The sequence below is a fragment of the Danio rerio genome, chromosome 17 (assembly GCF_052040795.2).
Source record: "Danio rerio strain M-AB ecotype USA chromosome 17, GRCz13ab, whole genome shotgun sequence".
NCBI classification, from domain to species: Eukaryota; Metazoa; Chordata; class Actinopteri; order Cypriniformes; family Danionidae; genus Danio; species Danio rerio.
Window position 1 is genome coordinate 20,489,440 of NC_141037.1, and position 288,358 is coordinate 20,777,797.

General features: G+C 35.0%; 6 protein-coding genes and 3 long non-coding RNA genes across 73 annotated transcripts in view; 6 read left to right on the top strand and 3 right to left on the bottom strand.

The window, feature by feature from the left end:
• The first annotated feature begins 35,816 nt into the window (after window positions 1-35,816).
• On the top strand, window positions 35,817-38,029 carry LOC141378550 (uncharacterized). Of its 6 annotated transcripts, none has more exons than XM_087290325.1 (4): window positions 35,817-36,146; window positions 36,251-37,172; window positions 37,312-37,379; window positions 37,695-38,029. In XM_087290325.1, the coding sequence occupies exons 2-4, from the start codon at window positions 36,899-36,901 to the stop codon at window positions 37,995-37,997; spliced, it is 645 nt and encodes a 214-aa protein (XP_087146451.1). In that variant the 5' UTR covers window positions 35,817-36,146; window positions 36,251-36,898; the 3' UTR covers window positions 37,998-38,029. The 6 variants fall into 6 exon arrangements, with proteins under 6 accessions (XP_087146451.1, XP_087146448.1, XP_087146447.1 ...); XM_087290322.1 differs by having other exon boundaries at window positions 37,038-37,172; window positions 37,312-37,436; window positions 37,674-38,029; XM_087290321.1 differs by having other exon boundaries at window positions 37,038-37,172; window positions 37,312-37,412; window positions 37,518-38,029.
• Window positions 38,030-40,845: 2,816 nt separating this feature from the next.
• LOC137488636 (uncharacterized) lies at window positions 40,846-43,999 on the top strand. Of its 2 annotated transcripts, XR_015513295.1 has the most exons (4): window positions 40,846-40,877; window positions 41,774-41,813; window positions 41,912-42,055; window positions 43,392-43,999. It is a non-coding gene; the product is annotated as an uncharacterized LOC137488636 (long non-coding RNA). The 2 variants fall into 2 exon arrangements; XR_015513294.1 differs by lacking the exon at window positions 40,846-40,877 and having other exon boundaries at window positions 41,772-41,813.
• A 2,434-nt stretch (window positions 44,000-46,433) lies between these two features.
• gsc (goosecoid) lies at window positions 46,434-133,622 on the bottom strand. Of its 41 annotated transcripts, none has more exons than XR_015512434.1 (11): window positions 133,311-133,445; window positions 132,082-132,263; window positions 97,202-97,411; window positions 97,013-97,113; window positions 49,785-49,844; window positions 48,896-49,047; window positions 48,428-48,479; window positions 47,431-47,615; window positions 47,105-47,345; window positions 46,839-47,013; window positions 46,434-46,742 (listed from the first exon to the last, which is right to left on the bottom strand). XR_015512434.1 is itself a non-coding variant. In XM_087288567.1 (10 exons), the coding sequence occupies exons 9-10, from the start codon at window positions 81,846-81,848 to the stop codon at window positions 80,653-80,655; spliced, it is 363 nt and encodes a 120-aa protein (XP_087144693.1). In that variant the 5' UTR covers window positions 81,849-81,895; window positions 82,315-82,467; window positions 86,487-86,512; window positions 86,677-86,772; window positions 86,883-86,979; window positions 97,013-97,110; window positions 97,202-97,411; window positions 132,082-132,263; window positions 133,311-133,420; the 3' UTR covers window positions 78,696-80,652.
• Window positions 62,786-172,457, top strand: LOC141378552 (uncharacterized). The gene is made up of 5 exons (XR_015513309.1): window positions 62,786-63,117; window positions 64,502-64,544; window positions 65,706-65,800; window positions 65,934-66,025; window positions 170,380-172,457. It is a non-coding gene; the product is annotated as an uncharacterized LOC141378552 (long non-coding RNA).
• On the bottom strand, window positions 154,034-211,290 carry dicer1 (dicer 1, ribonuclease type III). Of its 8 annotated transcripts, none has more exons than XM_087288616.1 (29): window positions 211,190-211,290; window positions 201,451-201,501; window positions 198,439-198,543; window positions 198,079-198,267; window positions 193,748-193,901; window positions 193,515-193,642; window positions 193,262-193,396; window positions 190,486-190,646; window positions 190,168-190,336; window positions 189,600-190,072; window positions 187,889-188,021; window positions 185,946-186,188; window positions 185,706-185,860; window positions 185,499-185,631; window positions 183,235-183,310; window positions 183,015-183,154; window positions 182,637-182,816; window positions 179,894-180,107; window positions 178,152-178,305; window positions 177,849-178,031; window positions 177,643-177,748; window positions 177,291-177,466; window positions 173,911-174,679; window positions 170,597-170,749; window positions 165,049-165,823; window positions 163,408-163,676; window positions 160,596-160,758; window positions 160,340-160,415; window positions 154,034-158,017 (listed from the first exon to the last, which is right to left on the bottom strand). In XM_087288616.1, exons 4-29 carry the CDS (start codon window positions 198,190-198,192, stop codon window positions 157,852-157,854), a joined length of 5,598 nt encoding a protein of 1,865 aa, XP_087144742.1. In that variant the 5' UTR covers window positions 198,193-198,267; window positions 198,439-198,543; window positions 201,451-201,501; window positions 211,190-211,290; the 3' UTR covers window positions 154,034-157,851.
• A 3,232-nt stretch (window positions 211,291-214,522) lies between these two features.
• On the top strand, window positions 214,523-231,393 carry kif11 (kinesin family member 11). Its single transcript, NM_173261.3, has 23 exons — window positions 214,523-214,574; window positions 214,797-214,922; window positions 216,190-216,322; window positions 216,415-216,512; window positions 216,617-216,695; window positions 216,969-217,154; window positions 218,303-218,427; window positions 218,527-218,617; window positions 218,706-218,948; window positions 219,990-220,085; window positions 220,220-220,308; window positions 221,531-221,618; window positions 221,719-221,907; window positions 222,017-222,224; window positions 222,326-222,498; window positions 223,927-224,052; window positions 224,139-224,297; window positions 226,536-226,675; window positions 227,212-227,491; window positions 229,806-230,028; window positions 230,471-230,637; window positions 230,741-230,851; window positions 230,986-231,393. Exons 2-23 carry the CDS (start codon window positions 214,849-214,851, stop codon window positions 231,094-231,096), a joined length of 3,189 nt encoding a protein of 1,062 aa, NP_775368.3. The 5' UTR covers window positions 214,523-214,574; window positions 214,797-214,848; the 3' UTR covers window positions 231,097-231,393.
• A 2,161-nt stretch (window positions 231,394-233,554) lies between these two features.
• slc22a15 (solute carrier family 22 member 15) lies at window positions 233,555-245,501 on the top strand. The gene is given in 12 exon segments (NM_001109699.1): window positions 233,555-233,764; window positions 236,272-236,415; window positions 236,588-236,720; window positions 237,752-237,916; window positions 238,002-238,131; window positions 240,329-240,544; window positions 240,658-240,798; window positions 240,884-240,966; window positions 241,132-241,240; window positions 242,935-243,007; window positions 243,525-243,683; window positions 244,649-245,501. Coding segments are annotated over 12 exon segments (1,494 nt in total). The 5' UTR covers window positions 233,555-233,680; the 3' UTR covers window positions 244,706-245,501.
• Window positions 245,502-247,929: 2,428 nt separating this feature from the next.
• Window positions 247,930-288,358, top strand: part of LOC141378551 (uncharacterized) — a 102,747-nt gene continuing 62,318 nt past the window's right edge. For 3 of the 12 annotated variants that reach the window (XR_015513296.1, XR_015513298.1, XR_015513297.1), the window contains exons 1-5: window positions 247,930-248,056; window positions 261,402-261,467; window positions 261,608-261,826; window positions 266,095-266,287; window positions 266,603-266,749. This is a non-coding gene — a long non-coding RNA (uncharacterized LOC141378551). Of the gene's footprint in view, window positions 248,057-261,401; window positions 261,468-261,607; window positions 261,827-262,905; window positions 265,009-266,094; window positions 266,288-266,602; window positions 266,750-288,358 lie in introns of those variants that run through there. The other 9 variants (XR_015513301.1, XR_015513302.1, XR_015513299.1 and 6 more) reach the window with 4 other exon arrangements.
• On the bottom strand, window positions 257,190-269,691 carry cyp26c1 (cytochrome P450, family 26, subfamily C, polypeptide 1). Its single transcript, NM_001029951.3, is given in 7 exon segments — window positions 257,190-259,749; window positions 261,381-261,806; window positions 264,259-264,414; window positions 266,149-266,424; window positions 266,582-266,806; window positions 268,609-268,956; window positions 269,627-269,691. Coding segments are annotated over 6 exon segments (1,665 nt in total). The 5' UTR covers window positions 268,813-268,956; window positions 269,627-269,691; the 3' UTR covers window positions 257,190-259,371.

Below are 288,358 nucleotides of genomic sequence, written 5' to 3' on the forward strand. Positions count from 1 at the left end.
TGATCGCAGTGTATAAGTGCCTGTGTGAATATAAGAGTGTTTGGGTGTTTCCCAGTACTGGATTGCGACTGGAAGGGCATCCGCTGCGTAAAACATATGGTGAAATGGTTGGCGGTTCATTCTGCTGTGGCGACCCCTAATAAATAAGGCACTAAGCCAAAGGAATATGAATGAATGAATGATTTCACAACTGACTGAAGAGCAGGAAAGTTGCATTATATTAATGCATTATGTTTTAAAGTTCCAAAACGGTTCATGCACTCTTTATAATTGATGACCTAACAATTTTCAAAGAGGTTTTGCATTGTGTGTGAGTTCAGAGGGAGCTGTAGCCCACTAATTAAAATGCTTTAATTATGTCTCGGAGCAATTCTCCACACGCACACAGTACAGAAAATGAAAAGCCAACATTTTGCTGTCATTTACTGTAGTTTATACTCTCAGAAACCACTAGGAACAATCAGCATCCTTCAACCCAGCTGAGGAAGTACATATCAAGTGATCATTGTTTCTTGAGAAAGCGACCTTTTTGTGAACTAAATCAGAAATGGACATGAAAATCATAACTGACAACAGGAGGGATCCCAGAAAAGGCTGCATCTTTTGTCAGTTTCCTCTGCTCTTCTGTAGATTTTCTTTTCTTTTTCCCCCTTTGTCTTATCAGAGTCCGGCTCCCCACTGCCCTTCCTCTCATCAGAGCTGTCTAAGCCCTGTCGGCTGCCTCCTGTGGAGAGACTTTCTCTGATCTGGGTTAAGCAGGAGGCTGTGGGCTTGTGGACATTGACATAGCCTTGACCGCCCCAAGGAGAAGACCCATGATTGGCCACGCTCTGCTTTTCTGATTCTCACTCATTACTGAGGTCCACATATGGGCAGAAATGTCACAGTTTCAGAAAATGAGGGCAGGCGGTGAATGTGTTTCAGCCTAGAATGTTGTAGTTTAGACTTTTATTAAAGAGGAAGAGCTGAGACACTTTTAAAAATGAAAGTTCCATTAAAATCTTAGGAGACTTGGGCTGTGTTTGCACCTGGTATTTAGGCCCTGTTTACACTTATGTGTTTTAGTTTTAAATCGGCGTTTTAGAATGAAAACGATTCACAATTCTAGCGTTTTACCCAGTGTTTCTGAACAACTTTCCGTCCACATTACACTGCTGGAAACGCACATCACGTGACCACACACACACTCTGGCATGCACTGCCTCGTGCTTTGAGCACATTACACATATGAGAGCTGTGCTTGTCGGACTGTTCATTAAGGATCTACTGCTGGATCTCACTATATTTGTTAAACGTGATATTTAGTTCATCTTGTTGTCTATATCTAACTACATATTCCCCGACTTGTGTTTTTAGGATCTATTACATGTTCTCAGGTCATGTATTTTGGCTCAGTGCAAAGATAAGTTAATTTATTAATTAATGTAACACGCACACTGATTCTGCACTTTTGACTAATTGCTTGCCTTTATTTCCTATAATGTATAAACTTATTGTATGTTATACTTTTAAAATAGCCATTATTGATTATTACTGATTATTTATATATATTAGCAAAAGACAGGATATGTTTCGTATTTTCAATGAAAATGAATGGAGGCAGTTATGTTATAGGCTCCATTTTGTTATAAATATAGATACAATGAAGATGACGGTCATATAAGTATGCAGCTACACAATCCCTCAACATTTTTAGTGTCTGTTAAGGTATTATCAAAATGAAAATAGGCAGTTCCTTATATCATGTCTTCATTTTTTGTTAATAAAGTGAAACAATGTAGCCAGGGTGATGCGAATTATGCTATAAAGTACACTGTTCCCTTTAAAGATTTACACGACATGATTGTTTTTCATATCAAACTTGCGATCTCCGATTGAAGAAGCAAGACTGAACTGTGTGTAGGCTACATAATATTGAGGAAAAAAGCCCCAATCAGATAGACGAATGTCTGCAGCCACGCCTTTGTTTTCAGATTGTTTTCCCCCATCCACACTGAGACCAAGCAGCAGAGTTTTGGAATGAAAATGGCCTCTTCAGTGTTTTCAAAAAGCTCCCTTTTTGGCACTTGAAAACTCAGGCGTAGTGTGGACTGATGGTGTAACTGTAGTAAAACTTATGCAATTTCAAACTAAAATGTAGTAGTGTAAACAGAGCCTTAGGTGCATTGTTGTTGTTCTAATCACAACTGGATGAAGATAAAGGATCTGAAATATTGTTAGTTTTTCCACTTTGAAAAAATGCATTTGACTGAAATGCTTCCTTAGTGTAGATCAGGCATCACCAAACCTGTTCCTGGAGGTCCGGTGTCCTGCAGGTTTTAGCTCCAACCCTAATCAAACACATCTGAACAAGCTAATCAAGGTCTTACAAGGTATACTTGATTGGTGACCCCTGGTGTAGATGCTCACATGGTTTAATACATTTGAACAGGTTCAAATGATTAGCTACTCTCTGACCTAAGTAGGGCATTGTAGAGTAGGTCCACCATAGCCTTCACAGAGTCACATAATCTTCATCAAACTTTGTCATTCGGACCTTGACACTGAAATAGACTTCTAAAACAAAGTACATGTCAAGTCTACTTAAAAGTCTGTGATTGGTCAGCTTAGAGGCTGTGATGAGTGTGGGCTTGGCTGAGAGCCATGTGAGCGGTACAGTGACAGTGGGGCTGAGTGTTAAACAAGTCTTGAATCCTATGGAAGGGCACCGGATGAATACTTTTGTTTAGTGTAGATAGTTAGACAGTTCCTGCTTTAACTCCACGACATGCAGAGGATACTGCAAAGGGCAATATTAATTACTCAACGACAACTTGAAAAACCTTGCATCTTGAACATTACAGGATGAGACTTTACCTTTTTAAGTTCTATTTTTGGTGGAAGGTTGAAAAAAAGATAATTTCGTATTTAACACACACAGTAAAAAATTAATGTAATTTTGGTCGCCGATAATACTGTGGTCTGTAAATAACCAATTAAAATAGTACTGTAAAACTACAGCACATTTGAAATTGTTAATAATTTAATAATTCAACTGTGCTGTAAAACAACAATTGTTCGTTTAAAGTGTACTTGTACCCAACTTGTAAACCAAAATTGCCAGTAATACTGTAAATTTTACATCAATTTTTACAGCGCATGTTTGGTGTAGATTTCTGTCTAGTTAAACAGAAATGAAAGCCTCTTCATACTCTGCTCTCAAATTATTTCAGAAAGACATCGAAAGTTGACAAAACACCTAATATTGGTTACACCTAATATTTTAATTAAGTCATTAAAAATATTTAATTATCATATAATTACTACTTATATCGAGAATCATGGAAAATTCTATCAATAGTATTATTTATATTTAATTAAAGTTACATTTCAGCATTTTTTCATGTTTTCATTTTTTTATTTATTTCTTTTTTTAAGATTTAATGAATCTGAATGGTTATTTTGGATAACAATTTGCTGAAAAAATAGGTTTTTGGGGTATCTAATATGTAACATTATCTAATTATATATAATCCTCGCTAGCAATATCAAATCCAATAACCACTGTGCTCTTAGATATAGCAGAAAAGAAAAACTATAACTTTTTAGTTTTCAAAATCAACATCAACATCAAGCACTATTAGCAATGGCTAAACAAGCCCAAACACTCAACTCTCACTCAATGAATCTACAATCAGATGATTACAATTATAATTAAGTGACTGAATAAGTAGAGTGGCTTGAAATAAGTATTTATTTTTAAACGGAAAAGTGGCAATTTAGTTCCTTTTCATTTAAAGCCATTAGCCTTTGCTATTTTTGTGGATGTATTTTAATGGGACACACATTTACCTGTCCATCAAACTCATTACAAAATATGTTTTCTTTTAGTCTTTTAAGAACAACAAAGAAACGTCAACACAATCATCACATTTGCAAATAAACAATGGCAATGTCATTACCGGGACTTGACAAAGCGATCATTAATAGAGAGAAGACTGGAAAGGGTTGAGTGGCATTGCATTTACAATTTATCTGCCATCAAATTAGCCTCTCACCACGTCCTCCATTACTAATCCCATAAAATCAGAAAAGACTGTGGTGTGTTTGTGGTTTCTCTCAGCCGTTCATGAGTGTTGATTTATTATCTCACTGAGCTAAAAAGAGCAGGAGCTGGATTGTGACTCATCGAGGTGATACTTGTGTAATGAGTAATTCTGGAACATCTTATGCATTCGATTGTGGATGATGATGAGGATGATGTCTCCCAATTTATTATTAATTCGTTGCAATTATGTAACATAAAGATTTATATGAAGGAGAATTTTAGCATATGAATTAAGCTTATTTTATGTACAAAACCTGACAATAGTTTTGTCATTAATCCCAGATTAAAAATAATAATTTTCTAGTTAACCATTTAAAAAAGTGGTAGATTTTTTTTTTTTTTTTTTTTTTTTTGATGAATCATCTGTTAAACTGCATCCCAATCATCAGAAATATTGCAGAAGACCTATTGGAACCCGAATGGACCCAAGATTCTCACAGAAATCAGTCTAGTTTAGTGAATAAGAAAATCATAGTTTGGGGTTACATTCGGTATGGGGGTGATCGGAAGATCTGCAGAGTGCATGACAACATCAGCAGCCTGAGTTATCAAGACGTTTGTGCTGCTTATTACATTACAAACCACAGGAGAGGGAAATTCTTCTGCAGGAAAGCGCTCCTTCTCATACTTCAGCCTCCAAATCAAAGTTCCTGAAAGCAACGAAGGTCAAGGTGCTCCAGGATTGGCCAGCCCAATCACCAGACTTGAACATTATTGAGCAAGGGGGTAAGGTGAAGGAGGAGGCATTGAAGATGAATCCAAAGAATCTTGATGAACTCTGAGAGTCCTGCAAGAATACTTACTTTTCTATTCCAAATTAATTTATTAATAAGTTATTTGAGTCATTTCAATGTATGGGTGCAGTCCTCTAAGCTCATGGGAGTCAAACACAATATTAATTCTTTTTCCACAGCACCATGACTTTATGTTCTATACTGTACATTATTAATAATTAAAAATCAAGGCATGATCATGTATTATTTTGGTAAAATAAGCGTAAAATAGAGGCATTTGCCTGCCTTTCATATAAGCCACGTCTGATACCAAATAATCAACTAGAAGTCAAGTTATTATGTGTTGTTCTTAAAACTTGAATAGAAAATGTCTGTCAGGTAGTGTATTTGTAATTAAAATTACTAGTTAAATAAATCATAAAACTGTTACAAAGGCAACTTAAAATAAAGTGAACAGATTTTCTTGCTGAAATATTTTTTTAATTGCTTGTAAAATTGCTGATTTCTGTTTGGTTTTATTTTAAAATGTATTATTATTAACTGACACCAGGGACAATAAAGCATTATGATAGATCACATGATCAACATATATTCATAATAATTAGTTATCGATCTTGTCTGCACATCCATTCAACTATTCTGACATATGTATTTGTATACAAAACCAAAGTCTAAAACTATCTGTTAATTCCTTCATGAGATGCAAATCTAGTTTCTACCATGCAACTGTGTTCCTTTCCAACAGCAAGGCACATATAGCTCTGATTAAAAGACATTTGAATCTACTCAAATCAGTAAGAGAGACAAAAAAGATTTGTATCCCCTTTATGGCTAAATGACTGCTTTAAAGGCATTTGCATGTTCCCGTTTTGAAGAGCTCTTACCAAAGCAACCTTTTTTTTCAGTCAGTATATTCAGCGCTGGAATAATGGATTACTGTACATGATTATTCCACACGCTTGTCAGAGGAGCTGATAATGAATCGGAGAGGCTGGCAGGCTGGCATGACAGCACACTGAGATGAAATGAGGCCAAAACTTAAAGGGGTGCACAGGATCTGTGTGTTTCAGCCCCTGCCTTACCTCTCACATTCTCAGTACAGAGACGTCCTCCATAATGCATGCTGCCTCAGTGGACATCTCCACTCGCCTTCTAAGTCATTGTGATTCAGCTCTTCTGTTGTCTGATGAATGCGAGCGGTGTCTTTATATGTGTGTGAGTACATGTGTGTGCTGAAGACTGAAAGAGAATGGGGAGGGAAACACATTTGAGAGAATGGGAATGGGACACAATGGCGGTGAAGTGACAGATAGAACACAACAACAGGGTCTGACTTGCTTCCTATACTGTATATATCCCAACCTCAATTCAATCTCTTTAGTCATTTTAAAAAGGGGTTGCTTGTCATGCAGCCTGTTAGTAGGATTATTTTTCAATTTGAAATGTATACAGTAATTAAAAATGAAATAAATAAAAGGCTAAACTTTGCATGCACAAAGGCTATGAGGGATAATTGCGTATTATGTGATTTTGGGATAGATGAGATTATTGGTTGCCCAGCAACTACTGGTTAATTTGAAATATTCAATCGTCAGCCCCACTACACAGTTTAAGCTAAAGACCTACATGAGAGCACCTATCCTCAAGCAGAATTTTTAGTTTTGAACCAAGTTCCACTTTTATTTATTTATATATGTATTTTTTTTTGTCTTGTTATTATGGTTTTCTTTCATTACAAAAAAGTTTTTTTTCTGTGATGCTATAAAAGTAATATTTTGCAACTCCACAAAAAAAAAATTAATAAAAATACTTGAATGAAGGAACATACGAACAAAATAATAAATAAATAAACAAACAAACAACATTTCTTTTTTCAGTGGCTCAGTAATTAGCACTGTTGCCTCACAGTAAGCAGGTTGCTGCTTCGATTCATGGCTAAGCCAGTTGGTATTTCTGTATGGAGTTTGCATGTTCTCCCCATGCTTGTATGAGTGTCCTCCAGGTGCTCTGGTTTCCCCCACAGTCGAAAGACTTGCACTATAGGTGAATTGGATGAACTAAATTGGTCTGTGTGTGTGTGTGTGTGTGTGTGTGTGTGTGTGTGTGTGTGTGTGTGTGTGTGTGTGTGTGTGTGTGTGTGTGTGTGTGTAAAAGAGTGTATGTGTGTGTAAAAGAGTGTATAAAAGAGTGTATGAGTGTTTTCCTGTACTGGGATGTGGCTGGAAGAGCATCCTCAATGTAAAAACATATGCTGGAATAGTTGGTCATTCATTCCGCTGTGGCAACCCCTGATAAATAAGGGACTAAGCCATGACATGCTGAATTCACCTGATTTTTTTGACAAATGGGTTGCAGATCCATACAACAATGTTGAATAACAACAAACTAATAAAAAAATGTTTAGCATTTATCACCATTTATGACACTTTATTTTCAGTGGGTTAAAGAGGACAGGTATGCCCCTTTTTACACAATGTAAATGTCCCTAGAGGTTTTATGTAAAGTTTTAGATCAAAATACCCCAGAAATATTTTTTTTATAACTATTTAAAACTCGTTAGGTTCAAATTGTGCCATTTTGGTAACTGTCACTTTATATGTAAATAAAGCTACAAACCTATGATTTATTATAGCAGTTATTATTAATATGATTAATATTATAGATTCAAAAAAGAACTAACGGTATATCTGTGAAACACTAAAAATGTCAAAAAAAGTGGCTGAGAAGAAGGCAGTCTATGGAGATTACAGTGTACATTTGTGCATCACAATACTCCACATTTATAATGCCTCTTAGTCTCTGACATTATCTTTGAAAGGCACTGTGCAAAAACTGTAATTGCAGTGTTTTTGGTGTTTTTATGAGTGATTATTTTAATTTTAATTTAATTAATTTTTATCATTTTTTATCAGTTCACATGTCCACATGTGCATTTGTTTTTACAGTGAGCTCAATATGAGTTGTTCTTTTAATTGATATCAGTCTTTATGCATGTATGTACAGTATAAGAAGCATCAGCGTTACATCAAAATTACAGATCAAAAGTCAACAAGCTAAAGAAGTCGAAATGATTCTGTATTTAACATGTCAGAAAGCACTTTTCAGCAGCTTTCTATATACACTTGATCCTTGTAATTGCAGCTTGTGGCTATATTTCTTCAAGCTGAAAGCTCTTTCAGTGAACAACATCCTCACAACATGTAAAAAGTCTCATAGGTCACATCCAGAAAACGACATCTAAAACACGAGCCGAACAAGTCCACCATAGCCTCTTCAACTTCTGTTTGTCTTAAAGTTACTCTCTCACTGCCCTCTGCTGATGAATAAACATAATGTGCTCAGTTCTAACTCAAGTGCATGAAATATTATCTTACACATATCGGGAACTGTGTAAACCAAGTACCTAGAAGCGGTGTAAACACAGTGATGTTGATGAAACCTAATTTATTAGTGTTCCTCTCCATGCATTTAATGAGTAAGTGTGTCAGTAATTGTGTTCATGCTCTTCATATCTGAACCGTTCTTTTCTGTGGGTTCATTAAAATGAGCTTCATTAGACAGAGATGCATTGACAGCTAGCGAGATGCGGCTGGCAACAATTAATTGGACATCACCACTGCGCCTCCAAACCTGAGAGAATTATTTGGCGGAGTGTTGAGTTGCTTTGGAGGACTGTTTAATTATACGTGCATTAACAGCTCGCTTGTTTTCTTGGCCATGTGTGCATTCGGTTCGCTCGTGTCCCCTGCTCATAACTCTTTGTCTAATGTGGACGGGCGTTCTGAAATAACAATGCAATGGCGTGCGGCGTTCTGCATGAATAAACAGTGCAGTAACATGTGCTTAACTGTGTTCTGCATTTCCTGGGGGTTTGAGAAAGGTCACTGCTGGATGGAGTCTACCAGTTGAGTGTGCATGGGTTAATGATGACTTTTCTCTCAGTGTAATCATTTAAATGTAATTTTAATATATTTTTAGTTGGGCTCAGTGGTTAGAACTGTAGCCTCACACCAAGAAAGTCGATGGTTTATGTCTCGGCTGAGCCAGTTAGCATTTCTGTGTGGAGTTTGCATGCTCTCCCCGTGTTGGTGTGAGTTTCCTTCGGGTGCTCCAGTTTCCCCCTCAGTCCAAAGACATGGGCTATAGGTGAATTAAGTAAACTAAAATATGTGTGTGTGTGTGTGTGTGTGTGTGTGTGTGTGTGTGTGTGTGTGTGTGTGTGTGTGTGTGTGTGTGTGTGTGTGTGTGTGTGTGTGTGTGTGTGTGTGTGTGTGTGTGTGAATGTGTGAATGTGAGAGTGTATGGGTGTTTGCCATTACTGGGTTGCGGCTGGAAGGGTAATCCTTTTATACCAGAATAATTGGCGGTTCATTCCACTGTGGTGACTCTGTCATGACTATGCATGAACACCAGATGCCACTGTAGTTCGCCTGCAACTCCCTGCGAACTACAGTGGCAAAAAAACTACATATCCACACATTCCTTCGTGCATACACCCGGTCTTTCATATACACTGATTGCAATCACAGCTGTCTCTGTTTCCCCGTTGATTACCTGGACTATATATTCAGTCATTCATCTTCTATTTGTTAGTTTGTCGTTCGTCTTTGTGGTATGTTATTCCTAATTTCTGTCTAGTTTCCTGTCAGAGTTGTTGAGTCCTAGTTCTAGTTTAATCTGTTGGAGTTCCTTGTTTGTTTGTTTACTTTGTTACTTTGATTTTTGGATTTTTGGTCTTTTTCACTGCACTAATACATTATTAAATCTGCACTTGGATTCTACTCCCGTTTTGTTCCTGTTTTCTATCCTTAAACATGACAGACTCATTATAAATAAGGGACAAGGCGGAAAAAAAATGAAAGAATGATTGTTATTAAGACATTAACTGTTATTTACACTTATAAAGTATGATCTTATTTTACATTCCTAATCCCCAAAGCCTTAACCCAATACCAAACTATTTATAAGCACCTGATTAGTAGTTTATTGAGCTAAAATTCTAGGTTAATGGTTGGTTAATAGAGTGAATAGTACATTAAAATAAAACATGAGCAATGTTTCTACACTCAAAAATTTTTTTTTTTTACTTGTCCAAATTACTTAATTAAAATGAGCTGAAACAACACAATTCTTGAGATTTCATTGGGACAACTTAATTTTTTTTGTGTTCAATCTAAAAAGTGTTAAGTTAACTAAATCGATTTGTGCAATTTTTACAGTGTATCTCTCTCTATCTGCCTAGACTTTTAATATTGTAACTTTAGCTACAACTGAGTGCCAGTTTCTCTCTGCAGATGATGAACGTGTAGGATATGACAATATCTGAAATGTAGACCCATATGTACATTCTGAAGGCCAAAAATTGCAACTTGCAATCCTTTGTGGTGTTAAAAGAAAGATCACCATTAGGGATTTTGTAAATTACACAGTTTTTAACTCTAATATTAACTCCAGGACAGATATGCAGCATGTTACTGTATTTTAAAGTTGTGTTGTGAAAATTAATGTATATTTTACAGTAAAAATATACAATACTGTAAATACTTATACAGCTAGATAAACTGTGCTTTAAGTTTAATTGATTTACAGTAGATTACTGCCAAACAGCTGTCAACAAAATTCTACAGAAAATGGTTCACAGTGATTGATATAAAGTTATTGTATAGATTAAGGAGTTGTTTTGATTGTGTATGTTTATGCACAAACCTAAGTAATATAAAATAATAATAATAAAAACAGCAATATAAATCATAAGGATATAGGTATACTTAACTAAACAGAGCTGTTCACATTTATAGAGTGTCTTCTGTTAAACTAGAAATAAATATTGGTATGGATACCAGTTACAATTTAGACATTTTAAGAAAGAAAAAAATTATCTGTTGATGCAGTGTTGCCAACTTAGTGACTTTGACGCTATATTTAGTGACTTTTCAGACACTCCAGCGACAATTTTATTAAAAAGTGACTAGCGACAAATCTAGTGACACATTTTGGTGTTACTGAAGAGATTTTTATAGTCCGTCCTGTACCGTTCCTACTCTTCTCAATTGAGCCGCGCGTGATCCTGTCGGCCCCTCCCCCACCTCAGAGCATTCACAGGCTGCCCAATTCAAACACAGCAGTCACTCCCACCTGCAGCCTGAGAGCAGATCAGCCCTCTGCGTACGGCGGTGTATGTTTTAGCACCCCCAATGTAAGGTATCTCCTTGGTACAGTCAAACCAATCTGCTTCACCTAAATTTCCCATTATAAATTTAACTTAATCTTTTTTTTTTTAACAATCACAGAGATTTTAGTGACATCAGTTTCTGCACTTGTCTGAGTTCATTATGTTTGAGATTTCTGCAAATATTTTTTTTTACAAATATTTAGTGCATTTGACTACAGCACTCTTGGGGCCTGAAAATGTACATTTTTTTAAACTAACATTTGGGGGGTGGGTGGGTTTACACGAGAACAGCAGGCGCAAATGGCACTTGTGAGAGAAATTTCTCAGAAAGTGTACACAGCAGCTTCTCGTGGATTTGTGAGAAAAAAAAAAAAAAAAACCTCATGGAACGTATTTCGCAGTCTCCAGAAATGTATATAGAGGTACGATTTCAGACTGAGCCTGTTTACATGTGCTGAGAAAGCCTTCGGTGTTCAGATTCATATAATGGGCAAAAAGTAGACCAATCACAAGAGACCAATCAAAGCACACTAATGACTGAACTGAACTTCATCCATGTCAAGCTGCTTTGACAGCACTATAGAAATAAAGATGAATTGGACCAGTTTAAAGACACAGAGAGGAAGAAGGAATTTAAAGACAACACCCTCGAATTAACGATTTTAAACACTGTGAAAAAAGAGATGACGGTGCAGTGTATATTGACATTGGATGGATGTAAACATACAAGGACATCTAAAACAGAACAAAAATCCTAAGAAATAAAAAAAGAAGCATAACAGGGGCACTTTAAACATTAAAACTTGCCCTAACAGAATATTTATGGAACAAAACATATAAAACATGTTCTGAGAGCATATAAAAGTCATTGTTGACCCAGCAGACTGAACTGCTGTAATGCTCCTCGTATAATTCCTTGGGACTGCAGCCCACATGCTCTCCAACTCCCAAAATATTTAGTGACAAACCACCACATTAGAGTCAATTCAGATGTATTCCTGTACTCCTAATTCAAAAAGACAGACATAGTGCTTTTTTGGCATCCCTACAGCTTCATGCATCAGTGCTTTCCCAGGATATTTCTACAGTGGGGAATCTGGAGTGCATGCAGAAGTAGGCATCAACTACTACCAAACATTAGCACTACCCAACTATTGAATCTGTAGTAACATGGCAGTGACTGGTTGTTTTAAGAACACAATGTGATGTTTCAATCACACTTTTGAGAATAAAACGTTACAAAAAATAATAATTTACACATATAATGTAACCACTCAGTTTAAATCAGCTGAAGTGAATTAATTAGCATGTTGGCAGAATTATTATTTAATATGCACCATTTACAAGACAACTGTTGTATTTAGAAAGATATTCGGTAACACAGCCCATTTTTGTAATGAATTATTATTCATTCATTCATTTTCATTTGAACTCTTCTGCACGCACTATGATATTTAAAAAAATATATATTTGACTTTTTCTTTTCTTAGAATGGCTTAACTTCAAGTGCTGTAAAAACAAATTGAGTGAAAATATTTGAAGGTACTAAACTGATATGTTGGCATATGGCAACAATGTCCAATAGTGGATCTAACTTAGAATGTCTAATTTAGAACTTTCCTTATAATTAATAATTTTGTTGTTTGTAATGTTTTGTATAAAAGACAGAAATGACACCTTATACATTCTTTACAACTACTGATATTCCAACAGCTTTTAGTTATCTTTTTTGCAGAATATTATTGAAAACAAACATAATATTGTATTATCATGTATACAACATACAGTAGGTATAAATATTTACTCCAACATAATAACAAATAAATAAGAAGTCTAATATATCCAGATGCATGTAGCTACTAGCTAACAATGTTTATATACACTGAAAAACCCAACAGTTAACTTTATCAAATGAAATGAGCGTAGTTAACTCAAAATGTACTGAAAGGTAATTCTACTCATTTGAAAAGAGTTTTGAACTCAGTGTTGAAGGTAGTGATTTAAGTAAATACCTCATTACTTCAACTTAAATGGAGTAAGTTTACAGTGTTTATATAGATTCGTTTTTTAACTAAGATTAACTAATTAACTAACAAAGATTTCTTTTCATTTATCAGGTTTTACTGTGCTCAAATTGCTTTGTTTACTCAAATGGATTAAGTTATCAGTACTCATAATGTTTAGTTTTTGAACTTGGTTCTTGAAAATGGTTTGTTGCAATCAGTTTCCTCAAATGGTTTGAGTTACCTTAACAGTGTTTACAGTTTATTATACTATATACTATACTACGCCTGTCTTATCTGCGGCTGAGCTAACTTACCTGAACTGTCTGCATCACTGCTCTTATCAAATGTCCAATCTGCAACATTCTCATGATCCCAAAAAACAATCTCATCCTCACTTTCATTTGCAGGAAGAGCCAGTTCTGTCCTTTTCACTTACCATAGAACATGGTGGTCCTCACTACACTGTTTCCTGTATTTATATTTAATCATAAGTATTGCCATCAAATTATATTTTGTCCATAATGCAAATTCTATTATATAACTAATTAAAAGCATATCACTAGCATTCATGTAGTTATTGTTACAAATTGAAAGATCACAGCTGACCTTGCTGGCTAGCTAAACTACAGTTGCATTATTGGCAACACATATATTTGATCAATTTACAAAAAAATGATTTGATATAAACTCTTTTGAGTTGTAAATGTGTCATCATAACTTATTGAAGTTGATGTCTCAGATTTTTTGTTGTTGTTGTTGATCAGACATGAGTTAATCCTTTCCCAGGTAGCAAGATTTCTGGCCCAGATTTGGCATAAAGCTGTGACAGCAGGCATTCGTCCGGTACTGGCAGACAGCATATGGGCCAAAACTGGTCCAGGCTTAGCAGAGGTGGCACCGACTTTAAGGCGGCACACAAGACTTGGGCAAGATATCAAATGTATTATTTGGGCCAGATGTTAGAAATATATATATGTGAGCAACGTAAGTTTGGATTATCTTGACCCACTTTTAAAAAACAATTAAATTATTTATAAAGTAAAGAAAACTCTACCAATAGCAAAATGCTTAATGGGCTTATCAAATTCATTGCAGTTACCATGACACACCAACATATCAGGCCCAGTTATGGGTTATTAACTTAGCTGTGACTTGGCTTAGATATGGTCAAAGTTTGGCCCTATGGAGGTCCAATCATGTACCGTAATTCACTGCGCCATGTGGGCCTAGCTAAAGCTGATTGCGTGGGCCAGATCTGGGCCAGAAAAATTTTGCTATGTGGGCTGTTTTTATTGACGTTTTCATTTGCATTTAGCAACTACTCACAATAAGCGCCAGTCTGTCAAAATCGTGCCACAGAAAAACACTGCATGTCATGTGACTTAACCAAAGTACATCATTGGCTAACCCTTTTCAACAAAAAAACAGAACATTGGTCCTACAGAAACAGTGGCAGGGAAAATTAACATAAATATCATGTTGCCATATGGCAACACCATGTGGTAGAGGGATAAATGTAGTTATAACTGTCATTGTAATAGTGAATAGATCATGTTGTGCCTTTATAGATGCTTTATAGAATTGTGATGCTTAGTAATAAATACTTATAAACAGAGTTATAATTCATTATGAGCATGGGCTTCATAGAGAGGCTTACCAGATATTCTTTTTTTTTAGACTTTTAATGCAAATTACAAATTAGCCAACTGGTATAGAAATTCGTATGAGATAAATTGTCAAATTGCTCTCCATAGACAGGTGTGATTATTTGATACTTGCACGATTCGGCCAAAACGGGGCAGTTTTGGTGCATTTGGCATCCCATTCGACATCATACTAAAACGATGGTCTCTGCTTCCACAGTACAAGACAGACAACATCCACCGTCTCCTGGAAAACCACTGCTGCCTAATGAGGTGGAAAATGAACTCACTCATTAAGCATCTCGAACATCTGCCAAATATTCCATCCAGCTCCAGTCCTTTGAAGTGCAGTATTAAGCATTTTGCTACTGTGAGCAAGAATTTACTTGGCAACATAAAATATCACAATATGAGGCTCAAGAGTGTTCATAACTGTGTGTGGGTGGGTGTGGGGTTCCTTGTATTTTAATCATATGTGTGATTGTATTTGTCAAGCAGACCCTAAGTAACTATGCAATTAAAATTCAATTAGACCGCTATAATTTAACTAACTTTTAAAACTGCGGTGCCGGTCAGTGGAGTAAAACAGTTGGGGAATGTCATCCAATGAACAGAGCAACTGGGACGATTGATTTTCCATTTTGCAATTTTGAATAAAATTTCAATTTAACATGCGTTGTTTGAAATAGATAGATATAAATATAAATATAGAGAGAGATGGATGGATGGACGGACAGACGGATGGATGGACTGCAGCGGCAACCCATCACTGGGAAACATCAGTACACACTTATTCACACACATACACTATACAGACAAATACGGACAAGAAAAAAAGAAAATGCAACACAGAAATGCCAATTGACAAAACCAAGGCTTGAAACAGCGACCTTCTTGCTGTAAGGCAATAGAGCTACCCACTATGCCACAGCGCCATCAATATAATTGATATTTTATATAATCATTGACTGAATAAATGTAAGACATAACTTTACAATTAGTTTTGAACAACAAAGGTGGTTTACTTTAGGTACTTTAGGAACATTTTCATTAAGTACTAACAGTGTATCAACAATACTATCATCAATACCCAATGCCAGTATCATCAATACTCACACTAATTTGTCTAATTTAATTATTATTTTGAAACTTTTAACATAGTTTTTTAAATACATATATTTTTTAATTCAAGTAAACTTTATAGACTGTACAAAAATATGAACATAATATTAGTGACATCACCTGTACATTTCAGAAGAAATTATTTGAAGCTCAAAATGGGTGGAACTGGCTGTAGCCATTTTGGCAGAACATCACCGAGCATCACTATTATCGCAGATAATAGAAAATATGCTGGTGGGAGGTGGGCAGTGCTAGAGATGCCTGTTGGCACTTTCTTCATATTCCTTCATATATTGGGTTTTCTTTGGGTGAAGCTTTATATTTTTAATAAACTCCTGACACTCGTATTTTGGGCACATGTGCTTGGTTGCATGCTTTATTAATTATGGGTTTTCGGTTTCTGACAGATTAATAGCTCACAGCTAATCACTCTGTCAGATTCTGAAGGTTTCAGTAGGTTTAAATAAAATGACATAAATAAAATGAAATAAAATGACAAATAATATATAAAAATATTTTAAATAAATCAAATACATTCGTAAATAAAATGAATATCACTGGAAGAAAACATTAAGTGTACACTCAGATAGTAATAGAATACTAGAAGAATTATCTGCACAAAATGCCATATTATCTGATGTATAATCTCAAAAAAGCATCAGAATGTATATAAAACAAAAGCACAAATACAGCAGAGGTGCCAAGTTTTCACTCAAGTGACCATGCCCTTAATTATGCAGAAAAGTATTCATTCATTCATTTTCCTTTGGCTTAGTCCCTTTATTCATCAGGGATCGCCACAGTGGAATGAACAGCCAACTTATCCAGCATATGTTTTACATAGTGGATGCCCTTCCAGCTGCAACCCAGTACTGGGAAACATCCATACACACTCATTCACACACATACACTATGGCCAATTTAGTTAATTTAGTGTACCTATAGTGCATGACTTTAGTCTGGGGGGGAACCGGAGCACCAAGAGAAAACCAGAGATGTGCCGATCAGGCTTTTTTGTCCTCTACTTTTGTTCTACTTTGCCGGTATTTAACCAATAGCGTCTCTGCCACAAAGTGATGTCATGTTTCTGTGGAAAGTCAAGAAAGAAGTCTAACTCTGTACCACCACATAACTATAGATGTGTTAAAAAATAATGAGAATATATGAAGAGTTCAGATGCAAAAACCTCTAAATGCCATCTGAAATGTTCTTCTAAAATGAGAATTTTTATCAGGCTCCTGTGTGTAGGTTCAGTAACTTCACTTTTATGGCACAAAATAAATTCTTTTCATGGTCTTTCAAGTAAGTCAACATAAACAAAGAAGAGTGAGAAGTGTTTTTCTTTTCGACTAAAATTTCAGAGCACTTAGAGTTTTTTGTATCTGAACTCTTCATATATTCTGTTTAATGGAGAGAAGATTTTTCAACACATTTTTAAACATGATAGGTTTAATAACTTGTTTCTAATAACTGATTTATTTTATCTTTGCCATGATGACAATAAATATTATTTTACTAGATATTTTAAGACACTTCTATACAGCTTAAAGTGACATTTAAAGGCTTAACTAGGTTAATTAGGCAAGCTATTGTATATCAATGGTTTTTCTGTAGACAATCGAAAAAAGAAAAAAAAAAGAAAAAAAAAAAAAAAAATATATATATATATATATATATATATATATATATATATATATATATATATATATATATAGATAGATATATATAGGGTCTAATAATTTTGACCTTAAAATGGATTTTAAAAAATTTTAAACTGATTTTATTCTAGTCAAAAAAAACAAATAAGACTTTCTTCAGAAGAAAAAATATTGTCAGACATACTGTGAAAATTTCCTTGCTCCGTTAAACATCATTTGGGAAATATTTAAAAAAGAAAAAAAATCAAAGAGGGCTAACAAATCTGACTTCAACTGTATACATACATACATACATACATACATTCATACATACATACATACATACATACATACATACATACATACATACAGACAGTGTATGTATGTATGACAGGACAGAGTCCTGATCGGGAGATATTGTCCGATCGAGTCTGAAACAGCGTGATTGGGTCCGATTTCAGATCACATGATTTAGAGGCAAAAGTGGTAATCACTGTGCCACAGTGTCGCCCCTACAGAAAATTATATTTAAAATAATTATTTGTAAAAATTCTCCCCTCACAATTGTCATGAAGAGCATTATTATTGTTAAAACAAAAACCTCTTTATACTAGGCTCTAAACACATTATATTCAGGTAAATAATAAGCAATTATGTAATTCACTCTTGAATGTCATTATTGCCAAATGGCCATTTTAAAAATATTAAGCTGTTGTCAGTTTAAGCTAACTCTCCACATTCATTCAAACAAATTTACCAAATCAACTATAAATATTTAAATACATTAAACAAAACAAAAATGATAATCTCAGAAAAAAACCCACAAAGGAAACAATACTACATGACTGGCCTTACATGAGTCATATATAATATATGACTCACACCTTTATCTGCAAGTGAAGATGACACATGTTTGAAAAAAGACCCTCATCATTCCAGAAATAGTTTCAATATGCTCTAACATGGCACTTTTCACTCATCCAATATGCAGAAGATATAAAATGATGTGATTTATTTGTCGAGTCGCAGCTCTGCCAAAGTTTTAATAGCTAGTGGGTTAATTGTTAAGGTGTTCTGCGCAGCGCCTCTTTAAAGATCAATCATTTATAGATGTAATAATGACTCTGTAATGGTTCACTGGGTGTGCCACCTTGCCCTGCAGAGAGAGCCTTAATTCACCCATCATGAGCGGCCACAGAATGTTTTCCTGTCCTTTCTGCAAGATGAAGGACACATTAAATTTCCGACAGGAAATCTGTATGATTAATAAGTATTTAAAATGGCAATTTAACACTGGCTGTGTTGTTACAAATGTGCAATCGCTGAACTCAAATGCTCTTAAACATTACGTTTTCGACAGCATTATTTTCACATTACTCTGATTTATGTTTCAGAGAGATGGCTCGTAGTGATTATTTTTCCTTGGTGGAAAATGCATGGTGTGATATGAGTGGGATGGGGTGCCGTAAAATGAGCGACTAGTGAGGAATTAACCTAGCGTAGTCTCGCTCAGATGAAAAGATATCGGCCAGTCACAGAGAACTGATTATACCAATGCAATGCACTTTTAATGATTTTTTTCCACTGCGCTCTTGGAGGGTCCTGCTTTTTTGCATTCGTAAAACTGAAAATTATCCCCTGCATAAGCTGTTGTGTTGTGATGTGCTGTTCCTCCGAGAAGCACGCTGCCTCATTAAGCTTATGTTTACTTTAACTCTCATTTAACCCTCAGTCTTTTGTACTAAAAATACTTTCATTCGCACATTCATAACGGTGCAATATTATGGGGAAGATATGTGTTAGAAAAAAAGGTTAGATTCAAAACAGAATAAAGTATATGTTTGTAAAACATACATAAAATGTAACTAAAAGCATAAATAAAAATTTATAGAATAAAATATGAACCTTGCATGTGTGCAGTTTTGTATGTCCTTTTATTACGCATGTACACAGAAAAAAAAGCCTAAATTGTACCAAAAATGGCGGATTACATTTAGTGTGATGCTAATTTCATCATCAAAATAGTGTGCTGCATGTTTTTGTGTCTATTGGAACTTTTGTAATTACAAGAACTCATTTACATGGCCTGGTTCCCTAATGTCCACTCCGGACCAACTCTGAAGTGACATACAGTAAGAGCTGTGTTAAAAAAAAAAACAACTACTAGAGGACGACGGATGCCTATATTGAAGCAGGTTGTGTTCTGTATTTTGTTTAAAAAAAAAAAAAAACAGTGCAGATGTTTTGTATGGCATGAATCTACCCAATCAGTGTACAGTTTATTGGTAGTTTCTTTTGCGCTAAATTAGTTATCCAAAAGGTGTTTCTATAACTAAAACCCATCCTGTGGAGTGAACATGCCAGAAAGCTGTATTTTTCTAATAGCACTATGCAGGGCCAGAGTGGGACTCCTTTTTAGCTCTGGAGTTTCAAGCCTTAGACCGGCCCACCTCAGTCGACAACTGACTATATTAAAATAACCTCATTTCCAATTCAGTTTCAAATGACACTAACACGTCTTTTTCAGAGACACAGCTGTTTTAGAACTTCAAATGTTTTTCATAAATATGAGAACATTATTTCTTTATAGATATCCAGTCATTTGTAACGGTCGTCACACAAAAATAAATATGTACCCCTACATAAGTAACCCAAACAGTATTTTATGTCTTAACACTGAAAATGAAAAAAATATATTATACTCTGGTGAGGTCCGAACTTGGATTGGACGGCGTCGTAACGTAATGTGCTAACCACTAGACCACGATGGCGCTATTAAGCACTGCACTGTTGTCTGCTGCTATTGATGTCTACCCATTTTTTTACCCTACACTTTTTCTCCCCTTTTTAGATTTCTGATCAAGTTATGTTTTATTAATGTAGTGAATCATCTGATTTTCATTGAGCAGGTGTAATATTCATTAATATTAATTAATATTCACTAAGGTGTTGCTGTTTGGGGTGGAATGGGGTGCAGCCCGCAGGTTAATGATGATCATCATTAACCTGCGGGCTGCATTTTGCTCACGGGGCTGCGAGAAAATAAATAAAAAGAGCGGAGCTGCAAAATAATGGATAACAAGAGTGAAGTTGGTTATGGTTAAATAAACGAATAAATGAAAAAAGTGCAACTGCTGAGAGTGCAAGCAGCTAGGGACACCGGCCCCCGCAGCCAAAAAACAGACCAGCCCACCGGGAATTCTCCCGGTTCTCGGCCTGGCACTAGGAAAAACAATCGAATTATGAAGAACTATGAAGAACTAAAAAATGGTTTGTCCATACCCAGCAAGCATTTTTTGTTTTTAAAACACATCTAATCGAAGTCTAATAGATGTCTGAACATGGTTGTCTTGGCTAAAACCAGGCTAAATTTGGGCAGTCAGTGAAAATCGAATAGACGTCTAACAATAGACCAAAACTAGACTAGTCATCAAATAAACAGAAATAAATGTCTGCACATATGAAGTCTGTCTAATCTGTCTATTTGTTTTGGGCTATTCTTTGATGTCTATCAAATTTTCACTGACAGCCCATGTGTCTTTAGACTGCGGGGGAAATCGAAGCACCCGGAGAAAACCCACGCGAACACGAGGAGAACATGCAAACTCCACACAGAAATGCCAACTGGCCCAGCCAGGGCTCAAACCAGCAACCTTCTTGCTGTGAGGCGACAAAATGGCCTTTGAGTATTTTTTTTTAGTTCATGCCTTGCAGCTTTGACTTATAATATTTTAATAGTATTGTTATAGAAATGCATCAGCTGCAATGCATGGTATCCTAAAAGTTGTCCGACATTTATTTGACCTATAAATCAATTTTATCCCAAAGTCCTCACCAAAAAATTCCTTCTCAAGCTCCACAGACACTTCGTTGTTATTCCTCACAAGAAACCTCATCATTTTGATCCGGAGATTGATATAGGCTTGACAGCAGCCTCGTCCGAGTTGTCAGACCTCAGATCCACTGAAAGACCAGACTTAGATCTGTTCCCTCCGTCCAGCCAAATGGATTCAAGAGCTTGTGTTCTGACCAGCCCACAGTGTAGAAACTTATTATAAGCCTCTCTGCATGGCTGCATGTGTCCAAAAGAGTGGTCGGGGGAAACAGATGCAGTGCACCATCAGAGAAAGAGAGAGAGTTTTACATTACAGTCGGTCCTCCTCGCTTCATAACAGCACTTTTGGGGACTTTGGAGCAAAAGCCGCTTCATGATTGCCATCCCTATAATATCACTTATAGGTTTGGAGCCAAGGGAGGCATGTTTTTAAATGGCTCTTTTCTCTCCCAAATGAGCGCACGACTGTTTGAAAGCCTGGCTAAAATGCATTGGAGAGTTCTCAACCTTTGCTGCGAGCAGTTTAAACCTACGCTATGAGTGCATTAAGAGTGAATGTTTTTAATGTATCTCCATGTATCCTCCCTCTCATGTGCCCTTTTTTTGCATTCATGATTAATTGCAACGCTGTTATTCCTTTGATAACAACTCATCCTGCGTTTTGATACCAGCACTGATTCAGCTCTAAGGGTTCTGTCCCAGATGTGACAGTCGCATTGCCCCTGACACGGCCTTGAGGCTGGTTCTCCAGGGTTATTACTCATTTTACACTCGCACACACACTCACACAAATACAAAGAAACATCCAGATTCGTACGCAGTGACACCATCATGACAACCCCGGATCCATGCTAATTATACGTAAAGGAACCGGAGTCCTGCATACTTAAGTCAACTGGGGAGAAGTCTAGCAAAGTTTGTTTGACACCTCATCATAAATCAGGGGAACTAGGCCAGATTATGTCCCTCGGCCTGCTCCGGAAACCAAGTGAGGTTGCATTTTAGCAAAGAGAGACGTATTGTCTGGTAACACGGGAGGTTTGAATATTAATCTCCCTTGGTTTGATCTGTATTCAAACGTTATTCGTTGTGAGGCCGTGCTGTGATTTCTTGTCTGGCTTTGAAGGAACTTCTTAAAAAAGTTTCATCGGGGACGTTTAATGCTCATCGGATTTATTTTTGTTAGGCTTATACTGTTTTTAATCAGAAAATGCCGCTGTGTGACTCGAGCACAAGCGGTAATTGAGACGATGTCATGTAGACGACGTTTCTTAATGATGTATCTAGTTTCTGACTCAGTGTGAATCGTTCTATTCCCAGATCAGAATAATATAGCATTCTGCCATATATAGAGAGAGCACAAGCTCATTTGGAGCAATAGGTGCTGGGTGTTTGGTGAGTAATTATGTCCTATGGGGAGCTGTGTTTCAATGAAAGAGAATTAGAAATGAAGAAGACAGAAAGATCGGCGCTACTGTAGTAGGTCTTGTTATCAGACATCAAATATCGGAATAAATAGATGAAAGTGTAAGATAATGCATTAAGATTATGTACTTATTTGCTTATTAAAAGCATTTAATGATAGCTTGCGATTTCCTGTTATATTACAGTAGGTGTACTGTACCGGACAGAAGTGTAGGCGTATTTTGTGGACCATCTCATGTTTCATTAATTCCGAACTGCAGTGAGACAGATCACTCACATGGGAGTGTTATTAATAATAGATATTCTCAATGTTTCCAAAACAATGAGAGATAGGCATTCAAACAGTGTATCAATAATTCAAGGTACTTTCTATAAGGAAATTCTTCTCCATGCTGCGAGACAGAAGCTGTGTGTACATGTGTGTGTTACGTTTTTCCTTGGCAATTAAGGTGAAAACCATTAGCCTGAGGTCACCCTTTGAGCAACGTATTGCTGTAACACCTCAGGCATTGTGTGTAAATATTTTATATCCTTGGTACATTAAATAGAGAAATAGAGAATTTCTCCTGCAATAGTCAGGATAAGATGGATATTGCTCTTTATATTTGACTTTTCTCTATATTCCTTTATTGTTTGGTCACTGTTAATCTGCATAATATCAGTCTAATACATTATTTAATCATTTATCAAAGAAGAGATCCTGATTTCCTTTCTTTTCAGTAACAATTTAATATACAGTTGGAGTCAGAATTATTAGCCCCCCTGAATTATTAGCGCCCTATTTATTTTTTCCCCTAATTTCTGTTTAAAGGAGAGAAGACTTTTTCAACACATTTCTAAACATAACAGTTTTAATAACTCATTTCTAATAACGGATTTATTTTTATCTTTGCCATGATGACAGTAAATAATATTTAGATAATATTATAATACTATATAATACTATACTATATAATACTAGACAATTTTCAAGACACTTCTATGCAGCTAAAGTGACATTTAAAGGCTTAACTAGGTTAACAAGGCAGGTTAGGGTAATTAGACAAGTTATTGTATAACCATGGTTTGTTCTGTAGACAGTAGGAAAAAAATAGCTGTAAGGGGCTAATAATTTTGACCTTAAAATGGTTAATAAAAAATTTAAAACTGCCTTTATTCTAGCCGAAATAAAACAAATAAGACTTTATCCTGAAGAAAAAATATTATCAGACATACTGTGAAAATGTCCTTGCTCTGTTAAACATAATTTGGGAAATATTAAAAAAAGAATAATAAATTCAAAGGGGGCTAATAATTCTGACTTTAACTGTAATGCTCAATTATTTAATGTATTTACTTACATGAACAAACCACAAATATTATGTAATGTGTATTTAAAAAGCGCATTTATTGTGTATGGTCATACACCCAAAGCGCTTCACAATTATGAGGGGGTCTCTCCACACCACCACCAGTGTGCAGCATCCACATGGATGATGCGACAGCAGCCACAGGACAACGGCGCCAGTGTGCTCACCACACACCAGATATAGCTGGAGTGATAAGACAGTGATAGAGCCAATTCGGTGGATGGGGATGATTGGGAGGCCATGATTGTAAGGGCCGATTGAGGGACTTTGGCTAGGGCACAACTCATTTATTACAGTATTTATATAGCCTCTAGCAGTCTCTTGCAGCAGCCATTTTAAACCCCCCTGAGATAATGTTACACTGAGAAAAAAAAAACATTTTCTTATAAGATTTTTACAATTACAAATAGGATTTTGTTGGACTCAAATCAGGTGATTGGCTGAATCATTTCTAGCAGCTTTATTTTCTTTTCTGTAACCAATTTAGAGTAGTGATGTGCGGATAGATTCTAAAATTCTGATATCTCCCTGCTTTGTGTGTTCTAGAATCGATTATCTTATCAAAATATTGATATTTCAATAATTTTGAACAAACATAGTTTATTGGAAATAGAAATACAGTGAAAAGTAACCACAATTACCCTAGTTTATCTGAATGATGTTAACTTAGGCGGAACTACTTGTTCTTCCGCCTGCCAAGTCATGTGTGTAATATGGCCCTGTATACATGCAGAGCACGCTAGCTAGCCACTCAATCAGTCCGCTGGCACATGTTGTTTATTCAAGCTGTCATTGGATATGGGTGACCACAAGCAAAGTTTTGTGTGGAGCTACTTCACTTCCATAAACTCAAACGATGCTGTTTGTGGTCACCGCGTGTAACAAAACAGTGAGATACTGTGGTAAAACCACAAACCTAATCAAACACCTACATATAAATCACAAGACAGAATATGACTATGGCGGTCAGAAGAGGAGGAAAGGAGAGGCACAGGTGCTGCTGGGGTAATACAGACAGGCAGGCACTATCCAGGTACAGAGGGAGAGAATGTGGCAATGTGGCTGTATTTTGGAGGCTTGGGTTTTTGTGACAATGATAAAACAAAAAAAAAGGGTAAAAATCTTGAAGTGGACCGGATTAACATGTCACTAATTATCCATAAAGCATAAAATCCATAAGGCACCATTTATCCATAAAGTTTATTTGTATAGTGCTTTTCACAATAATTATTGCTTATTAATTATTTCACAATAATTATTCCAGTGTTTGCATTGTGTGAATGCAAGAGAGTATGGGTGTTTGCCAGTCCTGGGTTGCGGCTAGAAGGGCACCTGCTGCATAATCCTGGAATAGTAAAACATGTGTTGAAATAGCGGTTCATTCCGCTGTGGCGACCCCTTATAAATAAGGAAAATGAATGAATGACTGAATTAATTAACAGTTAAAGTTATTATATATAAACATAGTTAATCTGCAGTATATAGGTGATGTCTAAGTGTACATCTTCAACGAAGTGTATTTGTGTATTAAGTGCATGTCCACCCTGGTTTCATCTTCAGGTAATGAAGCTGTCAGGACTGAACCAGAAAACATTACTTTACACTGTTGAAGAGCAGAGTAAAGTCTCTGGGTAAATAAGTTGCCTTCGCTAAAAAAAAGTTTCAGTGCAAATTTGGGTTAAGTCTTGACTTTTTTTTTTCAACAATATTGTTCAATATGACTGAATCAACAGAAGTACATACTGGGTTGCACTTACAACAGCACTGTAATGGTCAAATCAGGCACAAACACCACATTTTTCAATTTTTTTACTCTCCCATCACCCCTCAAAATCCTCTACAACATCTGACAAGAGTGTAGCTGGTATGTTTGACTGTTGGTGTGAATGACAAAGGAAATAATCCAGCGCTGCTCATTATTCCCCCTGTGCTTTCTTTCTCCCCTCGTCCTGTTCTCTCCTACTGCCGCTATTCAACCCTCGTCTTCCTGATTACCTGCTACCTGCTTGAATGGCCCGTCGTCGACAGTGAGACATCACTGCTCCAGCAATAGGCACTGACACCATGCCAGAGAGAGACTGGAGCCTTCTTGACAGTTTGCTGTCCACTCGCCAAACCTCACGTCCATATAGCTGACAGCGCACGTCTGTGAGTTTTAATGGTCATTTTCTCTTGATGTCAGGTAACATGTCCCTGAGCTTTGCATATATGCATGTGTTTTCGTGTGTTTGTGTGTATATCGCCATGCGCCAGCCATGTCTTGTGGGTTTACGCTTGTCTGGTGTTTGCGCTAGAGGCTAAAATTGCAAGCCTATTGAACGCCGCTAACACCCACCTGCCTCAGTGTGCATATACAGTAACGCACAGACACAATCAGCCATTTGTCTGACTGGTTATCATCCAGCACCAGCAGTCTGGCCTACGGCGTTATATTAGTCCCCCTGCGTGCAGTCCGGGGATCCAGTGTGTGACAAGCACTCCATTTCAATGCACTGATTAAAAGCTGCTGCTCCCAAACCAGGAGCCGGTGCCACACTGGACTGAACCACTGACAAGCTAAAGGCAAAATAACGTCACGTTCACAGGTCAGGGCTGTTGTTCTGACATTTATCCAGAGACTCCCAGAATAGCTGTAAGCTGTGCATTGCTTGTTAAGCTTCTTATGTTGTTATGAAATATATATGTGTGTGACTCCAGGATGACTAAGGTGCATAGTAAAATGAGAAGTATTTTTTATATGACATGTTAAAAAAAATGATGTATAATAATTATTTATTTTGCTTTATATCAAATATTTAGGTCATTAATTTGATTGTATTTAAAGGGATAGCATGTACATATTTGTAATTCCAAGGGTTGAAAATGTATGTTGCATATATGACATATTTCATATATTTAAAATCCAGATATGAACATATTTGTGATATAATTTGCATATATTTCCATGTATCGGATTTCTATGCGTGCTATAATTCTAGTTTTAGGTTCACATAGTTCACCAAAACTGGATATTTGTTGTTCATCACCCTTAGGCCATCTAGATATGGAATATTTGTAGTAGAATATTAACTAATATTTTTTAGCTGAAACATTGGTTTTCTTTAATTCATAAAGGAAAGTCAATAGCTTGACCTGCTGTCATAATATTATTATTATTATTAATAATAATAATAGTTATTATTATTATTTATTTATAAAATTTTTATTTTACTTAATATCAAATATTTAGGTCATTAATTTGATTGTATTCAAAGAGATAGCATATACATATTTGTAATTCAAAAGGTTGAAAATGTATGTTGCATATATGACATATTTTTTTTTATATTTACAATCCAGATATAAACTTGTTTGTGATATAATTTGCATATATTTCTATGTATCAGATTTTTATACAGGTTATAATTCTAGTTTTAGGTTTGCATTGTTCACCAAAACTGGAAATTTGCTGTTGATTTACCCTTAGGCCATCTAAGATATGAGATATTTTTTGTATAATATTAAATAACAATTCTTAGCTGAAACATCTCTCATTCATAAAGTTAAGTTAATAGCTTGCCCTACTGTCAAAATAGTATTATTATTATTAATAATAATAATAATTATTATTAATATTATTATTATTATTAGTAGTAGTAGTAGTAGTAGTAGTAGTAGTAGTATTGTTATTATTATTATTATTAAATATTTATTTTACTTTATTTAAAATATTTAGGTCATTAATTTAAATGTATTTAAAGAGATAGCATGTGCATATTTGTGATTCCAAAGGTTGAAAAGAGAATATGAAAGCAGCCATATTTGCAATATTTAAACATCTACATTGCATATTTTTTGTATTTAAAATCCAGAACTTGTAATTTTCATATATTTCTTTGTATCAGACTTCTAGTTTCAGGTTTGCATAGTTCACCAAAACTGCTTTTTTTTTTATAACATTATTTAATTCAATCCACAATCTTAGAAAACAGCCCTGAGTATTCACATATTATGTATTCAGTTATTTTTCAATGACAGATTTTTATCATTTTGTAACATATATTTATATTTTAAATAAATCTCAGGTTTCTACATTGAAAAAGTTCTACATCTGAAAAAAACCTAATAGGGATAATATTGCATTTTTTCTCGAGTACCAAATCAGCATGTTGATTCAGCATTCTGACACTAGACTAAAATATAGTTTTGTCATCACATTTTTTATTAAATTTATTTCAAATTGTAACATTTTGACAATAATTTTGGTTGAAATAGACAAAATAAATAGATAAAAGATCAGAAAAATTATGTTACCAACACCAAATGTTTGTACAGAAGTGTATAAATAAGCAGTCATTTACTAGAAAATAACCTGCAATGACCTGCAGGATAAATCCAAAAAACAAGCAAATAATACAAACCCATAGTAAATATCATTCAGACTGAATCAATGTCTGTTATGGATGTTTGCAGTATGAGATGAAAAGACTTAAAAGATAAAAATACTTGATAAATAGACTAAACAGATGTTCTGTTGCACAAAGTTGGTTTGGGGTTTTACCCAAGTTCACATGTAGTTTGAGCAAAAAAGCTTTTGAGTTTTCAGGCTCAAAAAGGCAGGTTGGTTTTCCTTGCCACAGTAACTTATACTACATGGCTAACCTGCTCCGGAGCAAGTTTTGTTTTGTTCTGGGTTAGACATTGAAAACCTAAACTGGACCAATTAGTTGTGAGTAAAGTAACATATATGTTATGCAACAAAGGCACTCACAGTCTGCTATTGTCTTTTTGTTAAGTCTTTTCAATTAAAGCCTTTCACAATGAAAGCGTTTTTGATTTGAAATTGCTCTTTGTTGCTAATAATTTATTTATTTTATATTAACTACAATTAGTAATTCTGCTCTCACAGCCCCTAATACAGCAGGAAATAAGCTGAAGGAGATACCTGTATAATAATATTTGCACCTGTATAATAATATTTGCTAAAAATTGTCTTTTCAAAATTTTCCAATGTTTAAATTCATTACATTATTGATAATAATATCTCTTAATCTTCAACAGAGAAGTAAATTACTGACTCTATAATAAGAAATCAATTAAACTGACTTTCTTGTGTATCGTGCATGCATGCAGTCCAGAGATAATCACAAACTCTGGGTTAAACACAATAAACAGAGAATGTTTATATCAAGTGCTGTGTAAAGTAGACTCTGATAAATGTCAAGTTAAAGTCCAAGATCATGTAAATAAAGGTAGAGCCAATGACACAAAAAAACAGTAAATCCTTTCATTCAAACACTATGTTAGATTTAGCAGTGGAAATAATGATAATCTTGTATTCATTTAATATTTAATTTCATTTTTAATGATTATGAATTATTGTTTTATACTTTTTGGGTGAAAATTAAGCCTACCCATGTGCCTTAAAGAATAAAATAGTTTTGGCATTGTACAGCATAGCAGTATTACCAGATGTTTACATGATTTTACAGTGGAATATGTGAATTTTGAGCTTAGTCATTCATTTTTGAGATTGGGTTTTTTCCCAGGCCATTATGCTTTTAGCAGCACCTAACGAAGTGCAATGTTGCACCATTATGCAGAGGCGTGATTTGATCAGAGGCCTGAATAAGGGATATTTTAGAGGGGGCGTCTGTACTGTAGATCCTCTGGAAAGTGGTATGAAAACAATAAATAACTTATTGATCCTTTTTTTTCATGGTAAAGCAAGAGGATCTTAACCAGCAAGAGACCATGAACATAATTGGACCCACAAGAAACATTCATCTTGATTACATTCAATTTGAACCAATAAGGATTGGGTAAGTACTGGTCATTCATCAAAGTCAGATTGGAGGGACTTAGTAAATGGGAACTAATCTTTTTCTACCTCTATCATCAGAGAGGTGGGCAGCTGAAATATGTGGACTAGCAAGTACACAGCTCGGCAAAACAGTGAGAAAGAAAGAAAGAAAGAAAGAAAGAAAGAAAGAAAGAAAGAAAGAAAGAAAGAAAGAAAGAAAGAAAGAAAGAAAGAAAGAAAGAAAGAAAGAAAGAAAGAAAGAAAGAAAGAAAGAAAGAAAGAAAGAGATGATCATCTGAAATATTTTGACCAACTGTAGGTCAGTATCAGAGCCCAGGTCTGTTGTCCTCACATGCTGAGCGTCCCAAAATATCAAGAGTGCTAAGCTTCTTATAAAATAATTCGTATTCTGTGCTGTTTGGCAAATATGTATTTAAATCCATTAATGGTAATTCTACCACAATTTTTACATTTGTTCCAATGCAATACTGTCACTTCAGGGATCCCGGCTGGATTTCTGACCTATTAATATCACAGTTTTGAATATATTTTAAGTGTGTTTAAAAATTTAAACTAAAGTCAACAATCTATTATATGTCTTTTTGTTAGTTTGTTTGTTTGTTTTTTGAGCCTAGCTTTTGCTCACAGCTAGTTTCCACTGACTGGTAGAGTACGGGTCGGTACGGGTCACTTTTATCAGGCTTCATTTCCACTGCATAAAGGGTATTAAGGGTACCCTTTTGGTGGGCGTGGTGTACGACAGAAAATTTCAGTCGACGTCATTCTCGCTCGAGGAAATTTCTACAGTAAAGCTGTACGGGTCATTCACATATCATATGAGACGCACTTCTCACAAAACAGATGCTTTATACACATAAGTACTTGTGTAAATGTTTATTACTAACTTTTCTATTGACATAATTTGATTATAACTGCAGAACAATGACAGTGTGAAACTGCCTACTGTAACATCTGCAATAATATAAAATAAATAAATGCAACATACATGAACACATACAGCTCTGTACGGTCTCCGATATGTTACCAATTACAAAAAAAACTGCACAGCAAACATTTTGTCCTTATTTGGGTTCAAAAACAACACACAACATACAGTCAGTGCAAACCTCTCATCTGTGTAAACTACAGGGCACAGGGTAGAATCTGCTCATCTTCTTGGCTTTGTGGTTATTCATCAAGACGACGACAAGGTTTGTTTGAGCTCAGGTCGACCATGGCTCGTTATTATATGTATATATTATTACGGTGCAATGTCTCGGCTGTGTGTTTAAAACATGATGATTCCTTTGTTTTTATTTTCCTGCTTCTGCGTGTGACGTATCTCTGTAAACCAATAGCGCTCAGCTGCGTGTCTTGTTTCGCCTTATGGTACCCTTCAGCCTTTGCAAAGGGTGAACAAAAAGTGGTACGGTACGGTTTGGTACACCTTTTGACAGTGGAAACGGTCATAAAAGCGTACTGAACTGAACCGTACCATACCACTTAGTACCCAAGGGCAAAATCCTTGTGCATAACCAGCATGAACGCAAAAGGACACCTATCACCCCACAACAGTGCTACACGGGATTTGGTTGAGAATAAGTCCCAAAAAGCTTTCTTTTTTTGATGTGAGGAAAAGCTGATTTTATTTAGCCATAGTTTAACCTTTTCACATGTAAGTTTTAAATACTTCAGCTGACGCCCCTCTGTGTGTTATATTGAACGCATCACTATTATATTTCAATGGCGACACGTGGCTGCAATGGAAATGAGAGTTGCTGGATTTCCAATTCATCATCTTTTTCTAAACTACATGAAAGTAATTGGCTGTTTAACTGAGAGAAGAATAGAGTAAATGTTCTAGCTACCTAAACAGTGTGTATCTTTTGTGAATAATACGCACTATAAATGATTATTATTGCCATTCTGATTATTATGTTCCTTTGATATTTCACTATAAATTTTACAAAGCACTTTTTATTGTTTTGAAGGTAAATTTGTGTATTAAAATGTCTCCAACCTAATGAAATGTTATTTAACTGAAAACAATAATACGTTTTGATCTTTTGATCGTTTTAATTTGATCTGAGTGCAGCACTATTTTTTCTCTGTCTCGGCAGAAGCAATTGCATGAGGGCATATTTGAATTTGGCAGCTGAGCAATGATGTGCTGAATGTTCAAATCACACTGGTGTGATTATTCGCTCCAGGGACCAGCTTAAACTCACATGATTGTAAGCATCAAAGGGTTAAAATAACAAACTTCTTCCTTCTTCCTGTTTTATTTACAGCGATATTAAAAGATGAAATCAGTCGAAGTCAGAATTATTAGCCCTCCTGAATTATTAGCCCCCCTATATATTTTCCCCATTTTCTATTTAATGGAAAGAAGTTTTTTTTTAACACATTTCTAAACATAAATGTTAATACCTGCTGCAAATAAATAAATTTCCTTTAACTTTGCCATGATGACAGTACAGTAGAATTCTTTTCAAGATGCTATTCAGCTTTAGATGCAATTTTAAGGCTAAAGTAGGTTAATTAGATCACTAGGTGAGTTAGGGTAATTAGGCAAGTTATTGTATAATGATGGTTTGTACTGTAGACACTCAAAAAATAAAATAGCTTAAGGTGCTAATAATATGGATCTTAAAATGGTTTTTAAACTGCTTTTATTTTAGCCAAAATTAAACAAATAAGATTTTCTACAGAAGAAAAAATATTTTAGGAAATGCTGTGAAAAATTCCTTGCTCTGTTAAACATCATTTGGGAAATATTTGAAAAAGAAAAAAATCATAGGAGGGCAAATGATGTAGGCCCCATTTACACTAATATGTTTTAGTTTTAAAACAGCGTTTTAGAATGAAAACGATCCCCGTCCACACTGGCGTTTCATCAAGCATTTCGGAACAGCTCTCCGTCAACACTACAGTGCTGAAAACAAACATGAACACACAAACAGTTTGGTAGGAGCTCCAGGCAGTCAGCGGTGCTTTAAGCACAGAACCCCAGGTGAGAGCAGTGTACGTTGGACAATTCATCAAGAATCTACCTCTGGATCTAATCTCACTATATATTTGTTAAACATGATATTTAATTCATCTTGTTGTCTATATCTAATGACATATTCCCTGACTTTGGTCTTTTGAATCTATTACTTGTTCTCAGGTTAGGTGTTTTGGCTGAGTGCAAACATTGCTTGCCTTTATTTCCTATATTGTATAAACTTATTGTACGTTATACTTTTATAATGGCCATTATTAATTACGAAAACTGATATTCAGCAAAAGAGAGGGTATGGTTTGTATTTTCAAAGAAAATGAAAGGAGGCAGTTATGTTAAATGATCTGTTTTGTTATTCAAACAATGAAGGTTATATAAATATGTAGCTACGCAACGTCTCGACATTTTTGGTGTCTGTTAAGTTGCTAATATCAAAATGAAAATAGGCAGTTCCTTAATGGCCCGTTTCCACTGAGTGGTACGTAACGGTATGGTTCGGTATGCTTTTATGGCCGTTTCCACTGTCAAAAGGCGTGCTGAACCAAACCATACCGTACTGTACCACCTTTTCGGCACCCTTTCGAAAGGGTTCCGAACACGAGAACCAAAAGGCGGAGCTAGACACGCAGCTGAACGCTATTGGTTTACAGAGATCATTGACGTCATTCGCTCACGCAACAAGCCAGAATGAAAACAAAGGAACCGCCACGGTTTAAATACACAGTTTGTTTTCCATATAAAACTTGCGAAGTCTGAACTTACAAGGAGAAGATGCAAGACTAAACTTTGTATAAGCTACTTAATATTGAGTAAAAAGCCCCAATGTCTGCAACCCCGCCTCCGTTTTCAGATGTCTCCGTTTTCCCCCATCTACACTGAGACGGAGAAGCAGCATTTTAAAATGAAAACCGCCATTTCAGAGTTTTCAAAAAGCTCAGTTTTCGGCGTAACTTTAGTAAAACGTATGCGTTTTAAAACTATTGGTGTAAACGGGGCCTTAGACTTCAACTGTATTTGGTTGCTGCTGTAAGTGTAAACTGCCACACTTGCGCACTGTTGACACAATAGCTGCCCATGACATGCATCCAGACACTTGTTTTTCTTCTCCTGAGAGAATCAGAAAGCTGTAACCTTCTCTAAAAAGTATTAAAAACTATAGTTTTTCGAGAAAAGATGATGCAGTGCTACTCTATGGGCATGGTACTCAAGATTAATATGAGATTGGTCAAAGTGAGCACAATACATTCCCTTTAAAGTTGGTTATGGATACAAATACATGCTGCCATGTTCAGAAAATTGGATTTGTGTCTGAGTCTTGTTTACTTTAGGCTAGACAGGCGTGCTTCAGGAAGACTCTGGGAGGGATTTAAGCCTTACCGAACAGTGGCATGAATCCCGAATAAACAATTAATAACAACAGATCAGAAGCAGAGCCATGACATTGAGTGAATTCTGCCAACTTGACTCTGAGTTAAGGCAGGAAGCAGAAAAAAATTACATTGTTTGAAGAGAGATTAATGAGCCTTCATTTAGCAAATGCTCATTAGAGAGAAGCCAGTTCTGCCCCAGAAACTCACACAGCCACGTTTGCAAGGCTCTATCAGAAGATATGAGACATTTGGCATGCTCTGCTTTAGCATTCACGTAATGTTCTGCGCTCCAATCCGCTTAAAGTCTGAACTATGACCGGTGTCAAGCATACTCTATTGTTTCTCACCAGCCAAGTGTATTCGGTCTATCCAAATCCCAGACTGGCTGCTGAGAAGAGACAGGCGATGTGCCCTTTTCTATGATGAATTCTTTGCTTCAGTAGCTTTACCCTGAGCATATGTTGTGTCAGACTTCTTTTGAATTGATAAACAGCATTGTGTGCATGGACAACAATCTTTTAACCTGCGATGACTTTACCCCTACGGATATGGAATAAAAGATCTACATAAACAATAGTTTGACTGTCACTAAGCCTATGAGCATCTCACAGAACAGTCTGTCTCCATTATTGGCCCTTAATTACATTCAAACAGTATGAAAGCAAGTGAATTATTGCACTGATGAGAACTCTATTTGTCTCTTTTTCCTGATGGCCCAAAACGGTTACTATTTTTGTCATTACCCACCCTTTAAAGAATGGCTGGCACATGAAACATGATCATATGACATCCTAAAATGTTATCTAAGGAAAAAGTAAGCACTCACTCCCTATTCTTTGGCTTAGTCTCTGATTTCTAAGGGGTCGTCACAGCGGAATGAACCACCAATTACTTTGGCATTTGTTTTATGCTGCGGATGCCCTTACAGCCAAAGAAAATAATGAACATGACTAACAAAAATAGTTGGTCAACAAAATAAAAAAAATAAAATCTGTATTGTTAATTTTTTTAAGATCTAAAAATAAACAAATTTTGGATTTTGACCATGAACATATTGTTTGTAATGCACTGCATTAATGCAGCTAATGCAGCTGTACAGGGGTGCATTTCCCAAACAATAACATAACTCACAGCTGAACTATCATAGTACTATGCATCATTTGGGAAAAGAACGATGTAGTACAGAGCGTTTCCTAAAACTATAGTTTTGGTAAAAACATGCACTCGTTTACGATATTACTTGAAATATATATGTATATATATGGCCAAAACCAAAAAGTGTTACTTTGTGCCCCGCTCTTCTTGCTGGATGGATCACATTGAAGCTGAATACTTCAAATTAATTTATATTATTTCAGTCAATATATGTCAGTTTTGTGGTTTGAGTTTCGCAGAACCCTCTCACGCTTCATTTGTTGTGCTTCTTTGTCTACAGTTACATCAATTTCTGATTATGTATTTAAGACGGCTTTTGATCAATTTATTTAGCAGAGTTTTTCTTATATGGGATTTGCACATGTCCTCAGTCATTTGTTTTTAAAAGAAAACATTGGTTAGTGTAGGGTCTGGTTACCATAGTGAAGCGTGTTCTGAGAATAGAACGCATTCCAAAAGTGTACTCTAAAGCCTTGCAGCACAGGAGAAACTCTTGTTGGTTTGTTGTAGTGGCGTTGAGCGGGTGTGTCTTTCAATACTACTGAATATCTAACTCCTCTAGTGTTTCTCAGCGATTGAACATCTGCCCGTTTGAGTGATTCACGGTGCAAGACCGAAATCCTCATCCTATTTCATCTACCAAACCCCGAGTTTTTGACAGAAATCCTGAAAACCAAATTTCCATCATGGTTGAGCATCTTCCACTGGGCGTTGACCCCGTGACATCAGCTGCAGAAATGGAGAGATCTTTCCCAAAAGCCAGCAAGATTTCCAAGAGCCAGAAGGAAATGCAGCAGCTCAAACTACCTATAAACGGCACTAATAGTGAGTCATATTTGCATTTTGATATGAATATCCAGTGTTTTCCTGACATAATAATACACTTACTATTTAAACCTAATGTTTGATAGACAGCTGTTTTCTTAAAGAGCACTGTTAACACATTCCTGTAACATCCACAGTAACTAGCAGCAGTTCACCAGTAACAGAACAAAAGTCCTGTATTTACTCCATTTATCTTATGGTTTTTACAGAATTATATGTATATTTTCACTGTCATTTTCACAAAGCAACTTTAAAATACAGAAACAACACATAAATACAGTAAAATACAGTTCAATAGTGTGTCATTTACAAAAACAGTGAGGCTATAGCAGGATGTACATATGATTATAATAACTACTGGCATTTTTACTTCATATTAATGATATTATCTCATCAGTTATCTAATCACAGTGCCGCAGTTAATGAATAGCAGAAACAAAATATGCTGAAATAATAAATGCTAAATATTATGGTCTATTATTAGGCCATTCAAGTGCATCTTAATGAAACAATTTGATGTTGAATCTCATTTTCAGCTTTTCTGACACAACTTTAGTCTAAAATCCCACAGTTAAATGAAGTATTCACTTTTCTGTTTTAAAATAAAGTGCACTGAACATGTATTTTTATATTGACTGGTGTATTGACCATTTATTTGTGTAACCAGTTTCATAAAACAAGAGAATAATCACATATTATTATAGTTGATTACAATAAATAATAATAAAATACAAAATAAAAGTGAAATTTTTATGGTTAAATGTTTAAATAATGGTAAATGTGTGGTTATATATATATTTGTGTGCTTGTTTTTGGTGAATGTTCATTTAATTTCCTCTTTAATTACTGTGGAGGATTGTGTCAAGCTGTGCAATTTTTTTCCTTTAACAGACGACAAGAAGGAGAAAGTGAAAGATACGAAGAAGAAGAAAAAGAAGAGCAAAGTTGCTTTGTTCATCAGAGCGGCCTTGAGTTGGTTCTTCTTCTCTCCCAGCTATGAGCCTTTCAGATTTCCATCCTCTGATGGTAAATGATGCTTTTGGCATCTAGATATGTTTTAGACTATAATGTTGTGAATAAACCGTATTTTTACTGCCCTTATCTGGAGTTTAACATGAAACTGGCTGTGTGTATGTGCAAACTGCAATCATTTGTCTTCTAACAGATTATGAGGTTAATGAGAGGAGGATGGTGGAAAAGGAGGAGGTGAAGGAGAGGATGCAGGAGGAGGAGGTGGAGGAGGAGGTGGTGATGACGGAGGAGGAGGTGGTGGAAAAGGAAGAGGAGGTGGTGGGGAAGGAGGAAGTGAAGGAGATGATGCAAGAGAAGGAGGTGGTGGAGAAGGAGAAGGAGGTGGCGATGACGGAGGAGGAGGTGGTGGAAAAGGAAGAGGAGGTGGTGGGGAAGGAGGAAGTGAAGGAGATGATGCAAGAGAAGGAGGTGGTGGAGAAGGAGGAGGAGGTGGCGATGACGGAGGAGGAGGTGGTGGAAAAGGAAGAGGAGGTGGTGGAGAAGGAGGAAGTGAAGGAAATGATGCAAGAGGAGGAGGTGGTGGAGAAGGAGATGGTGATGACGGAGGAGGAGGTGGTGGAAAAGGAGGAGGTGGAAAAGAACATGAAGGAGAAAGAGACAATAACTGACATTGTAAGAAAGGAGGAGGTGGAGGAGAGGGTGGTGAACAGGAGGAGGATGACGACAAGGACAATTTACAGTTTGAAAGAGGAGATGAACAGAAAGTTCCCAATACAGAAGCAGCATATGTGGCCCAACAACAGACCTGCCTCCAAGGCCCAGGCTGCACGGCGGGGGGAAAACCGCCATATTCTGTTATGGGGACAGAGAAAAGTGTAAAACTCAATAAAGTTGTGTTGAACAAAACAGAAGAGAGTGTGTTGTGTTTATCTGCGGAATTTCTGCTTCAGAAGTGTTGAATGTGTTCTTACAGGTTTTAAACATTCTTACAAATATCTTCTTTTTTGTTCAACCCGAAGAAAGAAAGTCAAACTCTTTTTTTAAATCATTCCAAGTTCAGATGTTGGAAGGTTTTAAAGAAATAGGGCATAGGGGGGATAACTGGAAATAGAACACAGACAGGAACTATGCTTCTAACTACAAGTGTATTTGCAAGCGCAGAAGTTAGCAACGCAGTTTGCGAATGTTCATTGGAATGATGGTTTGGGAAACGGCAAATTAAGGAACTATGTTTGTAAGGACGCAAGTTGCGACCTAAGTTAACTAGCGATGGTTTTCGGAGACGCATCCCAGACTAGTTAAAAACAAACATGACGAAATGATTAAGACATTCAAGGAAAAAATGTATTGCTAAAGTTAAAAATTAGCGTACTTCTTATAATAACAGGACACATTTTGCAAGGCAGTGTTGCAACATTTCCCATTTGAACAAAGCAAAAATAAAAAAAATAAAAGGGATAGTTCACCCAAAAATGAAAATTGTTATAAATTCTTCACCCTCATCTCTTTCAAAACCCCTGGGATTTTTGTTCATAGTCTGAATACAAATTTCAATATTTAAATGAAATCTAAGAGCTGCCTCATCTTCCATAGACAGCAAAAGCAAATGTTCAGCCTCTAATGATAAAAATTAATTAAATTAAAATTAAAATAATCACTCATAAAAACACCAAAAACACTGCAATTACAGTTTTTGCACAGTGCCTTTCAAAGATAATGTCAGAGACTAAGAGGCATTATAAATGTGGAGTATTGTGATGCACAAATGTATACTGTAATCTTCATAGACTGCCTTCTTCTCAGCCACTTCTTTTGACATTTTTAGTGTTTCACAGATATACTGTTAGTTCTGTTTTGAATCTATAATATTAATCATATTAATAATAACTGCTATAATAAATCATAGGTTTGTAGCTTTATTTACATATAAAGTGACAGTTACCAAAATGGCACAATTTGAACCTAACGAGTTTTAAAGATTTTTTAAAGTATTTTGATCTAAAACTTTACATAAAACCTCTAGGGACATTTACATTGTGTAAAAAGGGGCATACCTGTCCTCTTTAACCCACTGAAAATAAACAGTGTCATAAATTGTGATAAATGCTAAACATTTTTTTTTATTAGTTTGTTGTTATTCTAATGCTCAACATTGTTGAGGACCAAATATCATATACATTATAGTTCAGTAAAATAGTTTTATGGTTGTGAATGCATTTGTCTCCAAATAACGACAATGTTTTTGGTTTTATTTCTGGATTTGAATGTCTCAGGATCATTGCTGTCTATGGGGGATGAGAGAGCTTGCAAATTTATTCTAAAATATCTTAATTTGTGTTCCAAAAATGAAAGGAGATCTCAAGGGATTGGAATGACATGAAGGTCAGTAACTACTAACAGAAGTTTCGTTTTTGGATGAACCCTCTGAAAAATCTGTCTAACCTTAGAAATGGACTACATATTAAAATAATAACATTTTAAATAAACAATAAAAACTGAAAATGTATTTTTACAGCCAGAAATGTACTTACTTACTGGATTAATAATTGTTCAATGATATCTTCAAAAGATTTGGGAATTTTTGGTAGTTTTTCTGCATCTGGTGTCGATGTGGCAGCAAGTAAAAGCACAGTTTATCTCCTTTATTGCCCCTTAATTACATTCAAACCGCAGTAAGAGCGAGCGAATGATTGCACTGATGAGAACCCTATTTGTCTCTTTTCAAGCCTGATGGCCCAGAACGCATAATGCATTTATGTGCCTTTTTGTTTGCAAGTCACTGGAGTGTTCGCATCCAAAGAGAGATAATCCAAAATCCCTTTTCATATGTTCGTACACTCCCTGCTCTGGCTTCTAGAGATATCTCAACCTCTTAAACATACATTGTAGTACATACACAGGCGCGTTCTTCAAAACAGCCACATCTGAAAACAGTGTAACCCCTGAAGGAGGAAAAGCCTGCGTGCGGGTCTGCTTTTTTTAAGCTTCTGAATCTATATCCACCCTCATCAACACATTCTCACTCCCAACTCGTCACATACTGACGCTTGGTCAGGAACCCTCGGCGTCAGTTATTGACGCACAGGGTACCCCTTTAGCGTCATATTTAGACGTGCAGGGATTCCCTATAGAATCTGTGCCTGAGCCTGAGGCGTCATAGGGAGACGCTGGAGGCTCGTATAATTACCAATAGATGTCAACGCAATTTTTAAAACCTGATTTACGCCTATTATCTTAGTTTTCTTATTTTAAAAATATGTAATTTTTATTTTGTTCATGAAAAGCGTCTGTAAACGGGGTCGAAACTACTGTATGAATAAACTTCGGCCCACGTGACATCCCTTCACGGTGAGTTTAACGCCGCTCTGCTATTGGTCAAACTGCATCAGCGGTGAGTTCTCAGATGAGTTCAACTGTCAACATTAAATATTACGTTAATGCTGCATAATATATTTTTATTGGAGATTAGTTGGTGTTTATAAATATATTATCATTTACTTTATATTTAATGAGTGAAAATATATTCGGTTGTCCAGTTTAGGGTAACTATGCCTAATAAAACTTTGATTCATTCATATTATTTATTATTTTTTTACTTTAAAAAAATATTAAATTTCAAGTACTAAGTTTAAAAATGTTTTCGGCTGATATTTTTCATTTTAAATTATTTATTAAAGTTGGGGTCATTGAATGTGGCGATCTATTTTTTACAGTCTATGCTCGCTATGCGATCCCAAGGTTCACTGCGGTTTCCACAAGGTAAGTAAAAAGTAAACAAATAAACACGATTTGTTGATAAAGCATGTACTGTGAACTAGCGACGTTATCTAATTACATCAAGTTCATTTATTAAAAACATATTTTTCTCACATATAACGTTGGTCATGCATTAGAACAATATATACATTTTAAGATAAGGAACAGTGTAACCAGATTGTTGTTTTCCACAATAGAATTCGTGCAAAATCTATATATAATATGCAATATGCAACTCTAATAATACAAATGTATTTGTAATTGTTTCAATATTAAAGAACATCAAGTGTTTCCAAAGGTTTATTGTAAAAACAATTATTTTCCATGCCTTAAAACACACACACACAAACACACACACACACACACACACACACACACACACACACACACACACACACACACACATATATATATATATATATATATATATATATATATATATATATATATATATATATATATATGTAGCATAACAAAAGCTCAAGTATAACTTAAGCTGATGTATGGATGTATGTCACACAATTAATATCATACACTATTACCAGTACAATTTGGCCTTTACCAATTTATTTAATAAAAGAAAGAATCTATCATCTCTAAATTGTGGTAAAGAGGCACAACAAGCTGTCTTCTTTTCAAATATTATGTCAGTCAGGATGGTAATGGTAAAATTCAAGGATTACCTTGCACCTTCTCAGAAATATACCATTGATCATATGTATTACAAGTGGCTGGATTGTTTTTAACACAAGCAACGTTTTTTTAAATCATTATCTTAAACAGATTAAGGCTCATTTTGGACTACACTTACATTACTTTACAACTGCTTAATGCAGTACTGATGTATCTAGTAGTTTAGTGGGTTTAACTAATGTCACATCTGTTTTTATTCATTTCAGATGCAGAAACTTTTGACATATGAATTCATCTTGACTAAGGGTAATGTTTTTGTTCAGAATTAATCATTATTTAAAATCATTGTATTTTCTTTGTTATTATGTACAGATTTTAAAAGAATGTACTTTCTTTTAATAAAGAACTCTTCACAGCACTGCAGCTAAACAGTCACAACCTCACAGAGCTGCACAACTGCCCCACTCAGATCAGTGTTGAAGCTGGAACCTCATCTTGTGTACAGCAAAGGCAGAGCTGAAAATTCACTGTTTGTCTTGTATTGTGTGGTAAGTCATAGTTTTATTAATTTTTTTATTTTATTGCAACACTAAGTAGTCCATTCTGTGGCCAATATGATATAAAGGGCCTAAAATGGGACTGATGTGATCATTGTTTTGATTTCTAGATAAGTACTCATGGGGCTACACATGCAGCTGAAGTTAGCTTCATTGAGTAGGACATTTCTTTCAGTATACTCTTAAAGAGATTCACCCAAAAATGAAAATTCTGTCATTATTGACTCATCCTTCACTTGTTCCAAATATGTCTGACTTGCTTACTTCAGTTAAACACAAAAAAATTATATTTTAAAGAAAGATGAAAACCTGCAAACATTAACTTCCATAGTATTTGTTTTTTCCTACTATGTATGTCAATGTTTTCGGCTTTCCAGCTTTCTTCAAAAAACTTCCTTCATGTTCAACACAAAGTAACTTGGAAGTTTTTAAAAAAGGTTTACAACCACTTAAAGGAGAGTAAATAGTGAACTGTTCCTTTAACCCAATCTAGTTGACTTTACTAGAAAATTGTATAGAAACCCAGTGGCTTAAACCCCTTACATTTTATACAAGGTACAACTTAACAGCCATACTTGAATTAAAATATTACTGTAAGTTCAAGAAGATTGTAAAGGTTTTAGGTTAATTTAAAGTGGGCTGTTTAGTTTCACCTTGTGTAAAAACATAAAGGATTTAAGGCAACATGTTTCTATGCAGTTTTCTAATAAAGTCAACTAGTTTGGGTTAAGAGTGTAATGGGTTACAGTAATAGCAGTGAATCATGCAGGCATAAAATAAATGTTTAGCCATGTAAAACAATAAGCTTGTTATAATTTAGAAATATTTTAGGGTGAAGCACAGTATGCTGTTGTAGTTTTCATATAATTGATGAGTCAAACATGAGATGTGTTTTAAATTGCAAGACGTGAATTAACAATATGTTCATCAAGATTCAAATCTTGCATTTTATATTTTTTAAGGTTTTGGCCCAATAATACCCATATTCTGCTATTTAAAAAATCATGCTGGAATTTGTGTCAGCATTCCCTTCAATGAAAACTACAACAGTGGACATCAGTGGTGATAAAAATGTATGTGAAGGATAAGGGTGTTCATAATGAGAAGTGCAGTTACTATCCTGATCTCTGAGTTTGTAGAACTGACAGATCTGCTTGGAATAAATGGAAACATGCTGGAAATGTTTAACCTATTATACAGTTAATTCAAGAGTGCCAGGTTTAATGACACTTTACATATATAAATAAATATCACTGAACTTTCTAAATGAAACCTAACACTCATTCTTTGTTCAGTAATGATGTTGTGCACTTCTAATACTTTACAGTGGCAAAACCTGGAATAACACATGGGAGCCCTCCAGGAATTGCTGACACTTTACGCCCAAGTCTCCTCATGCTAACCGGATTGCAATATGACAGTCTAGTCAGCATAAACACCTGGACTCACCAAGCACACTTTGGTTCTCAGTGTTTTGTAAAAATAGTTTTTGCTATTCTTCAGTAAATACTTGAATATGTTTTGAACTTATTCTACTTTTGATGTTTAAGTTCAGAAAGTTGTTATTATAAACATAATTTGCATTTGTCATGAACTTGACTTCTTGTTGTTGTGAAAGCTGTTTATTATGATGGCATTTCCAAAGGCATCATTTGAAAAGATTTTTTGCAGTGCAGTTTTACTTGAGCTTGACATACCAGATGTATGACATGAATAAATATCACAAAATAAATATAATAATAATAATACAAAATATACATTTCCTTCAATTATAATTGTTTTTAATCATTTATATATGTATGGTAATATATTATTGCATTAAAAACTTATAAAATATATATTTTTGGTTAAAATATATATTTTTGCATTTTTGTGTGATTTTTATTATTTATTTTTATTTGTGGCATTATAAATAAATTATAAATGTTTCATTAAAAATGTATTGTGTTTATTTGCATACTCATTTACAATGAACTACTATTTATACTATTTAATGGGCACTATATTTGTCATTTAAGTTTGACATATATTTATATTTGTATACCTACATGATGCAGGGTTTAGTTACAGCAAATGCTTGAAATGTTTTCAAACATTAAGCTTTTTTATTATTTTATTATTCGTTTCAAATTAAGTATACTGCCTATGATCTGGTTTTACTATGATCATTTTGCACATCAGGTTACCCCCACAAAGTAATCTCACGGTAAATATACATTTGTATTTTTAATAAGACAATAAATAACATGTAATATTAATACACATTTTGATATTTAAGTTATATTATAAGGTTATAATCAACCTTCAGCCGGAAGATTACCAAATAGAGACAAAGTGTGACGTAGATTGCGACGTTGTGATTGGACTATAACTTCAAAGCCAAATTAAAAGATCCTTCGTGTTGCTAACTATGTTTTGCTAACTTTGCCACTTTACTAACAGTGTCCTTTATCAATGAGTTATCGCTGTGTTTTAAATAGTTAACGATTAACCAAGATCGTAACCCTAAACTTAACCCTAACTACACCTTTCAAGGAACTACAATTTGTAGCGCCATGTCTTTCCCCTCCCATCTATACAGCGACAAAGGATTGTGGGTAATGTAGTTTAAAGCCTTTTTGTAATAAAATGGAACAGATACAAATTTTAATGAACTAAAGACTATCTGAATAAGGTCATTGTGCATATATTTATGACATATATGAAAGCCAGGCATAAATTTGTTATTTTACAATGAGTATTTTTTAAACAGCTTTTATTGACTTGATCAGTATATATCAGACTATTATATCCAACATTATTTATTGAACAGCATAGGTAATAGTCTTGCTGATATTCTCTCACTCATTTCTCGTTTGAAATGTGAATACTTTTTCCTTTTCTACGGGGCTCTACTCATCCCCTTTGAGTAAAAGGGCAGTTAACCTATGTAGATGTATTATCTTCAACATGGACAAGAAATTGTATTGTCACATGTACAGTTGTGGTAAAAAAAAAAAAAAGCTGTAAAAATAAGCTAAACATTAGTATCCTCTTTAATTACAAGTTATTATCAATAGTGATTATGTTCATCACAAATATTATGAGTTCAGAATAATATGTGTGGATGTAATTCTGTAAGTGTGTTTCATTAATGGTCATCATGTGATGTTTAATTGTTTTCACTTTATTTGAAATATGGATAAAAGCTCTTTTAAAATATGTAAATGTTTATAAATAAAACCTTTTTAAAGACATGTATTTGTTTAAAAACCACTCTTTATCTGATTATTTTTACTTTCTAAATCTTCAACTGTTTGTGTAACAGTATGATTTGATGACAATGGATGAACTTGTGTTTAATGATTCCACATAATGTCTTTGTCCTGCATGTGGGTTAATTTGTTAATTATTTTCTTTATGATCAAATGATTGTAAGATTTGCTGCATTGTAAGAATCATGAAAATATTGAGAAATGAGGTAACAATGATGAAAAGATATCCTTTCAAATGCTGCGAATAGTTCAAACCTCCAAATGATTAAAATACATAGCCATTAACCAACAAAATAAAAATGCAAACATTTAAATTATCTAAACTAGAAGTAAAATAGTTCTGTGCTGTATTTATAAGTTACTGTGTAGTTCTATGTCTACCAAAAATACATATTTCAATACATATTTTATTTTCATTCATTCATTTTCTTTTTGGCTTAGTACCTTTATTAACCAGGGGTCGCCACAGTGCTATGAACCGCCAACTTTTCCAGCATGTTATTATGCAGCAGATGCTCTTCCAGCCGCAATCCATCTCTTGGAAAATATTTTATTTTTTATCTTGCATTCAATAAAACATTATACAAAGTTAATTTTTATTTTCAGAATAACAACAGTCGCACTGTTATCTCACAACAAGTGCAGCAGTTTTTTGTTAGACATTCTAACAAATGAATACAAATGTTTCAAAGTAAGGACAAAAATAAAAGGAGATTAATTTTTTTTTTTTTTTTAGAAAAATCCATGAGGACCAAATGGATCCATCAGATCTTTGATGTAAATCATAGGTTAATTTTTCCAGAGGTAGAAGTGTGGTTGCCTGACTCAGCCACATATTGACTGGAGGTATCTGAGCAGTTGACCATAATAATGTACATTTTTTGCCCAAGTATATGCAAAAATTTAATTTATCATAAAAATGTATCATAAAATTAATATTTTAAAAGCTCTTAATGTCACTTAATGTAATAATTTCATTTTAATATAGAGTTCCTTAAATCGTTATATGTTGTAAGCAGTTAGGCATACAATAATGCTCTTAATTTACAACACTGATTGATTTTAGAGGAATGCTTACATACTGTACATATCTATGTATTTAAAAAAAAAGACAATTTGGTTATAGATGATGACAATTTTATTTAATTTTTTACAGATTTTATTACATGCTTTAGATTCAGGGTTAAGGTCATCCTCTTCTGGATTACAGTAAAAGAAAATCCACAGTCAATGTCATACTCATCAGCTGGAGCTTTATTTAAAAAAAATCTATGTTCTCTGCTCCAGCCAAAACTTGCAGGTACCTTGCAGGTCTCTAGATTGCACCATCGTATTGTTGTTTATTTCTCAGTTATTTTGTTGCTTTTTGAGAATGATGATCCATAGACCTTTTAACCCCTCTTCGTTAAGGCCACATGTCGAATCTTAAAAGAAGAACACAACAACATAAAAATATATTAATATTCTTTGGACTGGGTAACCTTATGCTTATGTCTGTGCCAAAAAATACAAATACATACCAGTACATTTCAGTAGCAAACAAGCAAGAAAGTTCTTTGAAAGAACCAGGATGAGTTGAAAGGTATTTATAGTGGTTGACCATCTCTGCCACAAGAATCCACTGCTTCTCCTGAAGAATCCTGACTAGCAGGATGATGTTGAACACCCTCCTCTTTGTTGCTGGGTCAGCAGAGTCTGAAACATATTTATGAAAAGAAAGTTGTATAACAAGGATTATACGTCAACTTTTAAAGAATCAACACTGACAGAAGTCTAGTGTACATACCATGCAATATGACGAAGACATCCACATCACTTCTTCTTTTTGTTGTCTTTGCTTCTGCTACTGAAAAAAAAATGACAGTAATAGTAACACAATTTTTCATGACTACATGTAATATTAATAAGAATTTCCTCACCCTCTGCCCACTCCTCTACATCACAGACCAAAGTCTTCCAATTGGTTTCCAGTCACTGCCAGTTTCATGGATTCTGTTTTGCAACTTGCTTTGCAGAGCTGTTGCGGTCTACAATGATAAGCAATCAAAAAATCACAATACTATTTAAATAGGTTACTGAACAACTAAAACAAATTCAACTGGATATTGTTACCTTCTGATATCAACAGGTCAGCGAGATGGCCAAATTGTTGAACATCTGCTAATTCCAGCACATGACCATGAGAGTTACAGTAGCATGTCTGGTCACTGCAATCCTATAGAAGAAATATTGCACTGTTCAACCTCCTTCCCAAAAGTAAAACCAGGCATATCCTGGTATGCCTCACTCCATTTCACCTGGTTAACATATACAAACAAACAAACAAACAAACAAATAAATAAATAAGTAAACCAATAGGTTTTGGCATTTACTTGTAGATCAGTTTAAGACAGTCACATAGTTCATCTATCTCAGATATAAACTCATGTGATTAGGCATGAAACACACTAAAATCATGGGCTTAAAGATGGTGCTGAAACTTTGGACAGCTTTTTGCAACTTTTTGGAGGTAGTGTCATTAGTTGATGTAGTCCACAAATCTTCCTGTCAATTCTTAATCCTTAGCTGTAAATAAACCTTCAAAAATGCCAGTGTTTGAAAAAGGAATGAAACAGTACAGAACAAGTGCATAACAGTTTCTATCTTCTAATCTAATTTTCTTAGGTGAACATCACAGAGCTGTTTTCTTGTTAATTTAGTTTCAACACATACAGTTTAAAGTACCTCGTGCATTCATGAAATGGTTATGCTTATGGTTCATATCTACTTAAATTGGCAGTATATCTAGTGTGGAAGCAGAACAGATGAAGGGCTCTTCCTTGCAAATACTATCCACCTTGTATTGCACAGACTCCCACTCAAGAATATCTCAGAAAAATGTCTGCTGAGATCTTAGCAGTCCATTAAAAATAATTATACCAACATCTTTTCCACCAATGGAAAGAATATAAAAATACTTTAGGATATATTAATACTTGCATGACCAAATGTGAGATAAAAAGGCCATCAGTATGCCTTAGTTTAAATAAAACCAAAATTTTACTCTAGCCCACTGTCACCTAGGTCTACAGATACAGGGACTAATGGAAACAATGAAGTACACACTGACAGTCACTGGAGCAAGGCCCTCTCACAGTTGGGAAGATTGGAGTTCCTATGAGCTGTACCAGATAAAAACAACAAAAAAATGTACATTTATAACATTTCTAACTTATCCTAAGACTAGTAGACAAGCAGCATAAGCAGTTCTAATTTCCTAAACGCCAATGTGGGCAGTTGATGGCCTATAAGTTGTCATAAAATCAGACAAAACAAAATACTTTCTGAAAAAGAAAAAAATGGTTGGCCACTATCAACACCCAGAACAATTAGTTTTAAACAGTTAGGCCACAATATTTTGTGAGCTTATGCTGTAGTTTTTTAATGTTTGTCATAAACAATAGTAATAGTAAAACTAATGCGTTTCTTTCTGTTATTACAATAGTAGTGAAAGAATAAATGCATTTTATCTCATACAATCACATATGCCTAAACAATGTAGATATTTAATATACATGGAATGAAAAACTTCACTAACCCTTGACTGATTCCAGAGTGGTCTTGGCCTTCCTTACATGGTGGTGCTTTATGCAGATCACCAAGTTGTCATCAAAACTTGAGCTTATAATTGAGATCTTGGTGATAAATCTGAGTATTGAGGAATCACTCATGGTGATAGGCAGAAACAGGCTGAAAGACACAAGAATTAATCAAACAAATATAAATGTGTTAACAGAGATAGAGAGAGAGACAAGTGCAATTTAACATATAAACATGGGTAAAGTGATTTTACTTTTTGCTTATTAGAAAACAAAATTGGATTTTTAAAGAAATCTAAAGAACCTGAAAAGAGCAAAGAAAAAATATTCATATCTGAACAGTGAACACCTTATAATGTACACCTGTATATATATATATATATATATATATATATATATATATATATATATATATATATATATATATATATATATATATGTGTGTGTGTGTGTGTGTGTGTGTGTGTGTGTGGTAGATTAAGCTATTTTTTTGTTTAGTTTTGTGTTGTACAATGAATAAAATGTGCTCAGACGGGCAAAATTTCTGCCTTTTTCCTTTAAAGGCATGGAAAATAATTGTTTTTACAATAAACCTTTGGAAACACTTGATGTTCTTTAATATTGAAACAATTACGAATACATTTGTATTATTAGAGTTGCATATTGCATATTATATATAGATTTTGCACGAATTCTATTGTGGAAAACAACAATCTGGTTACACTGTTCCTTATCTTAAAATGTATATATTGTTCTAATGCATGACCAACGTTATATGTGAGAAAAATATGTTTTTAATAAATGAACTTGATGTAATTAGATAACGTCGCTAGTTTACAGTACATGCTTTATCAACAAATCGTGTTTATTTGTTTACTTTTTACTTACCTTGTGGAAAACCGCAGTGAACCTTGGGATCGCAATGAACCTTGGGATAGCGAGCATAGACTGTAAAAAATAGATCGCCACATTTAATGACCCCAACTTTAATAAATAATTTAAAATGAAAAATATCAGCCGAAAACATTTTTGAACTTAGTACTTGAAATTTAATATTTTTTTTTAAGTAAAAAAATAATAAATAATATGAATGAATCAAAGTTTTATTAGGCATAGTTACCCTAAACTGGACAACCGAATATATTTTCACTCATTAAATATAAAGTAAATGATAAAATATTTATAAACACCAACTAATCTCCAATAAAAATATATTATGCAGCATTAACGTAATATTTAATGTTGACAGTTGAACTCATCTGAGAACTCACCGCTGATGCAGTTTGACCAATAGCAGAGCGGCGTTAAACTCACCGTGAAGGGATGTCACGTGGGCCGAAGTTTATTCACACAGTAGTTTCGACCCCGTTTACATACGCTTTTCATAAACAAAATAAAAATTACATATTTTTAAAATAAGAAAACTGTGATAATAGGCGTAAATCAGGTTTTAAAAAGTTTGTTGACATCTATTGGTAATTATACGAGCCTCCAGCGTCTCCCTATGACGCCTCAGGCTCAGGCACAGATTCTATAGGGAATCCCTGCACGTCTAAATATGACGCTAAAGGGGTACCCTGTGCGTCAATAACTGACGCCGAGGGTTCCTGACCAAGCGTCAGTATGTGACGAGTTGGGAGTGAGAACGTGTTGCCCTCATACCCATATGAATCAACACAGGGAAAAAAGCACATGGAAAAAAGAGCATCATTTAAACTTGTGGTGTGTGGTTTTCTTTCATTTGGGCCAAGCTAAAGCTCTCACAACACCCACAATGTTCTTATATTCTGCCTAATTCATTTTTGATGTGTTTTTTAAATGCTCTCCACGCTTCTGGCAAAATGTAATAAGCAACAATTTTATCTGATGAGCTTGAACGAATAATACTGTTAGCTGAACTGGTGCTGGTTTGAAGTTGGCATCTCAGATACATACAGATTTGTACATATTTATTTATAAAATATGCTCACTCACTCACTAGCCTTCGGCTTAGTCCCTGGTTTATCAGGGGTCGCCACAGTGGAATGAACTGCCAATTACTCTGACATATGTTTTACGCAACAGATGCCCTTTCAGCCATAACCCATCACTGGGAAAACACTTCAAAATATATCATGTACATATAAATTCTAAATAACATATTGAACATGTCACTATTTTTAATAAAGGTATTTTTAAAGGAAATTTTCACCACATGTCGGTAACAACTAAGGCAATCCATTCAAAGAAAACTAAATTAATTAGTTTACAAATGAAGTTTTGTGTAATGAAATAAAAAGACACGGGGGAAAAGTTTTGAACACATGAATGATGGAAGGTGTAAAAATGCATGGAAAGCCCAGACATGCAGCAGCTGAAATCTCTCAATAGTTAAATTTAATATTAGCTGCTTTAATCCCAATACCATTACTATGCTAAAACCAGGGTGGACATTTCAGCAATGAACCCAAACACAGCCATGGAAAGTCTCAAATGGATTCAGAAAAGAAAATAAAGATGTTAGAATGGTCCAGCCAGTCACCTAACCTGACTCCAATAGAAAATAAGAACTAAATATCAGAGTCGATAGATGAGACTGACAGAACCATCAAGATTTTTAGTCTGTGTTGAATTCTGGGAATAGATCATACTTAAGCAATGCATATAGCTCCAGTCTTCATACAAGAGGCATATTGAAGCTGTCATTATTACACAAAAAAAGCCTTTCATACAAAGTATTAAATGCATTTCAGTGATTCAGTACCTTGTGTCATTTCACTGTTACACATAACTAATATTTATGATTTATTTATTTGGGTTTTTACAAAAATCTGGATCAATTTAATGTCAACAGTTCTCTTAGAAACATATTTTCCATTTATTTATAAAAATAAAACAATAGAGCATTTCTTTCCATATATTAACAAAAAGGTGCCATGTTTTTAGACATGTTTGTTTAAAATTTTAGACAAAATAATACCAATGTTTTAACTTTAGCTGAGCTCAATATTAAATATGAATTTGGTGGAAAATCCTGATTTCCAATCACAACAAATGAAAACATTTGTAATTCTGACAAATTTTCTAATAAAAGGAAATCCTCTAAATTACACTGTTTTAATTTGAAATGTGTAGATTAAAACCTTTTTAGAAAAAAAGCAAATGATACTTTTTACTCAATTCCATAACTAATGAATTCAGTAAATTCAGAAAACTCTAATTTCCAAGTGACGTTTAATGGAGGAAAGACATTTTCATAGTATTTCCTATGATATTTTTTTGTTTCTGGAGGAAATCATATTTCTATTCTGCAGGAATAAATGTTTTATATATGGTCACTTTATTTTGATGGTTCGTTTGTTGAATTGAAGTTACATGCATCTACATGCCAACTAATTCTCATTATAAATTAAAAGTTAAGTTAGGGTTAGGGTTAGGGTAAGCTGACATGTACTTTCAAAGTTTCTTATAGTCTGTTAAATGTCTGTTGAAGGAGCAATAATACCCAAATGGACCATCAAAATAAGTTGAAGTGAGAATTATGGACCCCCCTTTGATTTTGTTTTTCTTTTTTAAATATTTTCCCAAATTATGTTTAACAGAGCAAGGAAATTTTCACAGTATGTCTGATAATATTTTTGTTCTTCTGGAGAAGGTCTTATTTGTTTTATTTTGGATATAATAAAAGCAGTTTTTTAATTTTTTAAAATCTATTTTTAAGGTTAAAAATTATAAGCCCCCAAATTATTTTTTTAAATTGTCACCAATCATCTAATGGCTTGCCTAACCCGACTTTCTATACCTAACAACCTTAAGCCATTAAATTTTAAGCTGAATACTGGTATCTAGAGCAAAATAACTAAAACGTATTATATACTGTCATCGTGACAAACACAAAATCAATTATTTACAAGAAATTAGTTATTGAAAATATGTTTAAAAATGTTTTGAACCAATATTTTCTCTATTGAACAACACTTGTTTTAGATATGAACACTTATCCTTTTAAAAGGATTCAAATTTCACAGGAGGGCTAATCATTTTGACTTTAGCTTCAACTGGTGTCTACATATAATATATAATTTTAACTATAATACTTTATAGCATATGATATAAAATCTGATGTGCTGCTTATTAATACATTCTGTGTTTTGCAGGTAAATGATAAGATCATGTTGTGATCTCAGCGTGGTGTCAGATACTTTGTGATGTGTGGTTTTCTTTAAATTGGGCCATGCTAAATCTCTCATAACACCCACAATGTTCCTATATTCTCTTTAATTCATGTTTGACTCATTTTTTTAAATGTCCTCCATGCTTCTGGCACAAATGTAATTAAGCAAACATTTTATCTGATCAGCCTGTATGAATAATGTTAGCTAAGCTGCTGCTGGTCGGAATTTGGCATCTTGGATTGTGTCTTTTTTTAATCCTCTTTTGTCTTTCATGAACAAATTTTGGCAAGCCGATGATGTTTCATCTGAGCATCCGGTATGATCACAGCTCTTTTGAAGTTACGAACGAACGTCTCCTTGTTTACTCATACCATTGCGTCATTCCTTGTTTACTGTGCACATTTCAGATGCCTGTAATTATAGCAGAAACATCCGAATTGCTTCCACCATGTTTTACAGCTTTTTGAGTGAGCTCAAAGTAACCTTGCTTTTAAATGATATGCTATACTTTTATCAATGACGGCGTTCTGAAAAAGATCACTGTGAAACAAAAGCATTAATGAGGACATGTCTAAAAACATCTGTGTGCCTGTAAGCACCAGAGGAGAGATGGATGGAGGCTGCGAGTTTAATGAAATAATGAAATATCTCTAGGCAAGACACTTTTTACAGAGTACTCACTCCGTTTATTTTTCTGATTTCTTGACGATTGGCCGACACTTTAAGCCACGCTTCTGGTTAGACTGTCGTATTTTGGTTAGTTATAGCTGCAGTTATTATTTCATATTGAAGGATTTTGCAGCATTAACTCCTCAAGACAAAAGAAAAGAAGTGTTCAGTTAAAACCTTTTTCTCCACGCTGCATTAGTGTATTTGATTAATATAGCTTTTATTCTGTATAATATCAATATATCCAGTGTATAGTTTTTGTATAGCCAAGTGCATTTCATTTTGTAAATTTTGTGACTCAACAGGATGACAACTTTAATATGTTGTTTGTAATATCTACATAGAGTAGTCAACATTTGAAGTGGAACAAATATATAAGGTATAACCCCTGGGGTATGGATAAATAATGAATATATCTAATATTTCAATATTTTACATTAGCAATATATCAATATTTATTCATTCATTTTTTCATTTTTCTTCAGCTTGGTCTCTTTATTCATTAGGGGTTGCTTGCCAAAGCAGAATGAACCACCAATTTATCCAGCATATGTTTTACACATTGGATGCCCTTACAGCTGCAACCCAGTACTGAGAAACCACCATACACACTCATTCACACATACACTACGGCCAATTTAGTTTCCTCAATTCATCTATAGTGCATGTCTTTGAACTGTGGGGGAAAACCGAAGTACCTGCAGGAAACCCACACAAACACTGGGAGAGCATGCAAACTCCACACAGAAATGCAAACTAGCCAAGCCGGGAACCAGCGACCTTCATGCTGTGAGGCGACAGTGCTAACCACTGAGCCACAGTGCTGCCTTGATGAATATTTCTAATATTTGAATATTTTACATTTTATTTGTCACCACACACTTTTTATATTGAATATTATATTCAAATATACATTAAATTATACATGAATTACCACATAAACAAATATAGGATGAATATTTCTATTATAAAATAATATTTCTGTCATTAAATCAAATCACAAACATCTCTTAAAGACATATGCTGCGTGTAATTTATACACATGGGCTCAGATTTTATGTTTTTATTGTGTTTTTATTTTTACATTCTAATAATGGCATTTAAGATGTTGACTATATATGCAGTTGAAGTCAAAAGTTATAGACTTCCAGTGAAAGGTTTATTATTATTAAATTAATTTAAAACTAGTTTAACAAAGACAATATTGTTTCAACACATTTTAAGCATAACAGTTTTAATAACTAATTTCTAATGACTAAAGTATTTCTTCTTTGCCCTGTTAAAAATAAATGTAATTAATGTTTTAATTATTTTGCAAGATAATAGTATTCAGCTTAATGCACAGTATTTTTTAGCCAATGATAAACTTCCGGTAAAAGCTTAATGCAGGTGTGGGCAAACTTGATCCTTGAGTGCCTGTGTCCTGCATAGTTTAGCTCCAACCCTATTCAAACAGACCTCCCTATAGAGTTCAAGTGATCTTGAAGACACTGATTAGTTTGTTCAGGTGTGTTTGATTAGTGTTGGAACAAAACTCTGCAGGGACACCGCCCTCGAGGATTAAGTTTGCCCATCCCTGGCTTAATGCAACTTTTGATTTCATAAGATTCCTTTTACAACATAGATGTTGTAATGTAATTCAAAACATTCAGTTAAAGCAGCCTTAAGCATTCATTTAGTTGTTCAGGCCTTAAACGAGATGAATGGCCGTGTAACTGCTAGCCCCATCAGGATCAGCAGGCGAGTCCAGAAACTCTATTGAAAACACTAGGGTAAAGTAAACTTATATTTTGGCAGAAATGGAATTTAATGCAGGGCTTCTTGTCCGGTCTGAGACCCACTTTATATCGTATTTCTAACAGGTAGTGAAGATTACAGATTTTTTAAGGAAATCAGGTGTTAAATGTGCCAATATTATAATGGAAAGACTGGAAGCGCCGAGGCTGGCTGGCTGATAGTAAAAGTCTGTTTGCATATACCCCATTTAAAGGCTTAACTAAAGTTAACTAGTCAAGTCACTGGACAACAGTGGTTTGTCCTATAGCCAATTAAAAAAATATACAATTGCAATCAGAATTATTAGCCCACCTGAAGTATTAGCCCCCATTTATTTTTTTCCCCAATTTCTGTTTAACGGAGAGAAGATTTTTAACACATTTCTAAACATCATATTTTTAATAACTCACTTCTAATTACTGATTTATTTTATATTTGCCATGATGATATAAATAATATTTCACTAGATATTTTCAAGACACTTCCACACCCCTTAAAGTGATATTTAAAGGCATAACTACGTTAATTAGGTCAACTAAGCAGGTTAGGGTAATTAAGCAAGTTATCGTATAATGATGGTTTGTTCTGTAGACTATCAAATATAGCTTAAAGGGCTAATAATTTTGATCATAAAATGGTTTTTAAAAAATAAAAAACAGTTTTTATTCTTGCTGAAATAAAACAATTTAGACTTTTTCCAGAAGAAAAAATACTATCAGAGATACTGTGAAAATTTCCTTGCTCTGTTCAATATCATTTGGAAAATATTAAAAAAATAATACAATTCAAAGGGGGTTTAATAATTCTGATTGCAGCTATATATTTTTATGTGGGCTAATAAAATGATCTTAACTATTATTGTTAAAAAAAACTGTATTTATTCATGCCAAACTAGAAGAATTATTACTTTCTTCATGAGCAAAAAAGATATTATATAAAATATTAATTGAAAAAGAATAAAAATTTCACAGGAAGGCAAATAATTTTGCATTACATCATCACATGATCATCACATGATTGCGTTAAATCAGGGGTGTCCAAACTCAATCCTGGAGGGCCGGTGTCCTGGAGAGTTTAGCCCCAACCTTAATCAAACACACCTAAACCAGCTAATCAAGCTCTTCCTGGCAAGTGTGTTTAAGCAAGTTGGAGCTAAACTCAGCAGGACACTGGCCCTCCAGGACTGAGCTTGGACACCCCTGCCTTATATCATCACATACACATTTTATTAGCTATTATTAAACGTGATCTCACATTTTTAAAACATGCATCCTAAACTCAAGCCATTTCACTATTTACCTTTGTCATGTTTTGTTCTTCACCACTGTCGCCACTGGATTGATTGGTTTGGGACTTGTGGAGCTGCACATCAATGGATTTACTCTTCAGTGTTTGGACTTTCAGAAGTGAAAATTAAACCACGCTGAACTGAACTAAACTGAACTTAAACTCTTAAAACTGAACTGACACAGTTTCAATGAACTAGAACTTCTGTGTTAAGCTGCTTTGACACAATCAACACTGTAAAAGAGAAATATAAAAAAATATTTATAGAAATAACTAAATAAAGATAAATTGAATATCCTCCTAAACGCATAAACCCCATATCAGCACAACTACATCTTAACAAAGAACAGATTTGTTTTGTTTTTTGTCCAGCATCCTCCGCTGTCAATGTCCCACTGTGTTTGTGGGCCTCGTGTCTCATGGGCCTCTCCTTCACATGTCACTGCATTTCCACACTCACTCATTAGCTATAGCAAGCTATACTTGTTAGGGCTCTTGCCTGCTCTCCATGCAATGAAAGGCAGGCCGCTAATTGAAAGTGTGTTGTGGGGGAAATGAGCAGCGTAACTCTGTGACAGGCCTAAACAAGAGTGTCTCCTCCATCCCGCCAGGAGACAGCACCAATTAAAAGCGAATGAAAGAGGAATGTGAAGAAAGCCTCTATCAGAGACACGGAGCGCTGCTGTGTCATGCTAACACTACAGAATGTGGGGGTGGAAAGTACATGCTAGCTGTTTGTTAGCTTGCTTGGTTGTCTGTATCTTTCTGCTCTTGAGAAGACTTCAGTACTGCATCCAGCATAAGGTTAGAGCAAATGTACTATAGAGAGTATGAATGGACTGCTATACCTCTGTGATGACCTTAGTAGTCACTGAGATAGGTGGAGATGAAGACACAGGACAACTCCACAGTGCCACCTAGTGAGAGGAGAAAACTAAGCATGCACAGAACTTTTTTGCCTGATTATTATTGCTTGTTTTACACCCCACTATTTAGGTTGAATATTATAATCAAACAAGATGATTATAATGATGTGTATATATAGAACATTTAACTGTACATTTTATTTGTTTAATTCATTTGTTTTTGTATGATTTAATTTGTCTTCCTTTTTTCTTTATGATTTTAATTATCTTTATGTGTTAAATGAACAAACAATAATTAATACTATAACATAAAATGTGATTTTACTTCATATTCAATACATCACATAGGCATAAAAAATTTGTAAAATACTATCTAATAGAGTAATAAAACTTTAAATTACTTGTATACAGGTTTTTATTTTGACTATTTGTTTATCTTTTTATTTTAAGTCAGCATATACTTTTATATTTATGTATTTCCCATATATTCATATATCTAAACATTTTCAATATGTTATATTGTAGAATTATATTATATTATATTATATGTAAAAAATAACCATGTTGTAAACTATAATATAAAATCATAATAAATATTTAGAAAAAAGAATTCACAGTATGTCTGATAATATTTTGTCATCTGAAGAAAGTCTTATTTCTTTTATTTCAACTAGAATAAAAGCAGTTTTTAATTTTTGAAACACCATTTCAAGGACAATATTATTAGCCTCTTTAAGCTATATATTTTTTGATAGTCTACAGAACCATCGTTATATAACAATTTGCCTAATTACCCTAACCTGCCTAGTTAACCTAATTAACCTAGTTAAGCCTTTAAATGTCACTTTAAGCTTTACAGAAGTGTCATGAAAAATATCTAGTCAATATTATTTACTATCATCATGGCAAGGACAAAATAAATCAGTTATTAGAAATGAGTTATTAAAACTATTATGTTTATAAATGTGTTGAAAATATTATATATATATATATATATATATATATATATATATATATATATATATATATATATATATATATATATAGCCTGATAGCCGTGTAATATTCCCGTAATATCACCACTCGTACAGCCTCCTCACCCTTCTGTATTACTCATTACTCCGCCTACGTAGAGTGACAGCAGATCAATAAACTCACTACAGTTTGACAAATATTGCTGCTGTTGAACAACATAATGTACTTTTGAGGCTTTTTCAAATAATGTAGTTGTTTAGATTGCAACTATGTACTTTATTTATAAGGATAATGGCTATTTTGAATATTTATAATTTCGGAGATACAGCACATTGGCATCCATCAGCGTGTCATCCCAAAGTCCCTTCAAGGCCTATAGTCTTTGGTTATACTGAGCAGAGCAAAGACAATTGACGTTATCTATCCACAAGATGGCTACAGAGAGTGCATAATAAGCCCTTAGAGAAAAAAAAAATCTCTCTCTTTTGTTCGTTGCAGTGCTGTATTTATACCATAGTAATTGAAGTGTGATGAGTGTGAGATGGGACTCACATATCAGGAATGCATGTATTTGGAGTGGGCCACTCTTTGTATAACCCTGAGTTACGTTTTGGTGGGCCATCTGTTTCTATTGAGTCTCATGTTTTAGTTACTGTAGTTCAGTAAAAAGAAAAAAAGAAGAAAACCTGCATGTGTCTAGCGTTCTTCGTTATTGCAACCACAGCAGTTATATGGTAGTGTTTGCATTGCTTTGGCCTTTTCATGGTAAACTATTGTGATCTCTCAATGGCAACAGAGAAATACTGTGAAATCTCTGTAGAATGATGGCTTTTCATGCCTCATAATCTTAAAATGTGAGTAAAATCACCTGTTTTGTCATCACTTTAGACATCACGCTAGAGAATCATTCAAATACTAGCTCTAAAGTGCGTTAGTGAATGAGCAACAGTTTCTGCTGTTCTGACGTCAGCTGCAGATGTTAATGAATGGCAGGAGAAAGTAGTTCCTCATACAAAAGTATTTTTGAGACTCTCCATGTTTGATTCTCTTTTTTATATACACAACATTATGATCGAACGGTTGTATAAACGCAGTATCACATTCATAGCAGTGCAATATGGCTGTATATATTAATGTGTTATTATTTTCTGGTCTGACTCCACTACTGACTGACCATTGATTTACATTTATTCATTTAGCAGATGCTTTTAATAAAACAAAAATGTCTGCTAAATAAATAAGTGTAAGCGTAAGTGTAAAGTTTGCATGCTTTTTCCCCTAAGCATTTAAACTGACAGTTTGAACTATACATTCCGGCTCTATGTTTGAAAGCTGTGCTAAGCAAGAGCCAGATTACACATCATCGTCATCATCAGCCAACAGTTCTTAATTAGTGAGAAACCCATTATCCTCCAATGACATGATCTTTAATTAGATCCACTCTGTTTCGTAGAAGCAACTGGCACCTGTATGAGGCGCACAACACAACAGCCTGGAGTCGCTGGGCTTTTCTGCAGCTACTCTGAAGCCAATCAGCTCCTCACAAAACCCCACCAGATGTTTCAACTTCCCAAGGCATAAATATTCTGGAGGTTTACTTCATTGTGCACTTGGCCTGCATGTTACCTAGCAACTCCATAATCTTCCATTCACTGTCCACAACCCGATCTGTTGCCATCTTATGGAGAACAGAGTCACATATGCAACACATCAGCGAAGCCGAATGAGAACAACCAGTCCAACTGTGTAAACATGACATTTATTCAATAGTGTCTGACTGCAGACTTACACTTACATTCTCAGACTTGCACTCCCTTCCTCTGCAAGTGAGGTGACTGTGAGGGGTAGGTTTGGGGTTAGGGTATAGGTGTAGATATTAATAATGCATGTGCCTGAGAGTGCAAGTGCTAGTCGGTCTGCAGCCAGAAAATTCAGCATTAATTGCCAACTCTGATTACACCACATGTATGAAGAGAGAGCCAAAATCATTGCATAACTCTATACCAGGCCAGCAGATATACAGGACACTTTATGATATGTCCAATGATGAGGAAATGGATAGTTCACCCCAAAATTAAAGTTTACTCACTATTTACTCATCCTTAAATGGCTCCAATATAAACCTGTATGAGTTTCCTTCTTATTTTGAACAATAAAGGAGATATTTTTGGGGAAAAAAACTGTCAAACGTAGACTAAAATATGCAAAACAAATACTTTGGAAGTCAAAGGTTTCAAGCTCTCTTTAAAATATCTTATTTTGTGTTCAATAAAAGAAAGTCAAACAGGTTTGGATCAAGTAAAGGGAGAGTAACTATCTCTTTAACCCGAAACTAAACATTCTACAGTATAATCTAACTTTCTCATTACTTTCTATCATAACCCTTCTATCGTTTATTTCTTCTGATGAATATGTAAAAGAATATACTTTGAGGAATGTTGGCAGCCCAACTTTTATTGGTCCCCACTGGCTTTCAAATACATTAGGAAAAATAAGTACTTTTAAAGGTGCTGTTGACTTGAAATTTTCACTGGATGTTGATAGCAATCAAAGAAATCCATATTTGCAAAGAAAAGAAAATAATTAGTTTACAAATTAAGTTATGTGTAATACAATGAAATGACACAGGAAAAAATATATTGAACACATGAAGATAGAGAGGTGTAGAAATGCATCGAAAGACCCACGACCCACAGACAAAGGTCCAGAATTTGTCCCATACATGAGATCATTGTCATATTTTGACTGCTAAGCCATAATAAATTGTAAAAATAACCCATGAAAGGCTTTAAGATCAAGTGGAATCTGACGCTAGTGAAGTCATCCTTCACTACTGACCTACTGTATTGTTGGTAAATAGTGAAAACATTTTAAAAGGAGGTTTTATTCTAAATCTTGAACCTTATTCTTAAAAAAGAAAAAAATGACCAATAAAGAAGTGTGAAGCAACAAAAGCGGACCATTCATTCGTTCATTCATTTTCTTTTCGGCTTAGTCCCTTTATTAATCTGGGGTCATCACAGTGGAATGAACCGCCAACTAATCCAGCATATGTTTTTTTATGCAGCATATGCCCTTCCAGCTGCAACCCATCTCTCGGAAACATTCACACTCATACAATTCGGACAATTTAGCCAACCCAATTCACCTGTACCACATGTCTTTGGACTGTGGAGGAAACCCATAGGAAACTTACGCGAACGCAGGGAGAACATGCAGACTGCAAACAGAAACGGCAACTGACCCAGCCAAGGCTTGAACCAGCGACCCTCTTGCTGTGAGGCGACAGCACTACATACTGTGCCACCGCGTCGCCCAAAAGCAGACCATATTAAAGTTAATTTTAATACTTAGGTTATTGTTGTTATCATCTACAAGTCGAAAAAAATCATCAAGCCTTACATTATTATTTTTTTTTATTGTTTAATATTTAAATGGACAAATTCTGACTGAGGAAAGTTGAATGTGCTGCAGTTTGTTTGTGTAATAAATGACAAGAGGCTACCATTTTAATGTAAAACTTTTGTCATGTTTTTCCTGATGTAATAAAAATGTATTTTAAAAATAAGCTTTTTTTCTTCATATTTCTTTATTCTAAATCTTTAGGAAATATTTTTAGTACATCAAGACTGTGGTTTTAATGATCATCTGACAGTTGGTTTTAATCTAGCTAAAAGATAGTGATTAAAATGTCACTTAATGCAGTATTAAAACCTAATAATTAAATAGAAAATGAAGTACTGCAAAATGGTCCACTTTTTGAGAAAAAAATAATCACCCCTTACACCAGACTGGCTACTGGCCTGGCTCCTTTAGAAATATTATTGCCAGGAAAAAAAACATGATGTGCTCAATACTTATTTTCCCCACTGTACACCTTCTTTTGTGTTCAGAAAAAAAAATAAAAAATGGTGTAGCTGAACACTCAATATGGGCTTCTTGTAAGGCTTAGTATAATTGTTGTAATTAGTTACAAGCAGTTCAATATGATAAAATATGTGATTCCAGCTTAATACATAGTGATATTGTTTCAATACTAAAGCAGTAATTAGTGGCAATCTTACAGCACACAAGAACCTCATTAATGCAGCAGATCTGATAAACTGCAGCTCGCGTCTCAGATGCATTTTCACTCACTTTTCACTGCCGCCATCTTGTGGTCAAGATATGTAATTGCCATTAGTTTATTTATGTTTTTTTATTTTTATGGTTCGGGAGGAGCACGCGCATCATTGACAAGAACAGATTCATAACAGCCAATCACATTATTATCGAATGAGAACATAAGTAGCCTCTATAAATGATCAATGTCCTACCTCAATTTCCTCTCGTCTTTCAGCATCCCTCTGGGTTCCGCAATTTACACCTTCAAACAGAGCTCAGAGCTTTTTTTCCTGGACAGCACGACTAATACTGCATAAGCTTAATTATGTAAATGATCTATAAGTGCGAACTCGAGAAACGTTTTTGAAAAGATTATGAGATCAACTGCAGGTAAATTGGAAACAACCTTTATGTTACAGAACATTATGCACTTTTTTCTAGCTAATTTACCTTATCCGTTTGTATGAGGTAAATGTAGGCTAAGTCAGATGACACGTTATTTACAGCCTATTTTATTTCTCTCAGATATAAATAAAGTCTATGAGTCTCTCTGCGGTTACAATATTAAGCAGTATTTTTTAATTTGTTTATTTGTTTTTTTTTTAACAACGACAATAGCCAGCACTTGACAATGTTATACAAAGATGCCGCACATAGCATGAAGCTAATTTGCAGCCCCCGCCTGGTTAGGCTTTACGTATAAATAAATTAATTAATGAATGGATCATTGAATAAATGAAATGAATGAATAAATGAACGAAACATGATAATATAACAAACATGATTATTAGTATACATGACATGAGTCACAAATCTGCATACTAACAAAACTTTATCAACCTGAATGATACATACTTAACGTTCACATTACAGCATATGATCAGTGGTGGAACGTGTACTGAGAAAAAATCATCCTCAAGTAAAAGTACCATTACTTGCCTAAAAATGTAGTTCAAGTAGTAAAAGTTGTAGATTACTCGAATCATGAGTGAAAGTTAGCCATTTTAAAAGTACTCAAGAGTGGTAATACGCTGCAAACAAAGCTGATGCATTTAAATGTAATTTGTGGATGTGTGTAAACATAACAATCTGTAGTGCATTTAGTGATTGGCCAGCAGGCACACAACTTCATAAGATGTTAATACTAGGTTAGATTTAGGTTGTGATGTCAGATGACCAAAATTCAATGTCTAGCCAGCATCTAAGGACACTGTTATTTTGATGCCCAATAACAACACCAAATGACGTTGATATTTGGTTGCTTTTAGGTTGTTAGAAAGTGACAAAAATCCATTGTCAAGCTAACATCTTAAACCAACGTCATATTGACGTCAAATACTGATATTTATTCATCAGGTCTATGGCAACCAAAATCCAACATTTAATAAACATCAATTCCACTCAAAGTCAAGCTGTTACATCATTGGATATTAATATTTGGTTACTTTTAGGTTAAACACTAACGTCGTCTGCCTGACGTTGGGTTTTGATGTCAACACGAGTTTCATTTACAAACAAAATGCAACATCCCCATGACGTTGGTGTGCAACATCAAGCTGATGTCATGTTGTAAAAGTACCAAATACTGCACTAAAAATTGTACTCAAGGGAAAGTAAAAGTACACATTTTTAAAACAACTTAGTTAATAACAATTCCTGAGAAAAACTACTCAATTACAGTCATTTGAGTATTTATAATTTGTTACTTTACACCACTGCATACGATAAACAATTTGTCAGTATAATTTGTTTTAACAATTTTTTTCCCCTACAGTAAGCTGATATCAGATCTGTTCAGACGCCCTCTGTGCAGTCAGGTAGGCCTGCAAAACCTATTCCAATTAAAATTGCAAATTGCCATAATTAAAAAACTGAAAGCTCATACAAGTATTATGTCAAAAGTATTTGAGCAAGCTACCCCTTAAAATAAGGAACTATGGTTTTATGGTCACATTTCCTATGCCACATTTATAGTTTTAGGTCACAAATTCATTCATTTTCCTTTGGCTTAGTCCCTTATATATCAGGGGTTGCCACAATGAAATGAAGCTTCCAGCCTCAACCCAGAACTGGGAAACACCTATACACTCTCACATTGGTACACACTTATAAACTACGTCCAATTTAGTTCATCCAATTCACTTATAGCGCTTGTCTTTAGACCGTAGGGGAAAGTGGAGCACTCGGAAAAAACCCACACCAACATGGGGAGAACATGCAAACCCCACAGAAAAAAATGCCAACTGGCCCAGCTTGGATTCGAACCAGTCACCTTCTTGCTGTGAGGCAACAGTGCTAGCCACTGTGCCACCATTTAGGTCACATATAGATTTGATAAACACACGTGTGCGCGCGCACACACACACACACACACACACACACACTCCATAGGTGTAATGGTTTTTGTGGGGACTTTACATACTGTAGGTGTAATGGTTTTAAACTGTATAAACTGTATTTTCTATCTCCCTACACAACCCTTACAGGAAATTTGTGAATTATTACTTTCTCGAAGAAGAAAATAAATAATTATGATAATAATAAAATTAATAAATTCTAAAACATTTATAAACCTTCTAAAAAATGGAGACATGGGAAATGTCCTCATATAAGCAACATAGGCTCATTCTGAAAACGTAGCCCTATCCGCTTGTTAAGTGGTGACGTGTTTGTGACGTATGTATACTGTTTCCGGGTCCAAGCCGCCATTCATTTGAGTGGAAAAATCATTTGTTTATGATCGCGTTTTATTACTATCATACATTAAAGTAAATTTTACATAAAGTCATAGTGTACACAACAATCTCTGGGCTTGCTGCATAACAAATACCAAAATTTTAGAAATTTATAAAACAATGAATCACTTTCTGGCCATCGGATATTAGGCATGGACATATATATTGCGATCGTGACTTTCAAAAGTATTAAATCGATTTGTAAATGTTTATTATTACCATTTCATGAGTCTCCCCATTCAGTTGAATAGAGCGCTTGGACCCGGAAGCCGCTCCGCGTGACGTCACACTTAACAAGCGGATATACGTTTCTGGAGACCAAGATAATATAGCCAGAGGTATGTATGGCTGCATTTCACTTTTAAAATAAACGCTATGGGGCGGTATGATGCCGATCCTTTTTGTGCTTTCCAGCTGAACGCTTACCTCCGTAAGGACAGCTTTCCTATTGTAACCAGTTTGTTTCGTTAGCTCGCCATGTACATCGGCGGACTTGAGACACAGAAAGGAATTGACCACAGCGACGGGGTTCGATTCCAGATAAAATCGGTTCCAGAAAGCGGGTAAGACATTGCTTTTGAAAATTGTTGGTTGGGTTTAGGGGAGTGGGTGTACAGGTCAATCAATAAAATTGGTTGGGTTTAGGGAAGAAGGAGGGTGGGTCAGTCGATCAGTCAGTCAGTCATTTAGTCAGTCAGTCAAACAGTCAGACAACAACGGCCTCTGGTTTATTTATGCGAGCACAGCAGGCGCAAATGGCACTTGCGAGAGAAATTTGAGATCTCAAAAAGCTTACACAGTGTCTTCTTGTTGATTCGCAAAAACAAAAACTGCAAAAAAAATAGCTCCTGGAACGGTTTCCAGAAATGTATATAGAGGTACATTTTCAAAATGAGCCTGGGTTGCATATAAGTCACCATCTCCTTGTAATACCTGTCATACCCATGTCATTATGCAAATGTATGTCCTTATATGTCACCAAAACAAACCCACACACACATAACCCCAATTTGTTCTGGCTATTTTCATGAAATATTAATTAAACGTATATCATATTTATTTAAAATATTAGTTTAAGCCCATGTATATATGGCTGTGAATGGCTATGACAAGTGATTGAATAATATCTTTAGACTGTTTGTATTACCCGCAGCTGCGTCTATTATTCCAAGAGGGGGAAAATATGAGTTAATATCTGTCATTTGAGTGTAAAGACCATGGATTACTTTTAGTTTGCTGAGTGCCTGCTGACAGAGTTAGCTTCAGGGTGTACCTGAACTCTGAGAAACAGACAGATTTGATTATGACTTAATTTGCATGTTCTCTGGTCCGGCCCCTTCTTACGTTTCAGTGGAGAAAATATGGGGACCACAAGGGAAATCCAGCATTTCTCTGAGTCAGTGGACTATGAAAACCACAAGGCTACTTGTTTCCAAAATGGAGATCCCATCTAACATTAGGCCGTGTGACTGGGCCGCGTCCCATCTGTTACTAAGCATATAGCGATTGATGAATAAAGAAACAGGTCATGTTTGTTTTGTATATCAAGTATAGCTGCTAAAATAAATAAAACAGAATATAGGCCCCTTTTTACATCTGTTTTACATACAATTGAACCTAAAGACTACAAAGTGAGTAATTTGGTGGAGATTCTTGGCCAAATGGCTTTGCTGCTTGCCGCAGAGCTCATGAAGTATCTGATTTCTAATAAGCTTTTTTTTTCTCCAGGTCAATTGTATATGTGAGTTTTCATTTAGAATATATATATATATATATATATATATATCAGCAGCTCCAAAGCTCCTTGGCCACACCTTCCCTCTCTCTGTTTATTTAAATACGCTTTTATGAGAGCTCAGTCCTTCTGTGTCTCCCAAAGACCGTGACCCTTTGACCTGCATTTGTGCATTGCAGTGCCATTTTTAATATCCTGACTGCTGATCACAGCTGAAGGCCGGCCTGCCCCGTGTGACGTGCGCTGGTTCATGTCATAATTTATTACACGCTATTTTTCTTACACAGCCAAGTTTACAGCAGCTGCCAGAGTGGTAACTGGCAAAGCTTAAGAGTACTATCTAGAGGATTGTTTTGCATATATTACAGGGTTAAGTGCAAACCAATCTGGTTTATACAAACACAGCAATCCAAACAACGAATACATTGAAGCTGATGAGTACCACACCACTCGGGCCGTCTCTCTCGCTCACAGATTGTTTGAGGCTGATTAGTTGTATAAAACACAGAGCTAACTTTGATTACATTACATATCGTTGTGTGTGGACGATTCGTGCGCTGCAGATAGACAGAGAGAGTCCTGGGGAAATGCTGCGAGACACAGGGTCAGTTCAGCAATATGTGTTTGATTGCATTTAGCTAGAGGGGAAACAATAGCTTAGCAATCTATGTGCCTTTTCTTTTCATTAGGTTCATGTCATGAATATCCCCTATATGTGCAACTAAATAGTTAGCGTATATCCTAACATGCGAGTTCTTCCATGTCACATGTTTGGAATTTGTTATGGGTAAAATAGTTCAGAGGGGTTCAGAATACAATCTCAAAAGTCGGAATGAAATTGTCTTGGCGTTTTAAATGGAACACCTCCGTATGTCACTGAAAATAATCTTCCATATGCTCCTATATCCTCCAGTGGACAATGAAAGGGGAAGTATTTGTGGTTAAAGGCGCGCTCGAAGTGAGAGCACCAGATAGCCTTTGGATGCAGAGCTCTACGGTCTGCGCTGATTTCCCACAAACCCGTCAGCTAAAGTTACAGATGCAAAAGACAGAATCCAACTTGTATCATGTGTGTTTTCACTCAGATCCGCCATTTGGTCAGAGTATCTGTTAATCCCACAAGCTGTACCCTCTCTTGTTACTGCTGCAGTGAAATATGTGCGCTCTCGTTCGACAGTGTACAACAGGGCTAAAAGCTCCCTCGGGGAAAAAAACGCTTTAGCTTTTATTTTCACACACAACACCAAATAAAAACAAATGTTTCGTGCTGTTATTTTGTATTGAAAGTAAAATCTTAATGGGACACCACTTTCACCTTTTTGTAAGCATGCACTGTAAAATTATGATGCGTGGGATTACAGAAAAAATGGATATAATTAAATAATGAATTTATATTTATTATAATTACTAGAAATTATTCAATTACTAAAAAAACTGATTGTTATATTTGACAATGCCTGAAAACATCCAACTCGATCTAACAGTTTTTTTTATTGTAGGTATGATGACAATGTAATAATTATTAAATATAATTTAAATATATCTATATTTTTTCTTCTTTTTTTAAATATATCCCAAATGATGTTTAACAGAGCAAAGAAAATTTTACAGCATATTTGATAACATTTTTTCATCTGGAAAAAGTCTTAATTGTTTTATTTCGGCTAGAATAAAAGTAGTTATTAATTTTTTAAACACCATTTTAAGGACAAAATAATTAGCCCCTTTAAGCTAATTTTTTCCTACTGTCCACAGAACAAAACTATCGTTATACAAAAACTTTCCTAATTACCCTAACCTGCCTAGTTAACCTAATTAACCTAGTTAATAGTTAATAGTTAATCTAGTCTAATATTATTTACTGTCATAACAAAGATAAAATAAATCAATTATTAGAAATTAGTTATTAAAACTATTATGTTTACAAATGTGTTGGGAAAAATCTTCTCTCTGTTAAACAGGAATTGGGGAAAAAATAAAAAGACGGTCTAATATTTCAGGGGGCTAATAATTCTGACTTTAACTGTATACAATTAGTTAAATCTGACAGTGCTTAAACCTATTTGACCCAATCACAATAAATAAATAAATTCGCTTCAACGAAAATGTGCTGCATTTAGATTAGTTTGATTTGTTCATATATCTATATGATTTTTGATAAAATGTTTTTTGAAAAGTTATTTTTAGACATAAAGGTTTGTATGAATGTATAACTGCCCATTGCCTATAAGAAGAAAAAAAATAGATTGTGTGATGTTTTGGATTCATTGGCCATCAATTTTCAATGAGTTATTGATTAAGTTTTGAGACACTCAAAGTGCTTTTGACTTTTGTAATCCTATTTCACAAACTTAACAGTTTTGACTAAAATAGGCCAGGTGCTATACCAATTTTAGCACATATTAAATATGACGTTGTTTCTTATATTATTCACAGTTGTGCGGAAAATTTGCTCATATTGACAGTTTCAAACACATCAGAAATTAATTTGTGAAATATACCTGTACTGGCCATTTAGCTCAAAGATGTTACATTTTTATTGACCAAAATCAGAAAAATACCTGTGCTCTTAGAAAATATTTAGCACAAGGAGTAGCAAAATATGTACTTCATTTAAAGATGTACTTAAATAAGTGACCCTGGACCACAAAACCAGCTTTATGCGTGGGAATTAAAAATATAGATTTTATTTTATAATAATCATTTAAATATTACATGAATATAGATTTCATTCCATAAATATATCAAAATATATTTTTTTGATTACTATTGCATTGCAATTAATTTAGACAAATTTAAAGGTGATTTTCTCAATATTTAGATTTTGTTTTGAACCCTCGGATTCCGGATAATCAAATAGTTTGAGCCAAATATTGTCCTGTCCTTACACACCATACATCAAAGCAAAGCTAATTGATGCACTCAAATTATATTAATAATCAATAATAATTTAATTGATACTTTACCTGTAAACCTGAAGCTCCAGATGTTTACCTTAATTCACGAAAATATGAATAATACAGGCGACACAGTGGCGCAGTAGGTAGTGCTGTCGCCTCACAGCAAGAAGGTTGCTGATTCGAGCCTCAGCTGGGTCAGTTGGTGTTTCTTTGTGAAGTTTGCATGTTCTCCCTGTGTTCGTGTGGGTTTCCTCCTGGTGCTCCGGTTTCCCACACAGTCCAAAGACATGCAGTACAGGTGAATTGGGTAGGCTAAATTGTCTGTAGTCTATGAGTGTGAATGAGTGTGCATGGATGTTTCGCAGAGATGGGTTGCAGCTGGAAGGGCATCCGCTGCATAAAACAAAAGCTGGATAAGATAGTAAGATAATAAGATAACATAAGCTGGATAAGATAAAACATAAGCTGGTAGTCCATTCTGCTGTGGTGAACCCAGATTAATAAAGGGATAAAGCCAAAAAGGAAATGAATGAATGAATGATACAAGTGCTCTTATAAAATATTTTAAAACATGGTTATAAGGTTATTACTACATTCAACTGAACAGTGAGTATTTTAAATATGTATCTAAATATGTGATAAGTGTGATTTCACCAAGTACATATCCCATGCAAAGCCTACAATGACATATTGGAGACCTATAAATGCTTCTGGTCTTTACTGTACCTTTAACTGATTTGTTAAATAAAACATATTCATCAGGTTTGTCATTCGATAGTATTTTAAATCAGAATAAAAATCTCTTCCATGCGTGGGTGGGTGTCACAAGACAAACCCACTATTCCGTTTGCTTAGTTCAGGTGGGAATTAAAATATGCTATTAATTTTGGTCCCGAGAATAATACAGCACACTGAGATTGGTTGTGTGCCAGGGGTCCACACTCTCTCTCTGCGCGGGAACAGACGGCTCTCTCACGGCCGACATCTGCGCGGCTGGCCGCTTTGTCATGTTGTTGGCGCAGCGCTGTCACTCTGAGAGAAACAGCGTGACCATGTTGATTAGGGTAACCTTTTGGGCAGAGAGTGGAAATATGCTGTCAGCTCATTACAAAAATACATAAGCTCTCACATTCAATTACTCACTTAGCAACGGAAGATTAGTTCGCGGGAGCTTGTTGGCAGCTCCCGCGAACTAATCTTCCGTTGCTAAGTGAGTAATTGAATGTGAGTTGCCTTCGCGGGGTCAGGAGAGTGAGGCTGTAATCAGAGCAGTTTGAGTACCGCTGCTGTATCGCTTTCTCTTTCGCTCCCTCTGTCGGATTCTCCTGCAAGCCTATAGCTGCTCTCCTGACCCTACCTCTCCAGTCAAACCAAAACGCCGCTAAATATTTACTCTGCTGCACGTCTTTTTTCCCTTTTGGGTCTTAAGTGAATTTCATAGTTCATAAAACATCACACGGGTTCTTTAATGAGAGCTTCCCGCTCATGCTATAACACGGGGCCCTCGCGAGCCTCATGTGTGTTATATTTAGGGTAAGTGCAAACCCACCGCTCGGAATCCCACCCAGAAAAACACAGTTAAACGCGACTGCAGATTCGATGATTGATTATAGTGTTTGACCAAACTTTACGTGTGAAAAATTAGGAAAGCACGAATTCAAGGATGAAAAGTTTACCCGTGCTAAAGCTGGTCATGTGACGCTGTGCCGACAAACAAGCTACATAGATTTTAAGTTAACTTAAGTGTGTCCTTACAAACATTAGCCTAGTTTATTCAAATGTAGGCTGTTAGTTGACTTGTTTTAAACTAAAACAAGAACATTTAATTTGATCCTATCATTGGCTACTTTAAAGACTACAACTCAGCATGCTTGATTTAAATAGGCCTATTGACAGAAAATCAAAGTATATTTGGTCTATACTCAATGTTTTATGTAAGATTACTTCACGTCTTCCGAGAATGCTTTTCTTAAGGTTTTTGTACTGTTAAGTAAGTGATATAAAGACTTCAAAAAAAAAAAAAAAAACTCTTAAGTGCTGTCTAAAATTTACATTGAAAATGAACCTTTTTTTCTTATCCTCCTTTGTTTATGTAGAGGTTTTTCACTTTAAAGACCTGGAAAAGGACTAATTCTTTGCCCTAAAAGTGAAATTACTGAACATACACACAGGAGACTGATAAAAATGCTAACTTTAGAGAACAATTTCAGACAACATTTAGAGGTTTTTGCATCTAAACTCTTCATGTATATATAGTTGCAATCAGAATTATGAAAAAAAGAACAACCTGAATTATTAGCCTCCCTGTGTTTTTTCCCCCAATTTCTGTTTAACAAAGAGTAGATTTTTTAACTGATTTATTCTATCTTTGCAATGATGATAGTAAATAATACTTTACTAGATATTTTTAAAGACATTTCTATACAGCTTAAAATGTTACTTAAAGGCTTAACTAGGTTAACTAGGCAGGATGGGGTAATTAGGCAAGTTATTGTATAATGATGGTTTGTTCTGTAGTATATATATATATATATATATATATATATATATATATATATATATATATATATATATATATATATATATATATATAGCCTAAAGGGGCTAATAATTTTGACCTTGAAATATTTTTGTTTTTTTTTTATGTAAAATTGCTTTTATTCTAGCCAAAATAATACAAATAAGACTTTCTCCAGAAGAAAAAATAATAATATCTGACATACTGTGAAAATGTTCTTGCTCTGTTAAACATAATTTGGGAAATATTTTTAAAAAGTAAAAAAATTCAAAGGGGGTTTAATAATTGTGAATTCAACTAACTGTTCGAAAGTAGTTTATAATTTAATTAAATAATTTATTCCAGTGATTTTAAAGATGAATTTTTAGCCTCTTTACTTCAGTCTTCAGTGTCACATGATCCTTCAGAAATCATAATTATTATTATTATTGATATTATTAATGGTAAAAGTAATAAAAGCAGTAATGATTGGAGTAATCATTTCATTTAAAACTACATACAATAAGAAAGCAGTTATAAACAAAATTTATAAATATTATTACATTAATATTATTATTTATTTTTAAACTTAATAAATGCCGCCTCAATGAGCAGAATAATTTTCTGGTAAAAAAACTGGTATACTGGTCAAAAGTTTGGGGTCAGTGTTTTATATATTTATTTATTTTTTAAACAAATTTATTCTGTTCATCAATGCGGCAAAACTTTTGACCGGTATATATTATGTTTATAGCAACAAATTCATTTAGAGCAAATAAAACACCCATGGAACAGAACGGGGAAAATTGCTTAAATGTAATTAAAGTACTGTGAAAGGTTTTTACAAATAGAAAAACAAATAGAAAAATAGAATCGTATAGGGTTACTGGTGCAAAGATAAGTATGAGTTAACTTAAAATAAATTACAAGATTACAAAACCAAGAGTTTATTTTAAAGTGTACTTTCATAAACTAAAAAGTTTATATACATTTATTAAATCATCAGTGAATGTAAACTTGTTAGTACAAATAAAACACTTCAAGAAATCAAGGTTTACTAATCACCCAAACAGTAAATTAATAATTAATGACTGTATAATTTAACATAACTAGTTTGTTTATGCTTAATTTCTGATCTGAAAACATTTAATGTTTAAAATTTAAGAATTTACTTTTATTGAAGTTTTTTAATAACATGTCATATTGTCTGGACTGGTCTTGTAAACAATGGCAGGAAATTAGGTAATGAGCTGCCAGTATTTTTTTTTTTTTCTGATATTGTGCATTTTTATTTCCAGTAGAATGGGGTATAGGCACACAGGCTTTTACTTTTAGTCAGCCAGCCACAGGGCTTCAGTTTAATTGTCGTCCCATACAAAATCACTAAGCTTAAGATCTGATTTCCTTAAGCACTGCATTAAAATCTATTGTTCTGCGACATGTCTTTAAAATATGGAAGTTAATTTTACCCAAGTATTTTCAATGGAATTTCTGCACTATAGGCTGCGGCTAATGACGGCACCTGCACTGTCTATTTTTACTCTTTAACAAACAAATGGATGCTTAAGTCTATTTAACTGATTATATTTGAACTACATTACAACATTGATGCTGTAAAAGGAACCTTGTGAAATTAAAAATAGTCAGAAAAGCTTTCACCGGACGTTCATCACTGGCTGAAAAACACTAGATGTGCGTATAGCCTATTTAATATTTCAAACTAGCAAAATATCAATAAAAGTCACTTGTTAAACTGTGGAGTCACATTTTCATTATCAAGTTGTAAAAGCAGAGATCAAGGTCCCATAATGCAATTCGAAAGCATAAATAAACAGAGAAAACCTGTGAATCACAAGCTACTTGCAATTCTTAAGCAGATATTTTGCATTGTACTTATTCTGGAGTGTACTTATGTTTTTGTAAGAGTGAGCAGTGCTTTGTAATCTTCACTAGGCAATGGACATTTTTGGATGCAAAATTTAACAGATTTGTCTTGTGACCACATCTTCACACTCCTGCAGGTCTGTCAGACATGATTCATTTGTGCATATGCATGTAAATATGAATATATAAGATATTTGTTGATAATGAGGAGAAGAAAAAAAAGATTAAATAAAGTGAGCACTAAAAAATCAGTGGATGTGAGATTGGAAACCCTTTCTGGGCCATGAATCAAGCCGAGGGCCTGGCGTGAGATGCTCGCCACCCACCACTACTCTTGCTGCTCCCAGACCTCCTTTTTCGAATACGGATCAAATCTGTTAATGCCTGACATTGGCTGTAAACCAGCTGTCCATCAGCGGCCACGGGGCAGATTTGTTATGACTGAAGGGATTCTGGGTAAGGCTGCCAAAAGAGGTCTATCCCTGTCTCGTGGCGCTGGTGCTTTGATTGCATGTTTAACCTAAGATATGTTTTGTGGAAAGTACGGTGCATGGTGGATATCGTCTGTCAGGGAATTAATTGGGGAAAATAGCAGGAGTTGGTGGGGGGAGGTAGAGCAGACACTATCTCTGCCTTCTGCATGGTGTTTTGTTTCATTGCACTGTAAATTCACTATTTGCAATCGGCATCAGATTATAATAGTTGTGTAAATTGCTTCCTTGTCCTCATTTGTAAGTCACTTTGGATAAAAGCATCTGCTAAATGACTTCGTGTAAATGTAAATGTAAATAATCATCACCGGGCTTCTTTAATCATTGGCTAATTGCGGTGCACATAATATCTGGGAAGTTTGTATAACAAATTTTTTTTATTGGATAAAGCTGCTGTTGTGCAGGTAACATACAGTTGCAATCAGAATTATTAAACCCCCTGACTTATTAGCCCTCTGAATTATTAATTTTGATTGCAACTTTATGGCAGTTTGAATTTGTAATAAAAAGGAGAATAAAAGGTCTAAGAAAAATTGGAGGGATTTTTTTATTAATTTATTTTAATGCAATACTTTTTATGCCTTTAAAAACTGTGTCATTTAAATTCCCGGATTAAAATTTCTATCCAAAAGCACAATATTTATTTGATCAGATTAATTATTGTTTTTGTCGACCTGGTTTTGTCTTTATTTTACCAATTTACCAGTATTTGCATCTTTTGCATCCACTAGAGGGCGGGTTGGAACCCGCAAGCTTGTTGAATTTGAAAAGTCCAGTTTAAATGTGGTCATAATTATAGCTCTTTCACATGTGTTGATTGAATGTTTTGAATTCTACCCCACTGAACTTTAAATCAATGCTTTCTTTCATTAAAACAGTGATACATGATCTGCAATATTCGCTATATATTTTCACTGCACGTTTTATTTGTTTTGCAGATTTGGTGGAACTAATCTCCTGGTTTTTAATACCATGTGCATGCAAGATAACAAATTGCTTTTGATAGATAACATATTGCTTTTCTTAGTTTTATTATAGGACCGTCTCTGGGAAAAAGCGCACGGGGCTCAGGAAAGTTAGCAAACGCTTACAGAGCAGTTCATTTGTCACCGTAATGTAAATCTGTCATTGTGATTTATTGATAATTCATTTGTTGTGAAAATGCTTTGCTTTAAATCTTTGTTTGCGCTTCATCTATCAGAGTGTCGTACATCATTGTGCCTTTGGGTTTTCAGCTAAATTCATGTTTCCTCGTGTTATTTCAAACAGTTCTTGATATACTTGTTTGAATTCCTTGCGGCTTGAAAACTAAAGTTAGAAAATTATATATCCCTTGTATCTGAGGCACATATTGCAATGTTTTATTATATACAGGAATTGTCCTCTGAAACTCCCATTCTTTTCGGATGTAAAGTGATACGCGCCATGTAATTTTCTGGCCGGAAAGAACGACTCTAGGCAATCATTTCTTCAATCATTTGTCCTCGACGTGTTCAATATGTTTATACAGTATCGGGACAGACCTCTTTAATAATATAATATCCCAAACAGCATGTTTGGTTTTGCCTTATTTTATTTTGCACGTCACCCAAAATGACATTTTAAGCCGGAGCCTAGCTTTTCATTTTCAAATACGATCAATCATCCCGAATCTGAGCCGCCCGTGTTGTTGATACAGCAAATAATTCTGATTTATCTCCTGTAAACGCCTGCGAATTTTCCCTGTCATGGACGAGCAGAGCGCTTGAATCATTCCGCCATTAATCCCCCACATTGTTTTATTTACTTTCAGCTCTCACCAAGTGGAAGGCAAAGGGCGCATTATGAGGTCACAAAACAACGACTTCCCTGTTGGGTCTCAGCAACAGCCTGTCATTTGTGGCGTGCTTTTGAGGGAGTGAAGTGCCCTGAAGGTTGCAGAATAACACACATGCTAATCCGAGCATCCCTGCGAGTGCATTAAAGGTCTTAAACTATCTGGAAAGTGTCGTAGGCTATGTGTGTTCCCGGTGTGAACCTGCACTGGGCCTGTTCAGTGTGGACTTGCACTCCTGCAATTTCCCCAGGGGCCGCTCTGTTTCATAGCGGGTCAAAAGTGTGCACTCGTCCTCCCACTCACCCACAGGCGGGTGCCCTGCTGGAGGACTGAGGTTAACACACACCGCTAATCAGCACTGAAACCAGGGCAGTGGCAGCGTATGATGGGCCCTTCCTGGTTTCCGAGCAAACGAGTGCAGTTCCCCAGAGCAAACACACATGCATGCATTCTCCACAGATACAGCTCATTCATATTGCTTGTGTTTGTTTGCTTTGGCAGGACACGTCCAAAGGGAAAACGTTAAAAGAGCTGGGCCTTGAGGGCCCCGAGAACATAAAGACGTGATCCGAGCCCTGTAAAACTGAAGAAAATTTAGCTTTAGTATATGATTACCTGATTTACCTCGGAGAGATAAGTGGCCAACCTGACCCGGGGTCCCCCGTGCTTTTCAGCGGCAGTGTGGTTTCAGTGGGGAGTGACGCTAACCGAATGCAGTTGGTGGCTAGCGTGCTGGAATGAATGTGGTGACAGGCCTAGTAATTACCAGCAGAAATTGCTAAAGACTATTCAGGTGCTAAGCTCACTATATAAAAAGCCGACTTGTTTCTTTAACTTGTAATTTTAAAAACATATCTGGATGATCTTGTGTTGTAGGGCCACCAAACCACATGTCATCCCACTGAAATATGGTAATGATACAGGAAAATGTTTATGACGGTAAAAATATGCATTATTTGTCCTTCTTTCGTTCAGAGTCCTTCCTGCGCCATTTTATATGTTTCTCAAACGCACCACAGAGGATGGCCAACACCCGTTTCTATCTTTAGATGGGGGAATCCACCCAAGAGCTGTCAATCATGAGCCTGCATCTCTAATTCAAGAGCACACAATTTAATACAATTAATACTTCAATTCATTCAGGAGCAGAAACTGCGCCATTTTTCTGAATAAAAGCATTTAGTAAAATGATTTTTGTTAAGTAAGAGTAATGTAGTGGAAATATATGACTTTACACACAACCAGAATATAGAGCAAAATGCTGCATTTCTTATATAAAAAACCACATGACTAAAGATTTATCTACTTCTGGACTTGACTCACAGCTTAATTTTTCTTGGACTCCATCTCTGTTTTTCCAAGCACCGGGAACTATGCTTAAAAAGGTCAAAGAAATAATGGCTTGAAAAAAACAAAAACAAAGTGTGTATTAAATTTTTGTAATACTAAATTACAGCCTAAAAAAGGGGGAAAGCTCAGATTAATAGACTCAGTCCTGTGCTTTGTATATCTCACTGGCACTCAGTAAAGAAACACTTTATAAATCACACTAGACATGTGAAGGATTATTAGTGCAGCATGCTTTGTTTCTTGGTTTGCAATATTGCCAAATCTCTAAGTACCTACACTACCCTTATTTAATCTGCTTTTTAAAAGCCACCAAAGACATTTAATAGTATTATTTTTGTCAGTGGGGTTTTAGAATAGAGTGTTTAAAAGAGAGAGAAAACTGCAGACTAAAGGTATACAGAGAAGCAGACTGTGATTTAAAATCCTTCCACTAACTATTTACTGAAGGAATGACAAATTGTTAAGAAACTTCCAAAGTCTTCGAAGGCTAGAGTGTTTAGTAAAAAACATCTCACTTAATCAGCTTCATGTCTGGAAAAACATGCTGCCCTGAGTCAATATACTTTCAGACTGAGTATGGATGTTTATTTTTTTATGATAAATAGCCCAAATGCATAAGCACATAAACAAATAAATATTCAGCTCTCACTGTTGCCCTTCAAGGCTTAAGATCTGTATTTCATCAAGAGACAGTTGTCAGTATAATCCAAAAAGTGTTTACAGGAAAGTCACTGGCATGTTGCCAACCTCACAAATTTTATTTAAGTAGCTTATACCTTTAAACAGCCTAAGCTGTAATTATTCATTTATATGATTGCAGTATCAATGTCCATTCTTTACACAAGCAAGCGCACACATCTGTATTTGTAGTTTTCATATAACTCCTCCAGCACACCCTCTTGTGGACAGATGTTATGGCCCATTAGCAGGAGATAACACAGAAACTGAAATGCTGCTAGGGTTAATGAATTTTGACTTCTCTGTTTCATGGAAGTCGTTAGCTTGTTTTAGGAGAAGACAACTACATTTTGATAGTGCCAAACATCATTATAGAATAATAATTTGTTTATTAGTATTATTGTAAAAAAAATAATAATAATAAATAAATAAATAAATAAATAGAAATGCACTGACAGCATTGTAGGTCTAAAATGGTGATGTATTTATCTGGCCTTTAAATGCTATTGGTGAGTGTCATTGAATAGGAATGTACCCAGATTTTCCAGTACAGTAATCGAGCCTAAATCGAGCCAACTGTTACACAAAAAACTGGATATAATAAACTGAAAATTTTCTATTTAAATGATGCTTGCATGTCGTAAATTATCTAAAATTGTCGCAAAACAGCATAATTTCGGGCCAACATTTGGGAAATTCAATGGACAATTTATAAGCCTATATGAGCCTATAGACGCAGACCAGCTTGGTGACAGCGCAAGACTGACTTGAGCGTCAAAAAAATTTGGAGGAGAAAAAAAGCTATGATAGGCTATTTTTAAAGAACTGAATTTTAACGAAACAAACTGTAAACAGCAATTTCATTTACCACCATGTAATATGCACAAAGGAACACAAAGGAAAATTACAGCAAATTACACGTGATCAAAGTGGCGTTTGATATTTTACTTTGAACATTAGACCTTTTTTGGCCTACTTTGAAACAGGGGATATGTGTAGACATTAAATAATTTAGGTAGGCTACATATAAATACCAAGAAAGAATTAAAATAATAAAAATAATCATCACCATCATTAAATTATGTGGTTTGCTTGGTTGCATGTTTAAATCCATGGATTATTAAAAAAAAAAAAAAAACGTTAAACCATGATATGCAGATAGTATCATTTTCAGATTTTAGGTCAGCGTGGCCTGGTTTGAAGTAACCTATAAAGGGTGGGATTTTTTTAACTTATCTAAAGAATCAATTTCACAATCATTTATTTTTAGGCGATATTTTAAAATAAAAAAGAAATTGGTCTTAATTATTACATACTATATGTTAATTAAATGTAGCCCTATGGTAATGGAGAAGAAAATTATTCCTTTAGCAAATGCGGTAAATCAGCATAGGACTTCATTGAGAAGTTTAATTTGCAATATTTCAAACAAACACGAAAAGTCAAAATTTTTTTAGATATTACTTTAATATTTGTTCCTGTTTTCAGGCGACATTAAACTTTAAATTAATTAATGTCCGAATGTATCGTCCTGCCATCGTACATGTCTTCAGCTACAGCCCATTCCAGAACATCAGATTTAGGTACATCTTATCACGACAAGACTTTAAAAACGTTTGCAGTATACACCAGGTAATATTACTATGGCTAGAATCCACGTTATTTTGTCTGTAAATTTAAATTAATATAAATAACAATATCATTGTTAAAGGTAACATTTACTATACATCTGTGCAACAGCAAGACAACACTATTTACTCCTAATCACATACTTTACAATATGTACAATAAAGTCCGAATTATATTTGTGCAAGATTTCCCGTTCTCGTGTTCTTTATATCAGCTGTCAGAATCCACGTCGCTTTTGCCCTCCTCAATTTTCTCTGAGGTTGTTTTCGTGGATTTGTTCCATTTCTGTGAGTTTTCTGATTCCTCTGACGACGACCTTTTCTGTCTTCTCCATTTTGCTCGTCTGTTTTTGAACCAAACCTACGCGTAGAATAGGAGGGTAACATGCTTAATTTCAAGGTTATGACGTGATAAAAAAATAAAATTATACAAATGTTAAATAAAAGCTTGAGTTGGTTTTAGTGTAAATACTGTGAAATATTCTTTGACTTGCATTTTCTGTCAGCATTTTTCTGTTTTAACTCAACATGCTTCTGGCACCGTGGCCTAGTCTTCTGCTATCTTAAATATGTTATATACAAAACATTAACGATTTTATGAAATGTATGCCTTAACATAAACATAAAGTGATACATAATGTGTTGACGGTGGTTTTATCTGAAAGCGAACGGTGGCTCCCTCAAGCGAACACGATTTCGATTTGTTTTTCTGTTTCTGGCTAAATAAAGGTAACTATACAGTAATAAATGGCTGTTTTTAATAGCCTAAGTATTTATATAACCTGTCAGAATTTCTTTAATTGATACTTTATATAATTGAAACTTTTTCTTTATCGAAAATTCATTAAACATTTCTTTATTGATCTTAATGATTGATTAATTTATTGATTGATTTATTGATTTGTTTATTGATGGTATATGTGCTCGTAAGATTCAGTTTTTTAATCTGCATGTGGCCTTCCACATTATTAATAGAAAAAACCTATGTCCACGCTATGTAAATGTGTTTAACCACTATGAATAATTAATAATAAAAAAGTATTGGCGGCGCCACAAAATAATTCTAAAATATGTAGGCCAACATGCACTGCATTACATGTGTATTAAGAACTTTGGTCAGAAATGCACTGCTAAATGTGGTAAAGTAAACTCTGTCAAAATGTTAATGTTATATAAAAAAACAGTTTCTCTCACCTCTACCTTCTCTTCACGTAGGTGCACCTTTCGTGCCAGTTGTTCTCTTGTGCCGACGTCAGGGTATTTCGTTTCTTGAAAAAGGTTTTCCAGTGCCTCCAGCTGCTCGTCGGTGAAAATGGTTCGGTGTCGTCTCTTGCGCCGACAGTGTAGCTGGTTGAGCAGCTGTAGCTCGGTTCTGGACAAGGTGCCCACGTTCATGTACGACATCATTTGATGTGGGACTGGAGAAATAAGCACAGAGCCGGCGCTGTCATAACCTGAAAATAAGATAAACTTTTTTGAGTACACTGTATCAATTTGACATTTCTAAGATATTGTAAATGTCTACATTTTATGGACTTAAAACGTTTTATGGCATAAAACGTGATGCGTTCTGCAATCCGCCGTTTTCTTATAAAAAATATTTTCTGGTGTATGCGTTCTTGCGTTAATAATTAGGCTACTTTTAAGCATAGTCAAAACAGAAAATTACTTTTCTCGAAGAACCTATAAAAAATACTCAAGTCTGCTAAAAAAAAACTTTTTAGTTGTAATTGAAGCATGTATTTTTAAGATGTGCTCCAAAATTCCATCATGCTGTATAATAAACATCTGGAACATTAACTACAACAAACAACAGCTAAGGACATGTACAAATACCAACTATACAAAACAGGATATTAAAGTAAAAAAATACCTGTAGGAATACACGGACACTGTTGCGAACCAAGGGTTGGTATTGCGCCACAGCAAGCTGGTCCAGTCGGCCCCTGGACGTGAAGTTGTCCATAGTAGTAGTTGTTGTAGCCTATCCTTCCATTCACCGATTGTAAGTTCGGCGCTGGAGGTCCTGTGTGTGAATACAGTCCATTAAAATCGCCAGCTGCCGTGTACAAGGATTCCGTCAAGTTGGAGAACACAACCGGGGCATTCCGGTGGAGCAGAACCGAGTCTTTGCAGCTGGGTCTCCCGGCCAAGATGCTGTCGATACTAAACATCCCAGCGGGCATCACAAGCGAAAAGATGTGTGAGATTTGTTGCCAACGGTAATAACGTGTTATTTTAGTCCTTTTAAAAAGCACGAGTGTCCTTCATAGTGACAAAAACCGCGAATTCTGTTTGTTTCCTGTTGTAAGAGTGACCGCGCGCAACAGATTCAGAGACTCGTTTGTGTTGAGCTGAACCTCCTGCTCTGCTTTATACCCCGCTGACGTCATTGAAGGATTTGTGAATGACTTCTCCAATAAGAGATTGGCTGGACTTAGGGTTAGCACACAATGGCGTGAAAACCACCGATCTGTGTATTGAGAATTAATTTGATTAAGTCATTTGCTGACTTTTGAAACAAATAATTTAGTTCCAGTTTGCATTTTTAAAGAGCTGTCCGCATGAGTCAATCAGATTAATTGTCAACAAAGTCACATTATTTGGTTCACAATAGCTGTTTATTTTTATTCCCTCTTTTAAATATATATAAATATATAGCATAAATTTTAGTTCATTTATTGCCAGTAATATAGCTTTAACATACTTTGTGTGAAATGCGTTTTTTGTCCTGTGGATAAAAGAAGAAGATAGACTTCATCGTTTCTCCAAACTCACATTCTGAGTTCGAGCAGGTGAGCTTCGATCTTCGTTTTTATTTTGATTTTAAAGGTATAAAAACAATGCGCTCTCTAACCTAGAGACGACCCTATCAGACCATTTATTTTTCAACAAGTGTTGTAACACGGAATCGATTAAACCAATTTGTAACACCTAAGAACAATTAAATGTCTACCATTGTCTTGAGGTGAAAAAAAAGTTATAAGTGTCCATAATAATAATATTTTTTACCTACGAGAGATCATTTCGTACTTTCTTTAAAATAAATGTTATTAAATTTTAAATCACAGGCATGTTTTCAGCTGATTGAAATCAGCAATGTTCTTTAAAAATATAGCATATGGCTAATAATAAAAATATATATTGTCTAATATTCAAAGCAATTAATCCATGTAACAATGTAAAAGAATAATGAGAGTAGACTTCGAGCTTAAAGCATTTTGCAATGGACATCTATTTAAAACACAGACACAAAAAATGCGAAAGATAGCATAGTCAATATAGGCTATTTTTTAAGGATGACAAATACTAACACATTGTCGGGTTTATGTATTTCTGTAGCTAGTTGTTTACAGTTTAATTTGCCATGTTTCTACATGTTTATCGTTTTTAATCAATATGTTTAAAATGATGGCGTAAATATTGTAAAGAGTACATTTATTTGCACACAATTAATTGCACAGCATTTAAGTCATTTTTGTCGCAGCAAGTTTTTAAAAGTGATTCCCCGGCCACTCTTTATATGACAATAATTTACAGTTTGTTTTTTTTAACTACACTTATTTGTAGCACATAATATAGCTCTACCAATAGGGTATTATAGCAAAGTTTGACTTCCCTTGATGCAAAATCACTGGGTTTCAATCGTGAAACAAAATATTACAGCACTCCTAGGTGATAGTCTATATTATTTATTTATTTATTGTTCAAATGAGGGACTAAATTACATGATGCAAAACGCCTGAACTGATGTCCACAGATTCCGCTGCATTACCAGAGACTATATCTTAAATTGCTTAATAGCGCATGTTATTTGCAGAACGGTCGGTCTGACACGACTGTCGCGCTCTGTCCACGGGAGATAATGCTGAGCAGATTAGCGTGTTTACTCCATCACGAGCGGATTCACGGTAGGGAGGAAATCGCGCGTGTTAACTTACAACACCTCCAATAAGCACACGCTCAACGAACATATGACCCTCGCTGTGATAAGATAACGACCATTAGCGGCCCTATTCTCCAGCTCTAAAACATACTTATTGCAATTACATTGCTTGATCAAATGGAATTTGCATGAAGGAAGACGCTGCTCGGTGACATTGGCGATTCAATTTATCACCAATATCGCACATTTGTAATGTCTGAATGTTTATTGGAAAACCAGAGGATATCCGTGGCATGGCACGGTTGATTATATCTAAACTATGAATAAAATAACAGTCATATTGTGTTTACACACTGCACTCATCATCTGTTAAAAATCGATTTAAATTTATAGAATTTATATCAGTTAATAATTATAAACAATCACTGACCAGAAGAAAAAAATGCATTATGACAAATCCAACTCATGAACCTGCCAAACATTTCTCAGACAGTGGTTCTCAATCAAGGACCTCATTGTTATAAAACTATATTAATATGTCTGTTAGCTATATTAGTTAAATATGCTACATTTAAAAAATTCAAATAAAATACGGAAACCTCTTATGCGTGACACATTTGCTATTTAAATGGCCTTTAAGCTGTCGTGGGAAATGAAGTACCGTGTTTTAAATTGGTATCATGGAGTTAATCTATCATCCAAAGTTTATGTATATTAAGTTTTAAGGCAATCAGCTTTATTGTTGCAGCAGTATAGGACGAGGCAAAATTACACATAACGAAGGTGACTCTGAATATGGTAAGTTTGTGTAGACAGGCTATGCACTAGACGCTAATGAAACAGTGAAGGCTAATGCAAATCTCGATTGCGTTGGCCTATCAAGAATCAAAAGTTATCACAGGAATAAATGTCTAAAGACAGGGCGATTTACGGGTGGAAGTTTGCCTTATTACGAGCGGCAATTACGTTTCAATAGGTGCCTTTTGTTTAAGTAATTGCATGTTTGTCGCATGATTAAAACGGAAACAAGGTGCTTAATATGCGGAAACAATTTTAGCTTTGCATTGTTAGAAAGTATATATATATATATATATATATATATATATATATATATATATATATATATATATATATATATATATAAATATATATATATATATATATATATATATATATATATATATATATATATATATATATATATATATATATATATATATACACACGCATACATACACACGCATACATATACACACACACAGTCAAGTCTGAAAATATTTATACCCTTGGCAAATTCCGACTTAAAGTTTATTAAAAGTTGAGAAGTATGCTTTCCACAATGATGCCTTTCTGGGGTATGAATAACTTGATTTTATAGAGTAAATCATGTGTGTGTGTTTGTGTGTGTATTCACAGTTGAAGTCAGAATTTTTAGCCCCCCTGTTTATTTTTTTGTCCCAATTTCTGTTTAACGGAGAGATTTTGTCAACACATTTCTAAACATATAATAGTTTTAATAACTAATTTCTAATAACTAATTTATTTTATGTTTGTTATAATGACAGTAAATAATATTTGACTAGATATTTTTCAAGACACTTTTATACAGCTTAAAGTGACATTAAAGGCTTAACTAGATTGCAGGTTACGGTAATTAGGCAAGTTATAGTATAATGATGGTTTGTTCTGTAGACTATGGAGAAAAAAATAGCTTAAAGGGGTAAATAATTTTGTCCTTAAAATGATGTTTACAAAATTAATAACATGCTTTTATTGTAGCCGAGATAAAAAAAAAATAAGCCTTTCTCCAGAAGAAAAAACAATATCAGACATACTGTGAAAATTTCCTTGCTCTGTTAAACATCATTTGAGAAAATATTTTAAAAAGCAAAAAAAAAAAAAAAAAAAAAAGGAGGGGGGGCTAATAATTCTCCCTTCAACTCTATATATATACTGAACTGTATCTCACACATATACATACACACGTATGCATATATACGTGTGTGTGAGCGAGAGAGAGATCAGGTTATTTTATTTTTAAAATAAAAAAATGCATTAAACCATTTAACTTCTCACATTATTTTGACACTTTGATTGGCCCTTACCCTTCAGATATGTAAACACTTTAGCCTATTATGACTGAATGAAAAGATACTTGCATTTTCGGCTCTGCTCTCTAGGCACTCTGTAATTCAAAAAAAGGCACCTAGCATTATTATTTCCTCTTTTTGTACATGTATCTCAACTTTCAAGAGCCACTGAAAGGAGATAGCAAAAAGGATTGGGGGAAAAAATGAGATGGCCATTTGAAATTAAAAGCCGTGGAAGAGGTGTGAAGCCACCACTTACATGCTGAATAGCTGACATCAATCACCCAGAGTAAATGGTGGCCCAGCAGACAGGCATAGACAGGCCTCTTCAATAGGGGGAGATGCACACGGGCATCTTCACGGCACAACATGTATTTCAGGGCCTTGATCTGTAAAATCTATCGTAATGCAGCAAATCAAAAGGGACTTTGTAATATAACCACATTTTAACTAGCATAAACAAACCTCAGAGCGAGACAGGCTGTCAGAAGCTCCAGATCGCCTCGAGCACAATTCTCCATTTCGCTTTTGTACATGTCATCATGTCTCAGAGAGAAAATATCTGTGCGGATGAATGAATGTCAAGCCAGACAGATAGAAAGATATATTCCACCTATGAGGACACACAAACACCTAAGTGTGTATGTGTGTTGCATTTGAAGTGCTAGACTGAAGCAGATCCATGAACAGTGCCAGACAGCAGTGTGTGTGTGTGTGTGTTTATTTCCTGGGTATTTCAGCAGCTAGGGACAGAGAGGGAAAAGGGAACCTGGCATTGGATTAAAAGGGGTTCTTTGCATTTAATCTTTCATTCCATACTGGTGCCGGCGAGAAATCCGTATTTATTGTTCATGTCATAGCTGTCATATGGTGGGTGGCTGTTTTACAGTATGTCTTTTGTTGGACCCCCTGAGCTGAATTCTGCAGTGCTGAAACGCAGGCATCCACTGAATCCAGCAGTTCAACAGCCGCCCTTAGCCTCTGACAGTCCACCAAAGCACAATTACAGCGACTTACAAACACAAGGCCTGTCAAAACCATTATAAAACACTTCTTATCAATCACGCAAACACATTCGGGACGTTTTACTGCTTATGATATTTTATGATGTGAATATTTTGTCAGTGAAATAAGTGTTATGTGTCATATTTCCATTATGTTCAGCTAATACTGAAAAAATTTAACAGCACTTTTTTATAAACACCTTATGTTTGCAAAAAAATGTTTCATTTTAAACATTAAATCAAATACAGCAATGAAAACCTAATAACCTTTGGCTTAGTCCCTGATTAATTAAATTCATTTTAGTTATTAAAATTTTACTAAATAAAGCATTTTTTAAAATACATACACACTGTAAAACTCAACAGTCAATTTTATCAAATGAAATGAGTGTGGTTAACTCAAAATTGACTGAAAGTTATTCTTAAAAAGAGTTTTCAGCTCAGTGTTGAACACTCAAAAATATAGTTTTTTTGCTTGTCCAAACTACTAAATTAAAATGAGCTGAAACAACACAATTCTTGAGATTTCATTGGGACAACTTAATTTTTATGTTCAATCCACATGAATTTGTTAAAAGTGTTAAGTTAACTAAATCGATTTGTGTTGGGACAACATGAATGAATTGTGGAACCCTGCATTTTCATTCTTAAATGAAATAAGTTCACGGTGCTTATATAGTTTTAACTCAAATGGTTTGTAGCAATAGGTTTCCTCAAAGGGTTTGAGTTGCCTTAACTTATTGGGTTTTACAGTACTCAGTTTGTTTGAGTTCTCTTCATTTATTGGGGTTTACTTTGCTCAAATTGCTTCATTTACTCAAATAGATTAAGTTCACTGTACTCATTAGGATTAGTTTTTGAACTTAAATGGTTTGTTGCAATCGGTTTCCTCAAATGGTTTGAGTTACCTTAACTTATTGGGTTTACAGTGTATATCTCTTTAGGCCTGAATAGAATTTTTATTTTAATTTATTGTAATTTCTGGCTGTTCCTTTTTTAGTATTACCATTGAAAGATCTTCTTTTATTCATGTTATTTGTTATTTTTGTAGTGCGTTTTAAAAAAATTTTTAATGTAAATTTGTTATTTTTGTTATTATTATTTTTATTATTAGTAACAGCAATGGTGGTGTTTCAACCCAAATTTAAGTAAAATATGAACAAAGTTGGGTTAAAAAGTTAATTTAAGTCAGTGCCAATAGCCTAGTGATAAAGTGCACCGACATATAGCACTGAGGTTCACACGACGACCTAAGTTCAATTCCCAGTTTGAGGTAATTTGCCAATCCTTCCCCTCTCTCACTGCTCCCCATTTATTCTTGTCTTAACTCCACTGTCTACTCCATTATTTGATGGATTATTTTCAGGATTTGCTCTTTAATGTTTGGACTTTCAGTAGTGAAAATTAATACCACACTGAACTGAACTAAACTGAACTTCAACTCTGAAAACTGGACTGACACAGTTTTAATTGACACTAGTCTTCTATGTTAAGCTGCTTCAACATAATCTACATTGTAAAAGCTCTATAAAGATGATTTGAATTATATATATAATACAGGCAAAAAAACTTTAATAATAATAATAATAAAAAGTTAATTTGAAAATAACCCAGCATTTCAAATACCTCTGCCTTCAATAAATCAATAAATAAGTTATAATTTTTAATTGCATGTAAAGCTTTTTATCATCAAAGTAAAATATCTGAATAAACTCAAAATATATATATTTTTTTTACTGCCCATTTGACTCCTCTCTTCATTTCTTCTTTCACACACTTTCAGAAAGAATTTACGCTGAGAACCTGTCATTTTGCATAAAAGAAGCTCTCTCTATACGAGGCCTTATTAATCATTATTTCCAGTGTGAAACTATCAGCCAGTCGGAGTAATTACGGATGAAAAGCAGCTGCTCTGGTGGCTGTATACCGCTCTGAGACAGGAGCGAATGCAGCGGCCTGTTATCTAACTGAGCGTTAACATGAGAATTGGGGACACATTTACACATCTTAAAAACCAAACATCCCTCTCTGCGCTCGCTCTCCTGTCAGAGAGCCATTGTAAAGGGCTACTTTACCCATGCAGGAATCACAGGAATTTCAAATGGGTGACAGAATCATAATGGAACCTAGAATCAGTCCATCAAAACATCAGGACAGCGAATGACACAAATGAATTGAATGCTGCATATTAGTGCGTTAACTCAGGCTTCTTAATGTCCCATGACACTTTAATTTCTTTTAATTTTTCCTTCTTTTCCTGACTCAAAGACACGTTAAAGCCTCTAAGTGGTATTTACTCCTGCGCTATAGGTTGGCAGTTTCAGTTTGAGTTCAGAGTTGCTTCTGCAGGGTTTGCAGTTGTGTCTTTTATATATATTTTAAATATTTATATAGGATTGTTGACATTAATATGACTCTAGAAGGCTGGACAATACCATGGACAGCAACAATGAGGCGTCTATGTAATGCTTACCATTAGAGGGCACAGGTGTGCAAAAAAACACTGTAACCACAGATGCTCATCTTTTAGTTGTCTGAATGCATACAACAAAAGATTATGCACACATGCTATACAGCAATCAGAGGAAAACACATGATTGGTAACTGATTTAAAAAAAAAATTTAATATATGCAATGACTTAACAACATTGCTAAACTACTTTTGTAAAATGTATTGTCCCAGTCGTTGATTGTGATTGGGTGTGCCATATTGTAAATTATTCTAAAAACATGCATCTGTGATATCATTTTATTAGTATTAATGCCACAGCATGTATTTTAGCAACATTTATTTTATGAAGTATAAGTCAGCCCTGCCTGGTACTATGCCTATTTCATTCACCTTTACAATTTTGAAACCACATCTCTCCCCATCAAAGAAACTCTTATAATGTGGGATATAAATTGTTGTGGATTCATTTCTGTATATAGTTTTCCTGTTTTAGGTACAGTGCTTTATGTTCATTCATGTATCCTGTTCAATGGGCCTGCTAATAGCCAACTTTTCACTGTGCAACAATCCCCATGTAGCAGATAATTCTGGCCCAGATTTGGCATAAAGCTGGCACAGCAGGCATTCATCCGGCACTGGCATACAGCATGCGGGCCAAACATGGCCCGGATATGGCAGAGGTGGCACCATCTTTAAGGCGGCACACAAATCTTGGGCAAGATATCAAATGTAGTATTTAGCCCAGATGTTAATAATTGATATGTGGGCCATGTAAGTTTGGCCTATCTTGACTCACATTTAAAATACTTTTTTATTATTTTCAAAAAATAAATAAATAAATACATTCTATCAATTAGGTCTCTTTGAAAAAAAAGCATGCCCATAGCGCATCTGAAGTGCAATGCTTCATGGGTTTATCACTATCATTGCAGTCGTGACGCACCAACATATCTAGCCCAGTTCAGGCCCAGTTATGGGTTATTAACTTGGCTGAGACTTGGCCAGATATGATCCATGTTTGGCCTTTGTCTTAAAGCCAGACTTGCTCCAGTCATGTAACGTAATTCACTACGGTATGTGTGCCATGCAAAATCTGGTTGTGTGGCCCAGAGATATTTTGCTATGTGGGTTTGGTCTGGTTAAATCTAGGACTGTAGATTTAACTTGTTAATTGAATGAATTAGATGGAGAAATTATGGAAATTATTTGGAATATGATGCAGACCAACAATTCAATGCCTGATGTAGCCTATAATTCACTTCATATTTCTAAAGACCATTTCAATGTGGTCATGTCATTGGCCCATGAACATTTCCTTCTTGTTATCAAACTATTTCATAACTGTAACAAGAGGCAATTTAATTAAACTTAATGTTAAAACAACTATCATAACATTATTTATCAATATGTGGCTCTTTTTGGATTCTCAGAAGCTATAGAAGTTAAAAATGTAAAACAGGAAATATGTTTGGACCACTGTTATTGTTTGCATCCCTCAAAATAGTAATATATTATGATATACAGCATTCAACATCACACAGGAGTGCAATATAAAATTAGCATTTTTTGTAGCGAACAGCACTAGTGCAAATGTGACACTGATTTCAAGCTACAGTTCAACAAATAAAACGGTAATATCGTTGTAATATTTTACACACAATATTGTCTGTATTTGCCAAATTTGCCAATAAAAATATTTTTGTGCACCACCACTCAAAACAAAGTGGCAATTTGTTTGAAAATTATACATTTACTGCCACCTACAGGTGGTTTTATTTTCGTTTTATTTTAAATTAATTATTAATAAACTCATACTGCCATTTAAATAAAAAAAAAACATTACACATTATTATTAAATTGTGAACTATTCATTTAAAAGCCTTACTTTAAGTGATGTGTCGTCTTATTATTATCTTCATTTGAGCTCCAACAAATCTAAAGCATTGCATCTATGAATATATTCTATTCTCTTCAAAGTAACATCTTATTTTACAGTAAAATATAAATGTCTTTTTTTCATGCATTTTAGGAGCCGTTTTAAAAACCACATCATGCCTAACCACACCCCTAAAATGTATTAGGCTACATCCCCAACCAAAATAACCATATTAATAAATACAAATAACCGATTGTATTGCTATTACTTCCGAAAGACGAGCGTAAAGAGGGGCAGCAGTAAAACAGAAACATATTGTCTGGCTTTGAGAGGTATTACAGGAGAGCACCTGGACCGTCGACGGCAACTTAGAGTAGAAACTCAATCTCAGAGCTTTACCTCAGCCTGCTACTGGTGGTCTCCTTTAATCCATTACAGGTGCCAAAGACCCTGCCCTGGCTGATACTAGAAAAGGAGATTTGTTTATCATCCCTCCCTTTTGTCCACCTTAACTTCTTTTCGGTTAATTCTTTGCGTAAGTTTGCATATCCAAATGACTTCTTAATCCTCTTGTCATTAGACTTTGATTTGTGTATTGCCACAAAAGCGCCGTCTATGTGCGGATAAAACGTCTTTTCTTTCTGAAATATAAATGTATTTCTCAACAGCCTTGTAAAATGTTAAGATAACGATAGGCATTTATGCGGCTACTCTAATACGATACTTTTGCACAAGAGTGTCTCTGTTTCAGTTGGCTTTGGAAGAGCAGGACGAATTACACAGTGCTGCCATTGTGATTTACAAATAAGTGAACGTGCCAGCTAATAATCTTTAATATCCACCGATGACAGAATGGAATTAACCGCATATTTTCTCCCAAACATTCAATTTTCTTCCTCCTCGTTGTGTAAGCTAGGCCCTAATCCCGTCTTTATGCGGTGGGGTATTAACCCTATTGAGGCATCAGCGTTTTGGCCTCTGGACCCGCGGGCGCAAGGCGCGCGCTCATAGGGGCTCAACGCGCCTTTTGTTCGCGCGCGAGACTCATCGTGCCAGCGCACGGGTTATTCAGGAGCCTGAGAATCAAATACTGCATTACAGTTAAGCTATGTAATAATTACCCTCATTAGTCGTAACTGGAGCGCGCAGCGAACGGATTTACTAATAAAGCTTCACTAATGCTGTGTAGGCTCAGGAAATATATCATAAACATAATTCAATAATCAGTGGAAATACATATTAATGCGGCCCTCCGACCCTCAAACTGTCAGTGTTTGCCCTGGAGGAGAGTTGCTGACTTTATTTCCCTCTTCCTCGCTGCGGTCATTTCCCACATTTCCATTCTGTGAACTAAATGTTTATCCTCTGCATCGCTGGAGGGTGAGTTTCAGTGCCCCAGTAGCAACAAATAAAATGTTTTTGTTGCCCTGTCCGTTTGTTCAAAAGGTCGTCGGACTGGTCCACTCGCTGACATGGATGTTTAAACTGGTCATTATTCAATTGCACCGTGCAAGTTAAAAATGCAGGCGAATGTCGGGAACCTTTAGACAACCCCGGTGCAACATATTGCATTAGGGTTGCTCCAGAATGTTGTTATTGGCTCTGTGGTGATTTTGATTTTATCGTGAGCTGATTCAATCAGAACAATGTGTATTTGAGTTTTGTTGTGGTGGAGCAATGCTTAAAGCACTGTTTTGAGCCGATGTGGTCAGGGCATCGCATATAGCTTTCCTTTCCAATCCAGGGAGCAACAAACAAGAGAAAATTAGTTTGAAAGTTGAATCTGACATATTTCAAGTAATTGTGTTGTTTAGTGGTCATCTAAAACTTTTAAATTACAGAAATATGGAATGCAAAAACATGTATCTGTCATAAGCTATTATTACAGTACACACATTTCTTTGTCATGACGAATTTAGAAAGAACAGTCCTTCTGTCATGTTCACCTGAAATGACTCTAAAGCCCACCTTAAATCATTACTAGCCAAGCCTACACTCACAACTGTTCCTCTCCACCATCCTTTTCTTAGACAAGATTTTACTGGTTGCTTATATAATTATCAACCATATTTTTAGAACATTATTAAGAAGTCGAGACATATAGTCTAAATTTGCTCCAAGATCAATTAATGATACAAACTAAATGTAATATCATTTCTATGAAAAAACAATGATGCTTTACAGAAAGTGCCACCAATCAGTGTAAGTTGCATATTGAGTCAGTATCCCATTCTCACAAAATACTTAAAGTCGTTGTGGAATTTGCTGAGACGTATACTGGTGTACTTTCAATAGGCTTTAGGCACATCGAGTCTTTTTCTTGCACTGAAAAACTTCTGGTAAAATGCTAATGTGGCTATTTTCAATTTCATAATGGTCTTTTTACAGTGTCAATAATGTAAATCAATTAAAATACAATCTGGTATATATAATTAAGATTTCATTAAATTTTTCAAGCATAAAACAAGATGAATGACCGTTTAAACGCAAGTGCCATTAGTAGCAGGCGAGTGCTGAAACTCGAATAGTAAATGAAATTTCCACATTTTATAGACATGAATCTGAACAATTGAATTTAATGCAGTGCATCTTGTCCGGTCTGAGATCCACTTTACATCGTATCTCAATCAGGTAGTGAAGTTAATGAATTTTAAAGAACCCAGATCTAAACCTGCGATTTTATGACAGTTCACCAAAAGCGCTTACTGAAAATTAAAAGTCCCTGTGCATATACCCCACTGACACAAAACGTTGAGTGGTGGACAAGGCTTTCTTCTTGCCCATCATTCCCTCATAGCAGAAGGTAATAGGGGCGTGGTTAAAAATAACGTAGCTGAGGCCATTAAGCTGACGTCAACAGAGAAGGACCACAACCCCAAATACAAATGGTCAGACTTCAACTAATGAGTATGTTTACATGAACACCAATTATCCAAGACAAAGACAATATTCTGATTAAAAATCAGCGATTTTTGATTAAATTAATCAGATTAAGGTCATAATCAAACTAAATAGAAAACGGATTAAGATTTGTGAAGTATGCTGATTTTAGTCACATTATTGAAGTGCAGTACAGACATGTAAACACCTTTATCTGTTACCATCGTGTAGGATTTTCACAGCATTTTTCGACAGAATAGTCAATACACACATGTCTGTTTGACACTATTCTCTGCACCTACGGAGTCAGTGAAGAACCACAGACACCTGCATCGCGAAATGCAGAGTTTTTTTTTTCATACAACTTGTGCTATCAAATTCCATTAAAACAACACTCTTCCAGCAGTTCATACTCTCATCTAAAATCTCGTTTGACAGGGGGGCATGCATGAAATGTTCCTGAATGAAAGTGAAAGTGAAAAAACTGCAGTTAAAGTCAATAATTTGATGCAATGACGTTAATGGACTTATGTGCTATAACATGTAAAGCAGGATCCTAAAAGGAACATTCAAAAAGCAACTTATGTAAACACCTTAATCATATTATTGTCTTTTTCAGATTAAGGCAAATGATTCCATTACTGATGTCCATGTAAAAGTAGCCACTGTTCACTAGCAAAATAAAAATGCTAAGTTTTGATTTCACATGGACTTATATATTGCTTTCATAAACACAACCAACAATTTTAAATGAATACCATTTTTCCAAGGTTTTAAAAAAAAGTTATTAATTAAAGCTGTTAAGCACAGTCTTATTTTCTGTCAGATTTTTATACACTTTGTATCAAATCAAATATCGCAATGTTGTGATGGACCTTTTATTAATGGCTTGGTTTCTGGCTTCTAATGCTTTAAAAAAAAACAACTAATAAACGTGAAACATAAAGAACCATTCCTGCTTTAAAGGTGGGCAGACACTACTGCACTCTATTGGCAATTTTTTGTAACTCTTTGTATCATTACTGCTAACATGCCGACACAGTTTTGCACCTGCACAGTATGATAAGTTGAGAAACCTCACCCAGCGTAGTGAAACGGGGATCAGGAAGGAATTCGGGTAGCGAATTGAGACATACCTTGCCAAAGGGAGAATGGACATTGGCAGCCATGAACACAATGGTGGAGTCAAGATTTGAACTCCATTTGGTTTAATTTCCTCCCGAGTGAAAGGCAAGGAAGATTAATGAAATATCCCCAAATCCATCCTGTTTTATTTCTATTAAATCAACAGTGAAATGCAACCACTAGGCCTGTTTGTGGATGGAGAATTTGGATAGAGTTTCTCCATCTCGCTAAAGAGACCTCGTGTATTTTCATGGCAATGAATGATGCTAGTTTGAAAAAAAAAACAGTTGTTCCTAAAGTCGGCATCTCAGATTGCACTCCATCCTTCAGAGACGAAATGACCTGCAGTTATTGAGTTTAGTTTGAGTTACTGTCACGATACCAAATAATCAGTTATTCGACTTTTCCACAGATAACCTCAGGCCTTACCTGCTATTTCATTTCCCCATTATATCAGATTTTTCGTTTTGTTTGCATAGCCTTATTAAAAGTGGACAGCACTAACACAAATAAAAGTAAAAACTTTCCAGAAACACAATTGCAGATCTCTTGCAGTGGGTGGGCTGCAGGTCGTCACATTCAAAAGCAATACTTTCGTGGTGATCTCCAAACTCACTGTCTCTTCAGAAATCTTGGTTTACACAATAGACTGCGGTTCTGAATGAAATCTATCTAGTCTGCAGCTTTTCTACGCGTCCTAAATAAAGAGTGATCTGGAATGCAAACATGTTTAGCTGTTAAGTTAATTTGCCGTCTTTATTTTTCTTTTCCTCGCCATCGCTGCAGGGCTACAAAGGCTCAGCTGTAGGCAAGCAGACATGCTCACTCTGCTATACTGTCTGTCAGCAACCCTCACCTGCAGTCAGACTTGCATACACAGACCCTGCGTAGCCTGTTCCACAAAAGTGTTTTCAAACCATAAGCCGAGACCATTGCTTTTTAAAGCGTGTCTTTTAAGACACCATAAATCTTTCCTTCTCGCCGGCCGTTCCAAAAGCCTTTCTCTGGAGTGACAGTCAGCATACTCGAGTTTGACGATGATTGTTTTCAGTGCCCCCCCTCCTCCTCCCTCCAGCTCTGCACTCTATCATTTGGAACAATAATAAACAACCACCGACGCGGGCAAAAAAGCCTCCTGAAATCTATTACTGAGAATAGTGTGGTTATGCGGAGAGCGGAGGGGAATGCTCCCCCCTCCCCATCCCAGTGCAAACATCACTGTAATTTCCAATGCCAAACTGATTCGGGCCAGGCTTACCATGCTCTTATCTGATCCTTACGGGTGGTCCCTCCTTTTATTCCAGTTGCACAGATCTGGAAATCTTCTTCACACCACACTCGGCTTGTGGATCTCCCCTGCTAAAGAGCAACTGGAATCATTTCAATGGAAAACCCCCACCAGAAAAGGCAATACAAGTGGTTAGATTGGGGGATTAAGATCACTTACAATATGGACGGGCTTATAACGTGCCCTCTGTAGTAATGTTCTCCCTTTCATTTGGCTGCCGAGATGCTTGCTGAGGCAAATTTCTTGGTTTTAGAGCAGCGATCAGGCGTTCTTCGGCTCCTGGACCAACAAAAGGCCCACCGTGTAGATTCTGTCCTCAATTACAAAAAAGGCGAACGTGGTTTTGGAGTTCTAGACAATGGCGCTTCCCTTACAAAACAAACACACAGATACAAGACTTAAAAATCAGACTTAAAAATTCTAAATGGCACAGTATATTTACTATTTATATCATTCATTCATTCACTTTTCGTAGGCTTAGTCTCTATTTCAGCGGTTTCCACAGTGAAATGAACCAACAACTATTCCGGCATTTGCTTTACACTGCAGATACCCTTCCATCCGCAACCCAGTACTGGGAAAATTATTTATATCATTTTATAATAAAAATGGGAAAAAGGAAATCACTTAAAGAATCTCTGTTTCATTGTATATCTCACACACACACAAATCAAAATGTGTTACACTCTAAAGTTCAAAATTGGGGTGGGGGGTGGGGGGAGGGGGGAGGTTGTATTCACATTTGAAATATTCATCACAAAAACAAACCTTGCACACCAAGTTTGATGCATATTAATTATCACGAAAAAATCAAATCCTGAACAGAGATTGAGAGTACCTACAGACATTATAATGGATGGCGGCTGCATTGACATGTCAAAGCAATAGAGCGAAAGTGGACCATGCTTTCTATTACAATGTCTATGAGCAGTACATCAACTCAACTGTCTTTTTTTCATGCCCTGTGTTTGTCATAAGGTCATCTATAGCTTAAACTACAGCATTTTTCGTTTTTTAGCTTTTCACTTGTGCAGTGGCTCTGCAACAACAAAACACCTCTAGAAACACTTTTTTTTAAATGCGAAAAGTGAAAAAAAAAACTAATAATTTTCAGAGGCAGTGTGTCAATACGATTGACACAACATGAGGTCGAACTTATTTTTTAACATGCGAGAATTACGGATGAGAATTTCAGATTCAGAATGCAATAACAATCAGGGTATCTTCTGTCCATTTCATATTTGTTTTCAAACAAAAAAAAGTTTTTCGTTTTTTCTTTTGCTCACAAAAAAAGAAAAAAAAAGATTTTGGCTCGATTTTCGTTTTTTGGTTTAGGGCAGCAAAACAAACTTTAAAATTCACTATACAAACGTAGGCTATGCTGAAACACACTTTTCCTTCTGTTTGGTCAACCAAATCTGAGCTGAGTGACTTTCCCCTTAATAATACAATAATAATAATACCAGCACCAAGACTTTTATTATTATTATTTACTTATATAAACTAAGTCTACATATTCTATCATTTGATCAGTTAGCAGGCTTAAATTCATTGCGTACGCATAAATTAAATAAAAACTTAAATTAGCAGTATTGTTACACATTTTTCATTAAAATAAGGTCATAGTCTTGCTGCTGTGCACCTGATTTTGAGCAAAGATTTCTGAGCAGCACCTGGTTTGCATGATTGCTTCAGAGCTACTGTTGGCATAAATAATAATAATAGAAAAGAATAAGAATAAGAACACACTGGGACCTGGGGTTATAACAAAGGGTACCATTTGTTTTTATTTTATTTCCTCCTATTTGTATTTCATATACCTATTATATATATATATATATATATATATATTACCTGATTAACAACACTATATTAGAGAGTTTTTTCTAAATGATGACATTTTACATAATAAAACATATCATGGCAACATATGTTTCTAATAAGTTACTTTATCTTATCAAATTTAAATTAAATTTGAGTTTCTTTATAAATTCAATTTAATATAATGTTACTTCTACAGCTTAAAAAAATTAAAGCAGCCACTTTTTTAAATGTATGTGATGTTATTGAATACATATTTTTAGGGTTCAGATGCAAAAACCTCTCTAAATGTTCTCCTAAAATGAGCGTTTTTCTCAGCCTCTTATATGTTTATGTTCTGTTATTTCACATGAAAGGCAAAAAAACAACTTATTTGTCACTATAAAAGTAAAATTACTGAGCCCACATATAAGAGTTGGAGAAAATACTAATTTTAGAAGAAAATATCAAATGGCTTTTAGAGGTTTTTGCATCTAAACACTTCATTTATACTCATTAACATTCATTGATCATATGAAATGGAGTTTAGCATTTTTAGCATTTAGCGAATTAAAATGTATTTTGAAATATAAACAGACAGCTTACAGAAAGTTTGTAATATAAATCATGCAATCTGTCCCAGCCTGAAATGATTCTACTCAAAATCCCCCTCTTATAAATGCTTGTCAATTAAAAAAAAAAACCGTATTAATAAGAAAACCAAATCATCAGTCAAGACCGGCAGCTGATGTATTTGATGCTGAGACGGATTTGAGCGTCTGCATCAATGCCACATATGTAATAGCACCATAAATACATTTTTTTTTACTCAGACACTACAATGTCTGACAGGGAAATAGTCCTACAATATCACAACATTTTAACACGTCCATATGTCAGGTCTGGCAATAGAAAAGTTTTAAACACTACCCGATGTTTGCCGAACAATTTTTTCCCTCCATGAAAATAAAAGCTAGGCTGAACGTCAGAAACACATCATTTTTTAGAGTGCTCAGTGTAATGTTTTCTGCAGTATAGACTCACAAATGCATTTGAGCTCAGAGTTTCTGGCTGCATCACAGTACAAACACACACACACACACACATACACACAACCTCCTTTTTCCACTTTCTTTTGGCTGAGTCACATTACAAACACAAGAATTTAATCGCTACTTTTCACTGATGAAGAAACCTTCTCGTAATGTTTCCTCTTTTATTCGCTCTACCTCTTGAACACAGTTGTCTGTCCAAATATGCAATTTCTTGTCTCTGTGAATATTGTTCTTGGCCGGACGCACCCCAGATTAGATTATATTGATAGGGAAAGATGTATTTAGAGATAGAAATTAAATTGAGTTCCTTGTGCCATAACCCTTCATTTGTTTTTGGTTTTCATTACATATGTTTCTGATTACTTTATTTGCCGATTTGCTATGTCTGTTATTCCTCATTACTACAGAATCGAGTACATTTGAAACTAAACCTGCCCGTATTTTCATTTGCAATTCATTTATCCACTTCCTCCTCGCTACAGCAATGGATCATTATAAGAACAAATAATAAAAACAATACAACACAAAGTAGATCTATTGTTGCATTAAGTGTAAAGCAAAAAAGAAAGAATATATACTGTTGAAGTCAAAATTATTCGCCCTCCTGTGAATTTCTTTTTCAAATATTTCCCAATTTTTGTATAACAGAGCAAGGGATTTTGCACATTATTTCCTATAATATTTTTTCTTCTGGAGAAAATCATAGTTGTTTTATTTCAGCTAGAATAAAAGCAGTTTTTAATAAAAAAAAAAAACATTTTAAGGTTAATATTATTATCCCGCTTGAGCAATTATTTGTTTTGGATTGTCTATAGAACAAACCACTGTCATACAATGACTTGCTTAATTACTTTAACTTACCTACCTAACCTAGTAGTTAAGCCTTTAAATGTTACTTTAAGCGCAATACTAGTATCTTGAAAAATATTTAGAAATCCGTTTAGAAATTTGTTGAAAAAAATCATCCTTCGGTTAGACAGAAATTGGGGAAATATGGGTTAATAATTAAACTGTATACAATTACAAGATGCACGATATTGGACAAACACTGATATTGAGATATTTAGTTTGTTTGTGATTTCTGAATATAATTTCACAAAATCTTGTATAACTGTTTGGAATGAATTCACATTTTTACATTGATTTGGATTATTTTGTAGGGGACTATCTGCATAAAGTACAGTGCAATAAATACATTAATTTCATGGTTTTCTGTGACATCTAACAGTGTTAAGGTACAGAAATCGAATAATAATTGATAAAATAACACTGTATAGTGCAGACTCATTGTGTAAATAATTACATACAATTAATTTTGGTTTATATTTAGGCTGCATCACAGTACAAACCAGCCTGATCTCACGAGGAAACCCAAGTATTTTACGTTTTGTCAGTTTAGTGGCTAATTTGTTTGAGTACTGTCTTACGAAAATGTACGATTTAAAATAGGAGGCATGGCACCTAACCCCACCCCTAACCCCAACCGTCATTGGGTGATGAGCAAATCGTACTAAGTTTTACAAATTATATCGTACAAATTCTTACAAATTAGCCACTAAATAAAAAAGTTACGAATTGCTGCGAGATTGCGTTGGTACAAACACACACACATCACATAACCTTCTTTTTCCACTTTCTTTTGGCTGAGTCACATTATAAACATAAGAATTTAATCGCTACTATTGACTAATGAAGAAACCTTTTCATAATGTTTCCTTTTTTATTCGCTCTACCCTTTGAACACAGTTGTCTGTCCAAATATGCAATTTCTTGTCTATAATAATAGATAAAATAACACTGTATAGTGTAGATGCTTCATCGTATAAATAATTACATTCATAAATTTTGGTACATGAACCAAAGTTACATACGATTAATTTTGGTTTATATACAATTAAAGTCAGAATCATTAGCCCGCTTGTTTATTTTTTCTCGACACATTTCTAATCATAATAGTTTTAATAACTCATTTCTAAAAACTGATTTATTTTATCTTTGCCATGATGACAGTAAATAATATTTGACTAGATATTTTTTCAAGACACTTTTATACAGCTTAATATGACATTTAAAGGCTTAACTAGGTTAATTAGGTTAACTAGGCAGGTTATGGTAATTAGGCAAGTTATTGTATAACGATGATTTGTTCTGTAGGCTATCAAAAAATATATAGCTTAAAGAGGCTAATAATTTTGACCTTAAACTGGGTTTTTAAAAAATTAAAATCTGCTTTTATTCTAGCCAAAATTAAAAAAATAAGGCTTTCTCCAGAAGAAAAAATATTATCAGACATACTGTGAAAATTTCTTTGCTCGATTAAACATAATTTGGGAAATATTTAAAAAAGAAGAAAAAAAATCAAAGGGGGCTAAAAATTCTGACTTCAACTGTAACTTAAATCTTTTTGTTTTAACCTGAAATCGTACACAGTAACAGTTCTTATAACTCTTTTACTCTATTTTAGGGTTAAACCTTGTGATCACTCCACAAATCACATGTTCTGAACTGTGATGCTGATCAATTATACCAACTTGACATTGCATATGCTGCGATGTGAATATTGCAGATTGAAACATTGCAGCCCTAATTACAAGACACAAAATAAAGAAACACAAAAACAAATAATGGTCAGAATAACAAGGCTAATAATGCTTTCAGAATAATAATAATAATACTTTCAGTTGATGTCATTGTAAAATCACCAAATGCTGATTTCTAAAGTATTTTGAAGTAAATAAAGTAAAAACATTTAAAAGCATGTCTGAAAGCATGGCAATTTTTGCCATTTTATGGAAAAAGGTTTTAATTAAATCATTTTTATTTAGAAAAAAGGTTGTCATTAGTTGACAGAATAAAAACAAAAATGACATTACAAATTTCTCACACACTAAATCATGAAAAAATACAAAGAAACTGAATTTCTTTCTTAATTTTCCCAAACTTTATGTATGTTTGTGTATACATAACATTACATATAAGTTTTAAAATGTCTTATGGTCTTTAAAATTGACCAAAAATTTGATATTGTATTTTTTTTTCTTTCCAAACAACCCCAAAGACTTTCTCTTGGAATGTTTTGTTTTGTAAACATTCTGAATTAAATACCTTGGGAAATTTGACTACCCATAAGAAATGTTCATGCATAATACATGCACTATCAAACATAACTTAGTTTGGACATGTAGTTTTCAAATAAAGCACAAACACACACACACAGACACACACACACACACACACACACACACACACACGCACACACACGCACACACACGCGCCATGCACGTACACACACACACACGAAGATTGGTTACAATAAAATTGCAGCAGCTCCATCATTTCCTAGAAAGCACATAAACATTTGTTTCATCAGTTGGTAACAAGACGCCCCTCTTGACAGAATTCGATAAAGCCATACAGTCATATAATGATTTGATATGCGTTACTGTCTTCACGCTCTCTGGAAAACCATGTCAGACATTACAGTAAACCAAGCCTGAAATTTGGAGCTGATTGCAAGGCCCTGCAATTCACCACAGCACAAGTTGATGGTAGAATGAGAAAAGCTCGAGACGCTAAAGACGATTCGCCCTGCATTCACGTTCAAGAGCAAGATGAATAAGAAGCACCAGATGTATGTTAGTTCTCAATCCTCCACCTCTGGCCCTTGGAAATGTCTTGAATTTCCTGTGATGTTTCTGTCCAAGAGGTCTCTTTCGGGGCAGACAGCTTTAGAATAAAGTTTCCATCCCACCTACCAAGTCTCTGCGCAAGTCCCTCTACTTCTGCATTTATCCTATTACCCAAATCTACCAGGATCCAATTCATCTCGGCGAACAGTTGGAAAATATGCGATTTGATGAGACCCGCTTGTGGTGGCCGTCATGTCCCTGAATCTAATTCTCCGTGATTTGAGCTGCCAAACATCCCAGCCGGGCTTAATACCTTATATCAAATCCCTCTAAAAGCGTATAATTTCCAGTGATTGCTCACACTTGCGGCCTACTTGCAAACACATCAGTGGAAAGCCTCCAGAGCACACATTCTCGCTCTCGTTTGTGTTTGCCGACCACTGCCAGCCTATTTATTTTTCACTTTCTAAGTGGTGGCTGTGAGAAAAGAGTCGAGAAACAAAGAGTCATTCTGTAAGCTTGTGTAATGTTAGTATGGTTTCGTTTTCCACAAGTAAAGAAAAGCCGCCGTTTCTCCCTTTTCAACATGCTCCTATTCCATTCTAAGTTTTGAAAATGCACTGTTGTCCAAAACGGGAGATGAGGCTTCTGCAGATATTTTGAACGTGCTTCTACAGTGACCTAAATACTAAAACTATTAAAAACTAAGAAAAGAAGAGATGTTGCACAATGTGTTAAATCAACAGAAGTGATTTGATATGTAAATATATTAAATGCAATTGCCTGCATTAATGTTTCAAATAACAGGTGAAAATAATGCTTCATCCGCATTCAGTGTAACAAATCTTAAAAAAACATAGTTGGCATACTCTACAATTATTAAAATATGTGAATTAATAAGCAACAATGCAAAATTATTATAATATTTTAAATGATTAAAAAAACACAAATAAATAAAACCTACAGTGCTTAGCATATATGACTACACCCCTCACAAATCTTTCATTTAAATTAATATTTTATAATGGAAGCTTTACAGTATTATATTTGTGCATATACATTGGATTCAATACTGAAGCCAGGTCTGGACATAATCTAACAAAGTAACTTACAATAATGGTCCAAAAACTAGTACACCCAAATTTATATGTTATAGAAAAATATTAAATACAAACTTTTAAAATGGCAAAATTCAAGAGAAACCAAAAACGTTTAAAATGTTGTTGAAATTTTGTAGTTTGCGATTTTTTTTCAATATTTTATATACATTAAAACATATTATATTTCTATGTCTAAATATGTTTGGTGACTAAAATATCATTTTAATAAATATATCTGTTCAATAAATGCTGTAAATGAAAACAGCACAGCAAAAGAGCTGATTAAGCACTAATAATGCGCTCAAGTACACACACTGTAAAAAAGTCTGTAATTTATGTTATTTCCCAGCAGCTGGGGTATAAAATAACGGCCAATACATTACAGAAATTTAGCGTAAAATAACAGACATTAAATTACAGAAATTTATCAGAAATTTAAATTTAAAGAAATTTCTGTAATTTAAGGTCCGTTATTCTTTATAAATGTCTAGAATTTAACCTCTATTATTTTACACCCCAGTTGCCAAAAAAAAAAAAAAACTAAAATTACAGATTTTTTTTTACAGTTAAAAAACTAATAAGTGAAAAATAATTCTTGGGGAAGTTACTCAATTTTAGTTATTTGAGTATTTGTAACCATAACTGGTAAATGGTAAGCAGTATAGTAGGTATGGGATGAAAGCTGATTTCAAGGTTTATCGTGGTTTGAAAAAGTCAAGGTTTTAAATCTGCAAAAAGTATTTGTTATACCATTCTTGCGGTAAATTAAAAAATAATGTTTTTAAAAGACTATTGTATTTATTTATTTAGGATAACAGTATCTCCATCAGCAAAGGACAATCCACAAAAGCTACTGGTCCGCACACAATTAAGCAAATGTTTGAAAAACCTATTGCTTTTACTTTAATCGGTTTATATGCAATAAAAAGTTGTTGTTTTTACCGAGACATTAAAAAAAGAACTTACTTTAGAGTAGTAATCACAATACCATGATACCGTGATATTTTTATCCAAGGATATTATAGCATCAGAATCTGATACTGACCTATGCCTACTCTATTGTTTTGAAAATGGAAGTTTGTCTTTTATCTGTCTTATACATTTCATCATTGAACTTATGATGGCAACTGCTATGTTATGTATAATAGCTATGTGGTAAAACCGGCAACAATTTAACCGGACAGAGAGCTATTACAGAAAAAACAGGCTTTTCTTATCCAAAGAAACATGTAATATCTTAAATATAATGTTCATAATTGTGGGATCTTCAATATAGAGTGTGCATTACGTACAGAGACCAAATGGTTGCAAAAATCAACTCGGGCCAAATCATTCACTGGAAATAGATAATTGGGACTGAGCTAAAACCATAACCATAGCTTTCACCAAGGTATTACAGGCATAAGAAACCAAATAGTCAACCAAAGTTGTTTCATGTCTGAATTTCCAGGACAATATCCAATGACCTTCTTTAGAGGAATGTCAAAGCTGAGAGCGATGGCCAAGCACAATCCAGCCCATCAATCTGTCACCCTAATACACTTTAGACTATCATTAAATTATTGTTAGTGTGCGGTACTGTAATATTCCTATGTTTTATTGTGCATCTCGTGTTGTTACATAATAAATTGGACCAACTGCATTCATCCAAAGTAGCAAAAAATTACAGATCATGGCTATAAATGTTATTTCACAGTCCACATTTTGGTTAGTCTGAGATGTTTAATAGTTTACCCAAGTGCTACTAAAGAAAAGGAATGTGTTTTTTTCCCCTAGAGTGAACCACAAAAAAAGCCAATGCAAGGTCACCTCAAGATTTTATATTTAGATATCATGTGGAATATTTTTAAAACACATCAAAGCAACGATTTTTCAAACGATTAAAAAAAAGATTTTCTGTGAGAGTTACTGCTTTTACCAACTGGAAAATACCTTGTCAAACCAAGCAAAGTGGGTTCTCCATTTGGATGTCACATAATAAGTGAAAACCCAAGGAAAAGCGGGTTCTCAGAATTCCGTAAGCACACACAAGTCTCGCCTCTCAGGGGAGCCACATGGAAAGGAAAGCACCGCAAAGAGTCAAACCTGCTTTGGCCCTCAGGAATAATGATAGCTATGTGATATGTTTTGGAGGAAAAAAAAATCTACTTTTATCTCAGAATATACTCTGAGGCGTCTATCAATAAATCAATGTTCTGAAATCAATTAAAAAAAATTCACTCTTAAAAATAAAGCGATAAAACAACTATTTTTTTGTTCTCCAAGGAAGAAAACCTCTTTAAAGAGTGAAACTTTTTATTAACATATTTTCTAAATTTAAATGGCAAAACTGAATTTATAGTCGCCGCGATCCTTCATTGTTATTCATAATCATTCTCATATAACGATTTGATGTTTAAGAAAAACATTTCAAAGCATTATCACAGTAGAAAAACACTTGTGCTGCTTATGATTTCATTTTATTAACACTACATTAATAGCATTATTAGCACATTTAATATTATTTTTGCAACATTTCATAATTCTTTCCCTTCACTATGTCTGATATCTTTAGCATAAGTGAGCTATTCATATTATGTGACAAATTATTAACAGTATGTTACGTGTGCAGGTGTGGTCAGGACCAGGCATGTGATGATAACCGGTTTCAAGGTTTACATCAGTTTGGAAAAGTCAAGCTTTTAAAACAACTAAAATGTTCTGTTATACCATTCCTAAGGTACATGTAAGGAGTTTGTATGCGTTTATGTTTTCTAAAGAAATCTGTGTTTTTGAAACTAACAAAGAGAGCAGAAGTCTATAGGATTTATTAGAATTCTTTAGCCTGTTATGTTTACTGTTCTGAAATATAATAAATAATTCCTAAAACAAAATATATTTTGTTCAGTGTGGGTTGGGTTACCCAGACATTTAAAAAGAGCTTATTTTAGAGCAGTTATCACAATGCAGTGACACCGTGATTCTTTTTATCCAAGGTTATCATACCTGCAGATTATTATACCAGACCATAGTCAGGACTTTTTGCTTGTTTGTTTTTTATATAATTCCAAAGTGGTAAAATAAAACTTAATTGCTTTTAATGAATAGTAATGACTACTTATTAGAAAACAATAAAACATATTAATTACTAAATAATCGTATTTAAAAAGTGGCATGCTTTGATGAAAGGTATTTTGTTCCGTTGTACATAATATTCTGTAGCGAAGGATGTGTAGTGGTATTTTATTATATTTTCTACCCTTTTAAAGAAAACTGCTCTATTGGGGTTGATAATTCCATGAAAGAACCTTTAGCATTTATAGCACTATTTCATTGCTCAAAAAATTCTTCACAGTGGAAAAAAAAAATTCTTTAAATTATTGAAATGATCTCACTTATATGGATAGGAACTCTTCAACAAAATAATGAAAACACCTAGAATGGTTCTTCTATAGCCTGAAATCCACGTTTAAAACCTTTATTTATTCTAAAAATACTAATCACCAACTCATTCACTATAACGTTTGTCAAAGAACCTACTGGACCCCACTCAAAAGACATAGTATCAACGCCTCCTTTAGTCCTCTCTATGATAAACTTGGATCTTTTTTTATTTGATGTGGGAATGTGGAAAAGTACAAAAATTTTGGAATGAGGTGTGTGTTATCTTATATAAAATTATTGAATATCCTGTACCAGTGAATCCTTCCATTCTTTTACTGAGCAAAAAGCTCTTTGGCTAGCTGGCTTAACTTCTGCAAAAAAAAAAAAAAAAAAAAACTACCAGCCCAACATTGGCTGCCTCCACATAATTTGGACACTTCAGGACATTATAATGTTGAATTGATTTACTTCATTGTATTGTTTTTTCAGCCTGTATGTTTTGTTAACAATTAAAAAAACAAACTTGATTTGTTAGTGTGTTTGAAAAAGCCCTTTTGTAAATGTAATCAGATGCAATCATGTAAAGTCTTGTCTTTGACTCATATTTATTTTATATATTTATATGTATATTTTCTTTTTAGAACGTTTAGCATCTGAAGCAGGGCCTTGATGTGAAGTTGTTGTGGTGAGAGCCTCTGCTTGGCTCTGTAATTACATCATTGCTTTGCATTACTGGTTGAGGTCAATGATGTCATTAAACCTGAGCAGCTTCCAAAATTTCTGCAAAGGGTTTATTGTAAGAGTAAATCTACTGTTTGTTTCACTAATTCCTAATATCATTAGCCGGCTGTTTTACATGCCCCTGAAATTCAATCAAGCCAACGCTCTCTCTCTCTCTCTTTCTCTCTCTCTCAGCCACAGTTTAACATGCAGCACTTTATTATTTGCCTGTTGAGTGCTTTTTAGAGCTGCAATTAGAGTGCTGTTTTATTCTTTGTTTGCTCTGCGGGCCTTAATTAACAATGCAGAGCCATTTATTACATTACTGCTTGTAAAAAATGTAAGTGCCTCCTCTTACTGGATACAGAATTTCGCTAGAAAAGCCTAGGGGAGAATTTGACACTTCACCCAAGCCAACACAAAGCTCCTGGAGAAACTCTTTTTATTTGCTTGACCCTAGAGACGCATCGCAAAGTCAGAAATAAAGAGCTTTTGCTTTAAATGATTAGTAGTGTTTTTTAAGGAGAATTCAGATGCTGCCTATAGGGATCTGTCCTGTGAAGAGACGAATCGCCGCTCTGGATGCGAACTGATAAGATGCAGCAACTGTTTGCGTTTATGGGATACACGGCAATAATGCAGGGGCCGGAAAAGCCCCTGATCCCTTTTCGTAATAGCATTTTCCAAACTGCCCCTTTATCATAAGCAATTTCTTAAACTCTTTAGGCAATCCTTCTTGGGTTTTTTTCAGCCGTGGAATCACCATCTCGCAATAAATTCCACCTTTTAAAAAAGTGTGGAGCATGTGTTTTATGAAGTCCAAGTTCAGTCAGAGTGCATGCTGAACCAGGGCCCCGTCGTCTCTGGGTTTCATCTGATTTGCGGTGGCAATAAAGGTGCAGGAGGAGGGGGAGAAAAATCCCTCCACATGCTGCCCGTTTCAGATGTGTTTTGGATTGAAAATAGGATTAATGTGCTAAAGTGTGATTAGAATGGTTAAACACGATTAATTGGAACGGACTCGTATCGCCAGGGGAGCGCAGGGGGGTGTTCCTGGACGGCCTCCAGCTCACCAAGTGAACAAAGCACACCAACTGTCCAGGATTTTTCCATGTCTCCACTGGTGCGCCTTTTCCTTTGCATTTTCTCATAGCCAGCTTGTCTGAAGGCAGATTAAATGCAGCTGAGAATGTTGGTGTAGGCCTGCAGCGCGGGACCCTTTGGGAATAGGCAGGAACCACGAGCTTGGACTTGGCCTGAGCTGCGCTGCTTGAAAACAGCCATGCACCCGGGGCAGAGGTCCAGGTGGATCGGCGAGGGAGAGGGGAGTAATTTGGGGTTATTTAAAATGATCTATTAAACCCCTGAACTTTAATCAGGGCTGCTACTATACTGACAGGCGTGATTTACTTGCAAATCAAGATGATGGGGATGGGATAAGGTCAGGATTTGCGCACTTGATTTCTTCGGGGCGGCGTCCTGGACTCATTAGCACCTCGGAGACGGATCGGAGCGGACGGGTGAGATCACGCGAGGAGCAGACACACTTGTTTGAGTTCTGTCTAAACACAGCAGGACTCTGACAGACACCTCAAGTCAAACTGTTTTAGCCCAGACTCACTAACTCACGGCTTTTCAGATGTGATTAGCCCTCATCACTGCAGGGGCTGAAGGAGTGAACGCTCAGTGTAAACACACGGAGCGGAGACGCTGGGAGAGACGCAGACGCAGAGGACATGAGGAGTGACACGGGAAGATCAAGGGGTCTTGGACTATAACAAAAACAGTTTAAGTGTAAGGTTAGCAAACATGCAATCCAACACTGTCACAGTTTCAAGAAAAAAAAGAAGCAAAATAAGAAAAAAGCTAAATCATTTCCAATTTCACTTCAAGACACTGTACTAAAATGATTATAAAAATATAAAAAATTATATATAAATCTAATAAAAATGTACTTAAAATGAATACAAAAAAACATTTAATATTAATAATATTTAATTAATAATGTGATAATTAATAATACACCTGTAATAATAATAATTACTATTTATTCTTTCTTTCAATTAATCATATTTTAATGTAAAAATTTATTAATATAGTTGTTAATAGCAGTAATAATCTTTATTTTATTTGCTTATATTGATATTATTAATATTAGTAATTTTGTTTCTATTTAAAATATATATATTTTTAAATAATCATCAATTTCATGTATTATTTGTTTATATTTGTGTTTATAATTGTAATTAAATATTGATAATAATAATAACAGTGATAATCATTGTCCTATTTATTAATGGTATAATTTTTTGATTTTATTTAAATTAATATTTTATATATAATAATATCAGTTTATCAGTACTATTTGCAGAGATGATTACAAATTTTAGATCAAATATTATTATTTTCAATATATTCACTTTAATAAATAATATTTTATGTAAAAAGTTGTTAATGTGGTTATTTATAACAATAATCATCATCTTTATTCTATTTGCTCATGTTTAAATGAACAGTTTAATTATATAAATAGAATATTGATGTATAATAATTAGCAATTTCGTATATATTTAAAAAATTATATATTTAAATAATCATCATTTTAATGTATTATTTGTTTATAATATTATAATTGTAATTAAATATTGATAATAACAATATTTAATAATATTATACAAATAATCAATCATTCCTTCATTCACTTTCTTTTCAGCTTAGTCCCGTTATTAATCCAGGTTTGCCACAGCGAAATGAACCACCAACTTATCCAGCACATGCTTTACGTAGCAGATACCCTTCCAACCGCAACCCATCACTGGGAAACACCCATACACACTCATTGAAACACATACACTACGAACAATTTATAACTAAAATATTTTAATTAAACAGTGTATTAATAAGATGTGCAGAGATTATTTTAATTTTAGTTAAAATATGATTTTAAATTGAATCATTTTCATAATTATTAATACTTTAATTTCTGATTATATTTAAAATAACAATATATGAATAATTAAGTATTATAATATTTGCTTAGATGATTGTTTATATCAAAAGAGAATTAATAATAATTCAATAATCAGACATTTGAAACCAATCAACAGCAACTACAAAAATGTCATGCACAACGTGTGGCAGCAATAACTACTTTGTAATGACTATACATTGTCGCTGAACCATAATGATTGACAGAGTGCTGACAGGTAGGCTCTGCCCCCTCTGTGTTTCAACACTCACTGCTCTTCTGCTGACTGCGGTCCGCTATGCATTGGAAGATTCTGGCAACTCATAAAACTATACGGGTTCTGGCAGCTGCTGCCCATAAACAGCTGCTGAACCCTATAAAACCATTATAAGGTCCTGCTCGGGTTCAGCAGGAAACAGACATATCAATGTGTAAAACGAGAGGACAGATAAAGCAAATAGGACCTAACTGACGTGCAACAGAATTCAGTGTCTTCACCCTGCATGCGAGCCCTAAAACATAGTACAGATAAAATTCAGATGGCTCTTATTTTAAATAGTAAAATATGTAATTATGAAAGAAAAAAGGGGGCAAAAAATAGAAAATGGCACGCAGCTGATCTGCTATGCATGAACATGCTGTATTCATTTGTTTTGCAAACAGACACGCCAATGAAAACTTGCAGCCGTAGCTGGTTTGAGTTCCAATTTCGTCACCTTTCTGGAGGAATATACACAGGTCTTGGTATGTGACAACTCGCACGACATTACAGCACACGATGTTTCTCCAAATATGATCAAATGTCAAGATTTAGCTAGTTAGAGGCTTTTGTGTAAAGCCTCTGGTTGCGTCGTGCTGGCAGAAGGTAAATATGCATTGTCAGAGGATTTGAGGCAGAGCCGAGGTTTTCTGATGCCTGTGTGTGTAATTGCTGAGGTCAAGGCCGCTGCTTTGGCGCAGGCAACTATAGCAGGCATTATATATTATTATATGATGAGGAACTTCAGACCCTCGTAAAGTAAAGTATCAAGGGCATTTCCTTTCACTTTTAGCTCCGGGGCCTGGATTTTGTAAAAATCAGGCCCTGGGTTCGCAGTTATGTGTTTTGTTTGGCAGATTAGTTTCCAACAATCTTATTTTAAATTAAACGAAAACATCATAAAATAGAAAGCAGGCACGGAAAACAATGAAACTCCAGGTCAGATCTACAATGTAGAGATGTATTTTGTATTCAAATGCTATTGGAGATATAAGGTCATTTTTATATCTTTAATTTTTTATTTATATTTAGTTATTGTTAGAAAATGTATAACAGTTAATGCTATAAATTCCCAATTCTGACATGAGTCGATATTAAAAAATAATCGAAACAATAAAATATAATTATATATAATTAGTTTCTTTCTCTTCTGAAACCCAAGTTGCAAAGAAGAAAAAAAAGAGTTATATATATAAGAGTAAATATCCCTGCATGCATAATTTAACATTTTTCTCAGAAAAAAGGACTCTATATACAGTGCTTGGCATATATAAGTACACCCCTCATCTTTTAAATTCATATTGTTAATAGGAAGCTATACAATATTATATTAGTAGTGCATATACATTAGATTAGTCAGTACTGAAGCCAAATCTGGACCTTATCTAACAAAATAACTTACAATAATGGTGCAAAAACTAGTACACCCAAATATATATATATTAGAGAAAAATACTAAATACAAATTTAAAAAAGGGAAAATTAAGAATAAACATTTAGTTAAAAATTTTGTAGGTTGTATTTTTTTTATTTTTATTTTTTTTGTTGCAATATTTAGTTTGATTTTAATTGTATTATCTTTATATGTTTCTATGTTATCTGTATTATCTGTTTTGTTTAAATGCACCAAAATACATTGCCTGTATTCACTGAGATGGATAAAAATATTCATTTTCAAAATGGGCCGTACTCAGTTATGCTGTGCACATCCACAATTTCGAATTATAACTATATTTCTCAAAATTTTAAAAAGATTCAAAATGTTGAGCTACTGATTTTTAAATTCCAACTGATTTCCATTACTCGATTATCATGTTGTTTTACATGTATATGCACACTTTATACTATATAAATAAAGTTTGAGAAATTATTAGCCCATTTGTGAAATTTGTATTCTGTTTAAATTTCCCAAGTGATTTTTAATGGAGCAAGAAAATTTTCACAGTATTTCCTATATTTTTTCTTCTGTGGAAAGTCTAATTTATTTTAATTTGATTGAAATAAAAAGTTAAAAACATTTTAAAAGCTCCATTGAGAATTTTTTTTCTGATAGTCAACAGAACAAACCACTGTCATCCTATCTGCTTGTTAAGTGGCAAAATAAGGAATACTGTTTCCGGGTCTAAGCCGCTACACATTTGAATTCAGAATATATTTGTTTATGACCACTTTTCAGTCCTATCACACATTAAAGTTCATTTTATATAAAATCATAGTGTACATATCAGTCTCTGGACTTGCTGCATCACAGACATCAATACTTGAACAATTTATAAAAAATTTATTACTTTCTGGCCATCTGAAATTAGGCATGGATACAAATGAGCAATTTCATGCAAGTGTCAATCTTGCCATGAAAAACATAACCAAAATATGGAAACCATTTCTAAGTTTTTTTTGTGTAAGCAAGTATTTTACAGTACTTAAGAAACTCTCAAAAATGTTTGTCAATGTTTTAAAACTATTATTTTTGATTTACCAAAGCCACGCATTTTCACATTAGTCACATCCATAACGGAGTGAAGTCACATCCATAACGACACTTTTACCTTATAAATGCTAAAATGTCAAATAAAATATAGTCAATCATTTTTATTCTATAGAGTCATATTTTATCATTTTAATAATAATAACAATAATTTTTATTTATATAGCACCTTTCCAGAGCTCAAGGACACTTTACAACACTTTAATTAGCATCGTTTCTTTTGGGTTGTGCAGTTTAATTCACAGAATTTCTACAAAGTATGTTGCATACTGTAAACTTGCATACTTTTATGATCACATCCATAACAGTGTTTATTTTCCTCATTTCAAAACATGTTTACAGATTGATATTTTTCTTATCCCTTAACTCTGTGATCAGTTGTCCTGGAAAATATAAACAGATGTTTCAATATAATATTAATGTATACTTTCTATGTGAGTTTATGTCTTGAGTTTTTGCTCTAAATGTCACATCCATAACACTGCAATTGCTCATATTTATATGGCGACCTAAGTATTACAGCACTTTGTTAACCTTTATTACTACCATTTGATGAGCTTCCCCACACAGTTTGAGCACTTGGACCTGAAAGCCACTTTGCGTGGTGTCACACTTAACAAGCAGATTGCTTTCCTAATCAACCTAACCTGCTTTGTTAATATCAGTTAAGTTGTTAAAATGCATTTTCAGATGCATACTAGTGTTCTGCTATATAAATAGAAGAATATTATCCACTTCCACCATGACAAAGACAAAAAAAAAAGTTAATTAGTTGTTTAAATACGTGTCAGGAAAAAAACTTCTCTCTGTTAGACAACAGTTACATACAACTTCCCAGGTTGTAATAATATGTAATAAAAAAACTGTATTATTTCAGTATCACTTGTATTTATTTTATCATAAAATTTTCTGTGTGAACAGAAAAATCACTATGCTGTATGGTATGTACAATGAATGTAGATTTTTTATTCAAATAATAAATATAGTTTCTAAAATATCTGGTAAAAATATATAATATCATGCTGGTTGATATATAAATAGTGGCTGAAATTGTACTGAATTAAACTGTACTAATGAACTGAATTGCAATACAAATGCAAAATAACCGTGACTAACGTCACGAGTCGCTGATCACTAAAACAATAATTTGGCATACTGTTCTACTTACAATTTGTAAAAGATATGATCAGCGTACAGTAAATGCCGCAGAGTTTAAAGTTAGCATTTAGTTCTGAACACATCCATATATTAACACAAACACAGCATGAAAACAGTATTAAAACGGTATCTCTCTTCATTGCTGATCACTTGTGAAGTTCGAGCTAGATTTAGTGATGAAACTTCCTGCTATTTAAAACTAGTTTAGACCTGGCAGAGAATCATCAAGGCAGTGCTTCTTTCTGATGGTGAGCTCATGCTGAGATGAATAGTAATGCACACGGGGGAAGTATTTCATTCGCATATGCCAAACATCAGCAGGAGCCGCAGGACGCACAGTGGACATGTCCTTTCTAAGTGTCACTTTTATTACAGGCCCGACTGGCAAAGAAAAAAAAAATGCCCGCACTCAGCCATTTCTCTTCCATTTTCCACTACACACTGACATCTGATGGCCCGATGCTGGAGAGGTCTGAAAAAACAATTTAACGGCATTTTTTTTTTTTTTTTAGAAACTATTATACTTTTCACATTGGAGCTTAAGCTAAAAATATAATTAAAAAAAACCTAAAGAAAAAATTTAAATATTATTTTTGTAGTTAGTTTTTTTTTTTTTTGCTGTTGTTGTTTATATATTTATTATTTATTATTTATTTTACATTTATTGTGTCATTTTATAACTATATATTTTTTTCTGATGGTCATTGGTTCTTAGTTGTGAAAAAGCAGAACAGTGTATTACTTATTTCTGCATGTATATGATATTGTATCTGCAAAAAATGTTAATAAATATAGTTGGCAAAAAAAATAATAAATTGGAGCTTATGCTTTACATGAAAACGCGAAAAAGGAGCTATGTTTCATATCCTAAAATATACCGGTGAACGTTAACATCCATAGGTCATGACACGTACCATAAATGTCATGTTCTATAATGAAGACGCCTCTAAAAATCATTGATAGCAGATGGGTATCAGTCCCGGGGCGAATAAATATCCTTCTCTCCTTTTTTTCTTGTGGTCAAAAGAAACATATCCAGAGAGATGTGCTTGCCAGTATGCTGAAATGATGTATTAGAGAGCGAAGAGACAACATGGTTAATCTTGAAATAACTTTCTCATGTTGTCTTGCGCAATTTCGCTGTTCCTATATATCAGATAACACGTGTTGTCAGGCCTCGGAGTGCACTACATCATCTGCGATTCAGATGTCCGCCAATACTTTCTGCGCACCGACTGTTTCGCGTAAACGCATATTTGTCTGCTGCACTTTGATGCACTACGCCTTTCGCTCAAAGTCACCGGAGGTCATTTTTGAGGGAATTTGTGATGTTTGTTCAAAATAGATCTTGGAAAACAAATCGAGGGAGTGTTTACCCGAAAAGTAATGCACTTTGTCTGTGTTCATTTTTCACTGAATTAGCTATACACACACCGAAAATGTTTTGACTGTTCCTACCAGACCATAAGTGCACTAAATTCATAATCATTGCTGACAGACGCAATGCGTTTGTGCTGCAAAAGTGCAACCAGGGAATAAAAGTGACAATTTATCAGACAACAGAAGTGTGTTCTTAACTTCCTGAGGGTATCAAATGCATTATTATGCTTCTCTAACAATACTGTTCCCTTGACAAATATAGAATGCACTGTCTGCATTGTAAGGGTTTAATGATAGCAATGATTCATTTCGTTTGTAGCTCTAAGCAATAAATATTTAGGGGGAAAATGCTATTCTGTTGCCAAATAAAAACAAAAAATGTTGTTAGAGTGCATAAAATAAAGTACAAATTATGATTAAAATGAAATCGATATTTTAAAGAAATATCCTGAACAAGAAACATTTCTCTCTTTTTTGTTTTAAACAAAACAATACTGACAAATTGCTTGTTTTAAATCTTTAGCTTTAACACCAGATTGTTTTATAAACTACTCCACAATTACAACAATTAAAGACTCAGATTTTTCAGCCATTCATCCAGGAATCTGCCTTGAGTGGTGGTACTGTTGATGTGGATTAACTAAAAAGAACCAACTCAAAAGAGTCAAAAGTTCTGAAATCAAAATACTATGTGCTATATGTTGCTGTTATGATTTTGATACACTAAGATAAGAATCACCTTGAAAGAGTTGTTAAGGAATCAGCAACTACAGTACAGTGGTTGCACTGTGTGTGTATGTGTATATATATATGTGTGTGTGTGTGTGTGTGTGTGTGTGTGTGTGTGTGTGTGTGTGTGTGTGTGTGTGTGTGTGTGTGTGTGTGTGTGTGTGTGTGTGTGTACACACACACAGTTGAAGTCAAAATTATTAGCCCCCTTTTAATTTTTTTTTTTTTTATATATATTTCCCAAATGACCTTTAACAGAGCGAAGAATTTGTCACAGTATGTCTTATAATATTTTTTCTTCTGGAGAAAGTCTTATTTGTTTTATTTCAGCTAGAATAAAAGCAGTCTTTAAATTTTTAAACTTCATTTTAAGGACAAAATTATTAGCCCCTTTAAGCTATATTTGTTTCGATAGTCTGCAGAACAAACCATCGTTAAACAATAGCTTGCCTAATTACCCTGTCCTGCCTAGTTAACCTAATTAACCTAGTTAAGCCTTTAAATGTCACTTTAAGCTGTACAGAAGTGTCTTGAAAAATATCTAGTAAAATATTATTTATGGTCATCATGGCAAAAATAAAATAAATCAGGTATTATAAATGAGTTATTAAAAATATTATGTTTAGAAATGAGTTGAAAAAATCTTCAAATATATACACACACACACACACACACACACACACGGTCAAAAGTTTGGGGTCAGTAGGAATTTTAGATGTTATAAAAAAAGCTAATATTGCTCACCAAGGCTGCATTAATTTAATCAAAAATACAATTGAAAATGTGAAACATTATTGCACTATAAACTATACATTTTAAATAACTTTATTCATTTAAAAAATACATTTAATCATTTATTCCAGTGATTTTAAAGATTAATTCTAAGCTTCATTACACCAGTCTGCAGTCACATGATCCTTCCGAAATGACTCTAATATGAATTATTATTATTAATATTAATATTAATGTTAATAGTAATAAAAACAATAATGACTGGAGTAATCATTTTATTTGAAACTACATACAAAAAGACAGCAGTTTTTAAATAAATTCTTTTAAATATTTAACAATATACATTTTTTACATTTAATAAATGCAGCCTTGATCAACAGAGTGATTTTTTAAAATAAAAAAACAAAAAAATCCCCCCAAAATTTTATACAAACACTATATTTGTATCGTATCTACACAATCATATTAACTACTCATTAATTCGTTTTTGTAGCTAATTTAATTACTTATTATGACCCATTCTACGCTAATTTGATGATCTGCGCTAATGTTGATTAACTGTTTTAGTTTAAAAAAAAATCAGCACATAAGAGTCACTCTTTTTTGGTTTTTGATACACTAAAAAAGAAGCAGTTTATTAAAGAAACTAATTCTTGAAAAAAGGTCAACAGTGTAGTTTAGTGCTGATTCCAGCCTGCCTCTGAAAAACAATTAACAAAAATGTTGGTTGCTACATTTTTCTTTTTTTGCCAAAAAAATAACATTCTGAATAACAAGAACCCCAATAAATCTCTTCAACTCTACTAAGATATACCTGCGTTTTCTCAAACGCTGTTGCTCTTTGAGACAGTTGACCCTACAGTCCTGCAGCTCTTCAAATAGAATGCCCTTAACTTGACTCTCAATCCAATAATTAGGCCGAGAGCTCACTGGAAGAGACGGCTCCAGGCCCCGCACCCCTCCCTGCGGTCCTGCCAGAAGACTTTCCACAACCCAAGATTGAGAGATTAATTTAGATTATCAGCGGCATGAGCCAAACCCAATCTGATTACTCCACCTTTAGGCTTAATAGGTAAAACAAACAGCGATATCTCTGGATCTAATCTACGGACAATTGCAGGCGATGAGGACGGCTGATAAGGAAGGTACCACTCGGAGGAAACGCTACACCCGGGGACCCAGCAGGAGGCTCCTGGGTAAAGCCTGAATAACAAATGAGTTTTGCTGCGGATTTGGCTAATCATCCCAGGCCTCGAAGCCCCCCGGACAATTCTCAACTTATCGCAAGAGTCAGAGCACTTGAACTGGAGACCCCTACCCCTAATTAACAACCCTCCACAAATGAAAACCAGCTGCTAATAATTACATAATTAAAGTGCCTATGGGGGAAAAAAAAGCATAATTTCTGCAGCCATCGCCATAAATCTTGTGCTGTCCGAGCCTATACTTTCAACGTGAACTTTTTCCTGAGCAGGTTAATGCGTTACTCATACAAAAAACAGTATCCCTTTGTATTTTTATTGGACCTGCTTTATAACAAAGAGAAGTCTGAGTGGTCTGACGATGGACTGCCGAGGGCACGGGCTTTGACGCTTGGACATGCCACCATCTGCGAAGGCTTTTGCTTTCAAAGTCCGATTCTCCTCGTTAAACACACAGACGGGGTCATTAAAGACATAAACAAGCTGCCACTTTACACCTACTTCTGTTACTAAACACACCCGTACAAACAAAAAGAAAGAAATTATGATATCCGAGCTCAAAATTAGCGCAGATTGGGGCGTTTAAAAAAAGAAAAGTAATTGAATTTGCTAACAAACTCCAGAGAGCGCATTTGGTATTACTTTTGATAATTCAAAGCCTCGTGACTATAGCAGTGATGTGGCAATTAGGCAATTAAAACCATTTCACAGAATAAGCCATAAACACCTCTAAGTGTATTATAGACGGGGTCAGATGACCATAATGCGTGATCTTTCACCAACTTCTTTCCAGGATGATTTATAGTTTAATTTCTGCGAATTATTCGGACACACACTCCCACACAACATATTTGATAGAACGACAGCTATTACCAAATCTAGTAATTGACATGTTGTCAGGATGAAAGGTGTAATTTGTTTTCGGAGCACTTAACAAGGTTAGAAAAGCCACCGGTCTTAGCATCATCAATCATGCGTCATTGAGCGGCGGGGCAATAGCGTGCGCATGGGTGAAATGTGCTCAGCTGAATGAATACTGTCAGACAGCTCACTTCCTCTCTTTGAATGTGTGCACACTGTTTTTACTGTAAAGATAATTACAACAAGTCTTCTGGTACATTATTTGTTCTGTTGAAGTGAGATTCCTCTGGACGTGTGCTTTATTTTTTTCTCTCCCTCTTATTGAGGTAATTGAGTCACAAACATTTTCCAAAAGAAAATTTTATATTATTAAGCTGCGTGTAAAACACTTATTTAGTCTTCTAAAAAAACGTCAATAAAAATAATAGATCATAATATAAGTATGCTGCTTGTTTGAGCATCATAACCAGTGCAACACAGCTCTTTGGCATATATTTGACACAGACTTTAAATTACTTCAAAAGGTTTTTTTTTTTGCCTGGTAATTGATATCACAAAGCATTTGATAATGAGTAGTGACACAAATTTTGTAGCAAAAATATTTTGATTTATGATGTTTACAATAAAATCACAGTAATTGCTTTTGTTTTATTGTATTTATCTTTTAAGCTCAACATTTAATTTGAGCATTCCGACCAGCAGTTGTTTTTTTTAGCATGAATTTGAAGCTTTTATTTAATTCACAAATTTAAAAGAAGAATGTTTATTCAGTTATACAAATCCCTTATGGCAGTTTATGTTGAATTTTATCAAAATTACTATTCATAATTAGGATTTTTTTTTTTTAGTAAATTTTTCATTTATGAATAAAAACCTCTTGTTTGAGCATTACATCATGACAAAGCTGCCTAATCTCACTCAAATGTTGGGTTTGGCAATGAAGGAATTTAATCTTGTGTTCATTTAATTTGGCCACCACTTTTTTAGAGGTTACATGCTTATTAAAAGCCACACAAGACTAGTTAATTATGTCATTTTAACGATAGACTAAAATAAAACAAATATTTTTGAGTTTAACTGCTACTAAAACAAAAAGTCATGCCATTAAGTGTAAAGTAAAAATTGAGATGTCAAATGTCCAAGTTTAATATAAGTCGCAATTACAATTAATTAAGTTGGGCATTCAGAAGCCAATACAAGATAGGCAGAGAGTTTATGAAAGAGTTCTAAAGCAGATTTATTGCTTGACTTCGACTGTAATTTATACTCTTCATCCTAATATTCTAGTTTGTTTTTTCTAAGACAATTGGTACTTTCATCAAGATGGCATATTAATATTTGATATATTACAATATTATGTCACAACTGTGTGTTCGTCATTTAAAAGCAATGTAATAATGTAATCTTCATTTTCTTCAAGCTATGTTGACTCCTGCTGATATTCTTATGACTTCATTTGCACAGTAAAGTTTTGAGATAACGGAGTCACAAATATTTTCCAAGGGCAATTGGTTAGTGAGCTGAGCCATGTTTAAATGACTGGAGTCATTTTACTTCATGTTAAATGCTAATCTAAAGTGAATTTTCATTTTCAGATTTAAACAATAGATTTGACTGTATTTATTGCTCATATATACAGTGTGTGTGTGTATATATATATAGACACTCCACAGACACTCCACAAGACAAGACACGAGCTTAAGTTAATGAGATTTTTACACTATTTTTAAGAAATCTTCAATAATGAAAAAGTCTTATTCAATTGAAGAGAAAAAAAACCAAAAATATAATATATCGCAAAAATATTTAGGTGCTTTTTTATATCAACTTGTAATAAATGTTATATAACTTCTATTTTAACAAATTCTATACAGTAAAGGACATGCAAACACTGCAAAATATTTTGCTAATAGCCTACGTGAATGGACTTTTAATTTAGAATTTAAATATTAGCAAAATATTTAATAGACTTTATATTTTTTAAAAATCACAAACTGCAAAACGATTTAGTTTATATTTTAATTGTAGTGAAGTTTTTAATGTCTATTTCATTTAAATTAAAAAAAAATTAAGATTTTTTATTAATTTTAATTAATTCTTTGCTGTAAAGGACATGTAAACACTGCTAAATATTTAGCTATAAACTCTACTGACTGGCTTCTCCCTGTACAATTTCATATAAGGAATCGAACTCCTTTCCACAAATTGAACTCAAAATTCATGTAATTTTTGGTATTTAACTTAAAAAGTTTTAGCAGTTTTACTGTCATTCAGCAACATTTCATTCATGCCCCTGTCACAAATTCTAAGCTGCTGAATGCAAATATGAAGTAAGGACTAATAGGAGAGAGTTGATTTAATGTACTTTGATACTGCACACCAACACTATGAATGTGTGTTCGATGATGATGAAGGCGTGTGTCTCAAGTCTCCAGAAGTTCACTGTGTGCATGTGTGTGAGGCGCACATGCATAGAGATGTGTCTGTGGTCTCTTACTGATTCTGTAGGTGCAGAGAATAGTGTCAAACAGCCGTGTTATGTGTTATCCTGTCGCAAAATGTGACTAAAAGACCTACACAACAGTAATAGTTTGATTACGATCTTTACTCTGCATGTGTTCATTCCATTTGTTTATGACGATTATGACTTTAAGGATATCTGAGGTGCAATTCTATTGCCTTGATAAAAAGCATGGTTAATGTGTGTGGCTGCAGTTGTAGCAGGAAATATGGGCTAATTTCATTATTTAAGAATGATCTGATAAGCTCCGTCCCGCGCTCTGTCTGAGGGCTGTCACCAGCGCATCAGTACACCATCATCCCAAAAATAACCAACTGGCGCATCTGAAATTTTCGTTTTGTCTGCAGCAGCACTGATGCATTTATTTAACATTACATCAGACTGCTGCCAAACGATTAATTGTTTCCTACCTACTTTTAAGGGAGCACCACCTTCCTTAATGCCTACAGTATATATACTGTATAATTTTATATCAGGGGTGGAGCCATAGCTTAGAAAAACAGCCAAACATCCAAAGAAAGGTGAGCATGGAGTCTGGGAAACCTGTTTGAACACAATTATAATTTTGGCGTAATTCCTTAAAAAAACACAGACAAATCGAATCAAAATGCCATGCTAACATTTTACATATTAAAATATAATTCTATATAAGCTGTTATGGATGTTCATCATTTAAATGCAATATAATAATCTTCACTTTCTTCTTCGTCTTTCTCCCTTTGGCAAAGCGAAGCTCGCTCCTGCTGATTTTCTTATGAGTTTACTTCAAAAGAGTGCGGCAGCAAGTACAGAGCGTATGGCATGAGGCGATGAGACGTTAAAGCCAATCACACTGGGAACGGGGAAAATCTGAAGCAGATTTCTTTTATTTACATTATTCCGTTTTTGTGACTTTAAACAGCGTCAGCCAATTACGAGCTCAATTCGCACAAACCCGGCCATGACTATCTGAGGCCTTTGTTTTCCTCCGTGTGTACTGTAAGGGAGTTTTCTGTGCTCGAGGGAAGCTGTTTTTCTAAGCAAGCATGTTGACACATCATTGTACCGCTACACAAGGCCATGATTGGGGCCGTGGGTTTTCCAGCACATTTCAACTTCTGACAGACTGAAGGTTAAGATGTTCTGAATTAGATTTGAATTACAACCACTAAATGCCCCTGTCAGAGTTAATTATGCCTGACACTGGCCATATACATCCAGCTGACTGGCTCTTATAGGAAGGCTCATAGCTTAAACAAAGACAGGCTCTAAAGGCATATCTCCTAAAATTGTCAAAAGATAATGAGCTAACAGAGGCGCATTTCTCTTAAAAGAATGCTAATCCATCTTTTAGCCACGACTATTGCTCCACAAATATGTCGGTGGGATATTCTTGCACAGCTGTGACGAAGGGGAGAGGGGGGGGTATTGGACGAATCACAAGCCAAGGGCTGACGTTAAGGTTATGATTACGAGGATCACACAAAATGCATGAACACACAGCAATTTTCTAATGCATTTCAAATCCAAGCGTACCCTTAAACTGCCTGTTTTGAGTTCGTGAACATTTGCAGTCCACTTTCGGGCATGTTTGAGGGATTGGGATTTAAAAAGTGTCTTGTTTGATATTATCGTAGCGTCTAGCAGTGATGAAAATACATCAGGATTTTATTTCAGGGATTATAACAATTTTCAGGGCTTCAGGGAGGCGGATTCACACAGGCTACAGTGAGAAGTGATGCATAAACTCCAAATGTAAAGCTCTCATTCACGCCGCCGTGGTTGTTTAAGTCTTTTGACACTGTAATTGCTCAGAGCTGAGCACAGGGGAACGAGGTATCCCTAAACAACAGTCAAAGTCTTTCATTTGTTCAAAGAACGAAGAAATAAATTAAAATTCCTGTGTGAGATGCTGAAAATAAACAGTGTGCTGGGGCTGGCATCAACAATTTGCAGGACAGCCTCTGCTCTTTCTCAGGCCGAGAGCCTCCCAACTTGACTGCAGCTCACATCACACTTTCAGCCCGGCCAGGTGTGAAGGACTCGCCTCACGCAAAAATTCTGAATCGCAAGTGATTTTAAGAGTCCAAAGACACAAATATATAGGCAGTGAGCTCAGCATAGAAATTAATAAGGAATTTAATCTTGTGTTAATTTGCGCACTACCTTTTTTTAGAGGTCACATGCTCATTCAAATTCATCCAAGGCCGGTCAAATATTGTTAAACTAAAAAAAAAAACAAATGATATAACTTCATTCATTCATTTTCTTGTCGGCTTAGTCCCTTTATTAATCCAGGGTCACCACAGCGGAATGAACCGCCAACTTATCCAGCAAGTTTTTTACGCAGCGGATGCCCTTCAAGCCTCAACCCATATCTGGGAAACATCCACACACACATTCACACACACACTCATACACTACGGACAATTTAGCCTACCCAATTCACCTGTACCGCATGTCTTTGGACTGTGGGGGAAACCGGAGTACCCGGAGGAAACCCACACAAACACAGGGAGAACATGCAAACTCCACAAAGAAACGCCAACTGAGCCGAGGTTCGAACCAGCGACCCAGTGACCTTCTTTCTGTGAGGCGACAGCACTACCAACTGCACCACTGCCTCGCCTGATTTAACTTCATACTAAAATAAAAAGTTATGCTATTAAGTATTTTGAGATGTAAAGTCCAATATAAGTTGCAAGAATTGTAACAATATATATATAGATATTTACAATTATAGTTACAATTGTAAAATATATTTATAGCAAAAATTGTGACTAAATCACATTTCACAATTACAACTTAATTATTTGTTATTTTTCGCACACTTTACTTAGGCATTCTATACAATTCCTAGGCATTATATAGAATGACAAGTATCATTAAGGTAAAGAAGTCAGAAGGTGTCAGAAGAGCATAAAAAAGCCTTTATTGATCATCACGTATTTTAAAGTGGAAGGAATATGAAATAAAAACAATGAACGGAATGATGGAAAAACAATGACAGCAGAACTGAGATTTTATTTGTTACAATATTGTCTGTGATGTATAAGTGGAACCTCGTACTGTCAATACACTGTCTAACAATAACGTTGAACGCTTTAGTCGTCATCATCAAACAAATTACCCAAGCTCCACCACCACCAATATCAGTGGCGGGGAAAATGGCGGGAGTAGGCCAGTTACATAATTTGCCTCACGGCAACTCAGCATTCTATAGAATGCCTAGGCAATGTGTAAGGTAGCAATTGTTTTATACCAATACTAATAATTTAGAATGCTGGATTTCACACATGAAATTTCACACATTATTACTTGTATAGTCTTTATATAGTCTTATTTCTTGAAGAGACATATATGCAATTTCGAGATATAAAGTCAGATATAACGTCAGTTGCACTGATTAAAGATCCAGTCACAAATGCAACTGTTCTTGCAGATGTGAATTACATTATGAATTACATAATTTCACAACTGAAATACAATTTCTGGTTTAAAGTCAGGATTCTAAAAAACAGCTCACATTTTAAGATGTAACCCACTAAGTGGCTAATTTAGTGTTTAAAAACATTCAATAGGTGCCTATTCATTGACGTCTTTGCTAAAACAAGGTTACATTTGGGCTGACTGTGAAAATCTTACAGTAGTCAAAAATAGACAAATCATCAAATAGATAGAATAGCAGACTAGAATAAACGTTTAGTCATTTATTGATGTTTATTAGATCAGCGGTTCCAAAAAGAAAGCTCTGTGTGTGTGTGTGTGTGTGTGTGTGTGTGTGTGTGTGTGTGTGTGTGTGTGTGTGTGTAGTTGTGTGTGTGTGGTGGGGGGGGGGGGGGGGGGGGGTCTAAGGTCTAAGACAAAAAGACAAAAGGTCTAAGGTCTAAGACAAAAAAAAGGTTGGGAACCACCGTATTAGATGACTAGTCTATTTTTAAACTATTGTTAAATGTCTATTAGATTTTTACTGGGCAAATGTCACCTTGTTTTACTAAAGACCTCTATGTTTAGATGTTTATTAGACATATTTTAGACTTTTAAACACAAGAAATGCTTGCAATTAAGCTACAAAGTAAAAAAATATAAAAAATAAAATAGCAATATTGAGATTTACAAAACAAAATGATAGAAAACAGCAAATTTGATAAATCCAAAACAATAAATTAGCAGTTATAAAGGCCAAATTGTAAGAAACAAAATTGTTAACGCAAAATTCTAATCAGCCAATCACATGGCAGCAACTCGTAACAAGTAGACATGGTCAAGACAATCTACAGCAGTTCAAACTGAGCATCAGAATGAGGATGAAAGGTGATTTAAGTGACTTTGAACGTGGGATTGTTGTTGATAGCAGACGGCTCCATTTTAGAAACTACTGATCTACTGGGATTTTAACACACAACCATCTCTAGAGTTTACTGAGAATAGTTTAAAATAGATAAAATATCCAGTGAGCAGCAGTTCTGTGGGCACAAATGCCTTGTTAATGCCAGGGGTCACAGGAGAATGGCCAGACTAGTTTGAGCTGCTAGAAAGGCAACAGCAACTCAAACAGCCACTCGTTACAACCGAGGTATGCAGAAGAGCATCTGTAAATGCACAACACGTCCAACCTTAAGGCGGATTGGCTACAGCAGCAGAAGACCACACTGGGTGCCACTCAAGTCAGCTAAGAACAGGAAATTGAGGCTACAATTCGCACAGGCTCACCAAAATTGGACAATAGAAGATTGGAAAAATGTTCCCTGGTTTGATGAGTCTCAATTTCTGTTGAGACATTTGGATGGTAGGGTCAGAATTTGGCGTCAACAACTTTAAAGTTGTTGGATTCATCCTGCCTTGTAACAACGGTTCAGGCTGCTGGTGGTGGTGTAATGGTGTGGGGGATATTTTCTTGACACACTTTGGGCCATTAGTACCAATTCAGCATTGTGTCAACGAAACAGCCTACCTGAGAATTGTTGCTGACCATGTCCATCCCTTTATGACCACAGTGTACTCATTTTCTGATGGCTACTTCCAGCAGGATGATGCACCATGTCATAAAGCATGAATCATCTCAGACTGGTTTCTAGAACATGACAATGAGTTCACTGTACTCAAATGGCCTCCACAATCACCCGATCTCAATCCAATAGAGCACTTTTGGGATGTGGTGGAACAGGACATTCGCATGATGGATGTGTAGCCAACAAATCTGCAACAACTGAGTGATGCTATCATGTCATTATGGACCAAAATCTCTAAGGAATATTTTCAGTACCTTGTTGAATCTATTCCAGAAAGGATTAAGGCAGTTCTGAAGGCAAAGGGGGTGCAAACTAGTACTAATAATTCTATCAGTAGCAGATAAAATAATTCATTCATAACAAAAACAAAAAATCTACTTACCTTTAAATCTAATACAATGCCTGTATTCATTTTTTATACTAATAATACACTTTTGCGGTGCATACCTCACATCTCAGTTGTGTAATTTAAACTGAGAGACTGGTCCAGAAACACCTCATTAAAAACTCGCAAGTACCCTCTCAGGTGTGCCTAAATGGATGCCCACTTCATGACGCTAAAAACCGAGCTCTAAACATCACTGGGGAACCTCAGAGTTGACCCAGAGAATCAGCTCCCCTGCTATTTATAGGTATACATTACACACCAAGTGAAAATTAGGTTACCCAGTAGTATACACAAACCAGTGGCCCACGGGTCCAGGCCGATCCTATGAAGCATGTTTAACAAAACAGTCACTGAGCTTAATATACTCCGCTTATTATCAAGGGTAGGATTAGGGTAGGATTTGGCAAGCCATAAATATATCATAGCTTCATTAAATCTGGACACTGCGGTAACGTACACCAGAAAATAGATGATTCAACCTCACAACACTCAGCAAATCCTGAACGCTCTTGTGCAGCGCTATGGGAAAAAAAGAAAGAGGCCTGGTCTGAAAGGGCCTTACATATGAAACCACTTAATTAGGGCTTCCAAAACTATGCCCCGCTGTTCCAAGCAGGCATTAGGCAGTTGACATGGTGAGTTTGTAGTGGTGAGGCCTAACAAGGTTGTGTTTGTGTATCATCATCAGCTGTTGCGGTCTTAACTCAAATGCTAAAGGAGAGGCAAAAGCAGTTTAAATCAGCTTTGATGGCTTTTAGGATAATTGTATAAACAACCAATTGCTAGTTTAAAGAGATTACTTTGTCTGAATCAGCGTTTGAGTTCAGTCTGAAAAACAGCAGTTAGTGAAATGCTCCTAGTGGCCAATTAGGTCTTATTTAATATTTCAGGTTCAAAAAAGGACAGTTCACCAAAAATTTGAAATTTGCTGCTAATATGCTCAGGCCATTCGAGAAGTAGGAGTGTAAGAAATGGGTGATTTTTTTGTTTTTCTCCTATTGCGCTCAACGAATGACCAAATGACCAGAGAAGGGTCTCATGACCTTAATGTTAACTTTCTCCAAATTTCATGAGGTAGAATAATGACTCTATGATAATCATGTGTAACGGAGGCCAGCTGGAGAGTGCTCTGCAGGTAAAACCTCACTCCTCTGACCTCTAAAGGTGCTCTAGTGACACACGCTAGAGGCCATGGTCTTTGGCCTCCGTGTTGGAGCAACCGACTCCCATGCGGAAGGTTTTTCTATCTGCTCTTACCAATCAAGGCCTCCCAAACATCCCCATCCACTAAACTGGCTCTATCACTGTCTCATCACTCCACCTAGAGCAGGTGTGTGATGAGCACACTTGCCCGTTGTCCTGTGGCTGTCATCGTATCATCCAAGTGGATGCTGCACACTAGTGGTGGTGAGAGACCCCCCTCATCATTGTGAAACACTTTGGGTGTATGAGCATATAAAAATAATACATATAAGCCATATAGTGTATGGCTATATCAAATACACATTACATTACTATCCCTTTCATCAGAATTATGTCAAATATTTGCAACTTCTATAGTCACAATTTTAAGATAGACAGAGCTTTACATTAACACCCGCCAAATGCGGGTAGATTTCAGCTTTGGCGGGTAAGACAGCCGCTCCCACTAGCCACTTTGGAAGGTTGGAAATAATTATTACATTGTAGTTTTCTTAAAGCAGGGTTCGACTCGACAATAAGGATGGCCCAACATGCGTGCAAATGTGATCTTAGAATCGAGAAACAGCACGACTGAAAACAACTGTTCGCGCAAGACAAAGCAGGTGAATACTGTATGATAGGAAGATTACTCGTGCGCACAGGTGATGTGATGCGCGCGATTTTAAAGCGAGCGCGCCCCCGTTTACTTGCGCTTTTTTCCGTTCACTTGCCTTCGGTTCTCTTTGCAAAAGACTAAACAAAAAATACTGCTCGTGTACCCACAGTCCTGCTGCTTTTAAGAGCTCAAGATTGAAAATATATATTTGTAAGCAACAGCAGCAGTCACTGCTTTCGTTTTAATTATTCTCAGGCATGTGATCATCCTTTCACTACCACTCTTGGGATTTTACCTGCTTTCTTTTGCTTACAGTTATTTTTGTTGATATAGTTTAATTATCATCCTTTACAATAACATTTCTTTAATATGAGATTAACCAACCATTTGTGTGTAGTAACTGCTGATCTGGGACAACACAACATCTAAATCAAGTCATTTTAGCATATCAAAGTCACATTTATTTTATAAAATATATTTTCCAAACAACAAAATTGTGGCTAGTGAAAATGGCAAGTGGCTAGTAATGTTGGAAATCTACTAGCCGCAGTGGCTGGTGATCAAAAAAAGTTAATGTAAAGCCCTGAAGATAGATGCAAAGTCTGCACATCTCATAACTGAAACTTTACATCTAAAAACTTCAACTATGTTCTAATTTGTGGCATTATGTTTAATACTGCATAAAAAAATCTGTGAAAAATGCAGAAGCCATTTTTACCATGTTTCTTTGTTAAAATTTGGTTGCAAGACTATTTTAGCATTTACATCTTGTGGCAATTCTTTTGAAATAATGAGTAATACATTGTGCCCATTCACTTCTATTGTAAATGCCTCACTATAACTTATTTTCATTAAAGAAAAGGAAAATAACATTTTATTTTCATAAAAGAAAATGACAAATGGAAATTCATTTTTGCATTATGCTTTAAGTGCTGTCAATTAAGCGTAACTTCTACTGAACCTAGGATTTTACTCTAAAACCATTTTGACATTTATTAATAGTGGCAGACATTACATTTAGCAAAACACATTTAAGCAAAAAGAATGGTTTTAACTCAACATGGAAAAGCCAAAAATATGTGTTTTTTGTCTAATCTATATTCCTGACATACATGTCACAGTTCTTCTGATTCCATCATTCGCAAAACACATCGATTATACTCGCCCCATGACAGATCTGCCTAATTGTCAGCCTGTTGGTTTATTTAAGCTACATACCAGCTTTACATTCTAAGGCATTGCGAGCATACAAAATCAATTCAAGCCCTGTCCTCAGACATGCCCGCATGGAGCACTTTACGTACAGTAAGAGAATATGCGCTCTAATAATACTGTAATTTTATATATTGGCTTATTTTTCTTTTCCTAAATAATACATGCGTTGCGTTAAGTTCACCCGGCAGGAATTTCACTGCGTATGTGCGCCTAGACAGAAAATAGACACTCCAAATCTATCCCAGGTTGCCTCTTGGTGAAAATCTGGCCTTCTTAAAAGGAAAAATATATAGATGAAGGGCTTGGATATCAGATTATCATCAAGTAGCACCAGTTCCCCCTGTATTTTGTAGCAGATTTTAGTATCAAGTCTCTACTTCAAAGTAGCTCATTACACTAAGTCCTGATTTCATGGTCACAGCTGCATTGTATTAGCAATCACAGCATCTATACATAGTGAGCTGTGGTTACTTTTTAGGGAATGGGCGGAATATTGTGGCTTATCTTAAAAATATCGATGTCACTTCAGGCGTGCATGATTGAGATACCACTTTTGAGGCTTATTGGCATGTGCAAAATCAAGTTCTGCAATGAAAACATACCTAAATAGGGTTGTCTCCATTAACAATGTGATTGCCACACACACAAAACATGCTGGTACTAAAAGAAAACAGAGTTTTACCTTCTCCATTGGAGTGTAGATATTATGGCCAGTCATGAGTTTCCAATTGAAGTAATTTTCCCAGTATTTCCCAGCTGGCACGTCAGTCATCAGTCTCCTCACGCTCTTGTCAGTCTTGCGGCGAGTCACAATTTGTGGCGTAAACATGATACGCCAAACAAAATACTTGACGTTATCAATTCCTAATTCAAATGGACACATAAATTGCAGCGGTTTAATTCCTGAAGCATACAACAATTATTTGAATTCATCCCATTTAATAATGCATGCCTGATGGCTGCGTGTTCTCTCGGCATAATCAAGCTCACGGATTTGTATCAAGTTACTCATGACTAAGAGTAAAAAGAGGACTAAATAACCAGGGTTTGAAGACTGGTCTGTCTAATCACACTATGTGGGCTCCCATGAAAGCCTGGGAGGGATAAGACCATACATAAGTTTTTAATATATTTTTAACAATTTCTTTTTGGATTTATTCAGAGCATACGAGACACCACATGTCAATACCTTTAAAAAACAGGACCTGATAGCATCTACGACAGCATCTGAGTATCAATATTTATTTTGAAATGTAATAGGCAAGAATTCCATGGGATATACAAAATGGTAATGTATTTATTTATCTAAATTTCACATTAAAATGCATATGCTGCTATAAGTATCATGAAGCTAATTAATTAACATACTGTGCATATGCACACAAAATACTTAAGCTAATACTAATACATCAGTACAACCTAGTATATCCATACAGTGTAAAAGTATTGGTATGGCCACAGTAAATTATATCTTTAGTAGTTTACATCTTTATTTCTGAGAGGGACCATTCAGAAATGTTGTCTATTATATATTTTACAGCTATAATTATGTGTAACGTTAGCCTACAAATTATCATATTTTTCCACGCATAAACAGTGACAGCCAACATGTGAAGGCTGTCAAGCTCTGAAAGGAAGCTGGATGAGTTTAATCTTACAGCATAATATTTAAACGAACCTTTGTCTAATATATTAACGTTACAAACGTTTTGATATTAAATATATTGTATAACGTAATGTTTCCGATCATTAACCGTAAGTAACGTTAAATAAGCGGTTATAAACAAACAACGGCATTTCATTTAAACATGAATAGCCTCCGCCTACCGTTAATGTAACATTCGGTTACGTATAAACATCTTCAGTTATGACTTCCATCAATAACTTAAGGGAAATCAAAACGATACTTACGTGCGTTTAGAATATTATCAAAGTTTCTCTGTAATGTTAATTAATGGCTGCTGTTTCAAGCGGGTTTGATGACGCAGTCAGTCAGATACTAAAAGCTGATTGGCTTAAACGGTTCCCTCTGTCAATACAGTATATAAGCGGAAGAAGGGAAAACGATTTATCAAAAGCTTACTTTGTTGGAGTGGAACCTTATGGAAATTGTAAATCAAGAATAGACTTTTGGTTGTTAACCCAAGAAATTTTAAAATATGTTTCGCAAGCTGAAATCTCTGCAGCTCCTACAACTGATCATTGTGTATTTACTGTCACACTGATGCCAGGCTCTAAAATAACATGAAGGCAAAAATATTGGAAATTTAATGCAAACTTAAAAAATAATAATGTTTTTGAGACATGGTTAAAAAAAAAATCTTATATCCAATTATGACAAAAGATGAGATTAGTTCGTATTGAAAGAAGTGGGAATTCCTTTACAATGTGAGAATGTAGCCCACTCAATGAATTATTACAAAATACTAATAAGCAAAAAGTATTAGAGAAACAGCTGATAAAAAACATTAATGATTGTTGTAAAAAGGATCTATCGTAACCTAATAAAGAGGAATTTATATTACAAACTAAATTAGAAGATTTCTAATTAAAAACGGCACAAGGGGCATATTTATGGTCTAGAGCAAAGTGGGTGGAAGTTGGTGAGGAAAACAACTCTTATTTTGGTAGATTAAGTAGAAATGCAATTACCACTTTTAATATAAATGAAAAAAAAACGTTGTTTATATATTTGCATATACGAAAAAATAAACATTTGACTTTATCATTAGATTAAGCACTTTGAAAGGTTCAGGCCGTTTATTAGAGCATTAAAGTGAGACTTAACCAAATATAATGCTGAAACAGCATTTTTATCCCAGAAGTGTTGTAAAATTATTGTAAACAAGGTTTCACTTTATATAACCTCAGTGTTGGAGCCATCATTTTATTTTACTTACCTTTTATTTTACTTATTTTATTTACCTGCAGCAGTTTACTGCCAACCAATGGCCACAGTTAAGCATCTTTTCAGCATCTGTTCAAATAACATTTCCCAATGAAAAGTAACAGCCACCGATTCACAAACAGCAATTATTCATATACGAAAAATGGTGAAAAAAAATGTTTGATGGATTGTGAATTAAATTTGGTTAAATGTTTTTTAAAATAGTAATACTATTTAAATCTAATCACAAAAATGGCTAATTACCTGTACATTGGGGTGCCCCAACTCATTCCTGGAGGGCCGGTGTCCAGCATATTTTAGTTCCAACCCCAATTAAACACACCTGAACCAGCTAATCAAGGTCTTTCTAGGTATACTAGAAACTTGCAGGCAGGTGTGTTGATGGAAGTTGGAGCTTAACTATACAAGACACCGGCCCTCCAGGACTGAGTTTGGACACCCCTGTAGGCTTTCAGAAACATCTGTGCAGGTATGTAGAGAAAAGTTTAAGCAAAAATGCTTGACATTGGCCTACGACCGAGTTTGGAAACCCCTGCTTTGTGAACTTGTTTTTTTTATTTGTGAATTTATTGCTTTTAATTTTACACAAGGAAGATAAAGATTCCTTTAAATATATACTTTTTAACATTCAGTTTATTTTTCAAAAATGCTAGGGCTCCATACCTGGAATTGCTTAGGACCCCCAAATTACAAAGTCCACCTCTGACTCCTTTTTCCCCCACAATCCAAAGACATACAGAATAGGTGAATTGAATAAACTTAATTGGCTGTAGTGTATGAGTGTGTGTGTGAATGAGTGGGTATGGGTGTTTTCCAGTACTGGGTTGCAGCTGGAAGGCCATCCGCTGTGTAAAACGTGCCAGATAAATTGGCGGTTAATTAATCTGATGGAAAAAGGGACTAAGCCAAAGGAAAATGAATGAATGACATTGAATATAATCTTTCATGACTCCAAGTGGATTTCAATATCATCCAACATCACGGATTCTCCTCTGAATTATACATTGTGACATTGAGCATACACTTTTTGAGATCCACATCTGACATACAACAGAATACATTCTCCTAAGATTCATAAAAACGATATGAGGGTGAGTAAATAATGGCAGCATTTTCCTTTTTAAATGAACTGCTCCTTTAATGCTGAACAGCAATACATCAACAGTGTAAAAACAAACCATGATGTATATTTCTGTAAAGAAAAACCTCAATTTTAAGAGGCAGTCTATCCGTGACATCGGCTGCTCTCTCGGACAGGAAGGATCAAACAGTCTTCTGTTCAACGAAAACAAATCTTCCACTCTCGTCTTCTCACCTCTCACCATCTGGAATAAATAACCATCTCTCTCTCTCTCTCTCCTCACAACGATAACTACATGCAGTTATTACTTATTATTGTTGATTTTTAAAGCAATCTAAAATGTGTTAAGGGCCAATACTCTCCAATATCTTATCCACAAGTACTAAAATGGCTATGTTATTTAATTGGAAACAAGGGAACTCACTCACATTGTAGTGAAACAATCTGTAAGCGTTTATCCAGCAATGATGTGGGTGGGAGAAAAGCGAAAGGTGCCGATGGACTGGGTGGACTTGTCCATCTTTGCAGGCCTTCTTGTTAAGACACACGACTGCTTTCCATCACGTCTCTGCAAACACTGGCTTTCTGCTCAGGAGGCTCAGCGTATGAGGGTAATTACCTTCAGATGAAAGAGAACATGACTGACCACAAACCTGATGTTAGGCATTAGAGGCTGAACCACTTCACTGAACGCAAGTGTGCGGGCCGTGAAATATAAAATAGCGTAATCCGTGTCCATAACAACAGATAGCAAAGGGGTGAAATGCAGATGGTTGAGTCGAGAACAGCAAGTGTCAGTCATGGAGACCAGACCAAGATTTATTTTTCTCAATAATATGTATTTTAAGTCTTTTCATTTGTTTAGACTCACCACATAGCTTAACATTCATTATTAATTCACAGATAAATTAATCCAGGATTTTTGCAATTAAAGTTTTAAAGACAAAATAAAAACTATTATGTATATATATGTATGTATATATGTATGTATAAATATATATTAGCCCATGCAGATAGCTGGAGAACTACAAATCTGCCAGCAAAAGAACTACATATCCAGTCATGCACCTCTCACACACCTGGCCTAGATCCCCATGATTGCAATAGAACACAGCTGAAGCTGTTCAGGACTAATTACACAGACTATACAGTTGAAACCAGAAGTTTACATAAACTCTAAATAAATAAATAACCTTTTTTTTATGTCTGATGGTAAATCATAATAAACGTTTACTATTTTAGGTCCGTTAGGATTAACTTAATGATTTACATTTGCTAAATGCCAGAATAATGAGACAATTTTTTTTATTATTATTAATTTCTGAACAGTCAAAAGTTTTCATACATTTTCTTGTTTTTTTTTTATTAATTTTTTTAGCTTTGCTTTTTAACTATATAACTTTGGTCAAGTGTTTTGGGTATCCTTCCATAAGCTTCTCACAATAGTTTGAAGAAATTTTGGCCCATTCCTCTGGAATCATAGCACAGGACATGTCTCCAAAAATTTCTCTTTTTTTTCCAGTGTAATTTAGCAAATTGTAATTTGACTTTTTTGTTGATTCTGGTTTGTTTATTTTCCCATGTTGTCACACAAGGAATCAGTGTGTTTAAGGTTTTCCTTAAATACTATTCTACAGTTGTGCCTTCAATTAACTCAAATGTAGTCAATTAGCCAATCAGAAACTTCCAAAACCTTGACATCACCATCCGAGCTTTTTCAGAGGCATAATAATCTTATTCTATGTAAACTTGTCTTTCAAGAAAAGTTATAACAATTTCTCAAAAATATATATTTGACAATCCTACATCTGACTTTTTATACACCTCAGACACTCACACACACACACACACACACACACACACACACACACAAACACACACGCGCACACACACACACACATTGCTGAGTCTTGTAATACTGTCACTGTGAACATTACCTTGCTTTGCTGTTTGTTTACGTTGTATGCTGCCTGCCTTTTGACCATTTTCCTGTGTAGTGACCATGACTCTGGATTGCACGTATACATCTGTTTGCTCCTGTGTGTTTGTTGCTTGCCTGACCATTCTGTTTAATAAACCTGCATTTGGATCCGCACTCCTTTATCCAGCGTCACTTCACATTACAACTGGTAAAATGCAGATGGTTGTGTCCACAGCAGGAGGTGTCAGTCATGGAGAACAGACAAAGATTTTTGTATAGTATACATATTTTGAATGCATAATGAGGAATACAACAATCTTTATCATTATGCACATAAATAGCTAATAATATTTGACACAGGCTATCACCACACAGGCTAAAGATCCAAAAAGTTAGCACTTTCACATCTTCCTCCAACGGCTGCTTTCTGGACTGGCACATGCCATTCTGACGCCCCCCTGATTGCATTTCAGCCGGATGACATTTCTCATTCGAGCTAAACGAGGGGAACATGACCGTTAGACTAAACTCTCATTACTCTCCTCTGCAAACAGTGGGGGCAATTTACAGACACCACTCAAGACTAAAACACTGTTATTGCAAATGGAAATAGGCCCTGGGACCCAAATGATTCTGTTAATTATTTCTGCATCTCACCAGCCCGAGGTGTCATGCTGTTCGCAAGCCCCCCGCTCAGACTTCATTTCAATATTCCCCAGATTGCTTTTGTGGTTCATGAGAGGAGAAAATGGGTGCAAGGCCAGGAGCGAAGAGGAGAAGGAGGCAAGATTGTCTGAACTGACGACAGGTGATGATGACAAATCAAACATACGCAGTGGCTCATCAGAGGAGCTGCGTACAGTAATTACCATCTGATCATGGCTTTCATCCCGCTCTCATTACTGCTAACTGGGGACATTATAACCTGGGCTCTTTGGGGATTTGCTTTCAGAAATATTCATATTCCATTTCTGGTCGGCATTTAAGAACGGCAAAACGGGAGATTACACGTATGCCCACCTGCATTGTTGTTCTAATGTGTTGGCAAAAAACATGTCTTTGCTGCAGATTAATAGGATGGTGAAATTACGTTCAAGCTGATGATGAAAAATAGCTGTCTCGCTGCATTTACCCCCCTCTTGTGCATTTTGGTTATGCGTTTATTCGATGATTTCCACCAAATGGAAAACACAAATAGCGATTTATCAGAACATTAACCTATATATTGGTCATCATCTATAAATCGTAATGGCCCGATGTACACATACGCAGTGGGATCTTAAAGTCTGTGACCATGCTGAAAATCTGACACTTAAAACTGAGCGGAAGCAGAGAGACACCCACATACACAACATACATACATACATACACACACACACACGCATATGGTATACGTGTCAAAGTCAAAATTATTTGCCATCCTCTGAAATTTAATTTCTTTTAAAAAATTTTCCAAGTGATTTTTTTTGTTTGGAAGCTCAATATTATTATTAGCCCTCTTTAGAAATATATATATATATATATATATATATATATATATATATATATATATATATATATATATATATATATATATATATAAATAAGATTTCCTGCAGAACAAAACACTGTGATCCGATAACTTAGCTAATTATTCTAACTAGCCTAGTTACCCTAATTAACCTAGTTAAGCCTATAAATGTCACTTTAAGCTGGATATTAGTATCTTGCAAAATAACTAGTAAGATAATATACTGTCATCATGGCAATAACAAACAAAATTTGTATAAAAAAAATGTGTTAAAAAATAATTTCCTTTAAACAGTATATATATATATATATATATATATATATATATATATATATATATATATATATATATATATATATATATATATATATATAAAGAGAGAGAGAAACATGCACACTCATATATCTAATTATTATAAATAAATGATTGTAAATATACTGGTTATTATGTTGCCTTGATGATTATTATGTTATTACACATTATACTGATTTATTCTAAAATGTTGATTGTTAATTGCTTTATTTTTTGTTTTTATTCATTTTTATAATTATTTTATTTTTAATACTACTATTATGTACTGTGTTTTTTTATTTAATATAGATGCACTGAAAAAAATTATTCAGAGATGACTCGTTGGATTTACTCAATTTTTTTACTTAAGGTGGTTATATTTGTGTTGAATTTATAAATAATTTATTTGTGTTGAATTTAAACAAACAAATTAAGTTGAACATTATTAAACTTAATTTGTTTGTTTATACTCAACACAAATAAATTGTTTGCAACAGTTCTGCATGCAACACTTTTTTCAGTGTATGTTCTTTTAATGTAAACCTAAATGATTTGGCAATACATTTGTAGCATTTGTCATGCCAATAAAGCAATTATTGAATTGAATTGGAGGAAGGAAGAGCGAGAGAAAGAGAGAGAGTTCTTAATTTATTCAGCAAAGCCCCGCTGAAGTGGGAAGGTCATGTGATAACAACAGCTTGTGTTATTCATTCATGTTACTCATATTCATACTATACGGGGCATACTTTTCTAACAGTCATGAAGTACATTCAAAGGTTGTACCTACTCAAGTGAGCAATTTCAGAAAGAAGTTAAAGTTTGTGTATAATACTTAAAGCAGTAAATTACTTTTTTTTTTATTTATTCAAAAGTCTGAAAAAATATTGTCATTTAGCAATGACAGCTGGTCCTTGGTACTGTGTTAAATATATGAAGAGTTTAGATGCAAAACCTCTAAATGCAGTCTAATATTCTCAGACTCCTGTGTGTAGGCTCTGTAATTTGACATATATAGTGACGAATAAGTTATTTTTAATGTCTTCAAAGATGAAATAACAGTATTTGTTCATAAATAAAATGTTTATAGATAGAAAATATATACAAGTAAACTGATTTTATACAAAAATCTTTATTCCAAGGCGCTCAAAAAGCAGGTGAAAAAGTCTTAAGGAACATGACTATATAATATAACATGCAATATTCAATATTCACCCGATTTTAGGATTTTCTTAAAAAAATATATATTAAAAAAATATATAAATATATATATATATATATATATATATATATATATATATATATATATATATATATATATATATATATATATATATATATATACACATTATAATATTACATTTATAAGTAATAATTGAATAGTAATACACTTAAAATTCATTTGAGTCCTAAACGAGCAAATACAGGCTCAACACCAGTTTACTGTAGTGCAGACCACTTTCTATGTTCAATACAAATATATATATATATAAATGGCATATATATATATATATATATATATATATATATATATATATATATATATATATATATATATATATATATATATAACGTTATATTATATATATATATAAATAACTTACGGGGTAATTCATATATAATATCACACATCTAAATCGTAATAATAAATAAGAAATATATTTTAATACTCATTTTAACTGTCAGAGTAACTGACAGAGATAGAAACATCTTGTGTTGTCTGTTTCTATCTCTGTCAGTGACTCTGACAGTTAAAATGAGTACATTCACTAAGTGGTTCTGTCACTGTTTAATCCTTTCTGTGCAACACTGTATGGCATAGTTCATGCCACATGCACTGTAATGTGTTTTATATTGGTGGATCATTTTGAAATAATAAAAAAAACTAAATGTTAGGTTGAAGTGTACCTCAGAATTTATTTTTAAAAATGCTCTAAGATGGGTGTGGAGCTCTGCAAGGAGAGGGAGAAGTGGCCAGCAGGGCAGGGGAAAACCGGGGAGCGAACAACTATTGTTAGACAAACTGTAAGGATGATTTCATAGTTTACAAAGTTAAAATGCACAAAAAATAAATGAATAAACAATAATTTAATGTTCTGCTACATTTGTTATTCATAATTTCATATAAAGAAATTGTGGTTATGTAATATCATTATAAAAATAATCATGTTTACATAAACACTATGAATGAGGACTTCTCTCCTCCTCAATCCCCAGGTCTGAATGCAGACACAATGGATAGCAGTGCAGCAGGTCTCTTGCTCTGTCTATTCCAACCATTAACCCTGCCGATAAACTGGAGGACTTTAAACATAAACAAACACAGCAGCACATATATAGGCGATGTGTCTGAATAGTAATGAACTTAACTGATAAAAGACAAAGTCCGCCATTCTCCAATTCTCATACAGCTCTCCCCGGAAAAAGCTTTGCTGTATCAGCCCTGACAGAATCACAAGGAAAAACATGCGACAATGGATCATAGAAACAAACACGTGCCGTATGCAGACGCATTCTCACCCAGTCACTGGGTCTCACAGCCTGGCAGGTCTGAAACAGGGTCTTCTCATGGGATAAAAAAACTCAACTATGAATAATAATGAGAAACCGATGCGCCATCACTCCACTAGCAGATTAGCACTACGTCACCAATTTTGATCCCACCCCAAACACGATTTTAAACCCGGAAGATGAAATTAGCTAACAAAAGCTTAACATGATCCAGTTTTCCCCACAAAGAAAGCTGACAGGTGCTAACGTCGTCTTAACTGATGCTCCACACACAAATCTGTTCAAATTTGGAAAAAGTACTCCAGGGTGTGTTGAAACCTTAAGAGTTACATTTTTGCTGGAGGAAACAGCTGTGATTTTAAGGTAAACACAGAGAAAGTCTGATTGTTCTGCCATGACATTGAGGTACAAATAATACAAGTGTATCTATAGCAAAGAACTGCAAGTAAGCAGATGTTACAACAACTTATTGATAAACACACCTTGTTCTCTCGCTCTGCACAGCTGTGGTTTTCTGATCAAATAAAAAAAAACAGCAAAACATGGAGGAGCCCAATTTTCCCACCGTTATCATATATTAATATTAAAGGGGATTGAGGCAATTATTTAGTCTAAGCCAAATGAGCCAATTGCAAGTTTTAGGGGGGCTGAGAAATATTGGGGTGATACAGCCCCCCTAAAATAGGCCTAACAACTACCATGATTCAGTGTCAAAAAATCAAACTGATTTTATATTTAAAAAAAAAACAGGTTCGTTGAACATAATGCAAGGCTAGAAAGTCTAATCTTTTTGCTTCATCTAAAATCCTATACATATGGAGATCCTGCAGCTTTCCTTCTGCTGTTACTAAAGCAAAAACAGGACAAACTAAACATTCAATCTATTAATAGCAGTGCAAATGCATTTCCACTTGTATTACACATCCACGATGTTCCTAAACAAAACCGTCAGTGTTAACAGAGCATGGAGACGCTCCCGTTGGAAACCTCATGCAAAGCTCTCCATGCATAATGAGATGAAGCAATTAGCATGAGCCAAATCATCCTAAATAGGGAGACAATGGTTGTGGTGGCGTATTAGCCGGCTAACAACTGACTTCCTAATTGTACAAGTCAAAAGATAGTGGGGATTAAGAGTGTGTTTATTCTGACACTTCATTAACACCTGAGCCCCAGAGAGATAATCCTCCCGTGAGACAGAGCTTTCAGATGCAGCGCACAGACATGCATATGCTTTAATGGGGCCCCGGACCCTCGCTGTTTACCCCACTAATGAGCTGCATTAAGAGGAACGAGACGGCATTAGAGCAGGGATTCCCTAGACCTCGAAACAATTTGCAACGTCAGCTGAAATACAAAAGATTTTGCAAGCTTTTTCATGATTATAAAAAAATTATAATTATTGAATGGTTTATTTTAACACAGCTAAATAATATTGTGTATACATGTTTTAGGTAACAGAGAATAATAGCATGCAATATGAAACAGTTCATGTAATAAGCACAAGTAAATAAATGTCAAGTTCACAGAAATTAAAAATTTTTTAGCCACATTCTAATCCGGCCATTAGGAATATTTCACAAAATTTTCTATGGTTATTTTATGGAAGGAACCTAATAAGTGCATTTAATACACTGTAAAACATGCCGGGTTTTTACAAATGTAAGTGGATTGAACATAAAACAATTAAGTTGTCCCAAAAATACCCTTTATGCATCTTACTTCAAATTCAAATTTCAACAATTTATTAAATGAAACAGGAAAAAATTAAATAAACTGACATTGACTTCACCTATCTACATATTCCTCCTATTTCCAAAGATTTATTTAAACAAGCTGTTGTCATATTGATGATCTGGTGCATGCCTTCTATAGATAATTTGTATTTTCAACAATTTTTTCCTCAATGCTTTTTCTCAAATAATCTGTTACTAATTTAAACAACCTGTGCCATCCTCTCTTTTTTAAATCTTTTTTTTGCTTTTCCCCCCCATTATTTTAGTTTTTTCCTCATTCCTCAAAAATCTGTTTGCAAAATATGCAGTGATGCTTCTTTTGTGTAGTTTCAAAACTACTTATTTAAAATGAATGTCTGTTATAAGTAGACAGTATAGTCTGCATATTACATTTAAATATGCGAATACATTGTCAAAATGGTTGATCAGTATGTGAACAAAACCAATGCAATCTCACGCCAACTTGTAAAACTTTTTTGATTTAGTGGCTAATTCTTATGCAATCATATGATCTCATGCGTACAATTGAGTATGATTAGGGGTGTGATTAGGGGTGGGGTTGGTGCCATGCCTCCTTTTTAAAATGGTACATTTTTGTACGACTAAACTAGCCGCTAAACTGACAGTACGTAAAATACTTATGTTTCCTTGTGAGATTAGACTCTATATCCCCAAAATCTGAAAGAAGTGTTTTTTTTTCTTCTATTTTTTGGGAATTGGGTGAGCTAAATTGTCCGTAGTGTATGTGCGTGAATGAGAGTGTATGGGTGTTTCTCAGTGATGGGTTGCAGCTGGAAGGGCGACCACTGTGTAAGTCACAGGTGTCAAACTCGGTTACAAAAGGGCCGCAGCTCTGCACAGTTTAGTTCCAACCCTAATTAAACACACCTGATCAAACTAATTGAGTCCTTCAGGCTTGTTTGAAACCTACAGGTAAGTGTGTTGGAGCAAGGTTGGAACTAAACTGTGCAGGGCTTCAGCCCTCCAGGAATTGAGTTTGACATCCCTCGTGTAAGTCATATGCTAGATAAGTTGTCGGTTCATTCCACTGTGGCGACCCCTGATTACTAAAAGGATTAAGCCGAAAAGAAAATGAATGAATAACCGACTGTTTTCTAGATAGTAATCATCTTTAAATGATGTATGAAAAAAGGGCTTAACATCAAGCAGTGCTTCTCCACAATGTCATATATAGTTTTCAATCGTGTGAGTGAGCACTCTATCTTTCAGTGAATTCTGACTTGCTGTCAGTGTTTTATCATTTATTAGCTGAGAACAAAATCATTCTGAAAGTGATCCCAATGATATTGTTTTTCTACACCTTTATCGGCATAATTGTGGTCTCAACTCTGCTGTTGTTTTATATTCCAAATTATTTTTAGAACTATAGTTGTCACTATCTTTCTAGTCACGATTAGTTCGAATGGACCTTACAGTCTGTGTGAACCAGAAGTTAATGTACTTCCAAATAAAACAAAACATTGAGTAGAGGGCAGGGCTTTCATTTTTGCATATCATTCCCTCATAGCAAACTAATGGTACGAGGGGCGTGGTTAAGAATATGGTCATAATGTTTATAGGACTAAAACTGATCAACAGAGAACGCCCACCATTCTAAGCATTAAAGCAACATTCAATGTTGATCAGCTTTTGAATGAAGACTACCAAAACATTTTTTTAGCAAATTAACTAGCACAAATTAATTGTTTGCTTAAAGGTTAACAATGTGCGATATGATAGGTCGGATTTCAGTCTTGAAATCTCAGAAAGGTTCACTGTTTATCCTTTTTCTCATTCCTTTCTTAATATGAATATTTAAATCAGTATTTAATCTTGTGATGATTTTGACTAATGATTAAAGTGCACACATTGCTTAATATAAGAATGTTCAGTGCATTTGCCTGTCTCTTTGCAACTCTATTTTCAGGAGCAAGCAAACCAGGTCAGAGGTAATGGAGACCTCTTGAGTGGAACTGAAGGGCTTGATGATTGAAAACAACTTTTTTCCTAAGTGTATTGCTGTCTTAATACTGTCTAAAGTGATATTGATATTATTAGTATGTGTTAATTCTGTTTAAAGTAATTTTCCTTTTTATTTAAGAAAGATTTTGTGTAGTGAGAATAAAACAGCCTGAATGTATATTACACCGGTGTTTAACCAGATTTGATAATGACGACTGAAAGAAAACTCAACTTAGGGTAAAAAACATATTGTATATCGTAACATATTGTGTAGATCGTTTCTGTGGATCAGCTTTAAACAGCCTAGTAGATGTCAGATGTTTGTATGCTCGAGATATGGACATATCGTATCGTATCGAGTTGCACGCACGCAACCACGTAGAAAATGTTTAAGTCTCCAACTAAATCTGTAAGTAAGTTTGTAGATTTGCTGTTTCCAAATCCATCGTTCCAACAAAAATTTGCAAACTGCGTCGCAAACTTGTATGCTTGCAACTACACATCTGGAGCTGTAGTTAGAAACATAGTTCCTGGTTGTGTTCTATTCCCAGTTATCCCTTCTTTGCCCTATTCATTTAGAATATTCTAACATTTCTTCAATCTCTTAGGTGTGATTTGCTTTCAAAGTATTTTTACAGTTCAGTTTTAGAGATCTTCATGTTTACAATTGTGCTTGCTTCGCAGTGCACTTTAAAAACATTGATGTCATTTTGAACACAGCCGTAGCTCATGACAAAAGCTATAGGTGACCTATTAGTTAAAAGTAGAATTTGTTACGTCTCCAAAGCTTGTGAAAACAAAAAACAGCATTCGTTAATGCTTATAATTAATATAGTAGGTTATTAATTAAGTATCTGTACTGTATATAACATGGGCCTGTTGGTTAGAACATTTCTGTAGTGGTTAGCATGTGTCAAGTTGTAAAAGTAGACTTTTACAATAAGTAAAAAATAAACAATATCCTACTTAATAATATTAATCATCATTAATATTATTATTAAAGTAGGATTTTTTTTGTTTCCTATAATTAATAAATATTAAATTTAATTTCTTAATAAACAGCCTCATTATTTATTTATTTATTTATTTATTTATTTATATGTGATCTTAAAATACGAGAGTTTTTCCAGGAGTTTTCCGGGAGACAGAACAATACCGGAGATGGGCGGGAGATGGGTCTGTAATACAGGAGACTCCCAGCAATAACGGTAGTGTTGGCAGGTGACGTTACAGTGACGTTATCTAATTGTTGTTGTTTTAGCCTAGGAACTCGTTGCGAGTGTTGAAGCTGGCTTCTGCTGATGAAACTATCTTCAGTAAACTTTATTTATTTGAATGTGATCGACTGGTCATTCTTTGGGTCCAAACTGTAAATGATCCCTACAACTAGCAAAAAACATTGTACATTTTAGTTTACATGTGAACTTTAACTCAAATATGCAGAAGGCACAACATTTTAGTCATTTCCGTGGTACCATGGATCATTTTGACAACGATGATATCTTTACGTGAAATACAAAGCACGCTAACTTTTCCAAAAACAATTCAGTATATTGTTTAAACATAATTCTACTGTCTTATTCTTATACCGTCTCTCCCTTGGATGAATCACAATTTTGTTGTAGTATCCCTCATTTACAAGTCCCTCCAGATCTCAGCATCTGCTAAACACATAGACGCTCAAACTGATAATGCAAAACAACTCTGCAGACCACAGCGCCCACCTAGCAATTTTTAGAAAGAGCACTCCATCACCCCCCCCCCCAAAAAAAACCCACAGCCCGATGAGGAAAAGGAGATTTGACTGATAGAGTGATGCTAAATGTGATTGCTGATTTGGGGCCGTATATGTGGAAGCGCGTGCGATCTTTATCTCTCCCGATGCCGGGGTTATTCCACGGCCTGCCCTTAAGTCAGGGTGCAGAGAGCTGGATCTAATTACACATGAGGAAGCGCAGGCCCGCTCCTGAAGCTGAAGGGCCATCAGTAAACCACTGCATTAATAACCCGTAGGAGTTCTGCGCATTGTAAAGGCCTGACTGCAGCGCACTGTAATCCTCATGCACAAAAGAGGAAAACAAATGACCGCGCTGACCGGAATGCCTTGCTATATGCTCGATTTCGATTGTCGCCTGCTTCTGGAGCTTGAAAGAGAGAAAAGCAAGATGCTGAGGTCGAAAGGGCGACTCGCGCGCTGAGTGACAGACGGTTTAGCGCTGGTTGGGGACCTGCGTTCGAAAGGTCAGTAAGAAGTTTTGGCAACCAAGCAAGTGGAAAACAATGAGCCCCCCTCTGCATATTTATTCGTCATCTCTTTGTTTTTATAGCGCGGAGAATAAATGGCTCAAATGACACGGCACAAGCCTGCACATTGTCAACACAGGTAATAAGTCACCATTAGCCGCTCATTCCCACACTCAGCATATCAGCCCCGCCTGATCCCGCTTCAGAGCACTGGACGCCATTTGCATTCCACCTACATATATATATATGACCCAGAAAAGCATACGTACGTCTTTTCAACAGCTAGAGATATTTCTTTTCCCTCCTTTATCTACATTCTGACGAATAAAGGCTTGTTAAACTTTTCCCTCTTAGAGTTTCCCAGGTGATCTGCTCAAGCACTTCATCAGGAGTGCTGTAGTTGAAGATAAAATCACTTTGAGAACATTCTTTAGATTTTAAAATGATATAAAGCCGTTTAATCAAGTCTCCCTGTCACAAGATTAAGTTGAGAACAGAGCCTTAAAGGCTAGGATGGACATTTCAGGGACACAAAATGTAATTGCTAGAATGAAGAAAGAAATATTTATGACCTCCATTGTTTGAATCAAAAGGTCAGGTTTTGGCAGGTTAGCCCCTGCTGGCGGATGATTTAACTACAGTGGTCCCTCGTTAATCGAGGGAAATATGTAAAAAAAAAAATAAATAAATAAAAAAAAAACCTGCAATAGGTGATATCTGCGATGTGGTCCACTTTATTTTTTACAATGGTTATAGATGTTTTAAGGCTGTAAAACCCCTCACTGCACACGTTATACACTTTTCTCAGACAGCCATTAACTTTGTCACACTTTTCTCTTTTATTTAAACACTTAAAGTTCATAGAAAAATAAGTCCAGTATAATAGAATGAAACCAAAGATCTAAACTATTTGATCTTCATTTATTTATTCTGTAATGGTGCCCTACAGTCTTGTAACTTCTACCTTTCTTTAGCATGTCAAGAGGTGAACTTTTGGTGCGACGGCTAGCATCTTCCTCTGCATTTTGGGTGCTACCTCAGGTGCCTTTGACAGTGCAGAACATTTCGTCAACATTGTGGGAAGAAAATATATACTACATCACAGTACAGCACTTTAGACACACACCAGCTTTGTTTCCATCCGTCTATTATTATGCACATTTTGGATATGCGCATAAAAAAAGGTTGATGGAAACACCAAGATGTGCATACATTTTGAAAATGTGGATGAAAACATATAAGCATAACTGAGTAGAATAAACCTTTTATTTGATATGAAAAGATGGACATAAACTAAGATGGAAAGACTTTTACCATACAAATTCTAGTATGCGCCTTAAAAGAAGGTCATGTAATTTTATTATAAGAGATCACGTGATGATAAAATTGTGTGTAAATGGACAATCCAGCAGGCTGAGCACACTGTAAAACAACTGAACTGTTAATTTCGTCAAATTGGGTCTTAACCGTTTCAGTATCAGTGTTATTATATTATTAATGACCTCCAGAACTGCACTGAAAAAAATGATTCAGAGATAATTCCTTGGATTTAATCTTTTTTTTTACGTTAAGTGGTTGTAAACACTTTATTTTTGTTGAATTTAAACAAACAAATTAAGTTGAACATTATTAAACTTAATTTGTGTGTTTAAATTCAACACAAATAAATAGTTTGCAACAGTTCTGCATGCAACACTGTTTTCAGTGCGTCAAGAGCATCTGTGCTCTGCGACTCACGCCTTCAAACATCACCGCGCATTCATTGCGTGTCAGGATTGCCTCCTGAAGTGCAAGTTATTTATTAAATAAGGAAAAGATTCCCGCAGCTTGTCCTACCGCAGCAAATGCAGTTTTTACTGTTGATATCTGGAGCCAGTTAATCAGGAAAACGATTTTGTTCTCTTTGACTCATTGGATGGAAACGCTGCTTTATTTGCACATTTTTTATGCGATAATCCAGTTTTGTGCATAAAGTTAATTTGCATTTTCGTATTGAAACATAGCTACTGCTAGCGATCGAAGATTTATGTACATTTGGCAAGCTGAACGCATTCTATACCGTACAGGAGATAAGGCACAAAGGGGATTGATTGACAAGGGTCTACAGCCAGTCAGGACGCAGAACACAATGCACTAATTAGGATGCAGAACACAGTGCACTTTGGAAAAAAATGTCAAATTGTACCAAAACCACTATCAAAACTAAGGCCGCGAAAAAGTGAACCGTGTTATAGAGAGAGACCACTGTACACTATTTGTAATAAATGAATTCAGATCCTCTATCATATCAGGGATGAAAATATTTCAGGCTAGAATGTGCCTCAATTCTTACTAGACACAAAGTTTTCTAAAAGATGTACAAGAACAAAACTTTGTGTTAAGAGTATAATGACCATAATTTTAAAAGATCTTTAAATATTTAAGCATTATCAGTTTTTGTGATTTTGTCTATATGGACATGGTTATGTAAGCTGAAGCAATATGTCAAAAATCTTATACAAAACATGCTGAACATACTTTTCCATATCTCACTGAATCTTCAGACAGAATTTTATTAAATAATATGCATATGTACACCCATATGGATGAATCTCTTAAGAATAATAAAAAAATGTAAATTTTCCTGGCTCTGTGCATGCAACAAAAATGGCTAAGACTTAAGTTCTGTATTGACATCAGGCCAAAAAAATTGTTACCCCAACGATTCATTTGAACCACTCTGAGTCGGCTATTTTACAAATGAATAAATAGTTTTAAACCTGGTGCACTTCTGGATTTAAGCCTTAGCTGGATATTTTACTTCACTAATGCTGTGTTCACACCAGACGTGGAATGTGAAGATAAGTTGCGGTATTCGCACGTAAATAGACGCGTTTACTCGCTTCATTCGCGAGTCAAAATTACTTCAGAAGAGACGCGGATTCACATCATGGAAAGAGCTTCTGTCTGCCCGGTGACTGTAGCTTCGTTGCTAAATGTCTGACATGAATTTTATGAAGAAAATAACTGTGTTTATGTGCTTTATGAAGGCTGAAAAACAGCGCTAATACGTTTGGAGCAGTGTCCACTAGATGCTTTCAGAGGTGCATCCAGCTCTGTGAGCTCATATACTCCAAAAACTTAACCTGGATGACGGAGGCTTTCAGCGGTGCTTCTGACTAAGCCAAGCCCAGTTTCATGAACTGTTGTCGGTGTATGCAGGAAGACTTTCCCCCGGGACACCAACAACAGGCGCTACGTCATAATCATGCCCCCACAAGAGCAAGCTCCTGATTGGTTAACGCAGCGCATTGTCCACTGAAGTTCAGATTTTCGTACTTGAGCGATTTGCCCTATTTGTTCGTTAAGTGCGTCAAACGCGCACAATATTCAATATGCATTGTGCTATTCGCGTCATGCCATTCACGCATATCATTACATGTAAATCACTCGTGCTTGACGCTTCTTCCACATCTGGTGTGAACGCAGAATTAGAGGCCTTTTCAAAAACTGTCCTGAAAACAATTTGATTGTGGAACATTGCAATTTTTTTTTATGTAAGAAAAGAAAATACTTTTTTGTAATTGTTTTTTTTTTTTTTTAATGGAACCATTTTGAAACCTGCAAATTTAGATTTTCTTTATTCACACTTAAATACACTTTAAGGTGTGTTTTTGAGGTGTCTGATTCATGAACTTTTCTGTGTGCACGTGTCTCATACAACACAAGCTTTTAATAGTCTTGGTGATTACTATTGTCTGTTTAGACACATACAGTAATAAATACACTATTTTACCCATTTTCTATCATTTCTATTAATATGTTTTCCTTTTCTTTGTTTATTTTCAATTCACTTTGAGAATTTGAAACCATTTCAGATTTTCACTGTGGACTGAACCTTACTGTAAGAACACTCTGAGCATCATGCTGGCATTATAGGTCTCAAACCGTCCCAAATCAACAAGCATTAGCAATCATAATTCATAAAATACTACCGAGCGTACAGTATGTCTCTTTCGAACCCACATTTTAATTACACCATGGCAAAACTCTCCTATCAGAATATATGCTCCAATGCTTGCACAGCTGATGTGAGGTCATTTCTCACCTACCAAGAGTGAACGTTCCAACTCGCTATTTTTTACTTCTTGGCAAACATCGATGCAGCCATACAAAATGTGTAAGTGGCGAAATGGATACAACAAGACCATAAAAAGGCCCGTGGAGAGTGAAAAGGTATACTCGCAAACACAGTTCATACCTACTTCATCTATTACATAAGACTCTGTGCAAATGTGATTAAAACATCGGTCATGGTTGCTGAGTCCATCTAAACTGGAGCGGGCTCAGAACAGTCGTAAACGGGATGCAGGAGCACTGCTTGGGTTAGGAAAATACTGAGGTCATCAGCATGCACTTGAACGACGAAGCCCACGCTTACACTGTGGCCTGTGACCGGGCTTTTCACACCGTATTAGTAGCCACAGCCGTGCAGCTCATAAAACTATCTAATACATCATTTCTCCTTTTCAGGCAGGATCTGGAAATGCACATATACTCACTGGCCATTTTATTAGGAACACCCGTTCAACTGCTTGTTACTGCAAGTGTATATCAGCCAATAACATGGCAGTAACTCAACACATCTAAGCATAAGATGTGGTGCAGATGATCTGCACAAGTTCAAACCAAGAATGAAGAGGCAAGGTGATTTCAGTGACACTGAATCTGTGGTCCCTTTAGGCAAGTGGGCATGCATGTGTCTTTGAATGGAAAAACGTCAAATCCTCCAAAATGGTTTGCCGAGCTTACGATTAAATTTCATATTTGGAATTACCAATAAAATTTAACTTCATCGGTTTTAAAATTTTGTTTCCAAACGACGTTTTTTTTTTGGCTATCCTTTTCCTGATGGCAAATCTCTTCTCAAAATGACCCCGATTTCTGTGTTTACAAGTTTGTGGGCATTCAAGTGATGAGTTGTCATCATGTCATTTGCGTTTGAATGGCGGGAATTCATGAGGTTTCATTCAGAATTTAAAACCAGAGAACATTTGTTTTCAAGTGTAACTGGTTTGTTTAAAAGCAGAGATTTCAAATTGTATGTAGATATGTTTCTTTTGTTTGTAATGCCACAGTCCCACTAGAGTAAATCTGTCATACGGCACTGTGAAAGAAGGCGGGATTACATATAAAAAAGTGAGCCATTTGGTCCATATTAAAAATTTCTGTCTAGAGAGGTCATGTTTTGATCTTCGATTTGTCTCACGCAATTACATGATGCGATTTCGCAGGTCAGAGTTCACCTTGCTTGAACTTTGCAACGCAGCGAACTGTGAAACTTGTCACACGAGCTTGCGTTTCCGGTCTAACGCATTCGCATGTGTATGAATAGAAGTTTATAGTGGCAAAAAGTCCAGAGTGACCGCAGCATAAGGGTGTACTCACACTATGTACTGCTGCCTTGAACCAAGCCAAAGCACACTTGTCCCCCATCGGCTCGCACTTATATCACATTCGGGCCTGGGCAACCTTACATCATCGATGATGCGCTGGTCAGTAAGATGCGCTCTCGCTCAGCACAGTGGACATTTCTTTAGTTTTATCGCTTAAGTTGTTTGATATGCAGTGACATGCAGTCAAATATCTCGCTGAACAGATCCGCCACTTTTGACGATCATAAACAGTCATAAAGTCTTCATGCTGCAGGAATTAGGAGGTTTGCTGAAGGTGCAGCTGTCGTGCAGTGAGGGGTTTGCGTTTTTAATAAAGGATGACACCTTGTGTTTATTGAACAGTAAGAATGATTAATAAATCTGAAACAGATTTTAAAAATCCATGTCTCGCTTTAGTCTCGAGCACAGGCACGTTCTCACACACAAGTGTACTGCGCCAAAGCCCAAGTGAACCACGTGTGAGCCTAATTCAGAACACTCACACTTCTCAAACAATCCGGGAAACTGGTCTGGGCACGGTTCAGATAGCATAGTGTGAGATAGCATCCTGTCTTGCATCAACAGTTCAGGCTGCTGGTGCTAATGGTGTTGGATATTCTCTTGACACACTTTGGGCCCGTTAACATCAGCAGAGTATTGTTTAAACGCTACAGTCTACATGAGTATTGTTGTAGACCTTGTTCATCCCTTTATGACCACAGTGTGCAAATATTGTGATCATCATCATATTGTGAACATCTCCAATTTTCTTCTTTAACATTATGAGTTTAATAAACTCTAAATGTCTCCACAGCCATCAGATCTTTATCCTGTAGAGCACAATTGGTATTTATTGTAATGGGAGATTTGCATCAATGTACAATGACAAATATTGAGATAGAGATTCACATAATCAATATCTGTAGTAAATATGACGCCATATGGACCAAATTATTTTGAATGTTTCCAAAGATAGTTCTTGATCCCTAACCTGGTACTCACAAGGTGTACCTATTGAAGACAGCATAAGTGACAAAAAGACCACACATACCCCACAACTGAACGACCATACCATAACTTTATTGTAGATATACTCAGCTACAATTACTTAAAAAAGAGGGGGGAGGGGGGCAGACTTTGTAAAGGTTTTTGTGATCCATAAGGTGCAGAATGCATACCACTGCAGCACTGATACAGTATGAATGAGAAAGAGTCATTTAAATACACGTCCCTTAAAAATACAGAAATTGAGCTGCAGTTTGTGGCCCATAATTCCCGTTCAAAACTTTTAGTGCTCCACGGTGCTCAACAATCCCATAAACTCCCCGCAAAAGGAGCTCGCCACACATTCCAGTCCTGTTATGTTGTCTTTAAACACCTTGCTGCTGCTAAGAGTGCATTTGACTTTTAAATCAGGCAATTACAATATTTTTTTTTGTCTTTAAAAAAAACAAATATGACACTTTGTTATGAAATAAAGCCCTTGTAAATAAATCTAGGGCTGACGTAATCAGATCTATACAATGTATTTAGTCTAAAAAGGAAATACAGGTTGGTGAGAAGGGAAAGTCTTCACTGACATGCACTAATACATCAGGATGTATATACTCCAACTAATATGGGAGAAAGGGGATGATGGGGAAAGGGACGACGCGGCCCCAACATATTAAAATCATGCCAGTCCAAAGACTTGACGGGTTACATTACAATTCCATATTCAAAGAATTACATTAAGGCAGGACATGAATGTACACATAGGACACATATTTAGCCCCAGATTGTAGAGATTTGAAACTACTTTTCTACAGTGTATTTTCTCTGATGATATCCTGCAGGCACATTGTATCTCTCCGATCACTTTTTTTTTTTTTTTTAAATACATTGGTACAATAACCAGCGTTGCAAACAGCAGCAAGGCCGAAACCACAAGTTATTCCTTTAAACGTTACGGCATCATATATACACGTTTTGTATTTTATCTTATTTTATTTTTTTATCATTCTGACATGAGGTAAAGTATGGCGCCCGAGTGCAATGCTTATTTGTGCTACATGTTTAAAAAGAAAAGAAAGAAAGTAATAATAAACAACACACAAAGAATTATTCTCCACCATGAAGGAAAATACAATCTGCAGCATATGATACGATGGAGGACCACTTTAACAAAACGCTCCCACAGATGATAAAAGACTCCAATTCTTTCCTTTTTTTAAGGTGTTATCAGTTCTGTGGGAACCGATCATTGATTATTAGATTGCAAAAAAAATAAGTCCGGGAAAAAAAGAAAAGAAAACAAAAAGTTCATATCCATGCGGTGGCACCATATGTGTGATTTCACATTCTCTGAAAGTTCAAAACCAACAGTGAGAAGAAAGCTTGTGAAAGGTAAATAAGTGTGTGCCTTTTAGAGGCTTGAGGAGGGGAGGGGGGGATACGTAACAAGCTAGAAAAATATGAACACACACAAACAAACAAAATAAAGTTGCAATAGTCTGAAGGTTAAGGGTTACAGAAACAGTGTCATATTGCAGGGCTGGCGCACATTGACCCTGATGCACAAATTCACGCCATTGGCTGAGCAAATATGTGAATCCCGCTCAATTCCAATAACTATCAATACTAAATTCTGGGGTTGCGACTGAGATCATGTAAAGAGGGTCGCTCAACTCTTGCGAAAATTGAAACAGATTGCACTCATTCTCAAGACAGGACCGACGTCAAATTTTAGATGGTTTACGAAATGATAAACAAATCAATTGGAAGGCAATATCCAGTATAAAGCATGGCACCAAAATGCGAAAACTTGCTACAGTAGCATAAGACGAGAGTTTCGATGTTACAGAGTTGAAAGGCACCGCTTTTTTAGCAAACTCCATTTAAAAGATGCAAACTTAATGTCAGTGGGAATGTATTCTAGTGCAAATAGTCATGAGTATATATTTATCCCCCTGTTAAGGTGCTGATAAGCGTTTTTTTTTTTCAAGCAATACTGTGCCTTAATGCCATTCAGATTTGTTAGAAGGCATATCAGCACATCAAGATCTTATGATAAGGCCAAACTATTCGCAAGGATCTTCTGAGGTAGCAATGGCTGGGATAATGTAACTTCAGGAATAGTTTGTCCATAACATAATAACTAAACAGACAGAATGAGATAGGGGGAAATTAGGTAGCCTTTAAGATGTAAAAATTCAATTTCACACATTTTTTATTAAAATTTGCACCCTTATATATGGGGTATCAATGATTAGTTAACTGTTTTTTAACAGATTAGACTTGGTAAGACTGAAAGAGAGAATAAAAAGTGAGACACATGGCTTATAAGAGTGCAATCCATCGATTTTTTTCAAGTGTCAAGCAACCCCATCTAATAGGATACACAACAGTTTTCACGTGAAGGAAAATCCGAGCTCATCAGAAATGCATCAAGCTTATGTGCGGAGAACTGTTTTTTTTTTTCCTCAGCATTTCCCCTTCAAGCATAAAAACTAAAAGAATACACAACAGGGAAATGATTTCTACAGCCTGACGAGCTGACAGAACAGAAAAACCAATCCAACAGATTTCAAAAAGACAAAATTAAGAGGTAATACAGTTACAGTGCAAAAAAGATGAGAAATTCAAGCTTAAACATAGCACCAAAAAAAAAAAAAACATGCATGCAATTAACTGAGGTATTCAAGTGAAGAATGCCTATTAATATGAAAACATTTAGGCTAGACGAGAGGCTACAACACATTTACGCTAAATTAAAGGCTGGTTACCACATCTCCAAATGTGTGAATGTTGAGGGATCGATTTTTACAGGTGCGACCTCACAACGCTGCATCAATATCGACTTTGGTAAGCGATGCGCGTGAAGTCATCTAGCGAAATATCCTAAAGACGTACGTAAAGGTGCTTTGTGTCTTACAGAATTATCCGATGCTATTTTTCTCTTTCCGTTGTTGTTTTTTTCTTTTTTTTAAATATAAAATCTGCAGCATATTTTCCCAGGTGATATGTCCTCCTGTTTATCGTTCGTGTCGTTATATCAAAACTAAGTCAGTCTATGGAGACATCTAATGTTCATAAAGACTGTCAACTAAATATCATCAATATCAGTATCAAAAGACATTACTGAAACCCAAGTATCAACATATATATGTCGTAATAAACATTTAATAGCGTAATTCTTTTTTGTTTTTTAATAACGTAGCTTTATGACGTCTATACAACCCATTCGGTTGGCTACACGAACATGCATCCTCAAGTGCCGTTCACAACTATGCTGATTACAGTAATCGGGAATGTCAAATTCCTATCTGTCTCAAGGATGCAAGGGCCTTTCACTTTCAATACAATATAGATCTAAAACGATTCCGCTGTGATCTGGCGGAAAAAAAAACTATCTAATAAAACGGACCCTACAGAAGTGCAAGTTTGATTGAGAATAAAGTCATCTCAAGATTAAAACACTTCCAATACCAACACCATCTTACGTGCCCTTCCTGGCACTAGTGCACAGATTGAGGAATTTTGTGTTTGTATGTCACTTTTTTTTTTTCTCTTACTTAGTTGATAGCTTGGAGTTATGAACTATGTACACTGTAATACTACCTATAAGCTTTAGCTATTTTAACCACTACTACGAAGCAGAGCATATATCTTTCTTTTTTTAAATGTTAATAAAAATAGGGAAATTGTGGGTGTAAGAAGACCTGACCTTTTTCTTAACACTTGCGATACATGAAAAGCACTCGTGATCCAACAAAGCTGGGGAGAAAAAAAGATTGTGTTTGCGCACGTAAAGAATAACATGAAATATGAACCCCATGTGAATTGAGCTGAAATCCCGTGACTGGATTGGTTCATTGCGGCGTATTTGACCGGGTGTCTCAGTTGTTTTGGACCTGAGGTTGGTTGGCTTTGAGACTGCGCAGGGCTCGGCGGGCGGCTGCTGACTTGGCTATCCGGTAGCTGCGTCCTACGCCTTTGAACTTGCCTTTGCCCACGACTTCCACCGTCACCCGTACCTTTCCATCATAAGTTCTTTCCGCAGGGCTGCCAGAAAGAGAGCGAACGATATTCATTTTAAATGTAAAAATTTGATAAAACACAATAAATAAATAAAAATCAGATAAAAACAATTGCAAGCTTTTTTTTTGTAATATCAATCAAGAATACTTCATGCTGAATAATAAACTTAATGTAAAACATAATTGACATTTTTAGGATTTTAATAACATTAAGGTAAATTTATGAGATGAAGCACAAATTAATGATACATAAAAACAACATTGATGCTTCTGTAAGTAAATTGAACAATTTATACGCAGGCGGCAAAACTAATGTTTTATTCAAAAAATTTTTTTAAAGTTTTTAATTTTTAAAAACAATCAAATTAAAAACACTGTTTATTGACACACTGATGTCATTTCAACATTATTATTAACAACAATAATTGTATCTTTTATTTAAACTAACCAGCCACTTTATTAGGTACACCTGTCCAACTGCTTATTAAAGCAAATTTCTAATCAGACAATCACATGGCAGCAATTCAATGCATTTAGGTATGTAGACTTGGTCAAGATGATCTGATGCAGGTCAAACCGAGCATCAGAATGGGTAAGCAAGGGGATTTAAGTGACTCTGAACATGGCATGGTTGTTGGTGCCAGACAGGTTGGTCTGAATATTTCAGAAACTGCTGATCTACTGGGATTGCCTTGTTGATGGCAGAGGTCAGAGGAGAATGGCCATACTGGTTTGAGCTGATAGAAAGGCAACAGTAACTCAAATAACCACTCGTTACAATCGAGGTATGCAGAAGCGCATCTCTGAAAGCACAACACGTCCAACCTTGAGGTAAATGGGCTACAGCAGTAGAAGACCACACAGGGTGCCACTCCTTTCAGCTAAGAACAGGAAACTGAGGCTACAATTCACACAGGCTCACCAAATTTGGACAATAAATAATTGGAAAAGGTTGCCTGGTCTGATGAGTCTCGATTTCTGCTGCAACATTCGGATGGTAGGGTCAGAATTTAGTGTCAACAACATGAAAGCATGAATCCATCCTGCCTTGAATCAATGATTCAGTCTGGTGGTTGTGGTGTAATGGTGTGAGGCATATTTTCTTGGCACAATTTGGGGCCATTAGTACCAATTGAGCACCGTGTCATTGCCACAGCCTACTAGAGTATTGTTGCTGACCATGTCCATCCCTTTATGACCACAGTGTACCCATCATCTGATGGCTACTTCCAGCAGGATAATGTGCCATGTCATAAAGTGTGAATCATCTCAGACTAGTTTCTTAAACATGACAATGAGTTCACTGTACTCAAATGGTCTCCACAATCACAAGATCTCAATCCAACCTTTGGGATGTGGTGGAACGAGAGATTCACATCTTGGATGTGCAGCTGACAAATCTGCATCAACTGCGTGATGCTATCACTTCAATATGGACCAAAATCTCTGAGGAATATTTCCAGTACCTTGTTCAATCTATGCCACGAAAGATTAAGGCGGTTCTGAAGACAAAAGGGGGTCCAACTTACTAGTAAGGCGTAGCTAATAAAGTGGCCGGTGAGTATATATTTTACTAGTAAAAATCATGGCAGCATGGTATTAACAAGACTCATTTATACAGTGTTATACTGGTAGGAAAAACAATTTCTTGTGGAAAACTAAGCTGTTTTCATTTATTATATTATTTCACAAATATATACACAAATGCTGCACAATATTGGAAAACGTTGACATTCTGATGTGTTTATCTATCTATCTATCTATCTATCTATCTATCTATCTATCTATCTATCTATCTATCTATCTATCTATCTATCTATCTATCTATCTATCTATCTATCTATCTATCTATATATATATATATATATGAATACAATTTCACCAGATTGAACGGCTCTATTTGAAAATAACTCATAAATTTAGACTGATTAAAATGTGGTGTTGTGATGAAAAAATGGTGTTGTGATGGAGTCGAACCATTTTCAGATGCAGAAACTAAACAATCAAATGTAAAATAACCCTGCATAGAGTTTATTGCATAAATGACTTTAAATACAATGAATCTCTATTAAAGTCACAAATAGTATAACTTCTTGTGCCTGAATGCTTTAATCTCTCACACAGTCACACTACAGCTTCCAATCTTCATGGAGGGGTTTGTAGAGACTCAGAAACTGAAGACTTCATACTATTTCAGATGACATCATATTTGCTCTGAACCACACACTGATACACTGACTTTTACGGCGTATCAAGTTTTGCACATTCAAATGATTGCTACCATGAGTGTATTTTGCAGATGATTATGTTAAGAGTTTGCTTGCGTATGAGGGAAAGACATTCCCACCTGAACTTAGCTGTCTCTGGCTCCATCTCCAGGAGTTCACGCACTGGGGATCGAGGGACATTAGCGGAGAATTTTTCTAGAAAACGAGACAAAAACAAAAGCAGAGCATTTCAATCTGACATTTCATCATGCATAAAAATGGCACAGACGTCTGAAAATGACTGAACTTGTGGTTTCCGCCACATGAGCCGGCACACAATCAGACGAAATAGAAATGTAGAAGTGATTTACTCGTCAGTTTGTCTTTGGCTCTTACCTATGAGCGGCCTCATCATTGGATAATACACTTGCCAAACTGTCTCAAGTGACATCCCGCTATCCATGTAAATTGCACCAGCTAGCGATTCAAAGATGTCTCCCATTGCTTTGGGGACTTCAATGTCTTCCTCTTTCTCTTCATCTTCCTCCGATCGGCGAAGCTATGAGAGAGCAAAAACAATTCCAGTTCTTTCTATTTTTTCCCTCTTCCATTCGCAGAAAATAAGTGTTTTCTCTCAGGACAGAAAATGGTGTTTTTCCATGTCAAATTCACATTTCTCAAACTAATCATACACAACATACAGCAGAAAATGGTTTTCTGAAAAAATAACTGTGGTCGTAAGCAACATTATTTTAGCAAACGGAAACAAAAACCATTGATCAAAAAACATTTCGGTTAAGAAAAAAATATATAAAAATAAAATCATAATAAATGAAACCTGAAACGTACAGCAGTCAATTAAATAAAATCATAATTAGCAAAAATAATCATAGTTTTCAGAATTAATAAGCACTTATTCTGTGGAATATCTGACCTGCGGATGTTTAGTGTAACTACCTGTAGAAGACTTTAAAAGGTGCTTTCTTAATTTGCCAAAAATAATAAATGCTAGGCATGTTTAACCACATAAATGATCTTTAATATGAAGAATCATCTCAAACCCACTCTGTCAGTCACTAAAAATACATATAATGTATGACCAGCTCACACTGTTATTGTTTTGTTTTTATTATGTGTTAATTTATTGTAGTGGGTTTATTAAGAATTTACAATTAATGCAAATTTGTTGTTTTGCATTTTTATTATATAAAGATTTGTATTTATGTATACTTTAAACACTCAACCTTTTATAAGTCTCTGATGTCGGCGCAATAGCCTAGTGGTTAGCGCGCCGACATATGGTGCAATTGCACGTCAGGGCGTCTCGAGTTTAAATCCTGGCTCGACGACATTTCCCTACCCTACCCCCTGTCTCTCTCTCCCACTTCGCTTCCTGTCTAAAATCTGTCCTATCTAATAATAAAGGCCAAAAATAAATCTTAAAAAAAAAAAAAAAAATGAAACATGAAAAAAATGAAAAAAGAACGAACGCACGCGCACACAAATGTAAAAAAAGTTGTTAAATATTTATTTATTATTTACTTATTGTATGTAGTTTCAAATGAAATTATTACTCCATTCGTTATTGCTTTTATTACTATTACCATTAATAATAATAATAATAATAATAATAATAATAATTAATATTAGAGGATTCTGAAGGATCATGTGACACTGAAGACTGGAATAACGAAGCTAAAATTGATCTTTAAAAATCTCTGGAATAAATGATTAAATTAAATTGTAAACTACTTTTAAACCGTTTTTTTTTTATAGTGCAATAAAATTTCACTATTTTACAAGTTGTACTGTATTTTTTATTAAATAAATGCAGCCTTGGTGAGGAGAAGGTTATTTTAAAAAATCCTAGTGATCCCAATGTTTTGACCATCTCACTATCTTCAAAATTCTACTTATTGTCTTGACAACACAAACACTGCTGTAACCTCAACGGTAACCCCGCCTCACGTTCATTTGATTGGAGAATGAAAAAGAAGCGACTGACGTAACTCGCTTTTTATGCTCAGAGTTGTATTTTTTATTAAAACTGCAAATGCACAGCATGCAACGGCGCAAATGCAAGGTGCAGGCGGTTAAAATGTGAGGTACGCAGCCGTTAGTAATTCATGCAAAAAAAGCACCTCTCGATGCAAAAGAGCGTTCAGTGTGATCCGCCCTTATGGGTTCATTTATTTCTGAATTTAATGATTATCACAAAAAGTCACTCTTTAATGTCATCCAAAATTGATTTTCACCTCTTTTTTTTTTATTTTTTTTACTTAATATCAGTTTAAGCATGGTCAAATGCATTTTAAATGCAATATTTGACAAAGGTATTATAACGGATATCGCAACTCTAATTTCAGCATTATTATTAGGATGAATAAAGAAATAAAGAAACTGGCTAATCAGTCTTTTAAACCAAAAGTGGACTGTCTGAAAGAAACGGTTTGAGAAAAAGAACCAGACATCCTCTTTTGCTGAGGCCGTGGATTAAAAGTAGTGATGCTGTACCATAATGTTCAGTTTCCTGGACAGACGATCATTTCCCTTCACAAGACCTTAATGTATCGTAAGAAGCCAAGGGTATTAATTTAGTTTTGCCTGTATATTGTTTGAATCTTAAAGTTTGAGCTAAATATTTTCTTTAATGTTCTACTAAAGAAAAGAAGTCACCCACATCTTAAATTGCCTGAAGTCGAGTAAATTAAAGAACAAATTTTCGTTTCTTGTTGAACTTTCTCATATAAAAGTGAACTGACAGCTGTGCAGTACTGTAATGGCATTCCCCCTCAAAATGAACTGCGATCAATTACTTTTAGCATTACGCTGAAAAGACCTAAATGTCTAATATCGGGGACAACATTATCCAGCTATGTAATTAAGGAGAACATTACTTATTTTATTCAATTTGTCTTTCCTCTTTCGATATCCAGTTGTTTCCCCTAGGCATAAAATGCTTTCCAGTCAAACAAGACCAGATTCCGAGCCAAGATAACCATTTCCAAATAAATTCAATCCAACTGCATTTTCACGATCCCCAAAAAATGAAAACAAACACAAACACAGACCAGATTGACGATGACCGCCAGTGATAGGATGTCATGCTACTAAATCTTGATGAAATATTATCCTTCCACGCTGACGATAGCATATAAATTAAAGGAGGATTTCCAAGGCCTAATATCTTTCACAGATAACAGCTCACCTCCGAATCCATTCCTTGCATTTCATTCTTCTCCAGTTGAAATTGCACAAAATCGTCGATCACGTGGAAGAGTTCTGGCGAGACAGCTTTGAAGTACTTGTGGTAATCATACTTGACAGCCAGGGAAGCGAATATGGTGTTGTTGACAAGTGCAGAGCGCAGGTCGGTCAGCACGCCGGGCGAGTGCTGCCGGGGGTCTTCATAAAGGTGCTTGGTTATGAGGTAGTCTAGAATTGCATCACCAAGAAACTCCAACCGCTGATAACAATCTGTCCGGTAGAGAGAAGGTTCAAATCAGACTGTTAATATCACAGATCATTAATATAACGGTGACACAGTACAAGAAAAATATGAAGTGCGTGTGGAAAAATATGATGGAAAATACTGTATTTTGTTCTGTAGAGTTCTTCTTGCCAAGTGCGTGCAGTGTGCATGATAATACGAGGAGTGTGTGCTAATTGACAAACAAATGATTCTTTCCAGCTGCATTTTTAGAATGAGTTTTTGGCTTGGATCAAACCCGACAACTGTACATCAGCTGTTGGATTCTTTTACTTTATGTAGTTTAAGTAATACATTTTACAATAAAAATAAATAGGACAACTTAAAAAGTTTAGGCCTGTTTTTGTTGAACTATATATTACACCAAAATATCTTGCATAAAACACCTGCTGACTGCGACTGCTGTAGCTCAGACATGCGCATACGCAGCAGCATGACACAGTGTGTGTTTGTGTGTGATCACATGATGTGTTTTCAGTGGTATAGTGTGGACGTGAAATGTTTTCGTTCTAAAATGCCATTTTATGTATTAGTGTAAACGGGACCGTGTGTGTTTTTTGCGAGCAGGTGGCTGATCGCGATGGGGGCAGGGTGGAGGATAGCGATGTCAGCTAAGCATCATGATGTCTATTGACCATCCGTGATGGCATCTTCTTTTAAACACAACCCTACACTGTAGTTACATTTTGTTGAGTTTTGATGTGATTATCACAAAAACGAGTAGTAATAAACACAGTAAATAAAGAAAAATTATATTATTGTACATTGTAAATCTAATTATTTTGATATCTATGTATATATCCATACATAAATATATAACACTATATAATTTGTATAGTAATAAGTAATTTATTAGGACTTATTTTAATATTTACTATTATGACTTGTTAGATTTAATATTTATTAGACAATTTATCATTTTATATTAATTTATGGCATTAGATTATATATTAAAAATAAACAAAAAATAATAACAATTTAAACATTTAATACATAAACAAATATAATCAATTATATTAATCTTATAAAAATGGAAATGTTTTATATTAATAATTATTATTGTATTGTAAATTTGAGATTCTTAAATAGTATTACTGTAAATAAAACCAATTTAATTTAGTTTGAACAATAACATTACATAGTGCAACAGTATAATATTATTATTAATGAATAAATGACAATAATTATAATTATCATATGAATACATCATTTACAATTATTATTATTAATAAATAATAACATTTTTATTTATTGAATAAAAATCATTACAATTCATAATAAAATTGTCATAATATAGTATGTAAACTTTCATAATGGGCGTGGCTGCTACATAAAACAAGGTGCTGTGTAAATCCAGACCTGTAATGGTGTTGTAATGATACGAGGCGTGTGTGAAGGCCTGCAGCAGGTACGCCTTGTTCTTAAACGTGTAGTTGATCTTGCTCTCGAAGTTCAGGAAGCCAGAGATGAGGTGGTTGAGAGTGCGTTCAGCGTCAGGATGTTCGAACATGCAGCGTGGTGGGATCTTCAGCCAGCCGTACTGGAGCTCGGCAGAGCCTCCCGAACTCTGCTTCTCCGGTGGCAGCACCTTCAGGCCCAGAGAGCAGAGAAACAGCTGAGCCGCTCGCTCACCACAGCTGGTCAGATAGCAGCCCAGCAGAGCCTCCACACAGTCCGCTATGCTCTTATCTGCGATGCACTGCTCCGTGTGAAGGTCATAAGAGATGGACTGTTTCCCGATGTCTGTGCCGCAGTTTTCCTCAGAGGGATTCCAGAAGCCCACCACAAAATCGTCCTCCTCACCTGCTTTACTGGGGTCCAGGTAACACATGGCGTCCCAGGAGCTGTAATCGAACTCGTCAGCACCCCCGTCTGGCGAGAAGTGGGAGTTGTGGGCTTTTTTGGGAGCTTTCCATTCGTAGCCGGGGTCTGTGGGCTGGAGGGAGATCTTCTTGCCGAAAGCGCCAGAGCCGATTAACATGCTGTCGATGAAGCGGATGTGTTCGTAATAATACTCCAGGTCATCTTCAACATTTACATCTTCTTTAGATGGCTCGACCTCTGCTTCTTCCGGCTCATCATCGTCATCCTCGTCTTCGTCATCGCTGGCTTTTCCATTCGCTAAATCTTTATTCTGAAAAACAACAATAGAATTGGGCTTATGTTAAAGCTGAAAAAACAAAATGATACTAAACTATGAAAGGAAATGTTACAATCATCACCAAAACAATCATTAGTTATTATATATTGCTATATAATCTAATGTAAGACTATCTATTATTTTTATTAATTTTTAAACAACCATTATTTTACTACTATACAATACTACTACTATATTTATAATTGAAACTAACATTGGTTTTCCAAAATAATTAATAATATTTATAAAATTAAACATTTTATAATATTTATAACTTGTAAAAAAACAATACTGTTAATACAATACATTATAAACTGTTATATATTACAATTTTACACAATCGCAATTTTCTTTCAAATATAATCAATAATATTTCGAAAATTAAACATTTATTATTAATTATAATTTAAGCAACCATTATTATTATTATTACAACTATACATTATTTATTGATATATTTATTATAATTTAACAATTACTATTTTAAATTCCAAAATAATTAATCATATTTATACAATTAAAAATGTATATTATTTATTATTTTTAAACAGCCATTATTGTTATTACAATACATTATAAACTGTTCTATATTATAATAAGACTGACTTTTTCCTCCAAAAATAATCAATATTTATAATATTTATACATTTTATAATATTTATATTTTTTAAACAATGAATATTACTACTATACATTATTTACTGTTATGTATTATAATTTTACACTGACATTTATTTTCTTTATAATAATATTTCACATTTATAAAATTAAACATTTTATAATATTTATAATTTTTAACTGCCATTATTATTACTACTATACATTATACACTGTTAAATATTATAATTTAAGACAAATTGTTTCTAAATTAATCAATATTTATCATATTAAACATTTTTTAATATTTAAACATTTTATACAACCATTATTATTACAACTACTATATATGATTGACTTTTAAAAATTATTTATGTTTTCTAAAATAATTAATATAAAACAAAAATTTTATAATATTTATAATTTTTAAACAACCATTAATATTACTTCTATTTACTGTTAAATATTATAATTTAAGTCTGACAAATTGTTTCCAAAACAATTAATATTTATAAAACTAAACATTTTATAACATTTATAATTTTCAAACAACCATTATTGTACTACAATATTATAAACTCTTATAAATTATCATTTTAGACTGACATTTTTTTAAATTATTAATAATTGTTATACATTTGTTATAATATTTATATTTGAATATATTTATCACAATGATATAAAGTATTCATTTTTTAAGCACACTTGTGAAAATTGCTAGAATATGTAATATTGCTAGAACTCTTATAATCACTTTTTTTTTCAGTTGGCCAATCATTTTTATAAAAACCAACAAGATTTCATTATTTTAATTACATATTCATCTTTTTTATGCATTGCTAATTTCTTACGACAAATGTTAGTTAATAAAGATTTTAAAACAATGCTTAAACATGACATTAAAGTACATTTTAACAATGAAAAATAAATAAATACAGAGGTTAGTAAATGTTACTTATTTGTTGATGAAAATCTACTACAATATTTAAGCGTTTTTTTGCTGGCCAAGTTAAACAGAAAAAAAATTCTCAACTCAAAAAACATCACGAAATAAATATTAAAATATGTATTAAATATTATGATTTCAAAGGTATTATTTCTAAATGCATTACTTAAAATAAGAACAATTATTTTAAATATTGTAATAAGGCACAAGTATAAGATTGAAGTAAATGTACAATAAATTTAAATAAATATATACTTGAAAAGGCTAGATTTATGTCTGCGTATGTATATTTAATTAAATTCCATTTGCTGTGCTCATGTAAATCTGCCACATTTCTAGACTTCACATCCCTGCTGGCTTTTCCACAGGCCAATTTTTTATTCAGAGAAACAAAAACAGATTTCCCCGAGTGTCTAACAGCTCACAAACACAAACCAAACAAACAACATCACAAAAAGAACACCGAGTCCAAGAGCCACGTAAAAGCCAAAGCTCAGTATCTACAACAGATTTGCAAAGATTACAAATTAAAAGTGTTTTAGTTCAACCACAGTATTATGTTTGCTCAGGAGAGGCGAGAGACTCAGTCCAACTCAATGACTCATCCAATCTAATGTGATTCGCAAGCTGAAAATCTTTTTTTAATCATTCATATGCCATAACTCTGAGCATATGAGCAAACGTCTATTGCATATTCATTAAAATGTTAATACCCTTGACACCTAATACTGTAATAATACATGGAAGTGACACTTAAAATTACAGCACCCACGGCGAATTCAGTCCAGTCAGACCATACAAACACACCCCGTACCACACAGAGCGACCCAAAACACACAGAGCCAGACCATCCAGAGCCTGCTAGAAACCAGAAGCAGAGCTCTTTCCATTTCTCTGACTCTTATTTGCACATGTCCTAATACAACACACATGCGTCAACACAGATGGAAAAAACGGCGGCTTATATTTATTAAAATATATTACATATTTTAGGCGCCTTTGAAATGTGTTTTTGCTTAAGGGCTGGAGATATTTTAAATAGCACGATATATTGGATTATGTGATTTTTACACGACCTATCAGAAGTTACAGACCGATATTGTTTTTGTTGTTAGAATGTGACAAATTGTTCCCGAGGGTTGCATTTAAATTAAAAATAAATGACACATATCTATATTGTGTAGTAGGACTGCATAAAATTGAAAAAAATCAGACTATTGCGATTAATATTGCGATGTACTGTGTGTACAATTTCACCAGATGACTAGATAACTGCTATTTGGAAAGAATTTATTCAATTAGATTGATTGGGATAATTCTATAGGGAAGTTAATTATGCATGTAATGTAATAAACACATTACAAGCATAGCTAAATACAAAAGAGCAAAAAGAGAAGCGTGATAAGTAGTGTTTTCTGGTTTTCATGGCAGTCACGTAGTACTCAAGTACAAAATTTGAATAATCAATGTAAAATAACACTGCAAAAGTCTTTACTGTATAAATAATTTAATAAATATACATTATAAAAGTATTTGTAAGCTGTTTTTGTATATGTAAGGTGTATTTTTTGTATATGTAAGGTTTATAATGGGTTGTATTATGTGTTTTGTAAACTAATGAACGTAGCAGAAAGTCAATGATTTATTTGTATTATTTAGCCTGACATGTTTACTGATCCAAAATTTTTATAAATGTGAATTGTAAATTGAAAATTGTAGAATGAAATGTATATTATGTTAAATAGGCAGGGAAATGGGTTGTTTTTTACTGAGACATTTAAAAAGAAGCTATTTTAGAGCAGTAATCACAATACTGTGATATTTTTATCCAAGGTTAACATACCGTCACAAACTTATACCCATAACCCATGCCTAATTCAGACTCAGCATTGCATATCCTATGATGTGACTATTCTGGATGTGCACACTGCGATATCGATGCTGAAATGATGTATTGTGCAGCCCTATTGTGTAATAATATTAATATAATTAGCAAAAAGAAAAAATCATTTCATTCAGAAATCATTCTTATGCTGATTTTGTTCTTAAGGAAAATGTAAATAAATAAATAGACTTTTTTGTAATGCATTTTTCAGGATTTTTTCAATAACATTAATTTGTTAAAAATAAAAATAACCTGTAAGCCTCTCCTAATCATGAATTTTTAATTTATACTTTTTTTATTCATACTTTTATTCAGTCTACTTCAAATTAAGTTAAACTTGAAATCATTAATATACAAATGTCAAAAATATATATAATGTTAAATAAATAATATATTATATAATTTTTTGGTTTATATTTTGGATGACAGATGACATATATTAATCTTCCTTTTTAGTTTACACATTGTTTAAATGGGAGCACTGGGACCATTACTGTAATATGTTTTAATTACTCAGTTATAAAAAAAAATGTAATTACATATTTACTAGGCATAGGCCAGTATAAGTTTCTGATGGTATGATAACCTCGCATAAACAATATCACGGTTTCACAGTTTTGTGATTACTGCTCTAAAATAAGTTATTTTTGAATGACAGGGTAACGTTCCCCCATTAATCAAAGAACATTTTATTTTAGGAAACATTTATAATATTTTGGAATAGTAAACATATCAGGCTAAATAATTTAAATAAATCATTGACTTCTGCTCTCTTAATTAGTTTAAAAAACAGATTTCTTTACAACACATAAAAAAACACACAGAGAAAGCCCTTACATTAAAATTTTTGTGTTTTTTTAACCTTGACTTTGCCTAAACCACGATAAACCTTTAAACCAGTTATCTGTCCATGCCTAACTTACACCTATGTTTTTTGCATTACTGCTAATTCCAGTATTTTTTTTTTTGTAACCAGCTTTGTAAGGAATTACCCAAGAGACATTCTACCACATATATAAATCTATAAATCACTAAACACACACCCTGTTGAACCGATTATTTCTAACATTTTTAATGGAAAATAAATAACTGCACAAAACCATTCTACTGTCTCTTCTGCAGGCCAGTTTCACCCAGAAAGGATCCACCTGCCCCCTAGTGGTGGAGACAAAAAGATCTGCACTTCTATGCTGCCAACATGCTGCCAACATGCTCCTCAGCTGAAGGCACAGAGCCATGTAAACAGATTTGTAATTGTGCATGAAGATGCATGTTGATATTGGGTTAAGCTGGACTGGAGCGTTCGGGTAAACAAGCGGAGATGCTCTCTGACTCATACCTCATCTGAGTCCCACTTGTCTGTGCTGCTTTTGTCCTGATTCACGACGTAGCCTGGAGGAAGCCAGTTTACCGGCGGGTCAAAGATGGACACCACCATTCGACTCGGAAGACCCTTCTTCTTCCCCAGCCGATACAGGTTACAGTTGCTGACCTGGAAATATCAGAGAGAGAGTTTTTTTGATCAATCATTAAGTCACAAGTAGTTAATCAGTTTTTAAATTAGCACAATGTAAAGTTAGTAACAACTGGTAATGATTATGAGGCAAACTATATACACTCGAAAAAATGACTTTTGCTGCTTATTTAAACTACTTATTTAAAATGAGTTGAAACAACACAATTCTTATGGTTTTTGTTTGGGACATCTTAATAGTTTTATGTTCAATCTACTTAAATTTGTAAAGCTTATACAACGTAATCAATTTGTTTTGGGACAACATGAAGCAATTGTATGGAACCCAGCATTTTTTACAGTGTAGTTCACTACATCATTAAGATTTAAGTTAGTATCTTTAATCATTTACTTACCCAGCCTAATAAGAAAAGTTTTTCTGCAACCCAAATAAAGATTTTATTTTTTTAATCAAAATTTTTTTTTTTCACTCAATTGAAAGTCTATTCACCTAAAAGTTATTCAAGGACATATGGATCCATATGAATGAAATGGTTTTCAAAACATTTGGAAGAGGCACATTTGCTTTATATGATGAATAATTATTTATGAATCATTGATAATGTAACCTTTAACCTTTTAAATGATAACAGTGAATTAAGTTAAATTATTTTCTTCTAAGTAAAACACAGAAAAATTGTAAAGTGTGATGAAAACCAAACACAGTTTAGGACGCAAATTATCCATTAGTTATCATCATTTTTTTTTTAAGTAATCAGTTCAAATAAGGAATAAACTGTAGGTCAGTGCGAGAAAGAGGGGAATTATTTTCAAGCATACCTATGACTGAATAAAGTTCTCAATTTACAGGGCTAATTCATCTTAAATGGATAGTTTCACCCAAAAAATTATAACTTATTATAATTTAGGGTTGCATCAACGAATCGCTTAAATAAGAAAAAACGATTACTAAAAGACATGCCAAATTTCATAGTCGATTCATTGTGTCGTGCAACGTAGGGACGTTTGATTACAAAAAATAAAAAATGCTTTAGTTGAGCGCGGAATGAACATACTTGCATGTATTTTGGGAGTAAACCATGAATTTACGTGCTGAATCCTGCATGTTCCGTTTTTATGATTGAGGCATTTGTACAGCCACAAGAAAATATGGCGATCACCATCTCACGTTACAGAGATCATTTATACCATCTTTTAAACAACAAATACACTTACACGTTTTTGTGAATTGGAATGTCAGGTAGTTGATGGCATGATGAGCAAGCTTGTGATTTATAGCTACACTGCAAAAATAGGCTTTTCTTAAGAAGTAATTTTGTCTCGTTTCCAGACAAAAATAAAAAAATAAATAATCTTAAATCAAGATTACAAGACAAGAAAATGGAATGAGAAAATTAAGTGATGCTTAAAACTTCTGTTAGAGATTACATCTCATTAAGATTATTTTTTCTCACCCCATTGGCAAATATTTTTGCTTGTTTTAGGCAAACAATCACTTCATTTGGTGTTTTTTTCAGAAAACAAGACATAATTTCCTATGCTATTTCATGTGTCTCGTATCAATCTTGATTTAATTATTTTTAGATACCTGGATTGAAAACAGGACAAAACTACCTAGTTAGTTTTTATTTAATTGTTATTATAAAAGCTCAGGGATGTTCAAAGAGCAACATGAATGCACTTTCTAAAGATTGTAGTTCTGTTTTTGAATAAAGTGTTGGAAATGAATGCTTTTCTTGTTTTTTATCCGGTTAATTAATTAATCAAAAAAATAATCATTAGATTAATCAATTATCAGTTTATCGATTAGTGGCAGCCCTACTGTATTTACTCACCTTCAAGTGGTTTCTAACCATAAAGATTATTCTTTTTCTTTTGAACACAAAAAGAGATTTTTTGAAAAATGTTAGAAACCGGTAACCATTGTCTTACATAGTAGGAAATACAACTACTTTGAAAGTTGATGGCTACAGGTTTCCAACATCTCTTAAATTAACTTATTTTGTGTTCAACAGAAAAATATTATTAAACATTTTTTTTTTTTGACAAGTGAAGGCTGAGTACATAACACAAGAGCACATAACATTGTTTTGTGTAACTAAGGCTCTAAAATTTAATTAAATAAAAAATATATGCACACACATATCAAGTCGTGAACTGTATTCATAGTATATCAAAAAACACGCAATAGTTTCAATTTATATTTATATCTTTGCAAAAAAGATGATGCTTAAACAGCACTAATAATGTGAGAGCATGTTTTTGGCCACGAAAATAAAACAAGTAAAAACAACTAACCTCCATTCTAATCAACAGATATTTGTCAATCTAATTTTAGATAATCTTATTAGCTTGTTAAATTAGTAATAGGTGAAGCCGCGATCACACTGCACTTTTCGCTTCATAGACTTTCATTCATAGGCATGCTAATGCGGCAGCCCAGAAACACAAACACGTGTGAAAAGTTTTACATTTTACTGCATTCTAAAGTTCAAGCTTGTGAATTCTTATCTGCGAAATCATATCAGGTGATTGTGTAAGACCAATAGAAGATCATTTAAAATAAGCAATTTAAAATATGGAGCAATCTTTCACTTTTACGACTGTTTAATCATATAGTTTAACCCCACCCCTTTTCACAGCGCCATAGAATTTTGAAAGCACAAGCTCTATTGTGACCGCAGCTTAAGTCGCTTTGGACAAAAATTTCTACTAAATGACTAAATGTAATTTCCATGACTTTTCCAAAACCTTGTGGGTTTTTCTGTTTTTCCAAAACTTTTCCAGGCCTGGAAAATGCCATGTCAAAATTACACGATTTTTCCAGGTTTTCCATGACCGTATAAACTCTATATATAATCCCATAGTATATGTCAGTGATACATAACATGCATTCGGCCTCCACCAGAAGTCAGTGATTGGAAATTATAATTCAAAAATGTGTAATATTTTTGTTTTAAATACAGATCAAAATGTGCTTTTGGAGGTTTCAAATGAAACGTATCTATCTTACACCATTATGTAGCATGGAAGATCCAGGGTAAAATTTAAAACTACTATATCTGTGTCAGAAAAATACTAGACAAAACCGACACAAAGAGAATGGTTTGGGGGAGAGTAAATTATGGACTATTTTTCATTTCTGGCTAAACTATTCCTTTAACTTGACAAAATCTCACCTTCTTGCTTCTCATGTAGGACAGTCTGCCCTCGTGGGCGTCAGGGTAAGTGCAGAACAGGTATGTGGTGATGGCGTGTTTCAGGAAAGAGTCGCCCAGCATCTCCAGGCGTTCCAGATTGAAGCCGTCACTGGCGTTGGAGAGAGTCAGGGCCTGCAGGATGAGCCCGGGGTTCGGGCCCAGGGTTTTGGGCGAATCCCAGGCTGGACCAGCGCAGGCTGATCTACAGTCCTCTGATGACGTTTCTGAAGGTGCTGCGGTGCTAGTCGCCGTCTCCGATTTAGGGCAATGCTTTGAGGTAGGTTTCTTCACATGTGGGTCGCAGAGATCTGAGCTCCTGCCTGTACATTCATCGCTGGGCCATGGCTGTGGTTCTCCAGCTGGAGAGGGCCGCACTGAAACTGAGGTAGTGGTTTGTGTTGATAGGTCTCTCTCCAGAGGGCCCAGCTGAGAGCATTGGCAAACGTCACTTCTGTGAGGGAGGTCGTCGCTGTCGGCCTGAGTGCCGTTTGGGAGGTTTGGGAAACAGTCTTTGTTTAGATCAGTCACAGGGAGAGCGAGGGTTTCTAGCTTTTCATCTGGTGTGTTGAGAGCGCCGTCTGGAGGCTGGGAGACCTCCATACTGCAGCTCTCGGGGGCAGTGTGGTTTGAATCGGAGCTTGTGCCGAGTTTACAGTGATCGTCGTCTTCTTCCATACATGCACTGGGGCAGGAGATGAAAGACTTGCTGTCGATGGATTTCTTCCATCCGAAATCCAAATTAGGATACCTGGGGTCAACATTGAATGAGATTATTATACTTAGCACTTTGACTGAACAGTAACATTTTAAAGGCAGTAACTCTTAATCATTTATAGTAACTTGAAATTGAATCCAACACCTGACTTTCTGTAGATGTTACATGTAGGTGTTATCTGCAATCCACACAGACATCATTCAAACGACAACTAAAATCCCATCTATTCTGAGATCACCTGAACCCCTCTTCTCTCACGCACCTCACCACACACCAACCAAGCCTTAAATATTACAAATTCTGAGTGTGCCTCGAACAGGTGACAGGCTTAACAAACTACCTGTAGAAAACACACTTTCATCTAGGAATGCTCCGATTAATCGGCTGGAGATCAGTACATTTCATGACTCGATCGATACTTGTTAATCTGGCCGATCCCATGAACCGATCGCAAGTGTTTGTTTGTGAGTTTACAAGCAGAGAAAGATGCACGTGCACGCCCGGGTTATGCATTGGCAGCGCAACAACACATGAGCAATGTTTCCAAATTGCACTGTTATTCATTTTCTTACCATTTTTGTCTGTTTTATTTATTTAATTTTTTCCGTAAAGCTGCTTCTGTCCATTACATGAATGCTACATCCCAATTTGATTATTTTAGGTAAGGCGAGATATCATCGGAGAATCCCTACTACCATCTCTCTGACACTTTAACCAACATTTGAACCAGTTTTTGCTCATTTGCACCAGACACATTTTTACAATCATTCCATAACAACAACAACAAAAAAACAACATTGCACAAAAAAACATTGTGCATTTATAAGTGTGAAAAAACAAAAAACAAAACCCTGCCTAAATTTTCTGAGCACAAACTTCTTGCTTTGTATAATTAGCACTTCTTGTGTGTATTGCCTCTTTTTGTTGAATCGCTGAATTGAAAGGTCGATTTGAACAAAAGCATCTGCTAAATGACTAAATGAAAATGTATTTAAAGGGCACCTAGGTTACCCCTTTTTCCGGAATTAAAAAAGAATCTGTGAAGTTTCAGCTCCAAACCCACATCAGATTATTTATAATAGCTTTCAGTAGTTTGTATTTTTATAGCTCTAAACAGCTTGCTGCTGTTTTTATGTAATGGGCCTTTAAGGCTAGTCTTTCCGCCTACCATTGCCACATGCCTGTCAGCGTGCCTCAGTCTCCGCCCTTGGCTGCCTCAGACAACAGACAAGAGAGATGAAGAAGATCTCACGTAACATTTGTGAGAAATAAGTCAGAACTTTATCAACGAGTATTCGATGCATCTGTTGTTGAGTTGCAACGATGAGACACACACAATGTCGTTACAAAGTTCACACACGCACACACACACACACACACACACACACACAGCGCGCGCATTTAGCTTTGCACTGTTTTTGCACACAAATTTGACAGGACGCAGTTTAATCTCCACTGCTGTATGGACATCTGTTATGTTAATGTACAAAATAAACCTGATTTAACGTCCACAAACCACGATTGAAGCCTCTTCTTTTATAATTGTTCAGATACGTGGGTGTGCTGATGAAGTGAATCTGAAGTGAATCGCTGTAATTCATTACACACATGCACTGTTTGAAAACATTTTAAACTTGTAAAACTCACTCTTGATCACATTTGATGATGATTGATGATCCAAGCAAACTGGACAGACCTTTTATTCCCGGTTGCTTTACGCACATCCTGTCTAGTTGATTTAATTATACTGCACTACGAAGACAAGTTTATACGCAACTGTCAATCAATTAGGTGGGCGGGGGGACTGCACTCCTATGTCAAGTTGCAGTTGGTCTCAAAACCGCTCTAATTGGTCCACCGTTTTTATGTTGTTAAATTGAACAATTATTCTGTTATATCGTTCCTAAGGAAAACAGTGTCTCCAGCAAAAAAAAAAACTCTACTAAGCTACTGATCCAAAATATTTTAAATGTTGCTTTTTACCCAGACATTTAAAAGGAACCTAATTTGGAGCAGTAATCACACGGTGATATTTTTATCCAAGGTTATCATACTGTCAAAGTCTTACAACCGCCCATGCCTAGTGTCGGCACAAACATTAAAAGAGATTTTATCAATAAACAAAAAGAACTATATAAAATTACATGTTAGCTGCAACACTGAAAGTGATCATCTTTTCATTTATCATTTGTTCTGTTTTGCGAATGAAAATATTTACAAAGCACAACCGTTGCTCTTCTCCAGCAAAATCATTAAAATCTCCCATTTCATAATATAAACAACACTTTATAAAAACTATAATAGTTACTCAATCAAACTAAATTCCACTGTCAAAAAGTACCATAAAGTGAACCGTACCGTACCACTTTTTGGGTACCCTTTTAAAAGGGTACCTAGCACAACAAAAGGGTACCAAAAGGCGGAGCTGAATGCTATTGGTTTACAGAGAAATGTCACTAGTGCATATACAAGCAGGATAATAAACACAAAAAAAGCGCCATTTTTAAATACCCTTTAGGCAGTGGGAATGCAAGCCTGATGAAGGTGACCCATACTGTACCGTACTGTACCACTCAGTGGAAACAGGCCACAAGTATACTAGGGTTTGGAAGCAGGAATAAGTGTAATGTTTTTTTTAATTGACCTGAAATCAGGAGGCAAGGTCTGAGCCCCTACGCCAGCATCGATGGCTGTCTGAGACCGCAGCTCTTCGGCCGTCAGAAGGCAGTGAAGTCTGTAGAGAATGCTGGGAAGGCAGACGGCTTTCCTCCACAAAGAGGCTGGGATGGGGTGAATGGCACAGAGCTCCGGAACTAAAATCTAAGAAGATAGACCAAAAATACAAACCAAAAAAAGTTATCTGATATGAATCAAACCTTTGTTCGACCATTACCACTCTCACTGGGAGGAAGCACTCATTTATTCAGCGTGATTACACTTAATTCAGGTATGATGGCTCATAATTATCACCGCAAATTCTTTCCGACAGTTAATACCTGTTTGTTTTGTAGGCTTTCCCACTTGGCCTTTCTCTTCTCCGCACTGCTGAGAGGAAGGGCTTTCCCCTTTTGATTAAGGTGCCGGGGAGTTAAAAGATTCAATCTACAGGAAAAGACCACCATGGACATGTAATGAATTTTTGGGGGTTTATAAAAAAAGAAAAACACATACCATGAAGTATTTTTTAATTTTTCCTTCCTACCTTGAAGATGTGTGGTCCACATCCAGTAGGGGCTGATTAACATTTGACAGGTCCAGGTTGTACTTGGTTTTATAGTATTCGGCAAAAGTCTCGTACTCTGGAGAGGGGAATTTACTGAGCGGGGTGAGGTCTGTGTAAACGTCAGCCACGTAGAACCGATGCGGCTGGTCAAAATTACGATACCTGAGAGGAGGAAAATGAGAAAGGAGGCCATGGTTCAACTTGAGCGAAAACAAAAGCACAGTATAAATCATCAATGACTGCTTAATTACAACAGCAATAAGACTCGAGTATGTTTTGTACCTTGGAATGATGACAGCATCCTGGTAGTCCTCCAATTTGAAGATGAATGGGTTTTGCTTGGTGTACTGAGTGTTTGGAATGCCAATGCGTGCTTCAGACTTTTCAATATCCTCCATGAACTTGAAATCCAGATCCAAAGTATTGGAATCCTCAACTGAAAAGAACACCAGTTATAAAAAAAATTGGAATATCACTGAAACAAATGCTTGAATACAGCTTATACAGCCAGTGTATTGCGAAGTAGGGGTAGCCGATGGCTGATATACAGTTGAAATCAGAATTATTAGCCCCCCTGAATTATTTGCCACCCCGTTTATTTTTTTTCCCCAATTTCTATTTAAAGGAGAGAAGATTTTTTTCAACACATTATAAACATAATAGTTTTAATAACTCATCTCTAATAATTAATTTATTTTATCTTTGCCATGATGACAGAACATAATATTTTACTATATATTTTTCAAGACACTTCTATACAGCTTAAATGACATTTAAAGGCTTAACTAGGTTAATTAGGTTAACTAGGCAGTTAAGGGTAATTAGGTAAGCTATTGTATAACGATAGTTTGTTCTGTGGACTATCAAATAAAATTTGCTTAAAGGGGACAACAATTTTGACCTTAAAATGGTATTAGAAAAATTAAAAACTGCTTTTATTCTAGCTGAAATAAAACAAATAAGACTTTCTCCAGAAGAAAAAAAATATTATCAGACATACTGTGACAATGTCCTTGCTATGGCTAATTTCCATCATTTGGCAAATATTTGAAAATGAAAAAAATTAAAAGGAGGGCTAAAACTATATTATTTAAAAAATATTTTAACCCTTGTGTGCCACTTTAAAGTCAGACAAAATGATCTGTTAATAACAAATAATATTAACAAATCTGTTAATAAAAAAAAAATAACAACAAAAATTATGACTAATTAGACTTATACAGGGCTAAATGCTAAGGGTTTTTTTCAATATCCCAGTTAGAGAAGATTTTCTATAATTTAGTTTGAAATTTTTTTACAACAATTTTCAAATATATCCATTCACAAACTCGATAACCCTTACCAAGAAAAGAACAAAACAAATCTGTCAACTACTTCAGTCAATAATATTAATAACTTAATAATACAAAAATATAGGTCAGGTCAGTATCCTCAGCAGTAAATAAATAGAGGATTATTAAACAAATGTTACTGTAAAGATATTTTATTGGATGGACTCTTGAACATTGAACAAAGGAAAATTAAGACCTGTTAAAAAAAAAAGATTGAAGACCTACAACACAATATTTCAGTGAATTTAAGACTTTAAGGCCTAAAATTTTGCTTTTGAGATTTAAGACATTTTAAAACTTTACGACCCCGTGGATACCCTGATTATAAGTATTAAAATATAGTTTATTTGAATACAATAGCTAAAAATAATCAGCTCTCAAAATAAAAGTCCCAATATTGCCATCACTAGCTGCAATAAATAATGAAACAAATAAAAATAAACAGATGTTTTGTAATATTAATTAGTCTCTATTGCTAAATGAAGAGCATCTGACATTTTAAATGGAAAAATGGATAAGATCTGGAACGCACATGCTTGCTCAATAAATGACAGAACAAAAACACTGGCTTTTTGTCCAAATAATAAAACAAATATTTGACAGATTTGTTGCAGGTCTAAATAATCCTAAAAAAACTAAAAATATAATAAACTAATGATTAACTTTAATCTCAGACAAGACTGCGACACTCACCGATGTTGAGAGGTAGAACACAGTAGGCAGAATCTGCCTCTACAGGCTTAAACTCTAGTGCTGGCTTTTCCAGACGGAGGATGTGGGAGAAGATGTACTGATGCAGACGTGTGATCAGCTCCAGCTGCTCCGCACTTAGACTAAAGCCCGACTTCTGCAGCTCAATGGAGATGGTCACCTCACCAGAACGAGTGTACACAGGGAAATGAGGGATCTGAGGGAGGGAAAAAAGATCATGATATTTATCATCTTCAAAACTAATAAGGATTGATCTCCCAAGAATGAAAATGCTGTCATCATATTGGAATTAATTTTCTTGTTGAACACAAAAGCTGATATTCAGAAGAAAGTTGGAAACTGTCAGCCAATAACCCCTTTCACACAGTGATACCGGTAAATATCCGGAAAATTTCCGGAACGACTTTACCGGTAAATTCAAAAAAGCGCTGTTCACACAGGCGAGGAAAAGAGCATTCACACATCCATTCCAAAATACCGGTAAATTCTGACATCATTAACCAGAAATGACCTCTAAACGGCTGCGCTTGTGTTTGTAAACATTTGACTACATTAAAACTCTTTGGATGGATCAGTATTGAGTACAACTCCAATGAAAACATATAGAGGAACACTTTCGCATGTCGAGATGTTCATGATATGTGTGTGTGCTGGCGCTATGGGGGCTCACAGGCACACGCAAAGCTTGAAGGTAAACAAACAACGAATTACTATAAACATTTTATCGATAATTATTTACACAGTTAGCATTAAGAAGGAACATAGAAACGTTATCTGACTAACATCTAGGAGCTAAAGGTGTCTGGAAAAATATTCAAAGGCTCTTATTCTCATAAATCGCGCACGTGAATGCGTCTGACTGTTCTGATTGGCTAAAGCAGGTGTCTCACGTCAGCATGTTCTAGACATGCACGCGCTCTTTCCGGCAATCTTCCTTCTGCATTCACACAGCGCAGCATTCCGGCAAATTACCGGTAATGTTACAACTTCTCTTTCCGGAAAATAGCCAGAACGAATTTACCGGTATTTTCAAAAAGCCGGTAATTTTCCGGAAAAGTCTGAATGTGTGAAAGGGGCTAAAGACTTTGATGGTATATGCCTAGTATACATCACTGCAGTCAGTGAGTTCAGAGCTCGAAATTAAGGACTGCCCGATGGCCTGGGGCCAGTGTGCGAGACACTCGAGACAGTTAGCAGTATGGTTTAGTGCTGCCGTGTCACTAAAGTTTAATTTGGTTGCGACTGTTTGTCAATTGCATGCAAATACAGGGTGCTTTCACGCCCAGACGTTTGTTTTGCCCAGTAAGTTAAAACGAACTGGAGCGGATCGATTGTAGTGGGAAAACAAAATGATCCAACAAACTGACAAACCAGGCTATATCACAGTGTATTATTGTTGAGTAACAGCCATATGAAGAGAGAATTATGAGTACGGTGGAATGATAAATGTGCGTTTTATGTGGAATACGACAGTGAAAGCATGCTTAAATATTATCGAGTGCTGTTTATCAGTTAGGAAAATGTGCGAAATTACCTTCTTATAATCCATATTTTAATCTTATAATATTTTGTATTAGGCCTATTGTTTTGTTCATTTCTGCACTGACGTCTCGAAAGAAAAATTAACATTGATCTGCTTCATGATCTGACTGCAGTTCTGGTGTTGTGGAGAGAAATGCAACCCTGTGGTAAAATGCACGCACCTCCTTTATAGACTTTTATTAGTATAATCAGTCTACATAAAAAAAATAAAAAATGAAGGCCATAATTGATTAAAACAGTATTTTAAATTTAATCTATTTATTGATTTAAATATATATCTTCTGTAAGGTAAGGATTCAATTCATGGACCTTACTTCAGTCACTGTCATTAGATGTCATAACTCTATTACTAGTTTAAATCAATTTAGGGTAATATATGCTAATTTCAGAGGGGGTACAATTTACAGCAGGGTGCGTTTCTTAACACAACACCGGTTCATCTGTTATTTCTCTCTATAATTTAAGCCTATAATGCATAATTCCAGCCAACATTTTTTAAAATAGATTAATTCAATAGAATAAATGAATGAATAAAAAGTGTATGTATACAATTATACTTGGCTTTTGATACATTATTTAAAGTATGTGGCTAAGAAATAGCTATTTAGTACTTTTTTTGGCAGGGCCAGTGAAAATCTGAACCACTGGTCTGATCAAGCAGGTAGAAAAAAACCCTGGAGTTGTTGGTTTTTAGGAACATACAAATAACAGCAAATGATCCAAATCATGTTTTAATTCCAATGTATGAAGTACTGCCATCGGGGAAGCCTTTGTGTAAAAGTAATTAATACAACAAGTCAGTTATACTAGTGTCCCATTAGCATTTTAAATGGCAAATTAACTTGAATGGCTTTTAAATCTCGGTAAATGTTACATCATGTTTTTTTGTATGTGTACAAATGTGTTGTTTGAGTCAAAGATAAATTTCCTGAAAAAGCACAAGTACAACTCAACTCATTTCTTTCCTACTATTTATGCCAATGGCTACTGTTTAGCAATGATATCTTTGTGTTCAACAGAAATAAACTTATTAAGGTTAGGAACCACTTGAGGGTAATTAAATGGTGAGCAAATATTACTGGGGTGTGAACTAATACCAGGACAATGAAATATTTAGATTTATTCTAATTTCAAATCTTTGCAAGGTTTTCTTCAAAAGTGATGATATGTTAAAGGCGGTTACCCGAGGTATTGGTTTAGCTGTCAGAATGCCAAAACATCGGGTTGTGTCCTCTGGTGGATACAGCTTCCTCCGCCGGAAGTTGAGTTCGTCAGGTAGAGGGGTGGTGAGGACCATCCCAATAACGTAAAGATAGCAAGGCTGCTCTGGCACAGGGTAACAACCCCGCAGACACTCTGGTATCTACAAAACATCATACAAGATACTGAAGACTTTCTGTATTTCTTAACACTAGAGTTTACACAAAAATAATTAAGCAGTACAATTAACTATTAGAAACTAATATTAACATGATGAAAAAAAATGTTTCTTGAGCACCAAATCAGAACATTACACTTCTGAAAAATCACTCTAAATGACTAAAAATGTGACAACACTCACGGCTTTTGGGTAGCACTGTCTCCGTTTAGTGGAGCCTGGTCTTCCTGGCACGCTTGTCTCCTCTTCATCATGCAGGTCCAGCTCCTCCTCATACTTCACAGTTTCCTTTCCCACAGGCATCAGATGATCATCCAGTTCACCTGGACAAGAACAATATGCACCAGTCAGACACTCTCGGTCTCAGAAGTCATCTTGAATAATTGGACTTCTTCGTGCTCACCAATTTTGTGGAGTTTTTCACAACAGAGAAGAGCGACAGCTTTCTCAGCCAGTCTTGCACAATTCATTACTGGCCCCTAAAGAAAAGGAGGAACAATTAGATGTCACTCCTTAACTAGCAATTAAAAATAAACTTTTTACTGATTTTGTGTTCAATATAAGAACATCAGTCTAAAGTCTTGTGCACATTGAGTGATTTTCACTCACGCTTTTTACCGATGTTTAATGCCTCATGATTAAACGCGCAAAACACCAGGTATAAAAGCATCATTTTACAAAAAAAAAGCATGTCAGACTCGTTTTTATTTGACGCGCCACATTTAAAACATGCTGACCAATGAGATTGGCACTTTTGTTAACGTGCCTTGAACTTTTAAAGTAACAGTAAAACCTGGTTTATACTTCAGCGTCAAGTGATCGGCGTGACCCAGGGAACATGCCATGCATTTATACTTCTGTGTGATGTTTGTGTTGCTTTGCGAGTTTCTTCGCTGGAGTTTTGTTTTTTGTGAATGCTACCTTAATGTACAAGTGGCTCAAACTCGCTCATTCAGAGCCAGGAACCGGCAGACCTGCAACAGTTTAAATCATAAGGTAAACACAAAACAAAACTTTACACCTGGAGCTTCGTCACTGGATTCGACACTTGTAAACACTAGCTCTCTCGCAGCTCTCGGTCCTGCCCAGTCTCGTCAGCGATACCAAGCCAACCAATCACAGAGCTTGCACCATGTGTCGTTGCGACGTGTAGCTACAATTTTAGAGAGGTGCGAGTCAGCGTCACCATCAGCCAAGGCAAAGCCTATGCAGCTGCGCGAAGGCTGCACCAGAGCTTACGCGTGCACTTGACGCAGAAGTATAAATCAGCCTTAATTAAAACTTGGTGGCGATAAAATACTGAATGGTCTAGACAAGCACATATTTCCAATGTAGCGCTGTTTGTTTCTTTGGCATCTGAACGCAAAGAGCTGCATGATAAAAGCAATAGTGACTACAAAAATGTCGACAAGAGTGAGTTGTGTAGAGGAACTGCAGATCAAATAAAATTCAAGGGCGAGTTTCATTATGTGCCTCTAATATCGGAAGTGATTTTGCATACTCAGCTTGGCTTATCTGCAGTGAAAATACAGTATAAACGCCAACGATAAGCACAAGCAAAACAAAACAGCAACTGCTTATGTGAACTATTACTGGTGTGAACCTACAGTGGTCCCACCGTTCGGTTTGGTTACGATTATCATGCCATTGATTTGGTTCAATTGGATATCTTGGTAAATTACAATGCATTGACGATGCTTTCCATAAGCAATTTGATATTTTATTTAGCAAAACAATCATTATTGTATTTAAATGTATAATTTATTAATATATTTAAATTTATATATTCTTTTGTCCTTTAATAAAAGACAGATATATGTACTGTACTTTAAATTTTACCTGTTCAAACAAAACGCTTTGTGAATGTGAACAAAACTTAAGTGCATGCACAGAACAACATGAGCTTTTAAAGCAAATAAACAAATGTAAATATTGTCCCGCTTGCTTTTTTTAGTGTTGTCGAGCGAGTTCTTAAACGCCTATGATTGGTCACGTGCTCAACAAAAAAAGCTGTGATTGGCTTAAATGGTCAGCATGACTCTGGCGTTGTTCAGCAATCTGACACAGACACTGATGTTAAACAGCCGCGGCGATCAGCTAATCAGTTATAGACGATGGGGTGGTGAAGAAAACATGTCTGGATCCACAAGTAACATTATTGTTGAAACAGCCCAGAGAAGAGATACAACGTTACCTCACGAATAAGCCAGCAGGTCAATGGGGATACAGAGAGCGAGCAACAGACTGAGAGTGAAAGACTGTCCAGCAAACTCACAAGCAGTAAAATTGTGCACAGTTATCTGTTTTTAAAGTAGTTAAAGCAATTTAATTACTCAAGGTCTCCTCCCTCGTCATAGTAAGCAACTGCCATAAAACGCAAATGTGATAAATGACGTATGTATAATACCGTTATGATTATTACTGAACCGATACTGAACTGTTTGTGTCTGCATCGTGATGCATTGAAGAAACAATTTATTTTGACACCCATATAAACTATTCCTTTAACTACTTGCAAACTAGCTTCTATGTCATATTAATGACATATGGCTGTGTTAATAGTGACATGAGGGCTGCATCCTCTGAGAGCAGAACACACGGTGGGAGACCATTTTCATTATCGGCCTCTAGTCCAATAAATAAATAAAAATTTTGTGCAGAACTCACGGTGACAGGAACTCTGAGTGGTGAGTTGATAGGTAGGAAGAGTGTGGATCGATACCCTCCGGTGTTCATCTCTACAGTTTTACACTTCGGAGCGAGATGAGTGAACGGATCACTGGGCAAGCGCGCACAATATCTGCACAACACAGAAATACATTTAACCATATGACATGACAACACTGCTGTCTTTGAATAAGGAAAATCACTGACCGGTTGACGTGCCCAATGGCAGTGTTCATGGTGACACGAGGCCCGCCGTCCTCTGAGCGCAGGACGTACGGTGGGAGAACATTGTCATCATCGGTCACAGGCTCCAGCTCAAAATCATTGCATTCAGCCGACTTCGAGCACTTATTTCGGAGGATCTGAAAGATGTACAACTCTTATAATGACACATTTTAAAATACACACATCCTCTTTCTGAAAATAGTTCTCATTGCGCCTGCTGACCTTCTCTATGGCCTTGTAGGTCTTGAGGTCTTCTTGGAAGGTTTTAGTCCGTTCGCTGTCTGCTAGCATGATGTAGTTGGAGACTGGAGCACGGGCTCGACCTTTGGATTGCACGTACGACCGGTACTCTGTCGGCAGGTCAAACCGAACGACCAAATTGCACTTTGGGATATCGACGCCTTCCTCCACAATGCTGGTTGCAATGAGCAAGTTGGTTTCATGGGCTCTGAATTTCCTCAAGACCTGGTAAGTAATGGAAATCAGAGAGAAGAGTTAGAAATACAAGCTAATAAAGTGGGCATGGACCTTTTGGTAATAAAACGTATTTTCAGTGATCTGATGTGTCAGACAAGACATTTGAATTTTTTTTAAAGAACATATGTTGCAGGGCTCGAAATTAACTTTTTTACTTGGTAGCACTGGTGCTCCCAACTTCAAATATTTAGGAGCACCAAAAAAATTTTAGGAGCACCAGAAAAAATTTAGGAGCACCCACCAAAAATGAATGAGCACAGCTACAAATTGTTTTTTAAAGGATTTATTGTATTTTAAAACAACATTAATAGGACTGACAAAAACCAGAAACAACTATCTAACTAATGCTGCGAAGACATTGATATTTGTGAGCAATAATTCCAAAAGGAATGTCTAATAATTAGGCCATAGAATATAAATGATGATAAAAAATGACAATAATAGTAACAATGAATTACATTTCTCATTATGATACTGCCTTGAATGTGCATGAATGTAGGTTATCTGCTATAAAAAGTCTGTTACTTTATGAAAAATAATTGTATAGTTTGCATCAAACAAAAATAAAGCATTGCAGTAAGAAATATTTATTTTGTACTGCTGTTTTTCTATGCATGTCAATTTAATGAATAATATTTATGCTAAAAACAAACAAAAGATTATAATAAATAATTAAATTCAATGCTGAAAGCTGCAAAGCAGTCATCAGTAAATAAATAAAAAATAATATACACCTCAAAAAAGAATAGACAAAAGAAAGTAAGTAAAGTCTCACTTCTATTACTATTTAAAAGTTTTGGTTTCAGTTTGTGTCAATTTAAAGGTTCAGTCTGAGCTGATCTTCATCTTTCTGTGTTAGTGGAAAGCAGGCGAGTCAGCCGACCCAATTTATGAGCTGGCAGCGCAAGATTCTTGCGCTAACCATCGGCGCAATACCGGTCTTTGTTATGAGCCGCAGTTTCAGTGTAAACTTAGTAAAGGCGAGCTTCTTTGGCGATGATATGTACAGTATTAGATTTGACTTTTAGCGGACATTTGCGCTGAACACAATGCAACGCATGGAGATTCGGGCGCCTTCTCCAAGAAGTGCGTACTCGAATGATCTCAGCTGGCGGATCATTATTCACCACGTGACATGTCATGATCGCTTTCATCTGCGCCTCAACTTTAGGTGGGGTTTGCAAACCTGTGTGCTTTAAGTTTTTACTCTTCAGCCGTTTGCATTTCCCGTGGTCATAAAAGCTCCTTCCCTGTCATCTGACAGCGGAATACCTTGAGTGAATGACAGCTAATATGAACCAATATAGCGGCAGGGAAGAGCGATTCAGCACGTTTTTACAAAAAATCAAAACAGGTCGCACTACAACCATTATCTGCAGTCGCACTAATGCGCCCAAATATATTATGAGGTTGCATAGATTAATTTTCGGGCGCATATGCAACCAAAATGGTCGCAATTTCGAGCCCTGTGTTGTCTTTTGAGGTTTTTTGGAAGCTTCTGACCGCAAGTATTTACACAACAAAATGCATTGCTGTCAACCTCTGGAAGTGAGGTAAGTGGAAGCTTTAACACTTTAGATCCCATTTACATCAGTATTTAGTGTCATCAGCCTGTTAATGGATTGACGAAAACACATCTTATGAGGTTTCAGGTAGAAACCAGGCCTAAGATTGCCAGATTTACTCACTTCCTCTTGTTTTCTGAACTCCACCTCCATCTGCTTGTTGCGAGGCTGGTTCTTGCCGATGCTGTGCCCTGTGATGAAGTTGCTACTGATGTAAGCCAGCTCTGGGTCTTGCTTTCCTGCCTCCTTAATAAGTCTGAAATACAACAAATAATACAATCATATTAAAAATGTTGCTTTTAATACAGCTTTTGCTGTTTCAGGTCAGCAAGATTTTGTTTAATACTGTTAAGAAAAAAATAATACTGATTTTCAGGAAGGACACAAATTTACAAAATACAGAAAATATATATATCACATTTAAAAAAAATTATATTGCAGGAAAAGAGTTGAGCAAAATCATTTATCAATTTTATCGATCATAATACCAGCCATACATGTAAAGCACAAATAATGTCCTTTAATTTGGTCACATCCAGCAGCCGTCATCCTTGAACCAATCTCAATCTTTGTAAGCTATTTGCTTTTCTGTCTGTTCCACTGCTCCATTTAGATGTTTGCTTACAGTTTCTTTTGCAGTCTGAAGTGTATCAATGCACAAAACCCCCAATTTGTGCGGTGTTATTCACTCGATTTGCGCCACAGGATATCTAATCGCATCTTTGCTATGACTTCACATGTTAATCACTCGCATTTCATCGCAATTTGATTATATGGTTTGGAATTGTATTTTTTACGAGATTATTCAAATTTTTGCATTTATTTTGTGTTTCAATTAAGAATTTTGCCGCATCGCAAAATTTTTTGACTTTTTGTTGATTTTGCATTGGATTCAGCATTTGCGCAATCACGAAAAAAACGAAGGGGTTTGATTTTTATGTAAATATTTACATTTTAAATAACAGAAATATTGAGCAGCCCAACTGTTCAATGCTTATAATAGAAAGACGTAGTCATGATACTGGAATTCAAAACCAATCAGTACTGAAATGTTGCTCGCTGTGGAGCACGTTCTTAAACAGCGCTGATTTGCCATTGTGTTCACATGCTCAACAGAAATGACTGTGATTGGTCGTGAAGGCCATTGGTTCACCGAACTCACTGCTGTTTACTGTGTGTAACCACAGATATAGAGACACTGGAGCTTTTTCAAGTCAGCTGGTTTGTCTAAGAGCTGACATTAAAGCGATATGCTGTTGAATCGTGGCATTAAAATGCTCCAGTGTCCCTTTATCTGTGGTTACACACAGTAAACAATGGTGAGCTCTGTAAACCGATGACCTTCACGGCTAATCGCAGTCTTTCTGTTGAGCACGTAAACACAATGGCAAATCGGCACTGTTTAAGAACGTGCTCCACAGAGCTTAAATGTTTGTTGGAAATTGACATTATTAAAATTTCGTTACCAATTGGTAGCAAATTCTAGTATCATGGTAACCTTAGTAAGACAAGAAAATCAGCAAGGAACATGAGAAGACTGCAATTATGGCTGCTGAAAAATAAGCTTTGCAATAACAGGATTCACTTACATTTTAAAATATTCCAAAACAGTAATGATTTTTTTTTAATAAAAATTACATTTTAATAAATTTACCAGTTTAGCCTTGTTGAAAAATTTTCTCAGAAAATGAATTTAAGTGGTGTTTCCATTGCAGAACCATTAAAACAAACATACTAAAACTATTTTTTTTAAGAAATGCCTTGTATAGTATATATTGTACAGTTTACCATTTTTTCAATGATGTACAGTACTAATGTACTGAAAAAGACTAACCTGTTTAAAACAACCGCTGTATATCGCCTTTCCACAAAGATGATTCCACAGAGGATATTTGTGAACGGCGAGGGAAAATTTGCTTCGGTTTTCTCCTTTGCCTCCGCCTCTTCGTCCTCATCATCATCTTCAGAATCGCTCCAAGAAACATAATTGTCCTGATTGCGATTGTTGTACCACTCCACACTCTCAAACTGCTGCCGTTCGAAAGGCTTGTACTCGTGGAGAATTTCCAAGAGTCTGATGACCTTGGGAGTGACAAACTTCAGGTCGAGGGAAGCTGGGGAAAAATGCTCCTCACATAAGGCATGGATTTTCCTCAGGATGGTGTCAGTGAACAACAGGAACTTGCGGTTTAGCTCTTCCTGTTCATGTTTAATATATTTCTGCAGCTCCCGAACCATGATTCCTGCAGCTTTATCTGCACACCAAGGGCCCAGCACAGTCAGCACAGCACGACAGTCATTCAGCACCTTAGAAAAAAAATAAAAAATAAAATAAAATCACATTCAAAACAACTGTAGTTTGACACAAAGTGTTCAGCCGCTTTAAAAAGATGAAAGCTAACCTGTTTGGAGATAAACGTGGGGTCTCTATCTTCTCTATGTACAGACAAGTTGCAATCGTTTAGAAAGCTGAGGGCTTCGTCCAGCTCATTTAAAAGCCTCTCCGAGAGCCCACTCTGATCTTGGTACTGTCCACAATCCAGCACCTCCTCACGCGGCTGCGACGCATACCTGGACAACAAACATACAAGACAATGCTTTATAGCAGGTGCCAATCAACATTTTTCATAATCCTATTGTATAAATCAAGGAAACTTTTGTGCTCTGCAAGCTGCAATAAAAGCAGCTATTCATTATTAAGGAAAGCAGAAGCAGCGCACCTATCCAGCACCACAAGATCAGTGGCAGTTTCTGCATTGCTCTGAAGAATCTTCTCCAGGTTCTGAATTTTCTCCTCCAAATCACAAGGGTCACATTTGCCATTTAAAATGGAAGCAGTGAGACCCAAAATGCGAGGACAGCTGGGGCAACCTTCACAAATCTGCACAGATGATTAACACCATTTAAAGGCGGTTCACACAGACACAAAAACAAAATGTATTTATTTTTACTCATCCTCTACTTGTTTTTTGAAGTTTCTTTCTTCTGCTAAACACAAAGAATGATGAAAAAACATTGCTGTTGACTTTCATAATATGTTTTGTTCTCAATATGGATGTCAATGTCCTACATTCTTTACAAAATCTTGTTTTTTGTAAGAGGATTTTTTAAAAATGGATGAACCATCCATTTATAACAGCATTATAAAGAGGAAAATCTTCTAAAGAGAATCACCTTAAAATCCATAAAATACAGGTGAATGATAAAAATATTATTGGCTATAGCCAGCATTTCAAATTTTCTATTTCTAGAGTGAATTGGAGTAGACACAATCATACAATTGAAAGCTTGAATCAGTGGTTGGTAGCAGGGTGGTGGGTGTTGTCCACCTCAAGTTCTACTTGGCAAAATCTGGTCACCCTACTATTCTGTTAAAGAGCCCCTCTTATAGGTTTTTAAACTTGAGCTTCCATGCAGTGTGTAAAACAGCTCTAAGTGAAGTTAAATATCCAACTAAGGCTTAAATCCGAAAGTGTACCATGTTTAAAACTATTGATTCATCTATAAAGAAGTCGACTCAGACTGGCCGTGCAGCGTGTGAGAGAAAGTTGTGTTTTTTTCCTACCCAAAGATGAGGCTGTAAAGAGTAAGTAGTTGAAGTTTATTTTTGCAAAACTACCTCAGCATTATAGCCCCAGCCTTGTCCTGTGTTCCTGTCATTTTTCTGACTAGTGCTTCAGCATTCTACATGCTTTCAACGGGAGATTCAGCGGCCGTTTGTTAAAGGAAGGATCAGAAAAGACTTTTGATGTATGGGACTTTGTCAGAGCTTGACATTTTTCATGGATCGGTTTCCTCCTTCATTTCACAAGTGTAAATAAGTGTGATAAAAATGGTTTCCTCCTTGTTTTCTCTAGCTTGCAAATTATGTATTTGTGTTTTGTTACTTGTAACTGCTTGAACTGTATCTAGTTAACTTTATATTCTCATATCGCGTCTAAAGCCAGGTTGCAAATGCAACGTGTGCTGCATTGTTTACGGATTTAAATGAGTTTGCAAGCTTGCAATCCACTGGCGTTTGTCATTGCTATGGCCACCACCAGCTGTTCCTAAACATGTGCGTCAGTCAAATTTCAAAATAGTTCTTTTGCCACTGTGTGGAGTAATACTGAATGCATGTCACTGTTTTACTTGTGGTTGAGAATAGCGCAATATGCTGGTGTTAAACTGCATTGCTTTAATGCACTCCTGCATTGGGCTCACACATACACTCTGCACTCTGACTACTTGTTGTTAAGCCGTAGTGCGCATTTCTCTCAGTCTCTCGCTGAACCCAGTCCACCAATCACAAAAGACTGGGTCATCGGACCAATCAGCTCAAATTAGTATCGCGCTAAGGGTTTGGAAACACATGAATTGCTGAACGAATCATATAGGAATCGTTGGGATAATTAGATAAAAATGAATGCATGTTATAAGACAATGTGTTTTTTGACCTTGCATGAAAATCAGACTGTTGTTGGAGACCCCCAAAAACAAAATATGACTTTTTTTAAATGCATAATAGGGGCTCTTTAATAATTAAAACCTTCATTCATCTTAAGAACTCAAAGATATTTCAAATGAAATCGTAGAGTTCCCTCATCCTCCATAAAAAGCAAGTTTACACACAAAAGTCCAGAAAGATACCAAAAACAATCCTCAAAACAGAACATGCATTCGGTGGTTCAACCAGAAATTTATCAAGCAACTAGAATACTTTTGTATACACATAAAACAAAAATAATGAATTCAACAGTTTGTTCCCCTCAGTGTCAGTTTAGGGACACTGCGCAGTGACATGAACAGTACCATCCCAGATGCCTGTACACAACTTTCTTTTTTTGAAACAAAGCACAGGCTCATCCTGTAATACGTCTGTATAGAAGATACTGATATGTCGTCATTTTGTTTCATGTATACAAAAATGTATATAGTTTGATAATATACTAAATAAATTACTTAAGGCATATGGTCTGTTTTGAGAATGCTTTTGGAATTTTTCTGAACTTTGAACGGGCCTAAAACCTAGTTCTTAGATTTCATGAAAAATAGCTCAAATATATGTGTTCCAAGGATAAACGAAGCTCTCAGGGGTTTGGAAAAGCATTTTTGAGAGAACAAATACTTCAGTGTTCAATATGTTACTAAATACAGTTTATCACAGCTAAAATTACAACTAATTATTCTAACATCACAACTCTGATGCCAGTTGAACGATGCTTGCATTTTTTGCATTGCACAAAAAGACTAAAATAAGACTCATATCTAATAATGAATTGTGTGTGAACTATCATTTTAATTCTTAATTCAGGAGGTGGGTTCTCATCTCTTAACATTCAGTTAAGAAAGCTTATAAGAGTGCATATGTTCAATCTCAAGGACTAAACACATTCACATTAACAATAATAATGAATTGACATCAGTTTAGCATTTCTGTAGAGTGACAGTTAAATGAGACCTCCATCATCCCTCTCTTAACACTGACAGCATGCGTTCAATGCAGTGCAATTTCACCTTCATTATTTCCCGATAAGGATGGCCAGTGATTGCAAGGTGGCATTCGTCAAAAACTAGCAGGTTGATCTTTGATAGTGGCAAGACTCCATTCTTTAAAACATGCAGGAAGATGTGGCACGTCATCACCAGCACCTGAAATTAAGGAAAAGAGATGTATGAAGAGGGCTGAAATTTTTCACAATAGAGATATTGCATGATGACACCTCATCAAGACAATTATATGAATTCACAGGCATGTTAAAAATCACACCTGATTCTCTATCATCTCTCTGTTCCACATCTCCTCGGGCCATGATGTCATGTCCTCTGACATATAGTCGCCTACTTGGAGATCAGAGTGTGTTCTTACAGTAGATGCTTGCTGAGCCACAGATGACGCTTTGATTAAAAACAGAACAAAACAGGGTTTGAGCTTGACTTCTGCATTCAGAAGAGATTAAAAATGCTTAAATTGTGTACATGGCCGACTAGATTTTTCCTCACCTGCATTCACCAGGAAAACTGTCCTCTTCCCATTCTCGCCACGAATTTGGTGGGAGAGTTCTTTGATTAGGAGCACTGCGATAAAGGTCTTCCCTGAGCCAGTATTTAAGCAGACTATAGTATTATGTTCAAGAGCTGCTTCAAGAAGTTCAACCTGTTGGGAAAGTGCAATTGGTTGAACATTTTCAGTAAAATGCAATGTACCACTTTCAATACCATTATATACCATAGTTTTAACAGCTTTCCCACTAAGACTAACTGCACATTTTCCCCTTTTATGGATTAATCTAATGATTGGAAAAACGTTAATATCAAAACAGTTTTAGCTTGAATACTATTTTGCAGGACTTTAATAGCCACTATGAAAACAACAATGGATAATTCACCTCAGAGTTTGAAAGAAGTCTGAGGTACTTATTTTTTGTGTGGCTTGCAAGTGCTCATTCTTCTTATTTGATAGCTTGAAAGTAACCTTACATTATTCTGTTCTTTATGTAATTTGCATGCATATTAGCCTAGGTATAAGCTCGTAACTTTAAACTAGCACACAGTTGGCATTACTGATTCATTGCAGCAGTTTTGCTCTGTGCAGTAGAAACGCAGCACTCAGAAGCCTTTAGGATTAATTAAGCCTAATGAATTGAAGTGCGATTAATAGTGAAATCGGCTAATCATTGCATCCCTATTGACGGTATCAGTGCATTGTACAAAAGGCGTTTTCTACAAACATATCCAAATGTTTTCAGCTGCCCGCACCACTTGCTTAATGTCACTAGGCTCACTCTCTGCGCAGCCATCAACTGCAGCTCATGCTGTATTAAAAAGACGCATGTCACTTCATAACTATATTGACCCTTTTACAACTAAACTAAATTTATTTTTAATGTATTGGCCACCAATTGAATAGCCCTGACCAATTTGGCATCTAGTATAAAGGCACTGTTCGTGCCTGGTCTCAAAGGTTTTATTTGAAAATTGTCTTTCATGTATTTTCAAGTTGATTTCATGTAGCTTATTATTTCAGCAGCTGTCCTATTCCATTTACGATGTTTCCTTTACATACAAATTAATTGCAGGTTTGAGATTGTAAGGAGCAATTAAACACTATGTCACTCCCAGGGAAATTGGCCTGTTTTGCTGCCTCATCTGCCAATTAGAGGATTAACAAGGTTAAAAAAAACTTTAAAATAGTGAATTGAATAAAATAAGTTTATGTCTGATCTGTAAACTTCTGCATTTTACTTTCTGCTCAATATATCATGTCCATATTAATGACGTAAACTTGCTTGGTAGCTCATCTGGTAGCACTTTTATTGTACATTTTTTATTAGACTGAGTAATGTTTTTTTACTCATTATACTTCTTATATGTTATTTTTTTTATAAAGCCTTTAATCTCTCGTGAGCTATTTCATTCAGTGGCGCCTCCAAATGGTGGCCAGGGCCACCCCTGTGTAAACTCTGGCCACCCCAATATGATTAAGCTGTTGATATTAATTTAAATGTACTTACAGAATTTCACAATATTTCAATTAAAAAATTAATAAATTGTCGCCACTAAATTATTGTGGATTGATTGGCGCAACTGCCGTAGCTGATTTACTGCCCCTTCTCTGATCGTTGTTGACAGCACGCACACTCCTTCAACAGACAGCTATGGCAATTATTTAGGAAACAACAATGGGTATGTTTGTCATACATGCATATCTCTACTTAAGTAATTATTCTATGCTCTTTGTTAACCTTTCTAGTTAAATACTGAACATGTTAACGTTACTTAGCAAGGCTCAGGATTAGGTAATTTTGATGATTTTGAAATTGTTTAATGTTTTCGCGTTTCTACAGAACGTTCGCTTTTGCTGATTAGGCTACTACACATTTCAAAATACAAATAAAATTAAGGGTAAAGTTCTTATAACATATGTTGTTTAGTATTGTTTGTGGGGTTTATGCACAACTTTGGGTTCATGAGATTGTACATTTTTTAATAAAAAAATCTAGCTTATTTAGCACCTCCATTGTTTTCTTTGCCAGAATTCTCAGTGATTTTGTGGATGTATTTTGCAAAAAGGTACATAAATAAAAAAAACTAAAATAAAATAACACTGTATTAATAATATTTTGGCTCAAAAAGAAATATGGATACATGCTATTATTAGTGAGTGGGTGTGCATATAGTAATGCCTTTTGTTCAGATTGTTCATTTGATTTTATAAATTAATTTATTAATCTTCATTAATTTTAGACATGACATGTATTTTGTACAATAAAAGTATGTAAAAAAATAACTGACCTGAAAAGTGTTTTTAAATTAATGATTGATTTTTATTTGGTTTGAACATGTACTTGCTGATTTATTTCAAGGAATAAACCACAATATTTTAAGAGTAATGAATTAAAACCATATTTTTCATCTACCAAACACAAAAATATATAATTACACTTAATTTATTATTTATTTTGTGTGAATTTTTTATTTATTTTTTTGTGCCTCATCTGGCCACCCCTAAGAAAATTTTCTGGGGGTGCCACTGATTTGATGTCTGTTACGTAAAAAAACAAATGAACACTTTTAGAATCATTTTCACGTAGAAACTGCCGTTAAAGATTCAAAAGCAACATACTGTATAGTAGGGATGTAACGGTATTGTAAATACCGTCATACCGCAATAATATTTTTTTCGATATTACCGAAGTCGCATGACTCGGTAAAACTATAGGTCTTCTGAGAAAATTTGCTCAGGCGAATGAAGCGAACGGGATGTAGCGAAAACTACAATTGCCATCAGCCCATGCTTGACCATCATCCCTTGCGGTCTGTTGTCGCTACAGATCCAGTAATGCGGAAATGGAGTGTGCTGCTAGAAGCGGGGATGAAAAGAGCTGGAAAACTCTGCAGGTCGCACACCAGAAGCGGCGCTCGGCGGCGCGCCGCGCAGCGCCACGCAGCGCCACGCAGCGCCATGTATTTTAGAATTCTAAACATAGGTTTCTATCAGGATACACACACCGGCGCCGCAAGTCGGCGGCTGTCGGCGGCGCCCGGCGACGGCTCAGGACGCAGTTCATTTTTCAGCCGCGCCACAGAGCGCCATCTGATTAGTTTCATGTTAAATATCATTCGAATGTGCGCGTCTGGTGTGTGATACTTATAAACTGTCATGTACATCTGAAAACAGAAGCGGGGCTGCAGACGTTCGCCTCTCTGATTGGGGCTTTTCCTGAATATTAAGTAGCCTAACACGCACAGTTCAGTCCTGCATCTTCTCCGTGTAAGTTCAGACTTCGCAAGTTTGATCAAGGCTGCAGTCTCTTCTTTTCAGTTTGATATGGAAAAGCAGATTATACCGAGGACACGGGTAAATCTTCAAAGGGAACAGTGTACTTTATAACTTCATTCACATCACCCTGGCTTCGTTGTTTCACTTTCTCAACAATAAAATGTAAACATGATTTAAGGAACTGCCTATTTTCATTTTAATATTAGCAACTTAGACAGCAGACATGTTGAGGCGTTGTGCTGCATAAGATGAGCGTCATTTTCACTGTGTGGATATTTATAACAAAACGGAGCCGATAAAAACACTGCCTCCTTTCAATTTCAGTGAAAATACGAAGCACAGCCTCTCTTTTGCTGAGTATCAGTTTTAAGAATCGATAATGGCCATTTTAAAAGTATAACATACAATAAGTTTATACATTATAGGAAATAAAGGCAAGCGATCAGTCAATATACAGAATGTACGTGGTTACATTAATCATTAACTTATCTTTGCGCTCAGCCAAAACACGTTACCTGAGAACAAGTAATAGATTCCAATGCCCAAAGTCAGGGAATATGTCGTTAGATAAAGACAACAAGATAAATGAAATATCCCGTTTAATAAATATAGTGAGATTAGATCCAGCGGGAGATGCTTGATGAGAAGTCCGACTAGCAGAGCTCTCATCTGGGTAGATGGGCTGAGTGTGATTAAATGTTGAATGTGATGAGTTTTCAACAATACTAAATTGAAACTTTATTTTTTTACATGGTTTAATATTTTTTTGTTATTAAAATTGAAGTTCCTGTTTCAAAGCTTACAGATAGATGGCTAATTTGTATGTCATTGACACTTTTGGCACTTTTTTGGAGCATTTTCATAAGTTTTGTTTTTTCCTGTAAATGATTCAATAAATACCGTACCGTGACATTCATACCGAGGTATTACCGTACCGTGAAATTCTGATACCGTTACATCCCTACTGTATAGTAATGCAATTTTTGTCACAAGCATGCATTTTTTAATGTGCCTGCAAAGTTAATCTCCCAACCCATTTCAAATGACTTGCCTGATATTTCCTTGGTGTATATATGTTGTCATGGATAGCTTCCTGTTGCCACGGGAGACCAAAGAAGGGCCCCATGGGTGAGGAGGCAGGGGTCACCAGCTGTAGGCCAGCCATGCTTAGAGACTGATAAGCAGGAGACCTCCAGTCATCCAGTGTTTATCTCATTGCATCATGGCCATCTAATGCTCACTGCCGGAGACAGACCACGTAACATCAGATCAGTAGGATGTGAGTGAAATCAGCAAGCGTGTCACAATGCTATTGTGTCCTGTGGTATATTGAGTGATGTGATATTCGGTGCTGGTTAGGGGCCATCAGGATCAGGCGGGTTACTGATTTTAGATGAGAATGTTTACTCACAGCGTGTGCGTTCCCCACTTTGCTCTGTGACCAGGCCGCACTTATTCTGGGCATCATTATCTGAGCTCTTAAAATCAGCTCATTCTTTTCTCCCCTTGAGTTACTCTGCTAGGAAAAAACAGACACATTTAGAACCTGCATCAATGGGAAGGCAAAAAGAAACACTTTATATAGAACACAGGTATAAGACTAATATGTTGGTAACACTTTACTATAAGGTTGTATTAGGTAATGTATTTACTAACAAGAACAAACAATGAAAAATACATTACAGTATTCATTCGCACTGTAGAAAACACTGGATCCCACACAATTTCTTTATGTTGTTTTAACACAAATTAAGTTAACTTAATCAGTTTTACAAATGTAGGTGGATTTAACATAAAACAATTAAGTTGTTCCAAAAAAACTTTAGAATTGTGTTGTTTCAAGTCATTTTAAATAAGTAGTTTGAACAAATAAGCTGCAAAAGTGAGTTTTTGAGTGCATCTTTGTTAATATTAATGAGGTTAATATTAATGAGAATCAAGAAGTTTATGCTAACTCGCATTGCATTAACGGATATTAACAAGCACACATTTGGATTGTAATAATACATTAATAAATGTTCAACTACAATTGATAAATGCTATAAAAGTATTGTTTAATCAGGCGTTCTGCAGGTTTCACCAAGCTAAATTTAAGACTTTTAAAAACATTAAGACTATTATGAAGGACATTTTAGACTTATGTATAAGTCTAAAATGTCCTTCATAATGGTCTTAAATGGTCCTGTATACAGTGCAAAATGCGAAGGAGTAATTTTCAATATTCCAGTTAGAAAAGATTTTCACTAGCCCTATCAAAAATAATTTACTACATTTAATAATACAATAATAATAATTTTGTTTGAATGTTTAAAAAAAAAATCTAATATATCTATTCGCAAACCCAATAACCCTTACCAAGAAAGGAACAATACATAATTACTTCAGTCTAAAATAATAATCATTTAATAATACAAATACAGGTCAGGTCAGTGTCCTCAGCAGTAAATAAATGGAGAACTATGAAACAAATGTTACTATAAGGAATGTAATTCAATGATATTTTTAAATAAAAACTTAAAAGTTTTATTAAGATGAACTCTTGATGATTATATTGCTGTTAATAGTCAGATTGGGTAGTTATACATAAAGGAAAATTAAGACCTGTTAAAAAAATTTAAGACCTACAACACAATATTCCAGTGAATTTAAGACTTTAAGGTCTAAAATTTAGCATTTGAGATTTAAGACATTTTAAGACTCCGCGGATACCCTGTTAAACTTAGTTCATGTTAGTAAATATTACAAACTAGCAATAATGCAACCTTATTTTAAAGTGTGACCATTAAATTTTTTTACTACAATGTAGTGCTGTGAAATAAAACAATTTATTAAAAATAACAAAAAAATTTTTTTAAACTAAACTAAATTATATATAATTTATATAAAAACTAAACTAAAAAAAGATAAATTGTCAGAGACAAATGTATTGTGTAACAAGTTTATTTTTTACATCTTTATTGTTTACTTTTCTAGAGAATGTATAGAAATGTACATTGCACTGTATTGTGTATATTTGTTTTCTGTGTAGCGTCTTAAATTTATTTTGTGTACTTAAATGTATGTCAATGTATTTTCAACTGTCTGGAGCCTGCACCTAAGCTTTCACTCATCATTGCACACATGCTGCTGGTGATGTGACAATAAAAGTAATGGGGTATGTGCACAGTTAGTGTTTTTTAGCCAATGATAAACTTCCAATGAAAGCTTAGGGTGACTGTTTTCAATTTCATAAGGTTTATTTTCCAGCATCGATGTTGTAATGTAATTTCAAAACATTCCTTTAAATAGACTTAAGCATTGATTTAGTTGTTCAAGCAGAAAACGAGATGAAAGACCGTCAGGATCAGCAGGCTAGAGTAGAAACTCCACTGAAAATACAGGGGTAAAATAAACTGTCAAATTTTAAAGACATGGCAGGGGAAATTGAATTTAATACAGTGCTTCTTGTCCAGTCAGAGACCTACTTTATATCGTATATCTTTCAGGCAGTAAAGATCAATGATTTTTAAAGAAATCTGACCTTAAATTTGCCAATTTTACAATGGAAAAAGAGTTTACTGGAAGCGTTGAGGCTGGCTGGCTGAAAGTAAAAGTCTGTGTGCATATAGCCCATTGGATTCAAATGAAATATCAAATGAAAATTGGTGCTTTTATAACGGCAATGTATATTCATTTTTTTATAATCTTGAACATAAAAAAGCATGACATAAAACGACCAATAATTTTGCCATTTAACTTTAAAAAGACGTTAATATTTTGATTGACTAAATATAATAATTAGCTATTTTCTACCTGATTAAATGAGAAGCAATGCACATGTAAAACTAATTTCAACTTCAATTCTTTTTTGTTAGCCATTTACTTTAATACTATACTATTTAAAAGTTTGCTAAAATAAAGATGATTATTTGAGGGTGAAAAAGTTCCTTACTCTGCGCCAATGGCATTTGTATGACCAAAAACATAAGGATCCTGTTACATGTTATTAGCTCAAATGTAATTTAAGATGCAATAAAATTTTATCCGAGAAATTTGAGTGATGGAGAAACTGAAATCTCAGCAGTCATTTTTTCTATAATTATAAAATTCAGGTCATCATAATATATTATTTTTGGGCTTAAGCATTTCATATGATCAAAATCATTATAAAATTATTTTTAAAAGAGCAGAAACAGAATCTAATTGTTTGAAACGGAAGTAATTGCAATATTATAAATGTCACATTCAAAGTCTTATTAAGATATTTATTTCCCACACACAAATGTTTGAATGGTTCATTATTTTATATAAAAATAAGTTGCTAAAAATAATGAAAACACATTAATGTTTCTTTATAATATTGTATAATTGTCTAAAACCTACTGTATACAAATTATTCACTGATCAGTGGGCATTTTTCATCAGAAAGAAATGATCCGAGTACCTCAAAGCTGCAGATGGGGGAGGGGGCCTGAGACAGTATTCCTTCGATGTTCTGAAAATGAAGAGAGAGAAAATACAGCTTGTGATAATGGACATATCTCTGGCAAGGAGCGGACAGCTGAATTCGGATGACAACTGGCTTGTCGACACGTTTTTGCCACTCAGGATCGAGCCACACGTTCCTCCCGACCACCGCTGTTCGACACAGCTGCAACAAATCACCACAAGTCATTTCAGCTCAAGTAACACAAGGCTTCATTTTCAGTGAGCGGACACATTTGCTCCTGGTTAAAAAGCTGCTCTCAGACTCCGTGTTCGGGTTCATGAATCTCTAATGCAACCACATAGGTTATTTACTTTCAGATTTCCAAAACGCTGACACACATCTGTTTCGGCGAACCAAACATTCGATGTTAAACGCTTGACTGCAAAACAGCTGGCCAGGTCACGGCTGTCCGATTCCACTACACACAAGCAGATTTCTAGTGTTATTAAAAAATAATAAATAAATAAAAATAAATCAATGCTCAAGACAACTCGTTACTGGTGCTTTCAATTGGTCAAATTAATAGAACCACAAAAACGATTACAGCAGTAATTATGATATCAGAAAACCATTTAATAATGTGTTAAAATTAGCTCAGTTCCAGTTTCCTTTACTGTGTCATTCAAAACATCACAGTAAATGTAATGAAAAACAAAATTACATTTCAAAAAACTTCAGAAAACACTATAAAAAAACATAAGCTTTTCATAAATGTATAAAAATATAGGTATATATAAAATATAAACCAATTTAAAATCACAAAAAGAAATTAATATTACTTAAATACGTATCAGTGTTTCTTCTAGGATTTTTTTTTACAGTCAGTCAGTACGTCACCTTAAAGGGTTAAACAAATAACGCACAGCACTACTACAGTTACAGAAAAGCTTGAGCTGTTATAATTCACTTACCTTTTAATGTGTTTTGGTGAGATTATAACCCGCCATTAAAATAACAACAACAACAATGACTGAATGTTTTGAATGAGAAGCTGTAATCTAACCGTGGCGGGAGTAATTTTTGTGTGGTGCCCCACCATGGCAGAATTATTGAAGCGGAAACAATGTGTACTGCACAAGTAATCTTGATGAAACTGTTCCTTTTAAAATAGTGTAAGAGACTCCAGAATCTAAGTCACTTTGATCTGCAACAGATAAGGCCAGCTCACATTGTTTGATTTTTTTATAATTCTAAATAGGGCTTTGCATTTAATCGAAATCAACTCGTAATCGCAATTTTCAGCGTTGCGATTAGCTAATCGCAAGTGGCTGTGATATGATATATATTTTTATTTTATTTCCCTCGCCCAAAGCAAATACGTGACTGCAGTCTGTGTGTGATATCTTACTAGCCAATTGAGTGAGCACACTTTCATTCTGCCCATTTAGAATTGCACAACTGAACTATGCGGAACGCCCACAATAAAAAATAAACAAACAGGAAAGTGCGGACAAGTGGGATGATGGCATCTGCTTCAGAAGCATTTAAAGACTAATTGATATAAAAGAAAAACAAGACACCGATAATATGGGAATATTTTGGTTCCAAAGTCACAGACACTGAACAAAAACAGGTGATCTGTAAGAATTGTTGCCACAGCATGAGGAAATAAAACAACCAGCTTAAACAACCTAAAAAAGCACCACAGATGGCTATATCAGGAGTGTCTTGCTAAAAAGTCAACTGAAATCATTGCCACCGGCATTCAATCTAGTAGCAAGTAACAGCAAAGTACAATTTCAGAGTTGTTTTAGCAACGTTAGTTTGCAGACTGATCTGTATTTTTATAATTATTATTTTTTGTTTGTACACTAAGCTACACTATCTCCCTAATTTGAGTTACAGAAAGGTAAGGTCATTTTATTTGTGGCTCTAGAGAAAAATTAATTTTTCATATCTGTATATTTACAAATTTGAATAAATGTTTAAGTTAATATCTTTTCAGTTCCTTTTTTAGCATTTAGCAGTAAGAAGCTATGAAACAGATTGAACTGAAGCTTGACTACAAAATTAAATCGCAAATCAAATCGAAATCACAATGTCAAAAAATAAAAACGCAATCAGAAATTTTCCACAAATCGCACAGCCCTAATCCTGAACGATTGAAGCATGTCAGACTGCATGAACATAGCTCACGTCACACTATAAGATCTCAGCTGTCATAATTTCAGACTGAACGACAATGAAGAGGCGCCAAACACGAAAGAAAACTACTTTAAAGTTTGACGTCATCCATCTGTGACACTTTTACTATCCTGCATTCTGAAATGATTCCTCACAGCAAACATAAACGATCTTTAGCAGCAATTTTGCACACAGCATGTCTCAATGATAAAACAAAGAAAAAACTGTTTTGACATTTCCCCGCGGCCATTGAATTGTTGCATCGATTGCATCATCAGATTCTACGCTCTTATTGGTTCTAGGATTGATGCTCATCGCAGCTTTTGCCACACTGCAGGGAAGTGTGTGAAAACTTCTGACACTGCCAAACCTTCATTGGAGCAGTTGTCTGTGAACATGTCAAACCAACACCAAATATTACAGATTTTAGCCAAGGATTTATGGAATCTTTTAGGATTTCCCAAATTTGACTCAGATAACAAAATTGTGGCTGTTTAACAGTAAGAGCAGTACTTAAATTATTTAAATTTGCTTAATAAAAAAACCCAATGAAAACGGTAAACAAAAAAAAAGGATATATTGCTTGTGAGATGCATAAAAACAGCACAGAGTTAACTGCAACAGTGAACACTTATTCATTATTAACATATTCTATAACTAGATCTGATGGTAACTCTGAACTTCACACTATAACCAATTTTTTTTTTAAATGTTATTCATTGATTTTAATAATTATTATTTAAAAATATGAAACCACCAAACAGTGGCAGCAAGTACATTGTAAAATCAGCTCACAACATATATAAATCTAAAAGAGTAAACCAAATGACAAAATATATTAAATAATGCAATTGGGGCTTGTATATATTACACAACAAATGGACCTGACCTCAATCACTTTTGGTGATGCAATATATATAGACAAAAATCTTCCGAGACCGTAAAAACAATTGCAATGATAATTTTTGTTGTTCCTAATTTTGCTTAAAATCAAATCAACACCATTAACTATAAGCTAGAGTAGTAAACATTTGAAGTGAATCAGAACCTTTTATCAAAGTTGTCCTTAAACTATTAAACAACATCCAAGCTTGATTTAGAATTTTGAAAATACTACTACTAATAATAATTTGATCCACTGGAAAGTGTTGACTACTGTATGCTGGACTTATGAAAGTGCTCTTATTAGGGCTGCACAATATAAGAAAAAAAATTACATTGCAAAGATTTGTTTTTGCATGATATATATTGCCATATGAATATAATTTTGAAATAAACATAAAAAGAAACTTGGAAAAGAAAAATAAATAATCATTTTAGACTGAAATGATTTCGTAAAGCAGTGCATGTGCATACAATATAATAAACAAATAAAAGGCATAGATAAATAAAAGAAAGAAGAAAAAACGAGAAATAAATGAAAGAATGCTTTATGGTTTGGAGTCTAACTGTATTCAGGTACAGAAATGTGATTATCAAATGTAAATAACACCGTATAGTCTTTGTTGTATAAAAACTAATACAATTAATCTGTGTTAAAACTTCAAACATTATAACTATTATAATTTCTTAAAGTCAAATGGTTTGAATTTGCTTTAAATTGTTTAGCCACAAGCCTTAAAAACACAAGCAAAATTAAACACTTTTGATCTATTAAGGTTAAAACATCGCAACGATGCAACAATGTTCTGAACTGTAGTTCTTGATAGGGCTGCACGATATTGGAAAAATCGTATATGACAATATTTTTCAGCAATATATATTGCGATGTGAATACAGTTTCACCAGATAGCAATGAATGTTTTTGGGGAGTCATAAGAGTATTCAGGTGCAGAAACTGAATAATTACAATAGCAAAAAAAAGCTTTTATTACTTTGCTTTGTCTCATTAATAATCCAAATATCAAATAATTCTTAGATCAAGTAAAAATAGTTTTTGTACTTCACTGAACTTTAGAAGAAATATGTTTTCCTTTAAATTAGTCAAATTATCTGTCAGTGGGGTAAGTAAAATATTATTTTTGCTTTAAAATGCAGCTATTTGGACATAAAAAACAAGACAAAATATTTTATTTGCATAAATTCTGTATGTATAAAGTAATCAAATACAATTCTGTAGCTTCTGGTCAAATGTAATTCAGTCTCAACATTACATATCTTGTAATGTGACTATTGCGAATGTGCATATTGCGATATCAATGCTGAAATGATATATTGTGTAGCCCTAGTTCTTGGTCAACTATAATCCCAACTTGACATTGCAAATCTTACGATGTTTCTATTGCAGATGTGCACATTGCGATATTGATGTGAAAACGATATATTGTGCAGCCCTAGCTCTTATTGTAACTGAGCACAGCTACGAACACTCAAACAAAACTATGAAGACGTCTAGACTCGCTGTTAACCTCTAGCCACACTGACTGTAGGCAGAACGTCGGGCCAGACGGGCTGCATACCGCAAACCCAGTCGAGTTTCAGAACAAAGCGCTGAGCTTGACCTACATTAGCAAGTGAATGACTCTGAATATAGCAGCAGCTATGATCCTGTGAGGACTGATTACCTACTAAGATTCAACTCAATCTTTCAAAAAAGTGCTTAGTACAGCAAAAACATGGAGAGAAAATGAGAAGGGGAACTGTAGAAAAATAGCATTAGTGAAAGCAGCTGTACTTACAAGGTTAGCTGACCACAAAATGAAAATTCTGTCATCATTAACTCATCCTAATGTCTATCCAAGCCCATAAAAATGTATTCGTCTTTGAAACACAAATGAATTCACCCACAACATTGACATTTAAAACTATTAACAGATAATAAAATAACAAAATAATCCATCCTTATTAAACAGTTTATAGCATTCAGATGCAAAAAATATATAATTTATCAAAAATTAATTGTATTTAATTTTCTCAGAAGGTGCGATTTTCCATTTGAGCATTCAAGTTCTGCAAACTGATTACCTCAGATAATCATAAAACACAGTATATTAATTTGCATATTTTGTTCTTCTGTTTATAATTTGTTTATTTTATGCAGATATAATCCTCGAATCCTTTCTAAATAGCGCTATTAAAATAATTTTGTAAAACAGCTTGTATATCACAACATATATTTAAAAAAATATTAATAATAAAGGACCAAGTATTTTTTTCCTCAATATTGAGCAGCCTCAGAATTTTAAGTGAATAAAAATGTATTGGAGCATCAGAATACACTAAAACTTGATTATAAATATCTTCATTTGTTTTCAGAAGATGAATTTAAGTCTTTTGGCTTTGGAATAACATGTAAGTGTGGATGAGTGGTCATTTAAACTAACATTTAATGTGGGGCTATATATAATTACTGTATTGTCAATAATTTCAAATCATGCATTTGAGACAATGAGCTCCATTTATGACTAAACTACCAATAACATATGCAAACATGACAAAAACTGGCTTCAAAATAAATCCACATGCATGAGTATCAGCACAAACGTGCCCAACACCTGATTTAAGGCCTCTAAGCTCACACTTGTCACATGAAAGGGCCCCTTCAGGCCAACCTACCCCGCAGGTCACCTGATTTGACCCGGAAAATAAAGGGCAGGTTTCCATAACCCCGTCTTAGATGCACTAATAAATTCTCATCAATAATTCATTCTGCTTACATTACTGTCACTTTTTTTGAAGGATGCAACTAGTTGATTCAGCAGAGTACTGCATTTGCAGCCCACATGTTTACAAGTGTTAAATATTGTAATGAAATGATGCTGTAAGCAATTTATACATTTTGTCAACTGGTTCACTATATTACAGTGTGTTATTCTTATGTGAAGCCTGATCTTAAGAGTAGGGCCACAAAATACTGAAGAAATGTGCAATATTGTTAATGAGTATTGCAATAGTGATATTTCTGTATATATAACATTTAGCTATTTCTAATCATTTAGTTGAGTAATGGTCATACTAAATCAAAAACGTAAAATATATTTTTTTTCTGATCTAATTAAATCTAACTCTGGCTAAAAAAAGTCAATGTCCAAATATTTAGACTTGAACAATATAAATGACTGAAAACCTCAACAGATATTCTGATTCTTAAGAGGTGGGCATAAAGAAAGTAAGGCCCCATTTGATAAGTCAATTTGGAAAAAACAACCTATGTGCGCAACAAACAAATACCTGGCCCATAAAATAAATTTAATTACTATTGTTGTGATAATTTTAGATATATTCTAGACTGCACTTTAGACTAAATCAGTTTTGAACAACGGCCAATCATGAGCCCATTTCAAACAATGTAAGCAAAAAATTTGAAACCCTTTTTTTTTTTGTTCATTTCAATGGTTCGCATCAAAGTATAGTACTACCCTTTCAAATAAGTATAATACCATATTATCATTTTTTATTTTACATGTAACACGGCTGTAACAGTATTTATGGAAGACTAAATACAATATATTTAAAATAGCCTTGCTATAATTGCAATTTTTTGGACAGATATGGCTATTTAATTTATGACTCAATTTAAGCTTCAAGATGATTTTAATTGAATTAAAGCTTCAGCTTAATAATCTTTAAACCGTGTCAACAATTCTGTGACAGCTCTTAAAAATGACCTGTTTTTGTTTGGTGTCTGTGACTTTGAAAACAAAATATTCCCATATTACAAATGCTGTTTTTCTTTGATATTAACTCGTCTAGTACTGCTTCTGAGGCAGTAGATGGCATAATCCCACTTGTCAGCACTTATTGTGGGCATAATTCAGTTGCGCAATTCTGATTGGGCGGAACAAAGTGTGCTCATTCAGTTGGCTAGTTATAAAGCCCCAATCAGATCACACAATTTCAGCACAATTTTCTTGACATAGGGTGTCGTGGAAAGTCGTAAACGACAAATGGACATTGAGGTAAAGTTGGTTTTAGATTTACACATGAGACTTTCTCCTTTATAATATAACTTTAGAAAAGTATTCTTCGCAAACTCTAAACAGTGAAATCATTTTAGCAGCCATTGACCATCAAAGTACAACAGTGTTCACAGACAAATAAATAGTGCTAATGTTGTGTTAGTCACACTAACGTGATTTCAGACTGAATATTCAAAGTATCATGGTAAACAATATAGGGAGCATGTCACAAATTGTCACTGAATGAATGTGCGCATATAAAACCAACTTTAACTCAATCAAATGGATGCCGTGACACAAGATTTAATCGTTTCTTCATGTGTAATGTGGCAGTTCACGACAACCGATACTATAGCTGCGCAATTAATCGTTAATAGATCGCAATCTCGATTCAACCCCCTAGACGATCTTAATCCAGCATTTCTACGATTCTGCCAATCATATTTTCAAGTTCAGGAGAGAAGAAAAAGCTGCACGAGTCTTTTCCTCGTTTCACAAACGTTGTTTAGTGACATTGACACCTCTAAATGATGTTGAATGAGTCACATACTGTATTTATAAGGTATTATTCACCTAAAAATATTATTTTTGTTTTAATATAATGTTTTCACGATCAGGAAATCATACGTGACGTAAGCTGTTATCACAGAGAGGGGTGCGTCTACTTTAGTCAACAGAACCTGCGTATGTTGCGAGTAACAGGTAATAAAGTTCTTAATAATATTCAGTTTGTGGCACAGAGTGATCGTTTGGGAGCCGCGCGCAAAGTATGAACAAGCACTTCGCAATCAAAATGAAACAAAGTGTGCACTTCATTTAATGATCATATCGCATTTTAGAGTTATGATAACGACAAGCATTTGATATGTTTTTTCTTTCATAGCGAACTCACAGTTGTGCATGAAAATAAATGTTTACAATGTCAGTATAACTACTCTAGCCTATATATTCTTTAATAAAATCTGATAATGGCAAATGTCTGATTTTACCAGTGAATTAAATTGTCTAATATGACAGATTGCAAGCATATATCTCAAACATAATCATTCAACATAAGAATTATTATAAGAATAGATTAATATAGAATAGAATTATTTATATAAACCAGTAGACCTACACATAATATTATTATTGAGGTTGTGCCATATGTTTGTTTTTACCATACCTTTATTTTACATCTACAAAATTGTGAGAAAATCGTGATCTTTATTTTAAGCAAAGAAATGTGATTCTCATTTTAGCCAGAATCGTGCAGTTCTAACCGATACCATGTTTGTGATGCCTCATGACACCATCTCAGAAAGTCTAGCTAGCATGTTTAATCTTCTGAAGCATAGCGGACTGGTTTTGAAGATGTTATTTGTTTACATATGCATTTTATATTGCAGCCTCTATCAAATTGCGATTCGATTTTAATAAATCGCACACCCCTATTGCTAACGTTGTTTTAAAGTCACACTTAAATGCAATTTCAGATCGAATATTCAAAATAGAGTTGTAAACAATTAAAGGAACAATTAAAATGAACGAATGCACGAATATAAAATCAACTTTACCTCAGTAAGTTATTTCAGCATTCTTTAGTATCTTTGTTTGTGTTCAACTAAAGAATTTGGATTGGAACATGTAAATGAACAAATGACAACATAATTTTCATTTTTGGGTGAACTATCCCCTTTAAATGCGTCAATAAAATAGTGCTAATGTTGTTTTAAAATCATACTTAAATGCAATTTCAGATCGAATATTCAAAGTAGCATGGCAAACAATACAGAAACCATTAAAATGAAGGAATACAAAACCAACTTCACCTCACTAAGTTTTTTCAGCATTCCTTTGTAAATTGTTTTGGGGTTGGACAGGTTTTGTCCTAAACCTAAAGTGGATGAGCAAATAACAACATAAATTTCCTTTTAGGGTGAACTATCCCTTTTAATACCACACTGACTTGATTCTAAAATAAAAAGAAAACACTTCAATACGAGACTAACGTACCCCACACACAACAATAATGCTTCTTACACAAACAAATGCCACGCAGATGAAAATCAATGCCCTCCAGCAACATATTTACGGCACTATGAACACCTTAACAATCACAGAAGCATCTAAATATATCACCATACCCTAAAGATTTTTAATCATGCAAATCAGTTAGGCCTCATCGCGACCTTGGCCTTGGCCAGCAACACACCCGAGCCCCCCTCCAAAAAAAATCATGCATCTGTCAGTTTGCCAACCATTAACGCGACTTCTGCGCTAATGCTAATCTCTGATTACACATGAAGTGCATCCCCAGATCTCAAACTGTGCTCATATTCAGTATACGCCTGCCATGTGAATCAGTCTTCTAACGTTTGAGGCTAGCAGACGCGTGTAGCTAAAAAGGCATCGTCACGCAAGAATTAAACACCATACATTGATTTACCTCATTTAAAACCCTCATGTAACGAAGCACGTACGTTATTGCATTTACACGGTCAAAGGTTGAACGCACGGACAGTTCCCAACCAAATGTACACCGGACAGTTCGGTTTTTAGGCTGGCAGAGGTTAGCACGCGAGCTCGTGTTAGCTTCGGCTGATTTTATTGATTATTTCAAGATCCTGAGAGGAAAAACAAACATAAGCGATCAGCGCGGGAGGTGCTTGTAGATTGAGGCTAGTGCTCACCGATGGTGAATTGTTTTAATGGTCGTGTTGTGCTGAAGAGTGTCTTGTTAAACGGTGCGGAGCCCCTCTCTCCCCATTCCCTCCTGCTGCTGCTGCTGTTGTCAGGCTACTGCACGCATGTGAAGCCCGCTACTGCAAACAACGCGGAAACTGCGAGCACTGCTAACTACACAACAAATCCAAAGAGATTCTGCTACTTCAAAATAAAAGTCGCACTTGTAGGCAGTATGGATGTTTGAAGAAAATGTAGCGCTTTTACTCACACTAAAATAGCAGAATTTGATGATAGTTACTTTTAAGTAACGTAATGCATTACATTATTGAGTTATTTCCCCAAAAGTAACTAGTTGCGTTAGTTATTTTTTATGGTAAGTTAAGTAATGTGTTACGTTACTGAGTTATTTTTGCGTAACTTTTAAATACCTGGCTGAGGCTTGATCTCTTTCAGAACTTTTTTTTTCTATCTTTTTTTTAAATAGAGGAGCTCTGTAATTAATAACACACTGTAAAACCTACATTTACCTTTAAAAAACACATCAAAAATATTTTAGGATAATGTTTTCTGAGAATTCCTTATGCCAGGGCTATGCATGCAGTATATACAGATTATCAAAAGTTTAAAGCAATGTGTTTGCTACTTTTGTACTATTTTTCTGAAGTATCATTGTCCGTTAAGACAGTCTCCTTTTCAAAATAATGAACGCATTCTCCCATTGATTGTGTAATTTATTTTGACTACTTCACTTTTAATTCAGCATTTTAATATTTTTAAAGCTGATTAATTACAATAAAAAGTAACTTGTGTTACATTTTCAAAATAAATAAAATATTATAACAAGTAATGCACTACTTTACTCGTTACTTGGAAAAATAATATTATTACGTAAATCGCATTACTTGTAATATATTACCCCCAACACTGACTGTTGATATTTTTAAATGTTTGTTGGTACTGTCTTTCGTTTGATATTCACAAGTAGCCTGTGTATATTGTGTCATTCCAGTTAAATTTCTAATTTAATAATTTTTCCTATTTAACTTTTCTCATGCATATTTCACCCCAGACATGTTTGTAACGGAATATGTTAGTCTTTGTTCCTATAGTTTGTGTTTTATTTGAGTTTTATTTTTTTATTTCTTATGTTTTCTTTTTATTGTTTGTTTATTCATGGTTTATTTTAACGCTGGGTCTCAAAACAATAAAGATGAAATACTCAAAATATATTCACTTATAATATAACTGAGAGAAGATTTTTTTCAACACATTTCTAAACATAATAATTTTAATAACTCATTTCTAATAACTGATTTATCTTATCTAGCCATGATGACAGTACATGATATTTGACTGGATATTTTTCAAGACACTTACAGCTTAAAGTGACATTTAAAGGTTTAACTGGGTTAATTAGGTTATCTAGGCAGGTTAGGTTACTTTTAATGCTCTATAAGAAAGGATTTGTCTTTTAACATTCTGACGTTTATAAAGAAAATTCCACAAAATAATTTATTTATTTTACAATAAAAGTTTTTTATTTTTATTTTATTTTTTATATTTATTTAAAGTAAATGCAAAAATTTAAGTTAAATTTGTATGTTTATATTTGTAAGTTCACATTTACCTTTTTTATCTTCACCAATCTTATGTCTGATGTGCAATTTGCAGACCCTTTAACACAGTGGAGCGTAAATCTGGCTCTCACACTGTTGTTGAATGTGACCAGAACCGAAAAGAGGTGATTATGCGTACTGGAGGTGCCACAGACAAGGCAGCAAGAAAAACATACACTTTTGATATGGTGAGTGATTGCCTTATTTTAACCATCCACATCGTGAGCTTTAATGATATCCTGTGCAGTGATGCTCATTAAATGTCTAATTTCAAATGTTTTAGGTTTTTGGCCCTTCTGCCAAACAAATTGAAGTTTATAGGAGTGTGGTTTGCCCCATATTAGATGAAGTTATCATGGGCTATAACTGCACAATCTTTGCGTGAGTATATTTCTTTGAATATCATTTTTTTTACCTAACTGATGATTTTACATGTTACATCTATTTGCATCCCGTGCATTTATGTTTTTCCTGTTTGATTAAAGATATGGGCAAACCGGAACAGGCAAAACCTTCACAATGGAAGGTGACCGATCACCTAATGAGGAGTTTACTTGGGAAGAGATAATTAGGCAAGTTATTGTATAATGATGGTTTGTTCTGTAGACCATCAAAAATTATAGCTTAATGGGGCTAATAATATTGACCTTAAAATGTTTTTTTTTTTTAAATCTATCCGAAATAAAACTTTCTCCAGAAGAAACAATATTATCAGACATACGGTATAAATTTCCTTGCTGTGTTAAACACAATTTGGGAAATAATAAAAAAGAAAAAACATTTCAAAGGAGGTTTAATCATTCTAATTTCAACAATATGCCAGGATGAAAATGAAGCATATATTTTTCAACACCTAAAAAAGTGCTAAATAAATTATAAATAAATTTACATTTCATCATAAATTATATTTCATCAATATGTGACTAAAAGTGATTATGAATGAACTTGTATTTTCTTGTGAGCACATGACAGTCATGGTTTCTCACAGCCATCTTCTGGTCATTTAAAAAACTACAAGATAAACATGTTTGTGTTTGTTGAATGTGGATCACAGTTGTTGTTTTACTACTTTTTAAAAGTTCAACATATTACTAGAGCGGGTGGCATTCTATGCTCTTTGATTAAACAGAGAAAAAATATTTTAATCATTTTTTTTAAAAATGACAAGATAAAGAAGAAAATCAATGTACAGTTCAACACTCTTTTACCAATATTAATAGTCTTGATACAAAACTCATTCAAATGGTGTACAAAACTAAGACAATATATAAATAATATATAGATAATTATTGGATAACTAAACCAACTACAAATAAATAATTGCGTTGGTAACGTTAAGTGATTCGTTTTATTTACGACTTTGTTTTCTTGTAAATTATTGTGCACGCGCAATTACAAATATGTGTTAGTTCTGTCAAAAGATTATAAAACGCGTTCATCATGCAGTACTGTTCGGGGATTTAGTTTAGTACCATCACAATCAAATGCTTTTTGGTACCATTTAAAAAAGAACACTGCGCTTTCCCGAGATGCATCAGCGGCTCCAGTTCTGCTTCCTTCAGACCAATCAGGAAGCTAGTGAGAAAACCCTGTTCTCTGATTGGCTTAAAGCCGCGGATGCGCAATTTTCAAAGTCCGCTAACTGCAGCGCTAGAAGACTCATCGTCAGAGCTTACAGCACGTAGAGCGTATTCAAATAAACCGTGTTACCGGAGGGATTTTAAACTATTTTGCCATTTCTTGTGGTCTACTCTTAAGCAAGATCGGCTTAACGGTAAGTGCATTTGCTACTCTTGATACTATTAGCTTGCTGTTTTCTTAGTATATTTTGTTTAATCGCCATTTAAACTTGACAAAGTCAACAACGTAACTAACTGTTGTTTGTAAGTCAGTGCAATGTTCTGTGTTTATGCTCGTAACTTATATGTTTCTATATGGTTCAGCAGTGGCTCAATTCATGATAATTTGCGAAATAAACCCAGTTTTTGTTGTGAAGGTTACATTTAAAGGGCATTTGAGATCTGGAGCCTAGAAGACGCTCCTTCAACATGGCATCATCACAAGTACCAGCAGCCAAAAAAGATGAGAAGGGCAGAAACATACAAGTAGTTGTACGATGCAGGTGAATATAAATGTTTTATGTTTATGTGGTACTTCTTTTTCAGCAATACGAAGCATGTTTTCTTTTGGAAGTGGTTTTGTATGTTTGTTTTTGTAGTTCAACCTCAGAACCGTTGTAACTTAGTGAATTCGACGTACGAGTAAAAGACAACAATGGGTTTTAGGCATCCAAATAACGTGTAGTATTGCTTTTTATGTACAAAAGTGTAGTCATCTTTGTTGTAAAGTTGGTTTTATAATTTGCCCATTCTTACTTTCTTTTTAAAATAATATAAATTATTAAAAACTATTCTTTGCCATTTCTAATATTGAAATTATATTAGCAGCCACTCACTTTTGAAGTATGACATTGTTCACACTCCATTAATTGTGCTAATGTTGTTTTATAGTCATACTTTTATTGCTATTTCAGACTGAATATTCAAAGTGGCGTGGTAAACAATATAGGGACCATGTCTCAAGTTGTCACTGAACATGTTTGAACATAAAACTTTTTCTCAAAGCCTTCTTTAACTATCTAATAACTCGGCCTAAAGATTTACAGAAGTCACAACACTATAATGTTGTCAGACATGACAGGAGACATTTGTTGATGTGTTGAAAGATTATATTGGTGGATATTTGTCTGTGTACATATTTTTATATGTATATACTGACTCAATAGTTAGGACTGCACAGAGGATTGTAGCAACTAAACTACCCAAACTTGATACAGTTTATGCAAGTCATTTACACAAAAGAGCTAACAACATTAGCAGGACCCAACCTATCCTGGATGCAAACTTTTTTTGTGCCCCTTCCATTGGGCAAATGATGCAGAGCAGTCAAGTCATACACAAATAGGCTGAGGAACACCTTATTTCCCTGAGCTGTAGCCTGTATTTACATGTATTTCTTATTGCTGCTGGTCTCTGAGAGCTGCCAAACAAATTTTGTTCTACTATTATTACAATGACAGTTTCTTTCTTTTTTATGATAGCAATACAGGTAGGTACTGTCAAGTTTAAAAGTATTGTAAAAAAAAAATATTTCATAAATTTCAGTATTTGCCTAAAAGATTTAATTATTATTATTTTTTTTACTTTTAATGCTCTAAAAAAGGATTTGTTTTATAACATTCTGACCTTTTATATAGATAAAAGTTTTTTTTTTTTATATTTATTTAAAGTAAATGCAAAAATTTAAGTTTAATTTGTATGTTTATTTTTGTAAGTTTAAATTTACCTTTTTTATCTTCACCAATCTTATGTCTGATGTGCAATTTGCAGACCCTTTAACACAGTGGAGCGTAAATCTGGCTCTCACACTGTTGTTGAATGTGACCAGAACCGAAAAGAGGTGATTATGCGTACTGGAGGTGCCACAGACAAAGCAGCAAGAAAAACATACACTTTTGATATGGTGAGTGATTGCCTTATTTTAACCATCCACATCAGCTTTAATGATATCCTGTGCAGTGATGCTCATTAAATGTCTAATTTCAAATGTTTTAGGTTTTTGGCCCTTCTGCCAAACAAATTGAAGTTTATAGGAGTGTGGTTTGCCCCATATTAGATGAAGTTATCATGGGCTATAACTGCACAATCTTTGCGTGAGTATATTTCTTTGAATATCATTTTTTTTACCTAACTGATGATTTTACATGTTACATCTATTTGCATCCTGTGCATTTATGTTTTTCCTGTTTGATTAAAGATATGGGCAAACCGGAACAGGCAAAACCTTCACAATGGAAGGTGACCGATCACCCAATGAGGAGTTTACTTGGGAAGAGGTAAGATTTGCGCAGTTCTGAAACTGTCTAAATGGCAACCCAATTATTTTTTGTTTCATTTCCTATTCTGAATTCCTCCCCGAATAAATAAAATGCTGCTTTTGATTTCATTTAATTTAAGGTCTCAATGCAGATTATATCTGTTAACTACTTCAAATATGATTGATTTATTTTATGTATTTGTTTTGCTATTATGCCACTTATATTTTTAAGTTTCTTTGCTCATATTCATGTTTTGTTTTCTCATTTTCTGTTTCACTTTTTCTCTATCAGGACCCTCTGGCTGGAATAATTCCCAGGACTCTTCATCAGATCTTTGAAAAACTGTCTAATAATGGCACAGAGTTCTCAGTGAAGGTGTCTCTGCTGGAAATTTATAACGAGGAACTGTTTGACCTGCTCAGCCCTGCTCCTGATGTCACAGAGAGATTACAGCTCTTTGATGATCCTAGAAATAAAGTAAGCTTTTTGGTTTGTTTACTCTGCCTCTTTAATTTGGCAAGGAATTTCACGTTTTACGTGTATACAGGTTTCCCACGCTTCTTGAAAGTACTTGAATTTCAGACATTTACTGTAGATTCAAGGCCTAGAAAGTACTTAAATATTTCCTTAATAGTGCTTGAATTAAATTTGAAATTGCATTGGTTATGATTTTATTTCCACAATTGTACTCCATTTTCAAAAGTGGCTTGGGGGAAAAAAAGAGAAGAAATTCTTGAAAGTTAATTTTTGTACAATAACACTGGCAAATGATGTAAAATTTGTCAATATTTCAAAAACCACATTTGAATATTATTGAATTCAACAATACATTGAATTTCTTTAAACATGACTGTTTAAAATGGTCAATGTTTAAAAAAAAACAACAAAAAAAACCTCTTGAGTCTGATATATTTAGCGTAATTGAATCTGCTGTTCATGAAAGCATGCAAACCCTGTGTATATAACATCATATTGACCCAATTCTGCAGTGTGAAAGTAAGCTCTTTTCTGTCATTTTTATTTTAGGACTTTCAAATAATTTGCCTATGGGAAAATAAAGGAATGATAAACATTAAACCATCAAACTACTTGTTCTACAAACAACTGTGACTGACAATTTAAAATAATTCAGCAATAATATAATAATAAGAAAATACAAGTTTGCAGCATGAGCTGTTTTTTTTAATGGCTAAAATCAAAGGAAGTAGATGAAACTTGAGTCTTAAGCCATTAAGATTCCAAAAGCTGCACCCACTCATACGTGAAAGAATTAGGTAGATGGTGTTAAAGCAAGCATCTTCACAGTGGTAAACATAGTTTGTGTTTTAAGTAGAATTATACTTAAATTTATACTATTAAGCAGTGTTTCATTGTTGATGTTTTTACACCTGAATGTCCAACCTTAAAAAAAGATAAATCTGAGAACATTTCCGAAAAGATTGAGCTTTAGTAGTCTGCTAACTATTATATAATTGCAGTTACCAATGGTAGTGCAAACATGTTACCAGCTGGAGCAATCTTTGCTGGAGTCCCACAGTTTGTTGTTATGATATTTGCTTAAATCAGTATATTGGGGTGTTTTAATACCTCCATCTAATCTTTTGTTCATTCTGTTGTTCCATTAGAGGGGTGTGACCATTAAAGGTCTGGAGGAAATCACCGTACACAATAAGAATGAGGTGTATCAGATCCTGGAGAGAGGAGCAGCCAAGAGGAAGACTGCCTCCACACTCATGAATGCCTATTCCAGGTAATAACTGGCTTCTTGTATTCCGGTTTATGAGAATTCAAGACTAAGGAAAGTGTGCAATAGATTAAAATGCAATTTTTTCCTTTTTTATTCCATCAGTCGATCCCACTCTGTGTTCTCTGTCACTATTCACATGAAGGAAATCACACTGGATGGGGAAGAGCTAGTTAAGATTGGTAAACTGAACTTGGTAAGGCGGCTTTCGAGTCAGTGGGGTTTTCAGTTATAAGTGGATTTTATTTGTGTTTACATTAAACAAATTCTCTGTTTCTGTTCAGGTGGATCTTGCAGGTAGTGAGAACATCGGACGATCTGGTGCTGTGGATAAGCGTGCACGTGAAGCTGGCAACATTAACCAGTCTCTGCTAACTCTGGGTCGTGTAATCAAGGCTTTGGTGGAGAGAGGGCCTCACGTGCCCTACAGAGAGTCTAAACTAACCCGCATACTGCAGGACTCGCTAGGAGGACGCACCAAAACCTCTATCATCGCCACTGTGTCTCCTGCCTCCATCAATCTGGAGGTATGGCTTGTGCTTATTGACTTTGTACTAAGGCTGTGCTATATATCGTTTCAGCACTGATATCGCAATGTGTGAATCTGCAATAGTCACATCGCAAGATCTGTAATGTAGAGTCGGGATTATAGTTGATCAGACGGTCATTTCATATTTTAACCTCAGTGTAAGCTTATTATTTGCGTTTACTCTTAAGACCTGTGACTAAGTATTTTAAGCAATTGTAGATAATTTGGGTAAAAAAGATTTGTAAAGATTGTGTACGGTTTGGCTGTGCAATTTTTATCGAATTGTAATCGCATTTTGAAATGTTGCGATTTTAGCTAATCGCAAAAGGCTGCGATGTGAATACATATTATTTAATTTCCCTCACCCAGAGCGAATGCGTGACTGCTGTCTGTGTGTGATAGTCTTACTAGCCAATTGAGTGAGCACAATTTTGTTTTGCCTAATTAGAATTGCGCAACTGAAGTATGTGAAACGCCCACAATTAAAAAAAAAAAAAAAAGACAAACAATCCGAAAAGCGTGGACGAGTGGGATGATAACATTTGCTGCTTCAGAAGCATTAATAGACTAATATCAAAGAAAAACAGCACATCGGTAATATGGGAATATTTTGGTTTTAAAGTCACAAACATCGAACAAAAACAGGTAATTTGTAATAATTGTTGCCACAGCTTGAGGAAAAACAACCAGCACCCAAAAAAGCACCACAGGCTGCTATATGAGAAGCGTCTTGCTAAAAAGTCAACGGAAAGTATTGCCAGTAACACTCAATCTAGAAGCAAGCCCAGAAAATTATACATCAGAGCAAAAATACAATTAAAACGATGATTTATTTAACTTTGGTTGTTACATAAATTAGATGTTATGCAGATATGCTTCCTTGTGAAATCATCACAAATAATCAAATTTTAAATTCTTTACAAATATTTATCTGAATTTGTATTTATCACAGTAAAATAATATATTTCAATGTAATTTTTCCAAATGATTTGTCTTTCTGTATTTATTATTAACAGTGTTAATTTGCAATTAATTGCAGGAAACTCTGAGCACTTTAGACTATGCTAACAGAGCTAAGAGCATCATGAATAAGCCTGAGGTCAATCAAAAGCTTACCAAGAGAACCCTCATCAAGGCAAGTTTGTTTAATTCATTTATTTTTTACTGTTTGCTCGACTACTTCATGGGACTTGACTATTTTCTCAGTTTCTTTGTTACTGCAACATCAGCATTAATGGTCCTGCTAATGTTTTTAATAATTTGCTGTAGGAATACACAGAGGAAATTGAGAGACTGAAGAGAGATTTGGCTGCCACCCGTGACAAACATGGAGTGTACCTTTCCGTTGATAACTATGAGTAAGTTCACAATGCATATTCTCCTGGTTTAAAATGGTGCCATTGGTAGCATGTGTAAAATATTTCTGAAAACACTTTAAGGTCACTAAGACTGCTCTTTTATATATATATTAAAAAATAATAATATCCTGGGATCCTGATTTTATAAAATTTGTGTAGAAACCTTCCTAAAAAGTGTACGTACAGCAGAATAAATGTAAATTTTATTTATTACTAATTATGGATTTGTTACTTTTAAAGTGCTTTAAGTGCTGTTTAAGTAAAATTTGTTTATTTAGAGCTGCACACATTTCCCCATCAACTTTGTTTTGTATAACAATTATAATTGTAATTTAATTAAGTCACTTTGCACAAAAGCTTCTACTAAATGCTAAATGTAAATAAAGCCACTTTTGCATTTGAAGTGGAAGTTTTGTGCATAACCACATTTATAAGTGACAACCCTTTTGTGTATTAACATTTGCCATGTTTGATTTAAAACTAAAGCGGTAACATTTGTTACTGTTATTCATTTAAATTGCTACCAGCCAAACTTTGGTGGGCATCAATCCAGCAGAACAAAACTACTGTTCTAGGTTGTATTCCATTCAAATGGAACCATTCATCCGGGGTCGCCACAGCGGAATGAACCGCCAACTTATCCATCAAGTTTTTACGCAGCGGATGGCCTTTCAGCCGCAACCCATCTTTGGGAAACATCCACACACATTCACACACACACACACACACACACACTCATACAATACAGACAATTTTGCCTACCCAATTCACCTGTACCGCATGTCTTTGGACTGTGGGGGAAACCGGAGCACCCGAAGGAAACCCACGCGAAGGCAGGGAGAACATGCAAACTCCACACAGAAACGCCAACTGAGCCGAGGTTCGACCCAGCGAACTTCTTGCTGTGAGGCGACAGCACAACCTACTGCGCCACTGCCTCGCCCCTCAAATGGAACCAACAACATCCAAAAACCAGACAGTCACAAAATGTGTCCCTAAAAAGGACAGTGATCAAGCATGAATGGTTTATCTCCCCATAGTTGTGATGTTGAATAACTGAAGAAGTTAAAAAGCCTTAATTTGCCATTTAAAAATTATCATGTAAACAAGAGGCTGACCAGAACTAAATATAGTTCACACACAAAGTTCAGGAGTGTTTATCTACCCCTTTATTTTAGTTTGATTCAGTTTAGTGAGCGGCTTATTTTAACCTTTTTTGCAGGACTTTGAATGGTAAAATTGTGTCTCAGGAAGAGCAGATTACAGAGTACACTGAGCGGATTGCTGCTATGGAGGATGAGCTTAAAAAGGTGCGCATCTTTTAAATCCCTTCTACTTCTGCTTTTCTTTTGGCAACTTCCGCTTCTGAGTGAGTGATGCATCTGATATATTTTGTGCTTGTGTTGCCAGATTATAGACCTGTTCACAGATAGTAAGCAGAAATTGGAACAGTGCACCGAGGACCTGCAAGACAAAAACCAGAGACTGGAGGAGGCTCACAAAGACCTATCGGAGACCAGGCACCGCCTCAATCAGGAGGAATTCATCAGTACACAGCTTCAAACCAATGAGAGTCACCTCTATAACACTGCTGACCAGGTCCGTGATGCTTGAAGGAATCAGAGTGCATGTCTGGTCCAATAATTTATACTATCGTAAAGTTTTTATTTTCCTTTTTTTTTCCTCTCTCTCTCCTCATTCTATCCAGTTGTTGAGCACTGCTGAGGCCAGCACACAGGATGTCGGTGGTCTCCATGCTAAGCTACAAAGGAAGAAGGATGTGGAGCTTCATAACAGTAAGGTTCAGGAGAGCTTCTCCCAGTGCATGGAGAACTGCTACAACAGCATGCAGACCTCACTGAAGGAGCAGAGCCAAAAACATGCTGCTATGATTGATTATTACCGCTCTTCTGTGGGTAAGATATGTCATGGCCTTTATCTCACTGTTATATCTTGTTTTGGGGCGTTTATAATGTCTTTCGGCAAGAAATTAATGTCTGTTTAATCGTCTCTGCAGGTGAGCTGCTGAACACCAATGGCAAGGTGTTTAAGGAGACTTTGGGTGCTGTGTGCGAGTCTTACAGCAGTATTAAAGGAGCTGTGGGAGAAGGTGTAGAGCGGTGTAAGGAGCAAGTGTTAAATCAGGAGAAACTCTCTCAGGATGCTCAAAACAGCATCCTGGAAATTCTGGTAAGAACAGATGATAAATATTCAAATGGAATATTCCAATCTGCCTTTTTTATTTTTATTCATTTTTTTATTTTTTTTACCTGCTATAATAAATGATTCTAGTTTCTATAAATTAAGAAACTACTAAAAGTATTTTCTTTTGAAAAAAATACAACCCTGCCATCTGCTCAGTATTTGTTGAAAATGTCACAGTACTTAAAAAAAGGTTCTGTTTCAATTGTAGTCTATTAAATGGATAGTTCATCCAAAACTGAAAATTGTCATTTACTCACACTTGACCTGTTCCAAACCTGTTTGACTAACTTTCTTCGATTGAATACAAAAGTATTTTGAAGAGCTGAAAACCTGTGACCACTGACTTCCGTAGTATTTGTTTTTCCAACTACGGAAGTCAATGCTTACAGCTTTTCATCTTTCTCAAAGGCTCTTATTTTGTGTTCAAACCTTCAAGTCTCTTGATTCAGTTGGAGCTACTTGAGGGAGAGAAAATGGTAAGCACATTATCATGGTTGGGTGAACTATCAATTTAACTGTTGTGTGTGTGTGGTTTTTTTTTTTTTTTTTTTGGACCTCTAAATTTAGCGTTTAATTCTAGCAGGGTTTATAAGGTCATGAAATTTTGACATGACATTTTCCAGGCCTGGAAAAGTTTTGGAAAAACAGAAAACCCCAAAAAGTTTTAGAAAAGTCATGGAAATTAGTTTGCTACAATATCAAATATCTGTAGACTTGAATTAGGGCTGCTCGATATTGAAAAAATCTGACATTACGATACTTTGAATTTCTGTGAAATGTATATTGCAATGTGAATACAATTTCACCAGATTATTTAACAGGTTTACTTGGATTGATTAAGGGGATTTTGTCGAGTGAATCTTGGAAAATATAGTGATAGTGAATCTCTAAAATATAGAGATAAAAGTGAATTATAGTTTTCAGGTATTCAATATTCAGGTACAGATATTAAATAATCAACACTGCCCAGTCCTCATTGTATATTATTTAATATTTAATAAAGTTACAAAAATATCTTGTGGCCAGATGTTTTAAATTTGAAATATTTAAATAACAGTCACAGGCCTTAAAGCGACTGTTTACTCAAAGATTAAAATGTACTCCATATTTACTCACTCTTTACTTGTTTCAATAGGAGTAATAAAATAAATTCATTTTGTGTTCATTTAAAAAAGAAAACTCGTAAATATTTGAAGCGAGTGAAGGGTGTAATGAAAATGGCAAGTATTTTTTGGGTGAACTACATATACATTATTTACCATGTATATGTAGGTGTTATGTCATGAAAATGTACTTGAAAGTTCTGAAATTGTATGAAATTTTTGTAGTAAAAATGTGTATGAACCTTGTTCTCAGCGTTCTTTCAATATTGATCACTGACCATAATGCTGTTTTCCTCTCCTTTTCCTCCAGGATGAACACAAACAGCATCTTGAGGAGGTTCTGGTTGCCCAGGCGGTGCCAGGTATCAGGTCTGTCATGTCCATGAATGACAATTTGAAGCAAACGCTTCACAAATACCACAATCTGGCTGAGCAGGTATGTGTGAACAAACTGATTTCCATGCTCGTATGCCAGTTCATTGCTTATTTAAGCTTTTGTCATCAAATTGAAATGTCTTACAGATGCAGGGTGTGAAAGCAGATATGATGACGTTTTTTGATGCGTACACTGAATCACTGGCCAGTATGCGAGAGTGCGCTTTGCAGGGTTTTAACACACTGCGTGCCGAACATGACAAACTCAAACAACAAATCAGCCAAGCTGGAAACAGCCATCAAGTGGTAGGTCTACTCTTCTTAATGAAGATAACTTCTGTGTGAAATTAAAAAATTAACAAGGTATATTTTGCTTGCTGGCATGGTTATTCAAAAAAACTACATGTTTAATTTTTTACTTTTTTTGCTTATACAACACTTTTATTTTGAAATGCGCGAGCTACAACTGTACCGTTTGACATGTGAAATTTCATTTAATTATAGCAACAAATATGTTGAAGCGCAAGTACGACCTCGAATATGTAAAGTATAGATTTACAGATATTTACGACAAAAAAAGGCTCAAAACCTCAGTGTGTCATGTAGTAATGTGCTCTCACAAGTAGGGTTGTAACAATATACCGGTATGACGGTTTACCACGATTTGAACGTGCACGATTATCATACCATGAACAAATGCATATCAACTGTTTTAACCCTTAAAGACCGAGACAGCCGCCCGCGGCTAAAAATAAGTATTGCTCTTAAATGTTTAATAACTTTTGATCCGCTGATCCGATTCATACAATTCAAAGATTGGCATAAAGAAGAGAATCTCAGCTTTCCAGTGCTGTATCAAATAACATTCGCGGACTTTCAGAGGCTCCGGAATCAGTGCGGTTACGTCATCAACATTTGACAACGCTGATTTGACAAAGAAACGCTCGTCACTGTGTCTCCGGACAAACCAGACATGATGCATTGATGCATTGTCCCTCCTCCATGCCCAGATTGGTTCAAACTCGCTATATCACAACCAATAAGCATAGGTTTCGCTTTTGTTTGTGGACCAAGCTTTTTGAACAACACGGAATGAGAGAAAGGCATACATTTCTGCGCGGCTAAATAAAACGCAAAAAAAAAAGTTTTTCATGAAATAATTCTCATACTAAGTACTTTTGCATGCACAGCAGCACAGAAACATGACAAAACAGTGACACAGCAAAGACGAACTGCTGCTCTTGCTGTTTTCAAAAGACGCAAATGAAGATGCAGCTGTTTGTCTGCATTGCAGACAACCATATCCAAATCCATATCGATAGACAACCATATCCATGCTGGCACATAAAACCTAAGGATGTTCCATATTGAATCTAGTTTCGTTATGTAACTATTTATAGTATAGTAAATATTTATATCTATTTTTTACTGAGGATTTGCACCATGTTTATTTGGACTTTGACACATTATTTATTATTTTCTTATTTTTATTTGTTTATTGTAAGTGGTGTTGTTTATAGTAACTAAAAATATATTATTTGGAAAGTCAAATTTGCTTCACTGTTCTATTATTTTGTAACATTTGTAACATACTGTATACCGCGAAACCGTCAAACCGTGGTATTGTTTTAGACGATTATCATACCGTGAAAAATTCATACCGTTACAACCCTACTCACAAGAGCACTTTTAGAAACCAAACATTTGTCATTTTCACTTTGTAATATTTCTATAATTTGAGACATTTTGTTAAGTGACAAGAATAAAATATTGTTAAGTCTTGGTGATTTTCTTATGATTTATTTGTTACTACTTGTGTATGTTAACAAATAAATACAAATTGATTATAATTCCTAAAATTATATTATAGTTCCCAATTTCGGTCGCGGGTTGATGACCATGTAAAAATGTGGGTCCCATGGCCAAACCAGTTGAGAACAACTGCTTTTGGTCAGATCTCAAACTTGATTTCTGGAGAGCCGCAGCTCTGCACAGTTTTGCTCCAACCCTAATCAAACACAGCTGATCCAATAAATCAAGGTGTTTACGACTACTAATCAGGTGTGAGTTGAAGGTGGTTGAAGCTAAACTGCAGAGCTATGACCCTCCAGGAATTGACAGGTTAATTGTTTATCTAAAGCAGGGGTCTCAAACTTGGGTAATCCACTGAAAGAAAAACGTTCAATCAACTGTTGGCTTCTTCATTTGGAGTGGCAACCCTTCTGATTTCAGTTTGACTGGATCAGTCACACTATTGCTTTATACACCAATTTTACAGTTAGTTTGCCACAAGAGAATGATGCACAAAAATAAACCCGCCCCCTACTCATTATTCTGTTTCAGTCGGAAATACATCAACTTACTGAAATAAGTCTTAGCATCTAGAGTTTACGTTGACCATCACATTTCTGTTCTGTTGAAATGCTTGGATGTTCACAAGCTCTTTGGGTGTTGTAAATGTAACCACAAGGAGGCTGAATCATTATTGACTAGCAGATTCTAAAATTGAATTAACTTTTTTTTTCCTCTCTCTCTTTTGTTCAGCGTGTGGCCGAGCTGGTTCAGTGTTTGCAGAACCAAATGAATCTGCTGGCGGTGGACACTCAGAATGACTTTGAGGGTCTTTCACAAGCAGCATCTGCCCAGATTCCTCCACTGGAAACATTACAGAGCTCCATAGAGAGGTGAGAAGACCCCCACAACACCTTCTGTTGAAGTCTGTTTTTTTTTTTTCTCCAAAGTTCTGTTTAGTGGAAATATTAACACATTTATTCATATAAGTTTTCAAACTTTATTTCTAATAACTGATTTTGTTAACCTTGATGACAGTACATAATATTTTATATGATGCTAGTACTCAGTTTGAAATGCAATTTAAAGACTTAACTTGGTTAATAAGGGCAATTAGGCAAGTCATTGTATTACATTTGATTTTGTTCTATATAGTAAATCGAAAAAATGAATTTGCTTAAGGGGGCTAATAATATTGACAAAATAGTTGTAAATAATTTCAAAACTGCTTTTACTTTAGCTGAAAAAAACAAACAGATACGACTTTCCAGAAGAAAAAATATTCTATGAAATACTGTGGAAAAATTCCTTGCTCTGTTAAATGTAATTTGGGAAATATTAAAAAGCAGGAGGGCTAATAATTTTGGCTTTGATTCTATCCTTAAGTTCCCTTTAACAAAACCCTAATAAAGCTGTACTTTTATTGTAGTAAATGCACAGTGGCTGAGGAGCAGGCTGTGTCTGTTCGTGCTCGACTGGGTTCCTCTGTTCATGGAGTGATTTCAGAGATGAATAGTGTGACTAAGGAGGGAGAGAGGGCGCTGGAGGAGTGTGCTGGTTATTGTGGACACCTGCAGACATCGCTGGACTCGCTGGCTGAGTCAGGACTCAAGTGGTGCGATGAAGCTAAAGGCTTGACTGAGAGTAAAGCCCAGGAGCAACTCAAACTCATCAGACAGACAGACACGGCTGTGCAAGACCTGCTGAAGGTTAGTTTGGTTTGTCTGCTTTCAAGATGTAATTTGGGTGTTTGGGTTAAATGTTCAAAGGAAGTGTGTGTAGTATACTTTTTGAGTTGTTTACCTAATTATGGGACGTGCCATACTTCCTCAAATTGCATTATTTCTTCTTAAATTAACATATGGTAGAAGAAACCAATATAGTTTAATTATCTTTCTCAATAACATTTGTAATTTCTCTGTATTTTTAGACCATATGTTAAGCTTATCAAAAAAAAAGTGTATGTATACAGCTAAGGTTTGCTTGTTTTGACACATTATTTAAATGTCTCATTAAATTAAAGAGTTTTTATGTTAGTATTAGTATTATTTGTCTTCAGGATATCTATAAGCTAGTGCATGAGCGTTGCTAGGCCTATTTTAGGGGGGCTGTAGCCTCTCTATATTTCTACTTAGCCCCCCTAAAACTTTTGCGATTAGCTCATAAACTGTGCACTAAATTATCTCCTCAGTCCCCATTAAATTTGATAAGAAAACGGCAGCAGAATTCGGCTCCTTCCTGTCTTTTGTTTTTCGTTTGATCAGCAGACCACAGCTGTGGACAGCGAGAGAACAAGGCATCTGTTTATTGATAAATTGTTATAATATCTACTTATTTGCAGTTCTTTTGACACTTATAACCTTGTATCACCTCTATCCTAATGTCATGGAGGAGCCGTCGGGTTTTCTCGGTGTTCACCTCATCAGCACAGCTGTTTCCTTCAGAGAAAAATGTAACTCCTAACGAATATCACTTTTTTTTTCTTTTTTTTTTTTTTCAAATGAACTATCAATATTAAACACTTTACAGTTTGTGTGGCATTAACTATACCATACAGTCTTGCACAGAAAGGATTAAACACAGTGACAGAATAACTTGGAGAATGTACTCATCTGTCACTAAGTCACTGACAGAGCTGGAAACATCAAGTGTTGTCTAGTATTAAAAATACTACTTGTATATTATTATCATTCAGATCGTAAAATATGTAATTTAGCCTGGAAGTTTAAATATATATATATATATATATATATATATATATATATATATATATATATATATATATATATATATATATATATATATATATATATATATATATATATATATATATATAGCACTTGAATAGAGAAAGTGGTTTTTACAGTAAACAGTTTGATTGAGCCTATTTGGCTTATTCAGAACTCAAATGGCTGTGCCTGTCTATGTAATTCAGTGGAATACTGGTATACAACCCTTACTAAACCAACATTAAGTATTAGTAATATATTTATTTTTATTTTCACCTTATAAGAGGCTGAACCACCCCACCCCCCACCCCCCCGTCCGCCCGCCTAAAATGAAAATCCTAAAATCGCCCCTGAGCTAGTGTGCCCCAAAACAAGGACAATTCACATTTACAAGATGTAAAACTGACTTGTTACTTTCACCCAAAAGTATCCACTGTTTTATTCACATCTCCTGACACTACAGTTTTACATCAAATCATTAACCAATCAAATGCTCTCTAGTATCTGACATGCCCTGCCCACTTCAAGACGTTTCTTATTTGCGATTGAGCTCAACCACTCTTACCAGCAGAGCAATGATAAAACAGAACTTCATTGGCTTTTTTTTTTCTTTTTTAATATACAGGGTAGGAGCTACATTATGTCCCACCCTTTCTTCATGTTTAAGTTGAGATTGTCAAACATTGAATAAAATGCATATTTCACAGTGCTTTATGGGACCTCTAAGTATTATTCAATGAGTTTTTATTTATTTATTATTATTTTTAAAAGGGCAAGTAAAAAAATTCTTAGGGTTTAGCCCTGTATAAATCTGAAATTTGATTCGTAATGGTCTTAAAGTTTAAGTCTTGAATTTGACTTTGTGAAACCTGCAGAAACCCTGCAACTGTGCTTTTCCTTTTCATTATAATGTTGTTGTTGTTGTTGTTGTTGTTGTTGTTACTTGAGAATCGGATTCTATTGTACAAGAATAGTAATACGCTTGACTTTGTCAGGTTATTACGAGGACACTTGAGTTTCCATGTGATTTTTGAAAAAGCCTTTTATGATTGAAATGGGACCATAAAACACCACATTTTCCTTTTGAGATCTTTCAAAAGTGTTTGTTTTGCACATAATAAAGGATTAATTTATGTTTTAGGACAAACCTGGTTAATTCTGATTGTCTGGTGCTGTTTTTGTCACCTGAATTTGAATTCTGCATTTGGTTGATTGTGTGTTACTCAGGAAATTAAAGAATTAGATTTTTACCAATGATATGTCTTTTTATTTGTGTCTGTGTGTGTGCATGCAGTCTGTGGAGGAAAAGAGTGAGAAAGCTGTTCAGGACTGTGAAGCCAGATTGGGTCAAATGCAGCAGGAAATGGAAGCAACCCTGGGTTGTGTGGAAATGCAGACCAGCAAAGATGAAGCGACATTGCAGGAGCACAGAGAGACCCTGTCCTCAATCAACACTCAGGCACTGGACACCGTACACAACTTCATCAGCTCAGAGCTACGGCAGGATTTACCAACAGGTATAATAGAATATTTGCAGAAACAGACAGTCTTTGAATCCGACCCATTAGGGGGATAGTTCACCCAAAAGTTGACTTTTTTTTTTTTTTTTTTTATTGATTTACTGATCACCCTTCAATTGTTTAAAACCTATTTAACTTTATTTCTTGCATTTAAATATAGAATATTTTAAAAAATATATAATAATAGATATTTTTGAAGAAAGCTGAAAACCGGTAACCATCTACTTCCATAGTATTTGTTTTTCCCACTATGAAAGTCAATGGTTACAGGTGTTTTTTTAGCTTTCTTCAAAATATCTTCCTGTGTGTTAAACTGATAAAATGGGTATATAAGACAGATATTAAGTACATTTTAAATTTTTGGCTGAACTACCCTATTAAATCTTAACTCTGTAGCAGGTGATCTGCTCTTCAGTAATCTGATGTTTATCTTTTGAAGGAACGACCCCTCAGCGCAAAGAGTACATGTACCCACGTGTGCTGAGCAGGCCGAGGAGTAGAGAGGAGCTGGAAGAGGAGTTCAGAGCTCAGCAAGAGCAGCTTCAGTCTGAACTGAAGCCGTGTGAGATCGTAATGGAGGTGGAGGAGGAGAAACCTGTCGACCAGGTAACCTGATCTAATGTGTGGAAATGCTTTGATTTTTAAAAATTCAGTATATTTGAAGATCACTTTTTTGTTTGGACTGTTGTAACCTCGCTTCTGTATTTAGGAGTCTCTGGAGGATGACGTCAGTGTTTCTAGTGATGGAAACAACACTGAACAGTCGTGCTCTGATGAGAACCTGATATGTTATGAGAATGGAAGGATTCCTTTTTTCAAGGTAAGAAATTGTAAACATTTTTAATTTAAGAAATGATCATAATAGTGAATTTTGACCACACTTTTCTAGCGTTGTCAGATAATTAATACACTTATTGATTGATTTTTATTATTTATTTTTTTTTGTTTAACCAGAAGAAAAGCAAGAAGGAAAATGGCAGTAAATCACTGAACCGTTCAAAGGTGGAGAATGACAGCATGTCAACACCACCCCGCTCTAAACTTCCACTCAGATGTCAGAATTAACCTAAATTATGTTGCCAATATTACTCCCTTCGTGTATTAATCTTCCAAGTCCTTTTGTGTCTTAAACGTTGCATTTTTTTAACTGTTTGTCTTTTTTAAACATCGATTATCAATGTATTTGTCTTATGTCTGTCCACACAAGTCAGTTATAACTTCAGGGTGATTTCGTTCTGTTACTTTTCATGTTTCACTAGCGTTTAGGCTTGTTTGTATTTGTTCAAGGTTTTGTATGTTTAATTAAAGACTAAAAGAAAATGGTCCACTCCATCTCTCAAATAATAAAATATTTTTAAAGTATGGTTCTGTTTTAAAATCTTTGTATAAAGTTCAATCAATTAAATTCAGTTGTTGATTGTAACACTGGTGCTCTTAGCGTTTCGCTCTATTTTCAATTAAAAAACAATTGTTTGCTGGATGACTTTATTTGTGCACCTAATAAAGGAGTTGAAATGACATTGAGTTGCTCTAAGCTCATTAAATAGAAATTTACATATTATTACATAGTTTTACATATATGAATCTTGTTTGTTGCCTTTAAAAAATAATAATAATGCATGTTTTGTATTTCATCCTTGCACTCGCATCAAATCTTTGATTTTATTTTATTATTTGTTTTAGTAGTCTATGAATGGGTGTACTTGTTTAAATAGGTATGTATTTTTAACTACTTGAAGACTACTTCAGCAATGGTCTTCATAATTTAGACAATATTAATGAAACTCATACCCTAAAGTAATGCCAATAAATGTGAACCGAACCAAAAGAAATGCTTTGTCTAAATATATGGTCTTTTTTTTTTTTTTTTGCAACAAAAACAGTTGACAAGTTTGTAGCATTATTTGTTTGCAGCTTATGAATTACATTGTCAATGGAAAAAGTTACAAGAGAAAGAAAGAGAATAATAATAATAAAGAACAATATAAACTTGAGAGTAAGACATTTAACAATCAACTACAGTACATAGTCATTACAAAATAAAATAGTTCTGTTTTATTATTTAGATAATGGAATAAATGTAAATAATGATAAAATTCTGGTATTTGAAAATTCTATATCCACAAATGCTAATTTACTAAGAAAATAAATCAAATTTAAAACAAAACAAGCATTTCTTTTAGTAGAGGAAGATTTGTAATAAACAAAAATAATTTATAAATTAATAAAAAAATAAATGACACAGTTTTAGTATGAAATTGACAAAATTAACATTTTACATCAATGTTAGAATGAAACCTTTTCAAAAATTGTTTCAAATTTGTTGATTAATTAAAAAGATACTTCTTCCAATAAGAGATTACAGGGAGACAATGTAACAACATTTCCAATAAAAAGAAATCTAAATTTTTTTTTTTTATCAGAAAAACAAATTTTGCCTATAAACAGTCTGTTGGATCCAGATCCTTTTGTAGGAGGGAGATGATTGCTATTTTTAAAGAGCATAGTAATTCAAAATGTTATAACTCCCCTAACAATGGCATATTTTTTGGGGACTTACTGGTATGTTATATTTTGGAAATAAATTTAAAGTAATTCATTAAAACTGACTAACTAAAAGCAAACTGTTGTTAAACCGTTGACTGAAAAACAAACATTTATTTTTAATCCAAAAAAATTTTGTGAGGAGTAAAATTGTGCTTATGAATTAAAGCTCAGGCCAAAAGTACTTTTTTTTTTGTAATTTGAAACTAACAGGAATTTTGGTTATGTTATAATTACACAATAGAAATGAATGCCTCCAACAAAAGCAAAAACCCGTTTCCAAATAAATCTTCCTTATTACTGGTTAAGCCAATTAATTTCGAAAGTTTAATTTGAAGAGCAGAATTAAATAGAATTAAGACGTCCTTTATTATACACATTTATTATAACAGACTTTTTCATATAGAGGCATTCATTTTTCAAGACAATATAAGATAAAATTTTTTTAATTTATTTATTTTTTAATAAGATCACCTAAGGGCTGCACGGTGGCACACTGGGTAGCACTGTCGCCTCACAGCAAGAAAGTCGCTGGTTTGAGCCTTGGCTGGGTCAGTTGGCGTTTCTGTGTGGAGTTTGGATGTTCTCTCCGTGTTGGCGTGGGTTTCTTCCGGGTGCTCCGGTTTCCCCACAAGTCCAAAGAGGTACAGGTAAATCGGGTAACTTTAAGCTAAATTGTCCGTAGGTTGTGAATGATGTGTATGGATGTTTTCCAGTGTTGGGTTGCAGCAGCTGCAAGAGCATCCGCTGCGTAAAACATGCTGGATAAATTGGCGGTTCATTCCGCTGTTGCGACCCCAGATTAGCACAGGGACTACGTTGAAAAGAACATGAATGAAGATCACTTAAAACACCTACTTCAATTTCCGCAAAGCGTTAATCCTGTTTCTGTAACCCAATCAAACCCGCTCTCTTCTAACACGTGTTTAGATCCTCCAGTCTCATCCAAACAACTTCGTCCTTTGTATCACGTGGTTTCATTCCACGTCTGCGAAGGGAAGCCAGATTTACAGCGGAGCATCTGAAACCTCGACTGCTATCAAACCCCAATTTAAAGATGAAAATATCCAGTCGGTGTCATGCAGTTGGATGATTTGACTCTGGAATGGATTTAGAGGAGGCTTTCCAGGTGGTTGGAGAGTTTGGAAGTCACCAGAAGCGGATGATCACAGTGCTGGTGTTCCTCCAGGTAACTAATGATACATGCAAATGCATAAACAGAGGACTGACATGTATTTATGTAGGTAAATGTATTTGCGTTTCCGATAGCACGAGCCGGCAATCTATGCAAAATGGATATATTGAGGGTCAAACCTTGTCTTGTTTGCAATACCTTATCTTTAGGCAGTGGATGTATTTGCTTTCGTATGAGTGAATAATTAACTAAATTGTGCGTTTGTTTGTTTACCTCTTCCTTCATTTCGGTTTAATTTGCGGGAGTTTTTATAATCCCAGGTTTAATGCACTTAGTCATCTACAATACAATGCAAAAAATATGAAGGATTTAGCATTATTGGTGGAAGGCATTGACAGTCATGATAAAAAATGTAATAATAAACATATTCATCCAATTCTTCAGCAAATAAATCGTATTTTTCCGCGAGGCAGATTCCATTGGGTTGTAATTAGTAATATAGACTAGAGAAAGGCTTTTGTTGCCTCATAAGTACTTTCTACCTAATAAAACTAAAGAAATCCACTTTAAAATATTGCATAAAATATATCCGGCTAACTCATTTATTTCCAAATATGTTGATATTCTGAGTAATTGTACATTTGTGTTAAGGATGATGAAACTTTAATACATTTAATTTGTATATGTGAATTTGTTCAGAAATTTTGTTTCGACTAGTATCAATATTCAAACACTCCTCGTTCCTCAATCGTTTAGTTTCATCCTTTAGCACAATCTTTAAGATTAAAATAAATTATTTGTTATTACTCAGTCTAAAGAATTTATCTTAATTTTTTTTATTCATTCATTTATTCATTCATTCATTCATTTTCTTTTCGGCTTAGTCCCTTTGGGTCGTCAAACCAGCAACCTTCTTGCTGTGAGGCAAACGTGCTACCCACTTCGCCAACGTGCAGCCCTCAACTTTTTTAAATCTTGTTTGGAATTTTTTTATACATAAATAAAAATTAGTTCATTCATTCAACTTTCAACTAACTACCACACATAACACATAGTACACATCTTTAGTAAAACAACTGTATGAGTAGGGGTTACACTGTCCAACAGAGATCAAATCAGGTGACAAAGGACAAGGAGAAAAGGTCGGTAGACAGCAAAGGGGTTCGCCTGATGTAAGGAGGTAGGGCATTTGACATTTATAAAGGACTTATAAAGCATAAATAGTCCTGACTTTAGATTAGGTCACAAAACTGCATGAAGTTGAGTTAATAAAGCATTTATTAACATATAAATTAACTATTAAAATAGGCCTGAATAACAAGAATCATAAATGTTATTTTCAACAGTTTATTAATCATTTACCAACTCATTCTTAATGATCTTAAAAACCTCCAACTACTCTTAAATAGAAATGGTTTGTAGATATAATTCAATACTTAATTTAGTATTGAAAAATAAATCAATAACAAATTATGAAAGTAAACTTATATAGCACATTATAAATGTTGTTATTGTCAAGAAAACAGCATTTGTAGCTGCAGTTATAAACTGCTTATTAATGTAGAGTTAATGCACAACAAATAATGAATTCACTAGATGCTAATGCTTCATAAATGGTTCATAGTGTGTAGTTATTATAAAGTGTTAAAGTTGTTGTAATCCAGAAAAGAACATTACTGCAATGCTTCTCATTAATTATTGAGCAGTAGGAAAAAAATAGACCAAATTAGCTAGACGCGTTTACATGTCAGGTAATATTCTTGATTTATTGATAAGCTAAATGTATCTTGCTTCATTTATTTTCATACAGAGTGTATTTTTAAACTTCCTTCCCATTACTCTGTATTGTCTTGAATGGTAATCTTAATACTTTTAAATCCAGCATTCATTTCAATAAAGATGACAGGTGGTTTTCTTAAAAAATTCTACTTAACATCAGGGAAAATTGTGCACCCAGTACCTTAAAAACAATTTTAGTGATTAGTCTCATAGCTGGTAGAATATGAAATTATGTTCGTAAGTCAATGACTTACCTTTTACTAAAAATAAAGGGAAACAATTAAGTTTTTTTAAAAGAATCAAAGAAGATGTGTTTTCAGGCGTCAATAAGTAATGCCGCTCTATTTTTTCTTCTGTAAATTAGAATATTTTTATTATTAAAAAAGGAATTCTTAAGCTATCCTTCAAAGTTTTTAATAATGTAAATATTTGTGTTTTTAGTATGATTTTTAATGTTTTTTTTGGTATGATTTTTAGTATGACATTTATTATGATTGCTTTTCCTTTTATACATAATAACGTGTACAGGTCAAATAAGTTTGTCGTTTGATTTTTAAATAAATATATATATATGCTATGCAGAATTAAAATGGCATACTATTTCTCATATTTTGTTTAGTAATCAATTTAATATTCACTTTGATTGCATTTATTATCATTTCTATGTATATAAAATAACTATTTTGTCAATTTAATTTGATGCAGACATAAAAAATGAGATGTCTTATTTTGACCCAAAGACATTCTAGTTTTTAATTTGAGTGTTGTTTTGATTTAATCAGATTTACATGGCATGTCAGTCCATGCTCATCATCTTAGTGGGTGCTGTGCCAGAATATCACATAGAACCAGTAACTGAAGGTGTGGATGGAGACGTAACCCAAAGTGTGAAATTCACAGAGGATGTCAACTCAATTGTGACTGAGGTAAGAGACTGTCAGTAATGTAGTAAAACCTGAGTAAGCTTGATCATGTTTTCAAAAAGCAGCTTGTCTTCATATCAAATTTGAAAGAACTAATCTTTTAACTAGTCTTCTATTATTTATGTTGGAGCAGGACAGCAGGTATACATAAATATATATTGTTTATTTTTTGCAGTGGTACCTGGTTAAACATCAAGCCTACAAAGTGAATTTGGCTGGGTCTCTGTTCTTTGCTGGTGTGCTGATTGGAAATGTCGTGTTTGGACCACTATCCGATAAAATTGGGAGGAAACCTGTTTTTTTAACTGGTAGGAAAGAGATGAACTTGTATCTGTAATCTACACATTGTTATAGGGCTTGCAACATTAAGCACTAAACATCTGCAGTCTGTTTAAATTGTTTTGTAAATAATGTCAGCCTTAAAGTCGTAGATACCCACTTTTGCAAAATGTTTGCTGTAATATATATGCAAAACAAAATGAATCAGCTTAGCTCCTGCAGATACACAGAGGTCTTGAATTGAGTTGAATTATCAAATCACAAAAAAAAAATCACAGTCAGGTCCATTAATTTTCTGCTAAAAAGTAGTGATGGCCAAATAATAATTGTGATTAATTACATCCAAAGTAAAGGTTTATTTTGACAAACAAGCAGATATGCAAAACATTTTTCGCATAGATATTTAAATTGATAAATTGTTAATTATTTCAAAATTAAACGCGTTAATTTTGACAGCACTAATATATATATATATATATATATATATATATATATATATATATATATATATATATATATATATATATATAATTTTTTTATATATATATATAATTTTTTTTTTCTTTTTTTCTTTTTTTTCTTTTCGACTTAGTCCCTTTATTAATCAGGGGTCACCGCAGCCGAATGAACCGGCAACTTATCCTGCATATGTTTTACGTAGCGAATGCCCTTCCAGCTGCAACCCATCACTGAGAAGCACCCATACACTCTCATTCACTAACATACACTACAGACAATTTAGATTAAAGGGGCTAATAATTTTAACCTAAAAATGCCTTTTAAAAAAGTAATAACTGCTTTTATTCTTGCCGAAATAAAACAAAAAAGACTTTTCCCAGAAGAAAAAAATATTATCAGACACAGTCAAAATTCCCTTGCTCTGTTGAACATCATTTGCGAAATATTTAAAAAAGAAAAAAATATGTGTGTGTGTACATTAATGCGTTCTATAGCTGCTCTGCACTGCATAGATGTTGCTTCACATGATACACAACCAACTCAAAGCCAAAAGGAAAAAAAACCAATAATTTATCATACGATATCGACTCCTCTTTCTCAGGTCTGTTTTTTGAGGTCTTGTTTGGTTATGGCACCGCATTAGCACCCAGTTATGAGGCGTTCGCTGTGTCTCGGCTGCTGGTTGGTGTGATGAATGGAGGAATGGCGTTGGTCTGCTTTGTTTTGACTCAGGAATATGTGGGAAAGTCCTACTGGGCGATGACAGGTGCACATTTATCTATTATACAAACATTTTCACTGTTTACTTTCACAGTAATCGCATGATACTAATGTGTTTCTCTGTGTTCCAGGGACCTTGACTAATATGACCTTTGCAGTGGGCATCTCTCTGTTCGCTGCGTTGGGTTATTATGTTCGGCCGTGGCGAAACCTCGCAACTGCTGCCAACTGTCCTGGACTTTTGCTCTTCCTGCTGTGTGTGTGAGTTAGATCACTGCATCCTGTTCAACTATAGCACTGTGAATTTATTTAAAAGTTGCTGTGTAAAGCTGCTTTTGATGTTGCTTCTTGGACACAAAAGTTATACCCCCTCACCTAAAATCTTAAATACTGAACACTATACTACAATACACAACTCTTCAGTAGTTGATGGTTTATGAATTAGTGTTATGCTTTAAGACTCATATGTTCACTTGGATAGCTATATCTTGTAGCATGTTCAAAGTGTTATTCTTGTTTCACACTTAGCTGATGCTTGATAAGATAAATGCGTATTTGACATGCTGTCCCAAAAGAGAGCCTTGAGCTTAGAGAATCCTCGAGCCTCCGGGGCTCCCTCCTGCTTAGTCGGGAGATAGGGGAGTCTGTGCTTAGGTAGGTCTCAAGAGCTCCCCTGGATTAGGCTAGAAAAGAGGGGAAGGGGTCAGGGTGGATAGGACGATTCTACAATCAGGCTTTTTACTGTATGTGCATTTGGACTCATCTGATTGGTATATTGTGTGATTGTTAATGCGAAATGTTAATGCTGTGATCAATCATAAGCACTCGATCATCTAGAAATTAGTTTATAAAAAACTTCACTTATTGTGTTAAAGTTGCAGTAGATTATTTATTATTATTATTATTATTAATGTATGTATTGTTGTTAGTAAAAGGAGAGTGTAAGGAGAGAAATGGTGCAGAGAGGTTCCCTGCTGTTTAAAGTGTGTTTACGTCTGGGATTTTATGGCATGGCTGTGGCCGACAACAGCCTTAATAAACAACCCTTTTGATAATTGATAACCAAAAAACTGAATACATATTGTTTGATTAGTGTAGTCATCAAAGTCAAAGACAATATCTATTTACAAAAGTGACTATAAAAATACACAGAAAGCATATTTAATTCACATAAAATGTATCCTTTAATGTTTCATAAGAAAAAAAAGTAAATGAGCTATTCAGTGAAACATGTTATTTTATTTTACTATTTTTTTGGAAAACAAAAATAAATCAAATGAACAATGAATTGTAATTTATAAAGTGAAGTTTATTTATAAAATAATTTCGAGAAGACACATGCTTATGATTGCTTGCAGCTGGTCCTGCATTATCCAATTTATGATTTACCAATCAGACGATTCCTAAGCCAATATAAAAACCCTATCGCAGTTTCATATCACAGCCATCTTCATTTTGAAGAATCCCCTCTTCCACCCCTACTCCTCTTCCTTTTTAGATGGGTGACAACGTGGCCCAAAGGTTAACACTGTTGCCTCACAGCAAGGTCACCGGTTTTAGTCCTTACCAAGCCAGCCGATGTTTTTGTGCAGAGTTTTCACGTTCTCCCAGTGCTCGTGTGGGTTTCCCCCAGGTTCCCTGGTTTCCTCCTACCGTCCATTAACATGCAACCTAAGTTAATTGACTCATCTAAATCAGCACCATAGACATGCTCCTAGTAAATAGTTCTCTCTAAAGAGTAAGCACTATCTGTTCATTAGCTACTACAGCAGGGGAGTTATTTAGAGCTACCTGACCTCAAACTCCCCTCTCCTTGCAAACGGTAGGGAGCCCAAGGCTCAAGGATCTTATGAGCTCAGGGCTCTCTCCCGGAACAGCATGTCAAACAAGCTTTATAATCAATCATCAGGTACGTATAAACTCTTGAAGCTAAAATATGAAAATTTATTTTCAGGAAATTACACTATGAACATTTTCAAATGTCAATAGCTAGCCTACTAGCTAAATTCATGGCTAGAAGTTAAAAAATTACAATGCCTGCCTAATTTCTGACATTCTGTTCCCTCAGCATTAAGGCATTAAATGGGTCTTGCACCTCCATATCTGTCAGAACTACTGCTCTCTTACTTTCCTGCTTGATCCCTCAGATCATCTAAGATTGGTCTTTTAAATGTTCCTTGTTGTCGGTTGTCCACTTTAAGTGGAAGGTCTTTTGGCGTTCACGATCTCAAGTTATGGAATACCCTACCACTATCACTAAGAAATAAATAATCTCTGTCTACCTTTAATGCTCACCTAAAAACATATTTTTTATAATCAGTATTTTGCAAAATGTACCTCAATGGCTCTGTGTGTTTGTTTTGTCAATGTGGACGTCAGCTATGTCAAGCGACCTTGAACTATGGAAAGGTGCTATATAAATAAAACTATTACTACTACTTCTTTTCAACTCTACCAGGACTTTGCCAGAATCTCCCCGATGGCTTTACTCTCGGGGTTACACAGAGAAGGCTGAGGACATCCTGCAGGATTTCGCATTGAGGAACGGGAAAGGCAGAATTGTGGTGAAGCTCCGGCGGGCCTCCAGCTCTCCAAACTCATCCAGTCCCGGGGTCTTCCAGCTGGTCACACATCCCGTACTACGCTGGAGGACTGTGGTGCTCATGTATGTGTGGTGAGTGTTTCACAAAACCACTATAAGCTGACAAGAGATGATCTAGATGTCCATTTTTGTATTTCTTTAAAACTTTTGTATTCTTATGTACAAGTTTTATGTGTATATTACAGGTATGCCTGTAGCCTCGTTTATTACGGCCTCACTCTCAGTGCCGGTGAAGATAAAGGTAATCGTTACCTTAGTGTTGCCATGTATGGCTTGGTGGAACTGCCTGCTTATCCTCTCTGCATGTACTTCATTAACAAACCGTGGTAAATACACTCACAGCCACATCTACACCCTGACCTATCACACTCTTCTGCTGTATTCATTTGAGTGTGTTTGTTTTTCTTTCAGGGCAGGCAGGAGAAAGTCAATGGCCAATTTTCTTGCCTTTGCAGGCATATCTTGTCTGCTCACAATGGTTGTACCTGTATCAGGTAATCACTTTTCTTTCACAATTCTAACAGAAAAATTGTAAAACGTGTCATTTGGGTTTGTTTATTAGCAGTCTGGTAAATAATGCTAGCAGTGTGCTAAAAGGAGTTAAACCTGTAGCATATATTCAAAATCTAGTTCCCTAAAGTCTGTTTCTCTTTCCGCAGGGTCTTTATTAAGTGCCACATCGCTGGCTCTAGTGGGAAAACTGATGGTCAGTGCTGCTTTTAATATTGTGTATGTGTATACATCAGAACTCTACCCAACCGTGATCAGGTACAGCCAGCACCTTTGCTGCATGTTTTGTTTGGTGCTTTTTTACACTTACAATTTTCCATAGAAAAAAATATGTTTGAAAGGGTAATTATTTACTCGTTTGTTATCGTCATTCTTTCTTTGAACACACATTAAGCTATTTTGCATGAAATGCAAGAGCTCTCTGATGCTCCATAGACAGGAAGAGAGACACAAGAGATTCAAAGTCCAGAAAAGTATAAGTGTATTATGTTTTGTTGTTGTTGTGTGTGAGCCTATTTATAAAGACACTTTTTTTTAACCCCTGTGGGATAGACGATAAAGTTTTAAATAAATTGAATAAAAAAAAAAAAAACTTAAATATTACCTTGTTGTATCTTATATTTTCTATACCTATACTATGCACAATACAACATAATGCAATTATAGTCCACAACACAACATGCAAGTATCCTATTGCTCATACACTACCTGACAAAAGTCTTGTCGTCTATCCAAGTTTTAGGGACAGCAAATAATAACCTGACTTGTCATCATTTAGTATCAGAAATGGCTTATATGAAAGGCAAAAGCCTCTAGATTACGCTTATTTAACCAAAATAAAATATGATCATGCCTTAATTTTTACTTATTTAATTAGGACAGTAAGGTCTGACTTAGCTTAGATAAAGTCTTGTCACCAACAGAAATAATGTACAGTGTAGAATATAAAGTCATGGTGCAGTGGAAAAATATGTAATATTGATGTTGACTCACATGAGCCTGGAGGACTGCATCCTTACTTCTCTGCAATGACTCAAACAACTTATTATTAAAGTCATCAGGAATGGCAAAGAAAGCATTCTTGCAGGACTCCCAGAGTTCATCAAGATTCTTTGGATTCATCTTCAATTCCCTTCTCCTTTATCTGGCCCCAGACATGCTCAATAATGTTCGTGTGGTGACTGGGCTGGCCAATCCTGGAGCCCCTTGACCTTCTTTGCTTTTAGGAACTTAGATGTGGAGGCTGAAGTATAAGGAGTGCAATCCTGCTGATTAGCCCTCTCCTGTAGTTTGTGATGTAATGGGCAGCACAAATGTCTTGATACCTCAGCTATTGATGTTGCCAGATTTCTCGCACTCTGCCATACTGAATGTAACCCCAAACCATGATTTTTCCTTCACCAAACTTAACTGATTTCTGTGAGAATCTTGGGGTTATGTGGGTTCCAATAGGTCTTCTGCTGTAATTGTGATGACTGGGATGCAGTTCAACAGATACTTTTGTCAGGTAGTGTAGTAAACGCATACTCTGACTTGCGAGACACAGTTGAAGTCATTTGTAAAGGTTTTCTTTTGGCAAACAAAAGTCTTCATATGATTACAATTAAACCCCTGAGTCACATGAAAGGTTTTGACAATGTTTTTCTGGTTACTTTCCTCTTTCTTTCTGTAACCGTTGCTGTTTATGGGGGGTCAGAGAGCTCACGCATTTAATCCAATACATCTTAATTTGCGTTCTTATAATGAAAGAAGGCCTCAGGGGTTTGGAACAACATTAGTGAGCGATTAATGACATCTTTTTCATTTTTGAGTGAACTAACCCTTAAATTTAATGTCACTAATGAAATATTCTATGCTTGAGCTAACGGTGTCCTCTAGTGGAGACTATAATGTAATTCATGAAAGTCTCAGTATGAACAGGTTAAACTGTTGTGTGTGTGTGTTCGTGTTAGGAATGCAGGTTTGGGAGTGTGTTCAATGTCTTGTAGAGTTGGGGGAATTCTGGCACCATTTGTACCAAGTATGGTAAGTCACTAAAGGAAATGGTAATTTTCTAATGCTTTTTTTTGCATTATTATACATTTGCAATAATGAATGAATTGATATACTGCCAAGCTGCTCTTACCATGAAGCATATTTTATTGACATGTGGAAGTTTAAATACCATTAGACCAAATTTTTATAAGGAGAGGATAAGATTCTTCCTGGTGGTACCTTTTTAAAAATGTCCATCAAAGTGATGGACATTTTTAAAAAGGTACCACCAGGAAGAATCTTAAGTTATATATCAAAAATTTAACTGAGAAAATCGTATATAACTTTGAATATGTTTTTGGGTGAAAAATTCTATATTTGTCTATTTAACTTGTTATTGTAATATGAATTTGTTTTTATTATGTAATATTTTAATGTATATCCATTTTGCCATGAAATAGCCATAAGTTGCTGCTGTGGCAATAAATTAATTGATTCATGCAATAAAATACATTAAGTTAAGAAAAAGTGTGTTTGATTATGTACTGACTTGTTTGTTATTTTCCAGAAATCACTGCACACCTCCATGCCATTTATGGTGTTCTGCTTGAGTGGGATTTCTGCAGGCTGTCTGGGTCTCCTCCTGCCGGAGACTCTCAATAAACCTGCAGCTGAAACGCTCGATGAGCTGCACAGCCCCTCATACCAGCGCATCCTCGAGCCACAGGTAAACATCACCATTGCACAGAGTGTTTAATTAAAGAGTGGCATGAAAGATTTCATTCTGGTTGCATGATCATAGCAGCCAGGCATTTATTGTGTTTTTGTATTCCTGGTATAAACCTCTTGTTACATTTACTTTTTGCATTACCTTTCTTCAAGTGTCATTTTGACTTGGCACTTGAAAACACCTATTTTGTATTAAACCCATGAGTAAAATTTCAGCTGAAATCAATGTTTTATTATTAGTTGTGAATTGTATTCAGTTTTGCTTAATTCGTTATGATAGAACAGGGGTGCCCAAACTTTTTTTTATGAAGAGCCAAAAAATAAACATGATTGAGGGCCGTGGGCCGAAGTTTCCATGAATAATTTCCTAGTTTATTTTAAAATAAATAGAAAACATTACTTTAATCATATTAACTAATCCATTATATATTTTCACTTGTTATAATGAACGTATAATAATGAAAACATAAGAATTCCATTCAAACATCATGGAGTTTAATGCCGAATACACTAGTCAAGCTGCACCTGCCTTTACTTTGATTTGCTCACTGAGGACTTCTGAATTGTGCTCTATCCACTGAGCAACAGTATGTTCATTTTTAAAAGAATTGATTCATTTACAACATTTAATTAAAACATTTAATTCAAGTTTTTTTTTCTTTAAAAAAATAAAAGTAACAAATGAAAGCTTACGTTGTGTTAGAAACGACAATGTGTATTAAAAGCATTAACTCCAACCCTCCCCAAAATTCTCCGTCTCTTCACAGATGGGATGGTGGGCCAAATCAAACAATGGGCCAACTTTGGCCTGCAGGCCCTAATTTGGGCATCTCTTTTATAGAATAAATCTGTTATCACAAAATAAACCCCTAAATGTCCATCAAACTATCGTGCACATTTAAAGGAATCCCATGTACAACTTTTCTTTATAATTTTCTATAATGAACTGTTGTATGCCATTAGGTCCGCCTTTTGGAGGAAAAGCACTTAACTGACCACAATGAAGATGATAGTGACTGAGACAAGGACTTTAAAAAATATCTAGCATACATTCCTGCACACAGTTGACCTGAGCCAGTGTTTTGTCCAGAGCCAGACAGAGCGAAAGACTGACGGTGCCTTCCAGAGGATCAGTTCAACACGTTTACCTGTCAGGACCAGATACTCAGTAATAACTCATTCCTCATAGTATCTGACTGTTCCTGCTAATTTTATGTGCTTACTGCCATTTGTGAATGTTTTGTAATGCAAAATGTGACATTACATTCACCAGCATGTAAATGTTAGCATTCGATTAATAATGATGGTTACAAACTGGGTTTTTGTTAGATGCAAAGATAATTTCAACCAGTAATGGTTGAAACTAAAAAATAAATTCTGTCATTATATCATTTAATGCCTTTAGTTTGTCAATCACTCTTGTTGGTAGTTTTCTAAATGTATAATTGTACAGAAGTCTGTCAAGTGCGGCCATTTTTTTATTTTTATTTTTTTCTTGGACATGAAGTAAAATTCACTGAAAACTATCAGTAATAATTTAAATCTTTGATTCTTACTTGTATGTACGGCCTTTGTTTTTACACAAAAAATGCTATATATTTACATATATATGAAAAACGAGTGTATAAACACCGAAATGTGAAAATTATATCAGCATGTTTGTGATAATGAATAATGGCAGAATTTATTACTTTTGTGTTATTCTTCTCTAAACTGAAGAGTAAAATTGTTACACGTGTATATTTGTGTATATTTCTGTACATATTTGAACGCACATTCGCTTTCGTCGAAGTGTAAATAAATACCTCAAGTGTAAGAAGCGTGAATATTCTTTATTTAACCAATAGATGGCGCTGTGTTGGGGTGTCTGAACTGAAGTCACCTCTGACCTGCTCCAGTCCTCGTGCTGGTGAAGTCAGCTCTGACGCAGGTGAACAGCGCTCAGGTAAACCACAGGATTCGGGAGCTGGAAGTTTCAAAGAAGCCGACACCATTTTTTAAACCACAAACCTGTTTCCTTCTCTCTTTCCTTGCTGTAATGGCAGCCTGTGGCGCTGCATGTAGCTGACAGAACAGGTTGACAGAGAGCAGGCATTAACTATAATAACTGTTTTCATTCTTGAAGTCTCCCTCCGAGGCCTGGCGGGCGTTATATCACCTAGCACAGGGAGATAAACAGCACATACAGAAGGTGCGGTCTTCTGACTGCATCATATATATGCCCCCTGAGTTCAACGTGTAATAAAAAACGAATAAATGTGTCTGTTATTAAGTCTGCCTCAGACATAAACATAATTACAAAGTTTGTATATGGTAGAAACACTTAAAGTTGATTTAAATGTATGTTGGAATTCATTTATGAAATGCAAATGAGTACAAAAAATGACGAAACGAAAAAGCATACTATATTGGTTTTTGTGTTACTGATTCAAGTTTATTTATATAGCGCTTTTCACAATAATTGTTTCAAAGTTGTTAACCGTTGTTGTAAGTTGTTTAACCGCCAACTTATCCAACATTAGTTTTACACAGCGGATGCTCTTCCAGCTGCAAACCAGTAGCCTACTGCGAAACATAAAACTGTTCTGGAAAGCATCGTTAGATATGCTATCACAGTTTAAATTGGCATATTTACAGTGTAAATCTAAGTTGATGCATCTCTAAAGACAGGATGGAAAATTGTTGGGCATGATGAATAGTTTAGGTTGAACTGATATAAGATATCCTTTGTAGACAGTTTCAGCGAGTTTACTTAAGAGTTTATCTTAATTAGCATTATTATTGTTGTAACTTCTGTATTTTGTATTGTTTTTATTGTTTGTTTTTATGGAACGTGCCGCAATATGTTGATGCCCATAGCACATTTTCTGTCAAGGACAATAAAATTTACTACTACTACTGCAATATGTACTGTGAGAAAAAAGATGGAGTGTATAAAATATTTTACAGCTTCTTTAGTCAAGTAAGGTTGTAAATGCCTGAAGTTGGCCAGATTAAATTGAACAATTTTAACGACCTTCTTGTCATGCTTTTGGGATGTCAATTGTGAATTTAGAGTTAGACCTATATATTTCAAATCAGAGACAACCCTGAGTTTTTCTTCTTAAACAAGTACATCAGGATGATGGAGAACTGTCAGTGATTGTGAGAAAAACTTACAAACAGATTTTCCTTTATTCAAATTAAGATACGAGTCACAAAACCAATCAGAGACATGAACCAATGCCTCAGTTAAATAATTTGCCGCCAGTTGTTTTCCGCATACACATATAGAACTGTGTCATAAGCATACTCAATATTAATAGTAGGCCAGACTTAACTAAAATTCTATATGTATTCTATAATAATAAATCAAGGAAAAGCTAATTTATTTTTTGTTGCTTCATGTGCAAGGATTCCTAATGTATAAACCAAATTCTGTTTCTGAAAACAGTTTTCCCACAAATCATCATTATTATAAACACCACTGGTACTTATTTATGTAAAGAGAGATACGCTGGAGTGATGTCACTTTCCTGCCTAGAGCATATGATCACATTGGGAAAGCACAACAACTGTCACACACCTGGTGCAGAAAAGTACCTTCGGTTCAATATCAGGTCATTGTGATTCTATGTGGGTGTGGGAAGACAGTGTTGTGAGGTGAGCCATCAACACAGGTATGAAGCCTGAGGAGGAAGCCAGATTTCTGGAAAATTATAGAACAATATGACCTGAGACTGAACTTGCAGGATTGTTGCTGCAGGCCACACTGCAGGCCTACTGGTTTTGTCTGTATAAATAAGCAAAAGGACCTGTGAAAACAATGGCTTCGGAATAAAGGATGTAATTCATCTGGTGCTTACTTACTAATGCTCTGAAATGTTGTAACATTTTATTTTAATAGTAGCCTAAACACAATTTAATTTATTAGCCTATTATGCTGTTTTAATGTAGCCTACAGATATATCATCAACACTTAGAGTAAAACTAATTTTACCATTTAACGCTAACCTAAAAATCTGTATACACCGGATATTTAATTTAGTGTTTTCCCCAACAATTATTTTCGTCAACACAAGCGTTTCTGAGCTTGCGTACAACGTAATAAAAGAACATTTTCAATTTTGTGCCGAGACAGAAACTAGGAATAACATTTTCTTATTATTAAAATCTTATTAAATATTCATATCAACAGCCAATCATAACTCTTGCTTGAATACCCGGCGATCACCGGAAATGAGTCACACACCACACGGGTCGCTGTTTTCGGTTACCTTCAGGATAACATGATACCTTTAGGATGCAGCCTCTGAAATGAGAGTCAGCTACAGACAGCCCAAACAGGTACCACGATGAACCACTCGATTCCGCCATCTTGTAACGGTCAACGTAAGTGAGTGACATCAGTGAGTTGTTTTTAAGATTTGTGCACTTCTTAAAAAAAATATTAGTTATAAAAAAAAAAAAGAAATTAGGATAACATTTCAAGGGTACATTAAGTTACTTTGTTGCGAATGAATGTTTGGTTTTTCAAACAAAGAACTTAATGTGTTAGTTAAAATCTTTTTCTTGTATGATTTTTGTTTGTTACCTTGCTAAAATATTACGTTAGCAAAATATTGCCATTTCGTTGCTTTCCAATGGTGCCATGAATCTCAAAATCCTATTTGAATGTCACAAAATAGGCCTACAAATTATAGCTTATTTTTAATGATTAACAGCTGATGCTTTGTTTTGGTATTTGTGGTGGAAATCATTGGAACTTGTATTTTCCTCTCTCTCATTTTATGTTAGAATACTTTTTTGCTGAAGTCTACTTTTTTGGAAACTGTCGCAGGTGCATAATAAGCTTGCTTGCCCTCCAGGTGTGAGTATTTTAACTATTCTAATGGTAAGGCATATATGTGAAAAAATCTAAGAAGAAGAAAGAAAATGTTTCTAGTGTGTATGGGAAGATCTAGGGCTGCACAATACCGTTTCAGCATTTGTAACTTTAGCAGCGATTAATTTTATTGAATTACTTTATTTTTATCATTCAGTTAGCATACTTGCACTACGCTATCCGAACGTGCCCAACCCAGTTCCCTAGATCGTTTGAGAAGTGTGAGTGCTCTGAATCGAGCTCAGGCGTGGTTCACTTGGCCCGCCCTGGCTCGGTCGGAAGAGGTGTGCCAGAGCGCTGTTCACTTGGGCTTTGGCGCGGTACGCTTGTAGTGTTAGTGCAAATTGCGCCTGAAGCCGAAACTGGATATGAGACGTTACTTTTAAGGGACTGTTTCATATTGATTTATTAATCATTCTTACTGTTCAATTAACGCAAGCTGTCATAGTTTATTAAAGACGCTAACCCTTCACTGCACGACAGCTGCACCTTTAGCAAACCTCCTAATACCTGCAGCACGAGGACTTTATAATTGTTTATGAGCATCAAAAGTGGCTGATCTGTTTGGCGAAATATTTCACTGCGATATAAAGAAATCTCCACTGTGCTGAGCGAGAGAGCTTACTGAACATCACATCATCGATGACGTAAGCGTGCCCAGGCCCGAAAGTGATATAAGCGTGGGCCGTCGGGGGAGACGGAAGGGGGGACAAGCGTGCTTTGGCCCGGTTCAAGACAATTGTACATAGTCTGAGTACGGCCTTAGACTCACAAAACGATAAAACACTTTTTGAATTGTATCTTTATCTTGATTGTATTTATGGATTGTTATGCTTGAAAATACATAAATGCACTGCAAATAACACAGACCTCATCGAAAACATGTCAGGTAACCCCAAAAAGTTTATACATTGTTTGTTGGATTTATGGAGATGCACTCCCACTGCAGAATCATCAAATTGATCTAACAATATAAATTCTTTCCAAATAGAGATATTCAAGTTATCTGGTGAAACTGTATTCATTTTGCAATATATATCACAAAATAAAGAAATATCGCAATGCTAGATTTTTCCAACATCATGCCCTTGAAAAAAACGTTGATTATTTTGTTCAGGTGTGTTGGCATGAAATCTAAATTGCCTTTTTTTTGTATTTTTGCAAAAATGAAAGTTTAATAAATTACCATTACCTTCCCTCTCCCCTCAAAAGGAAATTTCTTCTTTTCTGGTCACATGTAATGTCCTTAGGGCAGTGCTATCCGTGCATGTCTAATTTATGCCATGCTTTTGTCCATTGTCCATCTTCCTCCATGATGTTAGCAATCTTCATAATCGCCTATCTTCCAACGATCCAATCAGTTCCCAAAGGATGAAATCATGTACAGCCCTACTTTTTTGTTTTGTTTTAAATTTCAAGATTATTTCAATAGGCTGTATGCACAGCTAGAGTTTTAAAGCCAATGATAAACTTCCGGTGAAAGCTTAATTTGACTATTTTCAATTTCACAAGGTTGTTTTTACAGCATTGATGTTGTAATGTAATTACAATATATTCATTAAGTTGTTCAAGCGTAAAACAAGATGAAAGACCGTTGTAATCACTAGCGATTTCAAAAGCAACAGGCTAGCGCAGAAATTCGATTGAAAATATCTGGGTAAAATAAACTCCTATTTTAAAGACATGGCAGGGGAAAATGGATTTTAATGGAGGGCTTCTTGTTTGATCTGAGACCCACCTCATATCGTATATATAACAGGCAGTGAAGATTGCTGATTTTTTTTTTTAAAGTGTAATTTTGTAATGGATAGACTGGGAATTAAAAGTCTATGTGCATATAGCCCATTGGGTGTATGCCTCCATGATATGAGAAAAAATGGCAATCTTAAATTTCATGCCAACTTTAGGGTGTTACAAGGAAAGGAGGAACTAATTCAGAATAATATTTAGAAAAGCTTGCAAATACGCATTTATTATATGCAAAGCAAATGGCCAAACTTTAATGTCACTTAAAAAGCTTTTTGATTACAAATCAGTTGAGACAGTATCACTGAGGACCATCTAATTTGATGACAGATTTGTGAATTGAGATGCCACTGTACTTTATTTGTAATCCCATTCAATTTCAACAGCAAAAAGTCCTCCCTGCGATGCTGTAGACGCTCAGTCAAGCTGAACCCTTTCATTCATAAGCATTTTTGCACCATCAAACGCTCATGCAGATGTGCTGACAGTGGGTGTAGCATTATCACTAAACTGATTCTTCTTTATTAAAGCATGTCAATCACCCTCTCGGTGAACCCTGAAAACTCACCCAGCATCTGTATTTGATGAATGTGACTTTAAAATATGCAGCACTGCCGTTTACTGTGATTAACCCAAGGCCGTGAGAAAATTAGTTGTATAACTCAAATTCAGTCAACTTTGGTCAACAACAAGTTCCATCACAGTCTGTTGGATGTTTCCCCTCATATTTGCTTCATGAATGAATATCCCCCTGAAGGAAGTACAGTAGGCAATAACACGTTATCCTGAGGTGAGAATGATCATGTGCCAAAGACCAACAGGAAATTATGTGATCTGAAGTCATTTGAAGTTGCAGTAAGCAGCAAGGTGAGGTGATATCCTCATTCTTAAGAAGTCTGGATGTCATCAAGCACTTTTCCACTTAAATGTGCTTACAGAGAGAGCCCATGTCTGTCTGTCTGTCTGTTCGTCTGTCTGTCTTTCTGTGTATCTAGGTCAGTCTAACTGTTTGTCTGTCTTGATCTGCCTATCTAGTTCTGTCTGTCAGTCTGTATCTAGGTCTGTCTGTCTGTCTGTCTGTCTGTCTGTCTGCCTGTATCTAGGTCTGTCTGTCTGTCTGTCTGTCTAGCCTAAACTGCCAATCTAGTTTGGTCGGTCTGTCTGTCTAGCTTGATCTGTCTGTCTGTCTGTCTGTGTATCTAGGTCTGTCTGTCTGTCTCTCTGTCTGTCTATCTGTGTATCTGGGTCTGTCTGTCTGTCTGTCTAGCTTGATCTGTCAATCTAGGTCAGTCGGTCTGTCTGTCTGTCTAGTTTGATCTGTCTATCTGGGTCGATCTGTCTGTCTGTCTGTCTGTCTGTCTGTCTGTCTGTCTATCTATCTCTGTCTGTCTGTCTGTCTATCTGTCTAGCTTGATCTGTCTAACTAGGTTGATCTATCTGTCTGTCTAGGTCGTTCTGTCTGTCTCTGTCTCTCTATCTATCATCTCAGTTGGTCAGTCTATCAGAATCTACATGTTCATATCATAGTTTTAGGGTCACGGTTTCAGTGTGGTTCAGTATATGATTTGTCTAGTAAAAAACAAAGCAGGTAAATAAATAAAAAAAAATATCTACAAGCAACATTACAAATGAATATAATATAGCTAAGATGGTACTAAATTAAACCGTGCTTTTTAGCTTTTGAGGTATCAAACAGACTAGTCTAACAGTTAGTAACAGTATTTTTCCGGTACAGAATATGAATAATATAATCAAATATAACTGCAGTCTGCATATATAAACTCTATTGGATAAATTATATAAAGGCAGATAAATAATTTACAATGTGTCTCTCACCTTTGCTCTTGTTTTGTGAATTCTGACTTCAGAGAGGTTGTGTGAGACTGTGAGTATAGGTTAAAGGTGTGTGTGTGTGTGTGTCAGGAAGCATGTGTTGCTCTGCGCTGTAATTACAGTGTAGACACCAGCTGCTGTTTCTGCATTCCAACACACACTGATGCTGCCAGTAGAGGTCATGACACATTGCGTTCACAGTTTCCACCATGACTGATCCTCTTACAAACACTTCAGATCATACTCTACCTGTTAGGGGCTGATGTTCATGCTCAAAAGGGTTTACTGAGATTTTGACACCTGAACTCTTCATCAACCCATATACTGATTTGGTTATTTCAGATGTCTGATAGTAACCTTACCAGTCTCGATTTCACTGTGTTTAAGTCATTGGCAATTACAAATCATGTTGTTTATCCCGCTGGCAGTCTGATGATTGAAGGTGTGACATTATGTATACACGCATACACAAAAACTAATCCGGTTCAGAAGTTCAGCTGAACAATGATCCTGCCTTAAGGGCAGATACTAACAATGTAGAGAGAAATATAGGATGATAGTGCATTCATCTCAATGGAAATTTGATTGTTAGATCAAACAAGTTAAAAGAGAATGAGGGAAAACTGTTAACATTGACTTCAGCAGAGCAGATAATGTGTTATTTGCAAAAAGTAGTTATCAAATAAAGGATTTTAAGATGATACAATTTCACAAGTTCAACTTTGGCACCAAAAAATATCTACTATATCTACTTTATTGTGTGCACCAATAACCTAGTGGTTAGTGTGTCGACACATAGCACAGAGGTGCTCACAGCGACCTGAGTTCTGAGGTCCTTTGGCGATCATTTCCCTAACTCTGCTCCCCATACTTTCCTGTCTGTAGATCTTCACTGTCCTATAAAAACATGGATAAAACCACCTAAAACATTATTATTAAAAAATAGCTACTATAATTAAAATTATAAATTAAAATCTCCCAAAAGTTCTGTTTTGGTCAACAGGGCCTATTACCCCATCCCATTATTTGTTTGGGCTAATAAGTTTTTATTTATTTATTTATTTTATATTCAGATTAATTGTTTTAACAAATTCTTTTGGATCTATACAAGTATATTGCAATGTACTGTATCTACAATTTTACTAAATGATTGGATAGCACTATTTGGAAAGAATTTATAGTCACACTTTTATTTTAATGTTATCTTCTCGCTATTAGCAAACCATTAACTATTACCTTTTACTTTAAAAAACATCTAATTTGCTACTTATTAGACATTAAAGTAGTTTAGACATTGGGTTAGGGATGTAGAATACGATCAGACTATAATTTTATAAGTACTAATAAGCATCCAATATCTCAATAACATGCATGCTAAAGCTAATGGACCCTTTCACAAGAAGCGATGTGGATTGCATACAATGCAATATCGATGCTGAAACGATATGTTGTGCAGCCCTATTTATTTTCTTTGGAACTGGTTACAAATAATAGAAAAATTGCCATTAGAGTTCCTTTAGAATTTCATGACAATAACTTCAACTTCATGCATTTGTTTGCCTATGTTTTCCACTATGTCTATCCATACCTGTCTCTCTCTTTCATCACTCCCCGTTTCTCCACCTTCTATCCTATTCATTCTAATTTCTCTACCACCCTTTACAATTACTGTATATTCTCCTCCTGGCATGTCTTTGTCCCCTTAGGCTGTTAGTCTTAACTGTGTGTGTGTGTGTGTGTGTGTGTGTGTGTGTGTGTGTGTGTGTGTGTGTGTGTGTGTGTGTGTGCGCGTGTGCGCGTGTGCGCGTGTGTGTGTCTGTTCATGACAGATTTGTTTTTCAGTGTTATGTTCACATGTGTGTAAGCTGCACCCTCTTTTGCTCGGTGACCTTAAAATCTTTCAAATGGTTTGTATTGACAAGAGAGGCTGGATGTCTGCTGTTGGTTGACTCAGCCGCTGCTCTGCCTATAGAAACACTATACAGTCTTGTCCTTCATGTTCTGTCTAGAGCGTAGTATAGTGTTAAATGTTTAAAGTAACATTCTAATGCTCATCTACTCCCTATGAGACCCACTTACTAGATAGTGCAGTAACAGTCAGTTTTATTTAATAAAATCTCATTTCATTTTCATTTTAGACTGTGTTCACCAAAGTATAGGAGATACCTAGGCTATAGCTTTTTGAGAGTACTTTTACAATGCAATACAATTTTTTTAATGTAAATAAATGAACTGATAAAGTTATTTTGCAGGCACTTCCACACTTAAACCCCTGGCATCTCTTTTGACATTTATTTATATATATATATATATATTTATATATATATTTATATATATATTTATATATAGGCTAATTTATATTGTGTTCCATGAAAGGTAAACCACTGTGAAATAAAGGTTTATAATAATAATAATAATAATAATAGTAATAATATATATATATATATATATATATATATATATATATATATATATATATATATATATATATATATATATATATATATATATATATATATATATGCAGAGCATATATTATTATTATTATTATTATTATTATTATTATTATAAACCTTTATTTCACAATGGTTTACCTTTCATGGAACACAGTTTAAATCAGCCTTTAGGCTTGAACATTAGACTCGCTCCTGTTCGTCCTGAATCTGGCAACGTGCGCTTGTGTTTGTTTTGATCCAGGAATGCAATACATTAACCCCTGGGTGTCAAACTTGCATAAAGCACCTTTAACATTTTCCTTCTGATGGAAAGACTGTTTTGGGCTTTTCACCAGTGCTTAACTTTGGGTTATTATAAACGCAACTTTTAGAGTTAGCGCTCTTTCACAGTACAGGTTGCGATGCTGAAACAAAGCTGCGTAAAAATTATGGCCACATGTATGCTTCACATCAGACAGCCAGTTGCATGTCTTATTAGATTCACATACTTTAGACAGTTACTTAAGCATTGTGCTGTATAAATAGTAAAATAAATAAATTTGTAAAATCAAAGTACGTCATATAGGCCCAATCCCAATTCTATTTTTGTACCCCTACCCCTTTTCCTTCCCTTTGGTCCTTACAACCGAGGGTTATGGGAAAGGGCTTCAGAATTTACCCCTAAGAATTGGGACAGTTCTACAGCACCTGCAAACATCATCATATGTAATTGCGATCTCTTGCTTCATATAAGATCAGACGATCAAGACTGCTGTAGTTATTCCAGTTGTGCTATTTTTTGGTATTTATCTTCAGGAAATCACTGAAGGCATATATTATTTTATCATAACGTATTTAATGGAACCCTGGCGGCATATTACAGAACATTTCTTGTCTAAGGCCTTATTTAGGATGTTGTAATTTCTCCAATTTGCACGAAAATGAAGTTATGAAGCACATTTTCACTTGATTTGGCATTTATATCCATTCTTACAAAATAATTTTTTATCTTTAGTTAGGAAACCTTGTCATCAAGTTCGAAAATCCACTCTCAGGGTTGTTACAAAACAACCAGCACTGCACAGGTTGCTAATGAGTGCTAATTGAGTTGCCAATTTAAAAAAAAAAAGCTTGAGGCATTACTCCCTTGCCTTATAACTGGTAATGCTTCTGGAATCATGACACTTTGATGGTTTCTGTAATGCTGGTTGCAGTTCCTGTGCTAACATCATGTTGCACGGCTGTCAGTATTTCGTCATGGAAACATTCAGGATCCTTCAAACAATTTTGTTCTTGATTTTCAACGATGTTGTTAAACATTTTAATTATAAGCTTTTGGGTTGCCCTTAAGTTGAGAGATTTTTTAGGATTCTTTGTTAGGTTCAAGAGGACTTTAATATTGCTTGACGCTATTAGCAGGTTTGGCATGCTGTCCCGGGAGAGATGACCTTAAACTGATGACCTTTACGGCCAATCACAGTCATTTCTGCTGAGCACTGATGAATACAACGGCAAATCAGTGCCGTTTAAGAATGAGCTCAGCAGTGATTAAATGTTAACGGGAAATTGAGTTTTTTTTTTAAAGTAAATTTCAGTACGGAAATTCAGTATCGTGACAAGTCTAATATAGTGGAATAATCAGTTCATTAACTTGAGTTTGATAAATGGCATCTAAAACGTGTGTTTGGGAAAGAAAATGTTAGCTAATAACTAGTGCCATTTCCCTTAACTTCACTAAAAAAGAGGTCCGATATCCCTTTTTATTTTCACTGCATTGAGAACGGACCTTCCGGTCACTTGGAAGGCGGTGAAATTACACATTTGTGTCACTTTCTCTTCGCTGATAAGATATACAGCCAGGTCCAGTATGACTCAGGCGATGTTTACAGGTTTCTTCCCACCGCAGCCTCAATTTCACTTTTAAAATGGCGGCCGCATGAAATCTGTCTATAGTAGGCTTCAATCAATATGATTGGGTTACTGCTGATTACGGATGGAAGACCATCCGCGATCAATCATATCATGTTCTTCTCTTGAAATTAGTTTAGAATACTTCACTTAAGATGCTTCTGTAATGTCCCAACACCCCAGGACATGCTGTTTAATAAGAGCTTTTGTCCTAAATTTGGTCTAAAATTAAAATGACCATGAAATTAACTGAAATGACTATGGTTACCAAACAGATACAGTAGGATAAAATTTTTAAATTAGTTTAGTTTCTGTAATATACCCCCCATGTCCCTGGACTCCAAACCCAGCCATAAGTGTACAATAATTACAAATTGAAATGTGAAAATCTGAATAAATGTGTTTTCAATTGATTGTTTTTCCCTCATGCATCTTATTTACTCTTCTATGGTTCTCGACTTCCCCTGAAATGAGTGATGTTTGTGTATGGTCGGAGGGGTCAAATTTTCACTGCATGTAACAGTGTATGTGACAAATAAAGGCTTTCATCATCATCATCATCATCATCATCATCATCATCATCACCATACTATTCATTTTCATTGATTGATCAATATGGCAGAAACACAACTATTGAAATATCTGGAATCTATGAGTTAAATAAATCACCAAAGAAATATGTATTTTCCCCCAAAAAATACGCTCACACTAAACAATGTGCAAATAAACACATTTAAATATCTTTATTGAACAGAACCATTATAAACATTATAGCAGAGCTTTCAAAATAGATACCATAAAAGATATAAAATTAACACGAGCACTGTTCGACAAGACAAACATGAGTACAGGAACTACAACTTACACACAATTATTGACAAAACAAGTACATACACTCCTAATTTGGAGAAAAAGTGCTGCTCGTTTTCTCCTTCCCTGTATTTAAACCGATCCCCCAGTTCACAGCGCAAGGATCATTTTTCACAGCTTACATTCATAATAAACACCAATCGCTATGCATTAGTCTCCTCTATTTATGTGGTTTTAAGCAATATTTAACTCCTGTAAGTACTAGAACGGTACATTTTTATAGTACAGTGGCCTAGAAATTTGAAAGTGGCATAATATTATTTCTTATTTACTGAGCTATTCCTATACACTTGAGAAATATACATATAAATAGAGCTTATTTGCGTTCCTACTTCATTTAAAAAAACAACAAAAAAAAAAACAGGTTTTGTTTATCACATACAAGGCTGAGATGAAACAAATGAATTAAACGCGTTTCTATTCTTTTTTTTCCCTCTTTTTTTTTTTAAGATGTTCTCATGCACATCAAAATGGCTTGGTAATACGACAGCTTTGTTTGCATTTTACATAGGCTTAAGTTACTTTTTCATGAATCTTGGTGGATATTTACCCTTTCTACAAGTTCACTAAAATGAAGTGAAGGCTTAGCATTTTCTAATGATCAGCCAATTTTTTATGGAGCCAGATCAGTCTCAGAAATAATACATTTGCAAAAATCAAGCTCGTACATGCATAATGCAATTCACATTTAAATTCACAAAAATCCAGTTCGTAAATTCAAAACACAATGTGTAAATTTACATGTAAAATCATAAATATTTCCCCAAATAAATTACTCGTGTGCATTTATATATTGTACTGTAATTTGAATTTATGCATTGTGTTTTGAATGTACATATTGGATTTGCGTATTTACGAATTGTGTTTTGAGTTTGCGATTGCATTTGCGCATTTATGAATTGTGTTTTGAATTTACCAATTAGATTTGCACATTTATGAATTGTGTTTTGAACTACGAATAGGATTTACATAAATTTTTTTCATTAATTATATTTTTAATTCACGAATTGGATTTGTACCTTTATGAATTGTGTTTTGAATTTACGAATTTGATTTGCGCGTTTATGAATTATTTTGAGTTTATGATTTGAATTTGTGTTTTGAATTTACAAATTGGATTGTGTATTTATGAATTGTTTTGAGTTTGGGAATTGCATTTGCACATTTATGAATTGTGTTTTGAATTTACCAATTAGATTTGTGCATTTATTAATTGTGTTTTGAATTGCGAAAAGGATTTACGTATTCATGAATTGTGTTTAACGAATTTGCACATTTTTTAAACTGTTTTGAATTTATGAATTAGATTAGGGTATTTAAGTGTTTTGAATTTAATAATTGGATTGGCATGTTTTTATGAATTGTATTGAATTTACAAATTGGATTTGTGCATTCATGAATTGTGTTTGAATTTACAAATAATTTTTTTGTAAATGTGAAATGTGTATTTTGTAATTGTATTATTTTTGAGGAGGGCGGCTTAGTGGTTAGCGCTGCCGCCTCACAGCAGGAAGGTTGCTGGTTCGAGTCCCGGTTGGACCAGTTGGCATTTTTGCATGGAGTTTGCATGTTCTCCCAGTGTAGGCTTGGGTTTCCTACGGGTGCTCCGGTTTCCACCACAGTCTAAAAAGACATAATAAGCTAAATCGTTCGGAGTGTATGAGTATGTGTGTATGGGTGTTTCCCAGTACGGGGTTGCAGCTGCAAGAGCATCCACTGCGTTAAAAAAACAAAAAAACAAAAAAAAACATATGCTGGAATAGTTGGTGGTTCATTCCACTGTGGCAACTTCTAAAATGAAGACTAAGCTAAAGAAAAATGAATGATTTTTGAGACTGATCTGGCTCCATAATTTTTAACCCAACTCTGTCAGATTTCCAGGTGTTTTTGCTTTACATAAACACCAGAAAGAAAACTGCATGATTCCAGCATTATGTTTCCAAAGGCAGTCTGATGGTTGTGCATAAGTGTCCTAAGTGGTACAGTGTCTACTTGATATTTGTAATGTATTTATTTATTTATTTATTTGCTTATATGTGCGTGGACTCCCTCCGGTTTCTCTCAATCCCTTGGGTTCTGTAGTTAAAAAACACATGCAGTCCATTGACCGGATGCACAATTGGTACCGTCTGCATCCTTGGATATGTTTGGGTTGCCAGAGTGCAGTCCGCTGTGGCCAGTAGCTCCACCGCCAGAGTTTTGAGCACAATCAAAGCCAGCTCTCGGCCGATGCATCTCCTCACACCGCCTCCGAAAGGCACGTAACTAAAACGCTCGCTTTTACTTTCTTCTCGGCCCACACAGAAACGGTCTGGGTCAAAAAACTCCGGGTTTTGATAAGCTTCTGCCGTCTCGTGTGTGTCGCGGATGCTGTACATGACGCTCCAGCCCTTCGGGATCTGATAACCCTGCAGATACAAAGCATAAGGAATTTTTATATTAGACATGTGTATATATATATATATATATATATATATATATATATATATATATATATATATATATATATATATATACAAACACACACACACATACACTCTCAGAAATGAAGGTAGCTGAGCTGTCACTGGGGTGCACCTTTTCAAAAGGTACACATATGTACTTGAAGGGTCCATATTGGTACCTCAAAAGTATATATTAGTACCTAAACATTTTAAGAGGGACTTTTTTTGTATTTTTTATGGTACTAATATGTACCTTTAAGATATTATAGACCTTTTAGGTACACATTTGAACCTTTTTTTAAAAGGTACCACACCAGTGACAGCTCGCGTACCTTTATTTCTGAGAGTGTAGTGACATTTCACAATAATTTTTTTTATCGGCAACATAAAATGATCATATTGATTTTTCAGGGTATTATGATGTATAATTGATACAATTTTAAATTGTAATGTAACATAAAATTAGCAGTTAAAATTACTATATGACAATTGTATCATTTCTAAAATTAGATTTGTAATATTCTAAATTAATAATAATATTAACCATAATTGTGCCCAATATAAAATGACTAATATGAGCCTTTGATTATTCAGTGCTCAAGAAAATTACAATATTCTTTCTTCCATTTATTTTTTAAAAGCAGCAAACAATAATGATGATTATTAGTTTTGCATTCCTATTTTTCATTCACACTAGACTTCAGTTAATAAATAAGTTACACAATTGAATGCCAAAATTCTCAGCTAAATCCATAATAATAATAATAATAATAATAACAATCCATATTTTTATCTACAGCTTATTGATAATGATGTTTATTATTCATACATCATACAATTGCTGTAAAATTGACAGTATTACTGGCAAATTTGGTTAATCTTTTTTATTTTAATCTTCTTAATCGTTTTAGTTTTAGTCGACTAAATCTACTCTAGTCTTAGGATGTTGTAACAGCATCCTGCGTCTACTGTGGATCAGTTACTTTTCAAATGTGTGTGTGCCTCATGCATCACACACCAAAATTGATACTCATTGGATATTTTTCATAGAAAACGCCCCCAATCACATTCTCATCTCATTTTTATTAGTCTACAAAATGTGAGTATATTTTTATTATAGTTGTAGATATCATCACTTAATTTTTATTTAGTTTTCATCTGTAGAAACTTGTTTGCCACAAAAATTATGACTAGAATTTTTCATCAATGAAATGCACACTAAAGTGGACTGTAAATGAACAGCACAGTTGTAAATGTTAATTTAGAGTGTGCATGTAAATTTTGCCTGTAATACTGTAAAATTTAAGAGAGGGCAGCGAAGATCAACTGAACTGCCTCTTCCTGAAATGCATTTTAATTTAGTTTTTGTAATACTGTAAAATTTACAAGCACACTGTAAATTTTACAGTATTACTGGCAACCAAAATTTTTAGTTTTTATTTTTAGAAAAATGTTTAGTTTTCGTTCAATGTGTAAAATATCATGATTTTATAATCTGTTTTTAAAACAATATAGACCCATAAAGATTCCTCAGCAACATTAAATTTAATGCATTTAAAAATGCATCTGTGTAAATGTTCTAAAAAGCCACTCACGTTCAGTTCAAATGTTTGCAGAACTGTCCTGTATCCTCCAGACACCGGTGGGAGGAACCGAAGCACCTCTTTGACCACGCAGTCCAGGTATGAAAGTTGACTCAGTTTCTCCAAGCTCAGGTAAGGGACGTGGGTCCGAGAGCGACGGCCCTCCTCCATGTCTCCTGCTTCAAAATAAGTTGCTTTATTGATCGCTGATCTCCGGTCGCTGGTGCTCTTCTCCGCAGCTTCACCTTCTTCACTGATGGCATTCCCATTGCATCGAGAGCGGCAGTGTCCATGGCCATCAGTGATCAAGCCCTCGCTCTCCAGCTCTGCTCTGGCTCGTTCGCTCACGTCTGGATGACGCAGCAGCTGCATGATCAGGGATGTTGAAGCGCTGGCCGTCGTCGAGTGGGCAGCGAAGATTAACTCAACTGCCGTTTCCTGCAATGCATTTTAATTTCGTAAGTCTAAATTCAAATAAAATGCAAATATTTCAGTTTGCCGGACTTAATAATTGACCCTTATCTCTTAAGTTACATGGCAATACAGTTGAAGTCATAATTATTAGCCCTCCTGGATTATTAGCCCCCTATAATAAACATGATTTTCATGAGGCATTATAATTGTGTCATCAATATTTTTCTGATCACATTTTCAGTAGAACAAACTGTTTTTGTCATTAAAATGTCTCTTTAAAAAAGTAATCAGGTGACATGGTGGCTCAGTGGTTAGCACTGGGGCCTCACAGCAAGAAGGTCGCTTTTTTGAGTACCGGCTGAGTCAGTTGGTATATCTTTGTGGAGTTTGCATGTTCTCATCGTGTTGGCGAAAGTTTGCTCCTGGTGGTCTGATTTTCCCCACAGTCCAAAGACATGCGCTGTAGGTGAATTAAGCTAAATTGCTCGTAGGGTATGTGTGTGAATGAGTGTGTATGGGTGTTTCCCAGTACTGTGTTGCAAGTGGAAGGGCATACGCTGTGCAAAACATATGCTAGATAAGTTGGGGGTTCATACCACTGTGGCGACCCCTGATGATTAAAGGGATTAAGCCAAAGGAAAATGAATGAATGAATGAATGAATGAATTAATTAATGAAAAAGTAGTAATTTTTAACAGCATCATTAATATTTAATGACATTTTAATCACAAATTTAGCTTGCACCACTGTAGTTGAGATAAATAAAAATATCAATGACTGTTATAAAATTGATCACATATAATGTCTTCATAATAATCATGTTTATGACAGATTTAGGAGTTTTGTTTTCTTGGTAAAGTCTAGTTGTCATGACAAAGACAAAAACAGGGTGTGATATATTTGTTTGTCAAGTTGTCATAACAAACAATGTCATTACTGAGTAGATGGCACTTAATGACAGTGGTGATAAGCATGCATAAATCTCATTCACAATCATGACATTGTGTTACCGATTTTTCTTTTATGCCAAAAATTTGTTTTATAATAGTTTTAAACAAAGATCATGTTCCAAGAAGATCATTCATTCATTCATTCATTCATTCATTCATTCATTTTCCTTCAGCTTTAGTCCCTTTCTTAATCGGGGGTCGCCACAGCGGATTGAACCATCAACTTATCCAGCTATGTTTTACACAGAGGATGCCCTTCCAGCTGCAACGCAGTACTGGGAAACCTCCATACACGCATTCACAGAAATTAACGCACAAACACTATGGCTAATTTAGTTTATTCAGTTCACCTATACCACATGCCTTTGGACTGTAGGAGAAACCAGAGCACTCGGAGGTAACCAACACAAACACGGAGAGAACATGCCAACTCTACACACAAATGCCAACTGACCTAGCTGGGACTCAAACCAGCAACCTTCTTGCTGTGCTAGCCACTGAACGACCGTGTCGCCATTCCAAGAAGATATTTTGTAAATGTCTTACTCTAAATATAATAAAACACATTTGTTTATTTGTAATATGCATGGCCAAGAACTTAATTTAGACAATTTTATTGCCAATTTTCTCAGTATTTAGATTTTGTTTGAAGCCTCAGATTCCAGATATTGAAATATTTGTATCTCTGCCATCAATTTGTTTATACTAACAAGCCATACATAAATGCAAAGCTTATTTATTAATGAGTATATATGTATAAATCTCAATTTTGAAAAATTGTCTCATGACTGATTGTTTTGGTTCATGGTCACATTTTGAATAACCTTTGAGAAAATATAATATTAACATATTTGGTCAAAGAATGTTTCGTTATCATTTAGCTGAACATAAAGGATGCTAAATAAAGCATGTTAATTCTGAGCAAGAATATTGATTCCTAATTAAATCTATAAAATAATAAGTGATCATGCAAGTCTGTTTTATATTTCAATAATTAAATGGATTGTTCACCCAAAAGTAAACTTTTATTCAGCATTTACTCACCCTCAAGTGGTTATTTTTTTATGTTGAAAACATTTTGGAAACCGAAAACCATCAACATCCACAGTATGAAAATTAAAGGCTACTGGTTACCTACATTCATCAGAATATCTTATTTTGTGTTCAACAGAAAAAAATGGTTTGGAACAAGTGGAGTAAAAGAAAAATATGACATAATTTTCAGTTTTGGGTGAACTATCCCTTTAGGGACTTTTTGCTAACAAATGGGTAAAGCTTAGTGCTTTGAAGAATAATGACAAATAAAATTGGCATTTAAAATGACCATAAATTAGAGTTTTGGGGCTGCACTGTGATCCTTAAATAGCATTGTTTAATATCCATTCAATGGTTCTTGCTTAAAATATGCCTGACAAGATTTTTGGTATCTATGCATATTTCAGTGAAAGACATTATAGTCATTATAAAACTGGGTGTAGTAAAAAGCTAGCACACAATATTTTTAGATTTGGCGTCTTAAGGTTTACCTTGAGTTCTTGCATTGTAAGTTCATAGTCATTTTCCCTCGCACTGCTCAGCATGTAGTCAAAAGCATCGCAGTAATCGCTGGCTTGCTGTTTTTTCAGCTTCTCCTCTATGATCTTCTCCATGGCAGAGTGCAGAATCTCACGAGCTCTGATTCCCTAGAATAAATCAAACAGACTGGGGTCATACCTAAACCATTTTCAAAGCAACCAAGATTTTAACATTATTTACTTTGTAACACTTTACAATAAGGTTGTATTAGTTAATGTATTCACTAACTCGAACAAACAATAAACAATAGATTTATTACAGTAGTGATACATCTGAATTGTTCCTTGTTAGTTCATGTTAACTCAGTCCATTAACTAATGTTAACAAGCATGATTTTTGATGTTAATAATGCATTAGTAAATGTTGAACTAAGTATTGTTCATTATTAGTTCATGTCAGTACTAACATTAACTAATGAACTTTTGTAAAGTGTGACTGTTTATGTATACATTGATCTAAATATGTCATTTACTTTCTTGATAAATCTATCTTGCAATTTAAGTACATGAGCGTTAATCCTCACCCTTCCCTAACACACAAACACCATGTCTTCTTTTATATTATGTTGGATAAATTAAGTTTTATACTTGGTCAGAGTAGTAATCATTGAGAAACAGCATAGTCAGAACTGCATTGTTATTCAGTTGTATAATAGTGACAATTTTGTCATGTGATATTGTTTTAAATATACATTTTTATCTAAATTGTACTTGTATTTTGTATATAACAACATACAGCTGTATATTGTATTTTTTTTCTTTCTTTTTTTGGTGTTTCACAAGACCATACATAGTTGTATACAATACAACATAGGATAAATTACAGACTGTCTAATTTTTCTCATTTACCCAGCATCCCTCAAAATAAAATACAGTTTAAATTGAATTAAAAACAAACATATCCTCTGAGAGAAAAAAATATATAAAAAAGTAATAATAATTAAGGATGAAAAAAAATATATATTTATAAATAGCAAGATTACAACAGAAGAGCAAAAAAAGACACGTTTTGAATTAAGGAGTCAGTATTTTCTATTTTCTCTCAACTGTCTATTAGAGTTGATATCAACTGAACAGGCTAAGCCTTTGATGTAGTCTAAAACAGGGCTCCAGGTTTTGTAAAAAGATTTGAGAGATCCTGCAAGTAAGCATTTTAACTTCTCAAGTTTTATCCAGCTAAAGATTTCTTGGATCCACATGTCATGTGATGGAGGAAGTACCTGTTTTCAATTTATACGAATGTCTCGTCTAGCTAAAAGCGTAGAAAAAGTAATGACCTGGCGAGATGCAACAGTCAAGTCAACTCTCTCTGAAATACCAAAAGGGGCTGTCGAGGGGTTAGGGTCTAGATTTATGTTAATAGCTTTCTTGAGTGTATCAAAAAAACTGGACCATACATTTATCAATTGAGGGCAACTCAAATTGTATATTTCTAGATCAAACATATTAACACCAATCATTTCAGAGATTCCAAAAATAAGAAAGCACTATCACAATTTTGATGGTTGGAATTAAAGAGTTAAACAGTTCCCAGTGATCATTTACTCCTCCTCCACTTGTTTCAAATCTGTTTCTTTCTTTTGATGAACTCAAAGGAAGCCATTTTATAGAATGTTGGAACCTGTTAACCATTGACTTCCATAGTATTTATTTTGCCTATGTATGTCAGTGGCTACCAGTTTCCAACATTTTCAAAATACTGTCTTCTCTGTTTAACAACAACAACAACTCATAAAGGTTTGGAACGAGTTGAGGGAGAGTAAATTGTGTGTAAATTTTCATTTTTAGGTGATCTGTCCTATAAATTTTGTAAGGGAAGGCTGAAACTACGGTTATCCTCACCTTGCGCAGGCCGCTAACAGGAGTGTCAATAGGAAGAGAGAAGAGATTATTCATGAGCTGCTCGAAGGTTTTGGAGAGATAAGTGATTTGCTGCTCCTCCAGGTGCAGACCCAGCAGGACTCGCACGGCGATGCGGAAGGTGAGTGACTTGGCAGCGGTGTAAACCTCCACAGACCCGGTCTCAGTGCACCACTTAGCAATTTCAGACTTGACGACATCTTGAAGGCGAGTAAGATATGCCTCCAGCGCCCCACGACTAAACACTTTAGCAAGGACCTATCAAGCAAATAATAAATTCATGAATCAAATGGATAACTATTCATTGCAAGAGTGATGGCTGGAAATGAAATGTTTTTTTTTTGACAGCTCAAAGACACTAAAATCAAGAAGATATTTATTGCTGTAGAGATATTAATAAATATGTTCAACTTACTTTTCTTTTCCTCTTGTGCAGATCTCCAACTGAGTTTACTAGAGTGTTGGGTCCCAGGATGATTCTTGTGCTCTGGGGCCACTGTGTGCAGACCACCGTATGTTCACCCAGCAGAATCTTCCGGATGTTTTCTGCACCGGTCACTCGGATGAGAGGTTTGCCCAAAAGGTGAGTTTTAAAAACATTTCCATGTTTCTCTCGTCTTGAGATGTGAAAGCTGGAACCCTGTCACAACATAACAGAGTTTGAGCAGGACTATTCAGACTTTTGTGACTGTAAGGTAGTGTATAGCAGTTTTATTTTACATGCTCTAAAAACAAATTGTTCAGTTCCGCAACTGTGCATGAAATCAAGGTGAAATATCTGTTTTTAACTACATGAAGAATTAAATCCTCACTAATTTAACACATGCCAGAGAATATTTTTGTGTGTGCATTTGTATGGTAGATGAACTAGTTCATATGTTCAATTCACTTCACAAAAGGTGCACATCATTACATTGCAGCCAAAATCAGAGAAGTTACCGTATATGTCTCATATTTCATTAAAAACAACATTGTTTGGGTAATCAGAAATGTAATGCATAAATCACTAATAAACTATAAAGATGAAGCAAACAGCAAAGGTTAGACTCTTTACCTTTTAAATTATATGCTAAAATAGCATGTAAAATATAACATAAAGCATTCCGGTGTAAAGGCCTACATAAACTAGAAATAAAACTGAAAGAGTATGGAAAATTAAATTAAATTAGTATGGAAAAAAATTTTCTTAACAGAAAATTCTAAATAAAACACTCCGGGGTAGCATATAATGCAAAAACTGAATGAAAAATTGTGGTTTGGAAAAAAGTCCTTTTCTCAGTGAAATAACAGAATGCTGAATAAAATGTTCCACTGTGCGGAAATTATGAAAACATATATCTATCTATCTATCTATCTATCTATCTATCTATCTATCTATCTATCTATCTATCTATCTATCTATCTATCTATCTATCCATCCATCCATCCATCCATCCATCCATCCATCCATCCATCCATCCATCCATCCATCCATCCATCCATCCATCCATCCATCCATCCATCCATCCATCCATCCATCCATCCATCCATCCATCCATCCATCCATCCATCCATCCATCCATCCATCCATCCATCCATCCATCCATCCATCCATCCATCCATCCATCCATCCACATTTATTTATTTATTTATTTATTTTTTACAAAAATTACTTTTCCATATTTGTTTATAACGCAATTTTAGACCCATATACCCTGACATAGCTTATGGCATAAACACAGGAGATATTTTAATATGGCTTGAATGCAATTTTAATAGTTATTTTGTTCAGTTAACTTAATGCGCTAGGGGCGCCAAAAACACTTTTTTAGCAAGATGATTTTCATTACAAAGTTGCATCTTTTGTAGTAATGATGACCGCGCTGTAAAAAAGTAAATAACTGACTGATTTTAACACTTTATTTTTTTTTTTTTTTACTTTAAAGCTATTTGAATAGGCTATTAATAACGTCATTAGAACATTTCAATTTTAATAACATTTTTATTAACAACAAATACATAAGTTCAAGGCACTTTTCATTTACTTTTCGAGTGCCTTGGCCTTACGATTTTGTTGTTTATCTTTGTGAATCCCTTATCCAAATAACACCGACACATTAATTATTCCTGAATCACTTTTTGTTTGCTTTTCATTTAAGTAACATTCCTGTAGCCTTTATAGAACGTTTATAAGCATACTTTCCCTGTTAGCTGCACTTACTAGCCAATTAAAATATAAAATATAATATAGGCCTAATTCAGAATATATTTTACTCAAAAAATGTATTATAATGTAACATTATCACAATATAGCCTATTATGGGCTCTATTTCAAAACTGGTTTGTAATAGTGTTACTTTCAGAACAAAAATCTAATCATAAAGTCAAAAGATTATTATTATTATTATTATTATAAAAACAGCTCAGAACTGTTAGAAACCGACAAGAGTTTTAAAGTCTTACCTGGAAAAGCCAGTGGAAAGTTTCTCCGACCAGCGGCCAGCCCATGGATCCCTGCGGGAGTGGGAGTTTACACGTCTTGTCCCGGGTGATGCTCCACCTGAACTCCCAAAGCAGCCGCGAGACCGCGAGCAGCAGCACTGTCGGTAAGACGGCATCGGCAACCGAAAGCAAAGCGGACACGAGGCAGAAATCGTGCCCGAACATCTCGAACGATGATCAAAAGCCAAAAGAGAAAGAACAGAATCCACGTGCGCCTGTGCGTGTTGTTCCAGTTATGATCTGCGGGATGGAGCGCCTCCAGAAGTTGTGCAATACGCAAGAAGCTCTCTTTACGCGCTCCTCGAATATCTGGAAATAGAATAGGAATACAACTTTACATTCACCCTACAGTGAATCATGAGGGGAAAAGGGGGATCTACTCTGCATCCAGTCTCTCCAACTTCACAGAGAAAGCCAAGAAACTGACAACTATTCCAAACAGTTTTACAAGTTGCATGCGCTGGCATGTCTTTCATTCGAGTTTATCCACGATTTCTTGGGGTGCAACTTTAAGGACAGTCCTGCTTTCAGCCACACTAACGAACTTGATAACGGGAAGTTTGGAAATTAACAAGCACTAATATGTGCGTAATGCAGAAAATCTCTCCTCTCAAACATTTAAACGTAAGTAAACCCCATTCAGTCTGTATATTGAATAGCACATTTATAGCAGGCTACAGAAATTCAATTTAAAAATGCTGTGCCTTAGTTTTTTTATTCAACTTTTATTCGAATATACGGAAACTGAGCTTCAGAATTTTGTTTTTAATCCTAAAATATATGCTTTTGGAAACCGACTCTTGATAATGATCTAACTACACCTAATATCAGTTACAGAGTCTCAATTTAAGAGTGTAACAAAAATCAGTCTCTGTCAGATTTGCAGCTGCAATCAGCAGTCTAGAATCACATCATCTCAATTACAGAGCTAAAGGTGACTTACAGGTGAAACAGTGTCAGACAATGAATGTTTACTCACCTCAGCACGACTGTAAAAATATCCCCTTTCAGATTCTGTCTCTGTTAGGTGAGCTATATGAGTCTTCAGTGCATCTCGCGCGCTCGAGCTTTATAGGTATTGGCACATATTATGATCCACCTTCACCAGTGACGTGTGAGCAGTTTTTTTCTCTCATAGTTGAAAAGGTCGTGGATGGATCACAGAGGATGGGAAACGATCGTAGGTTATTCAGAGGGAATCAGAAAGAAAGAAAAAGCAACAGAGGGAGTGAGTGAGTGAGCGAGAGAGAGATTGTTTGGGGTTTTACTGGTTGCTTAACCATTTCCTCATTGAGATTCTATTCGATCCTTTTGTCGTCACGTTTTCATTTATTACGATCAAAGCAAGCCTTTTTTTGCTTATAATGTTTACATAAAATATTAGCTTATAATTTGTGTAAAATATATATTTATTTATTTAAATTTGGAAATAAAAACTTTCTTCTGTGCGTAAAAACCATAAACGCACAATGAGAGCAATTTTTTTTAAAGAATAGGCAAAAAATATGATAACGGTGTACATTTTGATAGAGAAGACGCATTTACTTTTTCCAAAAAAAAAAAAAAAAAAAAAAAACACATTCGTTTAACCCGTCTATGGATTATGGGTTTTAGTACGCATTTTAAAAAGAATGTTAATGATGTTCTGATCGCAGTTGGTTGAGCGCAACAATTCTGTTTTTGCGGTGAGATAAACGAACTGTGCTCAACATTTTAAACAAAAGCTAATATTTTTTTCTATAATATATATAGCCTGTTTGTAATAATCAGGATTTTACATTACAAATAATTTCGTTAGCAATTTACAATAAGTTTTGTATGGCAATATTGATGGACAACTTGCTAAGGATAAATAAAAATAAAACAAATGCTGGGATTTGCTTAATGTTATATTATTTTAGCTGTTGTAGTAAAATGTAATGTTTCTATAGGCTACATTAAGTCAAAATTGTAAGCCCTCCTGTGAATTTTTTTTTAAATGTTTCCCAAACTTCTTATAACTAATTTATTTTGTTCATATTTTATCGTAACATATTCTTCGTATTTTGAACACTAGTGTTCAGCTTAAAGTGCAATTCAAAGACTTAACTTGGTTATTATGTTGACTAGGCAAATTGACATAATCTGGCATGATATTGGATATTTTTCCAATTTCTTACACTTTTGAATTTTTTTTTTTTAATTTTGACCTTAAAATGGTTTTTAAACATTTTTAAAACTGCTTTCGTTCCAGTCAAAATGCAGAAAAATATTAAAGGAAATACTGTTAAAAAAAAAAAAAAATTAATTTCAAAAGTCATTTTGATATTTGTGCCTGAAAAAAAGAGGATGCCCATTTTTAAAAGAAAAAAAAAGTGCCTGTATGTAAAAAGAGTAACCAGCAAGCACATTGTTAATACAATTGCAAATTACTTAATGCAAAAAAGACAAATCATCAATATCACAAATTCACATAGACAGCGTTTTATTTCATTAAAAGTATATATGTGTATGTATGTATGTATGTATGTATATGTATGTATGTATGTATGTATGTATGTATGTATGTATATATACATATATATTTGTGTATAGATTGTGTGTGTGTGTGTGTGTGTGTGTGTGTGTGTGTGTGTGTTAGTGAGTTAAGTTAGTGTGGACATTAGTGTGGACATTAGTGTGTAAGTTTTGGACTAAGTTTTGTAATGTGGATTTTGTCCATCCTGTATGTTTAAATCAGGTTAGAAGATGCTGCAGGTGACAGTTTTTCATTTTTATTTATGACTAATCTCAGATGTTTGAACTATGTACAATGTGAGAGAGGGCAGGAGATGGAGAGGTGTAGAAGACATTCCCTGTCTGGGGTGGCTGAACAAATCCCGTTATTAATTTTAACAGCAGAGACCAAGAATACCAACTAAAGCTCAAAGTCAGGTTAAAGACATGCAGGGGCTTGTTGCATAGTCACACACTCATGGCCAGATCTTCTCTCACATATATCTGTAATCTGCCATATACACACAAACAAATGTAAACATTCTGATACTCTATATTACAAAATATTGGGGATTCCTAAAAAGAATAAATGTAATTCTTACAGCATGCAGCATTAGGTGATTAATAATAACATAAACGTAAAGTTTTGGATCTCATTTTCTCAGTCCATTTAAATAATAAAAGTCTTCTTTTATCGGTTATTTTATTGGTTATTTTTTAAAGTCTTCTTCTATTGACTGTTTTCACAATTTATGATGGCATACTGTCAAAAATGGGACAAATGAGCTCATATAGGGGCTAAATTCTGCAATTTGTCTGAAGAACTTTCTTTCAAACCTCCTGAACCCCCCTGGCTATGGCCCTGCATATGTATGTATATATTGTACAGTTATGACGTGAGATTCACACAGGTGAGTGGGCTTGACAAACCACCTGTAGAAACCTCTTTCTCTCTAAAAAAACAAACAAAAAAAAACCCACTTCCCTCCTTCCTCTAGCACTATAAGCACAAACAATTCTTTTATATAATAAGCACATATTGTGTGTATTGCCTCTTCCTATTGAAATGCTGAATGTCTCCTCAATTGTAAGTTGCTTTGGACAAAAGCATCTGCTTAATGACAATATATTATTCAGTATCAGTTTAAAACTTATACTGTACATCTACTCCATTTAGTTGCACATAAACGTAACTTCAATTTGCCATAATTTGATAGCTACAGCATATGTCATTTGTTTCCATAACTTGTGTATGTAACTTACCTATAACCTCTCAGATCCTGACTGATGACATCATCAAACAAGTTAGCAAAACCACATCACACCACCAGATGCATTAGGATGGAATTTTACAGTGTGTCTGTGTGGAATTCATCTTAATTATCATGAAACATAAAACTGTTGATGTTGACAGGCCATAATATGGTTGCGTAGATCTTTCGCATTAAAAGACATGAGACACGAGTGTTTTAGCGCCTTTAATGACAATGCTGATCTTTAATATCAGAGTCATCTTTGATCATTGTTGTGTAATGACACACATTTGGAGGATTGTTTCACTTTGGCTGTTGAGGTGATGAGTTGAAAAAATTTTCCTTTCTTCTGTTCAGACAAACTCTTCGTGACAAATTAAACCTATGTTCTGCTTTTTCAGACATTTCCCTGCTGAAAAATCCAGCTTAAACCAGCCTAGGCTGGTTGGCTGGTATTAGCTGGTCGACCAGCCTGGTTTTATAGGGATTTTGGCCATTTCCAGGCTGGTTTCCAGCGATGTCCAGCCTGGACTTAGCTGGTCGGGCTGAAAAATGACCAGCTAAATCAAGCTAAAACCAGCTTGACCAGCCTGGTTTTAGCTGGCTGGCTGGACATACTGGTTTTAACTGGTCATCTCCGAGCCTGAACAGCTAAGACCAGGCTGGAAAAGGCTGGAAACCTGGAAATGGTCAAAACCCCTCTAAAACCAGCCTGGTTCACCAGCTAAAACCAGCCAACCAGCCTATAGGCTGGTTTAAGCAGTTTTTTTTTCAGTAGGGTTACACACCCGCACATTTGTTAAATTTTGAGGTGGGCTACTTCTGTTGTGCAAATCTAATTCTGTGACTTTTACATTGCACATTGAGAGTTTTTGTTTTGTAAGTAAAAGTAAAAAATATTGAATATTTAGCAGTTGAAATGCGTAAAAAGTGGCTCAGAATTCCTTAGCATCACCGTAGCAACATGTTGTCAACAGTTAACAACAGCCTAAGATCTTGATGGTTTTTACACCGTTAAAAATATTAAGTGGATTACAGTACAAAATAATTATAAATTATAAATAAAAATACAGTAACAAAATTATTGTCCGCACCGACATACAATAATGTTCTGTTTACTCTAAGAGTGTGCTGAAGTTTTGCTGTCTGTCTCTTTAAATGCTCACACTCTTTATCTGTTGACTATCAGTGTTTTGCTCACCAGCTGAAAAAGCTGAACAATATCAAGATTCTCTTTTGCAACTCTGAATAGTTATGGTGTGGAAATCTGCTCATGTGTTTGCATAATGATGCATTTAATAGTTAAAATCTGTCTTTATAAAATTTCACAGTGTTGATACAGATTAAATATAATGCTGATAACATTGAACTGTAAAAAAAATGGGTAAACTCTAATTATTAATCGTTTAAACCGTGCGTAGTATACAAATTGCTCAGTAGGTATTGCTGTTGCCTCACAGCAACAATGTCGCTGGTTCGATTCTCAGCTGGGTCAGTTGGCGTTTCTGTATGTAGTTTGCATGTTCTCCCCATGTTCGCTTGGGTTTTCTCCGGGTGCTTTGGTTTCCCCCACAGTCCAAAGACATGCAGTACAGCTGAATTGGGTTAGCTAAATTGTTCGTATAACAACTGTAAATGAGTGTGTATGGGTGTTTCCCAGAGATGGGTTGCAGCTGGAAGGGCATCTGCTGCATAAAACGTGCTGGATAAGTTGGCGGTTCATTCCACTGTGGTGACCCCTGATTAATAAAGGTAATAAACTGAAAAGAAAATGAATGAATGAATGAATGAGTATACAAATTGAGACATGGACATATACTGTGTCTTGATCGTTATTTCATGACTGTCCTTAGTGTTAACTGACCGTAACCTACATATAATTCCCTTATTCATTCATTCATTTTCTTTTCGGCTTAGTCCCTTTATTAATCCGGGGTTGCCACAGCAGAATGAACTGCCAACTTATACAGCACATTTTAACGCACCAGATGCCCTTCCATCTCTGGGAAACATCCACACACACTCATTCACACACACACTCATACACTACGGACGATTAAGCCTACCCAATTCACATGTACCGCATGACTTTGGACTTTGGAAACCCACATGAACATGCAAACTCCACACAGAAACGCCAGAAACTACCTACTGCACCACTGCATCGCCATAATTCCCCTATTAATATAATTACAACATAACTTTTTAAGCAGTATTTTAAAAAACACAATACGTTTTTTTGCATCTTACACTTAAATGCAATTCCGAATGGCTGTTAATGTTTTAATTGTTCATCAGCTGAAGAATATTTTTTTTAAAGTGATTTTAGTTCCTCAGTATTGCTGAAGGTTCTGCTATTCTTAAATATTCAGAACAATTATCATTATTGTAGCTCTGCGTAGACGGTACTGGCTCTGTGATGTCATTTACTTTTGCATTCTTTAAATTTTAAAGATCTGCACTGGCCCAATACCCCCAAAAGGGGTTCTGTTCTCTCATCAGTTGGAATAGAATAACTTTTGCATAAATTATGATAGAGACATGTGTCCTTTTTCTGATTACCGACATGTGCAGGAACTACCCAAATAATTACAGCAACCACGACCACACAGAACTTAAACAGTACACTCCCCCTCCTCTTTTTTGAAAGTGTTTATTATAACACTGACAAAATATACAGTTATTTTAATCATTTTCAACAGTGGTTTATAAAAATTCAAAGGGTGTTCTTTAAAATGATACCAAACGTTTGCATTTACACCTTTGCATGTGGATTTGGCAAGCTTTTGAATTTAGGTAGGCAAAAACCAGGTGAAAAATAGCACTTGATTTTAAGAAATTAAAGTCATTGTAGTGAACGGGTGCAAAAAAAAAAAAAAAAAACTATAGCACAGTTTTTGTAAGTGAATACAGACATATGCCTCTATTAAATTTGTTTTTAGGGATATTTTTCATACTTTTCTTTCCAAAAGTATATTGTAAAAAATCTGTTAATTTGTGGTTCACTGTTTCTATTCATTTAAACTTTCCAATTGCACTTTGATCTCTGCTCTGCCTTGATTTAAAATTAAATCTGCAGTTTAACGGTGACTTTTATTGACTTTTTTTGTTTTGTTTTGTAGAAAAAGTACTTTCAGCTCATTACCAGTTTATCTTTTGCTATACTAAAATGTCAATGAAAGCCTCCGTGTTAAACTTTTTAACATCAACATTGCATAATGCAATTCGAAAGAGTAACTAAACAGACAAAAAACTAGAATCACACAATATGGTTAATTAACAGATATGTTTATACTGTACAGCCAGTCATGAAACAGACAAAGTCACAAGCTAAACTCTTTAAGCAAACGAACCAATCCGTTGATCTAAGGTGAAAACCATTTGTGTGGAATCTACACACACAGCTAACACAGAGATACTCAGAAGGGGAGACACACACAACTGTGCTTTAAGTGGTTACCTTATCCCTCGCTCTCTAATGCTGCTCAATCATCAGTTCCTGTGTCCGAGAGAGAGAAAGTGTCTCTGCCGATGATCAGAGGTACAGCCTCATCTGTCAACAGTACAAAAGCCCTTCCTGTCTGACACCGAGACACTGAAGAGAAATGCAGACGGGGGAATATTAGCACTATAAAGAGTTAGACTATTTAAGAAAGATAAAAAGCACTAACAGCGAGATAAAAGAGAATATTTCTTCAGATATAACTATCATCAGGTTAGTCCCTAGTTTCACTCACACACATGCACACACACAGATGCAAACTCGTCTCCTGCATGTCCTGCTTTGATTCTTAAGGGTCTTTCCCTCCTCTTAGATGCTGTCTGTCATCACTGTCTAACAGTTTATGTAAAAGACAGATAAGTGTGTAAGAGAGTCTTCCATTTATTTATTTATTATTTTTATTGTGTGTGTGAGATCCAAAGATTAGGATTTCTCACAAACTAACATTTTATATACACACCGGCCACTTTATTAGGTATATCTGTCCAACTGCTTGTTAACGCAAATTTCTAATCAGCCAATCACATGACAGCAACTCAATGCATTTATGTAGACATGGTCAAGACAATCTGTTGCAGTTTAAACTGAGTATCATAATGGGGAAGAAAGTTGATTTGTGACTTTGAAAATGGCTTGGTTGTTGGTGCCAAACAAGCTTGTCTGAGTATTTCAGAAACTGCTAATCTACTGGGATTTTCACGCACAACCATCTCTACAAAGAATGTTTTCAAAGAATGGTTTACAAAGAATGGACTGAAAAAGAGAAAATATCTAGTGAGCGGCAGTTCTTTGGGCACAAATGCCTTGTTGATGCCAGGCAGATGGGCTACAACAGCAGAAAAGCACATCGAGTGCCAAAATTGGACAATAGAAGATTGGAAAAACGTTGTCTGGTCTGATGAGTCTCGATTTCTGCTGTGACATTTGGATGGAAGGGTTAGAATGTGGCGTCAACAACATGAATTAATTGATCTATCCAGCCTTGTATTAATGGTTTAGGTTAGTGGTGGTAGTGTAATAGTTTTCATTGCACACATTGGGCTCTTTAGTACCAATTAAGCATTGTGTCAATGCCACAGCCTACCTGAGTATTGTTGCTGACCATGCAAGCAGGATAACAGACCATGTCATAAAGCGTGAATCATCTCAGACTGGTTTCTTGAACGTGACAGTGGATTCACTGTACTCAAATGGCCTCCACAGTCACCAAATCTTAATCCAATAAAGCACTTTTTGGATGTCGTGGAATGGTAGATTTGCATCATGGATGTGCAGCCGACAAATCTGCAACTACTGCGTGATGCTCAATATGGACCAAAATCTCTGAGCAATATTTCCAGTAACTTGTTAAATCTATGCTACGAAGAATTAAAGCAGTTCTAAAGGCAAAAGCGGGTCCAACACGGTACTAGTAAGATGTACCCAATAAAGTGGCCGGTGAGTGTATAGTCCTATTTCTAAAAAAAATGTATACATAAAAATATAGCACTGAATTTGATAATAAAATTTGTCAGATTTCATTTGTACGAAAACGTATGATTTTTAAAAGGAAGCATGACCCCAAACCCAACCCACTTATTGGTGGAGGAGCAAGTTGTACTAAAATGCACAAATGAGATCATACAAAATGAATATGAATTTGCAACTAAATCAAAAAGTTACTTGTTGTGAGATTCTGTTGAATATTTCACATTGTTTTTGTCATTACATTTGTTATTTTTGTTTTAAATTGAATTAGAATGGCAGATCACGTCCGACATTTGAGCCTCACTGTATGTGTACGATGTGCACGGGTGTGTGCGTGTGGAGTGAGGAAAGCGCAGTGAGCCCCAGGGACTGTGATGGAGGTTTTTAGATGTGTAACAACTTCTGACCACCCGACTGACTTCCTTATCTGTCAGAGGGGTGTGAGGCTGAGCGAGTATCAGGTTGTGTTCTGGGTGTCGCCCCGTGACCTCACTCTCTGACCCCTGAGGCCTACGCTTCCTCCCGACACTACAGCGACACGGCAAATACAATACAGCGATTCATCTTTTCTTTTTCTTGAATATTTAATACTTGAAAGTGCAGTGATTTAGAATCTTGATGGTTAACAAACACAGACTTGGCCATCAGGTGTTGTATCACCTTGAAATGGTTAATTTTAAGATATTGTATATAATGCTGTACGTGATCCTACTAATTAGGCTAATTGCCAATATATATAGTTAAAGTCAAAGTTATTAGCCCTCCTATGATTATTATTTATTTTAAAAAGTTCAATGTAAATGCTCAATGTTAGGGTAAATAGGTAAGTCATTTAACAACAGTGATTTCTGTAGCCCATCACAAAAAAAAATCTTAAAGGAGCTATTATTATTGACCTTACAAAATTGTTTTTTAAAAATTAATAAAAGGGCTTTTATTTTATCCAAGCTAATTAAACATAATTAAGAAATATATATATATAAAAATTAAAAACTAAATAATTATTCATCTCTGCATTGATTTTTAAGGAGGTTTTTAAATTCAGGAAGACACTTCTTTCTCGAGGTCATGATGACATGGACTCTGCTCCAGGATAGGATCTTCCTCTCTTCTCACACTATACAATGGCATTTTGAAGAGGCACCCTGTTTACACTCCATGGCACCAACAATCTCTATGTGTGTGTGAGAACGAGAGGGACGGATCCATTAGCCGTGTGGAGCTCACCTCAGGCAGTGATTAAGAGGTCAAATGCACCTCAGTACAAAAAGGACCGATAGACAGAGGGATAGAAGGGAGGAAAGAGCAGGACAAAGACTTTAAAAGGCCCGCAAATGTTTTTTTTAAAGCTTGCTTTCAAAAGGTGTTTCAGTCAAAAAGCCTGAATCCATTAAAGCTCCCCTTCTCACACACTCTCTCGCTGTGTCTTCAGGCCTAAGGAGTTAAAACAAAGCTGCTAGAATAAACAACAAGTGCTGTGCATGGCAGTGGCTCTTAGTGGCCTTTGCTCTAGTACAATTTTGGATTTTAGAGAATGTTTGTAGCTGTTTTCATCCACCTGTTTTACATACTTTTTTGATATACACATAAAAAATGCTGGATGAAAAATGGACAAAGTTCTTTCTGCCTATCCTCATGTCCAAACTACACGTGACACAATAAGATTCCAGTGACAAGCAATTTGTCTGTCTGCACCAGACACAGCACGACTGTATTTAAATACCAGCCATTCGGAAGCGCAAAATAGTGCACTGCACTCCCTATGAAATTTTAAGGTTTGTAATGTAAGTAAATCTCTTTTGTAAATTGTTAACCTTGAAGGGACAGATATTTGTTGGTTTGCCCTGAGGCACAATTCTAACATTCATTTGCAAACTGTATGTTTGCTGGTTCCTTAATTGTAAGATCTGAGGTAAAATATCTGTTGCTGCTGTAAGTATGGCAATACATTTAATGTAAAATGGTATTTAAGGTCACATAAGTAACATTTAACATTGAGGAAAGCACATATTTAATATCTGAGTTGATAATTGTCATAGTAGTTTATAGTTTTGTTCAGCCGTTTCGAAAATAGCCATTTTGTGCATGTGGATAGTTAGGACAAAACATAGTTAAAACATTGTATAATGAACTGAACTTGTTTCATACTGAACTTTATACCCGGTGCCCACCCGTAGGCTTAAGGAGCGCTAGGCCAGATAAAAAAAATTGTGCCCGCTGATGTAAAAACAGTGGGAAAAAAACACTTTAATGTTTATGTGAAATGTTTATAAACTGTAATATGTTTTACCTATAATACACATGTACAACTATAGACTCCGATTTAAACTTATAAGTTTGCAAGCCAGAAAACACTCATTTAAAAAAATAAAGTATATAAGTATGACATATACAAATAAAACAAATGCATTTTGTACACGAATAACATACAAATATATGCATAAATAACTAGAAATGCAGGAGACATTTTAGCTTGCTTTTACAGAGAGATTTACTTAAGGAAAAAATTGCATTAGATGTTGGACAGTGGGTTAGATTCGATGCTGAACCTGTGTTTTTTAGCAGGGTGAATCAGTGGGATAGATAATTTACTGATTATTTAATGAAATATGCTGCATGTGATCTTTTTTTCTCGCATATTACACAAGTATTTCTGTGATCATGGGCATCGCTGCATTTACTAAAGCAAGTCCTAATACTACACTACTAAATAATGTATTATGCATAGCAGAACAGAACCCACCTTAAGGCCCAATTCTCCCCCTTAACCCTTCCTCTTCCTCTTACTCGTCCCAATTCTCTTTAGCTTGAAGGTGTAGGGCTAAGGGGAAGGGGTAGATACCCCTTAGAACTAAGATTTTTCCAGACCACACTCGAATCCAAGGGGTAAGAAAATTTCCCAGAATACACCAGCTACAACGGCAGCATAGCTGTACCCTAGAAGTAAAGAGATGCACAAATTTGTATTTTTTTGTCATTATTACGAGTTTTTACAACAAACAAGCACATGTTTTAATATATTTATAACTGTATTCGTGTTTTACCATCATGCTTTAAAAACAAAACAAAACGCTACAATAAAAACTGCAAAATTTTGCTATCTATAATCTATAATAATAACTCCTGTAAAGTAGTCCCACAACATTCTGTCACTCGATGACACTCAAATAGCCTGTCAGAAAAGTCTAGTGGCTATGAATGACCTTTTTACAGTGTCTGCTATAATGTTAATGTTGTTTTGTGTGTTTTCATAGATGAATATGACCACGATGTAAATGCACAGTACAGTTTACGAGCTTATTACCACATTATATCGTTATGATAACATGATATATGCCTTCAGTGATTTCCTGAAGATAAACATAAAAAAAAAAATAAAGCAGCTGGAATAACTACAGCAGTCACCATCGTGACCATTTTTAATCAGTCAATAGATTTCTGAAGTGTTGTTGACACAAGCACATTTATCTGTTTCTGAGAAAACTGAATACTCTTTTAAGTGCGACTCTCTGGGATTTTATGCTGTCAAACATGCAAAAAGCAAAAGTTTCAGCAAAACTGTCCACATCTTCAAAACATGCTTCCTTGTTTTAACAGTTGGTTTAAAAATGACTGTCCTTGGTGTTAACTGACCGTAACCTACATATAATTCCCTTATTCATTCATTCATTCATTCATTTTCTTTTTGACTTAGTCCCTTTATTAATCAGTGGTCGCCACAGCGCAATGAACCGCCATCTTATCCAGCATATGTTTTGCACAGCAGGTGGCCTTCCAGCTGCAACCCATCACTGGGAAACACCCATACACTCTTATTCACATCCATACACTATGGACTATTTAGCTTTAGCTTTAACCCAATTCACCTATGGCGCATGTCTTTGGACTGTGGGGAAACCGGAGCACCCGGAGGAAACCCACATGAACACGGGGAGAACATGCGAACTCCACACAGAAATGCCAACTAACCTAGCCGAGGCTCAAACCAGCGATCTTCTTGCTGTGAGGCAACAGCTAAAATGTCATTTAAAAAATGAACCAAGCAGTGGAGTGTGTCTGTATTTTACCCAGCATTTTTTAAATGCAGGCACATTTTTCATGGATTGATTTATACTCCTCAGCAGATCACATATCATCACTTGACTTGAAACTGGGAAACACACACACCTATATGGACACATTTATCATAAGAGGAAATACATTGTCGGGGTGTCTAATGTTCCAGCTGTCTGAACGTTCAGCTTTAGCTACAGTAGGAGGTACCCGAGAATATATCACACAAGGCTCTGCACAGACACACACTGTCTGGAATGTGTTTCTGACGGGTGTGAATTTGATGTCTGTCCAACCCTCTAAACTTCAGACTACTTTACCTACAGTGTACACCTCTCGTTCTCTCTCTCTCTCTCTCTCTCTCTCTCTCTCTCTCTCTCTCTCTCTCTCTCTCTCTATCTCTCACTGTCTATTTCTCTCTCCCCTTCAGTTTGCCTTCATATAGACACATTTATTGACAATAAGATTCAACCATATAGCACACAGAAACACAAAGTAGGTTCTAAATTAAATTATTAAATTATAATTTCACAAACTTTATCATACAGTTAATTTAATATTTATATTAGTGATTTAAGTATCTTTGATATCCTGTGGTAGTTTATTTTTTTTAATTTATATATTAGCTAGCTCTCTGCAAATCTCACATGGTCGCCCACTGAAGCTAAGCAGGGCTGTGCCTGGTCAGTACCTGGAAGGGAGACCACATGGGAAAGCTAGGTTGCTGCCGGAAGTGGTTTTAGTGTGGCCAGCAGAGGGCACTTAACCTGCAGTCTGTGTGCTCCTAATGCCCCAGTATAATGAAGGGGACTCTATTCTGCAGTGAGTGCCGTCTTTCGAATTAGACGTTAAACCAAGATTCCGACTCTCTGTGGTTGTTAAAAATTCCAGGATTTCTTTCGAAAAGTGTAGGGGTTTAACCCTGGGATCCTGTCCAAATTTGCCAACTGACCTCTGTCCATCATGGCCTTCTATCCATCCCCATATGATAATTGGCTTCATTACTCTGTTTCCTCTCATCTAATCAGCTGGTGTGTGGCGTGCAGTCTGGCGCAATATGGCTGCCGTCGCTTCATCCAGGTGGATGGGAAGATTCCCCCCAACGTGTAAAGCGCTTTGAATGTCTAGAAAAGCGCTATAGTTAGTAATGTAAGGAATTATTTTGAAATGTTTTTTTATATATATTCCATTTTCCTTTTAGTCAGTTTCAGTAATTTTGTTATTTTATGTAATATATTTATTATTTGTGTAGTATATTATTATTTGTTAGCATTTATAATCAAAGTGACCTCTATTACTGGCCTGCCAATCATAAGTTTTGTCGGTATTAATTGTCATAGATTTGTTTTAATTACTTCATTGCTGTATAATTGTACCCATAGTTAATTATAATAACCATTATTATACCCCTTGGAAAAAAACAAAACTTTTTACCCATTATCATAAATTATGTATCTTTTTTTTTGCAAATGAACTCTTCAATGAACAATAAAAAATGTGTTTGCAAATTTAAAAATATAACCCGAGGCAGAAATTATCTGCTTAAACATGCATGCTTTGAAGATCATTTAGAGATATCACTGAAAGTCTTTCTAAATGAAAGCAGATAGAGGTTGAAGAGGACATTAGAGAGGCAGGTTATTTTGACCCAGACATTTTAATGTTCTTCCTCCGTCCAGAGGAAGTTGTCTGGATGGCCAAAACGCCAATCACTCAACATCCCGCCTCCCCACTGACAGGAGTTTCCTGTGGTGAATGACAGGGCTGGACTGCAATAAAGAGCTCAATTCAGTCGAACCCTACTAATCACACCAAAAAGACACAACTTGACCAGAATGTACTGGAATACACTTTACAAGAAAATACAATTTCACTCTTTGCACCTTAAAATATTGTGTATTCAATGTACACAAAAAATAATTTGTAATATTTTAAATTATGTTTGCTGCTTGTTGAAACTACTAATTTAAAATGAGCTGAATAAACACAACTCTTGAGTTTTTTGGGGAACAGCGTCATTGTTTTATGTTCAATACAGCTAAATTTGTAAAAATAATAGCTTAACCCTTGTGCGCTGTTCAAATTTTCTACCTTTTTGTCATGTTCGGGATGAAAACATCCACTGAATTAAACTGCTGTAAAATTGCATCAGATTGTTTTTTTTTTTTTTTTTTTTCAATTTCTTTTGCATAAATCTGTTAATCAACTTCAGTCCTGATCAAACTACTAAATGTTTTAAAATGACAGAATCTTGACTCTTTAATTGCCAAGTTCACAAATGATCTCACTAATTTGGTGAAAAAACACACACACAATGATGTATTTTCAATATAAAAAGTAACTGTGGACTTGATTTTTAAAATCCTTTTATCAAAGTCTTGGACATGTGAACTATTAGCAACAGCATTGGCTTTGATGCAGTGTTAGATTTAAAAAAAATTCTCCCTATACTTTTTTGCCCAATGATGCTGCATAAATACACAGTCTTTGTTTTTATTTACTCCGTGTAGTTCTGAGAGCTGAGACTTTGATATTCTCAGACACATCAAGGTAAGTGCAAAAAGGTCACTTTCACACACTTTAATTTGCTGTTGTACTCAATGGTGCCAAATGAAGATTAACAGTACAAAATTACACATTTTAACTCTTCCCAATAGGGAAAACCACCAGCAATCAAAAATGCATGATTATATGGTGTCACAGTTTTGCAATAAATAAAATGTGGTTAAAATGAAAGTCAATGGGGCAAATACCGCCACCAACATTAAATTAGGGAGAAAAAAATGAAAATCAATCAAAAACAGTGCATCGAATGCAACGTTGTTTCACATGTCCAAGACTTTGATGAAAGATTAAAAAAATCTAGTCCACAATTACTTTTTATATTGAAAACATGTCATTTTGTGTGTGTGTGTTTTTTTTAGCAAATCAATGACATCATTGTGAATTTGGCAATTAAAGAGTTAAAATCCTGTATGTTTTCTAAGCAATTTAGTAGTTTCGATCAGGACTGAGGTTGTTAAACAGATTTATGCAAAAAAAGTAAAAAAAAAACATATATCTTTTGCATTTTTTACAGCAGTTTATTTAAGTGGATGTTTTCGTAACAAATGGGCAGTACATTTGCCCAGACTTTATTGAGTTTTTTTTTTTTTTAATTGAAAGGATTTTTTAAAAATGTGTGTCAAAATAAGATTTGTCACCAAAAAACATTTGGCTAGCTGAAACACAGAGAAAGTAACGGCCAAATTAAGACTCAAAATCACCCCAGTACAAAATCCTTAACAGTACATAAGGGTTAAACAGTTTGTGTTGGGACAACATGAAGCAATTGTGTGGAACCCAGCATTTTCTTACAGCATACACTGTAAAAAATGCTGGGTTCCATACAATTGATTTGTGTTGGGACAACAGAAAGGAATTAATTTGATTGAACATGAAATAATTCAGTTGTCCTAAAAAAACTCAAGAATTGTGTTGTCTTCGCATCATTTTTAAATAAGTTATTTGAACAAGCAGTAAACGTTATTTTTTAGTGTATTACTTGCCGAAAATTCTTCCAAAAGCATTACTTCTTTGCTTAAGTGTGAAACTTTGCATTTGTGAAAATAAATGAAGATCCTTTGAGCTTTAAAACAATCAATTAAAAAGGATTTTGTCTTGTTTTGATAGATACACCCGAGTTTTTAGCATCAGACTAAATATAAGATTAACCTCATGAATCACCAAGCATATTTAATCCAACATTTTAATGTTTATACAATAGCTGTGAACAACCATTTGTTTTATCATCCTGTGCTTTTTTAAATCATGGGAAAATCTCAGCTCTTTTAAATTGGCCACATTTAAAGATTGGATCGCCCAGACTGAGAAAACTCTCTGTATTGGATTTGTGAAGAAACTTATAGAAAGGTACGCACACACAAAACCCCCACAGCGGTCACCTTTAAGCCCTCTCCATGACCATCAATATGAAAGAGAAGAGGAAGGAAGTTTTTAAGGGGAAAGCAGTGGGAGGGGGGGCCGCGGCTCATTTTAAAGCATAGTCCTGGGCTGGCCTGACTTAATGAATATGTCGTTGTACTCTAATGGATTGAGTTAAAGGGGTTTGTGTGGTTTTACCCCCCCTTTCTCTGTCACCTCTCCAACTGATCCCATTCATTCTAGCCTAGTGTAATCTAATCACTGCTAACTGGATTTATCTGCTGTCCTTTCACATTCAAACTCCCATTACACACATGTGGCCCCCTGTTACAGAGACAGATGACTGATTGAATGAGCTTCTACAGAATGAGAGTCAATCGAAGGCAGATCAGCATCTCCGATCTGGGGATGAAGAGCCATTTCACGTGGTGCAAATCCATCAGCCACATTGGGATGCTCTGTGAAATCCTTAACCATGCCTTGACTGATTCATTGTAGTCACATTTGTGGCATAGAGAGGTAGAATTTATTTCTGATTTATGGACTGATCAACTTTGAGTTCCAATTAGATCTAAACAGGGTTTTATGTCATAAGAGTAATCCTTACAAACACTAACCATGGTTTTTTATTGTAGAAAAAGGATTTTAAGCATGTTTACCATTTGTGATTACAATTTGTTTAATTACTGTTGGTTACTATTTGATATTATAAACAAATTACTATTTGTTTGTTGCAATCGGTTTCCTCAAAAGGTTTGAGTTACCTTAACTTTTTGGGGTTTACAGTGTATAAATGCTGTTTTATAACAATCGCCATGGTATATTTATGTTAGTAGCATGCTTGGGGTGTTTTAATATCTTGTCAACATTATAGAAACATCCTAATATGTATAAACAGTCAGTAAGTAAGTTAAATAATGTTAGTGGATGTAAAAAAACTTCTAGCAATGTGGCAAAATTGATTTTTCACAATTGTTTCTATTGTAGGAAAAGAAAACTACTCATGTTTATTTTAACATGTTTATTTTAACATGTTTATCATTTGTGATTACCATTTGTATAAATGCTGTTTTATAACAAACGTCAGGGTATAGTCATGTTAGAAACACCTTGTCAACCTTTTAGAAACATCCTAATATGTAAAACAAGTAAGTTAAATCATGTAAGTTAATATGAAAAAACTTATAGGAGTGTGGCAAAAACTTTTTTTAACTATTGTTTCTATTGGTGAAGAAAATGACCCATGTTTTCCATTTGTGATTACCATTTAAATGCTGTTTTATAACAAATGTCATGGTATAGTTATGTTAGAAGCATACTTGGGGTGTTTTAACATCATGTCAACATTATAAAAAACATCCTAATATGTAAAAACATTCTCTAAGTTAATTCATGTTAGTGAACGTAAAGAAAGTTCTAGCAATGTGGCAAAAATGATTTTTTACCATTATTTCTATTGTAGTAAGAGAAAACGCATTCACTATTTGTGATTACTATTTAAATTCTGTTTCATAACTTGCTATGGTATAGTCATGTTAGAAACATCCTTGCAGTTTAATGCTAAGATCTTGTCAACATTATAGAAACATCTTATTACGTAAAAAATGATAAAAAATTATAGGATTGTGGCAAAAAACGATTTTTAACCATTATTTCTATTGTTGAAGAAAGTTTTATTTGTGATTGCCATTTAAATGCTGTTTCATAAATGCCATGGTGTAGTCATGTTTTAATGCTAGAAACATATTTTAGAAATATCATAATATGTAAAAACATTCAATAAATAAGTTAGATCATGTTAATGAATGTGAACAAAATGCTAGCAGTGCAGTAAAATGGCAAAAGCATATTAGCAGTGCATGCTAACAAACTAATGCTAAACATGCTGCTCATGTGATAATACACATTCTTGTAGTGAGTTAATTAATCAATATATTAACACACAAGAAGGGTTAATTAATTAAAAAAATTAACTAAATACTGACAAACCAAAAAACAAACAAACAAACAAAAAACAAGTTAGCTGTGTAATGTTAGAAGATGCTAGCAACTTTCTAAAATACTCTAAAAACATGTTAACAATATGCTAAAACATGATAACATCAGTTTATTAAATCATGCTAGAAACAACCGGATAAATATATGCTATTAATAAGCAATTCCACACGAGTAGCAGTGCAATGTGGCTGTATATCGCCACCAGTGTCAATAAAAAAGTCACATCGCACTGCCACGAGTGTAATATTACGTTCATACAACAGTTTGACGGCATAATTGTGTGTATAAAAAAACAAACAAGGAGAGTCTCAAAATCCTTTTGTATAAGGGACTACTTTCTGTTGACTTCAGAACAGCAGAAGTTGTTACTAATTCACTAATGTCACTTTAGAGCTAGTATTTAAATGATTCTCTGGCTTAATATCTAAAGTGTGATGACAAAACAGGTGATTTTGCTAACATTTAAGGCTAAACGGCATGAAATGCCATCAGTCTACAGAGATATCTCGGCAATTGGGTGATCACAATATTACTGTGGTATAAATGCAGCACTACAACATACAAAAGAGAGAGATCAACCTGTTTAATAATGATTTGATCAGCAGTAGTTTGAAATTACCTTGTTTTACCTCATTGGGCTTATTATGTAGTCTCTGTCGCCATCTTGTGGATTAACATCGTCAACTGTCTTTGCTCAAAGACAGGCTAATGGCAGCTGACTGGCTCTCAGAAATTGTAAATATTTAAAACTAGGCACTATCCTTGTAAATAAACTGCATAGTTGCAATCTAAACAACTACATCCTTGACTAAAAAAGCCTCAAAAGTACATCATGTTATCCAACAGCAGCAGTTTGTCAAACTGTTGAGTGTCCTCTGCTTGTCGATGTATGTGGGCGGAGTAATACACCAGGGTGGAGGGTAAAGTGGCTGGACAGTGTTGTTACTGGCAGAATATTGCACGGCTATCAACCAATCAGATTCAAGAACCAGACAGAACTGTTGTATAAATGTGTGTAGCAGTGTTACATTATAATAAT

Excerpts from the sequence above, each read along its gene's own strand:
- LOC141378550 (XM_087290319.1), top strand. The coding sequence starts at position 36,899 with ATGGTTAAATGTTTAAATAATGGTAAATGTGTGGTTATATATATATTT. Across the intron at positions 37,173-37,311 it reads CAGATTTCCATCCTCTGATG|ATTATGAGGTTAATGAGAGG; the intron begins GTAAATGATGCT and ends GTCTTCTAACAG.
- gsc (XM_087288548.1), bottom strand. The coding sequence starts at position 97,252 with ATGAAAGGGAGAACATTACTACAGAGGGCACGTTATAAGCCCGTCCAT. Across the intron at positions 97,114-97,201 it reads GTTATAAGCCCGTCCATATT|CAGGGGAGATCCACAAGCCG; the intron begins GTAAGTGATCTT and ends GTTGCTCTTTAG. Across the intron at positions 81,896-82,314 it reads GTGTCCGTGTATTCCTACAG|GTTATGACAGCGCCGGCTCT; the intron begins GTATTTTTTTAC and ends TCTTATTTTCAG.
- dicer1 (XM_087288616.1), bottom strand. The coding sequence starts at position 198,192 with ATGGCTGGCCTACAGCTGGTGACCCCTGCCTCCTCACCCATGGGGCCC. Across the intron at positions 193,643-193,747 it reads AGTTTTCCTGGTGAATGCAG|CGTCATCTGTGGCTCAGCAA; the intron begins GTGAGGAAAAAT and ends TTTTAATCAAAG. Across the intron at positions 160,759-163,407 it reads TGCAAGGAATGGATTCGGAG|CTTCGCCGATCGGAGGAAGA; the intron begins GTGAGCTGTTAT and ends GCTCTCTCATAG.
- kif11 (NM_173261.3), top strand. The coding sequence starts at position 214,849 with ATGGCATCATCACAAGTACCAGCAGCCAAAAAAGATGAGAAGGGCAGA. Across the intron at positions 218,949-219,989 it reads CTGCCTCCATCAATCTGGAG|GAAACTCTGAGCACTTTAGA; the intron begins GTATGGCTTGTG and ends AATTAATTGCAG. Across the intron at positions 230,852-230,985 it reads GAAGGATTCCTTTTTTCAAG|AAGAAAAGCAAGAAGGAAAA; the intron begins GTAAGAAATTGT and ends TTGTTTAACCAG.